We start from the raw sequence: 267446 nt of genomic DNA on the forward strand, positions 1-267446 counted from the left end.
TTCTTTTCCTTTTCTTTCGGACCGACCTCTTATATTTCAAATTACCTCAGATTCTCTTTTCAGAAAAGATGGAGAGAAACTATTCAATGCAAATGTCGTGGATCTGTAGGCCCCCCATCACAAAGCACCTACGATGTGTGGTTCTCAGTTCAGCTGAATTAAAATGGGGACAGGGAAACACTGACTTAGAACTTACCACGTGTCAAACAATCTGTTATGTGTTTTACATACATGATGCAAATTCTGTTCCCAATGCGATCAGAACTTTGTCACTAACCTCCCATTTTACAAATGCAGAGAGAAATGAGGTTCATTGAGGATGGGGGTCAGAGAACCAGTCAGTAGCCCTTTGAGGGGTTGCAAGGAATCCTTGTTGGCGTAAGTGTGTCCATTGCATTTCTCATTACTGCCTCTTTGTCTCTCAAACTTTACTGTCTGATTGTCGCAGGTCTCCAGTCCCCACTCCATGACTTTTTCAAATGCAGATCCCAAGCCTCCGTCAATCGACGTCATGTCGGTGCCTGTGTTAACTTAATAGATTAAATCTGCTCCCTGAGGACCCTCTAGGGAATGAGTCAGAAATGCACTCCGCTCTTAAGGGAACTTATAAACAATCGGAGGGATTGGAACACACGCACAATAATTAGGACCAGGACATCAGAGCATCCTTCTCCAAGACATGTTGCTGCTGTGTTGTCCCCTGCCCCCCATCCGATGCTGAAGACCACGGTCAGATGGTCCCTGGTGGGCGTCTAGGGGTGGGGCAGGGATCCACAGAGGATCAGGGCCTGGAGCCAAGGAGAGAGAAACAGTCCTGGGGCCCAGACAGGCGTTCAGAGCTCTGATTGTGCACAGACCCTCTGGGGACCTCCCTAGGGAGCTGGTGATGGTGCCTGAGGTTCTGCATTTCTCACCAACTCACGGGCGATGCCAAACCACATTTTAAGTCGCGAGAGTCTAGCAGGGATCAAAGGAGTGAGGGATACAGCGCGCACGTGGAGCCTAGAACAGGAGAAACCCCTCAAGGTCGGGGAGCAGGCCACGCAAATGACCAGAGACAAAGGCCAAATGGGAGGGTCAGGAGGGCGCCCCGCTCACGGCGTGCGGACTGCGATGCCACAGAGTCACCGCGGGCTGGAAGGCGGGCCATCAGCCCGTTTAAACTACCATAAAGATGGGGTGGAGGACCCCTCAGCGCTCACACTTAAAGCAATTAACCAACAAAGAAATGGGGAGGGAGACAGTGGAAAGTCGACATACGTGGGGCCACGTTAACACGCTTCCAGCGCTAACACTGGGGGTTCGGTTTGGTTCACACTGTTGGTCCTCTGTCTCCACGGCTGTTGCCGTGCAGGTTTGTGTTGGTTTATTGTCCATCACAGAGGACTCTGCACACACCAGTTAGCACACCCAGGAAGCGCCAGCATAAATCGATTTCGACTGGAAGAGTTGATTGCAAAAGTGACGTGTAAAGACGTGTCATTAAGATTGTCCAGATTACAGAGTTCACACTGTCCCTCGCTTAGAAGAGAAAAATTACCCTACAAGGTACAATCTCACCCCAGCATCCCAAATGTTATTAATTATTTAGCATTTACGCAAATATGACTGGTTTCTGGTGGACGTCCTACTGAGAATTTGGGATTTCGGATTCCAGTTTTGAATTCCTTTCCCTCACTGTCTGGCTTCTGTGTGAGCACGCAGGTTGACTAATTTTCAGAAAGAATTTGACTTTTCAGTTTTGAATCTTAATAAGGACAGGACAGCCAAGATAATTGAACAAAAGGAGACTTTGCGTAAACTTTGCACCCTGTCACCTGGACTAGACCTCCCAAAGCTTAGACATTTCCCCCAGAGAGCTCTAAAAAGTAGGCGCCAAGGGCACACAGATCAAAAAAGCCAAACCCCAGTTGTCCTGGACCAGCGATGCCTAATGGGTGAGAACCTGGCTTGCGAAAGCAAACAGTTATTGACACATTAGTAATTCTGGGGGAGCAAACGTGGTCCTCAAGCCTTGTTCTTCATTTTAAGATAAAAGAACAAGATGCTTGAGGGAAAAGATAAAGGTTGCCTCATTGCAGAGACATGAGGCCACCTGCCCAAGAGTTCATTCCAAAATCCACATAGGATGGACACGCTATGGATGGGTACTCTGGGGTCTCGGCAAATTGGTCAATGAGGGCATCATACTTGGAGTCTCGAATACACCATCCTCATTCCCCTCAAATATATGATGTAATGGGGTACATGTGTTGGTGGGGGACCCACGTCTTTGAGAACAACGCTGAGTCCTTGCATCTGGGAGGCTACAGGTATGTGCCACGTGGGACCACGGATCCGGCTGGTGGGGCTTACGTAACCCCTTCTGCATCGCACACCAGGGCAAGAGCAGAGCACGGAACAGGAAAATACGAATATTTTTAGCCCCCTTCTCAGCTGGACCAGGGACTATCGCTCTCCAGACTCAGCAGATGGAAGACCAGACAGTTTCGTCTGATGAGCTAATTGGTTTTCGGCACCTCATTATCACCTCACAATGGGATCTGGGATAAAAGCTTCAAGCACAGACTGTTTAAAGGAAGGGTTTATCTGAATGCAGCCAAGTGCATTCTTTAAGTTAAATCCTTTCATCAGACACAGGCTCTCTCTGTTCGGCAGGCATCTGAAGAGAGTGACAATTTAGGAGGGGGGAAAATGTTAATATTGTAGCGCTTCCCTACCATTGAAATGTTGTCAAAAATGTGGTGTGCCTTCTAGACAATACACAGATAAGCCACATTTTGTACCGAAAAGAACCTGGGAACCTGAAGACCTGAATTCTAGTTTCAACTCTGCGACTAATGAGCTAAGTGGCTGGAGGCAAGTCGATTTTGTTGAGCTCCGCTCTCTTACCCACGAAGTAGAAACATCGGACAAGGTGGGTGCACCCTGCAGTCCCTTCCGGTTCTGAAATTCTCCTATTTTGCTAAGACTTACGTAGGGTCAGTACCGCACACTCGTGAGATGTAACAATTGTTCTGTCTCTGGCAACAGCGTCCAACACACCATGTGCCCCAAATGTGCTGGGTGAGCTGGCAGCCCCTCAGCCTGATCAATAGAAAGTTGGGGTCTATGGGAGCAGGGTGATGCCCAAGTTTAACCCCCTTGGCTGGGAGCCACGTGAGAGGGCCCTGCTGGAGCCCGGGGTTCCCCGAGCTGAGCATCCAAGAAGCCAGGGGCGGGTGCTGGTCCTCCTTCACTGTCTGGCTCCCATTTACAGCTGGATCATGGTGTTGTTGTTGTGTATAAAGTCCCCTGAGAGTAGACTTTTCCCCTGACGGGGTCACATCCCCACAGCAAACATCTCACCTATTCACGCTGTCAACACTCGACACCCACAGTGTCCCAGTTATGCCTATTTAAGTGTAAATTTGAATTGATTAATATTAGATGGAATTCAAAACACATGTCCTCAGTGGCACCAGCCACAAGAGCCACCAGTGACCAGTGGGTACCGTATGGGATCGTGCAGGGCTGGACCATATCCATCATCATAAAACGTTCCATTGGACGCCCTGGTCCAGACCGACCATTCCTGACCATTCCATCATGAAATCCCTTCTCAGTGTCAGCTTGGAGGACAAAACCAACAGTAAAACTGTCTTCGTGTGTCACAACACTGCAAGGATTCTGTTGTAGGTCATCGGGGGCTGGGGAGACGTGGTACAACTCATGGTAGAGTTGAGTGCGTTCTCATTGCTTTTGGAAGAACAACACGTACTCTCACCAAGAAAGCTCTAAGATCAACTGCAATTGGGGCAGCTCAGGTCGGAGTTAGACTTGGTTAAAAAAAAAAATCCAGTGGACATTCTCACCATTACTATTTTTTAACTTGAAGCATCATGCTTGTTCACGTGCCTTGTACACTTACATTTACACCCTTGATACCAGTAGGTTTTTAAAGCTTTAAAAGCTTTTAAGTTTAATTAGGTCTCATTTGTTTATTTTTGCTTTTATTTCCATTACTCTAGGAGCCGGTTCAAAAAAAAAAAAATATTGCCGTGATGTATGTCAAAGAGTGTTCTGCCTATGTTCTCCTCGAGGAGTTTCATAGTATCCAGTCTTACCTTTAGGTATTTAATCCATTTTGAGTTCATTTTTGTACGTGGTGTGAGAGAATGTTCTAATTTCAGGCTTTGGCAGGAGCTGTCCAGTTTTCCCAGTACCACTTATTGCAGAGATCATCTTTTCTCCATCATATATTCTTGCCTCCTTGGTCATAGATTGAGTGCATGGGTTTATTTCCAGGCTTTCTATCCTGTTCCATTGATCTACGTGTCTGCTTTTGGGCCAATGCCACACTGTTTTGATTATTGTATCTTTGCCGTATAGTCTGAAGTCAAGAGCTTGCTACCTTCAGCTCTTTTCTTCTTTCTCAGGATGGTTTTGGCTATTCAGGGTCTTTTGCGTTTCCACAAAACTTTTAAAATTATTCATTCTAGTTTTGTGAAAAATGCCATCAGTATTTTGACAGGATTGCCTGTGGGTAAGACGGCCAGTTTAACTATATTAATCCGTCTCACCCAAGAACACAGCACATCTTTGCATCTGTTTGCGCCGTCTTCAATTTCTTTTGTCAGTTTCTAATGGTTTCCAGAGTACAGGTCTTTTACCTTCTTAGGTAGCTTTATTCCTAGGTATTTTAGTTGAGGTTTTCTGTTTGGGACATAATATGGTATCTCTTAGTAACCTAGGTTATAGGTTAGGAATTGCTTCAAATGTCTACAAGCACTTTCTTTTCCAAAATTTGGAATTTATACCAGAAGTGACTTCAGCTCTGTGAGTGGGCTAGCATCCTTCTCAGAGCACGTAGTGGGTAGATGTGGGTTTTGGTCGTCAGGATGTCTTCTCTTTATTCTAGAACTAATCTGCTTGTTCTTCTCTCCTGGGATCCATGCCTCCTCTCCTCTATGAGGCCAATCAGAAAATTCTATTCACCTGGCACAGGGGTTGGCTCAAAGACGGCCCGCTGATGATCAGAACCATCTAGGAGTAGCAACGCCTTCAGTCTAACTCTTCAACCTGACCTTGGGTGGAACTCAGGTCTGCTGCTGTGTGCTGTGTCCATGAGGATAAAGCCTGATGGAGGACAGAAGAAGAGGGGAGACAGGGAGGAGATGGAAACTGAGAAACTGCAGGCTGGGGACGCCTTCTGAAGCCTTGAATTCAGCAACTGGTCTCTTTATTCCAGCATCCTTTCCAAACCCGAGTCACAAATAGCATCTCAGTGGAGCTCACTTCCTCTGGTTTACGCATTTCTTCACAGTGTGTAGTTTAAATTGTGAACATCTTTGGGAAAATATCTTAACATGGTAATGATGCCAAATCATTTCTGAGAACCGTCAGGAATTTTAACAGAGGAAAACTTTCCTCCAACTACGTAATTCGTGGCAGTCCAGGAAGATGATTGTGAGAGTCCGCTGTAATTAATAGGCACATTGTTATGTGAATTGTGCGATATTAAAATATCAGCGAGGGGACAGAACTGGAGATAAATGTCCTCATCTGGGCTGGATGGGAGCTCTTCTGGGGATCCACGTTATAAAGTTCTTTAATTTAAAAAATTGCATTTCCAGGGCCTAATATTGTCAGCAAGAAAAATAATCTGGCTCAGTAAGAAATATAGATTTAGAGGATTGTACTTAAGGGCCTGGCATGGTGGTTGTGCATCACTGTCAGATGGAAAGTAATTGGGACGTGGAAGCTGCACACCTGGTTCTACCGGGCAAGTGTTAATGGAAAAGGTATCCTTGAGCATCTCTGAATCTGAGATGCCCGAGTCCAGCCTTCTGCTGGTACACTGCCAAGCAAACTCCCTGTTTTAATACAGGTTTTACGGTTATCTAGGGATGGCAAGGCCAGCAAATCAGGAGACGAGATCCATTGAAAAGATAATTCATTGCTCACAGATTGCAGAAGGGGGGGGGGGGCACCCGGGAAAGCACAAGGATCATTCTGGGCACAGACGAAGTGAACACGGCTGGGGACAAAAGCCTTTACTGTGGCTTCTATGCAAAAAAATAAAAATACATAGGGAGATGCAGGGTGAACAGGCTTAGGACTGTCTAGTGCAAGTTATTTCAGCAGGTTCTAAGGCACAGTGGCTGCCCCTAGCTGTCTGGGACCAGGCCCCAGGGTGATTAGGGCAAGGGATGGTGGCCCAGAGTGTGAGAGCCCCTTGGAGAAGGTGGGCTCCGGATTGCCTGCTTTGCATATGAAAAGTCCACATCTCCAGGAACTGTCTGATCCTGGCAGGGACGGGGCAGTCCCTCCAGGCTCAGCAAGACCCCAGACGTCCAAGGAAGAGAGTACGGAAAATAAAGACATGATTCATACTCACAGGGCTGCTGGCCCACCCTCATCGCCTGCAAGGGTGACTGGGGTATTGATGGGGGCCCTTCTACCATGTGAGGTGGGGGGACCGGCACTGGCCATAGTGACCAAACCCAGCAAGGAGCTGATGACCACAGTGGGGCCAGCCTGTGCATCAGGAAGAACATCACCCCTCACGGCCAACACCTTTCATTCTGTTCTTGGTGCCTGAAATGTGTCCTCTTCCAAAACATCATGTTGTGTGGATTCTGGAAGACAGATCTAGGCACAGACCCTCACTCTCTCTCTCAGACTGCTCCTGAGAGGATGCTAACAACCTCATCAACTGGACCCCTCCGCTGCAAGGATCTCCCACACTGTTAAAGCTTAAAGATCCTGGGAAGACGTGTAGGCCAGGGAAGGAGACTGCCTTCCCATTGTCACCTGGTCGGAGGAGACCAGGAGCTCAGCACCCTAGGACCCACCCTGACTTCCTGAGAAGCCCAGGGAGAATTGTCCTCTCTTCTCTCCCAACCTGGATCACTTTTATTTCTTTTTCTTGTGTAATTGCTATGGCTAAGACTCCCAGTATTATATTGAATAGAAACAACTTACCATATGATCCAGCAATCCCACTCCTGGGCATATACCCAGAGGGAACTTTAATTTGAAAAGACACCTGCACCCCAATGTTCATAGCAGCACTATTTACAACAGCCAAGACATGGAAACTACCTAAATGTCCATGGACAGATGACTGGATAAAGAAGTTGTGGTATATTTATACAATGGAATACTACTTGGCCATCAAAAAGAATAAAATAATGCCATTTGTAGCAACATGGATAAATCTGGAGATTGTCTTTCTAAGTGAAACCAGAAGGAGAAAGAAAAATACCATATGACATTGCTTATATGTAGAATAAAAAAGACACAAATGAACTTATTTACAAAGTGGAATCAGACTCACAGACAGTGAAAACAAACTTACGGCTACCAAGGGGAGGAAGAGGGTGGGAAGGGATAAATTGGGAGTCTGAGATTTGCAGATACACACTACTATATATAAAATAGATAAATAAGAAATTTCTTCTGTATAACACAGGAAATTATATTTAATATCTTACAATAACCTATAATGAAAAAGAATATGAAAATGAACATATATATGTGTATGTATGACTGAAACATTACACTGTGCACCAGAAACTGACACAACGTTGTAAACTGACTATACTTCAATGAAAAAATTAAAATTAAAAAATTGATGGATTTTAAACAGAAAGTCATAATGGCCCATCTCATTGTAGGCAGACAGTAAGCATTGGTTAAATGCAGAAAAATGCACTTCGTATTTCAGGGAGAGGGTGAAACGTGGTGGATGTCTGAAGATGGTAAGGGGTGCCGGCTTTCTCCTTGGCACCTTCAGGGGACAGGAGCAGTGTGGGTCACTCAGTGACAGAGGCAAGTTCATGGTCCAGGCCCAGAAAATCAGAGGTAATGTTTCTTTGAGGGGTTTGATGTTGAGTATTTCAGAGCCTCGCATCAGGATGCAACATGACCTTCATCCTCTGAGTCCATCTTCTCATCTTCAGTTTAACTGAGGATGATGGTGGAGGAGGACTGGGGTCCATTCACATCACTGGTTTCCAGCAACCTTCACCTTTCTTTGGAGGAAAGCAGTCTTAAGAAACACATCAGTGGATCACGGGCCAGACCCCAGTTTTCCAACTGATTCTGGGAACCTGATGTGGTCCTTTGGAAGCTGGGACATCCTGAGGACATGAAGCATCTCCGAGGCTGGACCAAGGGGTCCCGCCAGCAGGAAAGGACAGACTTGCAGGTCCCGGGTCCACACACTCGGCCCATGTCTCAATATTGGGCCAGTGACGCCACACAAGAGCGCACAGAACTCCATTATCCACAATGATTTTCTTTCCCACACTTTTTCTAATCATAATATTAAGAAAGAAAATTTAGAAGTTCACCAATAATTCCATCACTCGCACACAAGGAATAATTTTACACTTGCCCTTGTAAGTGAACCCACGTGTATACACAGCTTTTACATAATGCATATTCAATTTAACTCCTTCTGTTTTCTTCCAGGTTCTGACCCAGTCATTGCATTTAGCACATTAATGACTATGCAGTGTGCCTTGGAGGTGCTATAATTTACTTACGTAAACCCGGCTTGTTGGATATTTGTACTATTTTCAAAATGGATTTTTGCTAAGTTGAGAAATGCGGTGACAAAAGAATAAAATGCTTTAGTTTGAGGATTTTGTTGGTCCTGGGAGCAAAGCCAGCCAGCAGAGAGTTGAGAAGCCAGCGTAAGGACACTGAACAAAAGGGAACCAGGGCCAGGCTGAGGCTCCATGACCAGTAGACATGTGTGGATGTGGCCAGGTCCTAAGGACATCACCAAAGAAAAGCATGGGGTGGGGGAAGTTGTCAAGAACTGGTTTGGCAGAAACAGACTCATAGGCACAGAAAATAAACATGATTGCCAGTGGGGAAAGGGTGTGGGAAGGGATGAATTGGGAGTTCGAGGTTTGCAGACACTCACTGCTACACGCAAAATAGATAAACAACAAGCTTGTACTGTACAGCACAGGGAACGATATCCAATATCTTACAGTAATTTTTGGTGGAAAAGAATATGCAAATGAATATACGTATATTCATGTATGGCTGAAGCGTTGTGCTGTGAACCCGAAGTTGACACAACATTGTAAACTGACTATGCTTCAATAAAAATATGTATAAACCAAAAAAAAAAAATTGGTTTGCGAGCTCATACAACTCAATAAAAATAAAATAAACATCCAAATCCAAAAATGGGTAGAGAACCTAAACAGACATTTCTCCAATGAAGACATACAGATGGCTAATAGGCACATGAAAAAAGGCTCAATATTGCTGATTATCAGAGAAATGCAAATCAGAACTACAATGAGGTATTACTTCATGCCAGTCAGAATGGCCATCATGAAAAGGTCCACAAATGGTAAATGCTCAAGGGGGTGTGGAGAAAAGGGAACCTTCCTTTCCACACTGTGCTTAGGAATGTAAATTGGTGCAGCCACTATGGAGAACAGTATGGAGGTTCCTCAAAAAAACTAAAAATGGACTTTCCAAATGATCCAGCAATCTTACTCCTGGGTATGTACCCAGAGAAAACTGATTTAAAAAGACACCTTTACCCCAGTGTTCACCGCAGCACTGTTTACAATAGCCAAGACCTGGAAACAACCTAAGTGTCCATCAACAGATGACTGGACAAAGAAGGTGTGGTAGATGTATGTAATGGAATACTACTCAGCCATAAAAAAGGATAAAATAATGCCACTTGCAGCAACATGGATGGACCTAGAGATGATCACACTAAGTGAAGTAAGTCAGGCAAAGACAAATACCATATGACATCACCTGTATGTGGAATCTAAGAAAATGAATGACACACAGGAATTTATTCACAAAACAGTAACAGAGGCTCAGACATAGAAAATAAACCTGTGGTCGTCAAAGAAGAAAGTGGAGTAAGGGGAAGATAAACTAGGAGTTTGGGATTAGCATACATAAAGTAGATAAACAACAAGGGGTCCTGCTGTAGAGCACAAGGAACTTACTCAAAATCTTGTAATAACTTATAAAGAAAACAAATGTTTATATGTATGACTGAAGCACAATGCTCTACACACTACAGCAGAAATTAACACGAGTATATTTCAATCAACTATACTTCGATTAAAATAAAAAGAATTGTCTTGGGAAAGTTAGAGCAGGGTCCTGAGAGTCGGGTGGGCAACCTCGTTGCGTGTCTATGAAAATGAATGGTCAGGGCAGTAAGCAGGTTAGGCGGGATCGGGTCTCCCTGCCCCAGCCGGGCCTCCAGCAGCACTGCATCTGCCTCCGGACTCCGGGCAGCCGGCTGCACACCAGACCCAAAGACCCCTGTGCGACAGCACACGTCAGGGAAGGCGCCGGGGTCCGCTTGGCAGCAGGTGCTGGGGTGCAGAACCGTGCACGGCCAGCCCACCCCATCACTCTTTACAAGTGGCCCTCGGAGAGCCCTTTAAGTCAGGATTTATGACAACGGAAAGCAGGATTTGTTGAAATTGCTAAACCCACAAAATTGAATAAGAAAACCAGGCAGTTCAGGGTACGTTAACTTTTCCATGACTATGATAATTCTTTGACATTCACAAAGGTTAAGTCCCAAGACTTTTAGAAATCCTCAGGTTTATGGACACGGAAAAGTGTGTACAGTCTTGTGGCTTCCTTTCCACACCTATTTCCATTAAGAGCCATTTACTTCCAGGCAATTCCCTCACCCTGCCTGCTCACCATCCTTCAAATCTTGTTAAGTTTTGTCTCTCACTTAATGAGCACAGGGCAGACTTGGCTGGAGCGCTTCCTAAGACAGTTTCACCAATCGGTGGGCCATCACTGGTGGGTTGGTGGTGGGAGGGAGGCTGGGTTCTGAGTATGCACAGCCCCCAAGGCTGGGGTCGTGGGGAGTCATTGGCTGTTCTCGGAAATGCTCCTGTCATAGCCTCAATGAGATGAGGGGTCCCCACCAACCAGCCTGAACCCCAGACAGCAGGCAGACTGGAAATCCTGGGCTTGTGGGTACCCAGGGGCACCCCTAGGGCCAGAGAGCAGAGAAAAAAAAAAAAAAAAACCAAAGCCGAGTCGGCAGCTCAATAAAATTCAGGAAGCTGCTTCAGTTCCAGCTGGTACCAAGTCCACTCACAGTGTCTCTCTTCTGCCCAAGCAAGCACAACCTGTGTGTTTTCCACCTGCCAGCCCAGGTTGAACGTTCTTTCCCTCTTCCCCGTTGCTTGGAGTGAGGAGAATGGATACGATTTGGAAATACAATCCTCACCTCCGGTGGGTCCTAAAACACAGGGCTGCCCCCCAACCAAGCTGTGTCCACTGCAAACATCTAACCACACCCACTGACCAGGACACGTCGCCCGAGGGCACTGGAGATATGGCAAGCGCTCTTGGACTGAACACGAGGCATCAAGTTTCAAAAAGGAGAAATGCCACTGCTCCAAGAGCGAGGCTTCTGCTTGCCAGGACGTGGTGTCAGACCTTTGGGAAGCCAGCACCCATGAACAGAGTCGGGTGTGACTCCAGGTGAGCAAAATGCCCAATGCCTGGTCCATTCTTGAGAAGGACTGCTTACCACTCACTACACCTGCCATTCCTACAACGTGGCCCTCACCACGTGGCTGCTCGGGCCCCACACTTGTCCCCCTGTTGGGCCTGTTGGCCCACTGATGCTCCGCAGGGAAGTGAGAGCTGCGGTGGTCATGTTAGCAGAAGAGGAAGTGTGCAATAACCCCAGAACTTCATGCCACCCAGTGCCTTTGCTTCTCAAGGCTTGGTAAGCCTCCATTGCATAATAGTAGATACGATGATAAAAATAGGTCATATTTATGAACTGCTTGAATACATGTATCTCTAAAGAAGACAATATATGGATGGGAAATCAGTGCATGAAAAAATGCTCAGTGTCACCTTATCAGGGAAATGCAAATCAAAATCACAATGACATACCACTTCATCGAAGTGATAAGGGCTAAGATAAAAAAGACAGATGATAACAATTGTCGGTGAGGACAGAGACAGTGAGACCTTATACATTGCTGGTGGGGTTGTAAGACTGTGCACCACGTTGGAAAACAGTTTGAGAGTCCCTCAACGTGCTAAGCGTAGTTTCCACATGACCCAGAAATTCCACTTCTTGACATATGCCCGAGAAAAACACACATCCACACGAAAACTTGTGTGTGAATGTTCAAAGCAGTACAACTCCTGAAAAAATATAAACAACCCAAATGTCTATCAGCTTATGAATGGGCGAACCACAGCGTGTTGTATTCATGCACTGGAAACTTACTCAGCCGTCAAGAAGAGCGAACTGCTAATTCACATCACAGCGTGGATAAATCCGAAACCTTGGACCTCAACAAGACAGGCAAGAGCCCAGACTGTGTGATTCCATGATGCGAAATGTCCAGAAGAGACACATTTATAGAGACATACGTAGATTAGTGGTTGGGAGGGGATGGGAGAGCTAATAGGTGCTGGATTTCTTTGGGAACGACAATTTTTTAATGTTTGATGGTAGTGATGGTTGCACAACCCTAGGAATATACCCCAAGTCACTAACTTTTGCATGTCCAAGGGATGAATTTTGGGGGGCATGCAAATTTATCTCAATAAAGCTGCTACAAAAAAAAACAGAATTTGGCCAGCAAAGTAAGACGCACCCAGGGCCATGTGAGCCCAGGAGGCAGAGTGGCTCACCTCTCAGGACACCCATTATTTGCAACTTCACGCACATTTAAGATGTCCGCCATGTGACTTAAGATGTCCGCCAGTGACATTTTCATCTAACTACCTTCCAGTCTGCTTAGCATGTGCACTCTCCCTGGATTATCCATTTCTGCGTACGGCATCTCTCTCTGCCTCTCTTCCTCCACTTCCAGATAAATCTGTGAAACTCACTGCATCCTGGGTGCCTCGGCGTTCCCGCCTGTGATCAGCCGCTGCCAAGGCATCTTCGGCGGGGCTGCGCCATCACCTACACTTGGACAACTGCGATTTGAAGGTGGGGCTGGAGTCAGAGCCTTGGCCTTGGCCCTCTCATGACATGAGGGCTTTAATTCGAAGTTTTAAGACAGGTCATGTCATCATTCAAACAATGAGCAGGTGTATTTTTTTTGGTCTTTTATTTTATTTTATTTTTAATTGAAGTATGGTTGGTTTACGACGTTCGTTTCAGGTGTACAGCAAAGTGATTCAGTTATGCAAACACATACACATTCTTTTCAGATGTTTTCCCATTACAAGTTATTACAAGGTATTGAATATAGCTCCCTGTGCTCAGCAGTAGGTCCTTGTTGTTTATTTATTTTATGTACAGTAGTGTGTTTCGGGCAGGTCTATTTTTTACGTGCGGGAATGCTGGCAGGTTTAATGCCCTGGCCGCTTCGGTGATGTGGGTGTGTGTTAATGAGAGGAATTCTGCAGGAGAAGCAGGCCTATCGTGTTATGTCAGGCTCGATTTGGCAGGTGTTTCTGGCCAGACAATAAGACCATTATATTACCCGAAAGGGCGTATGTTGACTCAGAGGCTCAGCATACACAGAATGAACCAGAAGCTGACCGTGAGTAAACAGAACTGTGCTTTTTGCAGAGAAGCTGGCATCATACTAGGGTCTAAAAATAGGAACATAATGTGTGAAATGAGAGGCCAGATTCCCAGCTCAGAGGCATCGCTGCATCCTGCTCTGCTCCCCTGAATCTCTCACAGCTCAGCCCAGCCCTTCGACAGCCTCCTTGCAGTGTCCGGAGACACTTGCCTCAAAGGAACTGTGTCCGTGATCTGCAAGATTGTATTCATGCCACTGGGGAGGCTCTGGTTCCTGGATCCCCCCTGTTGTGGCCCCCTGGTGACGCTGTCTTGATGAAGTCTCTTGTGGCTCATTCATGCCCTGACCACCAGGCCCTTGTGTCTTCCCAGACAAACTGTCCCACTCGACAGGCAGGGACACTCAGTACACTGTCAAGTCCACGCAGACAGAGGACTGGGGCTGTCCCAAGTCTTCCTGTGTGCAGACACACCCGGGCCCTCGGCTGTCACCACGCGATCGTCCGTGCCCTCTGGGACCCGCGTGCCTGTCCCTCCCCCGACATGTCCACATCCCTTCTCCACCTGAAAATCTCCTTTCAAGGCCCGGGTCAAATATCAGCTCTCCTGTGACTCCACGGACCCCTCAGTGGTGGCTGCTTCTGTCCCCCACCCCATGTTGTGTGGGCTCAGAACCTTTAGGCCATTTCTTTTTCATCAAAATGTGACATGGGATAGAAAGACGGTCACATTTTTTGAAGACGTGAATGAAGAGGCAATTCCAACCACTGATCACAGATGAGATCTTCTTGGACTAGTAGGAGCCTTAGTTTGAAATTTGTAATTTGGAATATGACTTATTCAGATTGAGGGACTAACAGGTCTTCGGATTGGGCTGTACCATCCCTGAGGACAGTTTCTACCCGGGTGTAAATTCAGTAGGTCTGGGTGGTGCGCACGCACGTAGTGGGGAAGAACCCGGGAGGGCAGCCCCCCGCCCTTTCTCGGGTTCCCTGCTCGCTCTCCCAAAGGCAGGGGGGTGGAGCTGCCCAGTGCATGAACGTAGCACCCCTCCGAGCGTCCACCTGCTCTGCCGGGCGGGGCTGGGGGTTAAAATCCGCAGCTGCCTCCTCTCCCCTGCCCCCTGCCAGGGCGCTCGGCTCCCCTCTGCCCGAGTGGAGGTGACGTTGCACTCTGCAGGAGTCACGTCCCCGCCGCCTGGGTCATCCTGGGCGGGATGACGAGAAAGCCCACCGGGTCCAGAGCCCAGCTGGTGTCCAGTTGGCCCAGCGCTGCCCCTGGGACCTCACGCCCCCACCTCTTCCAACAGCAGCCAACTCCCTGTGAGGTTCTGAACTCCGACAAGAAGAGGGGCTCAGCCTAGGGGTCCATTCAAGCTTCCACACCGGGATTTGGACTGGAAGTTGAGATGCAAATGCGTCCTGTCACCCGGGCGGATGAAGGAGAGGGGGGCACACGTGGGAAGACCTGGCCCAAAAGGACAGCCGTCACGTGGGAGTGTGAGAGGTGTGGCCTGCAGGGGCTGGGTCCCTAATGATGTCTGTAATAGGCCCCTGGCTGTTTTCAAGAGGTGCAAACTTTTAAAATCCTGGACAGGCCATTTCTACTTAGCGTGCCCCTGTGGGGTGAGACAAAAAATCAGGTGAAGGCCAGCCTCAGAGCAGACAACAGGCTTTCAACCGCTGGCGTGGGGGCCGTTCTGGCTCTCTTTAATGTGTTTTCCAGCCAGCACTGCAGACCAGGCTTTAAATGCAATGGTGGGTCATCGTCAGGAGGTCCGCAGGGACCCAGGCGCTGAAATTCTTGCCCTGGAGCCACCAAGGCTGCCTGTCCCCACGCCAGTTGCAGAGTGAGCCCCAAACATTCTGCACCATGTTTGAAACGTCTTCAAGTCTCGGGAGAATGTGGCATCCCCTAACCACCCCCATCCTTGGGTTTGTCCATAGACGCTCAGTTACCCTGTCCCTCAAGGGCTTGGTGGGGTCAGATTGTTTAAAAAAAAAAAAAAATATATATATATATGGCTCAAGTCTGTCTTTAGATTTTAAGGACTTAGCGAGCTCAGCCATCAAGGAGGAATGTGTGTTATCCAGCAGCAGATAACGGCACGAACTCCGGATTATATAAAAGGATGATTTATATATATGCATACGTTGACTTAATCACCAAGCCAAAAGCTCAAGGCGCTCTGGGAAGACGGTAACTCACACACCTCCTCCAGGAGTCCTGCTGGCTTGGGGAAGCGGGGAGCCCAGTGCGTATTTAACTTCACTCAAAGTTGAAACGATAGGGATGATTTTGGTTGATGGAGTCGTGACCTCTGACTTCTCAGCCTCACAGATTTCTCAGCCCTGAAGTGAGGACCGAATAGAGAACACACTACTGTATATAAATGAGATAAACAACAGGGCCCTACTGCACAGCACGGGGAGCGACATTCAATACCTCACAATAACCTATGATGGAAGAGAGCCTGAAAAAGAATATAGACAGGTATTTATATGCCATCTCGCTGCAGCAGTGAGTGGTTGACGTGCAAAGATTCACGTCACGATGGAACCTACGGTCAGATACACTCAGCAGAGTTCAAACTTACACGCGGAAGCAAACCATAAAAACGGCAGCTTTTCGCTTCCTTTTGTCGTTGAGGTGTGCGTGCAACCGCCTTACATGCAGCTTATGAATCCGAACACCTCTGTATGTTTTTCTTATGACCCTCTGCCTCTCGGACGTGCCAAGATTGGCAGTCCCTTTATATAAATAGCCCAATGGCAGCCCCCATTTACCGAACCTCGCAATTGTGTTCTGACTCCTGACAGCTCAGAAAACCCCAGCACGGCCACAGGAGGCAGGTATGGGTCTCCCCATCTTCCAGGTAAAAAAAAAACTGTCCTATTGTTCACAATTGTACAGTTGAAACTCTTTATTCTTCTCTTATTTTTTCTGTGTTTCCCTAAAATGCAGTGGCCAAAGGAACTCTTCCAGCTGTAATTTGAAAGAAGATGAAAAAAGCCTTTTTCATTTCAAATACTGTCTGAGCCCTTGAATGGGTTATGAAAGACATTAACCCTAAGTGGGGGGAAAAACTGACATTTCTCGTCTGTTGAATCACTGTCTGGAAGCCAGGCGCACCTTGCCTCCGCCGTCCTTGTCCCGAGTGTGAGCCCAGAATGACGCTTTCAGAGCGCGTGAGTGGTTCCCCTCGCCTCCCGCTGGAAGACCTCCAAGTTCACCGGGGAAGTGATAACAATTTTCTGCAGATCTGCTTTTTTTGCAAACAGCATTGCAGATACAAGCATCCTGGTTTCCCTCAAGGTCCAGCAAGAGAGCCAAATGACAAACCTGGGAAGGGCATTCCGTTTAACAGAGAAACGCAGACATGAAGACGGCCATCACGCAAGAGGCTCCTTGCTAGGATGTCTGACACTGTGTTCACCCTTCAGTGTTGGCAACCGCTGCAAGGAAACACATTTGGCTTCCTTCTCTGCCTGCTGTGTGGCTGGAGGACCCTCAGTGGGGCCTGGCTTCAGCTGCAAAATTTTGCAAAGCACATTTCTCCCTCCTTTGTCGCCATTTTTCCAGGATCCCATCTTGATTCTCAAACTGCCCGCGCTGGCTGGGTAAATTCGTTCAGTAGGTCAAACACCATCCCCCTGAGCAACATCCCCTCCAGCCCTGAAGGTGCAGACCCTCAGCGGACACTCCCACGTGGAGGAAGGGACAGAGGCAGAGGGAGGGAGTCATCAGACGGCCGTGGGGTGCGTGTCACTGCGGGACTGTCTGTCTCAACTCCTGGTTCCACTGGGAGTGATTTGATTTGAGGATCCATCTCAAACCAGCACACGGTTGACGCTCATTAAACATGAATTAACAGTGAGTACTGAACAAGCAGACAAAATATTCACAGTTAATCATTGTCATGTCACCCCTTATGGACCAGCATCCTTACAGTTACCAACACCGTACAAAGAGATCGCAAATACTGCTTGAAAAATTATAGGGCAGATATTAATCTCTGATCCAGTCCACGAATATAGATTTAATAAATCAACTTTTCAAGCTGGGCACTAGTTAAGCAAGGCTAAGTTTGATCTGATCTCCTAAAACGTTATCAGAAAATTAGATTTTCTTCGTTGTCGGGGATACCAAATAATTTCCTTGGTTTTGAACTCCTGCAGGGAGGTCTTCAATAAATGGAGCCAAACATGCAAAAAAAAGAAAAAAGTTCTACTGGGCTGCATTCAAAGAGAGAAGGTTTGCTTCACTAGGAGCCGAGGCAGGATTGACGTGGGGTCTGTGAGGTCCCGAGTCAGGTGTCACAGTGCCTGTGGGACGGAGTGGCCCCCCGGAGGATGTGCCCTGCCCGAGGTGGCAGCCAACCTACAGGGGACCCAGGACCCACCTGCCGGCTTCACACTTCCGTGGTCCCTCCCATCAGACGGGTGGCGGGGAAGATTGTGTGTCCCGGGCTGTGAGAGTCACATTGCTTCCGCCTCCAGAACCCCTGCCTGGCCCAGCTCACCAGCCTTCTGTCTCTGTCTGTCTTTCTGTCTCTCTCTCTGTGTCTGCCCTTCCCTCTTTCTGTCCCTCTGTCTCTCCATCTCTGTCTCTCTTTCTCCGCTTGCTCTGGGGAAGTCACATTATAGGCGGACCCGTGGGGAGATGCCCACGTGGGGAACTGAAGCCACCTGCCCGCCGCCACGTGCATGAGCTTGGAGGTGGGTCCGGCAGCCCCCACCAGTCCTCAGAGACGGCAGGGCCACCCTCAGCTGGACTGCAGGCTCTCAGTCGCTCCCGGGCTCCCGGTCCTCAGAGACGCTGGGAGGTGGCCCGTGTCTGCTGTCCTCAGCTACCATCTGGGTCCATCTATTGCAAATCTCCAGACAACGGACACCTTGGATAAGGTAGTGATGACTCTGTGTCTGGAAACTGCCCCCTGGGTGTGCCAGGAGGAGTCAAGGGGTGGAGGAAACCCCTGCAGGGCATCTTAAAAGGCCTTTGCAGGGGGAGGGTCTAGCTCAGTGGTAGAGCACACGCTTAGCATGCACGAGGTCCTGGGTTCAATCCCCAGTCCCTCCATTAAATAAATAAGCAAACCTAATGGTAATTAGGTAAATCTTTCCCTCTCCGAAAGAAAGAAGGAAGAAAGAAAGAAGGAAGGAAGGAAGGAGAGCGGAGATTGAATGAATGTCCTCACTGCGATGCATCAGAGAGCAGCATCCTCCGTGGACATCTCTGGTTTGCGGTGTTTCTCTCGGTCAGAGGTGAGCGAAATGAGCAAGTCCCTTTCAGATTCTCCAGCTGCCTGACGTTGCCCCCCTGGCTCCCTGAATTCCACACCAGACCTGCCCGGTGAGACGCTCAGGAGCGCGGCCTGGGGACCAACCAGCCCAGAATGTCTAAAATTCGAGTGTGGCTGCTACTTCAGCCAAGATGAAGAACCATGAAAGAGGGAAAAAGTAATACACGGGGGGAGGTCCCTGTCAAAAGAACGGATGGAGTCGGAAGCCTCCCTTCTCCGCAAAGGGACTGGAGAAGTCTGGATTAGAGAGCGCAAATGTGGGTCTGAATCCACGTCTCAGTTTTTACCAGTGAAGAGACCTTGATGAGGTCAACCGGCATCTCTTTCCCTCTGTTCTCCACCTGAAAAACCTCAGCAAAATTCCTGACCGCCGACATGTAGGACCGAGAGATGGCGATCAGGTGCATGCTTGGCACGGGACACGGAGCCTGGACAAAGGACGAAGAACCAGAGATGCCAGAAGGTTTACACTTCTATGAGAATATATGACCGAATCTTCTGCTAATTAACCCATAAACTTACAAGCCTGCTGGACCATTTTTGTAACCATCTACATTAACCCAGCTGACCAAGAAAAGGCAGACAGACAACATAGGTTCATTATTTGAGAAACTGCAATGACATTCAACAGTCTACATACACACGCATACAAACACGTACAAGGAATCAGATAAGAGCCGATCCTTTTTTTTTTTTTTTGTCCAAAGTAAAGTGAGAATTTGAAAAAGGCTGAAAAAACACCCAACTCATTATGCAGCAAAGAATTTAAAAAGATTGCGCAAAGGAGCGTAATCAGAGGGCAATCTCATTAGGAACAAATAGACAAAAACCTTAAAATAATATTCGCAAGTTATTTTCCGCAATGTATTAAAAAAAAGTAATGACCAAGTAGGGTTTCTCAAGAAGGCAAAGATTCTTCAACACGCAAAATCGGTTTTCGTAATATTCCCTGTTTGTAGCTCAAGAAGAAAAATCTATGATTATTTCAAAAGATGCAAAAACTGGTGAAATGTAATGGTTTTTTATGATTAAAGCTGCACTTAGCAAGCATGCTGGAAATAAAAGAGATTTCCTTAGCCTGGTAAACGATCGCTCACAGAAACCCAGAGCAGATACCGTGACTAATGGGAAGGCATTAGATGCATTCTGTTTGGAGATAAACAAGAAAAGGATGCAAATTCTTCCCATCTCCAAAAACTGTATTAAAATGAATTAAAAATAATATGACAAACAGTCTCTTCTTGACAAACTCATCACAGGGCCCCTGGACTTTTTCAGCTAGGCCTGTTTCCATGCTCTCTGTGGATTGTCCAGTTTTAGCAGGAGTCATGAGAAGTCCGTTTAACCAGCCTCGGGATCTGGTGAGTGTCCACGTCCTCCACCAAACGCCGAGTGATGTCCATTAGGTAGGATTGGCTACAATCCGTCTCACCCCGGTGTTTCCTCTCAGTAATTTTCCATCCATTGACCGCCCCTTGGCTATAAATCCCCTCTTGCCCATGCTGTGTTCAGGGTTGAGTCCAAATTCTCTCTCCTGCTGCAAGACACCGTTGCAGTGGTCACCACGCCCATCATGATGACTGCCCTTTGAGTAAGGTCTGCCTTGCCTTGTTCTAACAAGCGTCATCAAATGGGTTTTCCTCTGAGCAGTATCAGATCCGCCTACAGGCATCAGTAGTTCCTTCTCCCCCGGTTTCCAATTTTCAGTGGCGCCTGGGATCCCCAGCCCTCGTGCCTCTGATTCAGCCTTCACAGCGGGGAGAACCCCCACGTCCTGCTGAGGTTAGGGAGAGGCATTTGACAAGCTTCTCAAGATAGATGAAGGGTTCTGGGGGGCTCTCAGTGCCTTCGATACAGCTTAAAACATTGTCGCATTAGCCCCCCGCTTCCAGTCCTCGGTTTGGCTTGTTTTCTGCAAGTCCTAAACTCCTGGGATTGTTAAGAATGAACTCACCTCTGCCTGGCTTTACGCACTGCCGACGCAGAGTCCGAAGTCCGCTGTCTTGCCAAGTTTATTTCCTCTTATCCTTTATGTAAATCTTTTAAAAAGTCACTTCTATTGTCTTTCCATTCATTCTTTTGACCTTGTGAGCATGCGCCCTTTTGAAAATCGGTTGACCATCACCCTGGTATAATTTTAGGACGGAACTGATAAACCCACGGGTTCACTCACTGTTCAGAAACTACTTATGTGATCTGTGTACTTCGTGAATCTGCAGAAAACGTCTCACTTGAAAGACGTTTTTAAAAAAAGGCAAATAATAATAATTAAAAAAAAAACCAATGAGCAAATTTGGAGTACACATAAAATATGCAGGAAATTGAAAACTTTTTTTTAAAAAAAAATCTATAAAATTCTCCAAGAGTTAAGAGGAAACTATGACCTGTCTGACATAGGAAAAGGAAATGATTTTTTTTTTAATTCTGAGAACAATCTCTCTATGACTCAGTTTCCTTATTTCTAAAATAGTATTCATTTGTGTCTAATTGTTTTAAGGATGAGGTGGATAATAGCTAGAAAGCGCTTAAACAGGGAATTATATGGTCCAGGTGCCCAGGGCAGAAGTGTGGGGCAAATCTGAGCCTTTCCCGGTGGTTAAAAGATGGCTCGAGGCAAGTTCCTTTCAATACAAAGGAGGAGAGAGTGTCAACATTTTTTTTAAATTAATGGAAATTCAGAGGCCGGTGCATTTCAATAGAGAAATAAATACAGAAAGATGTCTCACTGAATATGCTATTGCCTACCACCTAAGGGCACCTACAAATATTTTATTTTCAGTGTGACTGAGAATTCTGATCCGTCTAGAAATGAAGAGTTAGTAAATGAAAGTCAACGGCGCCACACCCTATGCGTCTAATTTAGCACACATTTTATGTCGCCACTGGGCTCTCTCTTGGCAAGAAAATAATATAAAATTCCAGGGAAGGGCTCACAACCCAGGTTCAACTCTTGGCTCAGCCATTTACGAGTTGCATGAATTCTGGTGAGCTACCCACCTGTCCACACCTCCACTTCACCACGTGGGAAATGGACGGCCCCACGGCCCCGCTTCAGAGGCCGTCAGGGGGTGACAGGGGAGAGTCTGCAAGGTCCTTGGAGCTCAGCACATGGGATGCTCTCAGTAACAACCAAGCCAACCTGGATTTGGACGTCCAGCCTTCAGAACTGCAAGATAAATTTCTTCTCTTTCAGTCACCCCGTGTCTGGTGTTCCGTTATAGCAGCCCGCGCTGACTCCGATCACATGCAAACTGGGTCATAAAGGATGATGGATTTTTCCAGATGAAGATGGAAGGGAAGGTCGTTTTGCAAGCAGCATATGCAAGTCATCCCCAGAAATGATGGATTCTAGGAACACGGGAGCGTATGAAGCAGGCGACGAGGAGCAGAGCAAGGTGGGGCGGAGAGGTGAGAGTGGGCCACGTCTTTGAGGGACTTCTGTTCCGTCTGAGGAATTTACTCCTTAAGCAGATGGGAAACAGGGGCGATTTTTAAATCCAGATTTGATCTGGGTTCTGTTCACATCTATCTGGCACCTTGACGGAGGATTGATTGAAGCAGGGGACAGAAAAATTGTAATTGGCCAGAGAACCCAGACACTCCACAAATAAGGGAACAAGCTGAAAGGGACCTGTAGTGGACATTAGAGGACGAGGGGACACCTCACCCCCCCAAGCCTCAGTGGTCTCGATGCATTTTGCCGACACCACATGAAAAGTATGTTAAAATGTCAGTTTCTGACTCAGAAGCCAGGTAAACATTGGCTTTTTCTAAATACCCTTCTGCATGGTAAATGAGAAAATTAAGAGTCAAAACAGATTTATTTCCCCTTATACAATTTGCTTTATTCCCTCAGGGACCTAATGAATTGTTTGCCGCTCCTGACAAAATCACTCACTCCGTCACTGTTGAGGTCAGCGCGGCTTTGGGTAGCAATGTTTCATGAGTGGACTCTCGTCTTGATAATAAGCAGAAACTCTTTTTACTTGGTGGTCTTTGAGGTTTTAGACCCAGAACAGGGTTAAGCTCTTTTGTTCTGAACCCCAGATTCAAGACGGCATCTTCCAGACTGAAAACAGACTTACCCTATGACCCAGCAGTCCCACTCCTGCACATATATCCAGAGGGAACCTTAATTCAGAATGACACCTGCACCCCAATGCTCAGAGCAGCACTACTTACAACAGCCAATACATGGAAACAGCCTAAATGTCCATCAACAGATGACTGGATAAAGAAGCTGTGGTATATTTATACATGGAATACTACTGAGCCATGAAAAATAATAAAATAAAGCCATTTGCTGCAACCTGGTTGGACCTGGAGAATGTCATTCTAAGTGAAGTAAGCCAGAAAGAGAAAGAAAAGTACCATATGAGATCGCTCATATGTGGAATCTAAAAAAAAAAAAAAAAAAGGCAAATGAATTTATTTACAAAACAGAAATAGACTCACAGACATAGAAAAGAAACTTATGGTTACCAGAGGGGAAGGAGATGGCAAGGGGTAAATTGGGAGTTCGAGATTTGCAGATACTGACTAATATATATAAAATAGATACACAAGTTTTTACTGTACAGCACAGGGAGCTATATTCAATGCCTTGTAATAACCTATAATGAAAAAGAATATGGAAAGGAATATATGTATGTGTATGTATGACTGAAACAGGACCTGAACACCCAAAATTGACACAACATTGCAAACTGACTAGACTTCAATTAAGAAAAAAAAGTTGGCATCTTGCATTAGCCAGAGGACATATCCAGACTCGCACCAGGAGGGTACGAGGCGGTGGGAAGCCCCGGGAAATTTGAAGCGAGAGACTCAAATACAATTCAGAGAAGCTGGTCTCTGAGGACCCGAGGCAGAGAGGCTTCGGTCCTCCCTCGCTGACCTACATGCTTGCTTTTGCATCTCCCGGCTCTTTTGATTTCGCTCCTGAATGTGCTGTACGCTCTTTCCATGTGCTATTTGCAGCGGATGCTCAAGTGTGGGGCCATCCTGGAAACACGTTGGACGTTCAGGAAGACACACGTGTGGATGCACCTCTTCAGAAAGCTCCTCAAGCGACTCGAATGCGTGCTAGATTAGAAATCCAATCGAGAGTCTTCGCCCGGAGGCTTCCAGGATGCCCGGGTACATGAGATGTTCCCGATGCTGACGGGCAGTCCTGGGCACCAAAGATGTCAAGGACCCAAAGGTAACTCACTAAGATCCCCGAGGGCGTGAACATTTCCAGAGAAAGCGGGGGCACCTTTTCAGCCGTAGCGTTTCCCGTTCTCATACAAGCGGCCGGCTGCTCGCGATGCGCTGCGTGCTCTTAAGAGGGAGACTCGCCGCTCTGCAACTGAGACTCACAGCAATGGGGTGGGAGGTCAGCTCCGTAAACTGCTGTGCGATGTTAGCGCTCCGAGGCCGGCCTTGAGGTGCTCGCGGCCTTGCTCTGCTACTTCTGGGCATCGCCAGGTCAACGCGTTCTCCAGCTGTCCAGCTTCGGGGCATTACCTGAGACCTGGGGCCCACCAGGCTCCTAGGGGAGATGCTGCGTGCTTCTGGGACCGGTGTCTGCCTTTGGGTTTAGACAGGCCTTGATTTGAATTCTTCCTGAGAGATAAACTAATTCTAACCTTGGGTATTTGATTTAATGCATCAGTTTGCCCACCTATAAAATGGGAATAATGCCTACAGCAGCCTTATGGAAGTTACTACAATGCGTGTCAAGTACCTCAAAAATAGTAAGAATGATTATTTATTATATTAATTTATAGGCCAGAGAACTTCACTGAGCAATCTGGAGAAATCAATTCATTGGAACTGAGATATTTTCTGTTTCACAAAATTTTTTCATTCTTTCAATTTTTTTTCTCTTTTTTGATTTCTTTTTTTGCGGGGCAGTGGGGGAGATAATTAGGTTTATTCATTTATTTCATCATTCACTTATTATTTTTTTTTCTTTTTTTTAACATTTTTATTGATTTATAATCATTTTACAATGTTGTGTCAAATTCCAGTGTTCAGCACAATTTTTCAGTCATTCATGGACATATACACACTCATTGTCACATTTTTTGCTCTGTGAGTTATCATAACATTTTGTGTATATTTCCCTGTGCTATACAGTGTAATCTATTCTACAATTTTGAAATTTTTTTAATGGAGGGACTGGGGATTGAACCCAGGACCTCATGACTGCTAAGCATGCGCTCTACCGCTGAGCTCCACCCTCCGCCTACAAAAAAAGACTTAAAAAATTTTTCTTTATAACTCTCCATCAGACACTCTTGAAAACCATGCACTTAATTTCAACATATGCAAAGGGTCTTTTTGCAGACCACTCTGTGGTCATCGCCCCACCAAGAGGACTCATTGATTTTCTGGCAAACACATGGTACAAATCAAAATCAAATGGACCAGTGTGTCTGGCAACAGGGTGGGTACTGTGCCCTTCACGATGCCTGGTGCCGTAAACGCTCTGGATGACCATGTTAGCATTGCTATTGAGTGTTGGTCTGAATAGCTGAATGTATGGCTTCCCCAAGTCGGGGGGAAAAAAAGAAAGGAAACGATAAATCAAAATCTCTGGGGTAAATTTACTGGACTTGCTGTGCCCTCAGCACATGAGGAATGGTCGGTCTTTGTGATAAAAAATGGGTCTTCCTAAAACCCCAAAGGAAACATTCACTCCAGCTTCCTGCCTTCCCAAATAGCGTTGTATTGGGAATATGCAAATAAACTTTAATTTACTAGGTGCTTGATGGCTGAATTTAAATTGAGATATAGCTTGCCTCAATTCATATAAAACCTTCACATATAGGTGTATAATCTATAGTATAGAGATGCATAATCTTGAGATACAAGGTTCACATCTGTAAGCTTCAATTCCTATGTTTTTTTTAACTGAAGTACAGTCAGTTACAATGTGTCCATGTCTGGTGCACAGCACACTGTCCCAGCCATGCATGTACATACATATGTTCCTTTTCATATTCTTTTCCATTAAAGGTTATTACAAAATATTGAACATAATTTCCTGTGCTCTACAGAAGAAACGTTTTTTTTTTCCATCTACTTTTATATATCGTGGCTAACATTTGCAAATCGCAAACTCCCAAATGTTTTCATTCCACCCCCTTTCCCCAGTAACCATAAGGTTGTTTACTGTGTCTGCTAGTCTGTTAATTCCTCTTGAGAAACCTGAATTTAGAATCATGGAACTGCATTCTTCCCTGGCGTACACATCATTCAAATTTCCCTTTTTCTCGCCACTGGAACTGTTTATCTTGTCTGTCTACCGTCCAGGGGAAGACAGAGCTACGGTTGAAGAGACGTGGCTTCTCACGCTGAAACTGGGCAGGAGAGCCTCCCACAGCACAGTGGGGCGGGGGGTTTAAAGGCCATAAAGCATGTGCCTGTCTTAGTGTGTGAAGTTCGTGGGGGGTTTTGTCCCATTGCACAGATGGGCAAACTGTGCCTCCAGGAAGTCAAACGGCTTGTCCAAGCTCACTAGGAGCAGCACTCAAAGGTGCACGCACCTGTGCCAAGATGAAATCTGTTCTTTCAAAGAAGGAGGAATGATGACACGAGAGTGAAAGGCTCAAGGCAGTGACAGAGCCCTTTGCAACGGCAGCTGAGGGGGGAAAATGCCCCAGATGGGTCTCCAGTCTGGGACCCGAGATGAATCCAACAGCAAACCCACAGCAGCACCTCCCGAAGCCCCTGGGAGAACACATTCTCCCCCAGCTCTCTCCTTGTGATGGAGAAACAGGACGGAAAACACTGCCTTCCTTTTAACAATATCCGTGCTGAGCTATGCAGGTAGCTACTTCAGAAATGACCATCCTATTTGGGTTTAATTAATCCCCCTCTGGCTTGTCTGCAGCTGGGAGAAACGGGCCTCCTTCCCCGGTCACAGAGCATCAGACGCTTAGAGGTTTTGCCAAGAGAAAAAAAAAAAAAAAACAGAATATTTTTCCCCCTAATTACCAAAATGACTGTAATTCACAGAATAATCTGAAACAGCTGCTCACCCGCTCAGGAGACAATTTCACATCATCACATAAAATCAACGTGGGCCAGGATCGCCGCATTGGCCCATTCTCGTCCGCATTAACTCATGGCCGGAACACATCATAGAAATAATAGATTGCCATCTACGCATAGGCCACGGCCTTTCCTGGCCGTTTTGCATATTTTACAGAAGGGAATTTTCACAAGCTTTTTAGCCAGGAACACAGAAAAGTTCTACAGGAGGATATCCACCTCGTCCTGTAGCTGTGAGAAGACAGTCGGTGGTTCTTCTCAATGTGTGTAAATCAAGATGCTTTGAATATCGTTAGGTCGAGAAAGACTGAGTTTGGGACAAAAAATCCTGGATCCTGCCACTTCTAAGACCTTTTTTTGTGCCTGCGTGAAGGTTAAGGCAAGGATGCCGTCGGGGCGGCAAGAGGGAAGTGAAGTCTGTTGCACAAAGAGTAGTTCATTGGGGTTTATAAAAGCTTATCTGGACAAACACCTCCATTACCATCAAACGCCTTGTTCGTGACGCCAATAGAAAAGTGTCAAGAAATAGACCAGACCCCCCCCCCCCGCCCTGCCAGCATCCTGTGTGCAGTTAAGGGGGGACAGAGCGGCAGGACTGTGCCTGGAAACGTCCCCCCAGAAAGATGAAAACTGAGCCTGCAGCCGTGAAGACCGTGTCACACAAGTCCTGGGTGAGGATGCAGGGCAGGGAAGAGCGGGGAGATGGAGCTTCAAGAAACTGAGGGTTTGAAATCCAAGGGGCGTCCGAGGGCCCCCAGGGGAACGTGTGTTCAGCCTGATCACAAGGTGATGTGACAGGCCGTGCACTGTGGTCGCCAGGCACCGAAGCCCTCGGGATTGAAACCCAGAACCGCCTGTGCGCCCACCTTCTCCCTCGAAGGCTGTCAACCCCCTCCTGGTCCCGGGCAGGTTCCTTCTTACAGGCCACCTGTGCACTGACGCCAAAGGGCCCTGTGATTGCTTAACTCAGATCTTTCCCTCGTGCGGGTCCCATCTGAATGGCCGTGGTCATCACTGTGGATTTATTCTCGGCCCCGCTAAATAACAAGGAAATAAACGTACACGGCAAACACTAATTTGTGGAAAGGTGTGCTCTTGTGTCTCAGGCGATCACGGAGACCACTGCCTGGCTGCCGCTGAACGTGGTCCTTACGTGGTCACCAAGACCAGGGTGGCCCCCAGCTTAACTGCCGAGAGAATGCACAGGATCCATCACTCCTAGAAATCTGAACTTTAAGAGGCATGGAAACAGCCTCAAGGTTCCAAGCAATCGGAGTGAGGATGGCTGCAAGGTAGAACTGTCAGACGGCGCCAATAAAAGCATGGGACGTCCGGGTAAATTTTTAATTTCAGTGCGCACAAATGGCTTGTCGGGGTAAGGACGTAGCAAGCCCTCATGGAGCTAAGTGTAAACGCACGGAGATGGGCAGAGACACTGCACACTGGTGGGAAGTCTATGCCCTGTGCCCCAGCAAACAGCAAACACAGGCCTGTCTGTCTTTTGTCCCTTTCAGAGTCCAGCCAAGGGGCTCCATTTCAAACATCACATCTTAAATTCTTAAAAAAAAAAAAAAAAAGAAAGAAAGAAAAAAGAAACAAAATTAACCCTGGCAGAGACAAATGGTTCTGGGAGGGAGAGGCTGAGCTGGCCAACCATTGCATCCTGAAAATCGTCTTTTTTGAGCCTGAATCACTGGGGGCCACGGAAAGCCACACGTTCCTCGTGTGCTGGCTGAACCTCCTCCGAGTGCAAACACACTCACACAGGCCCATGTGACTCTTCTGCTAATATCACGACACATTCGGCATTGGCCCTCAACTCCGTGTTTTCCTAATGGACAAATTTTATTTTTTATAGGAGTTTCAGGGCCCCCCCGCCACCGGGATTTTTAGCTCTCAGACGGTCCACGCTGGTCCTCCAGCCATTCGTCAGGTACGCGTGAGGCTTCCCTGCCCCAGCGCTGCTTCCTGGGGAGGCGTCAGCTCTGCTGCGTTGGGATTCTCTGTCCCCACCCGTCAGCCTCCCCAGGTCGGGGGACAGCAGTTGGCCTGTGACCCCATTTCCCCGACAGATCAGTTAGTATTTCAATTTGTTCAGCTTTTTATTTGGTTGCTGAGAAAGAGTGGTGACTTCTGGCACCTTATGTACCAGACCAATGGCCGGAAGTCCTCTCTCCAATTCTTCTTAAGATTAAAGATGCTAGCGGGGAAAAAAAAAAAAGATTTCTTATACTGTTAAAACATCTCTCTTAAAATGTGATTGCTCTGTGGCTCAGACAGTCTTATCTAATGTCTTTAAGAAGGAAGCGGGGAGGGGAGGGCGCAGCTGTAGAGGTCACGACCAGCACACACGAGGTCCTGGGTTCAATCCCCAGTCCCATTAAAAAAAATACAAAAACCTAACTCTGCCTCCAACAAAATTTAAATTATATAATTAATTAAATAACATTTTTAAATTTAAAATAATAATAATAATAATAATAATAATAATAATAATAATTAATAATAATAATAATAAAGTCTTTAAGAAAGAAAAACTGCCCTGAGCCTGAGCAAGGAATTCTGCAACGCTTCTAACATCCTTTATAACTTCATTTAATGAAACATGAGCGTCGCCACCTCCTTTATGCCTCCGCCTTTACATAAACTGCAGGAAATACAGAGCTGAGTGCCTGTGGCATTCAAGCCTCTCTCTCCCCTGTCGAGGCCTCTCCCCAGGGGTCTCCTTCCAAATATACATTTGCCTTTTTTCTTCCTAAGGTAACCATTTCTTTCTTATAATTTGCCTCAAGTCTTTTTTTTTTTTCCTCTTTTTTTCTTATCTTTTTCTCTGCTTTTTATTAAGATATAGTTGAGCTACAATAGTATGTAAGTTACAGGTGTACCACATAGCAATTCACAATTTTTAAAGGTTATGCTCCACTTTGAAGTTATTATAAAATCTTGGCCATATTCTCTGTGCTGCACAATACATCCTTGTAGCTGATTTATTTTATACATAATAGATCATGCCTCTTAATCCCATACCCCTCTCTTGCCTTCTCCAGGGTCCACTCTCTACATCTGAGTCTATTTCCTTTTTGTTACATAAATTCATCATGTAACTGGTAATATACAGCATTTGTCTTTCTCTGTCTGACTCACCTCACTAAGTATAACATCCTCCAATTTGTTGCACGTTGCAAAGAATCCTTCTTTTTCACTACTTAGTAATATTCCATCATAAGCCTCAAGTCTTTTGTTCAAATAGGTATGGTATAAATAATCATCATCTTTTTTAAAAAAAAGTTCTCTTTCTTAACATATTTTAATTGAGTTATAGTCAGTTTACAATGTGGTGTCAATCTCTGGGGCACAGCACAGTGATTCAGTCATACAGGAACATACATATATTCATTTTCATATTCTTTTTCACCGTGAGCTACTACAACATCTTGAATATATTTCCCTGTGCTCTAAAGTATGAACTGGTTTATCTATTTTGTATATACCAGTCAGTATCTGCAAATCTCAAACTCCCAGTTTATCCCTTCCCACCCCCTTCCCCCTAGTTCTTTTTTTGAAATATTCTCTTGATAAGCTAAGAGTTCTTCAAGAAGACACTTAAATAAACCAGCAGCGAATCTGGAGACACCAGCAGAGACAGCCTTCTCTGCCTGTAGGAGCCATCGGAAGGGGAGGGTGTCATCCCACAGCGAGAATGCACAGGAAGGAGGGCAGACTTTGCAGCCAGAGCACTAAACTGAAAAGTTTTATTCACTGACCTTTAAAGCAAAACCCAGTTAACCAAGAGCACTTTTGACTAAAAGCCTCAGGGCCGGCACTATAAAATTCCATGATCTGATTCAATCCTCGGGGGAGCGCTGGGGCCTGAGCGCTAATGGACCTGGACAGCCGTGTGCATGTCAATGCTGGGTCCCGGGAAAGCATTGCAGAGAGGGCCCCCCGCCCATCAGGGCTTAAAATAAGCACAAAGAAGGTCAGAGAGCCCCCCCGTTCTTCGGGGGCCCTCCAAAAGGACACGCGTGCAGATTTCAGGGCTCTGCGGAGACAGGCCGCCACGGGGACGGACCGCATGAACGAAAAGCAGTGAAGATGGAAAATGTCACCTGCCGTATCAGCAAACAAAGGATGCTGCAGCCGTCAAGCCATTGCATCGCAGCCACCCCCAACGGGGCCCCCTGGGGGAACTCAGGATGTGGAGGGACAGGACACCGGCCCTGGAGAGCTCAGGTGCACATCGAAGGAATGATTTCAAGGGGTCCAAACCTTTGACCTTCCCTTACATAGGAAAGCAGTAAGTTCCTTAACTTGAGATGCCTGGTTTTCATTAATTAACAGGCATCGCTTCATATTCCGACTACATCTCCTATATATCCTGGCTCCTCCCCTGCCTCTTCAGAGAAGTCCCAGCGGAGATCCGAGAGGCTGGCTCCCGGGCTTAAGTCCTCAGAAAACCCATCAGACAAAACATAATTCTCAGCCTGCAGGCTGTGCGTTTTTTCAGTCGACACACCTCAAAGAACTCCCCGTCACCCCCTGTCCCATGCTGACTGCGCCTTGCCTTGCCCAGCACTCATCACAAATGCTCCTTTTTTTTTCCAATGAAAATCTCCTAATGTGCCAAAGAGAACTTGTCTCTCTCTGTCTTTTTTTTCTTCTTTTTCTTCTTTTTTTTCTTTTTTTTTTTTTTTTTTTTTGGAGCCCGCCAGAAGATTTTTTTTAACTCCTGCTCACTCCTGCTATGATCTGTTGTCATGAACGAGGCTCTCGTCTTGCACTATGCAATTAACGCGCCGCGGAAACAGGGTGCACGTCGTCCTCAGCTCTGCGTGATCCAGGGCCTTGCGAAGAGTGCAGAGTAGGGGCCGGTTTCTCCAGAGCTGTTTTTATAACACCTGCTGGTCTGCAGTGTTTGCAGTGAGGTGCAGCCCTGCAGACACCCGATTTCCACTCTGTCACCTTCCTTCTGGTCTGTGGAAGGGGAACCACGGGGTGTTTCAGTAGAACTCCTCGCACGGTAATATTTTCCATGCCCTTCTCCAGAATGTGGAAGTGACCTTCAGAAGTGACCCACTCAGCTGAGCACTGCTATGGGCCAGTTGTGTCCCCCAAAGGCTGAGGCCAACGCCCTACCCCCAGTACCTCAGATTGTGGACTTGGGACCTTTAAAGGGGTCATTAAGTTAGACTGAGGTCTTTGCAGTGGGTCCTCGTCCAACCTGACTGATGATTTTTTTTAAGCAGAGGAGCTGAGCACACAGACACTTGCAGAGGGGTGGCCACAGAGGACACAGGGAGCAGACAGCCGCCTTCTCGCCAACAAGGGAGACCTCGGGGAAAACCAGACCTGCCCGTACCTTGATCGCAGACGTCCAGCCTCAGGAATGGGAGGAAATACATGTCTGCTGTTTAAGACGCCCAGTCTTTGGCACCAGGACACCAGTGGCTCGGTCCAGGGACCCGGGGACACTCCCGACCGACACACAGAGGCCAGGAGACCGGCCCACGTCTCCCGGGGGGGAGAGTGCCCTGAAGGAGGCCCCTCCTCCCAATCTGGTAGGAGGGAGGCAGGCTGCATGTATCAAGTCTGTTTTGCAGAAGCTGAATGCACAACGCAGAAGGGCAGGTGTTCCTCGACGGCGTGTACCTCCTGGGCCGTGGGGGGATTTCCAACCACACACAAACAACACGAAAAGGTCTTCAGTTGGAAACTGATCTTGGTCGTGCACTTTGAAATACATCTTTCTGCTTTCCTCCTACCTGGGTGTTTCTATTTATGCTGGCTCAGGGTGCTTTATTTCCTTTATTACCCATCTCGGTTCTCCTGTTCAGCCTGGAGTCTCCTTCACATGATATTCCAGCAGCCTAGGGAAAAATTGATTGTGACCTGCTGGAAAGAATGGGGTCCTCAATTTGAAAAGCAATTACTCTCATTGTCATCTTATTCGGCGGGAAACTGGGAGTCAGGCTCCTGCGCTGCACGGAGGGTCCCGGGAAGGACGGAGCCGAGGGGGAGGGAGAGGCCTCCTGCCTGGAGGCGGCGGCAGCCTGAGCCCTGGTCCAGCCGAGACAGCCGGCCGCGGCTCAGACCAGCCTCGCGTCTCCAGGCGGGGCTCCCGGCTCCAAGATGAAGCTGTCTTCACATCCAGGGTGCTCAGATCGGCCAGTTTTTCACGAAAAAAAAAGGGGGGAAGGATTAGAATTAATTACTACATCAAAACCCCAAATTCCTAAATATTATCAATTACTCCAGTTTCTTTCCATTTCACTAGAAGTTTGCTTGGGGACCAAGCCGAACACACTGGCAGCCAGATGTCACGGGCGCCCGGCCGCAGTGTCACCAGGGTTCCCCTCCGCATCACTGCCCCAGGCCGGCTCGCAGAAGCACGCAACAAGTCACCTCCATCGCTCAGATGACTGTCCTCTCTCTTCCTGGCACTTGGGTTCAGTGCCGGAGTTCAGGTCAAGCTGGTTCCAGCTCCAAGGCTGACTGCAAACTTCTGACCGACTCCTGTTACCTCAGCTGCATGAATGCAAACAGCTGGGGACCCTCACAGGAGGGAAAAGTGTCCAAAGCCAGCTGCGACCGCAGAAGCCACGTCCTACAAGGCTGGTCCCCCTCATGCGGTCAAGTGGGCGGCAGTAACCACATAGACCCAAATTTCAGTGTAGACTCAGAGAGGACCCGGAGGTCTTCAGAAAGATCCTGACTGCTCCAGATTTTTCAGGAAGTCTATTATTTGCCCGACGGTTGTCGGCAAGTTAGGGAACTTCCCCCAGGCTGCGTCCCATCGGTGAAGTGGGACGTTGACAGGTGTCCTCGCCCCTTTGACTTCTCCAGCGGTGGCCTCCTCCCGCTAGCATCCTCACGCCTGTGGCCCCCACACTCCTGAGCCCCAGGACTTCCGGCCGCCCTGCTAGGAAAACGCTGAGCAAATCCTTCTGTCACTGCTGGGGTTGGAGGTTCAAACCGCAGCCCTGATCTGTCTGCCCTCCTTTCCATCCAGCGCGTCCTAGCTTTCCCTCGGGGTCCAGTTTAACTCTTCCTGCCTCGTTTGAGTCTTTCTGGACCTCCCACCCCTCTCCACACTCAGGGAAGTCAGTCTCGCCCTCGGAGACCCAAGCACGACAAAGCCATCATCCCGTGAATGGCTCTGTGTCCGTGGACGACGCCCTCCACACGCACCATCACTCTGGGGTGTCCTGGGCTGTTTATACCCCAACCCCTTGGGTCAGAAGGGACCTAACACAGCAGGCGATGACTTCCTTAGTCAATGAGAAAATGCAGGTTGGAAATTCAGTGCCAAAAGTGAGACAGAAAGGAGAGGTTTCACACCCCATGGTGCTGTGGCCCCAAGTGGCCAGATGCGTGGCTCCCATTTTCCCGCACGTCCTCAGTGCCTCTCCTTGGGGATGAGGAGGGACACCAGGAGAGGATGCCCAGCGTCTGTCACACGGAAGGTGACAGACGCTGACACTTGGACCAGGGAGAGTTTCCCCTCTGGGCTCTCATGAAAGAATGCCCTGCAAAATCGTCCACACTGCCTGCCTACCGTGTGCGTTCATACACTACATGGTTATCAATTTACACCCTCATTTTCCCATCTGAAAACATTAAAATGAGAATAATAAAAGCAAGTGGGTTTTCTTTGCTCCGGCCTCTGCGTACGTCCCCAAACCTCTTTTCATAAAATGACACGTTCCCACCTGAAAGCATATTTTTCGACGTGCGTTTCCTGGTCGTCTTTTTCAGGGTGAGCCCACGTTGAAAGTGGAGACAAACCAGTGCCTTTGGCTTTGGATGAGAAGGTTTGCAAGATGCGTGCTTGATAAGCAGGACGTTCTCTTGTTCTTAATGCACGTGAGAATTTTTTCTCATATTTTATTTCAGTAAAACACGATCTAAAAGGACCATGATGGAACCAAAGAGATCAAACCTATGCTCTGAGAATCTCTGTGTTAAGGGTGGGTCTCTGCACACTTGGTGCTGGACTTAAGTGGATGCTTTCAGGATGCTACACCGCCGGGGTGTCAGTGCTGCGTCCTCTCTCGTCCCCTCTCTTCCGTCGGGGGTAACCCAACCCCAGACTGCAGCATGCACGCACCACCCATGCCTGGAATGAGGTTCCGTTTCTTACAGCAGGTTTCCAGAAAACAGAGGAGAAGTAACAATCAAAGGAATTCATTAATTAAGGATTATCAGTGGACATCACTGAAGAATCGTTTTATTTTTCGCTACTTTAAATCCGTTCATTTTTAAGCCCCCAGAGTTAAGTAGGTCCCGCAGGATGTCTTCGAAGACCTGAAAAATAGAGATGAGGAACCACTGTAATCCCCAATCTGTTTACCCACTCCAACGAAGAAAAGATTAATCCTTCTTAAGGTTCTGTCCGAATAATGGCCTCTGCGGGAAGAACCACAGCCCAGCAGAGCCTGAGCCAAGCTCCCCCAGAGCATCCTTCATACCATCAGACGTCCAGTCCCGGTGGTTTAGAAAAGGATGTTGTTGAACAAGGGGTTACGCATTAACAAGTGGGACAGTGTTTGAAGCCGTGTGCTGGTCTGGGGAAGGGATCCCAGGCTTTCTGTGGTCCAGCAGCGACACCCAGTGGCTACAGGCACTGGCAGGCGACAGGAACCGCTCCTGCACCCCGTAGCAGGGAAAGGACTCGGTGCTGAGACACAATACGCCACGGAGAAGAAGGTGACAGATGGCGGACGGGCAGCCATGTGGCAGGGATGTCGGGACACTCCCGCCTGGGGACACCAGGTGACACATGCGAGTGCCAGCTCCCCCAGAAAGGTCCGGAGGACGTGGGCCCACAGGGGCAATGCTTGTGAACTGGCCCGTGACCGGTTGCCAACGCTGGACCGGACCGCAGCGGTCACCAAGGCAACGAGAGGTCATGGGATGCACACGCGGCGGCGTCCAATCGGGGGGACGTGGACCTCCTAAGCCAGCCGTCTTTCTCCAGGACATCGAAACACATGGCGGCAAATTTGAGGGACTATGACAAAGTGTATGAGACGAAGGAAACACAGGCTTCTGATCCTCATAGGATTTTCAACTAATACCGAAATGCTTACCGCTGACAATTAAGGGACAGTCGCTGTCCAGTCCCAGGACGCGTCTGCTAAACCACACGTCCCCTCAATTTTCAAAAGATGGCTGGGTTTTTTCCCAACCACAAAAGGCAAGCCGTTAGAGTAGAAAACCATAAAGCGTCAACCTCCAAAATGTGGGTGCGAACGTGAGTTCTGCCGGGGTTGGAGAAGCCATCAGCGCGTGCACAATTGTTTTTTCGCTTTTTTTTTTTAAACATTTTAAACCAACCGTACTTAAATGAAAACACAAAAACCAACCATGCCATCAGTAGTACTTTCCGTACAAGGAAAGATGGGTCACCTCGCAATAAATGTCAGTACTTTCCATTGGAAAAGAACTTGTCAATCCTTGAACTCTTTTCTAAGTTTTATTACACCACAAAAGTAAAAGCACCTTGGGGCACTAATAAAAATAATTGTTAACAGCTTTATTGGTATCTAATTCGCATGACCATAAACTTCCCCATTTAGAGTGTCTAATTCAAGCTGTGCAACCATCACCGCAATCCAGTTTTATAATGTTTCATTCACCCCAAAATGAGACCCATTTGCATTAACTTCCCATCAGAGGTTGAACTGAGTTCCTCCAAAACTCATACAGGGAAGCCTTAACCCCCAGGACTTCAGAATGCAACTTTACTTGGAAAAAAGGTCTTTGCAGTTATAACTAATTAAATTAAGATGAAGTCATTAGAAGAAAAAAAAGGACACTAACGAACTCATCTACAAAACAGAAACAGAGTCTCAGACCCAGTGAACAATCTTTATGGTTACGGGGATGGGAGAAAGGAGGTGGGAAGGGATAAATTTGGGAGTTAGAGACTTGCAAATGTTAGCCACTATATATAAAAATAGATTTAAAAAACAAATTTCTTCTGTAGAGCACAGGGCAGTATGTTCAATATCTTGTAATAACCTTTAATGAAAAAGAATATGAGAATGAATATATGTGTGTATCTGCATGACTGGGACACTGTGCTGAGCACCAGAGAGTGACACATTGTAACTGACTGCACTTCAATTAAAAAAAAAAAAAAAGATGATGTCATTAGATTTGGCCGTAATCCAACGTGACTTGTGTTCTTATACAGAGGGGAAATTTGGACACATGACACACACACACACACGCACACACAGAGCACCAGGTGAAGATGAAGGCAGAGGCGGGGTGATGCTTTAGCAAGACAAGGAATGCCGAAGGTGGCCAGCAAGCCACCAGAAGCCGGGTAAAGGGCGTGAAACTAATTCTATTTCACAGTCCTTAGAAGGAAGCAGCTCAGCCAATAACTTGAACGAGGACTTCAGCCTCCAGAACCATGCAGCAAAACGGACTCCCTCCGGCCACTCTCCCTAGCAGCCTCTTGCTTGGTTTCTGTTCAGCACCCAGCAGCGTCCAAACTTATCTTATTTGCTAATTTACCTGCTAATCTGCATCCTTGAGACAAGAGAGCTCAGCCACCTGGGATCCCCAAGCATAAAACAGTACCTGGCATGTGGCAATTGTTCAACAAACGTTATAGAATGAATGAATGAACGAACGAATATGGTCATTTCCAAAGGGAATAAATTGGAAATTTCATCCATCGCATGAAGAGCTACATAAAACTTTGATATTGTAGTTTGCTTTTCTGGCATCGTTCCTCCCTCCCTGTGGAGGAGCCAAAGATCCCCCAAGCTTCTAGGGCTAATTTTTAGTGGAAATTATGGCTCAAAGTGCCATATGCTCTCCACCCACCCCCTCCCGACCAGCAGCCTCGCTGACACCCAACTGTTGCATCACTCAATTGTATTTTGCGTTAACATAGTAGGACCTTGGGTCACTACAGCTAGAGAAACACAGATAATAAAGACTTTGAACTTGGAGTCTGCACATTGCCCACTGGCGAACTGAGGGACCAAGGATAACGTGCAATTGGCCTTGGTAGGAGTGCTGATACCATGAAATTAGCAAATGTCACCAAGCGTGCTGATTTTGTCCCCCCAGTTGTTAAGCATTGACCAGCACACCACTGACCATCCGTCTCAACACATGGCCTCTGGAGGTCACCACCAATGCAGAGCAAGACAGATCTTGAGAGAAAGGCATCAACTCTTAAAGATTTGACCTGGAAAAGACATCATTCTGGTAACAGCCCACTGGCCAGAATCATTCACACAGCCCTGCCTGACTGCCCGGGATCTGGGAAAGAAGGTGGGGCAACACGTGGAAATTCAGTGCGAAGTAGACATTCTCTGACACCCTGTGAAAAAGCAGAGCACAGAGAAGGAACATCACGTAATAATGGAAAATTCCATTCTACCGCTCCGTGCGGTGGTCTGTGCAGACGTCTGTGGAAGCAGAGGAAGACGCAAATTATTAAGAGGCCCGGAAGCTACATCAGCTATTTAGAATAAAGAAAAAAAAAATATTCAGGGGTTGCCTATGACAATAGTTTTAAGATTTTTAAAGAAATCTGTTTACATAAAGAATTCAATTTATCACAGGAGACTGGATTACAGGGTGAACTGAGCAGATCTTCAGCCCTAAATCAACTGTTGGGTACAATTAAGTCTTCTGTGGAAATAGAATAGAAACAGGGCATTCTAGTAGGAACTCTGATTTAGGTCAACTGGTCAACGAAGGCCTCACCATGCTAACACTTGACGGTAGAAAAGAGCTAATCAAGGGGGACATTTTCGTATGTGTGAGTGGATGGGTTTCCTAGGAAAAATTGTGTTTGTAATGTTGTAATAACTACAGACATTGGTTGAGTTGGGTGCCTTCTGGGGTGCAGAGGTGATTCATTGTTTTGTTAACAGTAAGGACACGATGTCCGGGGGGGCACTAGGATAATGGCCATTGGGGGGATAATTGGGGAGGCGATGGTTTCTGGAGGCTGGAAAATGGGAAGTTAGGAAAGCAGAAAGGGTAGCAGGAATGCATGGTCTCAAGAGAGATAAAGAGGCAAAGGAAAATTAAGTCTCCAGACCACCGCCCGGCCCTGCAGTGGGCAGAGGGGCTCCGGGAAGTTGCACTGAGTGTCGCTGAGGCCGTCCTACCGGGACCATGAGACTGGAATTGGAAAGTGGAGGGAGAAATAATCTGCTGGTGCTTCGGAATTGTCCCCTGATCAAGACCGAAGCGGAAGAGGAATTACTTCTACTCGAATATACAAACTACTCAACGTCCTGCTGACCAAACACGACATGTTTGTGTTTGCGGAGTCAGGAAAGGACTGAGAGGTTGAGTCGAGAAGACAAGTCATTAAATAGGTTCAGTTGTGCTATGTACGACTCGCTTATCGCCTGCTCCGAAACAGACTTGAAGTCTCTCGCTGCTTGTCTACTGCTCGCCCGTCACTCCATCTGCGAGGCACTTGGCTCCGCGACTCTAGGAACACTAGCTACTTCCTCTCTCCCTGGGCCCAGACGGGCCTGCCTCTGCTCCTGGGAGGGGACTCAGCATCCGTGTTGACCTGCAGGGGGTTCATGCCCAGATGCAGGTGATGCTTCACCCTGGGCCTTCGACTTGGAAGACCAGGAACCCAGGGGAGGAGCCCGGTGGGCAGGCCTGTCCCACTGGACCTGCCCTGGTCCACCCTCCCAGAGCTCTGTGGTCCCCAGGCCTGTGGTTCCCCTGCGTGACCACTAGATGTCAATGGCTCCTCATGTTGTGGTCCCCGTGCTCTAAGCACCCGGCTGCCTCCCTCCCTGGGATCCCACCAGGTGGGCCCCGCCGGTGTCACCACCTGCTTTCTGGAGGAGCAGCTGGCGTCTGGAGTCGCCTGCTCCCCGCAGGTCCAAGCAGATGCAGACGTCAATGTCCGCCAAGGCCTTGACGTTCACCCAGTGCTGCCCACATGCAATCCAGCCGCCCTCCTTCCGGACAACTCTTTCTTTCTTTCTCCTCTTGTGTCTTACTTTCAACATGGACATTCCTAAACATGCACAAATAGAGGAAATCATATAGGGGACTCTCTTTTCGTCTCTCCTTTTGTGAGGATAGTCGGCATTCAAGGTTATTGCACAGGGGGAGGGTGTAGCTCAGGGGCAGAGTGTGTGCCTAGATGCACGAGGTCCTGGGTTCAATGCCCGGTACCTCCATTAAAATAAACAAATAAACCTAATTACCTCCTCCCCCATCAAAAAGAAAAGTTGCACAGATCTGTTTATTCATAATTAAGTAGAGCTCAGTTGCTTCTTCATTCTTAAATACTAAAAATTTAAAATAGAAACATGTCATAATGTATTTACAGACACATTAATTTCCATTTCTCATTTTCTCTACTTCCTCACTGGTCTGTACTTTAAAACCTTGAGACAATGGTAACATATTACTTATATTATCAAAAAAAAAAGATGTATCACTTTTAAAAGTTAATTCAAATTTTAAAATTTAATTGAAATCCATTCGGAATTTTCAATTTCAAGGTATTTTAAATTCGCTCACGAAATTTAACTTTAAATTTCAGAATTATTTTAAAATTACAAAATTTTTAAAAGTCAATTAAAAATGTCATAGTGGACAAATTCTTCGACCCTGTGGCTTCATTTCGAGCAACGCTTTCTGAGATCATAATGAGGAGGTGGCCCATTCCAGCTTTCCCATGGGACGGTATATACAGTTTAAGTTACATGTGTTGTGTTAAGATAATAACGGAACAGTTTGATAATAATTAACAAACGTAAGTTAAAAAGTAATTTTTAAGAAAGCCGTGGATGGCTGAGAGAAGTGATAACTTTTTACACTTGAGCTGGATCACTTCCTCAGCAGAGACTGATGGAGTCTGTCTTGCTACCTCAGGGGGCTCCAGGGGGCTCCAGTCCTGGGGGGGGCACAGCGCTGATCGGAACCATTTCAATCTTGGCTTCTCGGAGCTGACACCCTATGAGGGTGACAGAAGTAATGAATACGTCTGTTGATCTGCCAGGACAGTGGTCACAAAGAGACACAGGGCTTAAACAACAAAAAGGTATTGTCTCAGAATTCTGGTCCCCAAAAGTCTGAGATCCAAGGTGTCAGCAGGGCTGGGCTCCCCTGAGGACACGCCCCTCGGCTTGCAGACGGCCGTCTTCTCCCGTGTCCCCTGTGTGTGTGTCAACGTCCCCCTTCCTACAAGGACACCAGTCATGGTGGCTCAGGGCCCACGCGAGCCCTGGTTTTTACCTGGTCATCTCTGTGGAGCCCCTGTCTCCTCGTCCGGTCCTGTTCAGACCTCAACGTGTGAATCTGGCGGGGAGGGTGGACACAGGTCACCGCCATGAGTAAATGCATTCCTAACATACCAGAGCAAAAAGCAACACTGGGAAGTGCAATTTTAAATGCAACACTGGGGAGGGAGGTTAGGAAGTGCAATTTTAAATGCTTGAAAGAGAAGATGCCTCTGAGAAGGCAGCTGGAAGGAAGAGCAGGAACACACATGCGGCACTGTGGCCGGCGACGCAAAGGCAGGCGGCCAGGGCACTCCTGGCGCCTTCAGGGAGGCGGGAGGGGCCGGTGTGGCCGGGCTGAGCTCCCGGAACAGGTGACAGTCACATGCCGGGGGCCGCTTGGACAGGCCAGCGAGAGCCCGTGAGCAAACGGTCCCCGACCCTCGTGTGCATCCTGACTTCACATCCGCACGGGTGCTGCGAGGTTAGCCGCGACGGACGTTGTCAACACCAGATACAGAAGAAAACCCTTGAACTTTAAATACAAATTCGGATCCGGACGTGCCAGGTGGCTGCGTTTGCAACCATTCACCACCAGGGGGAAATACAGAGTAGTGTTTCCCTGTTTTAAGCAAATCTGATAAAATAATGAATTACTAGGTTAGAAAGTCAGGCGTCCTAGGGCTTTTCCCGCTAGGAAAAAGCCGCTGTGGCACCTCGTGGGCTGTCTCCACCCGGGTTCATGTATGTCCCATGTGGTGGCGCCACCACAAGCAGGGAGATTTGGAAACTGATAACGTTTAAAAGAGGAAAGGCCATTGCATCCATGAGTCAGACCCCCATGTTTACTCACTGTGTTTGCCTAAACGGTAAACATCCACGTGAGTTAAAGGGCACGTCTGTGGATGCCAAGGAGTGAGCAGGTGACTGCACACAGTCCTTGGGTCCTGGACACAGGGCAGGGCGGCGTTCCTGGGGCCCTGACACACCTTGGAGCTCGGCGCACCTGGTCACAGGCCACCGGGAGGGACAGGAGGGGCGGAGGGCAGGGAGCAGCTTTTGCAGGAGAGCTGTCAGCTCAGAGGCCACGTGGAGGCCTTGAGCAACAGGGTGCCCACACATTACCGGAGGGGAGGGCGACCCCTGAGGGGCGTGGGGGTCACTGTGGGCGAACCATTAGCTATAGGAGAGGAGCCACGAGGGTTTATTTCACAGGGAATTCGGGCCCGTACCTTGTGATCACGTTGGTTGGGATTTAATCTGCAAAAATACAGAATCACTGGGCTGTACACCTGAAATTATCACAATATTGTGAATCACCTAGATTTGCAATTAGAAAAAAAGAAAAGAAAATTAGACAGGAGTGGGGAAAGGAAGAAGTGAGGGGTAAAAGGATGAGGCTGGTCTGGCCAAGATCGAGGGCACGGGACGGGGATGGGACGCTCCTGGGACAAGAGATTGTCCAGCAGCTTCCAGCCATCACCAGGCCCACCGCTGCCTCGGGACCAGCCCGGGGATGAAGGAAGGGACGAATTTGTCCTCCCAGCCGCGTGGTCCAGACGCCAGCACGCCCTCTCAGGGACCTGGGGACGGACGCGGAGGCACGGGATGTTTTCTTGGGAAATGAGCCAGAAAAGCACATGGTGATGTCCTGCATCCCACCGGGGGCTCTGCTCTGGACACCGTGTCTGCGCTGACACCATGATTTCTCAGAGGATGCTAACGGCCAAAGAGACATGCATTTTTGTATTATTTTTTTAAATTATGTTGGAGGGGGAGATAATTAGGTTTACTTATTTTTTAATCTTTTTTTTTCTTTTTTAGAGAAGTTACCAGAGATTGAACCCAGGACCTCACGCGCGCTAAGCATGTGCTCCACCCGTTGACCAAATCTTCCCCACCAGGCGTGTGTTTTTTATGCAGAGAAGACCTTCCTTTTTCTCAAATCCTCAAAAGGTCCCAGCCAGACATTAGACCAACACAATTTTTGTTCGTTTGCTTCTTACTGGAAGAATCAGACTAAAACGTAGCCATGTGGCATCTCTGTGCAGGCACGCCCTGCAGAATATATATATTCATTGTTCTGGAGTTGACAACTTGTGTGATAATGTATAAACCCCATTATTGAGAACTTTTATTTGTTGAAAAATTGTTTAAAACTCTATTTAGCAGAAAATATGTATTTTCAAGGGAAAAATATATACTTTCAAATGAAAAAATGTATATTTTCAAATGAAATCTTGCCTGGAATTCCAACGTACGAATTCATTAAAGGCGATGCTGCCTGGACTGGGGCAAGGAGGGTCCTGGGCCCCTGCCTTCAGCTGGTTGGCACCCATCCCGCACCCCACAAGGTTGTCACTGAGGTTCCAGCTTGCAAACTTTTTTTTTGTTTGTTTAGACACACATATATTTTGGCTAAAAACAAAAATTTGCTTAATCCTCAATTTTTTTTTTTAAATTCAGGTTTCATCTTGAAAACTAGACATGTTATTTCATAGTTCAAGCCATCAGGGCCTGGGAGTAAAGGGTTAGGATTAGGGTTGGGGTGGGGTTAGGGGTTAGGGTTAGGGTTGGGGTTTAGGGTAGGGTTAGGGTTAGGGTTAGGGTTGGGGTTTAGGGTAAGGTTAGGGTTGGGGTCTGGGTTGAGGTTAGGGTTAGGGTTTAGCGTTAGGGTTAGGGTTAGGGTTAGGGTTAGGACTCGCAGTGATCCAAGTGCAGGTGAAGGAAATGAATGAATGGGTGGTCGAGGGCCAGGAGATCGGGACACTCTGCACCATAGACCACATAGATGGAGCACATGGCAAAGAGTGCATTCACCGTCAGATGACCAGTGAGGTGAAGGTCGTTGAGAACTGAAAATGAACTTCCTCTGGGCCACATGGCTTTCCAGTTTTATTTCATGTGTGCCTCATCAGTAGAACAGAAGAGGGTATGTGTTCAGGAGGGCAGGTAGGAGGGGGGGATGCACAGAAGTCACAGGTCAGTGTCCAGGGACCACGTGTTACAGAACTGAGGCAAAGAGAGGATGGAGCTCAGAGGTTAGACATCCAACAGCCGAGTACCGTTCTGGAAAAGGGAAAGTTACACCCGCGAGGTCGTTGCACAGCCCCTTGTGTGCAGCCTCTCCGGTTTACCTGGCCCTTGGAGTACCGTCTCCTCCAGGGTCTGTCTCAACCTCAGCTTTTCAAGAAGAAACTGACCTGTTCCTGGGATCCAAAATTGATTTGATCAAGGAGAATTTCAGATGAATTAAATTCCCGAGAGTCAGGCGTAGAAACCAGAATATCCGCTTATGCGATTGCAAGGGGTGTGTGTCATCGGGGAAGTGCAGCTAAATCCACAGCCGGATTCCTCTCTAAACACATCAGAATGGTTACCATTTAACAGACTAACAATGCCAAGTACTGGCAAGAAGGTACACCTGGATCTCGCAGATCCCGCTGGACGGGATGCACGTTGGTGCAGCCACTCAGGAAAGCTGTCAACAGCGTCCTACCCGAACCCAAGCTGACTCTGTGGTCCAGCAGTTTGATTCCGAGATGAAACACTAGGATCCACGACAGCGCCTGTCCACCCGAACACGTGCACCAGGACGCACAGCACTTCCTTCACGATCGCCGAAAATGGAAGCCACGACAAAGGTGGATCAGGAACAGACTAGATGAAGAAACGCAAATAAAAGCTACAAGGAGGTGTCACCCCACACCAGCCAAAATGGCCATCCTTCAAAAGTCCACAAACGACAAATGCTGGAGAGGCTCTGGAGAAAGGGAACCCTCCTACACTGCTGGTGGGAATGCAGGCTGGTGCAGCCACTGTGGAAAGCAGTATGGAGATTCCTCAAAAGACTAGGAATAGACTTAATATATGACCCAGGAATCCCACTCCTGGGCATATGTCCAGAAGGAACCCTACTTCAGGATGACACCTGCACCCCAATGTTCATAGCAGCATTATTTACAACAGCCAAGACGTGGAAACAGCCAAAATGTCCATCAACAGGTGGATAAAGAAAATGTGGTATATTTATACAGTGGAATACTAATCAGCCATAAAAAAGAATGAAATAATGCCATTTGCAGCAACATGGATAGACTTAGAGATGATCATACTAAGTGAAGTAAGTCAGCCAGAGAAAGACAAATACCATATGATATCACTTATATGTGGAATCTGAAAAAAAAAAAAGAGACAAATGAATTTATTTACAAAACAGAAACAGAGTCACAGGCATAGAAAACAAACTTATGGTTACAGAGGGGAAAGGAGGTGGGAAGGGACAAATTGGGAGTTTGGGATTTGCAGATACACATTATTACATATAAAATAGATAAACAGCAAGGTCCTACTGTACAGCACAGGGAATTACATTCAATATCTTGTAATAACCTGTAATGAAATAGAACATGTATGTGTATGATTGAATCACTGTGCTGTACACCAGAAACAAATACAACAATGCAGATCAACTAGACTCCAATTAAAAAGCAGAGTAGATAAATAAATTGTGACGTATTCATACAACAGAAACCACAGAGCAGAACAAAGAATAAACGAAGGGCACACACAACTCCATGGTTGAATCTCGCAGCAAAAAGAAGCCACGTGCACAGAATACAGGGCGTGTCCCCTGGTATATTGCTAGGGAGGGAATGGGGAGAGGCTTCCAGAATTCTCGGATTGTATCTGTTCCAGATCTTAGCCCAGAGTCAGATAACATCTCTGTGCACATTTGCAAAAGCTGTGTATTTAAGAACTGGGCCCTGGGCAGCATGCCTGCCACACAATAAAAATTAAAATAAAATTAAAAAAAAAAAAAACAGGCACGTCGTAGAGTGAAACAAAGAATTTATGCGGTAAATGTGATGGGTGTTCTGTCCTGGATGATGTAGCCTGGTGTCCCCTGGGGTTTCTGGAACATAGCAGGCACTCAGTCAATATGGTTAGTCATTAATAAACAGAGTTAATAATCTGGAAGCTGATATAAAGGAGGAACTCGAAGGGGCAACTCTTCAAGATGAAGACATTCATCTCAACCAACGGCAAAAACTACAGCCAAAAAGTACATTGCTGGACCCCTCCCTACCTCCTTCTCCCTTTGTGAATTTTCTTAATTCTTTAATGCCACTACCCTTTGTGGTAGAATCAAGGCTCCTCTTTGTGGATCAAATACCGTTTGCTTTTTTTTTTTTTTTTAATAAATCTGATACTTTTGGGAAAGCTTGCACACCCAGTTCTAATTCGATTAGGAAATCCTGGATGTTGGCCCGAGTTGGCAATCTCTAAACGAACACAGGTCAACTGAAACTGCTGGAGCCGATGGATAAAGACTGTCTTGGCCCCACTTCCCCACCTGAGTGAAACCTGCCGAACAGGTGACGCGTGGAAACTTGGATGGGAGACGCTTCCAGGCCGCCCGTTCCAGGCTGGGACCGAAAATGCTTGCTTAACCCAATGAGGGTGGAAGACACTCCAAAGTTTTCCCACGTGCTGCTCCTGGGAGGGGGAAACACCTCCTCTGGGGTCCGTGCCACCCAGTTGGCTGTGGAGCGCCGCCCGTTAACGACCTGAGCGCTCAGTAGGGTGCTAATGAGCACGCAGCTCATGGTGCGGTTCTGCCACAGGCAGAAGCCATTTCTAAATTCCTTCTTCCTCCTCCTCCCCCCTCCTCCCCCTCCTCCCCCTCCCCTCCCCTCCTTCTCCCCTCCTCCCTCTCCCCTCCCCCTCCTCCCCTCCTCCCCCCTCCTCCCCCTCCTCCCCCTCCCCTCCCCTCCTTCTCCCCTCCTCCCTCTCCCCTCCCCTCTCCCCTCCTCCCCTCCTCCCCCTCCCCTCCCCTCCTCCCCCTCCCCTCCCCCTCTTCCCCCTCCCCCTCCTCCCGCTCCTCCCCCTCCTCCCGCTCCTCCCCCTCCTCCTCCTCCCTTTTTTTAAAAATTTTCTTGGGCCTCAGATTGCAATTGTAAAAAAAAGCACCAGCAGGCACACGTGTCCGGGCCACTCAGGAATGCCAGAGATGCTGGCATGCGCTGCAGGGAAGTCGGGGTAGCAACTGGGCCTCATCTCGTGGGATTAGCGCTGAGAGGGACCGGAGAGCATCTTCGGCTTGAAACGGCCCCATGCGGGCTCAGGTGGGTGGGCGCTGCCCCGTGGGCAGTGGGGGGTGAGGGCGCCACCTCTGGCACCCCCTGGTAGTGCAAACAGCACCAGACTGCAACTGGGTGACACCGTGGTTCTGATGGACGTGGTGCACGGGCAGTTGAGTGTGGCCTCCCCAGGTTCCTTGGCCGTTGTGGGGTCATCTCAGCTCGAGGTCTTCAAGGGGCCATGTGTACGTGAGCCCGACATTCAAAGAAATGATTCCTGAAACAATGAGGCATCTTTGCTCCCGTTGGAAAGTCTACGCAGACAACAAACCTTCACCAGAAAAATGGACTCAGAGGCGGTTAATGGTTCTGTGAGCAAAGGCCATGGAGCTGCCCTGGCCTCGGGCCACCTATCCTCCTGGAACCCCGAGCCCGCTGCTCAGGGCGCCGCCACCTCCACACAGGGCTGGAGAAACCTGCCCCAATCCGACCTGTGACACGCTTTTCCCCAGACTCTCCGAAGTGCATGCCGTTTGCATCAACGCTCTGTGCGCAGAGGGGAGCAGGTTCTGGCGTCTTGCACATGTGACCTGTCCGTTCCTTCGAGTGGCTTCTGTAAACACGTGGACTCACCACTGCGTGTGGGCTTTGCTATCAGCCATCAGGAGCACCTCACGCGAGCCCCATCCTATTCACCGCGCTATTTCTGATTAAGGTTGGTGCTAACTTGCAGTATGACCTTGGGCAAGTCGGTTCCCCCTTCTGGGGACCGGAGCTACGGAAGCTGTAAACTGTGAGCGCACGGGATGGGGTTTGGACACCAAGTTTTCTTGAGCTGGTTTCCAAACTGCGATCCAAGATCTCGAGCAGGAAGGAGCCTGAAATGACCACGTGCGTCCACGGGAGCTCTGGCCTGCACAGAGACCACGGGCACTGTGGCAGGTCCTCCCCTGGGGGACACTTCCCTCTGCGTGTTCCGCTTAGACCCACCTCAGCCTCAATGGTCAGCTGCGTCCCGCACGAGGAAGGCCCCACCTCGTCACGCACTGAGTTCCTGAGAGCAGTTTGACAAGTGACAGTTTGCAAGAATTCCCTGCTTCCTAACAGCTGTATCAGGTGTTCATTAGCATTTATTTCCATTTCACGGACCCGGGGTCGGGGAGGGAGCTTCAGAAGTTTCGGTGACGTGCCCTGGTTTCTGCCTCTGATCACAGCAAGCTGCGTGGCAAATCCGGAGAATGCAAACTTCAAAGCCAGCGCCTCTGTCCGGCCGACAGAGCACCTGCCCTTGGGTTCTGTTTGCCTGCTCACAATTCACAGGCAACTGCAGCCCAATTCCTTCATGGACCGGATGCCTTAAATCATATTTCCACCGTGCACGGCCAGCAAGGTTTAACCACCAAACTGCAGGAGATGCGACTTAGCTTACATTCTGCACATGTGACCCAGAAGAGGGGCTGCCCCGTCCTGGGGACAGATTTGCTCCTGGAAGAAGGAATTACTATCCAGGTCCCTGAACATCCCGAGTTTCCGGAAGGGGAAGGATGCCCGGGCGAACCCAACACCGGGGATCCCATATGTTCTTCCTCGTGGATTGAAACTCAACACCTGCACAACCTGCTGGCTTCCCCTCATTTGGAAGGTGTTATCGTAGCTCGGGCTGAAACGTGAACAGCCCTGCCCCTGGACGGACCATATTGGGTGTCATGAGAACATCGGATGGATCCGGAAAGAGACACTCGGCGTGCTGTGTGCTCCCTGTTCTGCGGGGTCTCAACGGGAGTCTCTGGCTTAAGGGCTTACCCAGTGGAGTTTCAGGGTCCACGTTTATGGTCCCAGGCACACAGAGAAGGATGCACTTCAGGAAATGTTTCTCTCTTTTTCCTCTTACCATCCAGGGAAAGAAACTGGTTAATTAATAACCACTTCCATCCAATCAAATCTGCCCGTCCTTTCTTTGGACGTGTGCCTGCATTGCACATGCATGAGAGGAATGGAGTTTAATGGCCACGTCTCAGACCAGCGGAGCCAGGGTCCCCTGTCCTCTTATCTCCTCCAAGTCCCTTCCCCCAAAAGGAAGAGAGGGACAGTGTATGACATGTGCCTGTTCACAAGTACGTATGTCAAATAAAAACTGCCTTCAAAGATTCACAGTGGATGCTTTCACAGCGAGATGACCGCAAGAGACACACATTTCCTTAAGACCCTGTATCTGAAAATAACAGGCAAGCGTAAGACGCCGTTGATAACAACCCCAACGTGCAACTGCTTAATCTGCAATGAGAAGCGATGCCCAAGTCAGGAGTGAATGAGGCTAAAGCGAGAAAATCTTGTTGCTAGACAGATGCTTGCATTATTTTCAACTCAGGAGTTCAGGAAGAGGGAATGGCAAACCTGAGGGAGGGAGGGGCACCGTGATGGCAGGCTCCTTCGTCAACCTAAGGACAGTTGGCACCTTTCCGCGTTCCCATCTAAATAGAATCTTTGGGAGTGAACTTGACACATGCAGATGAAGGAGAACTGTGGGTTCCGATCGCCTCGGGGAGGGGGGGAGCTGCTTGAACCCCTGGTTGGAGCCTCGCCTCCCCGGGACGGTCCCCGTCCCCATCCGATCCCGGATGAGCGTCGCAGAGGACGGCAAGCAGCTTGCACACCGTCAACACCTGTCAGACGGCAGGGTCCCCGAGCACAGACGGCTTTTGCAGACCTTCCAACACCGTGGATGCCCTGCTCCCCAGCTGCTGCCCACACTCCACCTCTCCCCCTCCAGGGAAAGCGGGACAAAACAGGACATTCAGATGTCATCACCCATCCAAGCAAGGGGTCTCTTTTCAAGGCATGAAGGCAGCGTCTCCACGGACAGCAGGGGCAGGACACGCCACCGGAGGGCGAGCCCGGGACAGAGGCTACAGGAGACCATCGGAAGGTTCCCGTTGTCCCATCCCACCCCCTACCCCCCATCCCAGTTTACTTGAAATTGATGACCACCCCCTTCTCACGCAGCTGGCTGCTGGGGTGACGTTGAGGACCCATCATTTTGTTCCATCTGGTTTCACGGTGACAGCCGATCACCCCGGCATCCAGAAGGGACACTCAGCTCCTGATCTATTTTGTCCGAATCTGGGGAAATAATTCCATTTTCCGCTGGCCCAGATGGCTAATGACTACTTGGATTTTGTTTTTGTTTTTGTTTTTTTAATTTTATTTTATTGAGTTATAGTCAGTTTACAACGGAGTGTCAATTTCCAGTGTAGAGCACGATTTTTCAGTGATACGTGAACATACATAGAATCATTGTCACATTCTTTTTTTTTTTTTTTTACTCGTGGGTCATCCCTCTCTACGAGTTCACACAGGTCAATGTGACACACTCAGAGGACCGACAAATAACACACAGAGACCTTCAGATCTTCAGATATAATCTTCCTGCCATGCAAGACCCCATGCATGCCTCTCCAGAAAGATCAGAATTGATCTTAATTTCAAAAGTCTTTACGGGGAGGGTGGGGGAGCATCATTCCTGACTTTACCGACCATTACGGTTAGGAAATCGGCCGTTCCGCCGTGGTAATTCCCCACCGGGTTCTGGGTCAAAACGTTTCTGCTCTCAAGCTACTCAAATCCAGTTTGTTAGTTATTTTTTGTGTTTTCTGCCACCTCATTTGTAGGCTGACATGCTTTCAGTCTAACCATCGGCGAAGAAGGGACTTTAGAAGGGGGAACTTCATGTGATGGGACTTACAGCAAAACAAAAAACTACAGGAAAGACATCCCCACTGTATACACATCTCATTTCTATAAATATATAGATATTTATTTACTTTTTTGTTCTCCATTTGGTTGACTTTCAAAGGACAGACAATGAATATGCTGTAAAGATTGCCTCATGGCACGGACAAGACTTTGCCGTCCTTTTTTTCTTTTTGGGGGGGAGGTAATCAGATTTTTTTATTTTTTATTTTTTTAACGGAGGGGCTGGGGATGGAAGCCAGGACCTCGTGCGTGCTGAGCACACGCTCTGCCCCTGAGCCATCCCCTACCCCTATTTAGGGCTCTGTCTGCTGGACTTACCCTGCGTTCTGCACGGGCTGTGGTGATAATCCACCTTTTTTAAATCTATACTGGCATTTGCTTTCTGTGCCCTTGAAGAATTCATTGATTTTTTTTTTTTTTTTTTGCCTGCTCCTGGTGTTTATGTTCCACCGTATTGTTATGGAAGCGAACTTGGGTCCGCTCACCCACGCCCAGTAAAGCCAGTCCACTGACACCAGGTTGTCTGCGGTCTGTGACCGCAGGTGCAGGAAGGTGCTGGGCTTATCAGGCACCAGGCAAGGCGTGCAGGGCAGCCGGGTGCTCCAAACCCTTGACTCTTCCTGAGACTCGCAAATCCCTGGCGCGTCAGCTTGCCAAGGGGGAGGTCTTCGGGTGAGAGCCAGGGCCAGAAAGTCAGAATCTTGGTTTTGCTTTGAGGGGTGGGGGGTTGATGTCATTCCAGCCTTCTGCTAAGTTTCATCCAGAAGCAATTGCAAAGGCTCCTGAAGCCGCCTTAGCACTTCGGTTTGGGACAAGGTTGGAGCAGGAAGAGGTGGTTCCTTTGACCAGACGTGCCATTTTTTTTTTTCCTGGATTTGCAAAGGTCTTTAAATACCTGTATATAAATCTGTGTGTCTTCTCTTGTGTCATGTTGGGGTTTTAATGTGTTTGTGTATTCTGTGTACATTAAAAGGAAGCAAAGAAAAAAAAACCAAACAAACAAAAAAATCCCTAATGGGTTTTAAGAAAGCATTTATAAAGGCCGGGGGACAGGGGAACGTCACAGCATATGTGACCCCCTCGTGCAGTTCTCTGATTGGCTGGTGGTGAGGTGATGGGGCGGGGTCACCATCAACCCCCTTGTCCCTGGAGGTCTGAGGGCGACCTACGAGCTCACGGTCATCACGTAGTTAACCTGTTTCTGGATTGTTCCTCCCGTGTCTCTGCATTCTCTCACTTCCCTGATTAGCAGCTCTTTGGATCTGCCCTTTGGAACTCAGGGACGGTCCAGGAGGCTGAAGGAAGCCTGTTTCCCACAAACAAAAAAATGGAAGGCGGGGCATGGAAAGGCTTTTGTACCCGGGAGTGCCCCGGATTCAGCACCTCCCAGCTACGGCGTGGGCATCCCTCACAAGAGAGACAGCTCAAGCTTTCCTCCTCCCTCCCTGGACTCTTTTGGAGGCACATTGTCTCTGTGAGGTCACCCACACCTCATGCCATCACCCCGTGGGTACCCATCTTTGCTCTGCTCTGACCTTTGCCCCAGTCAGCTGACCAGCTTTCATTTACCACCTGCTTGATAATTCCTTCCTTCTCTAAGACTCTTCTCCACCCGTGGCATCTCATCGGTGCAGGCAGGCCAAGGTCCTCACTGAAATGATGACGCTCTACTCCGGGGCCCTGCCTGTCCCCCGAGCTCTGTGTCCCCTGCACACATACAAAGCATGCTTTCCATCCCGTCTCACCCAGGTCGTTGATCAAGATGTCAAACAGTACGGGGCCTGGGCCCAACCACCGAAGAACACCTGTTCCGTTGCTCCAAGCATCTCTGATGCATTGATAGCCATGCCAGGTACCCTCTGGCCCTTGCCACCGAGATGCCTGGAATGTGTAACCACCCCCCTTGCAACCCAACAGTCCTAACCGGAAAGAACTCCTTGTTCAAGGGATTTTGTAAGTGAGCTACACGCCCTGTTGGGATTTAGGTCAATATTTAACAGAATGTTAACTCGTTTGCCATGCAAATGTCTCTTGCACGTAAGGGAAAATCAAGCCATTAATTGCTGGGCAAAGGGTGGAGTGTCGAATAGCCCTGTCTTTCGTCCCCACTTTTTCATGGTCCCAGGCTCAGTCCCAGGTTAGCTGCGACACATACAGTGAGATTAACTTTCAAGGACAGGAGAGAACTGACAGCTTTCAGTTGGCTCGGGTCCCAACGGCATCCCTGCAAACGGTGTGAGTCTGGCCGTGACTCAACATACCAGTTTTCTCATCTGTAAAATGGGAGTAAATCATTACTTCAAGTAAGGGTTTGGCACATGTTAAGTAAGTTAATATGTCTTTTTAAAAAATGCTCAGAATGTTATCTGTCATGTAGGAACCAATCAGCTTAAAAATTCTAGAAGTCTATGGTGTTCTTGCCAAAAATGCCTTCATCGAGTTATCAGAAAACACCAGACACACCTGAATTGGGGGACGTTCCACCAAAAAAAAAAAATTATCATAATACGGAGGCACCATCACATTGGAAGAGGCTACCGTGACGTAACAAATAAATGCAGTGTGGGACCCTGGATTGGATCCTGCAATAGAAAAAAGAACATTAACAGAATAAATAGTAAAAATCACATAATTGTTTCAATAGATACAGAAGAAGTGTTCCACAGAATTCAACACCCATTTATGATAAAACTCTCAACAAAGCTGGTATAGAGGGAACATACCTCACGTAGCAAAAGCCATCTATGGTAAACCTACAGCTGACATGATGCTCAGCGGTGAAAAGCCGAAAGCATTCTCCCTAAGATCAGAAGCAAGACAGGGTCGCCTCTGCCCTCAATGTTATTCAGCACAGTCAGAGCAATTAGGCAAAACAAACAAACAAAAACAACAACAACAGAACATTCAAACTGGAAACCAAGCAAAAAGGTCACTATTTGCAGATGACATAACACTGCATAGCGTAAACCCTAGAGACTGCATCCCAAAATGGTTAGAACTAATAAATGGATTCAGTAAAAATGTTGCAGGTTACAAAATCAGTACGCAAAAACCTGCGGTGTTTCTTTAACCCAGTAACACATGATCAGAAAGAGAAGTTAGGCAAACAATCCCACTGACCATTGTACCAAGGAAAATAAAATGCCTAGCCATAAATTTAACCACGGAAATGAAAGGCTTGTATATTGAAAACTGCAAGACGTTAATGAATGAAGGAAGACACAGATCACTGGAAAGATATTCCTTGCTCATGGACTAGAAGAGTCGATACTGTTCAAATGTGCGTGCAATTCAGTGCAATCTACGATTCAAAGCAATCTCCATCAAAATCCCAGTGCCGTTCTCCAAAGAACTGGAAAAAACAATCCTACAGTTCGTCTGTAGCCACCAAAGGCCCTGAAAAGCCAAAACAAGCTTGATAAAGAAGAACTAAGCCTCTCAACATCGTGCTTGCTGATCTCAAACAATATCGCAAATCTACAACAATTAAAACAGTATGGCATTAGCACGAGAGCAGACACATAGCTCCATGCGTAGGACAGAATGGAGGGCCCAGAAGTAAACCCACAGGGGGATGGTTAATTCATTTATGACAAAGGGGCCAAGGATATGCAAGGGGAAAGGACACAGTCCTCGGTAAATGGCACTGGGAAAACTGGACAGCCGCCTGCAGAAGGGTGAAACTGGATGGCTATCTTGCGTCACAAAGCATGGGCGACGCCTGAGAGCATTGTTCTAAGTGACGTACGACGGACAGAGAAATACCAATGCCGTAATGATCTCCCTTATTTATTATAAATGGAGTCGCAGAAACGGAGAACCGACTGGCGATCACCAGGGGTGGCGGGGTAACGGGAAGGTAGTTGAAGGGTGCAACTTCCAGGTATGAGCTGAAGAAGCTCTGAGAGTGGACCGTACCGCCTGGTGACCACAGTTCATGATGCTTTATTGAATATCTGACAATTACCAAGAGAGGAGATCTTGAAAATTTTCATCACACAGATAAAAAATGGTGACAATGTGAGGTGAGGGATGTGTTAACCGACCTCACTGCGGTAACCATTTTGCAACGTATGCATACATCAAGTCACTGCGCTGCACACCTTAAACTTACATGATGTTGGATGTCAACGGTATTTCAATAAAGCTGGAACAAAAGACAGTGTCCCTCTGCCTCTGTCCCACGACCCCTAAGAGACTGCAAGCCATCTAGAGCTCGGGGACTCCCCCGAGAGTGCTCTCGTGCTGTGCACATTGGGTGGTGGTCCTGCCCCTGCACTGCACCCCCCCCCCCCCGCCCGGGCTCCCTCCTGCAGCTCTGTCCCTCCTCGGTGCTGGTGTGACAGTCACCTTGCAGCCAGGACCTTCCTTCACCCTGTTCCTCAAAGCGTTGCAGCTCAGACGCTCCTGCCTCTTAGACCTATAGAGTCACAAGTGTCCCCGAGGTCTGGGCCGGGTCCCCGTCTACAGCGTGACACTGTGTGAGGCTCAGAACCCCCCACCCTGCTGATGACACAGCTGCTCCTTTCCGTGAGCTTCTCCTGTGTGTGTTCCCCTCCACCCTTAGGATGAGTGGCTTCCAGGAGGCTCCCCGGGAGCTGTGACCCCGGGCAACTCCCCACCATCCACCCAGACTGGCCTCAGGCTGGAGGTAAACACAGCGCTGGTGCCGGCGGGAAGCTCTCCTCCGGAGCAAATGTTTGGGAATGCAAGAATCCAGATCCCACCGCTCCTTCCTCTTCCTCCTTTTTAATAAAGCAGCCCACAGACACACTAAAAAGCTGAAATCATACTGAGAAGCAGGCCATGGGTGGACACAACAGACCACTAATATTCAAACCCAGAAACCTGAAATTTAGAAGTGTCATTATATTTCGTTGGCTGGACCGTGCTTGATAACAGAGTTTTTAACACCCAGGAAAGTGTGACACGGTACGGGACGCGGCTGACCCCAGCTTTGGTTTGGGGAACGCCATCAGAACAGAATGAGACTGAAATGAGAGCGGTCGTCTTACTGGTAAACCAGCGTGCTCTGCTCGTTCAGCTGGCTTAAAACCTGCCAAATTCTCGAAGGCAAAATCGTGCGTAAGACAGAACACACATTGTTAAGAAGTCAGAAAAGCCTCTCCAGCCCACCCTCCAGGGATGCATGTCCTGAAGAGCTCATATTTCTAGAAAACGCTGCAAGGAATCTTAAACCCCACTGCATAATCCTTGTAAGGGCTGATCAGGGAGGTGCACTTGCATAAATTCAGGGGCCGAGCGTCTCGGCCAAGAGCCCAAGAGATGCTCCCTCTTAACAAAAACAGCCCTGGGCGTGGGTCTCACCAGGAAACAAATTAGGACAGCTGGACGCGAAAACACAAGTTCCATGACAAAGGAGCAGGCTGGTCAGACCCACACGTTCTCCCCACGGGCTGCCTGGCGGTGAGTCCTGCACACATTTGCCGACAAACACGAGACACGGCGACTGCTGTGTGTTGAACGGTTCGCAGGGGACCTGGGTGTGAAGCACAGATTTCAAGCCCTTGTGTTTGCAAAGTGGCAGAGAAAACTGGTTCTCGGTTAAACTTTCCTGGGCTCAAATCCTTGTTCTGTGTCCCCGTAGGTGACTTGACTAACTCTCCAAACCCTTTTATTTTTTTCGTCCCTAAAACACTTTAAAAGAGAAATGCCATATGTCGTCATTTATATGCGGAATCGAAAAAATAATAGCAGTAATAATAATGACACAAATGAACTAATTATCATTTGTGACTAAGATGATTGATTTCTTGAATACGTGCAAGCACATCTGAGTGTCCTTTATGATCGGAAAACCGCATTCTGTTGATTCTTATTTTGTAGTTAGCTTTATTCCTTTGGTAACTATGTAAGTTTAAAAGCTAAAGCTCTAATCTGTTTTTAGAAACAATTATTAGCACATATAAGGAAACTAAACATTGTGCAGCAGACTCTAGATACGTATTTACATGCAATATAAGGTGTATGTGCAGTCACAAAAAAAATCCTGTAATTAGCATTAATGAATTTACCACAGTGCTTTGCTCCTGGTAACTGTCCTTAAATGCGGACTTTTAATATGGTTAATAATTCAATCTATAGGTATTTGTCTATGGTTACTAGAAGAGACAGAAGCGGAGAGAGTCTGTGGGGCGGTGCTGGCGGTGGGTCCAACAGACACCAGGCAGGGATGGGGATGGGGGCTGAGTCAGCCCACAGAGCTGTGATTTTGACTCAGTGTACCCAAGGCTTCACCCAGGAACAGCCCAGAACGAGGCATCTGTTTCATCCGTCTCGGTTCGTGTTCTGGCCTCTGTTCTGCTGAGGGACTCACCGGGTTGGGGGATGTATGACCTTTGACAGAGGCTTCAGGACTCCCGGACATGAGAACCCCTCCCCTGCCACTTCCCCCTCAGTGGCTAATATCTGACACCACCTTGTGGGTTCCATGCCTTGGATTTGATGTCTGGTAGCTATTCAGATGGAATTAGCCCTGAGAAGGAGCAACAGACTAGTCTCCAAAGAGCTATTTTTAAAAGCTCTCAGTTGAAGAATAAGCTGCAGAAGGAGGGGGCACAAGTCCCTGAAGACACCTGACAGCTATTTCCCAATTTTTTCTGCCCTTGGCATTACCCATAAATTATTAAAAAATATACTATAATCGTTTTTTTTTTAAAAGGATGGTCAATAGACTGCAATTCCCTACAAATAGACCTTTGATTAGGCAATAATTTCTTAGATATGGCACAAGCAATACAAGAAAAATAAGTAAGTTAATGGAACTCCATCAAAAATACAACATTTTGTGCTTCAAAAGACACCGGCAAGAGCGAAAGAATAACCCACTGCGTGGGAGAAAATATTTGCAAATCACACATACCTTTAAGATAAGGGACTTGTGTGGAGAACACACAAAGAACTCTCACAGCTCAAAAATATAAACACAATCTAATTTTCAAAACGGGCGAAGGACTCGAATAACAGGTCTCCGAAGAAGACACACGCATAGCCGAAAAGCTCATGAAACGTTCTTCAGCGTCACAGAAACGTTGCTGTGGAAAAGCGTGTTACAGCTCAGTTGTGACAGCAATCTAGGTCCGGGCGATAGACCAAGCAGCACTGGCAGGGTTGGAGAACTCAGGCTGATTACGCCAGTGGGCCCAGAAGAGTTAACACCCCAAGCTCCGGACCTCGTCTGCAGGTTTACACAGGCCTTTATAGGTGCCAGTCTACACTTTACAACATCATATGCAAATAAAGTATAACACGAGTTGACCAACCAGGAACAATCTTTGTAGAAGTAGACCAATCAGGAGTGAGAGAAATAACCAATCAGGAGTGAGCTCAGGGAACAAATAGAACTTTAGGGGTAAGTTAGCCGCATTAGAGGCAGAAAGTGAGACAGAGGCTCTGGGCCAGGGAGCCGGGTGGTGATGGCAGGAGAGCAGCGGCCTTGCCTGGGGGCCCAGCCGGTCTTTTCATGGGGCTTCCCGCCTTATTGTAAATCAAAGCCACGACGAGAGACCACTTCCCACCGAGCAGGATGGTGGTCGTCAAAGACGGACAGTAACACACGTTGTGGGGGGTGTGGGGAACCTGGAACCTTCATACGTTGCTGGCGGGGTTGGAAAACGGTGCAACCCCTTTGTGAAAACAGTCTGGCAGTTTCTCGTCGGGTTGAACGCCAGGTCACCATATGGTCCAGCAATCCCACTCTTAGGTACATAGGAAAGAGGAATAAAAATGTGTACACAAACTTGGACGGCTGACCTTTGAACAATACAGTTAATCACTATGTATATAAAAATAGATACAAAACAAGTTTTTTCTGTGCAGCACAGGGAACTGTATTCAATATCTTGTAATAACCTTTAATGAAAAAAGAATATGAAAAGAAATGCGTGTATGTATCTGCATGACTGGGACACGGTGCACAGGAAATGGATACATTGTAACTGACTATACTTCAATTTAAAAATATATTAAAACAACAAAACAACAAAAAAACACACACAAGATCCCCAGAAGTGTCTTGCGTGTATTCAAGTTTGAGCAGCCCTGCTCTCAGCAGAACTGTCTCCACGGGAGGGTGCCTTCCTGCGTGTCTCTCGTCCCCTACCCCTCCCTGCAGGTGGCTGGAAGACTCTCGGGCACTCCAGACACCCACCCGGCCTGGAGGCGAGGGAGCTGAGGGCCTTTGAGCTGGGGCTCAGCCAAGCTCCCGAGCTCCGGGGGTGGGGGTGGGGGTGTGACAAGGGCAAGGTTCAACTTTCACACAAAACATCGGAGGCTGAGACAGGGCAGCTGCAGGGAGGGGTCAGAAGCCTCTAGCCCTGCCTTCCCCGACCTCATGATGGTGGCTTGAGACAGGCCAAGGTGGGAGCATTTCCACCAGAAAAATTGGCAAATGCTGCAAACTAAGATTTTTTTTTTTTTTTTGGAGCCATTTTTAAAGATTTATCAGCATGTCCCTGGATATTTACAACACCCCAAATAGAACATTTAATGTGAGTTAATATCTAAAAATGGGCTAGTTTATGCAGGGAAATGTAAAAGTGTGTGCAGGGAAGGAGCAAGGAGGAACAATCTTTCCCCTGGAATTCAGACCCTTGCTTGCAGCCGCGCCCTTTGCTGTAGAAGGTCGGCAAGTAAACCCAGGAGGGCGTCCTGCTGGCGCCTCCTTTCAGCCCACACCGACTGCGGGTTCTCAGCCTCCCTCCCCGTCTGGAAGAGCTAAGCCCCTTCCTGTTGCTTCTGCTTCCCTGGTCTGGCTCTGTCAGCTGCCTCCACTCCACACACAACGGCCTGTGGCAGATACTCGAATGTGTCTGCCCAGTGGCACAGTTTCGGGTGGGTGGGTCTACAAGGATGGGTGGGTCTACGGGGTTCCTGGCCAGTAGTTCAGGTTGCAAACAGAGAAACTGGCTCCCTGCCTCCCAGGCTCTGGGCCTCTCCTCCACAGCTGAGCCAGGAGACGCCAGGCCCGGCCCATGGGAACTCTCTCCCTGCTCCAGGGGTCTTGGGAGCTCCATCCACTCTGCTGGTGGCAAGTCCGACCCTGCCCTCTGCCTCACTGCGACATCTCTTTCCACTCCTCGGCCTCCACCCCATTCCCAGAGGGGCTTTTGGATTCTGGGTCTGGGGTGTCTGGTGGCCCTCCTGGAATCAGAGGTTCCCAGGCCTTCATCCCAGGAAAGTAACTTGCACCTCAGCCTGGGGGAGGCACACTGCCTCCTTCTAATTACTTTTCTCTCGGTGGTTGACTGTCTCGCTGGGACACCATTACTGAGCCTCATTTCCGTTAGGAGCACCGGCCTATTCCATGCTCCCCCCCATCCCCTCCTCCCACCACATTCCCCTGCCACCTTCTCCAGGCCCTCCAGCCACCAGTGGCCCGTGGACGATGACCTCAGCAGGGTCTGGGCCACAGTCCCTAGTCCACTTCTGGGCTCTGGCCCCTCCCAGGCCACCCTTTCCCATGTGATGTCCAGAGCAAGGAGGGCCTCCCAAGACCCTGGGCAGGACCCTCCCCCCGCCTCGATCCCAAAAGCTAGAGGGGGGAAGGAGTCATAGAGATTCACTCATTCAGTGCACGCTTCATTTGCAGAGCACCGCCTCCACCTGCCAGGTGCTGTCCCAGAAGATGGGGAGTCCAGTGATGCGTACAACGGCCCCACACTCACTGAGATCACATTCCAGGAAGGAGACAGGTCACAAGACATGGGCAAAATGTAACTGAATACTTACGTATTTATATATTTATATCCCACTGATTAATAATGTATACGCTGACAATTTTATTTCAAATTTTTTGGCTATGGAGGTATTTTTGTTTTTATTTTATTTTATTTTCAGAGGAGGTACTGGGGATTGAACCGAGGACCTTGTGAACGCTAAGCCTGCACTCTACCACTTGAACTATACCCTCCCCCCAACAATTATTTATACAATAATATAAATATAAACAAAAATTATATATATGTCCATATATATATAAACAACATTTTGGTTATTTATACATACAAACATATAAGCACTTCTTTATAAATATAAACACTTAAATACATGCAAACAACAAGAAATCTATATTAAAAATATTTCCTATATACAAATAGAATGATACTCAGAAGAAAAATAATTCAGGTCAAGCAGAGCAGTTCGAAGTGTATGCTTTCATACAGACAGCCCGGAGGGCTTCCCGGGGGAGGTGGCATCTGAGCAGGGACCGCAGGCTGGGTTGGAGCAGGAGGGAAATCTTGCAGGACAGCATCCCCGGTGGAAGCCCAAGGTGGGCAGGACCAGGGGGCTGAGCTGCATGGCCCTGAGGCCATGCGCATAGGGAGCAACCGGCTTCTTCGGGCCCCGGCAGACTCGCACCCTGTACTGGTCTCCCTGCTTTGTTAATGGGAAAGCTGGAAGCAGTGGGGGGGGGGGGGAGGGCAGGCAGGCCTCAGGACATCGTGCAAGGACAGGACCCGGAGGCGCACCTCCTCCAGCGCCGATCTCTCTGCAGACGCACTTACTCGCCTTGTATCCTACCCCGTGAGAGTCGTTTTTCTAAGTCAGACTCTGTCTTCTGTTGCTTCTGGGACGGGGGTCGGTGGGGATGAAGCTGGGCAACCCAGGGGCCTCGGGCTGGCTCGCTCTGGGTCCCGGCTTGGGCTGCCCCTGCGGGCACGCCTGCCGCCCGCCCCCCTGGAATCCAGCGCGGGGAGCTGGGCAAACTCCAGCGTGCTTCCAGCAGGCTCTCCCGGTAGCATCGCTGGGCCGGCTCCAGTCCGCGCTGTTTCCGTTTCCGACTCGAGAGGGGGCCCGAATCTGCATGTCTAACGAGTCCCCAGGTGCTGCTGGTCCGGGACCCACTTTGGGACCCGCGGCACGGATGGAGGCTCTGTGGCGCTCCGGGGCTGCCAGAGCGGCCCCGCTCACTCCCTGCTCGGTCTCCGACCTCGGTCCTGGGGCGGGCCCGCCCGCCCACCTAGCCCTCGCCCGGCCCCTCCGAGGCCAGGTGGCTCCCCGCTCCGCGGCTCCTCCCCGCCGCCGCGATCCGGGGACCCCCAGCCCCCGCCCCGCCCGCCCGCAGAGGGGCGCACGGCCTCCCCGGAACCGAGGGCCGCGGAGAAGCCAGGCGGCGGCGCCGCGGCGGGCGGGGGATCGCCCCCGGGGCCCGGGCGCCACCAGGCCACCCCCGCCCCCGGGACGCGCGCCGCCGCCCGGCCGGGCTGGGCGCGGCGGCGGCGGCGGCGGGGGCGGTGCTCCGGGGCGGGGGCGGGAGGGGGGGGACGCGGCGCACCTTGCTCCCGGCGCCCCCGCCCCGCGCCGGCCCCTCCCCGCGCGCCCGCCCGGGCCGGTTCCAGCCCCTTCCGTCCTCCCAGCCCCGCCGCTGTCCTCCGCCGGCGCGCGAGCGAGGACGATGGGTCAGCGCGGAAAAAGTGAATGAGGGCGGCGGCGGCGGCAGCGAGCGCCTGACCCGCCGGGCCCGACCCCGCCCGCGCCCCGCACCCCGGCCGCCGGCTCCATGGACGCGGCGCGCGCCTCGGCCGCCAAGCCGCCCACCGGGTAAGCGGCCTCCGGGCCTCGCTGGGCTCGGACTCCCGCGCCCGCCCCGCGCGCTCCGGGGACGGGGGCGCGGGGCCCCGGCGCGCACTCGGGGCGCGGGCGTCCCCGCTCCGGCGCCCTGCTGGGGGGAGGGGGCCGGCCGTGTCCTTTGTGCGCCCGGGCCGTCGCCCAGGTAACAGTGCCGGAGCACTCTGCGCGTGGGTGTGTTTGTGTGCGGGACCCCCACCGAGCCCCGAGCCGTGCCCAGCCCCCCGCGAGGGTTTCCCCGGGGTCGGGGAGGCGGAGGGAGACCCCGGCCCAGCCCGGCTGCTGACTTCCTGCCCGGTGGCGCGTTCCAGCCTTGTCACCCCGCACCGGGCACGGTCCCGCGCCGCACCGCCCGCTCTTCCTTCCCCGCAAATTGACAGCAGGGAGCAGGTTACGGGACCCCGGAGGCGCGTGGGTCCCGCGGGCTCGGGAGGGCTGGGGAGAAGGCACTGGCCTGGAGGTTTCCATGACCCCTCTTCCTCTTGTCCTGCTTGCTTTTCGGGGTCCCCGCGCACCGTGGACAGGCGGGACGGGACCGGGCCCGAGGTGGGGACCCCAGCATCGGAGTAAAGTCAGGGCTTCCATCCCTGCCCGCCTGGAGGTACCTCTGCCCGGACCTCCGCGGTGTCTGTTTTCCATCCCCGCACCTCGCGTGTGGGGATTCCACGTCACGTCCACATTTTACTCCCAGAAAGAGTACCTTCTCTCCCAGGAGAAAAACAGCCCAGCCCTTTAATCGGATTCTGAGCCGGGGTTTGAACCGTGCACAACCCAGCCGGGCCTGGTGGCCACTGCGCTGCGGGGTCGCGCGCTCCGCCGGGCGCACCGAGGACCTGTGAACCCTGTCGCCGGCCTGGAGCAAGTGTGTGATGAGTCCTGCAGATGGAATGAGGGGCTGGGGTGGGCCCTGCACCTGCTTTCCAAATGGGCCTTCTTTTCCGCTGGAGCAACTGGTCTCCAACGAGGCAGCCCTGGGGACAACTAATCTCTTTTCTTTGCGAGTGTGTCCCACTGACTCACCCTGCCCGGGTGTGCCCACAGGCCGCGGTGTCGCCCAAGTCCACAAAAGATTTCAAAACAGGCTCCCCCCACCCCAAACTCTCCCTTTAATGCCAGGAAAAAGTGAGCCAGGTTAGCAAATCAAATAACCGTGAAGCTGAGGAATGTTAAAAAGAACTTTTTTTTTTTTTTGTCCTTTGTGCAGGGTGCTTAGTGGCGGTTATGTAATTCCCTTTGAACAAACAGATCTCCCAAAAGGAAGATCAGTGTGGGTGGGAAGTCCCGTTTCAGGGTAGCAGGCATCCCCGGATGACGTAGGGAAACGTGAAGTAGAATTACCTTTAAATCGGTCGCTTTACGAGCCCAATTTAATGCGCCCATTTACGGAAACTGAATCGTTCGGGTACTAGTGGCTTATAAATATATATATGGGAAGAGAGAATTATTTAAGAGGCCAGCAAAATCGTGCCCAAAAAGCATTTGTAAAATCCTTTGAAAGAATCTGATTGTGGACGTGTAACGTTCAGTCCTAAGGCCGGGACCCTCTTCCCAGTGTGGTACTAGGTAAGCAAGAGGAAAATAAAGAGAAGAGGTCTGGCTCGCAGCGCTTTGGAGAGTTCTGGTCGGCCTTCATGTCTGGGTCCCCCGGGGAAACTCCACTGTGGCTGTGATGATAGAACTGAGGCTGTTTTTATTAACGCCTTTGACTCCCCACACGCACATCCGGCGCATCTGATCTGCCTGTTTGAACATCTTCGTCCAAGCATGTAGACATACTCTTTTATTTCTGTTGTTCCCAATTTTTTTACCATTTGATGTTTGTTTTAGTGCCTTTCAGTGCATCAGGAAAATATCAGAGGAAAGAAATGGTCTTGGTTTTTTAAAAATATATATATTTTATGTAATTTAGGTGTGTTGTTTTGTCTAACGGGAAGGAGAGGTGTGGACGTGAAATTCCTGGTGCTTTGGGACGTTAGCGGTGGCCGTCGGGTTCTGTGGGTTCGCCCCTGAAATTGCAGTTTCCTCTTCTCTGACCTGTTTTTGTAGTTGCTTGAGGATAAGGCAGCGCTCCAGGGAAATTTGTTTTTTTCTCTGATGCTGCAGCGATTGGCGGTCAACTCACACTCAGTGAGCGCTCGCTTTCCCACACGCTAGGAAACAACAGATGGGACGGCTTTGGTGTTATTGCCCTTCCCTGGAACTAACGCTTGCTTGGTCGTGTTGCATGAAAATGGGCTGGATGGGGACAATGAGTGAAGGAGATTTCGCGTCCCAAAACAAGGTGTCCAGCAGCCCTTCTTGAGAATTCCTGAAAGGCTGGAGGCGTCGGCGGATGCAAACTCTGCGCTCATGTGTCAGAATAAATGACCACATGCGTGGTGGTTAGTCACCTTCGTAGAGAACAGAAGTCTGCATTTTTTTGTTGGATCGAAATTGTGTGTTTTTACCGGTAAGTCCATGAAAATGAAAACTTAGGCCTAACTTAAAAGTGTCTGGGAAAATGGGAAAAGCATTCTTGTAGGAAGGACGACATATGCAAAAAGTAACAAGGCAGACTTGAGGTGACTTTTCGGGGATGTCAGAGCTCAGTGGAGGTACCGTCATTGATGTAATACTCGAGACTGCGAGTAAAGGCAATTACTTTGGGTGAAGTTTTGAAATATCTTTAAGTCCGTTTAAGGCCGAGTTCACTGGCTTGCTTCAGTTCTCTGAGCGTCCGTGAGATCATCCTAGTGGTTGGTTTTTTATGGACACGGGCTTAACTTCCCCGCCGGACGGCGTACATAAGAGGCAGGAGGCTGCCAGTTGGGCAGGATACCGGGAAACTTTTTTCCTAGGGTGGAATCACATATTTCTGTAGAATAAATGTGACATGAAATGTCTGAACAGCTGGTGCGTTTGCTCGCTGGCCGCCTTCAGGCCGCCTGTTTACGTAAAGACCAGTGGACACTTGCCGATCAGCCCCACCGGAACGCTTGCTTCCGGTAGGCATTTCTCCACATCGGTTTCTATGTCTTGAATCAAGTTAGTAGAACAAGAAATCGTTTTTAAAATAGTCATCAAAGCGGGTAACTTGAGCTGCTCCAGTCCTGACAACCCTCCCTCTCCAGGTACAGGGTTGGGCGCAGGAGGCCCGCAGCCCTGCCCAGCCCGGCCTTGCCCGTCGCTCCCCGCGTGGGTGCGCGTTGCCAAGGGGCTGCTAGCGGGTGCGGGTCCTCACGGCAGGGTGAGGCTGCCGGGCCTTTCCTTAAAGGTTTCTAGGCTTTGGGCCCACCTGTCAGCAAGCGTGTCTACACCCTGACAAGCGGCAGCCTGGGTGATCATGTGTTACCTTAAAATCTTCCCGTTTAGTTGGAGCTGTACTGTAAGATGTGGCTTCTACGCTCTGCTGTGTGTCGGCAGCTCATTTACGGATGTAAACATTATAATGGCTCCTAGTAAGCTGTAATGGGAAAGAATATGCATACATTATATTATACACACATCTTATATACGTTATGTATCTTATATACATTATATCATATACATTATGTATCTTATATACACTATGTATCTTACATACGTTATGTATCTTACATACATTATGTATCTTATGTACATTATGTATCTTATGTATGTTATATATTTTATGTTATATATCTTATATGTCTTATGTTATATATACCTTATATACATAGTTTATATCATATCTTATATATGTGTATTTTATATATATCTTATATTATATATACTTTATGTATAAATCATATTACATACATCTTATATACATATATTATACATATTTTATATTATATATCTTATATACATCATATATCTTATATACACATATGTCTTATATATATCTCATATACATACATTATACATATCATACATTATGTATTTTATATACATACATTATACATATTTTATATGTATCTTGTATATTTATATGTATCTTATATATGTATCATATATCTTATATTACATATCTTGTATATTGTATTGTATACCTTATATATATATATATTTTATATTATATATAACTGAATCACTATGCTGTACACCAGAAACAAACACAACATGGTAAATAAATTAAAATAAATAAATAAATTAATTAATTAATTAATTAAAAAATATAAAGAGTAAAAGGCAGGTATTGTTTGATGGCGAGTGAGAAGTGGGCCCAGGGCTTTGACGCTTTTGAAATTCTAGCTGTTCCTACTACCTTCGAGGAGTTGGGCGTTTCTGGGTTACAGTGTATCAGGTAATCTTAGAGTATCTTATTTTTATTTTTATTATTATTTTTTAATTTTTAGAGATTTCCCTTGGGTGGTTTATTTTATTTTATTTTATTTTTTGGGGGTGGTAATTAGGTTTGTTTGTTTCTTTCTTTCTTTCTTTAGTGGAGGTGTGGGGCATTGAACCCAGGACCCCGTGCCTTCTAGGCACACACTTTACCACTGAGCTCTACGCTTCCCCCTTTTAAAACTTAATTTAATTTAATTATTTTAATTTTGGGGGGAGAGGTAATCAGGCTTATTTATGTTTAGAGGAGGGACTGGGGATTGAACCCAGGACCCCGTGCCTTCTAGGCACACATTTGACCACCGAGCTATACCCTCCCCACCAGAACATCATAAATATTTCTCGATGGTCATGTAAGGGCGATGGAGCACGTGCGTGACTAAGTTTGATGCGAAGGTTTGTGCAACGCTGGGTCTCCCCTGCCTGCAGGAGCTGCGGCCTGTAACCCCTCCTCCGTCCCTCTGTGCACGGCTTTCCCGGGGGCCTGGCAGGGCTGAGCATTATTATTGGACCGGGCCCAGGTGGAGTGACACCCCCACACCCCTCCTGCAGGTCTGGGTCCAGTGGCCTCTTTAACTCGGGACCTGGGAAGGAAGTCCTAATTTGTGAGCGCCCAGCATGGCGTCTGTGATTCTTCAGGATGCAGTGATTGCAGACTCTGCCCACCTGCCAGTGAGCAGCGTAGCTTTCTAGGCCTTTTGTGCGGTGTTATTAAATGTGCCATGACGTGTCAATCTGTAACTGATCGTATGTCTTAAAGAGCGAGCAGGAATATTTGATACTAAAGCAGGGTTTAGAGCGAAGCTGTGCGAACTTAAAACATAGGAACGTGTGGTTCTGATTTAGATTTATTTACTATTTATTCTTAGAGGAGGAACCGGGGATTGAACCCAGGACCTCATGCATGCTAACCACGTGCTCCACCCCTGAGCTACACCCTCTCCTCCTCGTTTACATTCACTTTTGGGGTCTGTGGGTTTTATGTGTTGAGTAATTTTAGGTTCCTTTTTTTCACTCAGTTTCTGCTAGAGCAGAACGTATATTTGCTATCTCATGACCCACTGGAAGCTTGTATAACATCTTCGTCTCTGTGCTCTGTCTGTCCTTCCGCTGTTCAGTATTGACTTATACTATTGACATATTGATAATTTGCCTTTTCACTCTTCACTGATTTAAGTGAGTTTTAACCCCCCCGCCACCACCCCATCTTCTACCCTTTGCTTCCTCACTTCCCCTGTCACTGGAGGGTTTGCTGCTCAGAGCCCCTGCGTGGCTTTCTGCACCTGAGTTCATGGCCGTGTCGTTCTTTATCACTTCTCCTTCCTGTTTCCATGGTTCCTGATTTTCCGCCTGTCTCTTCCAGTTTTAGGGTTAAACTTTTTTCTGTCTTATACTTCGTGTGGTTCCATTTGCTCTTCTGCCGAGCTCATGACGGTAATTGCCTTCAAGTCCTAACGGTGTTCATTCTAAACTAGATTTTGCTACGTACTCTGGGCTGGGTCTCCAGCCGCATCTCCGGGTCCTCCTGCCTGTCTCAGGGACGGTCCCACACTTCTGGCGGGATGCTCGCTTCCCCGGCTTGGGGGGCACGCTGCCGCCTTTAGGGTTTTCACACCCTTTTATCTGGCCCCCCTAATTAGATGCTGACCTGTTGCTTACCAGGACCGTGTCTTCTACCGGCCATGTCCAATTAGGATAAATTCCACATCCGAAAACATTTCTATTTCAAAAAAGGAAAACCAGGAAATCTTTTCAAGCTATGGCTCAGGTGTATTTTATTTTGGTCCATTTGGTAAGTCCGGTTCCAAGATCACGAAGGCTTTGGGCACAAGCATTTTTGCAGGATCCAATCCCCACTTCCCCCAAAGCAAGTGAAGGCTTTTTGAGAGACACTGATGGCTTCGGAAAGGTCACTGGAGTCCTTAACCCTTTTCAAAAAATCAGACACACATCCCCCAAAAGGAGCCAGGTAAACCGGGGGCCCTGGTTCATTGCTCTCCCCCCAGACAGAGGGCAGCGGGCTGTGGCTCTCTGTGGACACACGTGGACATGCTCCCACCCCCACTGGGCCACGCGGGGAATCCTTCCCTGATCCAGAATGCCTGGTGCTCGGCCCTTAATCCTGTCTGACTTTCTCCCATCAGAGGCAGACAGGCTGGCCTAGTGGGAAGAATACTGACTCAGGAAGAAGATTTGGCTCCCGGTGTCAGTTGTGCAACATTAAAGGGACCCTCTGAGCCGAGCCCGCCGGCCCAGGGTGACTCCTGCCGGGGCCCCAGCCCAGCGCCGACCAGCACGACTCTGCGCGGGTGAAGGTGTTCTGTGGTCGTGGCTGTGGCCGTGGTCGTGGCTGGTACAGGGGCGGCTGAGCACCTGAAATGTGGAGCTGAGTTTCTCACTTTCTTTTGTGCTCATTAATTGAAGGGTGAATAACCAGGGGTGGCCAGCGGCACCCCAGTGGGTGCACAGTGCCGCCTCTCCATTCATCCCTGTCCCCCTGTCCATCCTGAACCAGCCTTCGCTGGTGCTCTGGTGTGTCTGACTCTCTTTAAGAGCTGGAGGGGCTTCAGCGAAGGTGGGCGGACAAGTCACGGGGCTGTGCCCCTCCTTGTCCTCCAGAATCCTGGGAGACCCCGGGTTTTTTCAAAACGGGGCCCCTGGCGTCCTCTTGGCCTCTGCGAGGAACACATCATCACTTTCCCCAGAGCTGGTGCAGGGTCCACAGTGTGGCTGCGGGTCTGTGACACTGAGTCCCATGGGCAGCTGGCATCTCTGGACGGCAGGCCCCCTGTGCATCCAAAGCGGGGAAGATGGGGTCCCCCCACCACGTGCCGTCCAGGGGAGCTCCGTGCCCAGGGCTGGAGTCCACCCGGCCTTTGTCTGGAGCAGATCAGGGCACCGGCAGGTTTCTTCTGTGTGCCCTGCCCGCTTTGGCTTGTTCAGGATGGTCACCGGCCTGGAGACGTGGGGACAGAGGAGAACTCCCGAGCCTGGTCCCCACGGTGGCCGTAGCACGAAAATCGGGGTTCCTGCCTGGAGAGCTGGGCGGGCTGGAAAGAGAGCTGGCCTGAGAGGATGGGGGGACCCCTGCAGGATGCTTGCCCTGGGGTCTGTACCCTGGTTCACTCTGCCTTTGATCAGGGAGCGAAAGAGAGAAATTCCAGACGTATTAACTCTGCAGGGACGTGCAAAAGGCTTGACCAGAAAGCGAGCTTCGGCGCCTTGATGGAAGGTGGACCACGAGGGTGAGTGTGTCTGGGCGGGCGTGCGCGTGGGCGCGACGTGACATTTAAGCCTCACGTCCGGCCAGCACTTGGCAAAACCTCAGGTCCCCACATCAGACCTTGGCAGTTTTTTTTTTTTCAAACCCGATGCTTCGGGAATTGAATTTAAAAATAGCTCGGGAGGGAGCGATAACCACCAGAAGTGTGTGCTTCTGGTCCTTGGCTGATTTTTGAGACTTAAATATAGTTCCGTTGGCTGGAGCCCTGTTCATTAGGGACAAAACCCACTAACGTTCAACAAACAAGCCACGAGGCTGGAAAGACACCAAGTCGCACGTGCCACCGAGAGTGGCACCTTGCCCAGAGTGTCCCCATCCGTCTGCCCCCCGTCCGTCGGTCTTGCTGTGTATAGTTACCACGTGGAGTTGGTTTTGGGAAGAATTGGAAATCTCTCTCCGATTCTGTGTCTGAACCACTTCTTACGTGGTGATGATTAACGGTTAACTCATTGAAACTGAAGATTTCCATTTCAAGTATTTCCTTCGGCTCCCTCTCTCTTTTTTTTTTTTTTTTAACTGACCATAACGTTTCTCAGTTTTGGAATGCCACCTTGCTGGCTGTACATTTTGCCCAAAGGAATTTTTCCACCAGGAATGCTTTTGGCAACGCCTCACCTCACTTCAGCGTGTCGGCCTTCTGTGACAATGATGTTTTCCAGTGGACGGGATAATGTTCTCACCTGCCCTGCTCCGGGAGGTGGGACCCCGGCCCCCACCGGCCCCGCAAAGTTGGCGGCAATGATCCTCTCCGCAGCTGACGGGTGGGGCTGTCCCACGACTGAAGTCCCCAGGCCCGTGCTGCGTTCTCCACACCGCGGTCACCCACCACCCAGAGCAGAGGCCTGGGGCACGGTTTCCAAGGTCTTCTTTGCAAAAACTGCCCTTCTGGTGTCTGCAGGGTGGCAGGAAGTGACCCTGGGCTATTTCTGAACCAAGGGCCTTTTTCTGCAGAAACGGTCCCCTCGTGGGCATGTGTCTGGCTTCTTGCTTGGGCGGGAGATTCGGGACGTCGCCCAGTTGATGGTGACCGTGGTGACTGACGCATCTCCAGACACACAAGCCTGAGACGCTTGGGGTTGGGGGTGTGTTTGGAAGAGGTGAGTGGGGTGTGATGGGAGCTCGTGCTGAGCACAGACAGTGTGTTTGTGGGTGAACGCGGGGCCTCGAATGCAGACGTCCTTCTCCCCCATTTCTGCGCGATCCTGGCTTATGAATTAATAAACGTGTCAGAGCCTCCCTTTTGTCCCGGGTGGTGGCTCACCTCGCCGTGTCCTGTGCCCAGAGGTGTGATGACAGCGCGAGCTCTGCTCTGCCCCCGAGACGGGCTCCCCTCCCTCGATGCAGAAGCAGGCCCGTGGTTGCTGGTTTCTTGTGGGCGGCCTTGGCCGGACCGGGGTCCGAGCTGTGAGTGCCACAGCGAGCGGGGCGGACCTCCCTGCCTCCCCTGCAGGTGGGTGGGCACCTTGCACAGGCCTCCTTGGGGTGACACCCGCAGCTCTGCCTCCCAGCGGGAGGAGCCAGGAGAAGGGCGAGCGGGGAGGGGAGTGGTCCTCGTGGCTGACTTGCGGCCCCTCCGCCTGATGGGCTCCGATGACGCTGATCTGCCGTGCAGCTGATGCCAAGGGACCTGGAAATGACCGCCGTCCACCTGGCGCCCACGTGGGGGCCCTGGGGGGTCCCGTAGCCCCCACCCCCAGGCTCTGTGCCAGCAGAACACCCCTCCACCTGTTTCCTTCTTTTCTAAGCTTGTTTTTCGTCACGCTCAGAAAAATAACTTAATCCCACTCTCTGAAGTTTCCCTGCCGTGTGTGGAACCGTCTCCTGTCCCTTGTAACTGAGAAGGGTCCTGTGCAAAGTGGGGAAAACACGCCTCTTCTGTCTCCATCTTCACTGCTGGCCTGTGGGAGACATTGCTCCGTCGGGGAAGCCTCTGAATGGCAACCCCGGGGGGGGGGGAATTGCAGGTCTGGAATGTTCTTTCTTTTTTGTTTTTTTTTTTGACGGGGTGGTAATTAAGTTTATTTATTTACTGGTCATTGATTATACTTATTTATTTAAATGGAGGCTCTTGGGGATGGGGCCCAGGGCCTCCTGCCTGCGAGGCCCGCGCTCTGTCCCCGAGCTGCCCCCTCCCCCTGGAATGCTGTCTTGATGTTGACTTTCCATTTTCTGAGTTTAAAATTACCCAGGACTCTCATGTCAGGGTTTAGACTTTAGCCGACCAGGTGACCGGCAAGTCACCGGAGACACGTTTGACAACGGAGCTGGCTTCCCCGGCACGCCCGTGTCACACCGTCACTTTTTTTTTTTTTTTTTTTTTTTTACTTCGGCTGCTAGGGTGGGGGGTGTTTTAAGAATGCTACATAGTCCTAGCATTAAAAGCTGTTTTCCTTGATTTTCTGCGGGCAAAAGGGGCCGGTCGTTGGGGATAAAAAGATTTTTTCACCAGGTTGCACATTATTTGTCATTGCAAGGGGGAGACCGCCCCTGGCTCTGCAGGGCTGGGAGCTTCGTGTGAGCAGCGGGTGGTCTGGGCTGTCCGGTTGTTTCCAGGGGTGGGGCTAAGTGGGGCAGGTGGGAAGACAAGGTTTTCAAATGCGCCCTCTGCCACTTGGACTGGGTGCCTTGTCATCCTCGGTCCCCTCGTGACTAGGATGGAGGGTGGGCACCAGCCTCCACTAGACTGCGTTCTCTGTGTCCTTTGCTCCTTCATTCCGAGGTGGGGGGTGTCACCCGCCACCTGGCACCCCCCTCCAGTCCCCAAGGTGCACAAAAGCAGATGTGTCCCTTGATGTTGATTTTGGCTTTGGAGGACAGGCTTTCCAGCCAGCGTCCAACCATGTCTCCGGTCTCTTTATCTTTTATGAAAGGGCATGAAATGCTTTTCCATCTCTGCTCTCTGCATGTGAACCCGAAAGCGTCTTCCTCAGATTCTGGTCTGTCACATCAGCTTGGAAACGAGGCTTGGGGAAAAACACGCCCTTATCACTGTTTGTCCAAACGCTCTGACTCATGAAGTGCGCGCCCTGATCAGGGCGGTGGAAGCAGCCACTTATTTCTAAGAAGGGCGGCCCTGCGAGGGGTGTATTGTCGTCATGGTCCCCGCATTCACACTGGGAAAACCGAGCCAGGGACGTCGCGCATGCCAGACCATGAGTCACCGCCGCGCCTGAGTGTTTGTGACGCTGGTGACACACGCTGGCAGCCGTGCTCTGTGTCCTGCACCGTGTCTCCTTTTAAAATGGAAGTCGAGGCTCGTGACCAGGGGGTGGCAGTGAACGTGGGTGAGGTCCCTGCTTTGGAAAGCTCTGTGGCTCCTTAGAAGGAAAATGAACAGTCTTGCCTGGCAGTGGGACGCCTTAGAGCAGAATTTCTCAGCAGAGCTGGGTGGTGGCCGTGACGGCGTCCTTTCTTGCCCCCCTTAGCAGCTGACCACCCTCAGTGTTTGCAGGCACCTCTGAGCCCAGGGGTGAGCGTTCAGAGGGGCCCGGGTGAAGCCAAGAGGTTGAAGGCCAGTTGAAACCCACATAAAGAGAGGGCTTCAGCCCTGACTGCAAGGGGGCATCTCTTTGGAGCCGGGAGATGAGGAAGAGATGGTTAGATCTGAAGCAGGTGGAAACGTGGATGGATGTGTCTGGGGCGGGAGGTGGAGACGGAGCGCCCTGGGAGGGGCCACCGGGGGTGGAGGGAGGGCGGGGGACGCCCAGGGCCTGTCCCACCACCATGGGGTGGCCCGCAGGCCGGACACACCCCAGAGGGCCCCAAGGGACACCGAGGGCGGCCCGTGGAGAGGCCAGAGTCGCTTAAAGCCCTGCCGGGTGTCACCTTGGTCGGCTCGCTCTGTCCTGCTCAGCTTCAGGACCTGGTGTCGGGACCCTGGGCGGGCGTGACAGTCCCCTGGGCTTCGCGTGTGAATCCGAGGCCATCCGTGACACCTGTGGTCCTGCACGAAGGAAGAAGCAAGGCCCGTGAGCTGGGTCTGGGGTCAGAGACGCCCATCCTGTGCCTGTAGCGGGCCTGGGGCCAGCGGGAGCGGGGACGGTGTCCGTGCGCCCCGTCGGGGAAGGGGCCTGGCCGCGCAGCGTGCTGGCAGCGCTGGTCTGTGGATCTGGTGAGGGGTCGCCTGTCCTGAGAGCCCCCTCAGCAGACCTGCACGTAGACATGGTTATTGTCATCCTTTGGGGGAGGCGGGCACAAATCCCAGAGAGGCTAACCCACCTGCCCCGGGTTACAGACCCCACGCCTTTGGCCAGGGAGCCACGCAGTGACCTTCCCTGTGCACTGTCCGGCGTGACGGTGTTCTGTCACTCTCAGAGCAGGACTGCCAGCCTCCTGCTGTCCCCACCCGTCACCCCACGTGCCGGTCCCCCTGAGAACACTCCATCAGGGTCTGAGACGTTCCAGGCAGGCTGCAGGCCCGTCCCCACTGGGCCCCGGGCCCATGCTTGGGTCTCATGCCTCCTGCCACCAGTTTGAAACTTGCAGCCTCAGGCAGAGCGAGAGAAACAGGCAGAAGGCAGGCGAAGTCTGGATTTCTGGAGCCCCCCCCCCCCGATTCACTTCTTTTAAAAAAAAAAAATTGTTTTTTAATTAAAAAAATTTTTTATTGAACTGTAGTGGATTTACGATGCTAAGTTTCAGGTGCACAGCAGAGCGATCCAGTTGTACGCATACATACACATATATTCATATTTTCTTTTCAGATGCTTTTCCATTTTATGTTATTACACGGAATTGACCATAGTTCCCTGTGCTCCCCAGGACGGCCTTGTTGTTTACCTGTTTTATGTGCAGCAGTGTGTGTCTGCTCACCCCCAGCCCCTCATTTATGCCTCCCCACCCTCTCCCGTTTGGTACCCACAGTTTGTTTTCTATGCTCAGGAGTCTGTTTTGGGTTTGCAAATAGAATTTTTATCATTTTTTTTTTTGTTCCACATATGAGTGATGTCCTATGATATTTGTCTGAGTTACTTCACTCAGCATGACAATCTCTAGATTTATGTCTTTCCCATTTCACAGCTGCATCGAGGCTAGGAATTTTCAAAAGTCCTTGGAGATGGGGTCCTTAGCTAACCGCCTGCTCGGCCCCTCCCAGGCCGCCAGGCAGTGGGATGCGGGAGCCTCGTTAAATTCCTCAGTGTCTTCAGGATGCTCAGTGCCTGGGGGGGGAGGCGGGGGCTGGGTGTGTGCGGGCAGGTGTGTTCAAGGACATCGAAGGGTGTCTCTGCTCCTTCTGGGGGAGGGTGTGCCGGGCATCCTGTCTGGCCTCCATCGTGGTTCTGGGGCTGCTTCCTTTACTCCGCAGGGGGAGAGGCCGGTTGGAGAGGGTTTGGGGGCCGGGTGGGGAGGGCAGAGCGGAGGTGAGAGGAGAGAGCTCCCGGGGGGTGCGTGCTGTCCTGGGGCAGGTGGGACCAGGCTGCGGCTTTCGGTGGTGCAGGGTCACATGTGATACCCAGAGATGCTCCGTGCCCGTAGGTGGGAGGGATCGTTGCTGTGAGCTCGTGGGTCGGGCCCTCCACGTGCCTGCTTGGGTCTCCTTACAACAGGGGCTCGACTCGGCAGGGCGCGTGATGCAAGGAATCACGGCGGATGTTGCCCTGCCTTTCGAAGTCACGCTCTGTCACTCACGTCGCATTCGATCAAAGCGTGTCAGCACGCCCAGTCCGCACTCACGTTGGGGCAGGAGGCTCTCCCCCTGAAGGGGCTTCTGTGAACATGGGTGTGTGTTTTGCAACTCCCGGGGCAGGCTGTGGTCTTCCCAAAGCAGCCTGGTTAAACCGCTCGCGGAGGCAGATTAAAATCCACATGGAGGGACCGACAGACGGAAAGGAGACTTTTATAACCAGATGCCGCTGGAGGTGCCCCGAGGGTTGGCTTTTTCACACACCGAGGCCAACCAGGATGCACGATTGTCAAAATGATGAAAATGCAGCCTGTCATTTAAAAACAAAACAGCAAACAAATCTCATCGCACTGCGTACGACTTTATTTTTATGGGAGGGGCATTTAGCAGGTTGCCAATGTCAGGTTTTACTTTTTATTGAGACACAGTTGACATCAAACGCTATATCTGTTGTAAATACACCGTGGCGTGATTTGACATGTCTGTATATTACAGACTGACACCGGTTAAAAACATCCATCACCACGCATGATTTTTTTTTTTTTCCTTGTGATGAGGATTTTTAGTGCGGTTTGAAGTCAGGCAGTGTGACGCCTCCAGCTTTGCTCTTTTCTCGAGATGGCGTTGGCTCTCCCAGGTCTTTCGCGGTGCCATATGCATTTTAGGATCGTGACGTTCTCCTGCGAAAACATGCCATTGGAACTTTGCTAACGGCTTGCCTTCAGCCTGCAGATCACTTTGAGTAGTAAGGACATTTTAACAATGTTGAGCCTTCCAATCCAGAAACACAGGGCATCTTTCCATTTATTTGTGCCTTTTCTCGGGGTTGAGGGGTCTTCTGAGTAACTGCACCCCAGCTTCTCCCTGGGAGGTTGGCGGTAGAGAGAGGGGTGCTCAGCTGGAGTGGTTTGAAGGCTGATGTGGGGTGAAGGTTATCCATCCTTTCATCCAGCCCCTTGTCCATCTCTCCCCTCCCTCAAGTCCTTAAATGCATTGTGCTCCAGGCTCTCAGGGAGGCCAGTCCGGACGTTCCATGTAGTCTGAGCGGACCGCATGGACGCGGCACAGGTCCTCTCTGTTGCCAAATCTCCTCTTCAGGGGCCTCTCTGGTTACATTTTAATACACTTCACTGTGGTTTCACCAACTGCTTTGGAAAATGACAGTCAGCCCCCAGCTATAAGTCATCAGAAGTAGTGAAATGGTTATTCAAGCATTTGCCATCGTCCGTCAGGAAACAGGCCTCCCTAAACTGCTTGTGGGGCCATGTGTGTCATTGTTTTCCTGCAGAATCACGTGTCTGAACAATAAATTGTGGCTCCAAAAAAGACATGAGCGATTTAACTCCTGTACAGTGATTCTTTGCTACAAAAACCAAAAGAAAAAACAAAGCAAGTAAAGATGATCTTAATATTTTATCTTCTAATCAGACTTTTTTTTTCCAACACCAGCATGTGGACTAGAGATTTTATTAAAGGTTTGGAGGAATGGAAATGGGTTTGCATTCCAGCAGAGCCAGCAAATCGTAATTCATTATTAGCCATCTTTTTCCTTTTTTTCTTTTTTTGGCTAAAAAAAAAAAATGCACCTTTTAACGAGAAAAAGATAGCCATAATTTTTTTCAATATACATATGTGTACTGCTCGTTGTTTCTAAGAACAGTTTACAGCTTTAGTTTTTTTAAACTCACATCGTTATCGAACGGATAAACCCAACTGCAAAAAAAAAAAAAAGAATTAACAGGATGCAGTCACCCAGTCATAAGGGACAGTAAGATGTGCTGGCACATTTTCAAGAAATCAGTTTACCTAAGTTGTAAGTAATAAATAGATCCATCAGGCGTTTTCCAGCATCTGACGACACACTTCTTGTCGACTGAAGGACAAAGCACAACCTAAAAGTTACGCGTTAAGTTTTATTCGAGGGTCTTCCTGAGAACCTACAGCCTGGGCGACGACAGCCTCTCACATGGGCTTTGAGGACCTGCTCAGAGGAGGCAAGGGAGGAGGCAGGATGCAGAGGAGTTTGGAGAAGGGCAGGGAAAACACATACTCAGACATGGAAAGGTTACTGCTGGTCACAAAGAACAGTTTCAAGTTAATGATTTCAGTGCGTTTCCGTGTTTGGAGAGATGCGCCAGTCTGGGCTCGTTGCCTTTTGTTCTTAGACGTGCACGTTAATAACCTGGAAGCCAGTGTCTTATTTTCCTCCATCCAGAATCCCCCTCAGGGGGCGCCGTCAGGGGCGGGGGCTGCAGCAGTGGCTTGATCCTTGTCAAACAGGAATGGGGGCAACATTCTTAGTTTATTGGACTCTGTCCACACTCTGAATTAAAATTAAAACATTCTTAGTTTATTGGACTCTGTCCACACTCTGGTCCAGCCCAGCGGTGGGGTGCGTGCTTCGCATGCACGAGGTCCTGGGTTCAATCCCCAGCACCGCCATTAAATAAATAAATCATAATAAAACACATTATTATGGTATTTAGTTACAGATAGAGGACCATTTTTAAATATATTCATTGCATTCATTGTGTGTGTGTTTTTTTTAAATAGCAATTAGTTACAATTCATGCATGTGCTGGCATCTTGGGTGTGGACGGTTGGTCCCCTACTCGGGACAGAAGGAAGGGCAGATCTCTCAAAGGGTGCTGATGACAAATGTCAGGACCTGGGCGGGCTGCACGCACAGCAGGAAAGAGGGAGCAGCTCGCCCTGCCTGCAGGGTGGGGCGGAGATAAGTCAGGTTTATTTTTACGAAAGGCCTTCTGAGAAGAGGGTTCTGCTGCGGGAGCTCTTAAATAGCAGGCTCCTTGCAGACGCCCGCGGCAGCCGGGCCCGAGGAGCTGTAAATACCACACCAGGATTAGCTCCTGGAAACGGACACCGGCGGCTGGATCCGAGGGGCACTTACTTGTCTCTGGTGATCAGAAAGGAGCAGAAGGAGGGGAGGGAGCGGGCAGACTTCTGCCAGGCTGTCAGGGCACCACCCCCTTTCCCAGAAAAGCCCGTCCTGCTGATTCCCTGGCTTTGGGGACAATTCTCGGACCTGCCATCCGAGCGGCCCCGCAGAGCGAGGGGCACGTGGCAGCCGAGGAGCAGGGGGACCTCAGGACCCCAGGAGTGTGCCTGGCCACCAGGAGGGCATGTCTCCTTTGCTGGGTGGGGGGTCCTGACTTTCACACACGAGCCCCCGTCAGTGATGCTGTGATGGTCCGGCCCACGTCCCCACCGCCTGCAAGGCCGGGCAGTCCTCAGAGCATTTCTCTGGTTCCTTTTGCTGGGGCACTATTTTTTTTTTTTAAAGAAACAATCTCTACAACTTTAATCAAAGGAGGGACACAAGTGAAATTAATTCTAGAGAAATCGAGGGCAGCTCACGCAGAAGGGCCGCGCTAGCTGACTCCAGGGGACACAGAGCGATGCGTGCATCCTGGCCTGGTAAGGTCGGATGGAACAAAATATGAGGTCTTTATTTAAACAGAGTTAGGACCAGGGTAGTTCTTGAGTGACAGGAGCTGGAGGCAGACTGCTGTGGGTGGAGGAACCGCATCTTATGTGCTGAGGTCACTGTCCTGACCTGGTACCCCGACCGCAGTAGGGGGTCATGGCGTTCTGGCCCGAGGGCCTCCCGGCCCTCAGCTGCAAAAGATCTCACTCATTTTGAAGATGACACTCTTTCTCAGGAATGTATCCGTCTTCCTGTGCAATGGAGAAGGTGTACTGAGTTTTGTAGGCAACTGACTGAAGGGCCCTTAAGTCCAGTAAACTGCGGACGGTGCCCAGGAAGCAGCTGGGCGGAAGTTCCCTAGCGTCTGATTCAGGAATTTTTTTTCACATTATCATCATTTTTTATACAGGACTCCCGTTCACAGACAGACAAAGCTCATTTTGGACTAGATCATTTTTCTGGGGACGTCTCCATATTCAGGAATAAACTACCATTGATTTGAAGATTTACTTAATTCCCATCAGGGGCAGGCGTCCCATGACAAAAAGTGGAGTATTTCTCCTTTAAAAAATACGGTGGCAAATTTCAAACATGCATTCAAGGGGGGAACACAGTCCGGGGACCCACGTGTGCCCATTTGTGCCCAGTTAGCAAGCTTTACCATTTTTAACCTTTTTTTTTTTTCTCTTTTTGGTTTGATTATTGTTGGCTGAAAATAAAACAGCACCATCTAAAAGTTGAGAGTCTCTTTATTTGGCAGATTTTCTGAGGCCTCAAGCCTGGGAGACAGCCTCTCAGATGCTCAAAGGGACTGTTCCCAAGAGGCAGGGGAGGAGCCAGGATTTGTAGGAATTTTTGCAACCAAGACCGGGTAGTGGGAACATCAAAAGATGCCTGTTAATTAAAGGGAACCAGACATCTCCAGTTAAGGAGCTGAGCGCTTTTCTCTGTACGGGAAGGTGCAAAGTCTGGGCTCACTGAAAGCATTCCTTTGATGTGCACCTGAGCTCTCCAGGGCCAGCGTCCTGTCCTCTCCCGTCCTGAGTCCCCTCTGGGGGCCCCGCTGGGGGTGGCTGTACAAACTGGGCTGCCTGCCTGTCCCCACCCTGAGTTCCCCACAACTCCCTGTTGGGGGCAGCGGGAGTGGCTGGTGGCTGAGCTCTGCAGCATCCTTTGTTTACTGACGTGGCTGGCAATCTTTTTCATTCACAGTGTTGTCATTTTAATAATGTCATCAGCCCAAAGCTCAGAGACGGGGGAGGAAGCTGGGGTTGTGAGGGAAGACTTTGTAGGAACAGGGGGGTACCCAGAGCTGGGACACCTGAGTTTTAGGAGAGGTGGCTCCTGCCCTTCCACGCCCTTCCTTCTGTGTCTGTCTTCGAGGTTCCCTGACTGCTGGGCTTAAGCGAGGCCGGGGACCCGCGCACGGATCGCTGGTCATGCGGGCTGTTTCCTTCAGCTGGATGCCTGAGCCCAGCTGTCTCAGTTTCTGCGGCATCTTTGCAGGGAAGCACCCTGGTGAAGACGTCAATCCTGTCTCCTTGGCCCGTCGCTTCAGAACCCACGTTCCCCAACGATGAGCCATCAAGGACGGTCTCTGAGCTCTGCTGCTAGTCCTTGGGGTCCTTGGGTGGCAAGGAGCCCGTGACCCAGACAACAGGCCGGGACTGGCCGTCCCTCCGCGTCCCCACGATGGCCTGTGCGTGTCCCTCGGGTTTGCTCAGGAACAGGAGTCGGCCTCGCACTAGCACGGCCTCTGCGATGCAGCTGGAGGAGGTGGCCAGTCCGAGGTCACAGCTGCGCTCGGGGACACCCCCTTCCACGTGCTTCCCAGCCGCTCCCGGGTCCTCCTGCCCTGCCACGTGTGTCTTTCTCTGGGTCCCATCAGCTTTCCCGAGGCCCTTGGTGTCCAGCCTGCGCGCAGGAAGGCTCATAAAAGTGGGAACAGCCAACCAGGCCAGGGGACAGAGGGAGGGGGACGCCAGCCGTGAAAGCAGGTCTGCGTGCGGCGAGGGGACATCGGCTTTGTCTCCGTGTTTCTGCGAAGCTGGGCAGAAAGGGGGAAGGCTGACCCTCCTTATTCTCATCCTTGAAATTAGGACAGTGTCTGTCCCTCCAGGAGAACTCATTGTCCCTGGCACCAGGAGGCAATTAACGATGCACAGTGGTTCCTTCTGGTCCCTGCTGCCCACCTGCATTTTGTGGCTTGCAGGAAACGTTCTTTTCCAGCACACGTCGTTTGGATACCTACTGTGTGCGGAGTGCGGTGTTGGTGGCTGGCACAGCAGTGCGGGCACCCCGTCCACGTCGCGGGCGTTAGGTTCCTGGCCCGTGCTGGGGCGGGGGCGGGGGGCGCTGCGTCTGTGGACCAGGGATGGGGTGGATGATCGGCTGTTCCAGGGGTCAGGGGTCTGCCGGAGCGAGGGCACAGCCTGCGTCTGGAAGGATGAGAGAGCTGGATCTCCGGGAAGGGGGGGGTGGCCAGCTGGGCGGGATCAGCACGAGAGGAGCCTTCGTGCTGTGTGTTGGAGCTGAGACGGAGTGTTGGAGGCTGGCTGGCTGGTGGCGCTTTGGGGACCACTGCCAGACAGCGGTCCTGAACCCATCGCTTCTGCTGCCCTCTGCTCCGAGAGATGAGATGGGTGGCGGCAGACGCCCCCTGGTCCCCAGACGTGGCGGGCCCGCCGGGGAGCGCTGCTGATGCTGCCAGCCCCGTTTCTTCCCCAGGCGGTGTCTCTGTGCCCCCATAATTCACAAGTGAAGGCAGTAAGGTGTGGCCTCTGATCACCATTTTATATTGTTCTTTAAAAAGGCGCCACAAATCCATCATCACATACGGTGAGGCGGGGAGGAAGCATGTTCCACGGACGTCGGTCTGGAAGACTGGCTCTTGAAAGTAGATCTTACTTCCTCTCGGTATTTTTCTAAATGTTATTAACATCGAGTCAGCTTGACTTTTTTTTCTTTTTTTAAGAGACTAAAAAAACCAAAAATTACAGAAAAGATCCATGAAACTAAAAGCTGGCTCTTTGAAAAGATAAACAACATTGATAAACCTTTAGCCAGACTCATCAAAAAAAAAAAAAAAGAGAGAAAAAAGCCAAAATTAATAAAATCAGAAATGATCATTTCTTAGAAATGCAATTTGCCAAGGCTGAAGCAGGAAGACATAGAAAATATGAATTATGAATGAACCACTTACCAGTACTAAAATCGAATCAGCATTTTAAAACTCCCAAAGGACGAACGTCCAGGACCAGATGGATTTCCAGGCAAATTCTACCGAACATTTAGAGCGGCGTTGACACCTGTCCTTCTGAAACTATTCCAAAAAATCGCAGAGGAAGGAACACTTCCAAACTCATTCTACGAGGCCACCATCACCCTGATACCAAAACCTAAGATATCCGCCCCCCAAAAAAGAAAGTCATTTATGAATATAGATGCAAACGTCCTCAAGGGTCGGCTTGACTCCTTGCGGGTCCAGTTCTGTGAATTTTAACGCAGGCGTGGCTCTTCACGACCAGATCTGCAATCAGGGTGCACGGGACAGCCCCATCACCCCAGAACCCCCATGCCGTCCCTCCCTTCTCCCTCCTCGCCCTCCTGGCAGCCGCCACAGGTCTGTTCTCCATCACTGTCATTCGGTCTTTGGAGAACGCTGTACGAATGGCATCATGCAATCCGCGTCCTTTTGAGCCTAACGTCTGTCACTCACAGCCACCTCTGAGGTTCGGCGTCTTGCGTGTCTCAGTGACTCTGTTTTTGTTTTTGTTTTTTTTTTTTAATCGCTGAGTGGTGTTCTCTTGTATGAGTCCACCCCCGTGTGTTTACCCGTCCACCCACGAAAGGACATCTGGGCTGTTTCCACTCTTTCGTGCTCGTGTACGTGAGCCGCGCCAAAACATCCCAGCCCTGGTGTCACTTTCTGTGTGTCAGTTCCCATTTGTCTAGGATAAATGTCCAGGGGTGGGCTTGCTGGCTCATGGGGTTGTGGTTAACTCTGCAGGAGGCTGTCGCACTGTCTTCCAGAGCGGCTGGACCATTCTGCATCCCTGTTAGCAAAGAGCGCGGCTTCCAGTTTGCTTTGAATTCTCACCAGCGCTTGGTGTTTTCAAGACATTTTTCTTTTAGCCGTTCCTGCCAGCGTGCGGTGGTTTCAACTCCCACCTGCTCAGTGGCTCACGATCTTGCACTTTGTCCGGGAGTTTATTTGCCATCCTTGTATCTTCCTTGGTGAGATCTCTGCTCCTGTCTTTTGTCTGTGTTTTTAAAAAAAAGTGGGATCATTTTTTCGCTTATGTTGTATTTTGAAGACTCTTCATTGAAGGCGGTACAGATCTTTGGTCGAATATGTGATTTGCAAGTATTTTCTTTCTTCCCCAGCCTGGAGCATGTCTTTTTCTTCCTTTCATAGTGTTTTTACAAGATTACAAGTTTTTTATTTTAATTGAAGTATAGTCAGTTGCAATGTGTTAGTTTCTGGTGCACAGCAGCATGTCCCGGTCATGCATATATATATATATATATATATATATATACACATATATTTGTTTCCATATTCTTTTTCATTGAGAAGATTAGAAATTTTTAGTTGCAAGGAACCGCAATTTCTTTGCACTGCGTGCTTTCGACACGATTTGGGGCCATGTCTAATGGCTGTGTTGATTTTCTCCTGTGTTTTCACTTTTCCATTGAGCTCTGTGATTCATTTTGAGTTAATTTTGGTGTAAGTGTGAGGTTGAGATCAAACATCTCCCCCTCTTTTTTCATGCTGTTTTTTTTTTTCTCTGGCACAAGGTGTCCAGTTGTCTCAGCACCATTCATGACAACATCGTCATTGTCTAATGAACTGCCTCGGCTCCTTCATCAAAAATCAATTGTCCATGTTCATGAAGATCTATTTTTTGACTCTTTACTTTTAAAATTAATTTATATACGTTCTTTCATCAACACCGTTGAATATTGTAGCTTTGTAGTCTTGAATAGTGTAGCTTTGTAGTTAGCCTTCAAACAGGGCAGTGGGATTTCTACAACTTTCTTCTTCTTTTTCAGAAATGTTTGGGCTCTTCTCATTTCTTTGCCTTTCCATAAAAATTTTAGAATCAGTTTATCTAGATCTACAAAAACAAAAATCATGCCTGAAATTTTGTTAGATTTCTAAGTCATTTTGAATCTTCCAACCAATGAACATAGTATATCCTTCATTTGTTTGGGTCTTTCTTCTTAAATTTCTTTGATGAGATTTTTTTTTTTATCATTTTCATTATATAGATCTTATCCATGTTGGCTAAATTTGTTTTTCTTATCAAATTTCTTTGATGAATTTTTTTTTTTATCATTTTCATTATATAGATCTTATCCATGTTGGCTAAATTTGCTTTTCTTATCAAATTTCTTTGATGAATTTTTTTTTTTTTTTAGCATTTCCAGTGTATAGATCTTATCCATGTTGGCTAAATTTGTTTTTCTTATCAAATTTCTTTGATGAATTTTTTTTTATCATTTTCAGCATATAGATCTTATCCATGTTGGCTAAATTTGTCTTTCTTATCAAATTTCTTTGATGACTTTTTTTTCTTTAGCATTTTCAGTGTATAGATCTTGTCCATGTTGGCTAAATTTATACCGAAATATTTAAAATTTTGAAGACATCGTAAGTGAAATTTGAAATTTCAGTTTCTGGTGATTCATTGTTGTCTAGAAATGGAATTGATTTGTGTGTTGAGCTTGTCTCCTGTGACCTTGCCAAACTCATTTATTAATTTTATAAAGTTTTTACTTTTGGTTTGGTTTTTTGCAGATTCCTTGGGTTGTCTCCGTATGCCTAGAAAATACCTATGTTTTCATTTCCTTTTTTCCAATCTTTATGTCTTTTATTTCTTTCTCTCTTCTTACTGAACAATGTAGACTTTCTGTCTGAGGTTGAACAGGACGAGTGAGAGTCTACATCCTTGCCTTGCTCCTGATCTTGGGGAGAAAGCGTTGAGCCTTCAGAAGCATTTCGTACGATAGTGGTTGGCGGTTTGTTTCTGTAGAAGACACTCCCTCCTGTTCCTCGTGTGCAGAGAGCTGTTGGTGTTGAATTAGGCTATATATTTTTCTTTGTTTTAATCGATACGTTCATGTGATTTTTCTTCTGTAGATGGTCCGTGTGGTGAATTACATTGATTGACTTTGAAGTATTGAACCAACCTTGCCTTCTTGAGATAAAACACACTTGGTTGTGGTGTGTTCTTATATATTGCTGGATTCTATTTGCTAATTTTTTTGAGGATTTTTGCATCTGTATTCATGAGGGATATTAGTATTTGGTTGTCTTTTCTTTTGATGTATTTGTCTAATTTTAGCATCTGGGTAATATTGGTCTCATATAATAATTTGAGAAGTGGTTCCTCCTCTTCCATTTTCCGGAAAAGATTAGGTAAAATTGGTATAATGTTTTCCCTTAAATGTTTAGTAGAATTTGCCAGTGAAATAATCATATGCTGGACAACTCCTTTTATGTGCTCTTAACTACAAATTCAAATTTTTAAATAAGTTTATTTGGGTTATCTATTTCAGCTTCAGTGAGTTTTGGTAGTTTGTGATTTTGAGGAACTGGTGCATTTCATGTAAGTTGTTTAATTGTGTGCATAAATCTGTGCAGAGAATTCCCTTAGTGTCCTTTTATTGTCTGTGGTTTCTCATTCTTCATAATACTAATTGGTGTCTTTGCTCTTTTCTGTCACTCTCGTGATATGCTTATCAATTTTTATTGATATTTACCAAAAAAACCAACTTTTATTGTCATTTTCTCTATTGCTTTTTGTGTTCTCTGCTCTTAGCTTTATCATTGCCTGCCTCCTCCATGATTTAGTTTACTTTCTATTTTTTAAATTTGATTAGTTGGAACTTAGGTTATTGATTTTAGACATTTCTTTTCTAAAGCAAGCATTTAACACCAAACATTTCCTTCTAAGCACTCCCTGATTTTCATTCCACCAGTTTTAATTTATCTATTCATTTATGTTCAAATCTGAAACGGCCTCTTTACCCCATGGATTATTCAGAAGTATATCATTTGTAATATAAGCACTTTCCAAGTGCTTAGAAATGTCATGGTTATCATTCTGCTGTTGACTTCTTGTCTGTTTCCAGTATGATTAGGGAACATACTTTATATACCCTCAATCCTTGTTGCACTTGGTAAGGTTTGTTTTATGACCCAGCAGATGTTTTATCTTGGTGAACGCTCTGTGTGCACTGGACAGCAACGTGTCTTCTGGTACAGTTGGATGGAGCTGGAGCAATGTCAGTTAGATCTGGTTGGTTGACAGTGTTGTTCAGATCTTCTATATCCTATGGATTGTGGATCAGTAATATTGAGTAGTTATACTGATTATTCGTTATGTTGATTACCAAGACGGGACTGTTTGTCTCAAAACTGTGGATTCATCTATTTCTCTGATCAGTTTTGTCAGCCTTATTTCATGTATTTTAGAGCTTCTTTCCTTGGTGCATTGAAATTTAGGATTATTATGCCTTCTTAAAGAATTGATCCTTTAATTTTATTAGGTAATATTCCTCTTTATTCCTGATAATTTTGGGGGGTTTGTTCTGACATCTTCTCTTTATCTGAGACCGATATAGCCATTCCAGCTTTCCTTTGGTTAACATTTACATGGTAAATTTTTCCCATAATCTTACTTTAACTGCCTATTTCATTATTTTTAGAGTGAGATTCTTGAAGATAGTATGTGTTTGACTAATCTATGTTTTAGTTGAAGGTGTAGACATTTCACATTTAGTCATAATACCAAACCATTATAGTCCATTAAACCATTTCTAGAAATGAGGACTATTGATCTGTAATTTCTATGAATAGTTTTGAATTTAGGTCAACAGTTTAGTTATTTTTTTTTTTTCTTTCTTTCTTATCTGTTTTGTGTTCCCGTTTCCCTTTTCCTGACTTCTTTTGAGTTACTTGAAAAATGTTAGTATCCCATTTAAAATTTTCTACTGATGTTTTTAAGTATATCTTTTGTTTACTTTTCTGGGCTTTCTTTGGATCCCCATACGCAAACATTTCACTATTTCCTTAAAATCAATACTTTATCATTTTGTGTGATATATAAGTATTCTCCACAGTTATGTGTTACGTCTGTATTTTAAAGAACACAGGAGGAGAGCAGCCTACTGTGTTTGCTTGGATGTTTTTACCATTTCTGTTGCTCCTCATGTTCCGTATTTTTTTCATTCATTCTAAAGAAGTTACTTTAGCAGTTTTTTAGACCAGCTCTGCTGGCAGTGAATTCTCTTTGTCTTCTTTGGAGAGTATCTTTATCTCACCTTCTTACCAGAAGGATAACTTCACTAGATATAGAAATCTGGGCTTAGCGTTCTTTCCTTTCTGTACTTAAAGCTCATTTCCCACCTCCTTCTTGCTACTTTAGTTCCCATAGTCATTCAAATCATTCTCGTGTAAGAAATTCAGATTTACCTGATTGCTCTCAAGATTTTTTTTCCCTTGTCCTTGGTTTTAAGAAGTTTGATTGTAACATTCCTGAGGGTGGGTTTCTTTTTATTTGTCCTATTTGGGGTTTACCGAGATTCTTGAATCCGTGCGTGTATGTCTTTTACCAGATTTGGGAAGTTTTCTGCTATCATTTCCCAAAGTATTTTCTTCTGCAACACATTCTGTTCTCCTCCAAGGACCCTGTGGACATGCATATTAGACCTTTGGGTGTTATTTCGTAGGTTCCTGATCTGTGTTCATCTTTTTGTCCGTCATTTCTCATTATATTATTCAGATTGGATCATTTATGTGGGCATGTCCTCAAAAATCAGTGAATCTGCTATTAAGCCCATCTAATGAGTTTTCAATTTCCGTTACTGTATTTTCACATCTTAAATTTCCTTTTGGTTTTTCTTTGTGTCTTCCGTTTCTTTGCTGAAACTCCCTATGTTTCCATTCATTTCAAGTGCGTTGCCTCTTACTTCTTGGAGTGCATTTATAATAGTTACTTTATTTTTATTTTTTTATCTTTCGCTACAACAAAAGAAACTTTATTTAAAAAAAATTTTACAGACATGGGTGTCTGGAAAAGCTCTTTAGTTAACTGTGTATAGAAATGAAAACAATTGAATATGGAAATGAATATATGTATATCCATATATGACATTGTGCTGTACACCCGAAATTAACACAACACTGGAAACTGACTACACTTCAATTAAAAAAAAAAGAATATGTGCCAAAAAATGTAAAAAGAAAAGAAATGAGAGAAAATTAATAGATAACAGTAGTATAACAAAACGTCCAAACATTAATACATTGGCAAAGCAAAATGGACTTTGAAAATTCATCTTAAATCTTTGCCATCCTCTGTAAGAATATTGACCTTCTGTTTTTCTTGTCCTTTACAGGTGACCATGATTAAATATTGCTAATATGATTTTTTTTTATATTAATGACCCATTTTTAAGAGAGTCCACAAAAATCTCATCTAAGTTTTCATTCTGTTTTATGTTTAACACTGATAAACAAATCAGGACTCTCCATTCTGGAGAAATCATCTCCAGCCTCGTGCTCCCGGAGGCCAAGAATGTCAGAATAAGGAGGACTTTGAAAAGAGTCGCTTCTACTCTCCCGATTATTTATTGGTTAAGGCAGGGATGTAATAGTTAACTTTAAAGTCTATGTCAGGCAATTCCAGTGTTGGGGTCATTATTTCTGTAGCCTCTTTCCCCATGGGAATGGAGAAGAGTCAGATTGGACTGTTTCCTAGACGTTCTGAGCATCACGTTATGAAATTCGAGCTTTTATCTCAGTCTTACGAGAACGTTGAGGTTGGTGTTTTATCAGACAGTTGGCTCGGTTGGCTTCAGCTTAACATTCTGCCAGGCTCACCTTGGTCATTGTTTCGGTGTCATTTCTGCTTACACAGCCTTTGCAGAGCATTCAGCTCTGTCTCCTGTTTGTGCTGCCAGTGGCCAGTCTGGACCCTGCGTGTTGGTGGCGGCGGCGGGGGGGGTGGTCTGTGTCACAGCTCAGCTCTCAGAGCCTGAGCTCGGCTGCTCAGGGTCTGATCCACGTACGTGCAGCTCGGAGATGCCACCAGGAGTTCACACGACTTCATGGAGGTGCCCGAGCTCCTCCTCTTCTGCAGCCCCCCCCCCCCCAGGGCTGCCAGCCTCCCTCTGGTCCCTCTTCTGGTCCTCCAGCCAGAAAGCTGGGGCTTCGTTTGTCCTGCTCTGAGATGCACGTCCTGGGACTGCCCACTTCTGTGGCAAAGGAGCAGAAGAGAACAAAGGGCAGAAAGACAGTGGGGTTTCCTCCTCGCTCTTGGAACCTCAGCTCCTCTGATGGGAGAGAAGGGATTTCCTCTCTCTGCGCTCACTGTCGCTGCCACCCCAGGATGGCTTGGGACTGGGCTCCCAAGAACAGAGCTGAGCGCAAGGGAGCACCCCGTCTTCTCTCTGGGTGCTCGGGGACCCCTTACCTTCTCATGGAGGTGACGCCACCGAGTTTCCCCTGGAGCATACTCTGTGCTTTTGTCTCCTGCAGAGTTCAAGCTGCACTGAGTCCAGGGCTGGAAAAAATGGTAAATGTGGCAGCAGTTTGGTGGCATTGTGAATTTCGGTCTTTATCCCCGATTCACCTATTACAGTTTCCTCCTCGGGGTTCTCAGATGGGCTCTGAGCTCCGTGCATTCTGGCCACGTTTCCCAGCAGCCGTGAGTGTGAGAGGCCGGGCGCTGTGTCCTTACTCCTTCAGAACCCTTTTCTTTTTCTCTCAAAATGGGCATGCCTCGTGCATCCAGACCAACGGAATGTTACTCAGAAGTAAAAAGAAATGAGCTCAAAGGAAGCCAAGAAACGACACGGAGGAACCTTAAATTTTGCACGTGACTGAAGTTAATCTGAATCGGTAACCTGCTGTTGTGATTCCAAATGTGTGACACTCTGGGAAAGGGCAAAATTGTGGAGGCAGTGCAAAGATCAGCGGTTGTGCCTGGGTTGAGGAGGCGATGAAGGGTGACTGGGTGCAGCTCGGAGGGTTTTTATGGCGGTGTAACGACTCTGCGATGCTGTGACAGCGGATAGGTCATTATGCGTCTGTCTAAACCCATCAATCTGCAACGCCCAGAGTGGGCCCTAATGTAGACCGGGGTTTCTGGGTGATAATGATGTTAATGTAGATGCATCGATTATTAAGCAAGGTACCACTCTGCTGTGGGATGTTGATGGCGGGGGAGGCTATGCATCCATGGGGACAGGGGTTAGATGGCAAATCTCTGTGCCTTCTGCTGAGTTTTGCTGTGGATCTAAAACTGCCCTAAAAAAATTAAGTCTGTGGAAGAAAGACACGTGTCAAAGCATCTCAAATGAAAATAATCATTGAGGGCCTGGTAAATATAGTTGGAAATTGCAGTGAGTTTATTTTAAAACAGAGAAAAGAAATTTATGCAAAAGAGTATAATGCACCCTTGGAAATACATGCATTAATGCCACGTAATTTCTTTTTTCTTTCTTCCTTTCTTTTTTTCTTTCCTTTGCTTTTCTTTTCCTTCCTTCCTTCCTTCCTTTTCTCTTCTTTTCTTTCCTTCCTTCCTTCCTTTTCTTTTCTTTCTTTTCTTTCCTTCCTTCTTTCCTTCCTTTTCTTTTCTTTTCTTTTCTTTCTTTTCCTTCCTTCCTCCCTCCCTCCCTCCCATCCTTCCTTCCTCTCTTTCTCTCTTCCTTTAAAGCCAAGCCCTGTGATTACGAGGCTGTGGGTGCCGGGCTGGGACGCAGGGTGGGGCCTGCTGGTAACCTGAGAGTGACAACAGCTGTGCCACCCCTCACAGGCCCCAAGTGCCCGGGAGAGGAGCCCTGCCCCGCAGGCCGCCGGGTGCGTGGGCGCAGGGCTTGGTCACCGGTCACGGGGAGGCTTTGGAGGGTCAGCACGGCCTGCGTGAGTGGCAGCTTGGCCACTGCTGAAATTCACAGCCATCTCCCCACTGCAGTGCACTGAAATCCACATGAAAAGCACACGGCGCGTGGAGGGACTTCGGCCCGCTCCGTCCTATAGATTTTGTTATTTTTCTTGCCACTTTGCTTCTGGAAGGCGGGTGCACAGAAGAGGCTGGTCTGTGCCCCAGCCTCTGGCTGTGGTGTCTGGGACCACGGATCTGGCTAAATATAGCGCCGTTGTCTCGGGCAGGGCTGCAGGAGGGGACGGGTGGCCATACATGGGAGTGCCCTCCCCAGGGCCGGGTGCTCAGTGCGGCTCATTTCCGGATCAAGTTCACCTGGCTCGGTGCGCGCTTGCGTGTGGGAGTTTCTGTGAACGTGGAGCGTCCGTATTTATCACTTGATGTGGGCGTCTCAGTTCCAGGATCTGGGGCGCTGGCACTCAGGTCGGCCGCTGTGGTTCTGGTCCACCGGGGGCCATGCTGCCCAGTTGGCGTGTCTCTCTGCTGAGCTGCGTGTTGGCACAGAGAGGAGACCAGTAAATAACGCGAAACGTGTCTGCCCTGAGATGTGGACAGACCCGCCCTCCCTCACTCCCGAGAGCCCCAGAGGCAGCTCTGGGGTGCAGCCAGGAGTTCAGAGAGCATTCTGAGAGCCTCGTAGGAGGGAGGTGTCTGTCTGCCCATCTGTGATCATTTCTCAACTACATTTTTTTTTTATTGAGTTATAGTCAGTTTACAATGTTGTGTCCATTTCTGGGGCACAGCGCAGTGCTTCAGCCATACATGAACATACATATATTCCTTTTCATATTCTTTTTCACCGTGAGCTGCTACAAGATAGTGAATATATTTCCCTGTGCTCTACAGTATAAACTTGTGTATCCATTTTATATGTACCAGTCAGTATCTGCAAATCTCGAGCTCCCAGCCTGTCCCTTCCCACCCCCCTCCCGCCTGACAACCGCAAGTCTGTTTTCTACGTCTTGACTACTTTTATGTGTCAGCTTTGTGCTTGGCATGTTCACAGGACATTATTGTACTGAGTTCTTGGACCCACCTGGAAGGGAGGCACTGTTGTCACCTACATTGGCAGGACAGAAACTGCATGCTGCAGCCTTTATCCAGCAGTCCATCCATCCATCCACCTGCCCGTTGTCTGTCAGTCCATCTCTGCTTTTTGTTACGAGTTATATGCACATAGGTCACAGAGGTGCATTAGAATCATGTACTTTTTTTTAAATTAAGGATGACTCATCTGTAGGAAAAAAAAAAGTCCACATACAGAATTTTTTTAATTATATTTTTAATCCAGAGAGAAAGATTTTAAAATACTTTTCATTCATTATACTTAATAAAATTAAAAAGTGACCATTGGAAAACAATAGCAAATTATTTTAAATGAAGTTTCTCAAATGCTCCATCAATGTTTGTAGCTTATACGTCCAGAATGATTAAAGACACACACCAGCTCCTTTTGGAATCGAGTTCTTACTTGGGTAGATGGGGACCAGGGGCAGGGAAGAGAAAGAAAGAAAGAGGGTCCATGGAGGGTAGGAAGAAAGACCAAAAGAGGTTGGACAAAAACAGATGAGCAGACAGACAGAAAAAGCAGGCGGCCAAGAGACGGGGGAGCAGAGACTGAGAGGGAGGGGTGCCGGCTCTCTCGCAGCGCACTCAAGTATCAGACAGAAATTACCCCAAGATCAATAGCCCTTTCTTTATATTACATCAGTGTTACTTTTTTTAACGTGTTACTTTGGAATAATGTCAACTTGTCCCCACGATCAACAGTCCTTTCTCTGTTGTTTTACCGATACATTTTTTTGACGTGTTATTTTGCAATGATGTCACGTTTCCAGGAAAGTTGCACGATTCTGCAAAGAATTCCCGTAAACACTCATTGGCACTCCCTGGTTGTTAACACGTGCGTTTATTTATATACCACACAGCTCACCCATTTGCTGTGTGGCTTTTCGGCTACAAGAAGCCCCCAGTGTTGTCCAGACACAGCCGCAGCCTCCTGGAGGGGAGGACGGTTTAACAGCCACTGCTCGTGGGCGTCTTACGAGCGACCTGATGCAGGCAGGTCAGCGGGAGGAGTGGCGTCGGGGCCCGCGGATGGTGAACGTGGCCGGCCAGGTGCGGGGGCCGCCCAGCCACGCCACCCTCTTCAGGCTGCAGGGGAGGGTCACGGCCGCCCTTGGACCGCGTGACGGGTCCAGAGCTTTGCAAGCCTGAACGGTCAGGTTTGACCCAGCCTGACATTTGCTTGCCCCCCGACCCCGAGCATCCCTGGTTGTCATGGCAGCAGAGAAACCTGGTCCACGAATGCCCATCCTGGCTGGGCCCGCATGTAGCCCCCGCTGCTGCTTCTGCAGAGTTTGGTGTTGGGGCCCTGCTGGAGCTGGGATGGGGGCCCCTCACCATCTTGGGGGTGTCAGTGCTTCTAGGTGGTGACTCGGGGCTGCTCACCCTGCACAGCGGCCCCTGCTCATGTTACAGCTCTCACCTGGCCCGCCTCCCATGACGCCTGTCCCCTGTGTGCTGAAAGCCAGCCTCTCTGTAGGGCTGGGGACCCCACCGCTCTGGCCCCCGGCGGCTGCTTCACACAGGGTCCAGCCCGCCCCTTCCCTCCGGCCTCACAGAAGGACGGGGCGGGGACACACGGGCACTGCCTCCTCCCGTCGGGGACACCCCAGCCTCCCCGGAGCAGCGACTTGGAGTGAGCGAAGGGACATGGGATCAGACGTGTGGATGTGCTGGTCACGGCTGGTGGCCGTCCAGCCCTGATTCCGAGTCCTGATTGCACGGATCCTTTAGGATTCCTGCTGTACTGTAGCCAGAATGAGGCGCTGTCTTGGGGGTCTGAGCGCAGGTGCTTGTTTCCAGCTTCACCAGCTGCGGGGCATTTAGCTCCTCAGACAGAACTTCCTGCGGTGCCGATCCCGGGGTCTTATTTGTAGAAACCAGGGAAAATGAATGCACTTCCCTCGCTGCCATCACAGAGCAAATAAGATGATAAGGGCTTTTTTGTTAAAAGGGAGAAACCCCCCAATCCTTGTGGGCGGATCAGGGGAAGCAGACACAACTTGGGGGGGGGGGTGACGGTTGACTTTTATTCCCCAGGCTCCAGGAACACTCCGGGCAGAAGAAAAAGAGTCATTTCTTTTTATTTCCCGCTGCAAGGCCAGAGCTGGCATTTGCAAGCCCTGGATGACTGTTTTGAGCCCGGCTTGTCCGGGCTGGCGGGGGGGCGGGCAGATGCCCGGGGAATTCACGTCGCTCCCAGCTGATGGGGTGCATCGGGGCTGGACCAGGGGCCCCTCTCGCGGGGACTGGGGTCCCAGCGCCCTGGACCCCTGCCGTTCTCGCACGTTTCCAGGCCTCCACCTGCCAGTCCGCTCCTGGATGGTGGGGACACTGGTTGGTTTTTCTGAGGCGTTTCCTGACATAGAGTCCTGTTTCCTTCTCTCTGGTGGAGCCTCGCTCCCCAGCCCTCCCTCCCCCAGCTCTGCCCTGGAGTGGAGAGACCCGTGGGTGTGGGGGATGCAGGGGCCAGAAGGCGGGGGGCAGCCCAGCCCTGATGGACGTGGCCCCGTCGGATTGATCTGGAAGCAAGGATTCCCAGAATATCCAAAACATTCTCCCTGGGACAAAGGAATTCTGGACCTAGACACGGGGAACTTCCTTCCACTCACGCAGCATGATGCAAACAGTAGGTTCAAAGGTACTTCTGCTTCACAGTTGGACACAAATGCAGCCTTGGGCGAGCTTCTCCCCTCCTGCCGCCGGGGGAGGCCCGGACCCCTGGGGAAGACCTTTCCCATCGGCCCAGCGCTGGCTTTGACACTTGCTGTCATGCATCTGGGAGGGAACAGTGCTTAGCTGTCCCGTGTGCTTCCGGTCACCTGCCCCAGGTCCTCTCTGCTCCTCGTCGCCCCAGCCTGCATCACTGCTCACTGCTCGGTCTCCTGGGAAGAGCTGAGGGGCACGGCCAGGTTATGTTCGCTCTGATGGATCAGTATCATTGCTTCCCACTTCAGGCAAAACATACACAAAAAAGGCAGACCTGAAACTCCAGTCAGATCGTCTGGTTCAGAGAAGAGCTCCTTCCAATATGAGTATTTCACGAATCCCTTAGAAACCTGACCTGGGTGGCAGCAGTGACCATGGCCGAGAAGGGTGGATTGGAGATCCTTGCATGGATGCGGTCAGCGGGCCGGCGTTTGGACGTGGGGACAAGATGGGGCCGTTGGAATTGAGGGGTGCCCTTTGCCTGGAAGGCGTTCAGGACGTGATGACATGGAGGGGTGTGTTTGGGAGGAGCGAGGTTGAAATGAGCTTGGTGCCAGTTTGACATCCTGGTGTGTATGTTGGTGGCGGGGAGTGTGGGGAGAGGGGGATCCCCTAAACAGGAGAGACACAGGCTGGGGGTAAATGTGAAGGGGGCGGTGTTCGAGGCCAGGACACGGTATGATGCCCGGAGGGAGACAGAAGAGAAGTCGTCCAGAACCAATGACTGAGGAAGACGGTGCTTCACGGTGACGGAAGTCCAGCTGCTACAGGTGGAGCTGGCGTCCCAGAGACACGAGTGCCAGGTGCACGGACCAGCGCGATTCAGCGACACTTTAAATACCTGAAATGGGTTTTATGAGGTGTTGGAATTCCAGAGCCACTGAAGTGTCTAATATTTTTGGAAGCCTGTTTGATTACAGAAATAGGCGAGTTAACTATTTTCAGATAGGTAGATATCTCATAATACATTTTAGGATCTTGACTTTCAGTGCCAGACAAATCCACTCGGTAAAAATATGTCATGGAGGTAGCTGCCCATCACTCAGGAGGCCGGAGCTGCCTGTGCGGCTTAATTTCCCTTCTAAAGGCAGAAGCAAGTGTTGGACGGTAAGTCGGCCTCAGTACCTGGTGACCTGCTCTCTAGAACAGTTTTCTCAAGACTGTCACTGCAGACGTGGGCTTTTTTTTTTTTTTTTTTGATAAAAGGGGAATTTTAAATAGAGGTGCCTGTTTTTTTGCCCCAAATGCTTTTGCGACAAGGTAGAATATACATTAAAATATGCACAACATAGATTGGCTTTATGTTTTGACGTTGCTTTATGGTTGCTTATGGGTTGATTTTTATTCCCAGAGAAGAGAGCGCCGTTGTTTGTGGTGCTGTTTGCTGTGCATCCAAAGATGGAAGCTCGGACACAGAGGTGCAGAGAGGTGGGTCCCGACTGCCAGACCACGTAGTGCGGTTTCTTCCTCTAATGGTAGGCAGTGGTGCCTCTGAGACCCCTGTTCGCCTCCCTGCCACCTGCTCGCCTTGGGCTTAGTTGAGACGTGCAGATACTCCCAAAATGCAGGCCTTGGGAGTGAAAACATCACAAAAGCATCATATGAGTGGATGCCTCAGGCCCTGGGCTTGTTTGAACGTTCGGTTGTCTGAGCACAATTCCACCAACGTGTGGGTCTGATCTGTCTCTTTCCTGAGTGTGTTAATTCTCAATAATCTGCTTTTTCCTTTTTAAACTTCCAGATTCAAAAGATTTTTTTTTTTTTTTTGCATGGCCCGTAGTGGGGTATTGAATAGCAAAGCTATTCATAGTTCTTATACTTTTAAGCGTTCTTTAGTTCCGGCTTCTCGGAAGCTGGGGTAACAGAGAGGTTGGTGATGCTGCCTGGGGTTGCACGTACCTCATCTGAGCTAGGAGACCTGGGCCGGTGACCGGAATCCCAGCACAACTCCCTCAGCTTCCGGATGGGGATGTATTTGACCCTGTTGGGAGAAGCTGTCCACATGGGGCACATGGGAAACCACAGGCGTGGGTTAGTAGAAACCCTTGATCTGACCCGAGTGGGATAAATGAGCCCCCAGCATGAAGTGAACCAGATCTGATGGGTGGTTCATCCCAGGATGATTCCTGGGGTACGACTTTGCCTCGGTCATAAAAAATAAGTAGGATTGATATTCAGCTCTTACAGTGTCTCTACTGAAAACATTACATGTTACAAAACTTAATGAGACCTAAGTACCATGTCTTAGGAACACCGCACATACACACTTGAGGATTTCTCAAATCTGACATTCTGCTTTTCTAAGATTTTAATTTTTTTTAAGTTTTTAAAGTTTTTTTTTTTTTTTAGTCGAACATTCCGATGCATCGCAGACACATAATAAATACTGCCATCAGGTCGATATTGAGGAAGACCTTTGGTTTGTGTATCTTTCATTTCTCTGTTCCTTCTTTTCCCTTTCAAAGCATCCTGTGTTCTCTAGAAATGTTCTCCTGGCAAACTCCAGTCTCACCGTAGGCTCTGACCATGGCTGTTAACCCTGTATGAGGATGTTATTTCCCCCTGAAAGTTTTCATGTTTGCATTATCTGTATTTATCCCACGAAAAGCACCATCTCTTTTCAATACGAGCCCAGTGCAATGAAGCCAGTTGACTTTGTCTCCCGCCTAAGGGCGCCCTGCATTCCCCGACCCTCTCCTCCCCGCGAGACACCTGAAAACAGTGCTGGCACCTCGTGGGTGCATAATAAGTGGTGAATGAATGCGCGTATTGAGGAAATCCAGGACTCTAACCAAGAATTTGCGTCTTTGGAGGCGATCTTGTTTTGACATCTTTCTTGAACGGAAATGAGTGACTTCTGTTCACCACCTCAGGGCCAGTCCTGGCACTGGGCTTCGCAATTTTGGGGCTGAATAAAGAAACCTTTCTAGGGCAGATGTTTTCTCTTCCTCTCCTCTCAAAAGGGTGCATTTTATTTTGCTCCAGCTGAGCCCGGAGTCGGCCACCGTCCACAGGTTACTTGGCGAAAGTATTTCTAAGACAACACAGGTGTTTTAAAACCTAAGCCCGTTTCGAGGGGGTATAAATAGACTTCGGACGGAAGTGTGTACGTTGGAGATGTTTTTGGTTCCTCTCTATTTTTCTCATCTGCGGACTTGATTAAATCCAGATGGAGGAAAAGACAGACGGAGGAGAAGTCACACACAAAGGGGAGGTTCTAAAGAACCCCTTCTGTCCAGTGTGAGACAGCTGTCAGCCAACTTAGGGTTTCCTTTGGTTCTTTTTTCCTGCTGTATCCATTTTTTTTTTCGGGGGCGACAGAGCATACCTTATGTCTCGACCAAAGATTCTTTGATGGGGAGGACTGGTGTGTCTGTGAACATCTCTTCTCTAACTGAAAACTCAAGCCGAACTAATAGACAAGCGTCTGTAAAGAGACTGCAAAATACTCTTCCCCTTCCCTGACTCTGGCTTTCTTAGACCCCAGGATTGTTATGGGAGCCAGAGCCACAGCTGCATTTGCTTGCGCTCAAGCTAGGCTTGTCTGTGCCCCTGGGGGGAGGCCAGGACACGGAGGAGCCCTGGATCTCCGGGCAGGACCAGCCTGGAGCCGGCACCCGAGTCCTGCCTCGAGCCAGCACGCAGCCCGCCGGGTCCTCACGTGCTCCGGATCTGCACGCCTGCTTCGCTTTCTGGCCTGACTGCCCGGACAGAGGACCCCACATGGTGACTGCATCTTGTGTCTCATGTCAGGAGCGCAAGAGGACACCCCCTGATGTCCCTCCAGGGCCACGCATCTCTCTCCTCCTTTCCTGGGGTGACTGACATCTGATGTTGTTGCAGAAAAGTGTGTTACAGCTCAGTTGTGACAGCCACCTGGATCCGAGCAAAAGACCAAGCAGCACTGGGTGTGTTGGAGAACTCAGGTTTATTACACCAGCCAGCGGGCTCAGAGGAGTTAACACTCCAAGCTCCGGACCCCGTCTGCAGGTTTACACAGGCTTTTATAGGTGCCAGTTTACACTTTGCAACATCATATGCAAATAAGGTCTAACAAAAGTTGACTAATTAGGAACAGGCTTTGTAGAAATAGACCAATCAGGAGGGAGAGGAATAACCAATCAGGAGTGAGCTCCATGCAAATGAAGCACTACAAATGGACCAATCAGGAGTGAGAAAAATAGCCAATCAGGAGTGAGCTCCATGCAAATGAAGCACTACAAATGGACCAATCAGGAGTGAGCTCAGGGAACCAATAGAATTTTAGGAGTAAGTAAGCCGGTTCAGAGGCAAAAAGTGAGAGCGAGCCTCTGGGCCAGGGAGCCGGGTGGTGCCGGCAGGAGAGCAGTGGCCCTGCCTGGGGTCCTGCCGGTCTTTTTATGGGGCTTCCCGCCTCCATGTGACCTAGGACCCCCTTGCTAAAGGATGCAATTTCCCTCCTCCCGCCCCCTGCGTTGCTTGGAGACACCGTAGCTTCAGAGGACCAGCCTGAAGGGACGCTGAGCAGCTAGCTTGTTGCAAAGTCATAGGTGGCTGGCACCTGCTGTCTGGTGTCTGCACCCCTCTGCCCCGGCCCCGCTCCGCTCACCCCTCCCTTGCCTCCCTGGGGTTACACAACCTACCGATGGCTTAGTGCGTACACTCAAGCTCCGTTTTGGGAGGAGGCTGATTTAAGACACCCCGTGTTCTTCATTCCTCATGTGGACAAAGGAGATTATAATGCACCTGCTTGCAGGGCCGTGCAGCTCCTGTCACTTAACCGGATACAGCACCTCCCACGGGTGAACACTTAACTTGGGGCTACCATTACTAATATTTCTTATTACGTGCAAGTGTGATGGAAAGCCTGTTTTTGAGGAGGAATGAAAGATACCTGCATACTCTGCCTTGGCTGGTAAATTTAGAGGGCGCTGCTTCTGCAGAGGGGACGTTTCCCACAGCAGATGGTAACCACGCTGTGGCATCTCCCTCCTCCTTCCCCACAAATTGCTAGAGATGTTGGTCCTGGCTCCTTGCGCCTCGGTTGGAAAGAAATCCCTGGTTGCATGCCATTTGCCCTCCCGGAGGGATGAAGAAAAGCTTCCTTACTGAGGGCGAGTGAGGTTATCCCAGTTGCCACGGGGACACCCTGTTTTCTGGGGAGGGACGGGAAGAAAGCTGTTCAGGGCATCATCTTGCTACAGCTCATGTCACTGCCTCATTGCTCAGAAGCGCGGTCTGCAGGGTGCAGGTGTCCGTCCCAGCACGCCTGCTCCGTGATCCACTGGGTTCGGGGAAGACTGCGTTTTGTTTTGTTTTTTAATCTTATCCTTTCCAGACAGAGTTTTATTTCTGTCTCATTTCTGTACTGCCCACGGGGTGTTCGTAAAGTGCAACTATTTATAAAGAAATGCATGTCACCAAAACGGAGCCCCCGCTCCCAGCCTTGGTGGCTTCATGCCTGTGGTGGCTTTTCCCCTTGTCTCTGAGCCTGGCCGCACGCCAGGCCAGGTGGCTCCCGGACAGGTGAGGGAGAAGGCCTTTCATGCAGCCATTTCCAGCCGGGGCTGCGGAAAACGTACCAGGATTGGCATCGTGAGAGATGTAGAAATAACAATGGTGTCAAAATTATTTCCTGAAAAATCCTATTTAAGTCAATAAAGTAACTGCTTGAGTTGGAGGTTTTCCTTAAAAACACGGACCTCTGTGTGACCTCCAGTTTCATAAGGATGGAGAAACAGTGGCAGGTGGAGATTTTTTTTTAAGATCAAGACGTCTTGGCCACCTTTGGGGCTTATCATGAGCCCCTATGGCAATCTCAACTTCTGTGCAATTTTATATATATATTTTTTTTAATGTAAACAAGGGCAGATTTGCCTGCGGTCTGTAATTCAGTTTCAGTCTGCGTTTTTCTGTTCCTCTGGTTTCCATATGGGAGAGGAAATTGTTGATCAGTCTGTGATGAATTTGCCCGCAGATGAGTTGGTTCCCGGGAGTTTGAAACGTGTGAATTGTGTGCACCACAAGTCATGTAAAAAGCCAAGATTTACCTCCATGCCTAGTGAGTGTGTGTTGAAGTGGCTCCACAGGGGACCTGTCAGGTGGTGTATTCCTGTCAAAGGGGGGTTGTGAGTCCAGTGAGAGTCCGGGGAACGTCCATCCTGAGTCACATGTGGCCCTGAGTCCTGTCAAGAGCTCAGAGGTGTGGGGAGGACCCCGCGGGACGGCTGCGTCCCTGGGACCTGCTGGCGGACGGACAGTTTCTCAGACGGTCACACAGCTGCTAATCCATGTGGCCAGACAACCCACAGGACTTTGTCTCCTGATAGAAAGGGGGGGGGCCCGAGCCGTGGACAGAGGGTCACAGTGGGCTGTCGGGGGTCCCCACTCCTTCTCCTCCTCTGGGGCACCCCGGGGGTCACCAGGGTCCTGCATTTTGGATTTCTGCACCCAGATCAGCTCTGGTCTCAGGGCTGGAAAGCAGCGAGCCTCACCCTGCCTGCGTGGGGCAGAGGGGAGCTCTGGCCTCGGCCTCCCCGTCCAGCCTCTGCCCGGTGGTCCCCAGCCTCGCGGCCACCCAGTCCTGCCATTTCCCCATTGGGCTGGGGGGCCGCCCGGCTCCGGGACTCTCTGGGTCCCAGACGTCAAGTCTCCCCTGGGCTCCCAGAGCTGTGAGTCTTTGACCCCTGGTGGCCCGATCTTGGGAGCTGGCCTGAGAATTGCCGACCCTGCTGGCCTCGGAGGACCACCAGGATGCTGAAACGGGGACCTGTGACTGTCACACCTGGGAAAACATAAAGAAACGTCAGAGGAGGTACCGAGCTGTAGAGGAACCGTGCCTGGATTTCCTGGGCGGCCGTGAGGAGTGCCACCCCTTGTCATGGGGCACAGGGCCACCGTCCCCGGCCTTTTCATGGGACGTCAGTGTAGACGCAAAAGCTGGGGCTCACCTGCCAGGGACTGAGAGCGCTCCGTGCGGCCTGGGGCTGGGAGGAGACACGCCTCACGCCTCCGAGCTTCCCAGCCCCGCGGTTGAAATAACGTGCCTGTCTGTCTGTCTATCCGTCCATCTATCCATCCATCTATCCATCTGTCTATCTATCTATATTTTTGTCTATGTCTATCTTTCTGTCTATCCTTCCATCTAGCCATCTGTCTGTCTGTCTGTCTATTCGTATCGGCGGCGGCCCGCGGCTCCCTTTACCCAGAGCGCCCTCGTTCTTGGTGCAGCGGCGGCGTTGCACCGTGTGGCCCCGTCGTGGTTCATTTACGCAGCTTCCTGGGGATGGATGTTGGGTCCCCCTGGGACGGGCAGGTCCCCGCAGAAGTGCCTTGTGTCCTTGTCCTCCCCTTTCCTGCACTTTGATTCTGGGAATCTGGGAATCTGGGGAAGCTGTGATTTAGACCCGGGAAGCATCGTAAGGTGGCCAGACGGACCCGAGCTGGAGTCCTGGCTCCGGCCCTTCCTGTTATGTTGTCATTTGTCAGGGAACAAATCTCAGTCTCAGCTTCATCTTTTATAGAAACGGGAGCAACACACCCCCTCTGTGGGCTGTGATGAGGCTGAAATGAGGTGCCGGGTACCAGTGCCCCCCCCCCCACGCATGGGGCTTACTCACAGGTGGCCTCCCCAGACATCGCCGGTCTCCCTCCCTGGTTTGTGGTGGGGACAGTGCTGGTGTCAACGTGCTTCCGGAAAGGGAATCATTACAGAATGCTTAGCCGTTGCCAGAAAGGTGTTCAGTGACAGCAGGATTGTGTCACCACCAGCCGTCCGTGTGTACGACCCAACCAAACCAGTCTGGCCGGTTGTCTCCTGGCCCTGCACCCTGTAGACGGGCTCCGGGAGCTGAAACCTGGTGGCCACACCTGGGGATTCCCCTCCCTCCCAGGTCCCGGAGTTTCAGCCTAGACACAGGTGGCCACTCATGCGGGACCTCCGGCCACTGTGTGAAGACGTTTTGGCCAGTCTACCCAGCAAAAAAAATTTTTTAAAAAGAAACTGTTTCTTCTTGCCGTTATGAACCATTTTTCCCAACTTGTTCCTGGCATCCGCTTCCTTCACCCTTAATGCTGACACCTCCAGACAGCTGGTAACCATGCAGAAGTCTCAACGGCATGGTTTGCGTGCCTGATTTGAGACCCTGCTCTGGGCAGGGAAGGGGGTGACACGGGCCTGTCTCATGGGAAGTCAGAGCATAGGGCAGCCGGATGGTTAACCTCTGCAAATCTTAAACTCCCAGATGTATCTCCCCCCACCTCCTTTAGCACATATATAAAAATTGGAGCTCGGTCGCTTTGAATCTGATTCTGCTTTTCCTTTTTACTCTGGCCGCTGGGAAGCTCAGCAGTAGAGAGATGCAAGGGACGGGCATCCAGTACCAAACTTACCCTCATTTAGGATGTGTTCTTCTGGGCATCCCATCCCCTCGTAAGGTCCTGTGTGTGTGATGTACGCAGTGTAACAAGAAGGGTAGAGCCGTCAAGGGGAAGCTTAGCTCTGCTGGTTCCTGTGTGTGGACTCCCAGGTCTATGGAAAGCAGTCATCTCTCACTTTACACAGTCACTTAGGGAAATGCAATCTTACACAGGGAGTGTTTCTGAGTCAGACACGGCTCATCAGAACACCTGCTGTCCCCTTGACGGTGGGGACCTCCCTCAGGTCTCATCTCCGCTGAGATCTCACTTCCGGGCTCCTCACTGGGGAGGGTCTACTGGCCCCACCCCACCCCCGCCCCAGGATGGTCATGAGTGCAGAACTCACTGGAAACTAGCTGTGTTCCGGCCCGGGGCTGATCAGAAGTTTTCCAGGGGATTCCAACGTCTGCGCCAACACGCACAGCCACATTGGTGTGGTCACTTCCTTTCCATCATGTTCTAAAACTGGCCACTGCCTCTGAGTCAGGGGCTTTTCTGACACACAAAGCGTCGCCTGTGGCCCTGCGAGTTCCCTTCCAAAGGTCCTGAGAAAAGCCTGGCTCTCTGTGCCTCCGTTGCAGCCCTTGGGGTCACGCAAGTGTACATTTAGACGGAGAATGCGCATTTGTTCCGAGCCGTGGCAAGTGGTACCCGGGGCGATCTGCAGCGGGAGGGAGTCGGTGTGAATGCCTGGAGTCTTGGGCCCCCGGGAACACTCCCGTCTTTGTCCTCGGACCCGCTGGACAGCTGCCACTCCGCGCGACATGGAATCCGGGGGTCTCGGTGGAGCTGCCCAACTTTCCAAAACACGTCTCAGAAATCCGTTCCACTGCAGGTGCGTCCGAGCAGGGAGGAAAAGCAGCCGCCAGGCCCTGGGTGGAGAGATGGCCACACCCCGGCCCTGGGGTCCGGGCCCCTGGCTGTGTGAGGGCCGTGCTGTGTGCACCGCGCGCTCTGCAGGAGCCCGGGGGACAGACCGGGGCGGGTCAGCTGAGTGACCCTGGCTGAGTGACATTACCGCCTGGACTGGTGGTGTCCCCAGATCAGTGCGGGGACAATTGTGCCTGCCACGATGTGCGGTGGGTTTCATGAGATGATGTGCAGTTTCATGAGATGCTGTGCAGCCGGCCAGGCGCACTGGCAGCCCTTCCCTGCCCCGGGGACCTGTGGGTCCTTCGTCCTCACTGCAGGGAGGAGGACCCAGCAGGACGGTCTTCCCCAGAACAGGCCCCACCCTCTTGAAGGTTCTCTTCCCGGGCTGAGCGCCTGCCGGCTCCGACTTCTGCTCCAGCCTCTCGGAGACGGAGCCCTCCCTCCGCGTCCCTGGTCAGCTGGTCTACCCACAGGTGCACGCAGGCTGGATGGTGCCACTTACTATTTCTGCTGTCCGGCCCGCGGTACCTTGTAAAGAGGGGACGTGGGAAAGCCCGCAGCATGGCCGTGCGGCTCTCTTCCCGGAGAGGGATGCATAAGAGGCCACATGAATTGGCTGAGTGCTTATTAAACACCCAGGCCAGTCTTACAAATGTTTTTTTTTTTCCCCCAGCCCTCACAACACCTATATGAGGTAGCTGGGATTATCTGTCTTTTAATTTCATTTGTGCATCTTTTTATTTATTTTTTTAATGGAGGTGCCGGGGATGGAACCCAGGACCTCGTGCACGCTAAGCACACGCTCCACCCCTGAGCGACACCCTCCCCTCCCTGGTGCATCTTACGTACTTATTTTTAGGCAAAGCAGTCTGGCAAATGCTGGATAACAGGGTCAGAAACAGAAAAAAATATTCAGATTGGATCAGGCTTCCCAAGGCTGCTGTGCTTCAGTTTCTTCTTAGTTTTAAGACATTCAGGGTTCGAGAGGCAGGGTCTTCTTGAGCGCAAGCCATCCGTTCTGCTTGTTTGGCCCTTGAAGTAAACCTTTCTCTGCTAGAAAGAGAAAGAGAGAGAAAGAGAGAACGAGAGAGGAAGGAAGGAAGGAAGGAAGGAAGGAAGGAAGGAAGGAAGGAAGGAAGGAAGAAGGAAGGAAGGAAGGAAGGAAAGAAAAGGAAGGAAGGAAGGAAGGAAGGAAAGAAAAGGAAGGAAGGAAGGAAAGAAAAGGAAGGAAGGAAGGAAGGAAAGAAAAGGAAGGAAGGAAGAAAAGAAAGAAAGAAAGGAAGGAGGAAAGGAAGGGAGGGAAGGAAGGAAGGAAGGAGGAAAGGAAGGGAGGGAAGGAAGGAAGGAAGGAAAGAGAAGAGAAGAAACACACGTTTGGCCGACAGCTTGAACTTCCCACGGAGCCCTTTTTAATTAAGTGGGGGCAGCTGTATCTATGGAGATGGAAGTCAGTATCTGGTACTAATCTTTTCAGTCTGGCTAGTGCTTCTCAGTGTTTCCCAAGGACAGAGGACGTGTGAAACCAGCCACGTTTACCGGGGCCTGAGGAAATCACAAGAAAGTGTAGAACCAGTCGAGGTCAGCCTCCCGAGGGCGGGTGAGTGGCCCCACCTTACACGGGCCCCGGAGAGGTCAGGTGGTGGCTTTGGTGTCTGTGGAACGGACAGGGTCGCAGGGCTGTCCCCACCTGGCTGGCAGGCTCATGAGGACCCACTAGGGCACTTTCTGGAGAATTCTAGGCAGGCAGAGCTCCTCGAATCTGACCCAGGAGGGCCGTGGTTTCTCAAAGAACGGGAGGGGGGAGTGGGGGCGGGGTGGGGGGGGAGGCGGGAGACCCTAAGTTGCACGTGGGTGCTGTTAGCGCTGAATTTGAGCTTGGACCGTGCATCCTGCTTTGGCTGAGATCCATTTGCACATTAGCTTGCTGAAGATCTTTTTTTTTTTTTGGTTTGTTTCTGTCTCCGTTTATGATAAATTAACAGCATATTTCCCCTTACATACAACTTTGCATTCAGTTCCCAATTTGACACAAATGGGGCTTGATCCCATCAAGGAAGGGTACCAGCTTAATCACCAGAAAATCATGTGTCTCCTTGTCCTGTCCTTTTCCTGCAAAAAAAAAAAAAAAAAAAAAAAAGGAGATCCCCAGTCTGACGTCTTCTACTCAAGTTAGTTTGCATCAGCCAAAAAAATAAAAAATAAAAAATTGAAAGGGGGAAAAAATCATTGTGAACTGACATGGTGCAATTTCCAGAAATCATTGTGAAATGAAAAAAGCACACGGGAGCTACTGATGGCACGCCCCCTTTTGTGCAAGACATACAGGGAAATGAAAATACACGGGTGTTGGCTTTCTTTGCAAAAAAATTAACAGAAGGATGGAGGTAACACAGGGATGAAGAGGATAACGCGAAAATAGGAGCGAGACTTCCTGAATGCTCCTTTTTGCGTGGTTGTGATTCTCAGCCACAGAGTGTTTTGCGTATTCAGAAAACAAAGATGGGGGGAAAAACAATATCAAAGTTGAACCCAAATAATCGTGTGAAGTTGACACCACCGCCCAGAATAAAGACTTCATCCTGATCATTTTTGAACAGACTTTGCCGACTTCTGTGAAATGCATTTTAAGGACAAAAGAATGAGGTGGCAAAGAGCTTCGAGCTTTACCTAGTTCAGTTCTAACCAGTAACAATGTTGCTTCTGTAATTCTGAGATGGTTTTGTAGATTTCGAGGTGATTGTGATGATTGTACAGGATGGCGCGAAGGACTCAAGCATGTGGATGTGACTGGACACGGGAGCTGTCACTGTGGGAGGAGGGGCCACGTGCGCTCGGAACGTTCACTCTGCAAAAACAGCGATGGCCTTTGCAGCTTTTACACCACGTAGATGCTTAGAGAAACAGCTTATTACAGATGTTGAGCAGGGTAATTCGGGGCACCCTGAGGGGAATTCAGGGTGGAGGAAAACTTAGCTCGCTGAGATGAATACCAAAGGGATGACGTCCATAAATTCGTACCCTTGTGGCTTCCCCTACACAGCACAGCACTCAGATGTTTAATCGGACGTGTCTGCTTTTGCGATGAGCGGTAATCTTTCGATGTTCAACTACGTGGCTTTTTCCCCCAGCAAAAAAAAAAAAAAAAAAAACCACACACACACACATTAAAAAAAAAACTTTTGGTCTTTTTTCAGTGGTAATTCACGTGATTCAAATGATTGGCATCATTTCAGTGGGTCCATTATGGCCAGAACTGACCTCGCTAGTTACCTTCTGGAGCAGCGCAGATTTCCAGAGATCCAGTTTGGAAAGGTCAAGGGGAAGGACACCCATGTCCCCAGAAATGACCTCACTTATGGGAGGCAGAAGAGAGAAAGTCTCTTCCAAGGCGCGTGTCATGGATGCTCCGTGAGAGCCCCTGCCCCGGCCGTCCAGCTGGCCCCCTTCATACACTTTCCTCAAAATAATAATAATCATTAACGCACCATCTCTTCCATCTGGCCAGCCAGTTCTCTTTCAAAGTTTCGAATTTAAAAAGTGCATCCCAATTCCATTTATTCCTTGTTAGGGGGAAGCCTGGGAGATCTGCTACCCCTGGCAGTTTTGACAGCCGGGAGGGCACGAAGAGTGGGTCACCTGCCGGGTCCCGGGGGCAGGGAGGCTGAGGTCCGGAAGGGACGGGGCCAGCGGAGTTCAGCTGGCTTCTCGGGGCCAGTTTCCAGTCTGGACCAGGAGGGCTGCGCAGTGCGATGAGCCCCGCACCTTTTAGGAGAGACGGGTGGTGAGGACAGGGGGATAAAGGCTGCGCCGTTTCATTGAAATAAAGAAAAATTCTTGTGAGATGGCGGAAGTCGCCTGTCTGCAGGCAGTGGCTCTTGGCTGCGTTTTTGAGGGGATGGATGAAGCGTTCGCATGGGAGGAGATTTGGGGGGGGGGCTGTTCTAGTAGAACCAGAGATGCTCATTGGAGTTCAGAAGTGCTTCCCTTGCTAGAAGGGCCTCAGAGAAGGGGTGGCAGGTTGAGTCACCGTGATGCACTGAGTCAGCGTCGTCTTTGGCTGGATCTCCATTTCCAAGGGACTAGTTCACAGTCCTGGCGGGAGGGACGGTGGGGTGGCTGGAAGGGAGAGCCTGGGAGCTTCGGCACGGAGTACGTATGAGTCACAGCCCAGCCCTGCCGTCCTCCCGGGCACGGGCACCATGACCCCCTGTGCCCTGTGGCTCACATCTTATGATGCAAAAGCCTTGACAACCCCCAAAACCACCTCCTCTGCCCGCCAGCTGTTTCGGGGGGACGCTCAAATTCCCCTTTTCCCAGCTCACCAGTGCAGCCCTCTATTTTGTCATTTCAGAATGATCATTAGAAATAGAAACGAGCCGTCTGCGTAAATAACCGCATTTGTACAAAACTTGGAAAGACACTTGCAAGTAAGGAGGTCTGTTTCTGACGGGTAGGGACCGCCCTCAAGTTGAAGAGATCAGTCTTACAGCCACAGGAAGGCTGGCTTTTCCTGCATAAATGTCCAACTGCTTCTGCCGTCGGCATTGAATGCACCTTCTCCGGGTGGTTTGGACGTCTGACCACCAGGATCTGAAGGCGCAGCGCTGCGCCAGGCTAGGGGTGTGGGCTGGCTGCTGTGTCCCGTCCCTCCTGGGGCTGACGGCTGGGCAGCTGGGCTGGACCGCGTGCCCGGGGTGAGGTTCATCCATGGAGCTGCAGGGAGTGACCTGTGACGGAGAGGATGGGGGCACAGAAATGCTGGCAGGGCGAGCTGTGGTTTGGTGCATTTATAGTGTTGCCAGTGGGTGGCGTCACAACAGGTGCCCAGGACACCTCAGTCTGCGGAGGGCCGCCGGGGACACGGAGGGGGTGGCCCTGCTGGGAGCCAAACGGCTGTGGCCATTTGTCATCCTGGTTCAAGCATATAGTAAACGACTCTCTTCTCCATCTGTTCCTTTGATTCGAAGTAGGAAATTTAGATGCTCAATTCGCCTTTCTGTGTTAAGACGAACATGTTTCGTGGTGGTTTTAAATTCACGGGGTCATCAGAAGACGTGCAAACTCTTTTCTAAGTGCCACGGGGTGTTTTTTAGTCCTTTTTGCTTAAAAATAAGTGACTCATGCAGGCCACGGGGTGCAATTCATAGCTGTCTGATTTTTGTATCAGCGGAGACCTCCGTCCAATTGAAAGTGATGCCTTTGGACAATAGGCTACTTTGACTGCAGTAATTTCCTTGCAGAATTACAATCCACGGGCAGGATTTGCCTCGAATCGAACTTGGTTTTTATAATTTAATAATGTCGACAATAGTAGTTTGAAAATACCAGCATATAGTGCCCTGTGGTTGACGTATTTATGACATACGGTTTTGCAAAGTGTCACATCCCTTAATCGCATGCTTTTCTTTTGTTGTTATAAAATAATAGTGTAACATTGTTATAAAATAATAGTGTAACATTGTTATAAAATAACATTGTAACATCGTTATAAATAACATTGTAACATCGTTATAAAATAACATTATAACATCGTTGTAAAATAACAAAAATGTATTATCGTTGGTAACAGTTAAGTGTCTGTCTTATCACCCCATAAGCGTCTTGATCTGGGACCACAAATTACAGGATGATTGATGTCACAGACCGCCTGGAAAATTCCTTGTACATGGCGGCCCCCAATACCTGTTTACTGAATGTATTGAAGTTTTATTTAGAATTTTATATTCTTTTTTATGGGGGGGGATAATTCGGTTTATTTACTTATTTATTCATTATTATTATTATTTTTAATGGAGATGCTGGGGATTGAACCCAGGACCTTGTGCATGCTAAGCCCACCTTCTACCCCCAAGCTGTACCCTCCTCCCCTGGTTTTTAAAAAATTTTTAATGAGTTTAAAACTTTTTCTAATGAGTTTAAAAAAACCAAAAGGAGAATCGTATTTTGTGATGTATGAAAATGATGCGAAGTTCAGCGTTCAGTGTCCACAAAGGAAATCTGATCGGACCACAGGTCGCCCCCCTCGGCCGTTTCCAGCTCCCCACCCAGGCCTGACCATCAGCTTCACTTCAATCCTATAAACAACCTCGAGGGCGTCAGTAACAGTAAAGTAATTCTGGGGCGATAAGTGCTGAGTGTTTATTGCCCTAGTTTCTAGGATCGTTTCTTTAATAAGTTGATTTCATTTTTTAATCAAAAGCATGTTCTTAAAAAAATGAATAGTTGGAGGCAGCCTCAGGGAACCCCTGGGTAGGGGCGCCCCCAGAGTCGGGGGGGGGGGGACTGGGGAAGAGGTGTGGCTTCTCCTGCCTGGGAACCCTTGATGGAAGAAGGATTTCCTGCGGGGATTTTTAGGGACCAGGCAGAGATGCAGGGGAGCAGGAGAGGCAGGGGTGGGTATCGGGGTGGTGTGAGGTCCTGGGCTGCAGCATGGCAGGTAGGGGGCTGGGGAGGGGGCCACTGGATGCACCCCAAACTGGATCCTTCAGTAAGAAGCACAAAAAAGACTGGCTGGCGTCAGTTCAGAGCTGACCTGTTTCCCCCTCCTTTGCTTTAACTGCACAGATACAGCATTTCAGTCTGCAGAGGGGTGTGGTGTGAGTGTGCCCCTCAGTGGCTGTCCCCTCCTGGCCCCCTCTCTCTGCACCTGCAGCCCCGCGGGGGCAGGACCGCGGGGTTCTCACCAGCCCATCGTGTCGGCCTTCCAGCTCCTGTCCCGCCCCATGAAAGTGAGAAGAAACCAAGATTTTTTTTTTTTATTTTTATTTTTTCCCAAGGATAAGAAATCTCCTGGGAAGCTGAGCTGGAGGGCTACCCTTGTGAGAGCTGGCGGGGGACAAAGAATGACTGTGGTGTGGGTTACAGCTAGTCCGCCCCAGGGGTGCTGCTCTGACAAGGGGCTTTTACAGGGAAAACGAGAAATCCGCCCCCTCTGCTTTGAGCGGCTTTCCCTGGAAGTCGCATTTGCTGAAGGCGTCTTAGGAAAAACCCAGGCAGGGGCAGGGGACCAGGCTTGGGAGGGGGCTGAAGAGAAGGGACCATGGAGAGGTCCAGCTGTGCGGGAGGCCGTCCTGGCCACTGTCGGCTGTCCGCTTCTCCTGCCTCACCCCCCCTGTGGTCCCGGAGGGGAGTCCCCCGGGTGGGGTCCAGCCTGGCCGGCCTGAGGTGTCAACAGAGGCATCTGTGACATCAGCCGTCCCCTCCCGGGGCTGCACGCCCAGGCCCCAGCAGACCACCTGTGGCTTTCCAGCAGAAGATGACCTTCAAGGCTTCGAGAACCTAAATCTTCCCTGGGGACCTGGTCATTACCTACACCACCATGTAAATATGGCCCTAACACATCTTTTGTTTTCTTTCCTAACATGTTCCTGTTTCTGATTAAACAGTAGCTCTTGGAATATTCCCCCTGAACATTGATTTCCGCCCCCCCCCACCAAGGTGTCGGATAAAATACAACAATAATTCTCTATTTTGGGGCGATGTCACATTCAGATTTCAAAAGCCAGCGACGAAAATCTGGCAGCTGTATGGCATAATTTTTTACAATTTTTTTCCATAAAATTCTACAAATTTTTCTACTTTATACGTAAAAAAAAAATAGTAAAGGGGCTAACTGATCTGAATTTTATTTAGGTGTATTGAGCTCAGCAGAGTTTACATGTGAATTCAGCTGGGTTTTTTTCCCCTTAGCTGAATGTGTTTTTCAGTATTACTGCTAGCTGAGTTTTTAAGCGACTTCTGTAAATTTTCCGTGTAACTTTTCTGTTGAACGTGGGAGGGAACGCTGTCTATTGACACATCGTGGTGAGGACGTGGACAAATGTGCCGCTTTATTTGTTAGAAATCTTTTTTCTTATCAGTAGGTTAGAATTAAGCTGAAAAACACGTGAATTTTTTTTTTTTAATTTAAGTAGAATCAGTTTACAATGCAGTGTCAGTTTCCGGTGCACAGCACAATGCTTCAGTCATATGTGAATATATATTTTTGTTTTCATACTCTTTTTCACTATAGAAAAACACGTGAAGTTCTCACTTTTAAGACCCCTTAACGGGTTCCAGGTGGCTTTGCTGGGGGCTGGGGACACGCAGGCCGGGCTCTGGGGATTGGCAGGTGGATTCTGGCTGCAGGGATGGGGAACGCCGCCGAGAACTGTGTCATAAAGGACTTCAGGCGCCGCGCTGAGCGTTTTTTTGTTTGTTTGTTTTTTTGTTTTTTTTTTTTGCATCTTCATTTCTGTTTTGCTTTGCAAGAAGCAAACAGCAAGGGGTGGTGGTTGCCAGCAGTGGGAGGAAGCGGGTATCCCCCGGGCCTGCTCGGAGCGGCCGGGGGCAGGCCGGGGGCTGAGCCGGCAGAGGGTTGGTACCCACGCAGCGCACAGGACAGAACGGGGGGCTTCCCCGCCAGCTCCTCCTGGCCACCCTGAGTCCGGAAGTGGCCCCAGGCCGGGGAAGGACTGCGATGGGGCTGGCGACCTGTGGGGCTGGTGGACAACAATAGTGAATAAACCCAAAGGCTACTTTGGTTGACGTCAAACGCGTGTTAGCTCCCGGAGAAGCCCGAACGACCTCCCTGCGCCTCGGGGTGGGAACGCTCCCCGAATCGGGCTGGAGGCCGAGCCGGGTGCAAGGCGGGCTTGTCTCCTGGGCGCATCCGAGTGCCAGATGCCTGGGTCACTTTGTTCTACATGCCAGGCCCGTCACCTGGGAGGAGGCGTCTCTGTTCCTCTCTTGAGATGGGGAACGTGCACCCAGGGGGCTCCCACCCCGGCGCCCCGAGGCCTTTTCGGGCGTGGGCTAACACCGCCAAGCAAGAAGCAGGGTCGCTGGCCGATCGTGAGCTGCTTTGTGCAGGGGGGGGCAAGTCCCTGGGGTTTTCAAGTCCTGCTCACCAGGAGGGCAGGCCGGGTGTCTGCAGAGCAGCCCTCCCCGCCCCACCAGCACCCCTGCTCCCGTCCTTGGGGGCTGCCCCCCCCTCCTCCACCTGATCAGTCCAGCCTCTCCCTGGGCTGGAGGAATGACTGTGCACGTCTCAAAAGAGTCTCCTTTCTCTGCCTGGCATGTGTAATGCTGCAATTCCTCCACATCTGACTCCCCCATGCGAACAGGGGCTGAGTTTTCTCATTGCAGCTCCCCCCCCCCCCGCCCTCCCGGTGAGGCCTCTGAACCCCACAGTGGCTTCTCTGCGGCGGAGGGTGGGTCCCACCTGGTCTCTGTGGAGCTGGTAACCCTAAGCTTGTTTTCTGTGTCTGTGAGTCTGAGTCCCTGCTTTGTAAGTAAGTTCATTTGTGTCATATTTTTTTAGACCCCACGATGTGAGCGATATCGAATGGTGTCTGTCTTTCTTCTTCCGGCTGACTTCACTGATGCCCTGTTCTTGTCACATGCTCCTGGGTGTCCTCTGTCTCTCAAAGAGGGGCTCCCAGATTGCAGACCCTCCAGCCAGGCTCTGCCCCTGGGAGCCTGGGAGCAATCCCGGGAGACGGGCGGACGGACAGCCTTGCAAGGCCAGACCTCAGAGACTCCCTTTCAAGCGTCTGGCTTTGCGCTGAGGGGGCGTGATTGCTCCCTGGAAATCACAGACTTGCAATAAGAATTCCGGTGCTCACTCCAGTTTCCGATCTGGTGTTGCAGGTGGATGGGGGTCGGGGGCTAAAGGCAGGTCTGAGTCAGATACTCTCTGAGCAGGAGGAGTATGGGGGCTGGGGACTAGCTCAGTGGCATAAGGGACCTCCCCCCGACCCTGCCCAGTGCTGGGTGGACGGTTCAGGACAGCAGATGACCTGACACCCAGGGAGCCTGTGTAATCGGCGTGGTGTTATCCCGCGTTCTCTGTTTTGAACTCTCCGGTCAGAGGTGCCTGGGAAGCAGGCTGGCCTCGCCCACAGCTCCGTGGCCCCGGGGCGTGCAGGTCTGAAGGCCGGATGGGCGGTCCCAGCAGAGCCCGCAAGCTCCCGGCTCGGGTTTCTGCAGCCCGGGGATCCACTGGGAGGCCCAGGCCCTATTTTGAGAAACAGTTCAAAGGACGGTTCTCAAGTGTCATATTTTCCAAGGAGAATTAAAGGCACCCAGCGCTCAGCTCTCAGCCCAGAAAAGGTCCACGTGGAAACATGCCACCCCTCGGCCTCTGCTTCTGCCTGTGTCTTCCCGTCTTCGTCCCCTGCTGGTTTTTACTGAAGGTGTCTCTGAAAATAAAACGTGAGCCTTAACAAAGCGCCATTTCTTTTGACCTGTAGGCCGTGGGAATTCTGCCTATTAACAGAGGCAGAAGTCAGACCGGGAGGTGGCTGCGTTGGCGGTGGCCCATGCACGCTTTAGCTGTTTCCAGAGCCCGTCTGCAGTTTGTCGTGGTGGGGGGGGGACTTCCCGACTGAAACGGAGGGGAAGGAATACTCAGGTGCGGACATCGGACACCCCCCGGGCCACGCCAGGCATGGGGACCTTGCTTCGGGGACTTAGTGGCCCCCAGTGAAGGCCGCTGGGTTCGCTTCCCTGAGAAATTCTCCGAGCCCTGCTCCCTCCCGGTCGGTCGGCTGCCGGCTGCTGCGCTGGGAGCGGCTGGTCAGATTTCAGTGCTTTTCAGTTACTTACAACCCGGCGCATTTCAGAGTGGGCGGGGCCGCCTCCTCGCTGGCTGATTGCTCTGCCTTTTTTTAAATCTCAGGATTCCCGCCCGTCTCACTCTTCTGTTTTGTTTTTTTTTTTCACACTTTGCTAGAAGGAACTTTAATACCCGCCTGCTCCCTTTTTCTCCCACTGAAGGGAGAAAAAGAAAAACAAATAAACACCAGATGGTGTGGCTCGTTGAAAGCCTCACGCTCTGCCTGTGGCGGGAGGTGTGTGGATATTTCGCGGCCCTTGCCAGCTCCAGTTTTCCTGGAGGAAAATTCCAGGCTTTTTGCCGTAGGTCTTTTGAGCTAAAATCAGTGCTCATTTGCCCAGCGTGTCTCCTTGAAGGCTTGATGCAAAACCATGGAGATTCCTGTCACCGCCCATAGCGAGACATCTCACATCCTCCCCTAAGATGTGGTTAAACCATTAAAAAATTTTTGTTTTAATGTTTGCAAACTTTCATGCTCCCACATTCAGTCGCTCAACGGCCGTTTTGTGTCTTATTTTCTCGGAAGGTGCTTGTGTGACAGACCGTTGGCCGTTTCCATGGTGACGTGTGCTGTAACGGACTCCTGGTCACCTCCGTTAATTGTCTGTCATTTGTCGCTTTCATCAGTGACCTGGCGCACAGCTTCCCTGCGAGTTTCCTGGGCTGTGGCCACTCATGGCCAAACAGCCCAGGAAGAAATTCCATGCACATTTAGGAGAAAGTCGTAAAAATCTGTGGGGTTTTTTTTGTTTTTTTGTTTTGTTTTGTTTTTCCCAGGGGAAATCAGTGTAGCCGTGCTGTGAAACCTGGGTTTGGGGATGTGCTGGGCGGTGCCAGGTTGCTGCTGGGCTCAGCTGTGCGGACCCTCCGTGTGTGGCTTCTCCCCGGTCCTTCTACAACCATCGCCAGGGTGGTGAAGACAAGGATGTGCGGCCCATTTGTGGGATGGGTCGGACTCTGTTTGTGTGGTATCATATGCATCCATCAGCGGATGTCGGATTCTGGCCTGGAGCCCGGTAGCACCCACCTGCCCCAGGGGCTGGGGCTTCCCACCAGCCGGCCTGCAGGCGGGCAGCCCCAGCCAGCCCCGTTCCCACCTCGTGAGCCAGCAAACTGGCATTGCTCTGTGTCCTGAAGGCTCCCCCGGCCCCAGGGACCTGTGCCATGACACTCCCAGTCATCACCAGGCCTGCAGACCCACAGCTGCCCCCAGCCCGGCCCTACGTGTGGTCCTCTGGTTTGGGGAGGAGAGCCAACCTCCAGATGGGGAGGGCGGACACCATGATGCCCCGACCAGCCTGACATGCCCGCCCTGCCGACCAGTCCTTCCTGTTGACCTCGGGTCTTCTCTTTAAGAAGCCGAGAGGGACGGCATTCCCTCTGTGTGAGGACTTGCAGGGCCCTCTAGCGTCCCCCCGGGGATGGGGTCCCGGCCTCGGCTGAGACGGCGCGGCCGTGTGGGGACGGGCGGTCCCGTCCCACGCTGCGTGAGGAGGGTGACCAGCTGCAGGCTCCGGTGTCGGGTGCTGCACGTGGGTTTGGGAAGAGAGCGCTGTGTCTTTACGGGATCCTGGTCTCCCCGCAGGGCAGATGAGGAATTGGGGGCTGCAGGAGGTCGGGTGGCTGCACCGAGCTGGGTCACTCGCTGGTGCGCGGTGGTGCTGATGTGTGAACCTGGACGGCGTCACTCTGTGTCGCTCCTCGGGGGGCCCCTCCCCACTCACCCCTTTGCGACCCACGTCCCCAGTCAAGTTCTGTGACTTTCCTTCACGACCTCCCCCACCGGGCACTGGTCGGCTCACTGGCGAGGGACTCACAGATCACATCGGCGCTGGGTGTTTGCAGGGGGAGCCCCGCCCGTGTGCAGAGGACCGGGGCCCGGGTAGACGCAGTGCGGGCGATACGGGGGCCTGCTGGAGGCAGCCCTGGGGTCCAGGCGCTGCAGGTGGCGACGTTTGGGGGTGACCCAGCTGGCAGTGGGGACCGCTCAGGCATTCGCTCCAGGGGGGCGGTTGGATGGAGTGTCCTTGAAGAGGATTCATCTCGGCCGATGGAGACGGGACTCAAAAGGTGCTGCCGGGACAGACGGTGGAGGAGACGCCTTCGCGTCCAGTAAGAGCCCAGGAGAGAGGGGATGATGGGCTGAGTAGTGACGGGGCAGGGGCGGCGGGAAGGAGGGGACAGGTGGAGCCTGGCAGAGGTGGAACTTGACATCGGCATTGGAGGGGGAGGAGGGGAGTAAGGGAGTAAGGTGATGAGGTACGGGGGAGGGGAGGAGGGGGAGGTAAGTGGGAGGGACAGGGGGAGGAGGAGTGAAGGGGGCGGGGGAGGTTGTGGGGTACCGGGGTGAGGGGGGATGGGGGCAAGGAGGGGGATGGGAAGGGGGGAGGAGGGGGAGGAAAATGAGAGGAGGGGGAGTAGGGGGAGGGGGAGTGGGGGGGTGTAGGGGAGAGTGGAGGGGAGGAGGAGGTTCGGGGAGAGGGGGTGGAGGTAAGGGGGAGGAGGAGGTAAGGGGGGGTGGGGGAGGAGGTGAGGGGAGGGGGAGGAGGTAAGGGAGGGGGAGGGTAAGGGGGGAGGAGGGGAGGAAAGAGGGAGGAGGGGGAGGTAAGGGGGAGGAGGGGGAGAAGGAGATGACAGGGAGGCAGGAAACAGGGAAGCACTGATGGAAGGAGGAGGCGTGTTGCACAGGGGAGACTCCAGCAGAGTCCAGCAGGTGGTGGGAGCAGTGAGGCAGTGACAGGTGTGGGTGTGGCCTCCCCGCAGTGAGGACATGGGGACCACTGGTGTCTTCCTGGGGGCGGCAGCACACGCCTTGCCTCCTTGGGGCTGTGCGGGGCCACCGTCATACCTCGCCACTGGCAGAGGGAGGTCCGCCAGAACTCGGGGGGCTGCAGGTAACTGAGGGGACGTTACGGAGCAGACCGTGGGGTCCAGGAGGGGAAGGGTGTTGTCCTGGTGGCCAGGTCACTTCACCCCCAAGCCTGCTGCGCCCTCACTGGGCGCCCCCGGCCCTTGGCTCAGATGAGAGCCGGTTCGCCTTGTCTGTCTGGCTGGACGCTTTGTCATCCCTGGACGGTGTTACTGGTAGAAACTGCACATGGCCTTCAAGCCCGAAGACAACGCGCCTCTGAGCGCAGAGCTGGGGAGGCGGGGAGAAAAAGAAAAGCAAAACCCTTCAGCCGAAGAAGGTGCCAGATCGCGCCTGGGAGGAGGCGAGAGCTGCTCCCTGCAGATCCAGCAAAGCACTTGGCTGCACGGGGTGGTTGGCCACGTCAAAGGCCTGAGCGGTGCCTCGACGAATATTAATCACACCTCTCGCCCAGCGCACTCCAGCGCTGCGCAGCCGGGCTCCCCGGAGAAGGCGCTGGGCGTGCTTGGTGGTGCAGAGGCGGGCTGTCGCCGGGCGTCCTTGTTCAGGATGCCGCTCTGCGCTCCCTCCCTGATGCATCTCCCTCCTCGTGGTTCGGTTTCTGGATCACTGAGGTCTGAGACGTGGACCGCGCTGACGGCGGGGAGCACGCCGGCCGGCCCGTGCGGGCATCGGCGCTCCGGGCTCGCCTGGGAGGAAACCCTGCCTCGCTCGCTCGCTCGCTTGCTCGGGCGGCGCGTTGATGAGTAAGTCACTAGGCTGGTCGGATCGGTGGCCTCGGCGGGTCCTCCGGGCGCCGCTTCAGCTCCGCGCTCGCATCCTGGGAAACTCGGGGACCGGCTTCTTGTCTTCAGCTCCCGAGACCAATCTGGCCACCAGAGTCCCTCCGGGCGAGGGCGGGGACAGCTCGGGATGTGTGCGGACCTGGCCAGCTGGTTTGGGAACCTAAGTCTTCTCTGATCTCTCTCACTTCGTTTGCTGAGGATGTTCAAACCCAGTCACGCAGAGATGCCTGTGTTATGGCAGGGAGGGAACCTTTTTCGAGAACATCTAACGATCTGACTCCGGGTTTTATCTGATCCTTGCAGCCTGAGCTGCCCTGCTGGGCTTTAGCGTGGAGGCTTTGCCGACGGAACGGGCCACACCGACAGGGCTCTGTCTTAACTTGCTGGGAGCCGGCCAGTTCTCAAGTGTCCCTCTCTGAGTATTTGCGTGGTGGCTGCTCACCCAGGCCGGCGTTTGGAGTCGGGTGAGTGTCACGGATGGCTTCTGTCACGACGTCCTGGAGAATCCCATCATGAGCGCGAACCTTTCCGTGTTGAATTACTGCGAGGTTCCCCGGCCCCGGGTGGCGACTGTGAGATTCTCTCTGGGTTGGTTTTGGAGGCGTCGGCCACGCAGGTGAGCTTTTCGCCGGCTTCTCCTCTGCGCTCGTGGAGACAGGAGGCTCCTTTGTCCTCATGAATAAACCTGCTTGGGGAAGGGAGGGCACAGCTCAGGGGCAGAGCGTGTGCTTAGCGCACACCGGATCCTGGGTTCCATCCCCAATCCCTCCATCAAAAAATAAATAAGTAAAAAAAGTTGAATTACCTCCCCCTGCAAAAAAATAAATAAATAAACTTGCCAATAATGATCAAAACCGTTACAACAGCGCTGCCCGGGGACCCGTGCCCTGCAAGAAACTTCATGGCTCGTCTCGTTGAATCCTGCAGGAGGCCCATCACGAACTCATTGTTGGCTGGGCTCTTGGGTAAACTGAGGCTGAGAATTTGCCCGGATGGAGTCACCTGCTAGAACGTCGCGGTTAGATTTGACCTCGCTTCTTTCCGACTCCAGAGCGGGTCCCCACGGCTGGCGGACGCTCTGCAGCTACCCAAGGGTGTTCTGGGGCACAATTCCAGTCGACGGTGTCTCTGTGTTGCCCTGAAAAGCCGTGTGTTTGTGGGGACCCCAGTTCCCCCCGGTTTTCCTGGGACACCGTGGTGTGTCTCTCCTTCAAGCTGCAGCTTACAGGCAGGCGGCCTCTTAGTTTGAGAGTTTCACAGACACATTTGTGTGGATTCTCCACTGGGTGGTTCTTTGGTCCTCAGTTCTGTTTTTAGAGGCAGGGACCACAGGGAAGGCATCAGGGGGAGGCTCTCATTTGCCCTTTGTTAGAAGGGATTCCTGTCTTGGAAGGGAAGGTACTGAACTCCAAAAGAAGGCATCTCAGGGGTTCTAACCCGGGGTCCCCATCCCTCACGGTGCTTTGCTGAAGGCGTGTGCATGTGTTGGCCTCAGTGCATCCCGCCCCTCATCGGAACCTAAACGGAACCTGATTCTAAAGGCTTTGGGAACCCTGAGGACGGACCCGGGGTGGGTCGGGGCTCAGCCACCTCCCCGCCGTCAGCCCACCGAGCCCTTCTGTCTCCCCGTAACTCCGCCTCTCCCCCCGCCTCCGCCCCGTGAGGCTCACACAGCCCCCATGCTTCGTGTGAACTCCGAGGAGACTTGAGCACTGAATGATGCTCTTGGCCGGGGGGAGCTCGACCTCTGTTAGGAACAGGGCTTGTCCAGACGCCACGTCACAGCAGACTCTGTGCCAGAAACCTTCCCCAGAGGCCACCTCCTGCCCTGCCTCCTCTCATCAGAGCTGCCACCGAAGGATGCCGACCGGCCGGCACGCAGCAGGGAGCCTGGACGTCTGCGCGTCACCGGGCCGGGTACCCTGGGGAGATAACCAAGGAGGGGGCGGCGGTGCATAGGCGCTCAGGAGGACCTCCTGGCAGGATGATTGGAGCAAGTCCCTCCCCGTGGGGTCCTCCATCATCCCGTCTGTGCAATGGGGAAAGTAAACCTGCCTTTGCCTTGGTAGTGAGGACTGAAGCCAGGCAGATTGCTCAGGTGCTGGGCCGGCTTGTCAGTTTGCAGAGACCGAGGGCTAAAACCCCGATTACTTCTGGGCTCGGGGATGTGGGGGTCGGTTCCCGGGCAGTGGGGGGCTCATTTCCTCTTTGGCAGCCGGTCCTGTCTGCCCTCGGCGGGGCCGTGCCGTCCTGCAGGGTTTCTGAACCTTCACCCTCACACAACAGGGCGGCTGAGTCCCAGCCGCAATGCGCACGCCCTCCAGTTCGAGTCAGGAGGGTGGAAGGCAGTCGGGAGGGGAGGGAACAGCATTGCCGGCGGGGGGAACAGCATATGCGGAGGCCTTGACAAGGGAGAGCTGGCCGATTCGGGGAACCAAGGGAGGTGCGTGGAAGGGACAGCGGGGTGGCGGGGGGGCAGGGCCAGGCTGGCGGGGCGTCGAGGTGGGGGCACTCATGGCCATGCTGGCAAGGACAAAGGGGAAGTGATGGAGGGACAGAAGAAGGGACTGGGGTGGGGGGGGCGGGCATCCTGTGATTTACGTTTGAAATGAGGGCTGGAGTGCAGAATTTAGCAGAAGGCTGACCCGGTGAGAGGCAGGACTGTGGAGGTGTGAGGGAGTCCTTCGAATTGACATTCCATCTCGACCGCCCCGAACTTTCTGGAGCATCTCTTTCCGTGCCCCAGCTGGAAGGCCGCAGCCCTCCCTGTCCCTTGTTCCTGTGCGCCGTTGCTTCAGGCATTGAGGGCGGCTGTGAAAATGGTATAATTTTTCCTTCCTTTCTAAGGACCCAGTTCACCTTTTTTTTTTTTTTGGTGTTTTTTTGGGGGGTTCGATGTCTTTGCTCCACATTCTCCTGGAATTTCATCGCCCCTGAGAGGCTGGACGGAGGCACCGGCTGCAGCGGAGAGCCCTGCTCTCGCCGATGCCCGGAGTCGCTGGGACTCCACCCCTGATGTTATCATTGCAACTTTCATTGAGCTTCCTGGGAAAATCCTAGACGCGGTGTGCGGGAGGGAAACCCTACCCTCCAGGCGAAATACGCTTGCGAAAGAAAGCGCGGTCCATTTCGTCCGTGGCGCCAAGCCTATTCAGGGCGCTTCGCTGGGCGAGACCCAGGTCCCACATCCCAGGGTGGGCAGGGCTGGCCTGGAGTCACCCGGAGGCGGGACACCCCAGGCAGGCTGGCGTCCCACCACGCAGGACACGGGGGAAGGCAGGAGCCTGCCATGTGAGCATCTCATGAGATGAGATCCAGGAGGAGGTCTGGTCAGAGCCGGGCATCCTTCTCTCACGTGGGCGTGTCCCAGGAGCGCTCTCAGAGTCGCGGCCGCCGCTGGGACCACGACCCGGGGAGCAGGTGGCCTCTTCCCTTGGAACCTAAAACTCTCTTCTTGACGTTGGACATGACTCACCCCAGCTGAGGTCAGAGGGGCCCCCAGAGCAGAATCCAGGGGGCGGCGAGGGGCTCGGGGGAGGCAGGGCGGCACCCCCTTCCCTCAGAAGGGGGCAGACCCTCCGTTTCACGCCCACAGTTGGCTTTTGAGAGTCAAAATGGACAGATGGATGGATGGGGGGGGGACGGAAGCCCTGGCTGCCCCCCTCCCCCGTGCAGACCATCTGGTTGGAGATGCTCTGAAATAGCTCAGATGAGCGTCAGTGAACATCTGGGGAGACGGAGAACCCGGGTCTGCTTGCCTGTATCCCAGTGGAGCCCTGCATGGTCCCATCTTAACAGAGAGACCAAAAAAAAAAAAAAAAAAAGACTGGCCTCCTGTGTTAAATTAAATGCATTACAGGTTTCTCCAAACAGGCAGCCAGGGGTAAGGAAGCTCGATAGTCAGGCCCACCCAGCTGATGGCCGTCCCAGGCTGTGACGAGCTAACGTTTATCGTGAACGGGAGGGCCCGGCGTTCCGGTCTTCCTAGCGATCCTGTGAGATCGTCTCTGCTCCCCAGGCGGAGAAACTGAGGCCCGGCGGCTCCACGAGACGGTGGAATCACCCCGGCCGCCTGCCAGGCGGCCCCGACTCTGAATCCCAAGTCTCAGTCCCTTTCGGTGGCCGCTGACGCGCGGCCGAAGTCGCCAGCGTTCCACGTGAATGTCGGACGTTCTGGCTCTGGACGTCAGTGTCTCCCTGTGCTGGTTCATCTCTGCGCTTTAAGAGGAGGCCCGTTATCTACATCCACACCATCATCATTGCGGTGCCTTTTACTTATTTTTTTAAAACTCTGTATTTAAAGTTTTTTATTATTATTCTTTTGTGAGCGGGGGGGTCCTGGGGATTGAACCCGGGACCTGCTGCGTGCTGAGCACATGCTCCACCCCTGAGCTGCACCCTCCCCACCTTGGCTGTTTTCATCTTTAATGCAGAGAACTTAACAAGGTCCCTGTTAATTTGATGGATCGATTTAATAACGCGTCCAAACAGGAGACTGAAAGGTAGTTAGCAGAAATGTTCCTCATTGCCTGTTGAACACTGTCCGCGGCCGCTGAAAAGGACAAGACCTTTGTGTCGTGATCTCAGGCCCCAGACGAAAAGCAGGTGTTGGTGCAGGTGTCGGCATTGTCACTCAGCCCTCAAGGCGCAGGGGGCGTCATTCTGCGTCCCCAGCGTGGCCCCAGCCCCACCCTCACCCGGCACTGGCGCTGAGCGATCGGGCAGCGGGTGGAATTCAGATGCCCCGTGTGGGCTGCTAGTAATTTTTTTAAAAAAATATTGAAAGGATTGCACATGTTAAAAAGAAATTCCTTTACCCTCTGGGCTACCAATGAATCCAGTTTGTAAATCTGTAGGGACTGGTTAACTTTAGTGTGGAAAGGAACTGTTAGACCAATTTTCTTGTGCACAACTTTTACTTAAGAATTCTAGAGGGGGGAGGGTGTTGCTCAGTGGTAGAGTGTGTGTTTGCCCTGCACGAGGTCCTGGCTTCCATCCCCAGTCCCTCCATTTAAATAAACACGTTAAATAAACTGATTACTTCCCCCCTTAAAACACACATGCACACAAAAGAATTCTATAATTATTTCAGAAATCTGCATTTAAAATTTTTAAAATATATTAATGAACAGGCACATTTTGACCTCACTGGGTTTCCAGGCCACCGTGGCGGGCGTCTTTGCTGTAAATCTGTTTGAGTTTTATTCATCAGGCCGACACCCTCTTTGGGGTCAAGAAAGCATATGAAGACGGGGACACCTGCTCCGGGCCAGGCCTCTGACATCTGTCCCCTGGGTCCATCTTCACACAAGACTGCAAAATTTGTGACACATTCAGGCCTTGTGGGGACTCCGTGATCCCGGAGTCACGAAGTGAGGTGTTTTCTGCTGGGGTGCAGGCAGGGAAGGTGAATTAGTTCCCTCGTGTCCTACCCGTGTCCTGACCCAGAGTCCTTGCCCGGTGGCCCGCCCTCTCTTACCTGCCTTCACCTCCGCCTGCTCGGAGTGGGCTCCGACCTTCCTTCCGGCCTCCCTGCCCCTGGAGAGCTCTCTGCCCCTGGTTCTTTCCAGCCCCCGTGGCATTCCTCCTTGCGTTGCTTGTGACCGTGGGATTCCTCCGTTGGATCTGATGGTCAGCTGCCTTCAGTTTGCGCACCAGAATCCTCACCGCCCGCACACCTGGGGTCCCCATAACCCAGGCTCTGTGGGTCCCCCCTGGATCACTTCAAGCCACCCGCCTTGGGCTCCCCACACCCCAGTTTCCCGAAATGCTTCCCATATTCCCAGCCCTTCCCGCCTCCGTGCCCTTGGAATGACCGTCCCTGCCGGGAACAGCATCCTACTCACCCTGGCTCTTGGCGCCTCCAACTAGTTCTTCATGTCGCCGCTCCCGGACCATTTCCCGAAACTTCCTGAGCTCAGCCTAAATCCAGAGTCCTTTCCAGTCCTTGGAGAGCCCTTCCTGTTTCTCACCGTGCTCGGGATTTTGCCATCCTTTCTGTGTTTCCGTGTGCTGCTCTCAGGCTGCCCTGGGGGACCGTGAGCTGGTGGAGGGCAGCCTACAGCGGCGATCATCCGTCTTTTTCTTTTTTTTTAGATCCCACATATGAGTGATCTCATATGGTATTTTTCTTTCTCTTTCTGGCTTACTTCACTTAGAATGACACTCTCCAGTTCCATTCATGTTGCTGCAAATGGCGTTATGTTGTCGTTTTTCATGGCTGAGTAGTATTCCATTGTATAAATATACCACCTCTTCTTTATCCAGTCATCTGTTGAGCGATCACCCGTTTTAAGAGGCTCCTGGTACCTGAGGATGCCAACTGAATACTTGTTGACGCGCACGGCTCCTGACCACAGGAGGAGTTAGATTTAAGTGTGCAGATGGCAGGTTGATGGTATCAGTGTTAAGATCCTGGTATTTGTGTCCCCTTTCTTTGGTGCTTCAGCCAAACCAGTGATTCCCAGATCACTGAATCCGTTACTGCACCCAAGGCTCAGCTATGAGACGACTAAACGCAGTCAGGTTTGGGAGGTCCCGGTGAGCCCAGTTACTCAGCTGTCCAGGACCCCTGCACTGACTCTCCCGGGAGGCACCTGCCAGCCTCCGGGCTGCCCCCTCCCCGGGGACGAGGCAGAGGTCCCCTCCGGCCACTGGCAGGAGGGACAACATGACACTGGCGATGATGTGACCCTGAGAACCAGGGCAGCTGGTGTCCAACTTTCCGACTGTTCGTGCTTGGGAAGAATCTGGGGAGAGAATGGTGACCTCCTTGTGCCTGCAGCATAAACAGACCCGCTTAGCCAGAACCCGGTTCATGGGTGGATCAGGACGGGGCAGCGGGGTGTGCCTGACTTCTCTTTGAAATCCCCTTTCCGTGAGCGTGGTTCTCCCTGCTTCCTTCCCTGGTAAACGGGTGGGGATCACGCAGGCTTGGCATTCGGGTGCGTGGCATCAGCATGTTTCCTGTATCCGCTGGTCCTGGACGGTAAGATGCAAAGCGGAGGACCCTTCGGGCTGTGCTCAGAGACGTGGCGGCAAATGCAGGCTTTCTCTCCTCGGGCTGCGGGCCCCGCCCCGGCTCCTGCATCCTGGCTGGACGCCGGCGTGGCCTGAGGGGTCAGGATTTAAGTCAGCCGCCCTGGGATTTGCACTCACCTGGCCCAGGCGGTGCACCGTCCTGGACCTGACTGTCAGGGAGCAGATCTCTGCATCTTACGCACATCGAAGGGCCCTGGGGAGAGAAACCCGCTGCCGGCGCCCGGCTGGTGTGAGAACTGGCCGGCGCCGCCCTGAAATTCAGGCCAGTGACTGTGTGATGGTTTTAAGATAAAACCTTTCGGAGTTCTGACAGATGGCCTTGGAAATGCCAGAAATGTTTTCATGCGATGGTTTTGCGATGCATGACCTTTGAGATGCCAGGAATATTTTTTTTCTGTGTTTTTGTTATTTGATACATCATTCCTTCCTGCCAGGGCACACCCGGCTTCTTATCCTGGGTGGGGCAGGGAGGGCGAGTTGCCTGCTCAGCGACTCGTAGCCTGAAAAGCACCAGGACCCGCCCTGCTCTCCGCCAGGGCGCCTCCCAGGCTGTGCCCAGGAGGGGCCAGGCTCAGGGTGCCAGCTCCCAGTGGCTTCCCCAGGCTGAAACAGAAGCCTGGCCCTTGCAGTCCCCTGCACGCCCTCGTCTCAGGGGGACCCAGCTGCCCGGCACCTGTACGGACCCTCCAGTGGGGACCACACCCGCTGGGCAGCGCCTTGGCTTCTCCTGGGCCAAGTGAAGATCACTGGGGCCCCTCCAGGGTGCGGGGAGCCGGTGGGGCTGGGACCCGGGGACCCTTGTGCCGTGGAGGTGATGCTCATGTTGCAGGAGCTTGTGGGGAAGGGCGGTGTCCATGCACCTGGGCAGCTCCAGCTCTTAAACTGACACACGGCTCCGTCCTTGAAAACACAAGTCGGACCCAGAAGTATTGTGGGTGCTCGCTGGACAGAGGAGGGTTCAAGGCGCCCGCGGGGCTCCCTCCCCTGGACAGATATGGCCTCAGCTCACAAGTTTTGCATCTTCTCCGATGTGCATCACTGTATTTTTTTTTTCTTTTCGCCGTCCCTCCCTCCGTCCCCCACCTCCAGCATCTGCACGCCCTCAGGAACGCTGTGGTCTCCCCTCTGCCTGAAACACCCCACCCCTGCATCCACGTGGATTTCTTCAGTTCCGTTGTTGTCTCGAGGTTCTGTGGGTCTTCCGTGTCCCTTGCAGGCTCCAACTGTGTTGATCTGTACCATTGTCATTATCATCGTCAATAAGGATTTTTAACGACCTACAGATATGAAGAAAAGTGTGTGAACTAGTGAAAATGCAGGCAGCCTTCACATAGCACCTGCTGCCCTCTGGAGACGGTAAATAATCGTGGAGGAAATGAGGTGCCAGCTTGCCACGTGAGGGGACGCGTGACATGTGCGGTGGGACCTCTGCGTCCAGGGTCTCAGGCTGGCGTCAAGCCACTGCACACACCTGGACACACAGGACTTCTGAAGTGGGTCCTTGAATCCGTATACACCCCAGGCATCACTTTTGATGTGAACATTTTCCACGGACAACTTCTGAAAATAATGCAAATGTTATTCTGTGACATCAAACGGACCCATGAAGTTATTAACATATTAGCTGTGTATTTTTGTCTCACTGGCTTTCCTCAAATGACACAGATTTGCAGCTCAAGCCACGTGCCGGTTTAATGTTCAGACAGGAGCCTCTGCTCTAGAGAGATGCTGCGATCATTAACGCACACCAGCTCTCGGACGTTCAGGTTCTGCTGGCTCGATGCGGCTGTCACCAGGGGACGGATGAGTGATGGCATTGAGCCCTCGGGTCCAGGCTGACGCACACAGCTGGGTTTTGCTGGGATGCTGTTCAGCACCCTGTTAGGTCTTTTTATTTGATTTTTTTCCCCCAAAAAAGAACCAGAAATTAATTTTGTTAATGTGAAACGCTCTGGTTTTTTCAACGTTGGCTAACTTATGTGTGCACGCACATGCACACCCCGTAGACACACACACACACGCACACTACAGAACACACCGCTGGACCCACAGAAACTTCCCTGGGTGTCTGTGCAGCCTGGGGGCTCGCAGCCCGGGCTCAGACCATAGGGAGCAGCTTTATGGCCATGCAATCGGGGTGTGCAAAGATGGACTACGCTCGTGGTGGGGGATGTGACCCAGATGTCACTCCCAAGTCTTGCATTAACCAGTGACATGAGCAGTGATGGCTTGAAGCCTCCTCTGAACCCCACTTCCTATTTTTTTTTCCATTTGAAACGATCTCTTTTCATTTTGCACGTAATACACAGAGAGGTGATACTACAGGAACAACTTGGGAGTGCGTAGAAGTAAAAATAGCAAACGTCGTGGTCCCCGTCACCCAGAGGTCATCGCTGGTAATTCTTTGCTTTGTTTTCCAGACTGTTCTGCGGTCCATTGCTGTATATAATACAGGCTTCTCTTATAAATGGTGTTTCTTGAAAGAGATAATATCTTGAAGTTTGTTTTGCTCAAATACCTGTGTTGAGCATTTTGAAACATCAGATTAGATACTTTCAAAGGACACTTGAACCAGCACTGGTGGGACATTGTTTTGGTACCATGATTTATGGAAATTCTCCTCCTGACCTGCGGTTAGATGACCTTGAACTTGTTAGCCTTCCCAATTACGTTACACTGAGCCAGTCTTTGACCCGCCCACCGTGCATCCTTGTGGGGTTATTTCGTTGGGATTCTGATGGTCTGATGCTTTGGGCCAGCAGACCCCGTGCGCATTGCATGGGTTCCCGTCGCATGTCTGTCCGGCTGGAGGCGGGCGGGGCGGGTGGGAGAGGGGGCCCCCGGGAGTCAGGCACCCTGGCTGTCCATCCCCGCCCCGGAACCCTGAACCGTATGCCTCTGGGGCAGCTGGGAGCTCGCTGACACCGTCTTCTCAGCTGCAGAATATATTGAGGGAAGGGGCCACGCGGCATTCTGCTCCCCCACCCACTCCCAGGTGGTGAACACACCTTAATCTGCTTCTTTCCAGGACACTGAACTTTCAGAACCGTTTCTCCCTGTTTCTTAGTGATCCGTTTTCTCTCGGTGTCCCAGCACATCCTCAGTGTCACGGCCCCGTGAGTCCAGACCCTCGGCTGGTCTTGGGTCCAGCGCTGGGGCAGTGGCTTCAGACCCCTTGGTGGCCTGGGACCTGTAACCCACTGCATGGTTCAGAGGGAAGGGGCCACGCGTCATTCTGCTCCCCAACCCACTCCCAGGTGGTGAACACACCTTAGTCTGCTCCTTTCCAGGAACACTGAACTTTCAGAACCGTTTCTCAGTGACCCGTTTTCTCTCGGTGTCCAAGAGTGCCCATGTGTTGATTTTTAAAAGTCCACGTGACTCGGAAGGAGCGATGAATGCCTGTAAGGAGGAGGAGAAGGGTTTAGAAGGAGATCGGATACCGACAGGTGATTTACATCCTTCGGGCCGGGAAATGGTCCCTCTACTCAGTCCCTCCGTGTTGTCACCCCCCAAGGAGGAAGATGAAGGCTCGAGCCCCCCCGCCTCCCGGAAAGCCCGCCGCCCCGGACGTGCACGGTGGATGGAAACCTTCCCGCGACGTGTCCCCCGGGCCTCAGCAGAAAGTGCTCAACATGCGGGAGGACCTGGGGCGCAGGGTGGTGGACATCACCGTGGTTCTGCCCAGCGGGCTGGAGAAGGAAACTGTGGTCAACGGGAGGTAAGGGTCCGGGACCTCAGCAGGGAGGGTAGGGGGCGATGCGATGTGGTCCAGTTTGCAAGTCCATGGAGACCTGAGCAGGGAGCATCCTCCAGTGTCCCACCGGACCGGGGCCTCAGGGTGGACATCAGGGCCTGGGTGACAACCTGAAACGTCCCCCCCCCATGGTTCACCCTCATCCTTGGGACTGCCCGCCTCTCTCCCGTGACAGATGGGCTCAGAAAGAAGCGGGGGTCTCAGGCCCACATGCAACTCCAAGTAGGTGACCCGCCAGCGCCCGTGCTGGTGTCCTTGCTGCTGAAATTCCTCAGTCAGGGGACTGCCTCCAGGGTGACCTTCTGATGTCCACCTGCAGGCTGACCCGGGGCGGGGGGTGAGGGGCGTGAGTGCCATCAGTAAGCAGTTTTCCAACTGAACACGATGATTTAGATTAAAGAATAAAATTAAAGGCGGTCAATTTCCAGACACCTCGATTCACACCCGAACTCTTATTTAGATCAGATCTGCCTGTGAATGCGGCCGTGGCCGAGGACACGAGCCGACTCCCCTCTCCCCCTGCGTCTGCTGTAAAGGGTTCGGTAGATGCGTGGGTCATAATCCCATCCGAGTATTGAGTTTTATTGCCGATAGAACGTCTCATTTTCTGTTTGACGTCTATCAAAACACATCGTAATGACACTGATCAGTTTTGTACGACCGTTGTCACGAACTCAATCTACAGCAAAAACGTTTGCAACAAAGTCACAGCAAACAAACAATGAAACGTAAATGTTTATACATTTTATTGTAGAGAATACGGTAGTGTGATGGATTAGAAAAACATTCCAGCATAAAAATATTTGTGTATGATTCTGAGGCAGGTGTGAGTGGGACTAGGATCTCTAGGAAAACAAAGAAAGACAAGAAAGGATATAAAATATGTAAATCTTACAAAAGCAGGTGGCTGGAGAATTTTAAAAACGGGTCGTGGTGGAAATTCCATCACTCTGGGTGTTTTTATCTGAATGGATCCATCAAAGAAGAATGATGTCCAAGTCCCAGTGTTCTGTTTTTTCCCTGAAATTACAGCCTTTGGAACTGCTGTCAACCGGACAATGAAAATTCCAGGTGACAACTTACTGGGCCAAAGGGTGCCTGCATTTTGAAAAACTGCTTTGTGGGCTGTGGGAACAAAAATCTGAAGAATGTTCCTCCAGGCCTTGATACTTACCTGGGGTGGGGGCAGCCGAGCCGTGGGTTATGACATCCTCAACCGTCTTAAGGGACGCTGGACAGCTTTCCAAAGCGGTGTCCCTCCTCCGTGGGGGGCCCTCCTGGCCGCAGCCCGGAGACGCCAGCCTGGTGGCCAGTGCCGGGGGCAGGCTTCCCACCAGAGCCATTCCGGTTTCTAGAGCGTGTTTCTCTGTTTTCCCGAACACTTTTTCCTACTTGAACTTGAGACAGAGGCCACACCATCCGAGTTTTACAAATTCCTCTAACGGACGCATGACCCTTTATCAGTGAATGTATTACTTACCATTCTTAAGTTTGGGGCCCAATTTCTATTACACTGAAAAAAAAAAGCACTTTATTGAACGGATAAAAACTGCACGAATTTGATGACGGGTTTGTCGCTCAGGCGGACCTCTGTGAAACCATCAGTGCTGTCAGCCTTGTTACACCAATTTCAAGAAAACGGACTTACGGGTCGCGTCCTAAGGAGCACGCAGGTCTGCTTTTACAAACCCGTGATGGGAGAGAAGATGCCTGCTTCAAAACTAAAGATGGCATTTTGCAAAATGTTTTCAAACTGAATAGATGCCTCCACTGATAGTCTTAAGGTTGTTTTTTTTTTTTCCTTACAAAGTAGAAGGTATCACTGTGCCCTTTTGCGCTGCAGCCGCGACAAAAGGTAGAGATTAATCTGTAGGGGTGATGTGTTCAATGACTTCGCTCCTTTCCGAGCAGTAAATACGCCTGCGGGGTGCAGTGAGGCCGGGAGCAGACGGTGGGCCTCCCCAGCGGCTGGTCGGCACGGTTCCCTGGGACCCAGCGGCCCCCTGCTTTGCGCATTGGATTTCTGTGTCCCACTCTTTAATAGCGCAGCAGTGGGCTGTGCGCCCGGCCCCCGGCCCACAGACCACCCCTGGGAGGGCCCCGCTCACATCGGACCACATCTTGCTTCTGTGTGGCTGATGGGAACCAGCCAGAATCCACTTGCTCTGACCCGATCACACCAGAGTCCGCCTTACCCGGGGCTCGGGGCCACCTGCCGGCCTCGGTCCCGCACAAGAAACCGGGCCCAGTCGACCGGTGTGAGATCTGACCGTGCACGCAAATTAAGTGTCTGGACATAGCTGCCTGAAGGTGCTCTGCCCACCGGGCACTGAGGGGGCAATTCAGCCCGGGTACCCATCGCCTGGGTACCCAACGCTCGGCTCTTGAGTTTAGTCTTCCGTGTGTCCCCACGCCAAGAGAGACTTGTGAGAAATGCGGATTCTCAGACGAGGCCGAGCGAGTCAGAAGCCCTGGGATGGGGCCAGCTCTGTGGTTCAGAGGTGCCCTCCACTGAGAAGCGTTTCATTCATCAGCCTCTGACGTCCGTGTCCCAGGGCTGTGGTCCCCAAACAGCCTGCTCACTGCAATGCCACCCTCCCCACCGTCCCCTCTGCATTTGGGGAGCAGAGTGTTGGTTCAAGCTGCCCATTGGGGTGTCCAGTTCTCTGCCGGGATTTCAAAAAAAAAAAAAAACCAATTTTTGATATTCTCGGACCCATCACAATATTTTATATTTCATATAAACTAAAAATGCTTTTATGAAATTATCTATGTTTTTATTCTACAATTAAGCATAAGCACCACCTATTTTTCTCCTATAATTTTCTACTCATTAATTTCGTTGCATATATGTGTGTGTAAGTTTCATGTGTGTGTCCAAGATTTTGCTATCTGATTGCATTTTTATATATATGTTTTTTTGAAGTGTATTAATTTCATTGCATGTGTATGTGTGTAAGTTTCGTGTATGTGTCCAAGATCTTTCTATCTGATTGCATTTATATATATAAATGTCGTGTCAGTTTCTGGGTTGCGTTTATAAAGAACTGGATCCTTTCACCAGATCCATTTTGTTAGCATCTTAACTTTACATTTTCCAATATATTCTTTGCTTTACTTTTAAAAAAAAGAGCCACATAGGAAAGAAAACCAGTTTTTTTTTTCTTCTTGAAAACTGTCGACTCACGCAAAAGGTTTCTTTTGAAATCTGCACATTGGGAAGTCATATTTTTTAAAAGAAGGAAGGAGAGAAATCCTACGCACATTTTAAATTTGAAAACAGAAACCACAACAAATGTCAGAAAATTTCATCGTAACACTTAACATTAATTCGGGGAACAGAGATTAACAGTTTGCAAGAAAAGGGATGTATTCAGGAGCCGTGGGGGAGAAGCTCCAAAGATCTGCCTCGTTACCTCGCCACCCTCCCCTGCTAATGTCGTTTTGGGTAATCAATCGACTTTATGACTGTTTTTAACTCCGCCATTGAACTTGAACCTGGGATTACAGACAGGGAGAGACCCTGGAAATTTTATGAGAAAACGGTCCAGAAAAGCAGGCAATGGGACATAGTAAATCAGACCACGTTCCCAGTGGGCTGGGGGAAGAACCATTTAACTGGGAGGCCCTGCAGGACCCACGGCTCTGGGACCCACGTCCGCACGTCTGGACGTGGCTGTGTACCCCGCCCCCCCGCCTCTTCAACGCAGCCCAGGTCAGTCTGCGTTAGGCCTCGGTGTCTGTCCGAGAGCCCCAGAGAAAGGACCTATGCTTTCATGAAACGTTTATTCTCCACTGCTCAGGAAATCTGTAGAAAAAGAGAGGTCAGCTTTACATATAAAAATATCCTGCCAGGCAAACGGAAATGACAGAGGTGACGTTTTTCCCTTCTTTGGGACAGTCTGAATTGTGACTGCCCCCTTAAATCTCTGATGGGAGAACCTTACAAACATGCTTGACATTCAAATAAGATGCATGTCTTAATCTTAATTTTTTTTTGTTTCGTCTTTAACAAGCATACTTTTGAACTTTTGAAAAAGCAAGCTGTCATCTTCAACGTACAATTTCAGCGTCTAAGGCGCACTCTTGTTTATGAATAATTGGAATTGCAGTGCCTCGTCCCCGTAATGTCACTTGTGCTGACTCAAGTTTCAGGACTCAAGTCAGCACGGCCGTGGCTTTAACTGGAAATCTCACCGTTTTCCCAGCAATTATGATTTGGGCTCCTCTTTCAGTGGTGGTTTTAATTCGCGTTGAAAACGCAGAGGTATTGGCGCACAGTCATGCATGAGGAATTAATGAGGGCTGTCAGCACAAAGGATTTGCTCATTCGTCCACGGCTTGGTTTGTTCCAGCCCCACGGGGCTAGCAGAACGGAGGGTGCAAACATTTCCAGTGACCGTGCTTTGTGTCTTTCTTCCAGCCATGCAATGATGGATTTACTGGTTGAGCTCTGCCTTCAGAACCATCTGAACCCATCCACCCATGCCCTGGAGATCCGCTCTTCGGAAAACCAGCAGCCTTTGAGTTTTAAGCCAAATACTTTAGTTGGGACCCTGAATGTGCACACTGTGTTTCTGAAAGAAAAAGTTCCCGAAGCAAAGGTGAAGGCTGGCCCATCTAAGGTGCCCGAGGTCAGTAGCACCGGGGACCCTTTGTCACCTAAGGGTGCGTGCGGTTACCTGAGGCCGAGGGCGGTGAAGGTGCTGAGAAGGGGGCGGGTGGAGCCGCTCCTGCCTGAGTGACACGCACAGACTTCTGTGCTTGAGGTCTCCACTCTCACACTAGTCTAAATTAGCACTGAGTTTACAATAAATATATAGACTTTATATAACTATAAAATATATATAAAATAAATACAAGAACTTGAGTTTATTTTAGGAGACCTGAACTTTACAGCACTTAATAATGTTGGTGGCAGTGCACTGCTGCTTTAGACACCAAAGAAAAGGGGAACTAGAAAGCCAGAGCTTTCTGCACAGATGGAAACGGTCCATAATTCTGCAGCCTGCCAGGCGGTCCCCGCTGATGACACGTGAAATGCAGTTCGTGGGATCAAAACAGCGGAGCTTTTCACTTTACTTAACTTGAATGTGAAAAAGCACAGTGGCCAACGTCTGCCCTATTGGACTAATCCTGGAGGCCTTCCCGTACCTGGCGGCATTTGGGATGTGGGGAAGATTGGAGTGTGTTCCTAGAGAGAGGAAACCAAAGGGGGCTTCCCTTTTCAAAACCTGATGTCCGAAATCCTTTCTCACTGCAGTGGGAGAATGCTTCATGCATACACTTCCTTCAGGCTTTTGAGTAACAATTACAATCAATTCCGGCGGCTCAGTGAGTTTTTTATAAAACGGCTTTGCTATAGATCTTTGGTCTCCGATTAAACGCAGGGCTATTTCATTTATTTAGATTCTTGGACCATCTAGTACATTCTGCTTTTAAAAATGGGAATTTGGCCAACAATGCATGGCTTCCAGTTTTGGATAGTTAGTAACATTTAATTGGCACAATCTATACTTTGAGTTTTCCATAATTCTTCAAGCAAAATCAGGGAAATGAAACCTTTTCTTTATATTCTGTGACTTTTCTTGCCTTCCTGATCCCTAAGTGCACCTCCCAGGATGGGGCAGTCCAGGGTTATGATTCATAACTTTGGTTTGAGAAGCATGGGAAAGGGTTGCGGGTTCCATCTTTCCTCCTAAAATTCGTCAGACATGGCCCTCAGACTGGACGGAAGCAGGAGCTCCAGCCCCGGGGTCAGGCTTTTTACTCAGTACGTTTTCTGTGTTCACTCAGCAGGACCTGAGAACAGTGTGGGTGGTCAGCAGAAACCAAAGTTGAGGGCCTGAAACTTCAGGATATTATGTTTTTTTCTGGGCCATTTTATCTGTGGACATTTAGAGTCAGCTTTAGTAAAATCGTTTTCCTTTCTGATTAATGTATCTATTATTATATGTCTATCATATTCATATGTCTAAAGTATGTTATGTTTTTCTAGTTTAATATATATGTGCGTAGTGTATATATGTGCATATGTGTATACACAAGCATGTATACACTATATATTTATATAGGTATTAATATATAAGCATTAAATATATATTTTAAATATATATTTAATTTTATTTAAAATATTCAAATATATCTTTACTACATATTACATTACTTTTATAATTTAATATATTTAATACAGATTTATTAATTTTAATTATTATTTAATATAGGATTAAATTTAAATATATATTTACAAATATTTAACATAATATAGTATATATTTAATATGTTTAATTTTTTATTTTAATTAAATGTATTGAATATATTTATATAGGTATTAATGTATAAACAAAATATATTTTTAAACTATATATCAAATTATATTATATTACATTTAAAATATTCAAATATATGTTTACTATATATTACATTACTTTCATAATTATATGTGTATCAATTTTAATTAGTTATTATTTATGTAATATATAATTAAATTTAAATAAATGTACATATATTTTATATAATATAGTGTATATCTAATATGTTTAAATTTAAAATTTTAACTTATATATATGTTTATATAGATATTAATATATAAATACTAAATATATATTTAAAATATATATTAAATTATATTATATTTAAAATATTCAAATATGTTTACTACATATTACATTACTTTCATAATTTATGTGTATCAATTTTAATTAGTTACTATTTAATATATAATTAACTTTAAATAAATTTACATATATTTTATATAATATAGTGTATATGTAATGTGTTTAAATTTTTTATTTTAATTTTCTTTTTGTTAAATATATTCATATAGATGTTAATAGGTGTGTGTACTTTGGCTTCTTAGACAAAAATGAGATTTCTTGTTTTATGAAGTTTTATGTTTTTTAAAATTGGATTTTCACAATAGTTAAGTAGTGAAATTGGATTTGCACAACAGTTAAATAGTTAAATTGGATTTTCACAACAGTTAAGTAGTTAAATTGGATTTGCACAACAGGTAAATAGTTAAATTGGATTTGCACAATAGTTAAGTAGTTAAATTGGATTTGCGCAACAGTTAAATAGTTAAATTGGATTTGCACAGTAGTTCCAGACCGTGTTCTTTGAGAACATGCGGTAAGTCCTGTGTTCAAGTCCGTTGCAGCCCTCGGACCGCAGAGGCTGGAAGCTGAGAGCGCCCCCTGCCGGCCGTTTGTTCGCTAGCGAGGAGACGGTTCCCGGGGAGATGCGCTGTTCCCGGCAGCGCTGTTCCCCCCTGTGTGCGCCACCCCCACCCCACTGAATCCTGGGAGCGCGCCCCGGGCCGCCCGAAGCCCGGCCGCGCAGGCCCCGCGCAGGCGCAGGCGCAGGCGCAGGCGCAGGCCCGGCGCCCGGAGGCGCTGACGCGCGGCCCGGGTGTCTTGCAGAAGACGGTGCGCCTGGTGGTGAACTACCTGCGGACGCAGAAGGCGGTGGTGCGCGTGAGCCCCGTGGTGCCGCTGGCCGCCATCCTGCCGCTCATCTGCGCCAAGTGCGGCGTCAGCCCGGAGCACGTGGTGCTCCTCCGGGACGACGTGACCGGCGACGAGCTGGAGCTCTCCAAGTCCCTGAGCGAGCTGGGGATAAAGGAGCTGTACGCGTGGGACAACAAGAGAGGTGAGTCGGGGGCCCCCACCCACCCCGCGCGCGGCTGGGACGCTCGCTCTCCGCACGCGCGCGCACGGTGGGGACGCGCGCCTGCGGGCAGCTCAAAGGTGGTCCAAATCGGAGCCGGAGTGGGCGGAAAATAAAATACATACACTGTGGTCATACCTCCTCCCCACAGTCCTGAGTGTGCCCGCTACCTCTTGTCCCCTGTGAGCTTCCAGGAGATGCGTAAAAGTGGGGAAAGGTCAGAGGAATGCCGGGGCTGCCGCTCCAAAAGAACTTCTTGGAAACCACGCGTGAACCATGTTCTCCTGGATCTCCTTTTTAACTGCCGTTTAATATTCCCAAGTCTCAGCCGTTGCTCGTCATCAGAAGAGACGGCACAAATGCATTTCACTCCTCCCTGAAACCACCCCAACTGCAATTCAGCCCCTGCAGATAAATCACCATGCTCCCTCTCCACCCAGGCCAGGGACATCTTACTACTCCGGCGAATCTGGTACCCACCCGAGGCCCCAGGTAGGGCCGCTGCCAGAGTGACAGCTTGAGGCCGGGGTTGGTGGGAAGACTGACATCTTGTGTGAGCAGATTTTCCTGACTGACGGAAGGGCTGACTATTTAAACACTGTCAGACAAAAAAAAAAAAAAAATTAATATTCCTTGACCTTAGAATTCTTCATTAAAGTGGACTTCACAGAAGTGTCTATTTGAATGAGCCCACTTAAGAGCTCTTGGTTTTTTATTTATTCCACAAATACTGACCAGGTTGGCTTTTAAAATATATACATATTCAAGTTTTCAGGGCTTTCTACAGTTTTAAAAAATTTCCCAATTAAAAAAAAATCTATTTTGTTATTACCCAATTTATTGTGAAATCGATGATTATAGGAGACCCTCCTCCACCTTCTTTCAAATCTCCTGGAGGGTTTGGACCTCAGGGCTCATTCTACGTTTAAGAAAGGGTTTCAGCTCCGTCATGTATTAGAACGTTGACTATTTATTCCTTCAAAAAGGAAAAAGTGTTCTGACACTTCAGAGTCATGCGTCTTGTGTTTTATCCAGTATATTTTTAAAACTCACAACAAGATTGCTCTCAGGATCTGGATGTAGTGGGCGTGACTGTCTGGTTCTGTCCATCCTGTTTAAAGTTGGTTTCTGGAATTCTTTGGAAACAGAGCTTTCATTTGGCCAAAAAAAAAAAAAAAAAAAAACAGAGAGAGAGAAAAGGAAGGCAAAACAAAGAGAAATCACCCCACATTTAAGCATGTGGAAGAAAAATTCTTCTGCAAACAAATGTTTTCTGTTATGTGCAAATCAGGATGCATCTTGACAGGTGTAAAAGCGGGCTCTCTGCTAAGGGCTGGCCCCAGCAAGCCGGTGGCCTTTTGGAACACGAGTGATGCTCTGAGATGGAGCAGCCACCCTGGCCGAGGGCTCTCTGTTCTCATCCCACGCCGGGCAGGACCCCTCGCTGCACTTGGGAAGATAGCCGCCCCCACCCCAGCCCCTGAGCCCCCCACTTCACCGCCTTGGCCACCCTCCCAGGGATCCTCCCCCTGGGACCCCAGCAACGCCCCCCAGAAAATGAAGAGGCAAACACAAGTGCTCGTGGTGGACACTCCTTCCATCTGGACCACGCTGGACCGAAACCAGCTGTGAAATATTTGATTCACATCCCTGCCAAACGCCTCCATCCCATCCTCCTGACGGTCAAACGTTTGAGAGGAGAGGATGTGAGGGTTGTAGGCAGAGGCCCGCCCTCCTCTGGAATTCCTGTTGGTGGCAGCTTAATAAAGCGGGAGACTTCGCTGCCACCTGCTTCCAGGGTGGCACTTAGCAGCCCGGGCAGCTGCGGGATTGCAGGGCATGAAGACCAGGGGTGCCAGCCTGCTCTGTGCGGGGCCTTCTCCTGCGAGAGGCACGGGGGTCGGGGCTTTGGTGCTGCTGCAGATGGTGAAGACAGCCTTCACTCTCTCCTTGCCTGCCTTTCCAGTTCTTCTGACCAAAACTCAGTCGGAGCCCGCCCTGAGCTGTCGAGGTGAGCCCCGCGCCGCCCCGCCAGGCTGCTCCCTGCATGGCTCGGGGCTGGGACGGTGCACGGGGTGACCGGAGGGGGTGCGCAGGCTGAAGCGAGGTTGCGGTTTGGTTTCCTGCCTCCCTGGCTGGCTGCGAGCAGAATGGCCCTTGTGTGAGGATTTGCTGTGTGGTTCGGACTGATAAGGGACGCAGGGGGCTGTGGTGGCTGTCATTCTGTTGCACACCGAGAACTTCAGGGCAGAGCAGAGGTTGTGCGCACAAAAGCATCCTTTCCTCCTCACCTGTGCTCACCTGTCCTCAAGGTCCGTGTGGGTTGTGCATCTAACCTTTTCCATCATAAATGATGAGTCCAGATTTTGCATTTATTTCTTGTAAATTTGATACATGTACGTGTTGCAAATCCCGATACACGTACACGTATGTATATGCATGCACGCATTTCCACAGACACACACACACACATATTGGGATTTATATAAACCTTTCAGACTATAAACACACACACATACACTCTCCAAGGGTTTCATTAAAATCCTAATGAGCATTAGTATTTTACAGAACTTTCTGTCCATGTTTGTTGAAGGGTCTAATAATAGATTTTATTTCTAGAAAAAAAATTTAATGCCAAAAAGCTCAGGCCTTGGTTCAGAGTCACGGTCCGGGTGTCGTGACGGTGCTGTGGCCGGGGGCCCTCTCCATTGTACAGTTACCGATACACAGACTCCCTTCAAAGAAGCAAGCTGTTTTGAGCAGAAAGCTCAATTGTGAAGGCTTTAGCAGTTCTGACTGCTCTGATCTGGGGACGTTGCCAGGCTGAGGACAGTGGAGGAGGTGGATCAGAGAGCGGTAAAGATTATTCTTTTGCCTGCCCCGTGGACACGTGGCCCCGTGGACACGTGGCCCCGTGGTGGGGGACCAGCGCTTTGCAACGTGCAGTTTCTCCACGAGGCAGGCCCGGCTCTCCGCGTGCGTTTACAAGCTTGGTGACCGTGTTCTGGTCCCCAGTGGCGCGTTCCCTTCCCTCATCTGGAAAAATGGACCGTTTGCACGAGCGGGTCCTTCAGGACGCCGGCATCTCCCTCCACCTCCCCGCACCCCTCAGCAGCATCCGTCTCATTTCCTAAATCGTTTTCAGGATTCAAAACAGTATTTGCTTTAAGGGTGAAGCACCAGCTCCCCTGCACTGTTTTTTTAATATTGAAGTTTTAGTAAATGAAAGTCAATCAAAACACAATAAATTCCACACTCAAGCGGCCAGACGTGTGGAAGTGTGGGTTCTCGACCATAACTGTGTATCTTTTCCAACCTGGCTGCGCACCAGCCGGGCCCCCCCGAGGGAGGCTTGGCTGATGGGCACTGCCAGGAAAACCACATGTCCTTGCTCCGCTCCCTCGGCCATCCCTCCGCAGTGCCTGCCGGTCGCAGAGACCTCGCAGGACGGTCCCATCAGGCCAGAGTCGCCAACGCCTCACGTCTAAGGTTAGGCCGTCTGCTTGGGGCCCAGGCTGCAGGCAGCCTGTCGGGCCAGCCCCGTGCCAGGGCCGGCCCACGGCCTCCGTCCTGGGGGCGGTGGCCAGCCACGGCCCCTCTTCAGAGAGAGAAGAAAGGGGCTCGAGTTCTGATCCGGTGACATCCTGTCTGTGGTCGGTGAGACAGCTTGCCTGCCCATCAGGTGTTGTCCCCCATTCATCTCCCAGGACACTGTGATCTCCTGCGTTTTCAACCCTGTGTCACCTCCCGGGCGACTCCAGAAGCATCGGGGGAGCGAATGCACACGTTGCCGCACACCGCGGTCCGCGTGCACCATTTGGCCCTGCAGTGTGGTGCGCTGCAGCCTGCGAGCCTCACGGGGGCTTTGCTGCCATTAACCGGGGACCCCACGTGCACAGGGGTGTGCACGGGGATGCATGCCTCGGGGCCGAAGCCGGTCCACTCGCCGGCTTGGGTGCTGTGTGATGTGGGGGCTGCTAATTGGCTCGACTGGAGCCCCCATGCAGGAGCCAGAGCCCTGGCCCTCATCACCAAAACCGGAGCTTCTGCCACGGACGGAATGAAGAAATACATGTGCTTGGTTTCCGCTTGGCTGGGGGGCCAGCATTGTGTTAGTGTGAGTCCCAGGCACACCGACTTCCAGGTCTGCCTTCTTTCGCTGGAATGTGAGATCCTAGGGTAGCAGATGAGAAGTTCATTGATGGGTCCCTCAGTGGGGGTTGGCATTTTGATGGCAGCGTTTGTGACGTCCCAGTCCACGTCTTCCCCCCAGTGGATCGGCGGGGCGGTGAGTTCACCAGCAGACGGCGGGGATGTGGGGAAGTTCATCTTTCAGGCCTTCAGAAACCCCTGCATCCTTTCTCCTCTGGCCGAAGCCGTGCACCTTGGGGGAGAGTCTGGAAATCAGGGAAGCAGGTCAGCAGTAGCCGGCGTGGCACTGGGATGTGGTTCAGCCCCAATCTGCAGATGGGCAAACTGAGGCTTGGAGTGGAGAAGCAGTATGCCCGCACCTTGGCGCCCTTAACCTCTCCTCCTCTGGTTCTTTTTGACACAGCTGTTAAGAGAAGGTAAAATGACACACACAGTCACTTTATTTTTCTGGTGGACAGGACAGCCCAGGAACGTTTTGATGTACTGGTTGGTTTTTTTGTTTCCGTGCGGGCTGCAACCACAGCCTGAAAGAAATGCCACCACCGTCACTAAAGGTTGCGAAACCCTTCAGCGATGTCATCAACCCAGTCGGAGGCTTTGAGGTGGCTCGAAATGCTTTGAAAGAACTCGCTGATGGTTTTCGTGTCTTCTCAGCACCAGAATCAAGTTTGAGCATGGAGGATTCGTTTGTCGAGATTTTTGAAGGGAAGCGTGTAATCTCTTGTTTCCTGTGCCAAAAAGTAACTTCATTCTTTTTTCTTTCCTTTTTTTTTTTTTTTTTCCCCTAGAAACCTTTAGAAAATCATCCTTTGGCAGCGATGAGACAGATAAAGAGAAGAAAAAAATTCTGGGATTTTTCAAAGTTAATAAAAGAAGCAGCAGTAAGGTAATTGATCAAACACTCGTTTGTTTCTCCGCGATGTAAAGATGGTTTCTTGAGATGTGTGTCCTCGGCCGATCTTGGCATTTTTCTGGCGATGCTTAGGAATATTAATTCCTTCAGGGAAAAAGGAGTATTTTCTGAACAATTTCTAAAATTCCCTGGTGCCAGATAGACTACAAATGTCTCAGGGAAGCAGAATATTAAGAATGGAGAAGTATCGTGACATTTAAAACTCAAGTGAGTCTTATATCCTTAAAGGAAAAAAAAAAACGGATATGTGTGTATAAAATCTCTGTAGAGGATATACTTTAAAAGGATTGTCATTTTGGCTGAAGTAGATGAACGCAAATATTTTTTCTTTGGGTGTTTCGTTTTTTTTTTTTTTTTTTCACATTTTTTAAATGGAAGCACATTTGACTTAAAATGTGTTCGTTTCAGGCATACAGCAATGTGACTCGGTTACACAAACATACATATATATTCTTTTTCAAATTCTTTTCCGTTATGTTATTACAAAGTCCTGAGGATAGTTCTTTGAGCTTCGCTGTACGTCTTTGTTGTTTCCTCTCTTTTATATACAGTAGTGTTTATCTGTTAATCTTAAACTCCTAATTTATCCTCCCCCCATCACCCTTTTCCCTCTTAACCGTAAGTTAGTTTTCTATGTCTGTGAGTCTTTCTTTGCTTTCAAAGTTTGGTATCTTAATGTTTTTTTAAAATGTGATAATTTTGTGTCATTTTGACATTATTTATTCTCCTAACACAGTAGTTCTGGGAAGTACATTCGAGTCACCTTAAGACCGGATTTAACAATTAGATTCGTGGGTCATGGCCCCAAAGGTTGTCATGTGGGAGGTCAGGTTGGGGCCCCGGAGCTGTGTTTTCCTAGTGACCCCTGGCTGGAGGTCCCCTCACGATCAAGAAAAGCCTTCTTTTAAGCAAGGACAGTAATGTGTCATTACTGATCACCTTTTACGGATAGAGAGTGAGATATTTAGTGAGTTATTTCCATGTACACCCAATCAGTGATCAACGGAATTTAAAACAGAAATTCTCAAATCCTTAAAACGTAGAAAACCTACTTCATTGATCGTTTTGCTGAGCTGACTCACCCGCTCAGTCCCACTTCTGGGTCCATCTTGCTTCTAAGCAACAGTGATGCTTTGGGGGCAAAAGAGAGGACGAAAACTCATACTCACAAGTCATGAATTTAAAATTGGGGTTTTCAGGTCCGTGAGCACCGGTGAGGGGCTGAGGGACATGGCCGGGGGGCCACCGCTGTTTGTGCAGATGCCGCAGCCTTGCGGGGGGCGGGGCGGGCTGGTGGGCTTTGCGTTAGCAGTTGCCGAGGATGGTCTGTGGGAACCTGCAGTCACCTGGAGGTGACGCAGAGCACGTGCTTGTGTTCCAGGCCCCGCAGATCGGGCAGCCAGGGGAGGACAGCGATGAGGAGGCCAAGTCCACGCTGAGAAGGGGCTCCAATGTGAGTACTAACATCTGCAGGGGCTTCCGCTAACCCGGCAGCTTCTCCCAGCTTCGCACGATCTTCCAGAGAACAAAATTATCCATCGGTGTAGTTGGTTTTGGTTTCTTGGGTTTTTTTTTTTTTTTCCAGTCCAGATAGATGCACAGAGCTTCATGTGGCTTCTTTTCCACTTCCCCATGTTATTTTGGAAGGATGTGGAATATTTTAATTTCTCCTTCTCCCCGCCACCCCCCCAGGCAGCATAATCAGGAGGGTCCTTTGTTAGGGTCAACGGGGGGCAGTTAATCTGGAGCTGCCCCCGCTGCATTCTCAGGAGCAGTGGATGGTGTTGGAGCCTCACATGTGTTTCTTAAATTCTGCAACTATCTATTGAAAGAGTATTTTATTTATTCATTCGTTCATTCATTCATTCATTCATTTTTATTGAAGTATAGTCGGTTTACAGTGTTGTGTTAATTTCTGGTGTACGGCATAGTGATTCAGTCATACATACATACTTTTCAGATTATTTTTCGTTATAGGCTATTACGAGGTATTGAATAGAGTTCCCTGTGCTGTACAGTAGGACCTTGTTGTTTATTCTGTTTTATATGTAGCAGTTCGTATCTGTGAATCCCCAACTCCCAGTTTATCCCTCTGTCCCACTCTTTCCCACTCTGGTAACCACAAGTTTGTGTTCTATTCTGTCACTCTAAATAAGCTCATTTGTCCCATTTTTTTAGTAAGTAAATATTTGTCTTTCTCTTTCTGGCTGACTTCACTTAGAATGACCATCTCCAGGTCCATCCATGTAGCTGCAAGTGGCATGATTTCGTCCTTTTTCATGGCTGAGTAGTATTCCATTGTATAAATACATTTGTCCATGGACATTTAGGCTGTTTCCATGTCTTGGCTATTCTAAATAGTGCTGCTATGAACATCGGGGTGTGTGTATCTTTTTGAATTAGCATTCCCTCTGGACGGGACATGAGCACAGCCTTCCTGATGCACAGTCCCCACTTCCAGAAGCCATGTGGCTGATCAGATCTGTTGATGTCGATTTCTGTTTCCCGAGGCGTTGTCTGTTCGTGTTTCTATTTCTTTATGTCCACTACGTCTTATTCACGTTCGCTATTACCTCTCGTCTGTCAAGCGTGTTGGTGATGTAACGCTTCTTAAGAGCACTTCTCCTGTTTTTGTAAGTTTCCCCCAAGCCGCTGACGTCTGGCTAAGTGAAGGCAGTCTGCCCTCGCGGCGGAGAGCCGAGCTTTCAGTCCCACACGGCACAGGGGACCTCTGTGTCTCCACTTTCCTCATCTGTGTAATGGGCACAGCGCCACCCACCCAGCAGCATCCTTGTAAGGCTGAGCCGTCATAGGGCTCCACTCACCCCTTTAGAAGCTTCCCGAGATGGTGAGTAAATTGGATCAGAGCTTCATTAGAAACTCTCTGGGCATTATTTTTTATTTTTCCTTGAGAAAATGCAACCGGTTCCTTATATCCATAATTTGAAGAGTCTGAAGAGAATAGATCTGTATTTTTAAAAACTGCTCCTAATATAAATGGCCACAGTAATCAGATCTTTCCTGGATAGATTACTTTTATGTAAACTGACATTCACTCTATTCCAAGATAAGTCTTCATTTTCTTTTTCTTTTCCTTTATTTTATTTTTGGTGCTGGGAAGGTACTTAGCTTTATTCATTGATTTACCTTTAGAGCAGGTGCTGGGGATTGGACCCAGGACCTCATGCATGCTAAGCACGCACTCTACGCCTTGAGCTACACCCTCCCTGGCTATGTCCTCGTTTTCTTAATCGAAGGATCCTTGAGTCATGGTGAAAACAGTCACCTCAAAAATCATGTCAAGCAGTTTTCCGGGAAGTCTGCATTTTCCAGGAAACTGTCCCTTCTCATAAGCACACATCCAGACCCCGAGACACATGGAGGGGACCCCATCCCGGTGGGTGGTGGGAGTGGCCCTCAGGTCTCTGTCCCCACCAACTGATCTTTGCCTGCGTCACGTACACAGCAGGATGAACTGTGTGCATTGATGGAACAAGGCATCCGAGCCCGTTTGCAATCCAGCGCCCACAAATGCCACACAAACACACACACACACACACATCCCGTGCCGTTGGCTGGCGTGGAAAATAATGCTGTGAAGCAGGAAGCAAAGGGACCCGAGTTCTAATCCTGCTTCTGTTCTCAGTCTGACTTTGGGCCGATTGTAGCATGCACTGTAAGGGGCTGAATGTTTTTTGCCTTCATTTAAATGCTATAAATTGGACCAGTCTAAAATGTATGTGTCAGCCGTATTGGATACCATCATGTTGCTTGTTAGCGTAAAGGTAAAATGGTGAATGATTTGAAAAAAAATCGTTGCTTCAATTTTTTTTTTTAATTGTCTAGAGGGGAGGGTGTAGCTCAGTGGTGGAGCACGTGCTTAGCACGCACGAGGTCTTGGGTTCCATCTCCAGTATCACCATTAAAATTAATTAACTAACTAATTGCTTGGCTAATTGACTAATTAATTGACTAATTAATTAACTAATTAGCTAAGAAATTAGGGCCATTCCCCCCCCCATTAAGGCAGTCCTGGAAGTACCCCATCACCTCATGTTTGCTTCTTTCAAATAGAAGAAGGTGTTCACTGTGTTTGGAAGCGAGTCTCTGTCCAAAGCTGCAATATTCTCTGGGGTCCAAGCTGACGTGTCCCCACAGAGTCACCTGGCCCGGATAGGGGCTGCGGTATTGGGGTCCAGCGATTAAGGAGCCCAGAAGTTTAGAAGGATGCCCATGAGTACTGTGACACTTTTAGAAAAAGTTATTTAAAACTAAGTTGTAAAGCAGAGTCCATGATTTCGTGCCCCGAGTCCCATGCTTACAACCCGAGAGCCCGCACTTGTATGCACCCTGCCGTGGCCCATTGTCCCCTGTCCCCAGTGCATTATTATAAAGAGCCCGTGCCCCAGAAATGTGTGTCAAGTCCATCCCGCCACAAGGGGTCAGTATTTCCACAAGCACTGCCCGTCCGGCTGAAATGCCACCGTCCTGGCCCGGAAAAGCTAAAATTCGCCATCTCTGAAACACCCCCAAATTGAGAGCAGGAAAAACACATGCCAAGGGCTGAGCGACGTTTGTGATCTGGAACTGACATTGCTCACAAGTCAGTTTGGGAGAGAGATTTTCAAAACGTCGCTTGTACCTTCCACACGTGTCATAGTCAGAATTACAAAATACATTGTAAATACGCAGGGTGGGGCGTTTTCCAGGTGGAGTGGGAGAGCCACGTGGCGTGCCCGCAGCCCACCATGGAGTTCTTGCTCCTTTGTGTTCTCCTGAGCGTTTCCTGTGCCTTTTCCATTTAGCATCGTGTCAGTGGCAACTTGTTCTGCTCCAGCACGGTCCCTCCATCGTTTTGTAAAAGGTGGTGTGATGGTCCGTGAAGACGGAAAAGTGTGGCTTTTGTGTCTGCTTCCTTGAAACTGGATTCTGACCTGAGCGGGTACCACCCCATGGAGGTGGGTTTGTAAGCATCACCCCCAGGGCTCCCACGGGGGTTACGGGACATTGAACGGCCACCAGGCGCAGGGCGTGGACGTCGGTGCCTCCCTCTGTCCTGTTCCTGTGGTTTCTTTTCTCTGGGATCATAAATAATGTGGGGACCATCTTTGCAACCGAAGCCCATTTTCATTTGGAGGGTTTTCCTTCTAGAAGAGACTTGCAAAGGTGTTCGGGAATCAGAGGGTCTGAGACGGTTCAGGGGCTTTCAGGACAATAAATGTGACCACATTGCTTTCCTGAAGCCTTGTGACAACAGCGACAGATGACACACTTACCATAGCCAGTCAGTTTCTCATTCCTAATCCAGTGTCTTGCATGTGAAACTTGTATCAAAGACTGGAAAGGGGACAGACCCTAAAATGCAATTTAGAAAAATGACCCTGCGTTCTTTGCATACCTGTTTGCTCATTAAAAGTAATTTTTTTCAAGGTTTCCTATCACATGCTGTCTAATGCGAATCTGGAAACTATGAGAGGCAGGTTTTGTTACTAAAGCTTCAATGATTTTTTTTCCCCCAAAACATTGGATTCTTCGAATGGGAACAGAACAATATAACTAGAATCTGAAAAGTTGGCTGGAAGAGTTGGTTCTCAAAGGGAAAAGGAGGGGGGAGGGCATAGCTCAACTGGTAGAGCGCATGCTTAGCATGCTTGAGGTCCTGCGTTCAATTTCTAGTACCTCCATTAGAAGAATAAATAAACCTAATTACCTTCCCCCTTCAAAAAAGTAAATAAAATAAAAATAAATATATTTTTTAAAAAAAAAGGAGGACCGTAAATTTTTAACCGCTTGGCTGAGAATTTAACGTTTGTAGCCATAAGTGGTTAAAAAAAAAAGAAAAAGAAAAAAAAAGTCCCTTTCAGAGTACTGATTTTCATAATTTCCTTTAAAAGGGGAGAATGTTTTTTTTCCTAATGTCTGCATGGCCTTTGTGACCATCGGCTGCTTTTTGATGCACCAGCACAGGACAGTAGGACCCCGCTTGCCTGCACGCGGGTCGGTGGAGTGAGTGGCGTTTAAGATGCTTTTGAAACCGGGCAGCAGAGAGAAACAGACCTCCACCCCCACCCCCACCACATCCCTCCACGCCCTTCCCCGTCTCGGGAAATGCAGCCCTGTCATCACGGTGACTCAGCCCCAGCTCGGGGTCCCCTTGGCCTCCTCGGCTCCCCGCACTCCATCTGTGGTCCCGCTCAGATCCTGTCGGCCGCCTTCAGAGCACGTGCAGAAGCGCACCACTCCCGAGGCCTCCCGGCCTCCCCACCTCCCGCATCGCCCGCGGCCTCCCCTCTGGCCGCCTCTCTGGCTTAGCAAGCGGAGTGAGGGTCTCCGAAGGGGGTCCTGGCTGGGCACATCCCTGCTCGCTGGGGCCGTGGCCTCACCACACTCGGCCTAAGACGGTCCCCCAGGCACTCCCTCCCCTCCTCCTCCCATCCTGGGAACCTCCTCCGGGATTCCGGACAGACTTTTCCAGAATCTCAGCCCAGATGGAAAGCTGGAGCCCCCTCCCCAAGTACAAAAGGGCTGGTGTTCTGTCCAGGGAGATGGTCGGTAAGGCTGGGACCCACGTGCGACCTCTGTCGTCCCCACTAAGGGCAGGGAAACACTGTGCTCAGCCCCCTGGGTGGCAGATGTGGGCCCAGTGACCTCAGGGATCCAGACTGACCTCCTGGGTGTCTGAAGGCAGAGGCCGGGGTGGAGGCCACAGGTTCCAGATGGAAAGAAGGTGCCTGTGCTGAGTTCAAACCAAATGCTGCTCTGTAAACGGTTGTGTGTCCATAACCGGTGCACGATGTTCTCATTATGTCCTGGAAGGGTGCGTAATGATTTGTTTTCTAGCGTCTGAATCTTGGTTCATAGACTAAGATGTAAATGTTGAGAACAAATGGACGAGGAAGGACAGAATGTGGGGGGCAGTGCGGGGAGCAAAGGAGGAGGATGCTTGGGTCCCACCCGCAGATCCCTGTCCGACCTCCCCTGCCTGTGATTGGCCCTCTCCAGGGAGCGCCCCGGGGATGCTCCGCGCTGGGAACCGAGGCGCCCGGCCCCGGTGCGCGGTGGGTGCCCGTGTTTGCCCGCCGAGGAGTGTTGGTCGCCCAGACGATACACTGTGGGTCCGTCATTACATCATCGGCGTAGCTCTTCAGAGCGACAGCCTCCAGTACAGCCCGGTACTCACCCTGCGACGTTCCCCACTGGGTGACCCGGGCCAGCCTGGCGTCCCCTTCCGGAGGAGACGCTTGAGCTCAGCTTTCAGAAATTCCCCGTTTCAGAAATGTTCGCGCTGAACTTCAGGCTGCAATCATTCGATAAACTTGGGTGTCACTACTGTTTAGACATTCCGAGGAGATTTTTTTGTTTTTTAAAGGGAGAAAACACCCAAAAAATTTAAAGGTAAGAAAGGAATGTTTTTGCCTCCTTGGCTTGAAAAAAAAAATGCTGTAACTCCAGACATAGGTGGGTATTTGATCAGAGTGTCTTGGTCGAGCTATAAGAATACATATGTCGTGCCATTCCCCCTCTGGTTTGTCGCCGATTCATTTTCTCTAGCATCCTGGGATTTCTGTCTAATAGTGCCCACCCAGTCCTATGATGGGGGCCAGCGTCAGAGGGCACCACTGCGGCCGGCGGGAGACGCTTCACGGTCCTGCCTGCGATGCTGATGGTTTTCGTAAGTGATGCTGTACAGGAGGCGGGGACACGGGCCGCTCCGCTGGACCTGTGACACGTGTTAGCTCGACGTGCCTGTCACCTGCGGCTCTCAAAGCCCCTCCGTACCGCGTGGGGCCCGTTGCTCCTGCCCGGGAAGGTCCACGGAGGCGTGGAGCTCCCCTCTGCTCTCGGCGGCTGTGCGGGGTCCGCGTCTCACGGAGCGGAGACTCTGCCGTCGTGAGGATGCTGTGCTCTACAGGAACGAGTTAGATGTGCACAGGACAGGGACAGGATGTTCACTTCATTCTTGAGAAACCGAGACAGGAGGTGAGGGTGCCGTGGCCAGGAGGAGGAGACGCGGGCTCCACGTGCGTGTCCCTGCTGTCGGTGATGCTTGCAAGTCAAACTCCGGGTGTTGGGAGTCGGGCAGGACCCAGAAGTCCGCTGAGCCGAGGGGGACTGAGTCTGCGTTCAGCGTGTTTCATCCCAGAATAAAGCTATGGCGTCGCTTCGGAGCTGAACATGGGCGCAAGGGGGTCTGGAAGGCTGGCCGTGGGCACCCCCATAAAGGGGCGGTCCGTCCCAGCGTGGGGCGTAACCAACTGGCCTTCTCCTTGTTAGACCCAGCAAACAGCCCCCCCACCCTCAGGCTTCCTACTTAGGGCTTCTATTTAAAACGGTAGGGGCTCCAACAGGCAAAAACCCAGGAGCAGACACGGCTTCACTGGGGACGTGCATCAAACATTCAAAGAAGGGTTAGTACCAGTCCTTCTAACACTCTTCCAAAAAATAGAAGAGGAAGGGACTCTTCCAGACCCATCTTCTGAGGCCAGCGTTACCCTGATACCAAATTCAGGACAAGGACACCCCTGAGGAAGGACATTTACAGGTCAGTGTCCCTGATGGACCCGGATGCAGAAATCCTCAGCAGAATGCTAGCCAGTCAAGTGCATTGAAAAGGGTTGTGCGCTGTGATCAAGTCGGATTCGCTCCAGGGGCACAGGATGGTTTAGCATCTGCAGATCGATCAGTGGGATTCACCACGTGACCCACCTGGAAGGATAAAAGTCATGGTCATGGTCATAGACGCAGAATAGGCTAAATCCAAGATCTGTTTGTAATAGAAACTCTCTGCAAAGTGGGTGTGGGACGGCTGTAGCACGATATGATAAAAGCCACAGCGAGGGAAGGAAGGGAGGAAGGGAGGAAGAAACAGAAAGAGAGAAAAGAAAAGAAAGAAAGAAGAAAGGAAGGAAGGAAGGAAGAAAGAGGAAGGAAGGAAGGAAGGAAGGAAGAAAAAGAGAGAAAGTTACATGAAATCCTTCCAGAGCCATTCCTGGGGACACCCAGCCCCCCAGAGCCTTCCCCAGGGTGATACGGGGCCCTGGGCCATCACAGCAGTGTCCCCCGCCTGCAGTCACGTTCCCGATGGGCTGGGACCGCCACGCACCTGCCCCCGGGAGCGCAGGGGGCTGCCGAGGACCCGCGCTCAGGTCTGCACGGCTCCCCCAGAGATGCTCGGGGCCGCGGGAACGTGTACAGAACTGTCGTCCCGGCCAGCACGCACGTCCCACGGCTGCGGTGACGACCGCAGAGACGGAGAAGAGGACTCGCTGAGATAAGGAATCCCTTTGAGACAGAAACCATCAGTGGTGTATTTTTTAAATTTGAAATTATGGGAAAAATCCAGGCGTCACGGACGCAGTTGCTCTCATTTCCTGACGCTCAGATCCTGGCGTGTTTATTCTCTTTTGTGGTCCTCTGTTGCCAGCCGTGTGCATGGGACTGGCATCAAATTATTGTTTTATAGTGAGTAATAAATTCATGGGCGCTCAGCGGTGGTGGACACACCGAGTGTCGCACTGGCACTGGTTCCCATGTGACTGGCCCTCCGGCGGACGGCACCCTGTCTGGGGGTGCCGGGGGGTGCACCCCGCAGTCTTAAGTCCCACGACCTCTTGGCTTTTCCCCTTTAATCTTCATGGGCCACTGCTTTTTCTGAAGGATTTCCTGGGCTTCACTCACGGGAGAAAAACTCCTGAGAAAATCTGGTGTGACCATGAGAAGCAAAAATCTGCGGATTTCGTCTCCAAACTTTGTAAGAAGGCATGACTCACGCCCCTACCAGAAAAGGACTTGATATTTAAAAAAAAAAATGTTATTGACCAGTTTGGACAGAAACAGGAACCCAGACCCCTCCTGCGGGCAAGCTGTGGTCTGTGCCTCATGGAACGTGGCCGCTTTATAGCCGGAGAAATGCCAAAACCGGAACGGGAGGGCGCTGGCCGGCGGCCTTGACCCCAGGCTACATGCACTGCACTCTCGGTTTGCCCTTTTGTTTTATGTGGCCGTGAACCAGCATCTCAAACGGTGGCTGAGCTTTAACGGGGTTTCCACCCAAATGATTCTGTGGATTTTTTTTTTCTGCATCTTGTGTACACATTCCAGGAGTGGGGAGATGAGGAAACAGGGCTCAGACCGCAGATATTCTCTGGGCAGCCAGAAGGTTGTGGGTGCCCGTGGGTTGAAGGTTGAGAAACACTCTTGTGTTTTGGGATCTAGGAGAGGGGCCGGGGGACCCTGACACTGGCCTGCCTGGGGGTGTGGAGGGTGGGGTGGGGAGGAGAAATATTTCCACACTGTATAGACCAGTTCTGGCTAAAAAAAAAAAAAAAACGTATTGTGTCAAAATTCAGTTATGTTCCAGAGACACGGATGATGGAGCGTGGGAAGTCCGGATAACAGAAGCCAGGACTTGCCAGGGGGACCAGGATGGGGGCGGCTCGGGGCTCCCGGCTTCCCGCTGCCTAAGACTATCTCCATATGCCCGTGGTGACATCATTCTCACCAAAAATACTTACCAGGCAAGAAGGAAACCCTTTCTGTGCCTTTGAGGTAAACGGACTATGTCCCCCGTTTTAAAGATGAGGATGTCCCTGTCTGTGCGTGCCTGGTGGGAGCTGGGGCAGCCCCCGCACCTCAAGGAAGACGTGACGGTCTAAGCTGTCAGAATGCTGGAGAGGCAAGAGGACCACAGATTTCGGAACCCGAAAGAGATATGAAATGGTTGAGCCGTGCAGTGCATTTAAGGGGCTGTCCGCACAGAGCTGGGGAAAATGCTCGGGGCATTCATAGGCCCGAGGGGAGTCCGTGGCGGTGCTCAGGGCTCCGTCAGGCACACGTAGTTGTGAGGACGAAGGACGGGAGGGGTGGGAAGGTCTGCGTCTACACGGTGGAGGGGAGAAAAGCGGTTAGGATCAGGGATGTGAAATGCACGTGTTCTGGGGACGCTGGCTGGGGCCAGGCACACTGCAGACATCGGTGGCCAGGGTTCTCCATCACGAGTTTGTGGCCCCTTGAATGTGGGGGTGTTTGAGGCAGACAGGCGTCCAGTGATGCACCTCCAGACTTGCATCAGCCAGGCCCCTGCTCTGCTCTGCCTGGTTGGCTTAATTTATCATCTGCACCCCGCATCGTGCAGTAAATGCAAGTTCTCTGGTCTTCCGGCCTGCTCACCATTGCTGGGCAGGTGGCTGTCAAGCAGAGGAACGCGTTTAACCGGGTTCATTTCGCATTGGCTGATTTGCTTAGCAAGGAGCCCGGGATCTGCACAACTCAAGGACTGTGAGGAATAACGACCTTTAGTCCTTTCCATTTTTCTGTGGGAGCCGGGGTCGGCTTGGCCGAGTGTTCTGGGCATCTGGCTACTTCTTGCCCATCTCCGACCTGTTCCGTGGGAGGACCCTTTCTTGGATGAGCCGGGCACTGCACGGGCGGGGTCTCACAAGGAAGCACGAACGGGCATCCAAAGAAACCATGAGGGACTGGGTTTTCCGCTGACTTTAGCATTTATGTGCAAGGGAATCTGAGTTGCAAACATCTTGGGATACTGAAGGATATGTGATTGGCAGAACAGGACGGGAGGCTGAGCACAGGTTTTACGGGGCTGTCCTTGAATACCGTGAGTTTCCTTTACATCTTTATTTCAAACACGATGAACCCACTGTGAAATCTTCCTTGCAAGTTGCTGACGTGAAATGGGACAGCAGAGCTGCCCCACCACCTACTTGCTCCTGCAGGTGTGGCCCCACGGGACCTCCAGGCACCAGGAGCTGTCGGGAGCTGGGACACGGTGTCAACGGGGACTGATCACTGTCCACTTGGGGCTGACATTTTAATGGGGGAGAGAAAAAATAAATGAATCCACAATAGCCATAAGAATGAGTGGGGTGCTTGCTTTGTGCCTGGAGCTCCCTGAGCTCTTCCGTTTGCAGGAACCCGCTGAGTTCTCAGGATGGCCCCAGTGACATCAGAGCTGTTACTTACCTCAGTTTGACAGGCGGTAAACGGAGGCAGAGAGGGGTGAAGGAACTTGCCCAAGGTCACGCAGCTTATCGGTGACAAAGCCAGGAACGGAATCCAGGCAGTGTCCCCGCCGTCTGCGGGCTGACACCCCACTGCCCTGGCCGCAGCGTGAGATATACCAGGACCACCAGTGCTGGGGAGGGGGATAGGGGACAGAGCAGGCCGGGGGGTGGGCACCGTTTCGGTTTTAACTGGGAATTAAAGGGTTATTTCTCTAATGTTCTTTTTGCACTAACATTCGTATTCAGCAGAACCTGGGCGGGGAGGAAAGTTGGAAAAAAAGATATGTGCCTTTAGTCTGTTCCCCCGGGCATAGCCATTGCCCCGTGGGAGCAATTAATTCGTGAATTTATTTCCAGTTTATTACGTATCCATCGTGAAGTTCTGCCTTCGATGGTCACATAAAGGCTTCACAGCGCACTGTTGATTGTAACTTCTCAGAGCTACAAGAAACTTAAGTCCCTTCCTAGCAGCTGGTGAACGACGTCTTAAGATGGTAAAGACAGGCTTCCCTTCCCAGCTCCCCAGAGAAATGTATTTCTCAGTCCGTTCCTGCCCCTTTTCAGCATCTGAGAGCTTGCTCTGATGACAGGTGCAGGGAACTCTATTCAGTTTCTTGGAATAACATACGATAAAAAGAATCTGAAAAAATATATATATATGTATATATATGTATGTCTGTGTATAAGTGAATCGCTCTGCCGTACACCTGAAACTAACATTGTAAATCAACTACACTTCAGTAAAAAGTAACGTTTAAAAAAAAAGATGGGTAGATTTGGTATCAGTTAAAAATAATTGCAAGAGGCTGGTTCGATCTGCAGGTTGGTTAAGACCACTCTGCGGTTTTAGCTGGTCTTCCCAGAGGTTCAGATCGCTCAGGGATCTGCCGTCTCCTTCATGATGAGGAAAGTAAACCGCACACCAGTGACCTCATGCAACGGGTTCTGGGGCCATTTTCACAGGAAAGTGAAGATCTGCGTTTTGCTTGAGCCAGTCAAGCCCGCCAGCGGGAACGATGCTGGGAGTCTGGGTGGGGGGCTGGGCGCCTGGTCCTCAGGCACCAGCAGGCATCTCAGGGTGACATGAGTTTGTGTTTGTCTCCCCCCCCTCCCACCCCGACAGGGCTGCTTGACGACGCCGAACTCCCCGTCCGTGAATTCCCGCTCCACCACGCTGGGTCCATCCCTCTCTCTCAGCAGCATCTCCGGGGTGTCCGTGAAGTCGGACCTAAAGAAGCGCCGAGCCCCTCCCCCTCCGTCCGGGCCCCGGGCGGGGCCCCCGATGCAGGACAAGGCATCGGAGAAGGTAGGCAGGGGGGTGGCGCTGGGCCGGTGCACCTGCTGAACGCACACGCACGCGCGGGAATCCTTGCAGCTTGTGCCTCTAGAGGCAACAGGATGGTCCCGGGTGAATCTTCTCCACTTTATTTAGAAGTAAAGGTGAGATGCCCCGTTGCTTCCATTAGCGGAGGACGGAGGCAGTTTTTGCACCGGGCGTCCTGAGAGGTGCATGATCTTTGATGAACGCTGATTTTATTTTTAGCACTGCAGTTTGGGGCGTGCTTGCTTACTGGGAAAGCTGCAGGCACGGTGAGGAGTCTGGAGTTTGCAGAAGGCAGGGGTGGCACGCAGTATGACTCGCGTCCCCGGGAAAAGCTGAGATGTTTGCATGTGAAGCTGCATTCTCAATTTCCAGGGGACAGGACACATGACAGTTTTCCTGGCTTAGAAAATGTAACACTGCAAAAAAAAAAAAAAAAACAAAGATGTGGGTGGGGTGTGGCCGGGGGTGGGGCGGGAGATACTGAGATTCGGGTTGACCTGCAGAGAAGACAGGACGGGTGATTCCTCATTGAGCAGAGACGTCCCCCCAGCCACTCGCCTCCCGGCTTCCTGCGGGGACACCGCACGGAGCACATTTAAGCCCAGCGGCTCTCCGGCAGGAGCTGACTTCCAGCTCTTTCCACCGTGGCATCACCTGGACCGTCTCCGCTTCTCACGGTCCGCAGCGTCACACGCCTGCTAGCCGAGGCTCCCCTCCTCCCTTTCCGGCTTATTCATAAACCGACTTTCCTTAGAATGAGTTAGAAGCCACCTCCAAGGGGGAGGCGGGGCCCCTGTGCCTTGGTTCAAAGTCACATCAGTCGCTCTGTGGCAGCGTCCGGACACCTGACTCCATTTCCTTTCCGGCCGCGGGTGTCTGTCTGTCCGTGTGTCAATCTGTCCGCCCACCAGTCATCCTTCCCACTCCCTCCAGGGGTGTCCTTTGTCGCAGGTCTCCGAGCAACACCCTCTTCCCATCTGCAGGGTTTTGCACTCAACAGCCCTCGAAATTCTGTCATGCAACCCATTTTAGAAGAAAATTTTATTTTTGCGTACCTTACACATGTTCTCTTTTTTCTTTTAACTGAAATCTGGTGGATTTGCAATGTTTCAGGTGTGCAGATTTTTCAGATTATGCTCCACTGTAGGGTTTTACAAATGATTCCCTGTGCCCTACAGTAGGTCCCTGTTTCGCCTATTTTATGTCCAATAGTTCATTCCTGTTAATCCCATGCCCCTAATTTGTCCCTTGCCCCACTGCCTCTCCCCTTTGGTAACCATAAGTTTGTTTTCTATGTCTGTGAGTCTCTTTTTGTTTTGCAAATAGCTTTATTTGTATTACTTTTTAGAGTCCGCATATAAATGACATCATATAATGTTTATCTTTCTCTGTCTGATTTACTTCACTAAGCATAGTAATCTCCAGGTCCATCCATGTTGCTGCAAATGGCAGTGTTTAATTCTTTTTCATGGCTGAGTAATATTCCATTACCTGTATACCACATCTTTTTCATCCAGTCATCTGTTGATGGACATTTAGGCTGCTTCCCTGTCTTGGCTGTTGTAAATAGTGCTGCTATGAACATTGGGGTGCAGGTGTCTTTTCAAATTAGAGTTCCCTCTGGATATATGCCCAGGAGTGGGATTCCTGGGTCATATGGTAAGTCTATTCCTAGTCTTTTGAGGAATCTCCACACTGTTTTCCACAGTGGCTGCACCAAACTGCATTCCCACCAGCAGTGTAGGAGGGTTCCCCTTTCTCCACACCCTCTCCAGCATTTGTCATTTGTAGACATTTTAGTGATGACCATTCTGGCAGGTGTGAGGTGACCCCTTATGGTAGTTTCGATTTGCATTTCTCTGATAATTAGCGATACTGGGCATCTTTTTGTGTGCCTGTTGGCCATCTGGATGTCTTCTTTGGAGAAATGTCTGTTCAGGTCTGACCATTTTTCGATTGGGTTGTTTCGGGGCTTGTTTTTTGATATTAAGTCATAGGGAAACATTTTGTAATTTATTTTGAGACCTCCATCATATTTTAGCTGTCTTTCGATGAAAGAAATGTAGGCACAAACGACCCATCATTTTGCTGCACACATACACGACTGAACAGTGCAGACAGTGAACACAGAGTTGCTTCCCGGGGGTCTGCGATGTACCCCTAATTTGATGGGGGAGTTAGATCCTGAACTTCTTCGTAACACACAAGCATTTGTGTAAATTTATCGTTTTTCAACCGCCCACCTCTGGGGATGTCATGTTGCCTCTGAATGGGAGGGGTATTTCTTTAGTGGTGAAAATTGTGAACTCCGGTATCGATAACATTCAGGCTTTTTCCCAATGAGTTGCATCTTCCTAGTGCTGTAGGATGCAGTCCAGTCTCCAAACTGCGTCAGCATTTTAAAACTTTCTTCCATCCAGAGAAGGTGTGGTTTCCAGATTTTAACATGCTTTCCAGAGTGGATCAAGTCTGCGTGAGTGGGAAAACTTAATATATTAAGTAGAAAATCGGGAATTCTGAGTGAAAAATAAATAGTCCTCTGTATCCTGCAGAATGAATAGAGTTCCCTTTGAGTCCATAAAACCTTTTTTTTTTTTTTACTGAAATCAGTTTTATTTGGCCCAGAATGAGTGGAGAAATTGGCTCCCAGCAACCATCTCCTTTTTAAAAACATACAAGTGGCAGATGGATCTGATTTAAGCATTTACTATGAACCTGCTTCCCACACCCCCCCCCTTTTTTTTAAATGAAAGGCATTTTGTTACTTAGTAATTTCTGGGAAAGGAACCCAAAAATGTATTGTCATCGTTGGGGAAGAACGTCAGTTCCTTCTTCCTGAACTTCCTTCCGTGTAAAGATAAGAGGCTTATTTGGAAAGCCTTATTTCTGTGCAACTGTTCCCAACACGAAAATCCTGACTCAGGAGCAAAGGAGTATTTCCATGGACATGGCCAGCTTATAAGAAAATGAGAATGTTTAGATGTTCATATTTCGAAGGACCTTTTTTTCTTACCAGCTAGTATTAAAAATTCAGTATGGTGAACCCTTCAGCTCCGTGGGCTCTCCATCCTCAGATTTAACCAATGATGGATCCAAAATATCCAGGAAAAAAAAAAAAAAAACTTCCCGAATGTTTCAGAAAGCAAAACTTGAATTTGCTGTCTGCAGGCAACTATTCACAGAGCATTTATTATATGGTATCATTATAATTACTCTGGAGATGAGTTCATGTTCACAGGAGAACGTGTGTAGGTTATGTGCAAATGCCACCCACCATCTTATACAAGGAATTCAGCGTCCCAGGATTTCGGGACCTGAGCGGGGTCCTGGCACCAACTCCCCACCGATACTGAGGGAGGACTGTGTTTACTCACTCAAGTCTTAAAGGTAGCTAATTTCAGCCATCTTCCAGGTCATCTGAAACATTTAAAAAGTGTCATCTTTGTCTCAGAATTCATTACCTGATTTTTTTTTTTTTTTTGGAAACTCCTAGGGTATATTTATTTAATTTTTTTCCTCTTAACGGAGGCACTGGGGATTGAAACCAGGACCTTGTGCATGCCAAGGAAAACCTTTTGTAATTTATTTTGAGACCTCCATCATATTTTATCTGTCTTTTGATAAAAGGAATGTAGGCACAAACGACCCACCATTTGGCTCTGCCACTGAGCTCCACTCCGCACCCTCTTCGTTACCTGATTATATACTCATAATTTTACCACTAGTGTGTGTTATCCCTGAAAGGACTTGTCATCATCTTCCCGGAGATATCTTGAGCTGATGAAGTGGCTGGCATCCTTATGCAAACCTGCCAGCAGGCAGGCCAGCGAGGGCAAGGAATGTGTCATCTTTCAGAAGGAGGTGGAACCTTCATCCGTCTTTCCTGTACCTTTGTGTGTGTGTGTGTGTGTGTGTTGGGGGAGGTAATTAGCTTTATTTATTCATTTATTTTTTAAATGGAGGCACTGGGGATGGCACCTCGGCCCTTGTGCATGACAAGCATTTGCTCTACCACCGGGACAAATTAAGGGAAGAAAAAAAAAATGAATGATGCCCAGAAGAGAACAGCCTTTGTGGACCCCACGGGAGTCTGGATTCTTGCCTCACCTAGAGATTGCTGACCGGCTAAGTTAAACGGTGACCAGTGCACCAGTCTGCTCGGGCTGCCGGGTAACAAAACGCCACAGTGCGGCTTAACCATTGGATTCTCCATGCCCCGGCGGCTGGCAGTCTGAGATCAAGGTGGCCGTGTCCCCCTGTGTGTGTCCCCTCTCCTCTCTTCCTCTTCCATGAAGACACCGGTCACGTTGGGTGGGGGACCACACCCTCACGGTGTCGTTTTGATGTGACCTTCTCTTTGAAGACCCTTTCTCCAAATCCAGTCACGTTCTGAGGTGTGTCAGGGTTGGGACTTCAACGTGCGGATGCTGTGGGGACAGAATTCAGTCCATAACCAAAGGGAAGCTGAGTTTCTGTTTATGGGCAGAGCAGTGTTCTTGGCCGTAAGGAATTCAAGGTCAAGTAAGATTCAGCTCTCGATTTGCACTCGGTGCGGGAGCATTGTGCCTCCGCCAAGGACCGGAGGGGGGCCCTTTCAGGGGTAGATGATGGCATGTGGGTGCAACACAGTGGCAGCAAGCAGTCCCACGGGGGGACCCCACGTGCACCTGCACTTCTTATGATTCTGCCTGACCCCCCCTCCCAGGGAAACCGTCGGTATTGATCCAATCAGGGACCAGAGACTGGACGGGGTGGAGGTGTCCCTTCTGATCGCCTCCCTGGTAGGTGGCGTGCAGATCACGGATCGAGCCCCAGTGGAGAAAGGTCATCCCGCGCGGCTGGGAGTGTTTTAACATCAGATCAGTTGAGGATGAAGGTTCGTGCTGCCAGACCAGTGGAGACATGGAGAAGTCCACTCACCAGCCAGAAGCCTTCCCGTGGCTCCTGGGCAGGGAAGGCACCTCATCCTGTCCTCCGTCAGCTGGTCCCAAGGTCAGCGTGAAAACATTAATGATGGCCCAGTGCCGGGCTGGGTCTGGCTGAACCTCAGCTGTGGTGCTCAGCTGTTCTGTGTATCAGCTCGTTTAAGTTCGTTTTTGCAATTGCCTCGTGGGCTTGGCGCCGGCAGCTGCCTCGCACCAGTGGGGACACGGGGGCTCACTGGGGTGAGCGAGGGCACAGCTCTGCGTCCATGGGACCCTTTCTCCGCAGCCCATCCTGCTGCTCATGGAAGTGGTACCACGGCTGAAGCATTGGAGGAGGCAGTCCGCCTCCATCCGTGCCTAAGCCAAGGTGGCAGGCTGGTGTCACACACAGAAGGCTGGGCTGTCCTTTGTGCAGGATTTCTAGAAAATGGAGTTAACTTCACCCGAGCCTGCCCGAGCCAGGAATACGTAAACCTGGCCAGCCAGATCATGTCGCCTTCCAGCGTTCCAAATATGAAGGGTATCTGCCCGTTTAGTTCATAAACAGAACGAGGGCAAAACCAAGCAATGGTAAGCGCTAATTCTCCTGGTAAGAAACAGCCCCATATAGGGTTTCTTTATATCCTAAAATATAGAAAAGCCAATGCAAAATGTATTATGGGACGGAACAATTTTTTTTTTTAATGTAGAGGGGGAAGTGAAACACTGAGGACATCACCTCTGGTGTTGAGATGTTTCTTCCTGCCCCGGAGATGAGGGGCTGCTTTGTGCTCAGAGGATGCCGGGTCCCTTGACCAAAGCAAACATCCCGGTGGAACCGGCGGGGTCCCAGCGCAGAGCCTGTGAACACAGTCCCGCCGCAGAGGAACTTCCTTTGGGCGGAGATAACGGCCAGCCCGCGATGGGAGTTTGCAGAGAAAGGAAACGGGGCTATTTCAGTCTTGTGATGGGACCGTTTCCTCCCGGACGCTTCCAGCCAGGGGAGCGAGTGTGTGTTTGCAGAAGATTAGCGTGTCCTATATTTTTAGCTGTCATCAGAGCGTGTGACATTCTGTGAGGGCATCTTTGATAAAAATCAAAGGGAAAAGTGAGCTGGTGGGTATGTTGCGCGTGGACATCTTAGGGACACAGAGGAAATGAAGAGCCAGGCTTTGTGTCACAGGGTCACACTGTTTAAATAGCCCCTGTTCACGTTATGATGGTGTCGTCCGCACACTGTGTCCTTTTCGTCCCTTTGGTTTTATCTGTCAATCATTCCAGCCATCACTATGTTTCCGTTGCAGAGGGAATTGGGTCAAACTGTGGTTTCCTTATTTTTATTATCCTTCACATTCTGCTTCTTTGTATTCAAATATTTTCACAATTCCTTCCAGTCACTTTGCTAACTGAGCGTCAGAAAAGTGGGTCTTAGAACACAAATCAGTTTAGTTTTTTTTTTCACTTTTACTGTTTGGTTCATTTGGGTGGGTGGGTGGGTAGTAATTAAGTTTATTTACTCATTTATTTTAATAGAGGGACTGGGGATGGAACCCAGGACCTCGTGCGTGCTAAGCACACGCTCTCCCACGGAGCTGCACCCTCCCCCAAGTTTACTGTAAATTTAAAGTGTAGGAGACCCTAGTTCCTCTCTTTGATGCGTGGTTCAGCCTTCGGAACCTGGAGCCAGTGCTGTGCAGCAGCTTTTTAGTTGGATCCTATTTAATTTATTTTTGCTTTTGTCACCCATACTTTGGGTGTCAAATCAAAAAAAAAAAATGAAGTGATGATTAATAATCATTACTGTTATGATAAATGTCTTCGTGCTGGCACAGGGCGCTGTTTTCTCAGAGTGGAGGATGTCCGCACGGCTCTGTGGCACCTCTTTGCTGGCAATTTTAGTTGCCTGCTTCCATGTACGGGCAGAGCCAGCTACGATCGTTTTGATGCCCACGGAGATGCAGATTTTTTTTTATGAGCAATGGTGTTGCACCGTGTTCGTTTGAGGCCGATCCTTGGAATTGTGCTGGGCATCGATTCAGCCCCGCTCAGGACGGAGCAGCTTGCATCTACAGCTCGGTCATCATGCGGGGTAGCTTTTTCCCTCTGGCGTCAGTGACAGTGTCTGTAAAACCAGGCGGGAATGTGCATCCGCCCCTGAACGGTTCCCTGACTCCGTTGTCTTGATCACTAACTGCCTGAACTTGGTCTCCGGTGACCGGAGGGGACCTGCGAGTCTTCAGCTTTTCTACAAACAAGAGGCAGGGGACACAGAGGTCCCTTTGTACTCGGAGGTGGGGTGCGGGTTGCCCTGCAGGGTTCTGCTCCGTTTCAAAAGGACCTTGCAAGTCTTACGTCTGTCCTCCTTTCACCACTATATGAACAAGGGACCGAGGAGAATGGGTTTCCTCCACCAGCCGGCTGTTGAGTTTCAGTTTCTCCAAGAGCAGTTGGTTCTCAGATGGATGTCATTTATGAAACTCATATTTCCGTTGGCTTCTCTGAATCAAACGGTGTCATTTGTTGGACTTCCTGGTAATTTTAATGATGTAACGAGGGAATAAATGCTTTCAGGCAACTCCGGGACTTTGGAAACTAACTTCACGTTGGAGAGTACGGAGTTGCAGACACGGTTCTGCGATCTCCCGTGACTCCAGAAAGAGGGACAGCCCTGATTTGCAGGTGGCTTGCTTCTTGTATCAATACCTCCCTGGCGGAATCCAGACAGGCTCCCACGGAGCAGAGCGTGGGGTTCCTCGCTCGGGCGTACGCAGGAAACCAGGAGGATGTAGGCTTTGCCTGGTTGTGAAGCTGAGGCTCCGACACTAACCTTTGCAACTCTGGAGAAGCCATTTCACCGCCAAGGCCCCCAGGTTGTAAGACTATAAAATTTACTTCTGGTTCTGGCGGCCAACATGCCCTAGTGTGTTGCCCAGTGATTCTCCTTGGGCGCATTGGGACCTTCAACTTGCTTCTGACCCTCGCTTCTGACGGCGAAGGTGGTCAGATGTCACCTTCCTTGACTAGGTGACATTGTAGGGCAAAGTTGATGCAATGCCTCTCCCTTGATTACATTTTGTTACGTAAGATTCCTCTTAGCAAAATGGAGAGAGAGATGCCCCTGCCTGCCTCAAAGCAGCAAATACTCAGGGCATGAGCTGCCTTTGAAGAGGACCTGCAGGTGACCTCAAGGGCCTGAAAATGGCCCCGGTCCACAGTAAGAGGCCAGGTGTCTCAGTCATAGAGCTGCAAGGGAAGGAACTCCTGAAACAGCCTCAGTGACCGTGCACGTGGAGAGTCCACAGGGGAGTGCAACCTCATGACGTCTTGACGACAGTCCTGTGAGACCATGAGCAGAGGACCCAGCTAACTCCTGACCCAAAGGCACTTTGAGATAACAATCTGCATGTTCTTACACTTCCGAGTCTACATTAATTTGTCACTCAGCAATAGAAAATTAATATATATCAGTAGATTATATGTAGACTCAAGGAGGTAATCCACGATCCCCAGTCTTCCTGGCCTGAAAAACCAGGACCAGAATTCGAGATAACCACCAGCCTCTGAAAAGTAAAGGAAGAATCCAAAAAAAGGAGAGAGCCAGAGAGCCACGAAGTGTGTGGATAAATTCTGCCCAAGTCTTTGGCTGATGGCATCATGCACGTCAGGAATGGGGGCCAAGCAGCGAAGGGTAAAAGAACATAAATTGCCAACCAAGAGTCAAAATTTGCATTGTCAGTCCATTCAGCTTATTGCCTCCTAAAACAAAAGAATTAACACTCTTCACAGGAACATAAGTGAATCCAGCACTTGCAAGAATGACATTCACAATGTCTAGGATATGAGCCAAAATTATTCAGCATATGACGAACCAAGAAAATATGACCTGTTCCCAAAGAAAACAAAAGCAGTCAACAGAAGACAACGTGGAGATGTTGGAATTGACAGCCAAAAATTTTACTGCTGTTTATAATTATGCTTAATGACAGAATGAAAAATGTGCTTATAAGGAATGGGGGGAAAAAGGGAAAATCTAAGAAGATTAATAAAAACTATAAACAAGAGCCAGATGGAAACTCTTAAATGGAAAAACACAACGTCTGAAATAAATTAGAATTTGCTCTGTTCGTCTGCTCGGATGACACCCAGCTGGGCTAGTCCTGTCACTAAGTGTGGTGTTTACTCTCACAGGAGGAATGCCACTCTGTTGATTGTGATCAAAATTAAATGGTGGCGTGTCCTCTGACAGCGAGATTAACTTTTGAAATTAAGATTATGCAGGAGAAGCTGTAATTCAGAGTCCCTGTGTTTTATGTGTCACCGGTGATCTGAGTGGATGGATTCAGAGACCCCTGCAGGGAGCTGGGGGGTCCCAGAGTCTTCCTGTAAAATCAGGATGTGATGTGACCATCTCCTTGAATCCTTCCCCAAATTCCAGAAGGAAAGTCAGCTGTTAGTACCAGTCCCTGAGCACTGTTTCCCCAGGGGCTCTCTTACCTGGGGAGGGATGTGGGGACCAGGTGTTCTGGATCCGCCCCCCCCACCCACCCAGAGGGCAGATCAGATCGGGGGCCTGTGTCCCGTGGGTGCTCTGGAAGCATCCTTGCGCAAGGCTAGGCTGAATCAGTAAGTACACAAACAGAGGCAAGCAAATCCCAACAGAAACACCTCCTGGGGGCAAGCCACGGCCCGCTCCAGGGACTTCCTTCCTCACCTGCTCTTTGACCCGCCGCCCGGGACCTGGAACTCCGCTTTCTCCTCGGCTGCCTCCTCTCCTTCCCTCCCTGAAGGCACCGGCTGGCCGTGGCCAGCGTGCAAACCCTGGTCCCCACGGACCCACCGCAGATCCACAGGTCTCCTTCACGGCAGAGTTTCTCAGCTGACTCTCAGCCCCCATCCTGTTAGGTCGCTGCTTCTGCCAGAGATTTTGGTTTTGTTTTAATTGAGATATATTTGGCATGTAACATTGTGTGTATTTAAGATGGTACCACGTGTTGATTTGATACATTTATACATTGTGATTTGAAATACGTCTGACATATAACATTGTGCATATGTAAGATGGTACCACGCCTTGATTTGATACATTTATACACTGTGATTTGAAGTACATCTGACATATAACATTGTGTGTATTTAAGATGGTACCATGTGTTGATTTGATATATTTATACACTGTGATTTGAAATACATCTGATATATAACATTGTGCGACCTTAAGATGTCCCACGCCTTGGTCTGATACATTTATACACTGTAATCCAATTGCCCTTGTAGCTGTAGTCAACACCTCTGTCCCATCCCATAATTAGCATTTCTATTTTTCCATTGAGAATAATCCAGATCTAGCCTCTTAGCAAGTTTGATGGTGATGACTGTAATTACATATATTTTTTGATTTACAGGAGAGATTTATTGGAAGAAATATTACAACATATAAACGCTACAGAAACTTTAATTTCCACTCGTACCGTGGTAATTGATAGCATGCCTAATTAAAAAAAAAAAAAACATTTAAAATCCAGAATGCACAAGGTACTGGTCAGGTTGATTGCTGAGTCAAAGTGGTCAGTAAGCAGACCTCACATAGCATGATCCTCTGTACTGTGGTCTACGATCGCTATATTGTGTATTTGATCTCCAGGACTTACCCGTCTCTGCTTTGCAAGTTTGTTCCCTTAAACTCCCTCTCTCCTGTCCCCTCACCTCCCAGCCCCTGGTAAGCACCATTTTACTGTTTTTACAATTTTGGCGTTTTTAGATACCACATACCCTGTGACTTACCTTACTTAGCATAATGCCCTCAGGGTCCATCCGTGCTGCTATCAATGCCATCCAGATAGCCAACAGATATGTGAAAAGATGCTCAAAGTCACTAATCATCAGGGAAATGCATATCAGAGCCGCAATGGACTGCGTCTCACACCGGCTAGAATGACCGTCATCCAGAAGACACAGGGTAACACGTGCTGGAGAGGGTGTGGAGAAAAGGGAACCCTCCTACACTGGGAGTGGGAAGGTAAATTGGCGCAGCCACTGTGGAGGACAGTATGGCGGGTCCTCAAAAATCTAAAACTAGAACCGCCGTGGGATCCAGCCACCCCATTTCTAGGCATATTCCCATAGGAAGGGGAATCAGGACCTTGGAGAGGTACCTGCCCCCTCCCCATGTTTATTTCAGCGGGGACATGGATTTTACTCTGAGTGGGACGGAAGGTGTTCGCAGATTGCAAGCAGAGCAGGGCTTGTTTCGGGGTGGAGGGCTGTGTGGGAGATCGCGGCCCCCCGCGCTCCCCTTTCGTAAGCGGTGGTGCAGTGGTGGTGCAGCCGAGTGTCAGCCAGCAGCCAGCCCTGGCTCACTGCCTCACTTCCCTTTCTTGTGTGATGAAACCAACGCAGCCCCCACCCCCACCCAGGGGGTGGTTTGGATGCTTTAAACAAACTAAGGGCAGGCCTAGGAAATTGTTAGCCTAAGATCTTTTTATTTTATTTTCAAGGAGCAAAATGGTCCCTCAGGTTCTTCTTTTTTTTTTCTTTTAGGACCTGCTATTTATTTATTTTAATTTTATTTTTTATGGAAGTGTAGTCGGCGTACAATGTTAGTTTCAGGGGCACAGCAAAGTAACTCAGTTATACATTTGCGTACATATATACGTGAATTTTCGCACTCTTTTCCGTGATAGGTTATTACAAGGTATTGAATGCAGTTCCCCGTGCTCCACAGTAGGTCCTTGTTGTTTATCTGCTTTATGTACAATAGTGTGTATCTGTTTATCCCGACTCCTAATTTATCCCTCCCCGTCCTTCCCCTTTGGTAACCACAGTTTCGTTACTGTTCTCTTTGATGAATCCAGGTGAGTAAGGCAGAGTTGGCCTTGAAAGCATCACTTAACTTCAGGCCTTCTGTTTGCTCACCTGTAAAAATTAGAGCGTGGGTCCCAGCTGTAAGGTTCTGTGTCCTTTTATGTCACTGGGTTTTTTTTTCTCTTTATGCGGCAAACACCAAGATGTCACTTTCTAACGGCATTTCTGGCAGCTGGGGACACTTCTGAGCGCTCTATTTAATGCTGCCGTCCCCCCTGCGATGCCTCATAGCACCCCGTGAGGCGGGCGCAGGTATTGTCCCATTTAAGAGAGAAAACATTTTTCGATTTTCAAGGCTTCAAAAATTGACCTCACACACATCTCATCGCAGAAACCTAATGGAGACAGTGCCCGTCCTAAAATGAAGAAGTGATTTTAAAAAAAAAAAAGGCACTGGATGCAGGAAACAAAGGATTAAAAAATCTGGGTGGAGGAAAGGAATTTCCAGGAAACTCAGTGAGAAAAGAAATCAGTTACCAAGTTTGGAAAAAAAAAAAAGGCAATCTAGAAAGAAAATGTAGCAAACTGCGCATCTCGGCTGGAGAAAATTCCTTTTGCGGGAAATTTCTGTTTTACATTCTTATAAAATCTGTTGCAACTATATATGCATAACTAAATAGGGAAGGTTAATTTGAATCTTGTGCTGTAATTTTTTTTTAATTGGGGAGGAAAAGTTTTTGTTGGGGGGAGGGTGCATGTGTCTCAGAGAACTTCTGGAATAGGAAGGGAAAATCAAGAAATCGCAGAATAAGCTTAATTATTTAGAAAAATAGAGGAAAAGCCAAAAAAGAAAGAATTTGAATTAGTTGCTGCCGGAGCGGGGCCGTGGACTGGGAGTCACTGGTTTGACTCTGAGCTTGGTGGAACTGTTTGCTTTTTTCTTATGTCCCTGTTTTTCATAAATACAGGATTTTAATGGTGTCAGAGGTGGTTATAATATATTGTGATGGAAAGATTAAAAAAAATGACGGTTAAAAGGAAACATATGTTGGGTGGGGGGAGGGTGCAGCTCAGGGAGAGCGCGTGCTTAGCATGCACGAGGTCCTGGGTTCAACCCCCAGTCCCTCCATTAAATGAGTAAACCTAATGACCCCCCTTCAAATAAGGACATCCCAAAAGAAAACATAGAACCAGAAAAATATACGCCAACTACTAGTAATCTGAGTGTCAATTAAGGGGTATTTTTTTCCTTCCTTTGATAATTTAAAAAAAATTTTTTTTGCATTAGATATGTGTCACTGATGGCGTTTGAAAAGGAGACACCACACACACACACGCACACAGCCCCTACATGAAACACCAGGTCCAGCCCATGAGGTCACTGTCCCTGGGAAGAGCCGGGGCACATGCTGTGCGCCTGAGTGAATAAACCAAGGAGCTCCAACAGGAGAGCTAAGAGAGCCTGGCAGGTGGGGTTGGCCGCACCCCTCCCAGGTTGAGCTCTTGAGGGATCGGGACCTGTTCGGACTGGAGCGAGGCCCAAGGCTGGCTGAGAGCCCCGCCCCACCCACGGGGCAGGAACCCAGCACCCTGTCATCACTTGCACATACTCTGCACGTAACACGGTGGCCTTTGAGTGCGTCTTCAGCCCTGAGTGTGGATGGATGAAAACGGTCAGAAGGAGGAGAGGAGGGGGAGGCAGTCTTTTGGAAGCAGAGCCCTGGAGTCAGGGGCTCCAGCCTCCACCGTCGGACCTGCTCAGTCCTGACTGGCTGCCCTGAGGAGTGGTGTGCTGGTGGTGGCTGAGCTGGGTGGCTGCGCCAGGCGGGAGCGCGACGTCCCTTCTGCTGACGAATGTCCTGCAGCCTGTGGACGGTTGTCAGTCCTGGCCGCCTGGGCACGTGCAGAGGCAGGAGAGAAGGGAAAGGCCACGGGTGAGGGCTGAGCTGCCCTCTCTGTCTGTCCTTTGTGTGGGCACACATCCCGGGGCCCTAGGTAAAGCTTCCAGCAGGAAGATTTCTTTTCTGCATTCAAGTCAGGGCTAAGGGACCCCTGCTTCATACTTACACTGAGGGGAAACTTCCTGCTCTTCTGATTTGCCCGGAGCCCCAGCCCCCTGCCACGTGGGGGGCTTGGGGGTGCCTCTGAGCATCCCTGGACCACCTCAGGGCACTGCTGGGCACATTACAAGCCCTCACTCCACCACCCCCACCACCCACCCAGGGGCCCCAGAAGGGGACTGGCCACCTGCCAGCCCCTCCCCCACCACCATGCTGCCCTTGTCCCCATGCAGAGCTGCCCTCATACTGAGTGCTGGTCCTTCTTTGTGCTTCGCAGGTGTCTCTAGGGTCCCAGGCTGACTTTCAGAAGAAGAAGAGGCGGGCGCCGGCCCCCCCTCCACCGCAGCCCCCGCCGCCCAGCCCGCTGGTGCCCGCACGCACGGAGGACAGGGAGGAGGGCCGGAAGGGCAGGACGGGTGAGTGAGCGCACAGCACGCACGCCCCGGGTGCTCGCTGTGGCCTGGCATCGCTGCACGGCTACTCACCCCCGCGGTGGCCTCCTCCGCCATGCCATTAACCCGGGAAATATTTAGGCGAAAGAAAGAAAGTCTGGAAATGAACCGTTGGGAGTCCCGGAGCATCCCGCAGGCACATGTTCCGGGCGTGAGGTGGGCGTTTAGGAGGCGGGCTGGTGGGGACGGCGAGGAGGGGATGTGAAGGCGCCGGAGAGCGTGAGTGATGGAGAGCCAGGGCGCGTGGATGTGTGGCGGGCGGGCGTCCCCCGATGGGAGACGGTGGGTTCCAGGAGGTTGCCTGTGGATGCTGGAGTGAAAACACCCAGACCCCAGGGATTTATGGATCCGGTGGTTGCAAGACTGCTGTCGTATTTTGAGCTCCCTGTTCAGAACTGATCCCCACTTGGATACCTTTTAATAGAAGATATTCTTTGAGAAAAAGAGAACCCTAAGTAAAGAGGGCGCCATTGGCCTGTGTCTGCGAGCAGAGAGACCTGTGCGATCGCGCGACCCCGGCCCCTCGTGCTGCGGGGGAAGGGGACAGAAGTGTTGGAGGTCCCCGAGCCAGAGGTGGCCGCTTTTATTGGAAAATCACTCAGTGTTCGTGAGTTCACTTACGTAGGGACAGAAGCCACTCTTGACGAGCGAGGTTGCCCGAGACATGCCCCTGACGTACGTGCACAGGCGTCACCATCACGGGAGCCCTTCAAGGCCACGGCCAGGGCCAGTCAGCCTCCCGGGCACTCTCTGACCTGATGGCTGCAGCCCCCAAGGATGACTGCTTGCACCGTTAGGGTCTAAAACTCTCATCAGAGCCCCTGGGCTGTTGGAAGCATTTTTCCGCTGGTCAGGACCTCGCTTTTAATGTCTTAGCATTTTGCAGCCCGGGGACCGATTTTTTTCTAAGGAGCTGTGGTCTAGATTTCACGTCAGTTGCAAACTCCTTCCCAAAGGAGGAACCGTCTGATTTGAAGGAGACAGGACCAGTAGCTCATGAAAGTAAACCTGGTTGTCCTTTCATTGTTTCACGACGAGACCCCCATTCTGTCTTGCAAGCTCTCTCCCCACTCTTTCCGTGAACAGCTGACGACCCTCAGATTTAGAGTTCCTCGTGCAAACTGTAAGAAGCACCCCGTGAAGCGGTTAAGTGAGGACGTGGTTGAGTCCTGGCCACCTCCGGGCCGGACAGCCCGTCTCAATCCCAGCAAGGACCTCCCGATTCAGCCTTGAAGGACCGAGTGTGTGTGTGCGACGTGCTGGGAGGACCTGGCCTGGGTGTGGGGCAGCTGGTGCTCACGGGGGTCGCAGGAGAAGGGAGGTAGGCGATTTAAACCTGAAAAATTGAAACTGTAAGGACAATTGTCTTCCTAAGGAACATGCGACTGAGAGAATGTGTAGGTGGGAGAGACCCTCCGCGGGTCCGTCTCTAATCCATAAATTTCTATTTATGATTTCCTCCAGAAAATCACTTTGAATAGTTTTTGAGAGCTCCCTCAAGTTGCAGACCCTTTTGCTTTGAGAAATACACTTAAAATACAATTTTTTTTTTAAATTTAAACTGCGTTCAACATCAAACTTACCTTGGGTAACTTTGGACAACTTACGTCCGTGGACAAAGCTAATAGTGGTTTTTTTAAATCACACCTTGCCAGAACATGACTTTAAAGGAATTAATATATTGCAAAAAAAAAGTGTATTTGAAGCCTTATTGGATTGCTTTAATTGCACCATTCAATTGAATCGTTTTTGAGGTCAGGAGTCTCGGTGGCCATTGCAAGGCAGACCTCCATCCCCATCAAAAATCTCCATGATTTAAAACCACAGGCAGAGCTTTTAACCAAAGTCTTCGCTTTGGGTCAAAAGATAATAATTAAAGAAAAATAGCTCCTAACCACAAAAAAAAAAAAAAATTTCTGAGCTCCTTTTTCTATTCAGACACCTGGAGATACTAATAAACATTTTTTTTTGGAATTAGCACTAAAATTACACTGGAGCTGGCTGGATTTGGGTCTTGACCCAGATGTCTTGATAAACAAAAATAAAATTTCTGGCAGAGAGCCTCTCCCTCCCCTGCCTTCTGTTGGAAATGCTCTCTCGTGTCAGGTACTAACCTGGGCCAAGCAAGTCACACCCAATCAGACGTCCTTGGCTGATTTCCCCTTGACGGAGGAAACAACACGTAAAGATGGAGGCATTAATATTTTTCCACGTCAAAAGAACTGTGACCAGGAGAAGGAAGGCATGGATCTGTCTCTTGATGGACAAATGATGTCTCTTAGTATTTTTATTAATGACCTGATGAAAAGCATGAAACATGGAATCCATCCGTTCCTAGAAGATTCTAGACTTTAGAGCTTAAAGAATGTATTTTTATGAGAAATAATAGCACAATGTATCACCCTTGTAATTCACATCATTTGCTCTGCGAATACAATTGTAAATGGACCCCCGGCATGTAAACAGATCACAGAGGGCTGCCCTGGTAGTCTGAGAGGCAGGCTGGGGTTGGGGGGCACCACCCTTAACTCTCCAACTCAAAGCAGTTTGAAAACTGTTACCCGAAACAATGAAGGAAGCTGATGCTATAAATTAGTGCTTACTGGGGTCACACGAGGTCATAGATCAAAGCAAGAATAATCTGAAAAGAAATCCATGAACATGAAAAGACCAACATGAAAAAAGGGACTTCCTTTTAACTGACAGAGCTGTTCAGGGAGCTGTTAATAATCATTTCAGGACCAGCGTTTAAAAATAGTTGTGCCTCCCAGAAGCGAACGCCAAGTGGGCAGGCATTTTCAAGATGGCCCCAGGATGGGACACTACGTATAGAAAACCTTAAAGCAGGAAGGAGGTTGGATGCGGTGCTGAGTGAGGTTGGACTCGGTTCCGGGTGTGCTTGATTTTGCTGATGAGTGAGGTTGCCTTTGGTTCTGGCTGAGGTTGGATTTGGTGCTGGGTGAGGGTGGGTTTGGTTCTGGGTGAGGTTCGTTTTGGTGCCATGAGGTTGGATTTGGTTCTGGCTAAGGTGGGATGTGGTTCCAGGTGAGGCTGGATGTGGTTCCAGCTGAGGCTGGATGTGGTTCCAGGTGAGGCTGGATTTGGCTCTGGATGAGGCTGGGTTTGGTTCCAGGTGAGGCTGGGTTTGGTGCTGAGTGAGGTTGGGTTTGGTGCCATGAGGTTGGATTTGGTTCTGGCTGAGGTGGGATGTGGTTCCAGCTGAGGCTGGATGTGGTTCCAGCTGAGGCTGGATTTGGCTCTGGGTGAGGCTGGGTTTGGTGCCATGAGGTTGGATGTGGTTCCAGGTGAGGCTGGATGCGGTTCCAGGTGCAGCTGAATGTTGTTCCAGGTGAGGCTGGGTTTGGTGCTGAGTGAGACTAGATGGGGTCCCCGGCGTGGCTGCATCAGCTGCCGGGCCGTGTGCGTCCGAAGCTGGCCGGCGCTCCCGGCGTGGGCGAGGGATGGCCACGCGCCCGCGGTGGGTCGTGGGGCGGGGAGTCCCAGGCTTCCCTTCTGAAGTGACCCTGTTGATTCCACGTAGGTGTCGGCCGGCAGGTGCCACAGAAGCCCCCCAGAGGCGCTGCCCGGGGCCCCCCCCAGTTAGAGCTCCCCCCGCCCCCGCCCTACCCTCCTCCTGCCGCCGAGGCCGGGCCGCCGGGATGCTCCGGGACGGGCGCTGCATCCTTGGCCTCCGACCCGAGACCCACACGTACGTGCCTCTCCCTCCCTCCCCGTGTGTCACGGCCCCTCCCTCCCGTGTCTGGTGTCAGGGCTGCGTTTCCAGACTTTCCATCTTGCCTCGGGGGTGGGGTACGTGTGTGTGTTCTTCCTACACGCGCAACGCAGTGTGTCCGATTGCACCGAATGCCACGCAGCGACCTGTTAAAAACTGATTTAAGCCATGAATCATTCAGACGCTGGTTAGATCGCGGCCAGGACCGTGTCGTGTGGGTGGAGCACATGTTCCCCAGATGACAAGGACCCTCAGAATGCCACACCAGCTCGATCTGCCCGGCAACCACCTGAGTGCGGGGGGGCTCCCTCAGGCCAGCTGTGGATGGGAAGGCGAGCTGTCCCCAGAGCTGGGGACACCGACAGATTAGAATCTGAGCCATCCGGCCCATGGCCAAGCATCAGAACCACTGCTCTGCAGAAGGGCGGGCAGAGGAGCAGCAGGGGGAACGGTTTGATTTGAGATCACAGTAGCCAGAAGTAAAGGCTTCATTTGTTTCCGGTCCTTGTCACACCGTGTCCGAGATCAGGCTTTCTTCCTCACTTCCTGGGGTTTCTTGTGGCCTTTAACCAGCAGTGCACACAGCCTCCCGCCTCCAGGCGGCTCACAGTGTTGTCCACGCAGGTGCACGTGTAACAGGTACCCGAGAGCATCCTCTGTGCTCAATCCCGTGCGCATCCCAACCTCCTTCAGGGAGCCTCGGCCCTGCAGGGGTGCTTCCTGAAAAAGTGGGTGCCATCCCGCGCTGGCCTTTCCGACAGCCTTGTGTCCCCCTGTATTCAGCCCAGGGAGCCGCAGGCGCCCACGCAAGACAGGCAGCCTTCTGGTTGGGAAGTTCACACTTTTCCACCATCGGACCGTGTGATCTTTCTTCTCTTCTTTTTAATCTTCTTTGCAAGTGACGGCCAGCTGGCTGCCAGCTTCTGGCTGAATCCTTTATCAGCTTTCTCTGGGCAAAATCATCTCGATTCATTCTCTCTTTTTTTTTTTTTTTTGTTTTCACAAAGACATATTTTCCATCCTTAAATGATGTTTGATCATCTTGACGTTGGAGAGGCGTCCGGATGCAAATGAGTTGTACAGGGTGTTCAGAAATTGGGGCTTAGACAGATTAGGGCAGAAAGATGTATCCGAGGCTCTTTAAGCCCCTCACGCCAAGGCCGTGAGCTTTCAACGGCCTCTTTCATGGCCACAGTTGTCACCACGGATCCTCCTCCCCGGGGAACCACAGAGGGGGCAGCGGCTGAGTGGGAAAAGGTGGCCTTTGACAGCGGAGAGTGGCCACAGCCCAGGAGCTTTGGATGGGAGAGCCAGGCCCGAGGACCTTCCCACCCCTGACCTTACGCAAACCGGGGACCCTGGCTCCCCGCCTGGCCTGCCTGTGTCTTGGGGGGCGGTGTCAGCGTGCGGCGTCGGCTGGGGAGACCGTTGGACAAGATCTGAACGGCTGCATTTAAAGGCTGCGCCTGCAGAAGAAGAGCTCCCTTCTGGGTCTTTGCAAGTGGCGCAAAAACAGATCCCACCTCTGCCCTTGGGGACCTGCAAAAAGAGGGCTGAGCGGAAAAATGGAACAAGCCATAGACGGAATGAAACCTGGAGGCTCCATTGCCACCTCGTGCCCCTGGGGTCACGGGTCTGTTCTGTCCATGCCTTCATTCGCCAGATGCGTGTCATCGGGACGTCCTCTGTCCTGCCCGGGTCACAAGGCATCTTCCTTCCTCTCTCCCCATCTCTCCCCAACTCACACAAACCAAGAAACGCCAGGAAAGAGCATAGAAAGACAGGAGGACCAGAGAGGAGGCCCCGTGAGGGTCAGACCCCCGCAGACGTCTGCCCTCCTCCTGCTCCCTGCGTCTCTCCTGGCTGCGTGTGCAGCCAGACACGAATGCGTCCAGCTCGGAGATTTTATCCACCTCGTTAGCAGGACCAGCTTGACATCCTTGGCAGCATTAAAAGCTGGGAAAGGCTGGGATCGCCTGCCCACCCAGGCGGAAGGCAGTCTGCCTTCCTTGATTACATTCAGGTCTTTCCAAAGGTTAAGGACAAAAAAGTCTGGGTGGTCATTTGTTTTTAGATTTTTTTTTTTTTTTTACAGAAGGTTGAAGTCGCCGGTCACAGGGGAGCGGTAGGTGGCTGGATGCGACGTTCCAGCCCCTCGCCGGGCGTCGCACCTGCCCTCCCACCTGGCTCCCTGTGTCCGAAGGTGTGTGCAGTGCGCAGGGGCGTCGGCCTGCCGGCCACCGGCTCCCATGTGTCTTGTCCCGAATGCAATGTGAGACCCGGGCTCCCTGTGGAAGACACTGTGTTCGTGACAGAGACCAGACCTGGGTACCTGGAGGGCCAGGCGTGAGCTGGCTCCGCCCACATGGCAGCGCTGGGTTTGGGCGCAAACTGAGCCAGGACGGTGGTGTCACTGGTCCCCAAGACCTGGCACAGAACAGGGGGCAGTGGGAATTCACACTGGGGCATCTTTGACCCTCACCTTTGTGGCGCCTCCCCCTCACTCTCTCCCACGGTGCCCCAAGCCCCGTTGCACACCTTGGGCTTTGCGCCTTCACTGTTATTTGTCCTGCTTGGGTTGTTGCAAGGAGGTAAAATGCGTTCTCTTGAACACCCTGTAAGCACAGCCAAAGATAAGATTAAAAAGTGCCAAGCAGCCCACAGACGGTGGATGTGGACGCAGGTGTGAGGTGGTAAGATGTGAAATTGGTCCCCGATGCCACACCCTTCATTCCGATCCCTCCCCGTCCAGAATTTCCCATTCCAACCACCTCCGTGCCCCCGCCCCCCGCCTCTGGAGGGTCTTGTCCTGTCCCCGTCCCCGTGGCTTTGCTGGTCACTGCTGCCTGCTCCCCCGTCCAGAACCGGCCCTCTGCCAGCCCACCTGGGAGCCAGCTGGACCTCAGGCCCTTCCCCACGGACAGCCCCTCCGTCCCATTTTGACGCCTAAAGTGTTACCGGTGCTTGACTCCTGGTCACTAAGACGGTATTTACCTGGGGCAGAGGGGCATCGGAGGACACCATGTGTTCTGCACCACTGCCCCATTTCTCTGGGACTCCTGGACTCTTTTTGAACCAAAATACAGTCTGCAGTTAGCAGAGATCAAGTGACCGTCCCCTTGTGTGTCTGCCTGGCTCGAAGAGGCCACCTGTCCACGGCCTCCCTGCAGCACCGCGGGGGACCAGATGGAGGCGTGTTCTGCACAGGGATGGGGCTCTCCATGCTCCCCCCTACTCCCATCCCGGGGGTCTGTCTTTAGCGTCCCTCCCACCCCTTCCTCTCACCCTCCAGGTGTTTATCCCTTCCTCCCACACGTAGGACACACACCTGCATGTGCCATGTCACCAGTCTGAGCCACTCAGAGGCCGCCACGGCCTTGAAGGGCACCCAGCACCAGCCTTGAGGTCCGTCTGCAGGACACTCGGTAGACAGAGTCCGCATTGCTTGTCACGTCTGAGACTGAGTTTAAGAAAGTCTGTGGCTTCCACCTGGACTCCGTCACCCACCAGAAGCCAGGCTGGGCTCTTCTCTGTGGGGAGGCCCATGGGGCCAGGAGGGAGGGAGCCTCTAGCCAACAGCCAGCAAGGATCTGAGGCCCTCAGTCCTCTGCCCGTGGGAGCAGAGAGCTGCCCGCAGCCGCCGACGGACCCTGGACGCCGAGCTCCCCAGTCGGGGCTGCAGGTGAGACCACAGCCCTCCCGGGTCGGCGCCGCGGCCCAGAGGCAGCCGGCTGAGCTGTGCCCGGATTCCAGGCCCTCAGTCAGCCATTCTTATTGTTTTAAGCCTGAGCTTTGAGATAATTTGACCAGAGGCAATAGGCCACCAATGCAGGCTGCCAAAACCCCATCTCAGACCTTTTCAGGGACCCTCTCATCTCCTGGAACGGGAATCCCAGTGGGACGGACGTGAGTGCTAGTGAACTGACGCCCCGAGCTGCCACCGAGGGGTCCCTTCCCTGTGTCATCTTTGGGGTCGACCCCGCCCTCAGGCTGGTATCAAGGATGCTGGCACCGTTCCCTGCATCCCATCCCGGCACCAGGACTTTGAGAGGAGGAGAGAGACTGTCTTTTCTGCAGAAATGCTCTCTGTGGTTTCTCTCACGTCTCATGGGCCACCGTGGCCCTGGGAGGAATGGGGTTCCCCTGGGATGAGCCAGCTTTCCCGGGCGTGTGGACGCCGCTGGTCAGCCCTGGGACTCTGCTCGTTGGGAAATGGGGGCGGTGCACGCGGTGTCAGCCGCCAGCAGTGTTCACTGCACGTGGGATGCAGCGTCCAGTTTGCTTCGTGGGTCCGGAGGATATGAGACTGTGCGAACAGGTGTAGAGAGGACTCCGTGCCGGAGGTGAAGGCCAAGTGGATGATCCAGATGGACGGCCACGTGCCTGAAGGTCAGAAATCACCGGAGCGTCGTGGTCCCCAGGGCCAGTTTCAGTGCGACTGCCTGACGTTGCTCCTGGCATTAGAACGTGCCCATTTAGAACCCAGGGAGGTCCAATTTCTGGATAATCTTAGTAGCTAATAACAGAATAGGGTGGGTAAAGTGCGTTCAGCCTATCAGTCTTGGGAATCCTGTATCTCATTTATTTTTTTTTTTTGGTGGGGGCGGTAATTAGGTTTATTTATTTACTTTTTTTTTAGAGGAGGTGCAGGGGGTGGAACCCAGGACCCGATGCATGCTGAGCACGCGCTCTGCCACTTTGAGCTGCACCCTCCCCGCTTAATCCGTTTCTGGTTAACAAGCTTTCACATTAACCTCCAGATATCTGATCACATACGTAGGTGCTTCAAGTGTGTGCCTGAACCGTGTGCGTGTGGGGTGGCCCCCATAACCATCTAACCAGCTCACTCTCTAATTTTGGTTTTAGTGGAACCTTCCCTGTGGGTCACCACAGAGGAGTCTGTCCCGCTGGTGGCCCTGAATTGTTTGCTTACAAGATGTGCGATCATTAAGCGATGAACAAAAGTGATTGGCTGCTTATTTCAAAGACAAGACCCTGGGGATTCAGAAATCACTGCATATAGAGCTCAGATTACAGGTTCTCAATTTCTTTTGTGTTTTGAAAATGAAACTGTCCGACGGCTGGCGATTCCTTACGCATTTTCCCACACCGGCTTTCCTTGCGTACACGTGTCTAAGGTGACAGGCAGAGGGGTTTAAAGGCAGGGAGGGAAAAATGGGCCATCAACCCCTGTTCTAAATAGTGTGCAGACTTAAAGCAGACCTGTGACAACTGCGATGATGCTTCCAGCTCATTGGTTTTCAATTTGTCACCAAGGGATGCTAAAGAAAAATTGTAAGTTGTCCAGAGTAGTCAGTCCTAAAGCTTGGACTGGAGCACAGTTCCAGGAGGCTTGTGTGTTGTGGGAGCACCCTGGACCCCCGGCAGGTGTGTGGCCTTCAAAGCAAGCCCAGGGAAGCTCTCCTGCCCCCGCCTTGTGTTTACATGATGCCTTCCTTCCCGCGGCCAGAGAACCAGGAAGGCACACAGAAGCTGGGAAAACAGGAAGCGGGCGGTGAGCACGGGGGCCTCCCGTAAAAAGGAAGGAAACCGGTGGCCGTGGGAGCAGAAGTCTGTCCCCACTCACAAGTGCATTTGAAACAAATGCAGCTGACTTCGCAGCCTGTTTTGATGGTACCTTGAAAACCACTAAATCCGCCCAGTATGAACTAAAGACTGAATTCTACTTAGAAATAAAGCAGTGAGGCTCACATACTGTGCACAGTATGTTTAAAAACCCTACGAACGTATTTCTTTTTGCAAATGATGCTTTAGCTCTTTATTTACAAGATACGGTGTCCCTGAATTGACGGGGAAGTAAAAAAATTTCATGACACTCGCGGGGGCAGCTGTGCACCGGACCTGGCTCCCGCCAGCGGGTGAGAGCAGACGGTTGACATTTTCGGACATTTTGCAAGCCAATTGCTAAATAGAACCATTATTTTAAAGTAAATTATGAAAAAAAAAGGAGAAAAAAAGAGTAAATTATGTGACCTTACCATTAAATAAGTAATATTAAAAATAAAAGTAACAGGGTGGGAGGGTGTAGCTCAGTGGTAGAGTGTAGGCTCACCATGCACAAGGTCCTGGGTTCAATCCCCAGCACCTCCACTAAAAATAAGAATGATAATTAAAGATGCATAAATAAACCTAATTATCTCCACCCCAAAACAAACAAACAAAAAGTTTCTAAAAAGGTAACAGATATTGAAAACATCACTCCCTCATTATTTTACCACATTTGACTATTTCTGTGTTCTTGAGGTTAGGTATGTATTTTGAATCAATATGGTTCAATAATCTATAACCGTGAAAACACCATATTGTAGCACGCCACCGCTTCTCTCCTCCCAGCACCACGGTCAGCGACTGACGTCCGTGGCTGGAAATGAACTGTGTCCCCACAGGGAGCAGGTGCACCCCGGATGTAGCCTGTCTGGATGGATTGTCGGTTCCTTGTCCAGATGCAAGAGAGTGACTGGGAGATGTTAATAATGTAGGTCAGTTATGAAACATGTCCTTCCAGTAGCCAATGCACCGTGTCTTCTTGCATCTTGTAGCCCCCCCCCCAAAAAAAAGTTTAAGAATGGCTCTTCCTTTTTTCAGAAACAATTACTCCATTCAGCAAAGCCATTCATGTGATTGACAAACAGGTCAAGTTCCAACACGTCTTCATGGCTTCATTTTCATCTTCCTTCTTCAAAAATGATCAATCCACATTTGTGTCAAAATTATGTGTGTTTGTTAACGCTAATAGTAGGTTGACTAGAGAGAAAATGATTTGGCAAAAATTAATAAAAGCAAAAAAAAAATTAATAAAAGCCAACTGTGAGAATCAATTGCTTATATAAAATTTCTAACAAAAGATGAATGTGTGTTTCATTATTTCTTGGAAATTTTGTGCTCTCCATCCTTTTCCATCAGTAAAACTTTAATCTATTTATCTATCTCCTTTGCTTTTACCAAAGATCTGGTTACTAACCCTTGACCAGCCTACCACTGCAAAGGAATAACAAAGATAAATAGGAATGTTGAAAGGAAGTGAAATTATTCAGTTAAGAAAACTGATGGCAACATTAATCTTGGCTTTCATAAGTCACTGCTCAACCCCAGAGTTGAGACAAATAATCAAACAGGTGTCTCTGCCTCTTGGTGCTGTAATTTGCAATATAAGTTCCGACTGGGCATAAAAAACAAATTTTTTTAACATCGAGAGTTACAAGAACTTCTTTCTGGGTTTGTGTAAATTTAAAATGGAGAGCTTGCTTTTTCAAGAATGGTTCGGGGGAAGGGCAGTCCTCTGTGGTAGGAGTGCGTGCTTAGCGTGTACAAGGTTGTTCCAGGGGTTCAATCCCCAGTCCCTCTGCTAAAATATAAATAAGTAAATAAACACACAAGCAAAAACATAGGAAAATAAACAAATAAACTTAATTACCGCCCCCCAAAAAAGAAAAAAAGGACATAAAATAATTTTTAAAAGGACTGTTCAGGATTCTGGATTCTTACTGAATAGCATTATTTCATTTTATTAGTTAAAAAGCGCAAAGGGGCTACAGAGCAATCCTTTCCTTCCTGACAGTAATCTTCAAAACTGTTGTTAGGAGATGGTTTTAGGTACAACCATTCTTTAGTTTAATCCCTGGCATTCAAGGCTTGCAGAGCCTGAAGCTCTGCCATGTCACCGGGAGAAAGAGGAAGACCCAAGGGAGCTTTGCTTCTTGAAAACAGGGCATCTGAGCCTCTTTCCAACTCCGTAAACCAATATCCTCGTGATCAAGGTTGGGTTGATGGCTTGGCCGTTGAGGGGATTCTGAAGCAAGGTTGTCTGTTTTCCCCTGCAGCTCTGAAAGCACCTTAGATTTTTTCTTTTCCCACCCCAAGAGGTCAGAAATGGCTTTTGCCTAACCAGCCGGGCAGTGTCTCCATCTGCAAGAACTTTCAGGTTTCATATCAAAGCCAAATAATTTTATTGGACAGCCTGAAAGGCAGCGGTGAGTGGAGTGATGGTTACGATGTGATTCTCCCGGGGGGACAGAATTGTCTGTGTTGGTACATCGGCCCTTTTAACCACTGCCATAGACAGAGAGTAGAAGGAAGAGGAAGCAACCGCAGTGATGTGGTCTGGCTGATACGTCGCTCTACACAGCTTCATCCCCAGGGTCTTGAAGCTGATGAGGGAGGCAGCGTTTATTTTGCCAGGCTTTGCGTTCATTTTCTGTCATTGGTTCCCCCCCACAGTTTATTGCTGTGCGTCATTCCCTTCTCATGCCAAGCGCTTCTGACGGACGGCCCCTCCCTGGATCCATACCTCCGCCTGTCCCCCGTGCCTCTGCTGTCCTGACTCTGGCGACCATCCACCTGTCTGCAGAGAAGGGCTCACTTGTACACCTGTGACCTTCTTTCTTTAGAGTTTTCCTATAAATGTGTTTGAGCGAGGTTCGGATTTCCTTGTAGGAGGTAAAGACGTTTGTAAGTGAATTCTAGGTTGGTAATACTGACCTTGTCTGAAATTCCCTTTTCATTGAGACATGCCTATGTTTTTATTAAGAGTCTTGCTTCATTTGGGTTCATGAATTCCTATTTCTTTTTTGTTTGATACTCTGGTATAGAATCTCTTCTCCAGTTACACCAAATTGTGTTCGTAAATTGACCCAGGAGTCAGTTTGGATAGAACTGAAATAGATGGTCTATCCGTCTCGATAACTAGGTATCTGTCTGTCTTTCCATCTACCTGTTACAATTAAGTGCCTAAGCTCACGAGCAATAAATACACAGCATGTAGGAACTCACGGCTCAAGCCCTGTAGATAGATAACCCACCCATAGGGATCCGTAGGACCCAACCATTTTTTCAGTATTTCTCAAGTTTCCCTGTGTTCTCCCTCCATTTAGAGAGCTTAAGAAAAGGGGACAGAGGAAGAGGAACATTCTTCTCGCTTTATTCATCATCAATTCGGTTATCCACCCATGCATTCATCAAACATTCAGCACCTACTGGATGCTAGGGGCCTTCGGGGGCTGTGAGAGTGAGGAGCACGTGGCTTCTGCCCGTGGCTTTTACTTACTGTGATGTGGCCATGATTCCATTTGACAGACGCTAGTCTGGAGGTTGGCACCAGTGGTTGACACGCCCGGGGGTGTAGCAACTCCGTCTATGCAGGAGTGTGGGCTGCTCCTCCTTGTGAATGAGGGAGTCCTTCTCCCATCCAGTCTCCGAGAACCAGGTGCTTCAGCCGTCCTCAGACAGACAGAGCAGGTGGAGAAAGGCTCAAATTAAAGATTCAGGGTTCCGGAAAAGACGCTTGCTTGCTTTGATAAATTTCTACTAGCATGCAAAGCTGCATTTGAGTTGGAGAGGCCTGTCATGTTTCCCTCCCAAAGATGTTTTAAATGTTATTGCTCAAAGTAGGAAAAAAAGAAATCAGCTAAGTGTTTTTTACTTGTATGACTGTCGTCTGCTTGATCACAGGGACGCTGTTAGCAATGACAGATGTCAGAATGGTCACAGCTGATACTGGAATTAAGCTAGGGCTCAAAGAAATACAGATGGAGAGCAATTGGTTAATTTAGTGCCATGTGTTGGTGAAAAAAGAAAAAAAACAGAAAGTTACAGAAACTACTCACAAGAAACGTCTCCCAAACTATTCAAACATAGAACAAGTTAGAAAGAGCTTTTTTTTTTTTCTTTTTTGCATTGAAATAAAGAACTTTTGTCTGATAAATAGCAATCATTTGACCTCAAATCATTAAGCGGGGAAAGTCTAAACAAGAAAAGGTAATGTTTACCTACATGCTGGGGAAAGCATTGGGATTTGTGACCCAGACATTAAAGACTGTGGAAGATTGTGTATAATTACAATCATAAACATGTGTGAGAAGTAGCTATTACACTGAAGAAAGATGGCAGTGAAGGCAAAAAGTCCAGAGAACAGAGGAAAAGCAATGTTGCTCATAGAATTATTGGTGAGGGGGACAGGAGACAGAATCCAAAGGCTATAACAAACTCTAGTGAAAACAGAGAACGGTCAGAATCCAAAGGCTATAACAAACTCTAGTGAAAACAGAGGACAGTGATGTTGGGGGTGGGGTGGGGAGAAACAAACTCAATGGAGATAGAAGCATTTACGTGGAGAGCAGAGCTTGACCATGGCACCCCTCATGTCCCAAATCAGGAAGTTAGCCAAGGACGCAGCCTCAGGGATTTGTCACCAAGGGGGTCTCATACACGGCTGGGTAAAGTTCAGGGCCATTCGACGACCAGGTCCTGGAGATCTGTCTGTGTCATGACACAGTGCTCCCTAGCATCAGAAGCTTTGGGAACCAGACACATTAACATGGTTGAATCTTTTTTTTTCTCAAGACACTTGCGTTTCTGGGAGTTTTCCATTTCTGTCTCACCTCTGAATCTGTCCCTCCTTGTGGGTCATTTATTCGCCTTCTAAGCCAACAGGAGACCTGTCTGCGTGTTTTCTCCATGACGCGACAAACACTATCAACAGTTACGCTAAAAGAAAACATACTTGTAGTCGTTAAACTTTCCTGATGGTTAACAAATCAAGCAGCCCTTGTTGACAGGTCTGCACCCAACTAGGTCACTGAGGAATCCTGAACTTTTCGTATGAAAATTCTGAAACCTCTTTTGTGGGGAACGAATGCTCCAGGTCCTACAGATGAAACAGCTTGGAAACTGTTACTCCAGAGGACTGGCTGGGGTTTTATCTACACACCCATTATCGTCCATCCCGTGTCACATCTGTGTTTGCCGCACTCATCACCGGCTCCTGTTCCCCAGTTTTCATGTTCATTTGGGTCCTTGAATGGATTCTGTTTGTTCACAACGTTCGTAACTCGCACAGTCTGATTCCAAACATGTCCATATGCAGGCTGACGTCTTCCACAACAGGGTTAGCATCACATCTTCCAAACGTTGTGAGAGAAGAGGGAAGCCCGCCACACAGGTGTTCCAGGCGTGTTGAACCAGCACCACCGTTTGTAAGATGTCTAGAAATGAAGCCACTCGCACAGCCCTCACTTCTTCTGTCCCCTCTGAATGTGTGTGTGTGTGTGTGTGTGTGTGTGTGTTAACTCTTTCATCATTCACACCCACAGAGTGTGGAGCAGGCGGAAAAAACTCAAAATAATTTTGCTCCTTCTAAGTCACCCTGACTTGAGCAACAAGAAACTTCAAGCACTTGGGTGAAGACGAGGGTTTAAGTCAGAAAGGACATGAGGCTGTGTTCCCACGTTTGTCACCAAGAGCAGCACAGGATGGGTGACTTTTCTAGCAAAAACCCTCCCCAGGAAGCCATGCGATTAAACGGACCACGGCGTTCAGTGTTTATCCTGCCCTGCAATGCACGGGGGTAAAAATTAACCAAACGTGCAGCCTAAATCAGAACGCAGTACCAGTGTTTATTACACACTTTTTTCTTTGGCTTGGAAGGAACTAGGGTTAAAAAGAACACAGACCTTTGTATGTTTGCTGTGAGTGAGATGTGGGAACGAGGAATAGAAAGGCCTCCTAGTAGCTCAGATCCTGGACCAGAGGGTGGGAATGGGTGTCAGACCACCACGTCTGGCCCTCAGGTGGGTCCCCTTTGCCGGGTGATCAGATCGTTCAGCCAGATCGGCCTCGAAAGCCCATCTCCTCTGTGATGTGTCAGAGCCTCCGGGACGACTCTTGGACCAGGAGCTCACCCCTCACTGTGCCCCCCACCACCTGCCCCAGGGAATCTGTTTGCTGACATAGTTCGTGGGCTGTTTTTCCAATAGGATGATGTAGGAGGAAGTGATTACAGTCTTAATCGTCAGGCTCCTGACTCCAAGTGGACAGAAGTGAAAAAAAGGCAGTCAATACTTTAAAACTGCGGTTTCCAGAATCAGGAGAGAGAGCACAGCTCTGGGGGGAAAGTAAAGGGTACTGGTACCTCCGTCCTGATTCTCTCGTGGGCGTTTCTGCCTAATCCCTTCTGTTTGATGTGCAAGATCTCTGTCCATCACTTCTCTCCCCGACTCAGTCCTCTCTTATGCCCGAAGACCCCAAACGTCCACCTGCAGAGGTGTTACTGGCCACATCTGCTTTTTACATCTGTCTCCCGTCACATCACATCGTTAAGAACTGAGTGTTACTCCGTGGAGGGCAGCGTGTCCCCAGGCTGGACCGCCTCCCCCTGGACAACTAACTGGCCTGTCTTAGGCCTCTCGGGCTCACGACAGAAATATTGTAGGCAGAGATTCGGTTCATGACGTTTCATGAATGTAAAATAATAGCAGATGGTTTAGAATTGAGATTTTTAGTCCCTGATAGAGGTGGAATTGTAAGTCTCCGTGCATATTGCAAATTGAAATGCAGGAATAAAATGGAGAGCAATTAGCAATGTTTTGATTTTGTTTTTTCTCTTTTTAAGAGCTTTATTCGGGTGGGGGAGGGTATAGCTCAGTGGTAGAGTGCATGCTTAGCACACACAAGGTCCTGGGTTCAATCCCCAGTCCCTCCTCCAAAAATAAATTAGTAAAGCTAATTACCTCCCTCCCCCAATTTTTTTTTTTTTAAAGAGCTTTCCTATTGTGTAATTGGCACACAAAAACCCTGCGGATGCGTGAAAAAAGTGTGTCATTTGACGGGGGTTGACACTGGTATACACCCATGAGATGCCCATCCCACCACCAAGACAGCGAACATTTCCAGCACCCTCAGAAGTTCCCTCGTGTGCCTCCGTGGTCATCTTTAATCCGCGTGAGCGTCTGCACAAAGGAAACATTATGCATGGTCATTATCTGGGCGGCCTCACTGTCAATCTAACGGGGAAAGCTAGCAGAATATAATTTTCAATGACCAAAATTGGAAATGAAGTGAGAAGGCAAGCTCCGTTGTAACTCATGGGGAAAGAGTTCAAAGTGATGACCTGAATGGTCACGTTGAACGTTGCTCTGCGGGGTGGGGTGGAAGGAAAAGCGGCCACAGCGTTTTCAGCCAGAGCAGTTTCTCACTCTGTCCAGACGTTCAAGAGGAGACGAAAGGTTCTTCCCAGCTGCATCACCTTCTCCCACTAAAGCGGCCTGAGCGTGTGTGATCTCCACAGTGTTACCATGTCGTCAGCGGCTTCCGAGGACACGGGGCCCACATGTTAAGCAGGGACATTGTGGGCTGCGCTTTCCTGGCAGAAGCACCGGGGCTCTGCCCTATGGCCTGGCAGCCGCCGTGCTCTGCCTTGATGGCTTTTGATCAGCCCGTGCAGGAATAAGCCACTGAATCAGTAAGTAAGCTTTTTTTTTTCTTTTTTTACCTGTGATTTTTTTTTTTAAAAAAAGGGCAACGGCAGGAACTTTTATCATCATAACTATTTTTAAGTGTGCAGTTTGGTGACGTTAAGTGCATTCACACTGTTGGGAGCTCCGTCTCCAGAGCTTTGTCACCGTGCCAATCCACAACTTCACGCTCATTAGACGTCAGGGGGCTTCGTTCCCCTCCCCCAGCCCCTGGCACCCAGCATTCTGCTTTCTGCCTCTGAATTTAACTACTCCAGGAGCCTCATGTATGCAGAATCGTACACTGTGTGTCTTTTTGGGAGTGACTGATGTCATTCTGCAGAATGTCCTCAAGGTCCATCCACTGTGCAGCATGAGACAGGACTCCCTTTCTCTTATTAAGGCTGAATGTGACTCGATTATACACATATATGTACTTTTGTTTATCCTTCCGTCTGTCCGTGGGCATCTAGGACGCTCCTGCCTCTGGGTGGCTGTGCGTGGTGGTGCTGCTGCAAACCCCAGTGTGCACATATCCACTTTGAGACCTGACTTTAAATTCTTCTGGATGTCACCCCAGCGCGGGGGGGGTGGGGGTGCTGGTGACTCAGTATGCTTCTGCCTGCAAACAGAGTGACTCAATCTGGCTTAATCCACAGGCAAAGGTGTAGGTTCTGGCAAGCTCCTAACCCAGGCTCAGTCGTGTGAGCGCTCTGGACCAGTCACTGTGGCCCAGGGCCTGCCACGCACACATTGGCTGCAGCTAGAACGCACAGACCAATGGCCAGCCAGGAGGATGGGATTCCCACTTCTGATTGGACGATCGGGGGCCGTCTCCCAGGGAACCTGGATGCTGAGGGTACCCCACCTCCTCTGCTAAATTCTGGCGCTGAACAGAGCCGGTGAGCTCGGGCAGCGTGCCCACGTCTCAGTGCCTGGTCTTTAGTTTGATAGCAAAGGTGGTTGTGAGGATCACCCATGTGAGTCCCCGTAAAGCTTTTAGAACAATGGCCAGCTCGCCACAAATTTTAACTCCCATGGAAGTGGCCACCATGTGCAGGAGGTTGTGCCTTAAAAAATCATCTTGATTTCGGCTTTTTCAAGATAGAGGTGGCAACACCAGGGTTCCTCGTGGAGGGAGCTGTTGGGCGCAGCAGTGGCATCTCGGGTCACGGGGACGCAGGCTGTCCCCTGTGCCCTCCCCTCACACCTGGCCTCACGCCAGTCTCTCAGGCGTCTCCAGCCCCTGTCAGTGCTTCAGTTCGGCTTCCAGTGCTAGTCAACCTGCCTTCACATGCTCACACACGTGATGCAGGAGTCTTCCTGTGTTTCGTCTTAGAATGGGAAATGACCGCACGTAGTGTTTTGGAACAGACCTCTCATAATGTGCCCTTTGGATGGCTCAAGGAAGGGCAGTGTGACAGGCAGGGTGCCCTGCGGGTGGGCGCATCCGCGTGGCCTGCCCTTACACCGCCGCCGGGCCACCTGCAGCCTGGGCGGACGGCGGTGAGCGAGGACGGCGCTGGGGCTGATGCCCTGTGTGCCCAGGGCTGCCCGCAGGCGTCCAGCGCTCCCTCAGGGATGGCCGAGCTGGGACACTCCAGGCCTGCACACGCCCCCACCTCCCCCAGACAGAGGCCCTGGCGCAGCCAGGCCCAGGCTGCCTCAGAGGACGCGGTGAGCCATGCCCACGGCTGACAAGGGAAAGAAAGCTCATGTTTCCATGTGACAGTAAAACCCAGAAGTAACTGGGCTGTGGCGCCATCCGGGGCTGCTCCCACTGTGGCCCAGTTTAGCTGAGACACTTGGAATGGGGCTCATTCGACTCTTCAAAGAAAGCACCGTGCCTGCTGGAAGCTCCTCTCCCAGCCTCAGCGCCTGGACACCAAAGCTCTGACTTAAGCCACTGCCCCTCGGGGACACCGTGACCCAGAGCTAGGGCGTAACGGGGGGCATCGGAGACAGAGCTGTGCCTCCCAGCAGGGGTCCCTGCAGGGGACGCCCGCCACCTCTCGCAGGCACCCAGGCGAGCGGGCAGGAAGACACGCCGCGTGGAGTCAGTCTACCCATCGCGCCCGCTCTGCTGGTCCGGGTACGTCTCTCCAGCAAGACATGCCCACTGGGCGAGCCGCTTGCATAGACTTCGAGCAACGAACCAGGCCGTTGCCAAGTGCGTGTTGTACTTTTCAGAACAATTTCAAAGCATGAGAAAAGTAATGAGGGTTTTTATCTATATATATATAAAAAATAAGAATTCTTTCAGTCTTCTGTACTGCTTAGCAGTGGTGGAATCCTTACAATGTATAAGCATGGACGCGTGTCTGTCTCAGCCAAGTGTAAGACAACAGATCACAACGAACACACACGCACTGATCAGCTAGTAAGCGCCAGGCGTGGACGGAACAGAGTCACCGGCGTGGAGGGACAGGAACCCAGAAGAACGCATGCCTTACAGGGAAATGAGTCAGCGCTCCGCTTTTTACCAGCCCTGGAGACGTCGGCCCAGAAAACGCACCGAAGCGGGTTCATCGGGGCACTGACCGTGGGGGCACCTGATAGAGTTTGAGACAGATGCCCGTTTTGGATGAGGGATTCGTCCAGGGCACTTTTGAAAGGAGACGTCTGTGTGCGTTCCACTCCGACACGGGCACGGGGGACCAGGGCGCGCTGGAGGGGTGAGATGGGGTCGTGAGCAGTGAGCGAGGGGAGGGACGTCCACCCGAAACTCCAGCAGGGACCTGAGGCCGGGTCTCCGGGTGATGCAAAGAAGACAGGAGCTCCCATCCCACCAGGGCTGGAAGAAATGGCAGATAAATGACAGTACTCGTGGGTGGCATTCTGGGTTGGAGGGCGTGCTGACAAGCAGCAGAGGTGCACTGGGGCGGGTGGGCAGGGGAGGCACACGCCCACGAATGCTGAGACCCTCTCACCAGTACCTCCCTGCCTCCCTGGGATTGACACATCGGACTGCTGAGATGCAGCCGCGTCCCAGCAACTGCCAGGTGGAGGGGACAGCTGCAGGATGAATGCTGGGGGAAGGGGCACCACCCGGGGCTGGAGTTGGGGCTGGGGGCTCCATGCAGGGCTCAGCCGAGGAGGGAACAGCCCCAAAGGGGAGGCAAGGCCGACCCAGGAGGTAAGGCCAAGAGAAATGCAGCATTTAGAAGCAGTGCAACCCAGTTGAGGGCTCTTTCCTGCAGAGCATCCTGGACCTTCCCCAGTGGGCGTCTGCAAAGCTCACGTCCCGGTTTGAAGGCGGCCTTGCCCAAGGCTGTTTGCCTCGGACCTGCATCACCTGTCAGCGGGCAGGGCCGGAGTCCTGCCCTCCACTTGGGAATTGAGAACCCCCCCCCCAAGGATCGGGGCATCACTCAGAGCAGAGGGAGGGTCCAAACGGAGGCCCCTGTCGGCCGGGACCTCTGAGCCTGGTGCTCGGGCATCTGTGAGCTGTTGGCTGGAGTCAGTGAGCCTCCACCCCCTGCAGCTTTTCTGATCTGCAAGTAATTTCCACCTCCCCTCCTCCGGGGCCGCCCTCCTGGGAGCCCCCCCTTTTCAGGGCTCCCCCCACACTTCCAGGCCTGGAGATGTGGCTCCCCAGGGAAGTCCTTCAAAGTCTCCAGACTGAAACCCGTCTTGGGAGAGCCCATGCCCACCAAAGCCTCCGTCTGTCTGGAGGCTGACGACGGGTCAGAATGACCACAAACGCATCGCGACAGCCACACCTGCTGCGCCTGGAGCGCGCGCTTGGCCCTGCCCTCAGGCTGGTCCGCACGCAGTCTCCTTGGTGGCTCCTTGCCTGAGGGGTGATCACTCTCCATCCCATTTACAGATGGGACAGTCAAGCCCTGGAGGGACTCATTTTCTCCAGGCCACATTGCATCAGCCCCCGTGGTTTAAATTTGTCCAAAGACGCAGAAGAAAAGCTGGTGTGTCCAGTCAGCTGGGTGTGCACTCAGGCCACAAACGCAACCACGCCGTGCGCATCTGGTTCTCTTCCCGTGCGTGGAAGTTTTTGTTTTATACATTTATCCTAGAAGCTCCGAAAGACAGAAGGGATGTTGGCGATGAGCGATTATTTCCTGAAGAGTTGCCTTCCTGACGTCCTATGCTGGAGAAGAAGAAAACAAACTTTATTTTAAAATTCAACAGGAGCCTAAGAGAAAAAGTCAGGTGGAGGGCAGTTGCTGGGAGGAGGGTCTGCAAGACCATGTTGGGTGGGGACGATCGGAGGGGCTGCTGGCCTTGAAGGTCAGGAGAATCTTTCCTTCCCCGGGGGAGGCACCCAGCCTCCTGGACTCTCCGGGGCAGATGCGGTAAACTGAGCCCCGGCATCTCCATGAGGTTATCTTGGGTACCAGCAGAGCTTGCTGACGTCAGAGCCTTCTGGCACAGGAAGCCAGGTTATTTTGGGGGCCACCATAACTGCGAGTTAGACAGGTGGTTGGTGTGTGAACCGTTTAATTTACTGGCTGTGGATTCTGTTGACTCTGGATGAGGCTGGGGACAGCTCTGTACAGGTTTCCCGAAATGACAGGCTCTGATGCTCACCTTCCCTTTGCTACGAGGCTGGCCGGACTCTGGAGGGGGTGCTCGGGGAGGTGGGGGGTTGTGGTGTCACTTGTCGCCTGCGTCTGAGTGGCTTTGAGGCAGCAGTTTTGTTACACGTGTAAATGCGTGTTGCAGACAAACACACCAACGTTACTAGTCATCGAGCTTTTTCTTACTCGCTTTCTTAAAATTGTGACACTCGCTTTCTTGTTATATTTGCTTTTTTTTTTTTTTTCTTTTCTCTTTCCTTTTGGTTGTTGTTGGAGGGGCTGGGGATGGAACCCAGGACCTCATGCATGCTAAGCACACACTCCATCACTGAGCTACACCTCCCGGGACTCTCGGGGACACTCCCTCCTGCTTCTCATCTGCCTGTGACCTTCTCCAGGGCTGCCCCTCTGTGTGTCATCCGCCCTGAAGGGAGGAAAGATGTGAGCCTGGGTAACCAGACAGCCTCCTCCCACATCTGAAACGGGGAAGGCTGCCAAAGGGCAACAGACTTCTAAGTGCAAAGTTGAGATTCCTTCTGTTTACAGCAGTTGCTCCGTCTGCGCCAAAGCGTGTTGAAACGCTGGGTTTTATATGGTCAACACCATCCGAGATGCACAGCTGAGCTCGCAAGAGAGGAAATGAAGTGGCCTTGGGCCTGAAAATGAGGAGGAGATCGCGGACCAGAAGAGCAGGAGAGAGCTGAGAGCCCGCGGGCTCCTAGGGAGACCGGGTCCTGCACGGGATGGGGATGGAGCCGGGGGGCAGACCCAACGCTGGGCCGCCTGAGCGCAGCGGCGAACAGGACCCTCGAGGGGCTCCCCTCGGTGAGAAGTGGAAAGAAGCCCCCAGCACAGGGACATCCCAAAGGAAAAGATTCAGAAAGCCACTCTATAGGCCAGTCATTCAGAAGAGGGAGGGACACGTTCTCATGGCCTCAATTCAACATGACCTCCTCTCTGAGATGTGGAAACTGACTGTCATCTGCTCTTCAACTTAGAAGACGCCAGGCTTCCATGTCTACCTTCTCAAATTTTGTCAGAGAATTCTATCTTCCACTGTTGAACACTTAAAATGTATCATTGCGTCCAGAATTTGAGTCACACAGCGTACCTGCCTGAGGAGGACGTCCTTCTTGGGTGTGACGCCCTGGCTGGACCCCAAATGCCACTGGCTTTCTCAGTGCACAAACCCGGTGGCCCATGAGGTCGAGGCAGGCTGCACACAGACTTGTTGAATTTGCTGCATCGTCTGCATCAGGGCAAGTGAGAGCATCGCCCACCTCCTTCCCTTTTCCTGTGGTTCCCTGAAGGATCTGTTTCATTTGTCATTTAAATCACGGTGCATTTCAAGGGGGATTCGTGGCAACTTTTTGTGTCCGTCAGTATCACTCAAACCTGGAAAAATCTAGAAAAAGTAAGATTTTGTATCTTATTTTTTCATTGAAATATAGTTGAAGTACAAGATTATGTTAGTTCCAGGTAACTATGTGGTAATTTGACATTTGCACGCATTATGAAGTGGCACGCCTCGGTCAGTCACTTGGCCATTTGTCCCTGCACAGAGTTATTTCAGTTTTAGTGAGTGTATCCTGTGTGCTGTATAGTACATCCCTGTGGCTTATCTATTTTATAACTAAACGTTTGTACCCCTTAATCTCCATTGTCTCTTTCTCCCAAGCCCCCACCCTGCTCCCCTCTGGTGACCACCAGTTAGCTTTCTGTATCCTTGAGTCTGCTTTCCTTGTTTTGTTTGTCATATTCCATGTATACGAAAGATCACATGATGTTTGTCTTTCTCTGTCTGAGTTATTTCGTTGAGCATAACCCCTTCTGGATCCATCCATATTATTAAATGGCAAGATTTCATTTTTATTTATGTCTAAGAAATATATATATATATATCACATTTCCACTAGTCCATGCATCTATTGGTGAGCACTTAGGTTGCTTTCCAGATCTTGGCTGTTGTAAATGATGCTGCCGCAAACGTAGGGGTACCTATATCTTTTCAAATGAGTGGTTTTGTTTTCTTCTGGTGAATGCTCAGAAATGAAATTGCTGGATCATTTTGTAATTCTGCTCATAATTTTTTAAGAAAACGTCATGCTTTTCTATGGGAGTTGCAGCAATTTACATTCCCACCAAAGGGGTCTCTCTTCTCCACATTCTCGCCAACACTTACTACTGTCTTTTTGATGATGGCCGTTCTGACAGGCGTGAGATGCTCTCTCACTGTGGTTTTGATTTGCATTTCCCTGATAATTTGCTATGTTGAACATCTTTTCATGTGCCTGTTGGCCATCTCTGTGTCTTCTTTGGAAAAAAATGCCTATTTGGGCCCTCTGCCCATTTTTTAATGGCGTTTTTTTTTAACGTTGAGTTGTATGAGTTTATTTTTGTATATGGTCTGAAGAAGTGGCCCAGTTTGATTCTTCTGCACGTAGCTGTCCAGTTTCCCCAGCACCATTTATTGAAGAGACCGTCTTTCCCCCATTGTATATTCTTGACCATGTAATCATGGGTTTATTTCTGGGTTCTGTTCCATGGATCTGTGTGTCTGTTTTGATCATTGTAGCTCTGTAGTATAGTCTGAAGTCAGGGAGAATGGTGCCTCCAACTTTGTCCTTCCTCAGGATGGCTTTGGCTATTCAGAGTTTTTGTCTGTTTCCACACAAATTTCAGAATGATTTGTTCTGCTTCTGTGAAAATGCCATTGGTATTAGATAGAGATTTCACTGAATCTGTACATTGTAAGGGTCCTCTGGTCATTTTAACAATATTAATTCTTTCAATTCATGGACACAGTATCTCTTTCCATTTGTGTGTGTGTCTTTTTCAGTTTCTTTGACCAATGTCTTACAGTTTTCAGAATACAAGTCTTTTACCTCCTTGGTTATATTTTATCCCTAAGTATTTTATTCTTTGTCATGCATTTGTAAATCAAATTGTTTTCTTAATTTGTCTTTCCGAGAGTTCGTTTTTAGTGTATAGAAATACAACAGATTTCCAGACGTTAACTGTGTATCCTGTAACTTTACTGAATTCATTTATTATTTCTAGTAGGTTTTTTTAGTGTCTTTAGGATTTTCTATGTATAGTATCATGTCAGCTACAAAGAGTGATAATTTTACTTTTTCGTTTCCAAATTGGATGCCTTTTTTTTTCTTGCCTAATTGTTGTGACTACAACTTCCAATACTATGTTGACTGAAAGTGACAAGAGTGGGCATCTTTGTCTTGTTCCTTATCTTAGAGGAGATGCTCTCAGCCATTAAGTGTGATGCTGACTATGGGTTTACTGATAAAACCCAATGGAACCAGAGGCCAAATGGAAATGGTTGTTGTCAACTTGAGGAATTAGTAGCCTTAAGTCAGCATTTTCTGCTTTACCCTTGAGCTAGAGAATTTTCCAAAGCTCTTACTCTGCCGTAGTGGCATTTGAACTGTGAGATTATGTCATTCAGGTGGAGGATGATGGAAACGTTAACATTCCTGACTTAGGCTCTGAAGCCATTTACTTAGAAGAGAATTTAATCATGAATTTATTTATAGCTGGCATCCACTGAAGCCACGTTAAGTGTGTTTTTCCACATTGGCAAAAAGTCTCCAATAACAACTTTTTAGTTCAAAAAGGTTGCCAGTGGACAGAACCTTAAGTGAGAGAAATAACCAATCAGGAGTGAGGGGAATGGACCAATCAGGAGTGAGAGAAATAACCAATCAGGAGCGAGCTCCATGCAAATGAAGTACTACAAATGGACCAATCAGAAGTTAGGGCAATGGACCAATCAGAAGTGAGAGTAATAACCAATCAGGAGTGAGCTCAGGGAACCAATAGAATTTTAGGGGTAAGTAAGCCGTTTCAAAGGCAAAAAGTGAGATAGAGCCTCTGGGCCAGGGAACTGGATGGTGCTGGCAGGAGAGCAGTGAGAAGTGAGGTTCTCACAGAAGCACCTGCAAGACAGGATCTGAGTCCAAGCGTTTCCAAGCTTTCCTTTTGTATTTGGGGCTTCTGTTTGGAATCAGTAAAGACAAAACAGTATCCTGCTCCATCATCTCATGAAGAAACGGTCAAAACACGTTATATCTCACGAGGTTAATCGTAGGAACCGGTCGAAAGGAGAAGACGTCATAAGGGGGTTAGATGAGGATGTCCAATTCCAAACAAAAGCTTCTCAGACTCACAGAGCTGACAGGACCAGAAACCACCTGAAAACTAAGACCAACGCAGGTTCAGAGCCTCACGGGAATGTCCGTCCCCCTCTTCAAATCGGAGCCGTCTCTGACCGCTCCCCTCAAGGTGTTTCCAGGAGGGGTTCACAGGAGTCCCAAGCTTTTGCACAAGCCCCTCTCTCTTTCTGACTTGCAGACCCGCCCTGTACTCTGGGCCAAGCAGCATCCTTCCAGCCTCCCTCCCTCCCTCCGGTCCTCACTGGTACTTAACCCACCCCAGTTGCAGGCGGCATTGCACCCGTGTTCCTCCCGCCTTGGGCATGTCTGCAGCTGCCCTTCCAACCCTCTGTGACCTCACGCCACCCAGGCAGGTTCCCTGGGAGCACCAGCCCCGGCCCCTCACTGAACACCTGTCTGTGGGGGGCAAGGATGGAGAGCCCTGGGCCCCAGGGAAGGTACCACCAGAAACAGAGGACTTGCCTGGGCAGGAAGGGAGCTCTGACACCCCCAGTCTTCACTGCGCATTTTTAAGTGCTTTGGTGCGTTCACACAGGGGACAGACTTCTCACACCTTGCTGACAAAGCGTTTGCAGCTGGCTGGATTTAGAGCAGTGACTCACAAGTGGGTTTTTTTTGTTTTGTTTTGGTTTGTTTTGTTTTTGACCTCAAGACTTCTCAGGAACCTAAAACAAGCCCAGCCACGCCATCTCAATCTTATAACTGGACTGAAGGGGAGGGCTTGGGGTCCCCCCACCACCATGATGGTGTCTGAGTTTCTAGGGCTGCGGGCGGTCCTAGTGTCTCCAGGTGGGGCCAGCTGGGGTATGGGGAGCAGGGCTGGACTGAGCACTTATGGGTACCAACTCCAAGCTGAGACCTCCAGCTCCCAGCACACTCCTCTCTCCCTGGGCAGACACACCCAGAGCTGGCATTACCATATGGCATCGTCGGTCTTTGTACGTGTCTGTCCCCTTGTAAACTGCAAGTCACCAGAGAGCTGAGACTCTCGGATGGGAGATCTGTGTCCCCTCCCAGCACACACCCCTTGGGGGACATCGCGTTGTAGGCTGACATCACATTTAGTCTGTAGGTGTTACCCCCCCTCCCAGATGAACTCGAGGCAGAAGGGTCCAGGCACCTGCCCAGGCGGTCTGTCAAGCGCTCTGCTGGGATTTGAACTTGCTCAGTGATGGTTATAAAAGAGAAGGCGGGGAACTAGAGTCCACTGGGCCGTCGGGGCTGCCTCTGATGCCGGGCAGGGGTCGATAGGGGGGTCCCGCAGAATGACATCCCAGGCGGAGTCACCAGCAGTGTGGACTGGGCGGCAGAACAGGTTTGGGTTGTCTTAATCCGGACGCAGTGTATCTTCTCCGCCTTTGCCCTCTAATGAAGAGCCTTGCCACAAAAGCCAGGAAGGAAGCTCAGAAGAAAGAGGCCATTGTTGGAAAGCGTTCGCTGCATTCAGACACACTGCCTTGGGCACCTGCTTCTCTGAACAATCTCTCCCTTGTTTCTGATCTTTATTTGTGAGCTTCTCTGTGAGATGTCTGGGTTTTGTGTTTGTTTGTTTCGTTTTGTTCATTTTTGTGGTTTGGGATCTCAAGGAAACCAAGACCGACCCGAAGGATTTTTTCTCCTTGGCGTTCTTTTGGCTTCCTTAATTCTGTGTCTCCAGCCTGCTGTCTAGTTAAAATGTTGCAATGTTGAGGGCGATGACAATGTCACATGACTGTCAGTGCATGATTCTCTGGAGCTGGCACCCGGCATGCCTGTGGCCTTTATTCATTGGAGGCATTGAAGGAATGATTGTAAAACACAACACGTTGAAACTACAGCTCAACACAGCCCTTGTTTCCTGGACCATCATAAACAGCACTTAGATCCTATGTCTTGAGATGTCTTGACGTTTGAAATCTATATCTACGTTCAATTAAAAAAAATAAGAGCCTCTGGGCTAGAGCAGGTCCAGAATTGTGTACTCCTGTCCCTCCATCTCAAAACTAGTGAGAGGGTTCTCCTCCGTGCTCTTAAGTTCTTCGAGGACCTCACAGCTCAGTAAGAGAAGGATGCTCTCTGTCCCTGAGAACAGTGGGATAGACATGCCCGAGGCCCCCCACGCCACTGTTAAGATGAGATGGAACTCGGGCTTCCACCGTGAGTGTCCCCTCTCTGCATCCCATCCCTTCTGCTGCCCTGAGTCACGTCTAGGGCTCAGGGGCCAGGTAATCTCCCCCAAGGATACGTTTCCTCTGATTCTTTTAAATTTTATTGGAGGGTTCTCTTCTAAGATTCTCTCTCCCTCTTTTTTTTTTTTTTTTTTTTGATTCGTTGAAACATCATCAGTTGACAATGTTGTGTCCATTTCTGGTGTACAGCGTAATAGTTCAGTCACACATATACATACAAATATCCCTTTTCAGACTCTTTTTCATTAGAGGTGACTACAAGATATTGAATATTGAATATGAACTTACTGTGTATCTGTTTTATATGTAATAGTTAATATATGCAAATCTCGAACCCCCAGTTTATCCTTTCCCATCCACTCTCCCCCCGGTAACCATAAGTTTGTTTTCTATGTCTGTGAGTCTGTTTCTGTTTTATAAATAAGTTCATTTGTGTCTTTTTTTTTTTTAGATTCCACATATGAGCGATCTCATATGGTACTTTTCTTTCTCTTTCTGGCTTACTTCACTTAGAATGACAATCTCCAGGTGCATCCATGTTGCAGCAAATGGCATTATTTTATTCCTTTTTATGGCTGAGTAGTATTCCATTGTATACATATACCACAGCTTCTTTATCCAGTAAGATCATCTCTTATTTAAACCAGATCTTGCTGTCTCACGTGTAACAAATAACGGGAGAGCCAGTTGCTGATGGAGACTGTCATTAATATTTTAAACCAAATCACATAAGTTCCTAGAGAAGATTTGTTAGATGTCCCCAAACAATATCATTTATTTCTAAGTTTGTTTACATTTTAAAGCCCTCCTTTATTTTTTTTAAAGAACTCATTCTAAATCAACTCCTATTAAACCAAGGGTCAGACTACAAATAACAGTATTCATCACGTCGTTAGTCTGAATTTTTTCATATGTTTGCCCTTGATCACACAGAAGATAAAAATTCAAAAGGTTAATTCAAAAGATGCTGATCTGGGCAGAGAGGGGAGTTTGGCTCCCAGTCACACAGTTGAAGTGTTTCCATTTCCAGTGTTGTGTGCGGGTGGGTCCTCCCCAGCACCCCACACTGCAGATGGCAGGTGAGTCAGGCGGTGTGGGATCCAGGCATTGGTTAACCTGGCCTTGCGGTGTCTCGTCCAGTGAGCCTGCCCCTGGGGCCCGGCAGCCCCTGCAGCGTGGACGGGGTCCCGCCCGTGCCCCCCGAGGCCGAAGAGACAGTGTCTGTGGGCAGCTGTATTGCGTCTGAGGACACGACTGAGGACTCAGGAGTGATGAGTTCCCCCTCAGACGGCATCTCCCTGGATTCCCAACATGATAGCATGAAGTCCAAAGACAAGTGGACCACAGACCAGGAGGACTGCAGTGACCAGGACCTGGTCGGAACCCCAGAACTGGGCCCCCCAAAGAGCCCCTCGTGGGAGAGGAGCAGCTCTGGGGGCTGGCCCCCAAGGTGAGTCACGGGACCTCTGGGAAATGGGGAAGTGGGGACCATCCTAGTCTCAAAGGAGGGAGGTCTTTGTCACGGTGACCCCACCAACACTTGATAAGGCTCGACCACATGCCAGGTGCCCTCCCAGAAGTCCCCACACCCTGACTGGGGCATTTGTTACCCACAGTCACGTCTTCGGGGTCCTTCTAAGCTCAGCAGGTGTTTATACAGAACACCCAACATTGCGATGTTTCTTTTCATCCTTTACACAAAGGGCGCCATACGCCTGTGGACTTTTTCACTCCGCATCTCGCGTGTAACGTTTATCCGTGATGACGTCTGTGTCATTCGTTCACTTATCGATCTGTTTTTAAATTAACAGACACTTGAGGAGCTGTGGTTTCTCACCCCTGGAACCAGTGAGCAAGGGAGACATACGTCTCTGTTTATACATAGAGTTTTCCAGAAAAGAAATTATTAGACTTTCAGGAAAAAAAACTCATCTTCGGCGTCTTAGAGCATTGGCAGATCGCTCTCCAAAATGATGGTCTGTCTATAAGGGCTGCCAATCCACGTCACCACCAATCTGCGGGATTCGTAGGCATCTTAAGAGTTGGAGTCATGCAGGTGTCATTTGGCTTTAAGATACAGTGCTCTGCAAGGGGAGGGTGTAGCTCGGTGGTAGAGCATGTGCTTAGCAGGCACGAGGTCCTGGGTTGCATCCCCAGTCCCTCCATTAAAATAAAAAAAAAATCCTTATTGACTTCCCTCCAAAAACAAGAACAAAACAACAGCAAAAACGTTTTTTAAAAAAGATACAATGTTGTGATTAGTAAGAATGGCCATCTTGTCCTCTGTGTCTTAGCAACTCCGTTTGCTCTCCTATGAATTGCCTTTCCCTCACCTTTGTTTGAAAAAACAAAAATTGAGAGGTTATTCTTTTTTTAATCATTACTCTCCCCTCTGTCAGTGATTTCCACGCAAAGAGCCTCGAAGACGGTGGCTTGAATTTCATGCTGCTTTATTTTGTTGCATAAAATGCTCCCTTCCATCGTCGTGTTGTTGAATTTGTCCCTTTTCTCCTGAAGGTGTGATGATCTCTGAATATTTAAGAAATCTTTCACCTCCCCCCAAAGGGCTAAAGATGGTCTGACTTTCCGGGAACAGGTGTGGTGCGGCTTTCCCACGTCTGGGCTCCTCGCGAGCCTCGAATTTATTTTCAGGAGCGATGTGAAGAAGGAGTCTGTTTCTCCCACGGATTCCTGCTTCCACGTTGGTCCTGTGTCAATTTTCTGTATCCACATCAGTGTCTTTCCAGAGATCTGTCCACAGAGCTGGTTTATCTGTCTGCCTCCATTACAATTCCTTTCTCCATCCTTATATCCAAAGGCAGAATTACCTCACCAGCCCATTCATTTTTTTTTCACCTTTTCGATAATTTTAAGAACCATGCGCACAATGTCTTAGAAACAGTATAAGGTAGAATCATTTTTTTAAAAAAATATTCAAAGTCACCAAAATGAATGAATGCCTTTATATTTTTCATGTTCTGTCAGCAGCTTTGGGCGTATGAACACCCAAATCTCTGGTTAATGAAGTGTCAATATTTTATTTTGATTTTTTTTTAATTTTTTGTTTTGGGGGGGTAATTAGGTTTATTTATTTTATTATTGTTCATTTGTTTTTTTTTTTCACTTAATGGATGTACTGGGGATCGAACCCTTGACCTCGTGCGTGCTAGGCGTGCACTCTACCACTGAGCTCTACCCTCCCCCCGATTTTTTTTTCACCCTAAGAGTGAATCACACTCTAATCTTAGAGAATAGCTCTTCCATTTAAAGGTCAGTTCCAAGGCCAAGTTCATGTTTCATCAATTGGTGGCAATTGGTCGGTTTCGCCTTTGCAAGACGCGGGATGCGTTGAGCGGGGGGGTTGGCCTGTGCTGTTTGCAGACCCAAACCACGGTTCTTCCTTTACAGTCCATTTAAACATGAAGACGAGCAGGTTTGCAGGAATCCCCAGCGCTGCCCCGCTGGTCTGCACGGGGGATTCACGCGCCCCGCTCTGCATCTGAAACGAACCGGACATCTTCCCCTCTGGGCCCCAGCGATGCTCCTGTAAAAGGGCTTCGCTGGTGTTGACCCCGGGCAGGGCCCCATCGTGCTGGCTCCTGTGCAAACGTGTTCTTGTTGTCTGTGACCACAGCCGGGATGGTCATGGGGTCTCTGGCGCTTTGTGCAAACCGGTAGCAGGCTGTGCTGCTGAGCCCCCGTCCCCGCGGTGCCACTGAATTGGAGGGTAGCGTGGAGGGGAGGGAGGGGACTCTGGAACCTGCCAGACCCACTTGGAATCCCACCACTGCTGACCACTTGCTTGACCTTCGAGGGCCCACCTAACTGTGACCCTTTCATTCGAGCGCAGATCACACCTCTTACCTGTCGCAGGCGTCCAGGAGCGCCCGGTGTGCGTGGCAGGGGCCTGTGGCACGGCTGTTGGGTGGGATTTATTATCAAAACCACCGCTGTCCGTTCAGGAAACAGAGCATTGTGCATTTTGAGGGCGGATCGCCCGCCTTTTCTGGGCCCCGGTCAGCTCGGGCGTCGAATGATGACGGAGATGACCTCTGAGCCCAGGGCTGGGACCAGCTCTCAGCCCGTGGCTTTTCATGGAATGATTGCAGTTCGCTTTTGTTTTTTTAAACGAGACTTATCTCCGTGGACAGATCTGACCCCCTCAGAGACCGCAGCATGGTGTATCGCCTCTTTTTTAAGTCCCAGTGCGTAATTTCCCACGAATTCCGCCCATGGCGTGAAGCAGGGGTTAGAGGTTCAGAGGCCACAGAGGGTGGTGGGAAACACCTTTTCTCTAAAGAGCACGGCCCTGCGGCTTCCTTCCAACTGTGACCTTGAGGGATTGCACACCCCGTGCAGCCGGTTTTTGAAGAGAAGCCAGAAATCCAGGTTTTTCCGGGTGGCCTCCCAAGTTTTCAGTCTTGGCCAATAAGTCGCACCTGCAGGAGCCAAACTGAACCCACCCCAGGTGAGTGCTGGATGCCTCGGCCCATCCTCCTCTCCAAGCTCATTTGCCAGCTTCGGAGCATCCCTGCAATTCCTCGGGTGTCTTCCGAGATCTCGCCCGTGAAAAATACCCCTTCACAAATGCACGCGGGGAGTTCTTTATTCTTCTCTTGTCCGAGGAAGATATAAAGCCCATGAGAACTTCTGCAGCCAAGCAGCCTGTCTGAAATTTCCTCTGAGCACCACTGGGGAGATGCTGTTCCACACTGTCGCCACCCTTCCACACTGTCACCCTCAAAAGTCCTTGCAGATACGCACTTCAGCTCTGTGGCTGTAGAGAGAACACACTGCCTTTTTTTTTTTTTAATTGAAGTGTAGTTGATTTACAATGTTGTGTTAATTTCTGATGTGCAGCATAGTGATTCAGTTTTACATATTTTTTTTCATATTCTTTTTCATTATAGGCAATTACAACATATTGAATATAGCTCCCTGTGCTGTACAGTATAAACGTGTTGTTTATCTATTTTATATTTAGCAGTTAGCATCTGCAAATCTCAGACTCCCAATTAATCCCGTCCCACCCCTTCCCCTGCTGGTAACCATAGTTTGTTTCCTATTTGTCTGTTTCTGTTTTGTAAGTAAGTTCATTTGTGTCTTTCTTTTGGATTCTGCTTATAAGTGATATCATATGGTATGTTTCTTTCTCATAGAATGCTTTTGTTAAATTTTTTTAATTAATTTTTAGAGGAGGGACTGGGGATTGAACCTAGGACCTCATTCATGCTAAGCATGTGCTGTACCCCTGAGCTGTACTCACCCCAAAAATACACTGTTCTTTTTTTTTTAATTGACATATAGTCAGTTACAATGTGTCAGTTCCTGGTGTCCAGCACCATGTCCCAGTCATGCAGGTACATACATATATTCATTTTCATATTCTTTTTCATTAACGGTTATTGACAAGACATTGAACATAGTTCTCCTGCGCTAGACAGAAGAAACTTTTTTTTTTAATCCATTTTTATATATAGTGGCTAGTCCTTGGTGACTGGTGCATCCCAGGGTTGTGCGCCGTGGTCCTGTCCGCAGACGAGGGCGTTGAGAGCCTCGGCAGCCCGAAGGCAGTGAAGGCTGGAGGGGGCAGAAGCGGGAGGGGGCAGATGGCCAGGACTGGCCAGTCCCCACCCAGAGATGAAGTCTGCAGAACTCAAGTGATCCGAGATGAAGCAGCCAATTTCAGGTGCCCAGACCGGCCGGGGGGCAGGGTCGGCGAGATGAGAGCCCGTGCTTGGGGGATGGATGGCAGCCCTGGATCGAGCTGACACTGTGAGAGCAGAACCGCCCCTGTTCACGGCGGGGTGGCCGTGACCTCGGCCACCTGGACAGAGGCCCCGTACAGGAACACGGCACGGGAGCAGAGTTGTTCAGAGAAAAACAACAGTGACTGAGAGCAATTGTAACACTGTGCAGTTTCAACTCCCCCCACCCCCAGGGGACGACGGGCAGGGCCAGCAGAGGCCCCGATGGTGAACTCGCTCAGCCTGCCAGCATCTCTCCTCCTGTGCCGCCGAGACGGAGGCCCCAGAGCCACCTTCAGCAAGGGAGGCCACTTGAAGGGAGGGTGGTACCCCAATCTCAGTGTACTGCTGGGCCCTGACCCAGCCAGCCTCCCTGCTCTGGAGCTGAAAAGAGGCCGCGGTGCCTCCTGCCCGCCATGACGTCGGGGGCGCAGACCAGGATCTCCTGCAGAAGCCCACGGAATGCCGCCCTCCAGGCCCAGGGACCCGGGGCTTCAGACTGGTGGCTCCGGGGAGAGGGATGGTTACGATCCATTAGTAACCCTTTGAGGAGAAGGCGATGGCATCGGGGAGGAGGGGAAAGCAAATTCTGCTCGATCGCTCCCTCCTGGAGCTTCATAGCAGAAAACAAAATGCGTACGTTGCCATTGTTGTTTTTGGTTTTTTAATTTTTTTAGAACACTTATTTTTTGTACAATTTATTTATTTTTGGAGGGGGAGGTAATAGGATTATTTATTTATTTATTTATTTATTTATTTATTTATTTATTTATTTATTTATTTATTTTTAGGGGAGGGACTGGGGATGGAAGCCAGGACCTCGTGCATGCTAGGCACACGCTCCACCACTGGGCGGCGCGCAAGAGGCAGACGGAGGGAAGGGGCAGCGGGGAAGCTGGCCCAGGCGGAGGGCAGAGGACTCAGCCTGGGACCCCCAGGCTTCAGCAGGAAGGCTCTGGCTGGAAGTGGGATGGGCGGGCGGGGAACAGGTCCAGAGCCCTGAGTCCCGGGGCCTGGCCTCTGATGGGTTTATCCAGTGGCTCAGGCCGGAGCCTGGGTGGAGGGAGAGGGTGAGGGGCTGGCTGCGGTGCCTTCTGCAGGACTGTCACACACACCACTGTAAGATCGTCACCGGGACATTCTGGGCGCTCGGCAGGAAGATAAAAAATATTGTGAACACCGCATACCGTGTGTATTGGGCGTGACATAGCCAACGTGTTAACAACTTTTCCAAAAAAAGAATGACTTCCTTACAGGCTCAAAGGATTACTTCCAATGTTACCCATTTTTTAAAAAATTGCCTCAAGCTGCTTTGTACCAAAACGAGCATAATGCAGAGGAGAAAGGAAGAAACACTGGCTGGAATCCATCCATTTCAACGAAGCACCCTGGTTGGTGCTGTGGTCTGGGTTTTTGCCTGCCTTCCTCCACAGACGCTCCGCCAGTTACTTTTAGATCCTAGGGGTCTTGATGTCTTCACATAACACGCAGGCTCCAGCACTGATCTGTGGTTCCACGTGGACGTCGTGGTCAACACGTTGGCTGGCCTCTGTGCCCTCTGAAACCAGCACGTACTGTTGGAGGGAACGCCCCGTGGCCGGAAATTGCAGAGTTCGTCCCATCAATATGATCATGGCGGTGTCTAGACTTTCCCTTCTGTAGGATTATTTCCCTAAGGCCACTTGTCGAAAAGAGCGACTAAGAAACCAAAGATCTTACCAAATTAAAGCCATGTGTCTGCTTCTTGACAGACACGTTCATGTTGGTCTCCAGTTAAAACCAGTAGCAGCAAGCGTGAGGGTCTGTCATGGTGTTTTTGCCAGCTTGGGAAGAAAACTTTGTTTTCTCTAGTTTAACATTTATAAAATAACACCATTAGTGGAACTTTTTAATTAGTTCTGAATTCTGGTTCACATCATTCTGTTCTCACGGAACGAGGTGGTTTTGCAGACTTTGAAGGAAAGGCAAATGCTTTGAAATAAAATGATAGATATGATTTTGTTTGGCTGGATTTTAAGCATCGTAAACTAGGGGCCAGCGTTTGAAAAGAGCAGTTTCCTGTTTTAAGTACTAATTTATAGAGCGCTTTCCATCTGTTTCTCTGGCATATACTTTATAGAATATTTCGATTAAATTTATTTTAACCATCACGTTCCGTGAAAGAGACAAAAACCACTTTCAGTCAATGCGTTCAATTAAAGTCTAAGGCAAACGCGACAGGAAAGGAGCCTGGTGCCTCCCGTGGTCCTCGTTAATTGGTTCCCATGCGCACACATCTCCGCCAGCCCCCTTTGTCTGCCTTGTCAGGGGACATTAGCCCAGACTGATCTGGAGGCCACTTCCTGGCTCTCAAAGGGACACAGGCACCGAGTAAGAAAAAGACTCATTTATGGGGGACACAAACTTTGCTGCGTAAGTGGGGACGGCACAAAGCACACTTCATGCACATTTCGTTATCTGGGCCTGATTAGTAACGGTGGAAATTGGTCCTCAGTTTTAACAATCAGTGGGAGAGACCTCCCTCCAGCTTTCTCTGCAGACAGACAGTCGCCCACGACGTGTCCCTGTCCTCTGCACGGCGAGAGAAGGGAGCCCAGGGCCCTTGCAAAGGCCGCTTGCAAATCGCTCTGGCAGCCGTGGTCCCATGGATGCTGCTGTCCGGGTGATGCAGATAAGGGGACACCCTCTGCCCTCCAAGGGTGGGTGACATCTTCCTGGATGCACGGGGGGCAGGGCCACATGGTGCCTCTGGACCCCAGATGTGGCCGGTCCCCCTGCTCCGGGTCTGGGAGCCCGTGAGGCTTTGGTAGCTCCAGGATCCGTCTCTCAGCACATGGTCACCGAGAGTGACCTCACCCGCCGTACAAATGGCTCCTGGGGCTTAAAGTAAGATCATCTGCACCTTGTGTGAAGCCTGGCGTGTGCGGGGTCCCCATGACACAGAGGATGCCCCCATCCAGTCACGTCCCAGAGGGGGCTCGGGGTGAGGGGGCGAGAGGGCTGTCACCACTGTCATTGCCTGCGTGGTGTTGCTGTCACGGTGGGCTTCGCTGTGCACCACACGCCACAGACACACCACACACATCACACACACACCACACACATCTGTGTCTCAGGGTTCCAAGGGAAAACCACCACCGTGGCCCGGGGACTTTGGGACTGCAGGAACTTGACCCTGAGCGTGCTTTCCTCAGAGAGGCGTGGACTGGATACCTAAGGAGGCAAATGAGCGCTCTCCCTCTCCCCTTGGCCATCCCCAGGAGTGAGACAGCTGCCTCCGGTGAGCACGAAGACCTGCGTCTGAGCAGGTGGCCCCAGGACACGCTGGCCGAGCCCGAGGAAGAGCTGGGAGGTAAGAGCCGGCAGGGGTCCCAGGCACGCCTTGTGTGACCACGGGAGGGCAATGTCTGCAGGAGGCACGCAGGTGCGGGGAGGTGGGGGGAGCCGGCTTGGAGAGTCCGGACTGTCCCCTGGAAACATCCGAGCAGCTGCTTAAAACCAGCTCTAAGCAATACTGATTTTGCATATTAAAAAAGTGTTCTTCACACAGTAACAGGGGAAGTTCCCCAGGACTCAGATGAGTGAGGGAAACACCAGGAGATGAGTGAGTTTCTTTATTACACCTCTCCGCCCCACGCCACCCTTTACTTGCAAATCCGTGGTCTGTCTTGCAAACGACCGCGTCTTGGCAGTGACCCCTGTTACAGAGGGGCGTCCGTGGCACTGCTGTTGCGTGCGTCTGGGAAAAAAAAAAAAATACTGTGAGGACAAAGCAAATTTAAATCATCTAGAAATCTTCCGAACAAAGGCACACAGTGGAAATAAAATTTGATACTGGCCGTGCCTGGGAGCGAGAAGACGGGAACGCGCTGCAGAGGGGACCCGTAGGCTTGTCTGACCCGCTCTTGAGTTGTCTGTCCTCTGAAGAGGTGGGTGGGCGACCTGAAAAGTCGTCATCGGTCGTTCTGTGTCCCTCGGGCTCTACCCACCTGGCCCGCTGCCTCCTTTAGGGCTAATTCTGGGGTGCTTGAGACCAAGTCGCCTGCCCCTTAAGAAGTGAGGTGACAGCCGGACAACACATAGATTTTCTGTTGCTTCCGGTGAACAAGAGCAAGATAAAGGTCAAAACCCCAAATTTTAACGTAAAAGATGTTGGCAAACTGTTGTCATCTCGAGACATCACAGATCTGCAAACAGGTCCTCTGCTGAGTAATGGGAGTTGAGACCGGCCCGAGGCACGCGTAGATCACAACCCAAAAGACCCTTTAAAATGGGCGCAGGTAACTGAGACCGAAGTAGCCTCAGGGACAGCAAAGCCGGGTGCGGCGTCACTGAGGGAGCAGCGCAGGGGTCGGACGGGCCGTCTGTGACCTGTGCTGCCCTCCTTTGCAGAAATGGAAAACAGGAGCGCGCTCTCCAACTCCGCGCACGGCTGCCCGCGGGACGCCGCCATCCTCGACGGCGATGAGGAGCCAATCCCGGTCACGTTCATCGGGGAGGTGTTAGACGACCCCGTGGACGCAGGGCTGTTCTCCAACAGGAACAACAATGCCGGCTCTTCTGATACGGGGAGCACGCACAGCACGAAGGCCCCCCTGCCGCCGTGCCAGGCTGCGCCCGGCCAGCAGCCTGGGATGGGGAGGGCGGCCACCCCCGACCCCCCATCTCCTTCTGAGGATGCTGGGAAAGAAACCAAGCCAGCCGCGTCCAGCACCTGGAAGGATGTGAATCCAAACAAAACAGAGCCCCAGACGACCTCGGCCCCAGCGCTGCACACACGTGCCCTGGATGCGAGGGAGGGCAAGGCAAGTGGCTCTGCTCCCAGTAGAACGCCGCCCGCCACCGGGAGGCTGGATTCACAGCCTGTCAGGGAGACGGAAGGCGGTGCCAACAGTGATGTCTCAACCCCACCGTCCTGGTACCAACGAGGCCAACACCCCGGGGGGAGTTACGGCCTTAAATATGGTCTCACAACATATAAAATTGTCCCCCCAAAGTCAGAGATGAGGTGTTACGACAGAGGAGTGTCCCTCTCAACGGGCGCCATTAAGATTGACGAGCTGGGGAACCTGGTGAGCCCCCAGGCACCCGTGGGCAGGACCCTAGTCCCAGGGGCGCCCTCTCTTGAAGCAGAACCCCAACCCATTGGAAAAGTCAAAGAATTCTGGAGGTCCAACTCTACAGAAGAACCCTTGGGCCAGCCCACAGGGGGCTCGGCCAAGAGGACCCCCACCCCCTCCACGCCAGCAAAACCACAACCGCAAGAAGGCAGACCCCGAGCAGAGCCCACGTCCCCAGACCCCAAGGGGACGGTGCCTCCACCGCACCCGGAAGATGGGGGACCCCTGGAGGAGCGGAGAAGCTGGCCACCCACGGCAGCCCCTCGTCCTGAGAAAGTCACCGCCGCTAACACCGCGGAAGTCCATTTTCTCAAACCCCAGAGAAGGACATCCAGTCAGTACATGGCGTCTGCCATTGCCAAGCGCATAGGGACCCAGAAAGTCCACCTGGAGACGCGCGTCGGAAACGATGGGGAAGGGTCGGCAGTGGGAGCCCATCCCGGGGCGCACACCGGCAGCCCTTACAGAAGGTCCTCTACTCAAGACTGTCCGGCTGGCGTCCTCAGAAATTCCCATGTCCCTCTAGTCACAGCTTCCCCGAGGGATCAGGGTCCCCCGGGACGGAGCTGTGGTCTCAGTCAAAGACAAAGCGCGAGCAACCAGAGGACCCGCTCGGCATCTGACCCCAGGTGCACGCCGGACACCACGAGTCCCCCGCCCCCTTGCTCAGGAGATGACCAGACTCCTGGCCCGGCCCTGGTGAATGGCTCCAGGTGGGTCCCGGTCCCCAGCGAGCCGCCTCACTCCCCGAGGGAGATCGGCACGAACGGCCATGCTGGACGGGAGCCCCTGGGGCGGGAGGAGAAGCCCCGTTTGTTAAGCACGGATGCACTTGAAACCGATGGCACGCAGCCAGCCAGCATCTTTGGGCCCAAGAAGAGATTCAGACCCGTCGTCCAGAGGCCTGCCCCGAAGGACATGTCCCTGCACAGCGCCCTGATGGAGGCCATCCATTCGGCAGGAGGGAAGGACGGGCTTCGCAAGGTGAGGTCAGCGGGCTCCCGCCTCCGGGACGGGCACTCCCCACATCCCCGCCACCCCATCACTTAGGTGGTCCCGGAGGAGGGAAGGCGGGCTGGGAGTGAGGGTGGGCCGGGAGTGAGGGTGGGCCCACGAGGTCCATTTGACCCCGAACCCCGTCTCACTGCCTGCAGAGTTGTTCACTTAGAGCCACCAGGGAGACCACAAGTGATGGGTCTGGGCTGGTCCACACTGCCTTCCGGCCCCTGACCGCCCTGGGGAAGGATGCCACACCCTGGGGGAGCGGAGGGGCGGGGGCAGATTGTCCATAGCTGGTCCTTGCCCGTGGCGGCGGGGGGGATGGTAAGTGGACAGTCAGGCAGGCTGCACCCCAGATCCCTGCGATTTTAGCACTGGTGGGCTGTCATCCTGCAACAGCCTTAGGGACAATTTGATGATTGCCTCATGAAGGCATGTATCACCTTACAAATACTATATCTCATTTCATAGCAGCACCAACACCGAAGACTAGGAAGTAGGTCCTCCATTTTGCAGATGGGAAAACTGAGGCACCGTGAGGTCCAGTGGCCTGGCGCAAGGTCACCCTGCCAGTCAGTGGGGACCTAGGACTCTGATCTGGATCTCCAGGACTGAAATGCACGTCTCAGCTCTGGAGAGCCGGGACCGATGACAGGAGGCCTGGGCATTACGGGGCGATCATACAGTGATACCCTAGACACATGACCTTTGATTTTTGTGGGGTCCATGCAGAATCTTAATTTGATCACATCGCACTGATGAATGCGGGTTTCCTTTAGCACTGCTTTCCCGTCAGGGTTTCCCCACCTCCCGAGTGCAATGTGCTGAAATGACCCGGTTAATACTCCAGATTGCAGAACACAGCCCGGAGCGAGGGCCAAAGACCCCGTCCCACGCGGAGGCGGACAGCGAGCGCTCGGCCCTGCTGGCGGCCATCCGAGGACACAGAGGCGCCTGCAGCCTGCGGAAGGTGGGAGAGGGGCCCAGGGACCGGGGGATGCTGCGCATGCCGGGCAGCGCTCAGGTTTTCTGAGTGCTGCTCAGTCATCATCGGAGTGGCCAACTCCACCATGGGCGAGACGCTGCAGAAACTCTCCCTCCCTCCCTGGATGTGACGGTCCTGTCCGCACACCCAGCACTCACTGTGCATGTCCCCAGATTCCCGGGGACGCCCAGCCCAGCTTCAAGGCTTAGATCCCCCAGCGGCGGGAGTCTGCAGCCTCGCAGCTCTGCGAATGGGGCTGCCAGCTGGTCGCGTGCAGCCTCGGGACCAGCCTGGCTGGAGCTCAGGGCCGGGGTGTCACCCAGCCTCCACAACCAGAATCCAAAGAAGAGCGGGGTGGGCACCCTCTCCTCGGGTTTGGGGTAGGGACCGTCCCCATCGGTTGGGTGTTGGATGTGCAGACATGCCACGCTGAGGCCGGAGGAGGGGGGCGTCCCGGCCGGGCAGGACCTGCCCCGCGCCATCGTCCCTGGCCCCGCGGAGGGCCTGGGGGAGCCGCGGGACAGCGCTCGGCTTGCTCAGGGTCTGGTGCCCCGCGCTGCCCCCTCGGGAAGGACCTCTGGGACACTGCCCTGGAACCGTCTCATTGCTAGGTGTCCTCCTCCGCCTCCGAGGAGCTCCAGAGCTTCCGTGACGCCGTGCTGTCCGCACACGGGTCGGGACCCCCGGGGCCCGAAGACCTCGGGGTCCAGTTCCCGGCCGCCCCGCCGCCGCCGCCCCCTCCGGCCACCCAGACCCCCATCACATCCCGGACGGCGCCCAGGGCCAGCTCGGGCCCCCTGAGCAGCCCCGGGGATGCCAGGCAGGCCCTGCTGGACGCCATCCGCTCCGGCACCGGGGCCGCGAGGCTGAGAAAGGTGAGGATGAGTGACTGCGTGTGACTGTTCCTGGCGGGGTGGGGCCGTCGGCCTGGGCCCCCGGGACACATGCGGCCAATAAGGGCCAACCGCGTCCTCCTCTGAGAAGCCTGATTGGGTGGCCCTTCCCCGCTGGGCGTGGCTTCCGTCCCAGGAGGTGCCCGGTGGCTCTGGGGCAGACGCATGCGCCTTGTGACATCTGCACCTCAGATCGTTTGCGCTTTGCCTCTTTTGCGCTCTCGCACCTTTGGGGCTTTTAAAGCTGCAAAGCCTTGAGGAAAACACCATAAAAGTAGGGCTCCGGGCGCCACCGAGTGTGAGCTGGGCTGTCGGTGTGAGCGGACGCCCCTTTATCTGCCCACGGGCTCCAGGACGCGTGTGGCCGGGGGGACCCTGGGTCCCAGCGGGGCTGCTGCCTTCCTCGGGGCTGCGATGCGTGAGCCCCTCAGTTTTTACCCAGGGCGCCCGGCCATCCTAGGCTGGCTTTGGGGCGTGCGGGGCTCACGGCTAAAGCATTCCTTTAACACACAAGTTTTGCATTGGCGACAGTGCTGCTTACGATAAAATCCAAAAGCGTACATTGGATGCAGGACGAATCATCACCTTAAAAATGTGTCTGCCGTTCGCTCTTCAAGGCGATGGGCGGTCCATGTGCCTTGTTCCGCGGTGCAAACCGAATCCCTCCGCCTCTGGCTGTGCGCTGGTCCCGGACTCCTCCAGCGACCTGGGTCCCGGCTAAGCGCCCCGCTCTGTCCGCTGCTCCCCCTGCAGTGAACACCGCCCTCTCTTCCTGAAGGCCGGGCCCAGAGGGACCCCCATTGGCATCTGCTGTCACATCAGTGCTGAGACTCCCTGCGTCTGACAGCCTCCGTGGGTCTGATTTAAATGCATTATTTCAGGGGGCTTGGGGTGGACACCTGGGGTCCTTTGATCCGTGTTTACATTCAGAACATTCACGGGTCCAGCCATCACCCTGCAAGCATTTCTTGAGAACCCACCAGGGTCCGGGGACTGCAGGAGCTTCTCTTGATGGAGAGATGGATGGAGTGTTGTATGCGGCCCCCGAGGCTCTCGGCCAGGGGAGGGAGACGGGAGTATGGAGTTTGTCGCTGGCCTTGGGGATGTCTCGCAAAACTAGAGGTCTGACAAAAGCCCCAAAAGATGAGTGGGCATCTCCTCCATCCCCTTCCTGGACTCAAAGGCTGCGCCTTCCATTTCGCAGACCGGGAAGCGGGGCGCAGGTGTCCGCAGTGGCCTGTCCCAGGCCTTAACTAGGTCAGGGCGGCGGCCGGGCCCTGGGAAAGGCCTCATTCAGCCCCACGGCCTCCCCGCTGCCCCGGGGCCCTCACAGGCGCACATTTTCCCACCGCGGGAACCAACTGATTCGGGCCACACGTGGGTCCCGGCCCTTGCTGGTGGCAGACACGTGACACCATCACCACAAGGGCCCCGGGAGGCCCGGAGCCAGCAGCGAACGTCCGTCCTCTGGAGCCCGAGGGCCCTCACTTGTGGGCGAGAGAAACGCAAGTTCTGTGACTGCGGGCGGGGACGTCAAAACCGTCCACAGCCAGACATCACACGCTGGGCTCAAACGGCTGGACCTTTGATGCGGGCCGGTTACCCTGGAGTAGGTCGGGGGCACAGGGTCCGGTGTGCCCTCGCTGGCCTGTGTCCTGCCCTCTACCAGGGGACCTGTTTTTCCTGCAGCTGGCACCCAGGAACGCCTGTCACCTGGGACAAAAGGCTACCCACTGCGGTGACCCCTCAGGGCCTCCACAAATGCTGTTCCCCATTCCTGGAGGGCTGTTCCCTGTGTTTTACCAGCTACTTCCCAGTCGCCTGGCTGTTGCTGTATTAAGCTCAGTTCCGCAGAAATTCTCCCCGAGCCCCGGTCCCTGTCACAGCACCCCCTCATTTCCCTGCATAATCACACCCCCGCTCTGACTTCGGTGTCACTTCGGTGTGATGCGTGCCTCTCCTGCCACAGCCCGGGACCCTGAGCTCCGGCGGGTCCCAGCACCTCAGTCAGCGCCGGGCACAGAGCGGGTGCTCAGTACCCGTTTTTGGGGAGAAGGGAGAAAGCACCCCTTCTTGGCCACCGTTATTTCCTGGCTCTCCAGACCGGGCGAGCGCAGCTCGGGGTCCGTGTGCACAGAACCCCTCTATTCCCTCATCATTATCGCATCCGTCTTAAAATCGGGGGCAATTCCCAGGTTGCTCCTGTTACCCCAAGAAGTAAAGACCCCCCCAGTTCTCGTCAGACCTGAAAAATAAGTTGACAGTCGGGAGACGGGGCGTTGGGTAGCGAAAGATGTTTAAAGATTTATTTAAAAAGGGAAAAATTTACCCCCAAGCACAGGAGGAGGGCTGCCCCAGGGGGGAAGCAGAGCTGGGCTCGGGGTGGAGGGGGTGGTCAGTGATGTCGGGGTCCGTGCCGCCGAGCCCACCTCCAGCCAGGGGAGAGGCTGGATGAGGACCCCCCACCCCCAAGACTGGGAGCCGGACAGCCTTTCCCCGAGAGCTGTGCTGGGAACTCTTTTTGTCCAAGAAAGGCTCAGAGGGGGCTGGGCTGGGGGCATCGGAGACCCTCCGGGGGCTTCCAGGCTTTCTTTCCCAGCACCCAGGCCTGCCTGGGTTTCTGATCGCTTTCTCCTCGGGGCTGTGAGGAGGATGCGAACGGTGTGATGCCTCAGCGTCTGGGAGGAGCAACGTCCCCAGGTGGGACTGGCCCCACCCGCGCCCCCGGCTCCCCACGCGCCCCTCGTGACGGTGGCTCTGTCTTCCCCGCAGGTGCCCCTGCTCGTGTGAACCAGCGAGAAGGCGACGTGGCGGCAGACACCTGCCCACGGGACGCCGGGTCACCACCCAGGAACCCCGCGGGGCGAGGGGCCTCGGGACCGGCCTGCTCCGTCTCCAGGCCAAAACCCGCCTCACTGATTTTTGGTTCCCCGTCACCGGGGGAGGGGGACTGGGAACGTGACTGCCACGCGGCTTGTGCCAAGGAAATATATTTTTGCCTCTGAATCTTGAAAGTTGCCAATAAACGATTCTTGTTGGCCGGTGAATGGGACCCCAACACTGTACGTAGTTCCTCTGATGGACAAAGCAGAGGGGACCATTCACGCCTTAGATCGATTTTGGACCTTTGAGACTTTTACACGTACAGATGGTCACAACCCTTTAGTCGCTTAAAATCTTTTGAATTCTAGGGGGAAAAAAAAAATCAGTGAGTCGATCGCAACAATCTGAATGTAATTGGCTACTTGATGCTACGTGTGAGAAAAAAAAAAAAATGGGAGGATGCTTTCCAAGGTGACTTTAAGGAGTTAATGGAAGTATTGGTTTTTCTTCCTCAAATATTTGGGGTCATGGCTTCATGGAAGGTTGCAGACCATGATCTGACCAGCTAAGCTATTAAAAGTCACCTGTGGTCACTTGGAGGAAGAGTCACATGTGACGCACGAGCAGGGCAGCGCTGAGCTCTGCGGCAGGGGTGGTGGCGGGGATCAGCATGGCGCTGGAGTGGCCGGCCGGCGCCCCCCCTTGGACAGCTGTTCCCCGCGGGCTGTGAGGTCCAGCACGCCTGCCCCCGAGGTGGCTGTGCACGGAGCCCGGGGGCTCCCCCAAGACGCTTAGGAACCCGATGCAGGGCCAGGAGCGGGGACGTTGGGTGTCCGCCTGTCGCCCGGATCAGATCAAAATCGCGCTCACATTTGACAGTGCGGGTTCGGTCCCCATCATTTACAACAGAAGTTAACTGAGGCCGTGGCTTTTCACATTTTATTATATTGGAAAGAAGCTCGTTAAGAGGTTATCAGAAATTAGGAGAAATTGAGAAGTCAAATTTCTGTCTTAAATGAAGCAACGAATACGGTGAGGTCATTTTTGAATGTATGACAAGGAGAGTGGAAACTTCGCCCCGCGTGGTCCGAGGAACGCCCCGCACCCTCCCCGGGGTGGCCAGGGCATCCAGCCAGTTGCTCTCAAACCGCACTGTCCCTGCTGTTTGTCTCTTCGTGCCACAAATAAAAGAAGGTGACACTGTAGCCCTTGTGTGAATTTCATGACTTCCGGCAGCAGCCTGTCTGCATGCCCTGTCCCCAGAATAGAAAGAAAAGGTTCATTTATTCCATCAATCATTACCGGGTTAGAGCAGACAAAACGGGAGAATTCGTGCCTCCGTGGCAGTTTGCATCATAAACAAAACAAGTGAACAAAATGTTGAGTCCATTTAGATGCTGGTAGGGTAGTGATTCAGAGAAAATCATGAACACAGAAGGAGCACCAGAGGGTGGCGAAGACAGGCCCCTTGCTACGGTGACATTTGAGTAAAAACCTGAAAGAAATGAGAGCACAAACCATGGGTGAACGCCTAGCTGGCAGGGGCAAGAGCAGGTGCAAAGGTCCTGAGGCAGGATTTTGCCTGGTGTGGTAGACGAACAGGAAAGAGGCTAGTGCAGAAGTATGGGGGGCAGGGGGGTGTCATACAGTTTCCCTGACTGCTGGCCCCCCAGTGCTCACACATAATTGGTGCCTCATTTCCCAGAGCAGGCCAGGGGAGCAGCAGACTTGCGGGGCCCAGACATGGGCTCTGGGGACAAGAAAAGTGGTCCAACCGAGTGCACGCCCCAATCCTAGCTCATTACTGCTCACACAGGACGGGACCAACTTTATACTGAATCCATGGTTTGTTGAATTAACGTTAGGGTCTGCACCCCAAGCCGGGCTGAAGCTTGGGTGTGGGGTTGTGATGTGGGGCGTGGCACCCACTTTGGCATCAAGCTTCCATCATTCGGCAGAGAGCTTCACCGTTGTTCTGGGGGGCTCTCCAGCTACCTGACTGGCCGGGAGGCACCGTTTTCCAGGCGAGGCAACCGTGATCCATGGAGATGCAGCAGCCTGATTGCATTGTCCTCTTGGTTAAATCAACCCTTCTTTGCTCCCTGTCCCTACAGAGTTAAATCCCTGTTCCCACGCCCGTTGGACCCTCCCCACTGCCACCAAGTCGCTGATGGATCCCGAGGGCCTGTGGTCCTACTCCCCTTACGCCTCGCCGGGAACACACAGCACCCACCCTGCCGCCCCACCCACTGCAAAACCCAGCCCTGCAGAGCATCCCCTCTTTCTCCCCAAACGTCCCAGTTTAGAAATAAAGTCTATGCTCTTCCTCGTTGCTGGGGGCAGATGAGACGTCAGTAAACGCATCTCAGGAAGCAGGATGGGAGCCTGGGTTTCCGGTGTCCAGTCGGGGATGTTCCCCACCTCCGCTCTGCCTCCCGTTGGCAGGAACCCCGCCGTAGCATCCGAGGTACCAGCAGAGTGACCCCCAGGCTTCCAGGAGGCGAGAGGGGGCTCAGAAGGGTCGGGAGTGAAGCGGTGCCTCCCCCGGTCCTGGCCCGCGGCCTCCGGTCAGCCCTGCGGTCTCCTGCCCGCATTGGCGCCGAGAGCCCGGGGTGGCTGTTCCGGTCTTCCTGGGCCGCATCACTTCCTGACGCCTGTAGCAGACCCGCCGGCAGGGACACGGAGCTCTGGCCCTCTGCTTTTTACAGCAGCACCCTATTTACTAAGCAGTCCACTCTTAAAGCTGCATCACTGCCCCGCTGCCCCCAGGGGGGACCCCAGGATGGACGGTGAGCCCTGGAATGTGGGTTCGCCCTTCTGACCGAATCCGGATGGATGGCGCCTGCATTTCTGGATCCGGTCTGCCCGCCCGTAGCCCTCCCTCTGCCCTGCTCAGCCTTGAGACAGGTCACCCCAGGGAGAAAGTTCCAGAAGGATCTGATTAGTCAATGGCTGATGGGCAGATGCCCAACTGGGGGCAGAGGAGACAGCTGGGGAGCCTCCAAGCTGCAGTGATGGGAAGGCCGGGAGGAAGGGTGGAATTGTCATCCGGGACAGGTTTGCAGCCATGGACACAGCTGGCCGAGCCCTGGATGGAGGGCAGGAGGCCAGCAAGGCGGTGGCATCGGGTCAGCTAAGAAGGGGCTCGGACGAGGGGTGGACGAGCAGCTCAGAAGCCAGGCAGTGAGGGGAAGGCCGTGGGCGGCCGGACACCAGGATGCTCCCCGCCATCTGCCACTGGGCCCTCCAGGGACACCCAGGGCTGTGGGAGACTCACAGGTGAGCCAGAGGCGGGGGGCCTGGGAACCAGGCAGGAGTTCTCGCCCCCAACAGTGCATGTCCTTCAGCAATGAGCCCGCCCGGCCGGGGACCGCCAGCTCCCACGCTGTGGTGTGGACGAAGCAGTCCCCACCGCAGTGTCCCCGCGGCTCGGTGACATCATGGCTGTCAGGGCAAGCAAAGCAGGAAGGCGCAGAGGGGCCGGATGGCCAGACAGCGGATGCTCGCTTTTCCCAGAGTGATGAATTAAATCTTATACGGACCCGCCTGGGTCCCTGGCCCGGCCAAGGCTCTCTGCCTCCGCAGGGGAGGTCCTTTTTCCATCCCAGCTCCAGCAGCCAAATGACGGAACTGAAGCTGAGATGGAAACAGCACAAGCTTTATTCAGCGGCCAAGGCTGGAGTGAGGACCAAGTTCCCGGACAACCTCTCGCCCACGTGGCGAGAGAGATTTAACTGTAAAGAGGGGAAGCCGAGGGCAGAGGAGTGAGGCTGAGGGTGCGGAGGGGCAGGGCTTTTTCGAAGGAGTGAGGGGCCACCCCACCTGCCGGTTATCCTGTCTCGGCCCTTAAGGTCCGGTCCGGCCAGCGGTGGGTGTGTCATTTAATATGTAACCACATCAGCATCTGATGAGACTCGGTCTGTCGGAGGTCAGCGTCGTCCCCACCTTGCTCCCAGCTGTTTCCATCTGGGCTCCTGTTTGTGGCACCTTTCTTATCCCTGGACCCTTTGACTTGACGATTTGTGTTCACTCCTGCTGACGGTGGGGGTGGGAAGGTTCTGAGCAAACACCCTTCGCAGCTCCGGCAACAATTTTGCTTGGTACCCACGAGGCGTCCGCGTCCACAGCGGGGCTGCCCGAGGGGCCTCCTCCGGGGAATTTGGACTCGCTCTGCTGCGCAAAACAAAACAAAACATTAAAAAAGCTGGTGCATAGTTAAGAGTCAATGTTCTTGGAAGCAGCAAAGAGCTGATAGACGGCAAGGAGCCGCCAGATCTGAACGGCAGAGGAAGCGGGAACCCAGGTGGGTCACCCGCCCTCAGAAGCCGCTCTTTGCCTGACACATTTGCTGCACAGGGATTCGAGCTTTAATTTTTTAAGGTTTCATGGAGCACAGGAGCAGGAGTCCGTGCCCCAGGCTCACAGCAGGTGGCGGCTGGGGGGGGGTCTCACAGGAGCTCCTCACAATAAGGTGGAACCCCGAAGGGCCACCTCCTGGGAGTGGCAGTGAGCCACGGCACGGGTCCCAGGGGAAGCAGAGCACAGATTCGCATCAGGTGGTGACCCCGGCTGATTTAAGGGTTTGACTTTGGTGCCATGTGGTTTTTAGGTTCCTCGTGACCCCAAACACCTAGACGTGAACTGCATTCATCCGTTACCCCCTGTTATTTCTGCAAGTGGTTTTGCAGACAGAGCCAACCCGGCAGACGTGGAGACTGGAGCCCAGGATGGAGAACCGGCAGGAACACGCTGGGGCAGAGAGTCGGGCAAAGACTTGTGGGCCTGGATGATCACACAGAAATGGTCAAAGCTTCCAGTGATGGTGCTGAAAGCTTCCAGACAGACTTACGGATGTGTGCACGGAAAAGGAAACCGTCCCCACCAAGGACTCTAGAGTTTTTTAAAAAATAAAATAAAATAACCAAAATGGAAAACCCAGTGGGTCGTTTTAACAGCGGATTCGACACAGCTAAAGGCAGCGTTTATAAACTGGTGAGGGAGAGGTTATTTCGAGGGGCACAGGGGATGAAAGATAAACAGCACGAGGGCCGGAGGAGGAGAGAGGTGCTGGGGTCTCTGAGAAGAACTGGGGTTTCATTAGAGGCTGAGCAGCAAAGGGAGAGACATTGAGGCTGGATTAACATTCAAACAGGCGGGAGGGTCGGGACGGGGGTGGGAAGGGATAAACCGGGACTTCAGATTTGCAGACACTGACAGGTGTATATACAATAGATAAACAGGATTACACCGTAGAGCACAGGGAAATATATACAAGATCTTGTGGTGGCTCACGGTGAAAAAGAATATGAAAATGAATGTATGGATGTTCATGTATGACCGAAGCACTGTGCTGTGCACCAGAAATTGACACAACGTTGTCAACTGACTCTGTAACTCAATTAAAAATTTAGAAATTAAAAATTAAGTAAAAAAATAAAAAATTTTTTAACAAAAGTTAGAAAAATTAAGAGGGGGGAGGGTAGCGCTCAGGGGTAGAGTGTGTGCTTAGCAGGCACGAGGTCCTGGGTTCCATCCCCAGTGCCTCCTCCAAATATAAATAAATAAACCTAGTTACCGCTCCCTTATAAAACAAAAGGAAAAAAATTTTGAAGAGAGAATGGCTGTAAATTTTCCTGAATCACTGAGATGCTGTATTCAGTTCCCAGGGCTGTTATCCAAAATGCCACAAACTTGGTGGCTTCAAACAACAGAAATTTGTTATCTCACCTGGTCGAGGCTGGACGCCTAAAAGAAAGGGGTCAGCAGGGTCTGCTCCCTCTGAAGCCTCTTCCAGCTTCTGGAGCCTCCTGGGAACCCTTGGCACGCCTTTCCCCCGACAGTTCCTGCCTCAGTTTCCCCTCTCTCCCCCCTCACTGTCTGCTCAAGCCATGCCTTCCACCCCTGGCTGGGCCATCTCATCAGCTAAACACCCAAGCTGATCGCCAAGGTCCGCTTTCCTCGGAAGGTGCAGGGCCCTGCGGGAAAATGAAGTCCACGTTTAGACAAATCAGAGAGAAACCAAAGAAAGCCGAAGATAAAGAAAAAGCATCTTAGAAGTTGTGAGCAAAAAAAGAAAAGTCAGAAATGATCAAATCAAGTGTAAAATGTTTGCAGATACATAAAACATGATGGGAAATGCACAGTTAAAATGTGATCCAAGCTTTGAGGTGACAGAAGCGTGTAGCATTGGGGGGTGCAGGGCGGTTCCGACCCTGTGACCCAGGACGCGTTCGGAGCCCCTGTCCTTATCTGCAGAACGCAGGGTTGGGCAAGCTCGTTCAGACGTCACTTCTCGCAAACTGGTTCCAACATCGCTCCTGGAACAAACAGCCCGGGACTCGAGGGCCTGGGCGGGCGTGGTGGTAACGCGGTAATCACCGTGGACCTTCTGTTTCCTCTGGCTCTTCGGATGGGGAAGTTCCAGTGCGCAGGCTCAGGGTTGGGCGAGACAGAGACAGGCAGGCCCACAGGTCGCACCGAGGCCCTGGAGGGGACGGACGCGAGGCCGGTGGCGCGGACTCTCGCTGAAATGAGGGTCTGCGTGCTGTCTGTCTGCCTCCAGCCTCCGGTCCCGTCGAGCTTCCTCGCTGGGGAGGCTTCTGTTCCCCGTGGTGCTGGGCACACTGACCCAAGGCAGGGCCTCCTTGCCTCCTTCTCTGGCTCCTGCTTCAGGACACACACCTGACCCATGTTCAGCCCAGTGGGCACGTCCCACCTCACCCCCACCGGCTCTGAGGGCCTGCAGCTCCAGGCAAGGAGAGGGGCGCCTCGGGAGCAGCTGCTTCGACTGTTTCTGCTGCTGCCAGCACCCAGCACCCTGCAGCCGGCACCCAGCAACTCAGCACACAGCACCCCAGTACCCAGCACTCATCACCCAGCACCCTGCAGCCAGCAATCAGCACTCAGCACCCAGCACCCAGCATTCAGCACCCAGCACCCTGCAGCCATCACCTAGTACCCCAGCACCCAGCACCCTGAAGCCATCACCCAGGACTCAGTAGCCAGTACTCAGCACCCTGCAGCCATCACTCAGCACACTGCACCCAGTACCCAGCACCCTGCAGCCAGAATAGATAAACAACAAGGACTTACTGTACAGCACAGGGAACCTCTCTCAATATCTGTAGACAACTTACAACAGAGAAGACCTGAGAAAGATTACGTGTGTGTGTGACTGAACCACTCTGCTGCGCACCTGAAACGAGCACAACATTGTAAATCAACCACACTGCATTTTAAAACAATGTATCGTTTCCGTAAAAAGCAAAACAAAACTGAATGCTCGGGCACTGGCTGCAGACCAAGAGCCACCGAAGCCTCGGGACAGCTCCACATTCTGTAAGTGACCGTCAGATGAAGGTGGCGTCCACCAGACGCTCAGCAGTGAGGGGGGGCCGGCGCCCCGCTACGGGGACAAGGGCCTTGGACAAGCCATGAAAGCCGCTGAAGCCCGTTCCCCCGCTTGCAGGAGTCACTCCTTCTAACTGCTGGGTGTTAATTCGGTCTAACGTGTGACGCAGGGTGACTCACCGGGACCCTCACAGCGCCTGCTGCTGAGCGCCCTCCCCACCACCAGTTGGTTAAGACCCAAGGGCAGGGGTGTCAGTTCGCTCCTGACTTTCACAAAGCCATCCAGCCCCGTGCCCAGTGCCCAGTGCCCAGGCCCGCCCTCCAGCCCTTGGAGAACCCGGGCTGCCTCCTGCCCATGGAGTGGGCTCGCATCCTTGCAAGCGTCATAGGGACACGGCCAGCCCCCTTCCTGCTTTCACCCACGTCCCTGAGGGGCGTGGGGGGCAGGACAGAGGCCCCCCCACCCCCTCCCGATGGCTTCCGCACAGGCTCAGGCTGACCACGCCCCGGCCACCCCGCCGCGCGCGTGGTCCTCGCGCTCCAGCCGGCGCCCTGCTTCCGTCCCCCCACGGATGCAGCGAGGCCCTGGGCATCCCGAACTCAGTGTTCCCGAGCATCGCCCAAGTGCCTGCCTGCCTCGGACAGCTCTGTGTTTACGTTATCCACACAAGGCAGGTGGCGAGGCGCACACACACCCCGGAGGCCAGACAGCCAGCCCCGGGCGGGGGGAGGAGCCCGGGGTCGGCCCCCTGAGCTGGGCAGGAGGATGGAGGCCACCAGGGGACCCCGCCCCTGCCACCAGCCAGTGAGCCAGGGAAAGGGACCCCGTGGAAACCAGGGTCCTCTCAGGGGGCTTCCTTCGTGGATCTAACCCCAAGCTATGCCTCCTTTGTAAAGGTTTCCTAATTCTGCCTGAAGAAACCCTCTGTGCTCACCAAGCGCCCTGCGTGGTGTGGAGACGCGTATCTCTGCAATGCTTGCCCCCAGTTTGCCTTCCAGTTTGCAAAAACGTTTTCTTCGCTCACTGCCAAGATAGGGGGTGTGGCCAAGGAAACCCAGTGGAAATGACACCCCCACCAAAGGACTCCTGGGTGGGGGCAGAGGGCAGCCAAGCAAAGGTTCCCAACCCGCAGCAGGTGCCAGCGCCGCCTCCCCCAGGCAGGCACCCGTGACTGCACCGGCACCCTGGGCACCAGCGCCCACGGCCAGCTCCGGAAAGTGCCTGTGACTGCTCACTGCTCAACAGGGCCGTTTTTAATAGTGAAAGTCTGCACCAGGCTTCGGGGGTTATCAAAGTGCAAACAAAAGGAAACAGTGACGCGATGGTGAGGCCTTTGTTCAGCTGGAACCTTCTCAGGCGGGCTGGGCTGCGAGCACATGGGGAGTCCTTGGCAGGCGGGTTAGGGAGGAAGCCGAAAGGACGAACAACAATGCTGGCTTTGATGCCCGCGACGCAGGAGGCTGGGACAGGTGATGGCCGCGGCGCCCCAGCTCAGCCCCTGATGACAGGATGGCTACCTGCACCCGAGCACCCTCAGTTCTCTACGAGGTAAGCGGCAGGTGGATACTGTCCCCATTTTGCAGACGGGGAGACACGGAGAGTGTAACCACTGCCCACAACTGCCCTTGGGGTTGGAGGCAAAAATGGAGGCAACCCCTCCACTTGCTCCAAAGCCTGTGTTTTGACTGTGTCCCCCTGTCAAGTCCGGGAAGACGGCTGCGGAGGGTCCAGCTCTAGAGGGGACATCTTCAGGACCCCAAGACTCCACGCACAGCAGAGTCGGAAGGTGGGGCCACGCACCTGCCTCCCTGCAGCTCCTTACCGCCCACGGGGAGCCGGGGTCCCCGCCATCCGCGCCTTCCCCCGGCCAGACTTCCCAGCTGCTGAGCACGTGGCCGCATTCTGGCCTCAGGCTACAGTGACAGCCGAGTGTTGCGTGCCTTGTGCTAAGCTGAAGGTGGCCAATGCCTTGAAGGCCTCTCTCCATCAAGAGCAGACACAGGGATGCCTGAAGTAGTTGGGGATCTGGAGGCGCGCTGTCCGTGAGACGGCAAGGGGACAGAGGCCAGACAGTCCTGCGGTGAGTGGCACGGGGGTGGGCTTGGGGATCGCGGGCACCGGCGCGTTTTCCGCATGTGAGATTCCTTGTCTCGCGGCCCAGCGGGAGCCGGCCCGGCTGCATCCTTCATCCCTGGAAGGAGACCCTCATCACCCCTCCCCGGGGTCCAAGCAACGCCTCCCTCACCCCCCAGCGCCTCACCCGGGCCGTCCGCCTTGAGCTTTGTGTGTTCCCAGCCCCTGACCCAATTTACACTCTAGTGGGGAAGAGGGAGGGGGTCTCCAAGAGTGTAGAAAAGTGGCACCTCCCTGTGCAGAGAGCACGCACAGGAACAGCAATCACACGGGGAGCAGCGGGCCGACAGGAGATCTGAACTTCTGCCCTGTGCCCTGTGACCAAATCCACAGGTGGCTTTTGTAAAATGCTTGCTTTAAAGATGCCGAGTTCATCCAAGAGTTACTAGCCATCTTTCCTCTGTCACAGTGTGATTTACCTGCAACAGTCTGCAAATAGCTTGGATAAAACTTGTCCTTCGTGTCCATCATCTTACATCTGACCCGCTCTCCAAGGGTGTCCGTCAGAGAGAGGACCACAGCCGCAGTCCCCTAGGGATGCTGGCCTCCCCCACACACACTCCCACGCAGGCCCCCCGAGCCAGACTGTCTCCCTCCGAGGCTTCTAAACAAGGCTCCCCCTGGCCCCGACCACCCTGCGGACCCCGCACAGCTGTTAGGACCGGCTGACATGTGCCCACGCAGAATCGCATTTCATTTCTGGGGTCTTTGAAAACAGCTGGTCTGCAGGACGCAGGGGCGGGCAGCCGGGGAACCTGTTTTCAACTGCACCCGGGCACTGATGCCTTAAAAACTCTTAATTCCTTTCTTCTTAATTTTTAAAAAATTTTAATTGAAGCATACAAAATTAGATAAACAGCAATGAACTGCTGTAGAGCACAGGGGAATCTATCCAATGCCTTGTAATAATAGCCTATAATAAAAAATTAAATATAAGAATATATCTGTGTGTAACTGAATCACTACGCTGTACCCCAGTCAAATCATGTGCTTCTTTTTGCAAACGTGGAAACCCTAAGGAGTGGTGGCTTTTTTTTTTTTTTAATTAAACCTTCCCTTGAGATTAAACCTTCTTAACTACCTTGTGTTTTGAAACATAAGATGCACTCGGTGGTCAACTTTCTTTCTGGTCCCCAGGGACAGACCCCACCTGTGGGAAGACACGCTCACTTCTCAGCCCTCACACTCACTTTTTTCGTATTTTACCGTCTGAAATGGGGTGGCTGGGAGGAAAAAGAAAAAAATCAATGTAAGATGCCTTGGGAGGGGACTTCGCTTAAATCCCCAGCTTAAGAACATGCCGGTTTTTGGGGACTCATTCCTAGAGGCAAGGTTTGCTTTTTTTTTGTTTGGTTTTTGAATCAAGTTACCCCTACCTCCACCCCCAATAAGAAAAAAAGAAAAAGTTGTTAGCGAAATTGGTGTTACTTGTAATCAAGCACTCATGTGCTCTGTGTTGTTAGAAACAGAAACCAAAAAGCCATGTAAATTAAAGGATGATCTTGTAGAAAAAGAACTGTCTGAAGCCAAGGTCTTCAGAAGTCTGGGCCCCTCCAGGCGGGACGTAACTGCATGTGCCTCCCTGGGGAGGAAATATCTCCCCATCCACTCAACAGGCTCTTCCTCTATGTCAAATACACCCCAACTGCAGCCCCCCAAACCCCTCCCACCCCAACATGCTAAATACGGCTTTGATGCCAGTTCTGGATTTGGGGTTTCATCCAATCAGCTTCTCCGCCTGCAGACCTCTGGGGTCCTCTGATATCCGTGCAGGGGACTGGGGGCCTTGGCATGCCTTGAACCCTCTTTCCCCTTGCCGGGAAAGACTCTCCAAACCTTTGGCCCACCACTCACATAAGGAGACCGACTTTTAGCTACACATCTGTAAAAAAAAAACCACCCAGGAGTGACCGATTCTTAGTAGTCATTTACACGTGAGTAAGAATTAGCTGGCTGGAGTGATTCATAATACCTGGTTCTGATTAGAGGACCAGGGAAAGAGTAAGTGGATATTTGTGGTGTGGAGAGAGAAAAGCAGAGTGGCACTTAAGGGGAAGAAAGAGAATATTAAGGGACATTGCTGGAGTCCCAGGACAAACTTTGTGTATTTGCAAATTGGAGTGAGGGACAGAGACAAAAGTGAGAGAGATTGAGTGATGTTTCGCTTCCCTTAGACCTGGTCTTATTTCCATCACACGAGCCCCAGGATGGCTATTGCCCATCTGCAAATGTTTTGAGGTCCTGGAGCAATGGTACGAATGGGCAAGGGATGTCCTATCTGGACATGTAGCTCCCTCCTCTGTAACTCAAATGGATTCCCCAGAAATCCTCCCTAATCCTCCCCACAGGACGGGGGGTGCCCTGGTCTGCACTGTGAGAGCCTGGCCTGGTCTCTGTCATTTATCATGTTTTATTCCATCCATTCTTTTGTGGGTCCCTTCCCCCGAGCACCCGACGCCCTGTTTGATGTCTGAGTTTAAGGACTGAGGAACTGATTGCAAAGTGGGCAGGATGAAAGTAGGGGGAAAAGAGGGCAGAAACAGGGAAGAGAGAGAGTGGAATAAAGCCTCTCCTTTAAGGATTCCACTCACCTCGACATCTCTGCAGACAGCAGGCACACACAGCTTTCAAAAACCACAACCCTGGGGATTTTAATTACATCCAATCGAATATGCAGAACCATCTTCAACATCATTCATTAAGTATAACACTTTTAAAAAGAAATCCTTCAACATCAAATTGCACCCTGACATTCTGTAATGTGTACTCGCAACTCGCTCCAAAGTGGATTTATATTAGCAATCACTACCAATCATGGCCCAAGCCACGCCACGCCACACGTCTCATCTCCAGGTGCGTGTAACTGAGTGACTGTGTTATCAAAATTCATCTTTGAAGCGTGCAATCGACTGTGAACTAGAAACTTCTGGCTGGTGTTACAGACAAGGCACATGAAATCAGACATGCCTGTCAAATCATGACAATCCTCCCCAATCATTCAGGACGGAGGTGAGCATGGCTGCGTGTTTCAGGTGACTGAGCGCGTGGGAAAGAATGAATGAACCAGCAGAATCAGAGGATCTATGAGGCGCTGGAAATGGCTAATTATACCCTTGCTATGTAACACATTTTGAAACGTTATACCTTCAAAAAATTTATGATGACATGTATCTGTCCTTGGAGTGGCACTCAGAACAAGTTCACTGCCTTAAAATTCCTCTCTGATGTGCCCTGTACCCCTCCCCTGCCAACCCCTGAGTGTTTCATGGTCTCCATAGTTTTGCCTTTTCCAAATGTCATAGACTGGGAATCCCAGAAAACGTAGCCTTTTCTGATTGGCTTCCTTCTCTCAGTGTTATGCCCTTAAGATGCCTGCTTTGTGCTTTCATGAAGGATAACGCATTCCTTTTTCAGCACTGAATAATATTCCATTTGTTATCCATCAGTTGTCTGGAGGTGCCACAGATTAATTATTCACCTACTAACGGACACCGTGGGTGCTCCCACATTTTGGCAATGATGAATAAAGCTGCTATAAACATCCACTGGTGGGTTTTCGTGCGGACATATGTTTTCAGTTTCTTCAGGTAAACATCAAGGGGGCTCAATTGCTTGATCATATGGTAGGAATATGTTTAGCTTTGCAGGAAACTGCCAAACTGTCTTCCAGAGTGGCTGTACCACTCTGTGCTCCCGGCAGCAGTGAGTGAGCGTTCCTGTCACCCCATGTCCTCACCACCATTTGCTGTTGTCAGTGTTCCAGATTTGGGCCAATCAAGATGTGCATGGTGGTATCTCACTGTTTTGAATCCGTAATCCTCTAAGGACTTTGGACTTTGAGCATCTTTTCCTATGCTTATGAACGTCTAAAAAGAAGAAAAAAAAAAGGAGGATTTGTACGATGTAATTTCAAACCTCAGAATTCAAGGCAATGTGGAACTGACAGACATTGATATATATCGAGACCAATAGAAGGAAATAGAAAGTGTCCAGAGACAGGGTCTCATTTATGTGGCCGAGTGATGTGTGACCAAAAAGGATAAATCTTTACCCAAGTTGCTCCTGGCACAACTGGATATTGGTATGAAAATAAATGAACCTGGTCTTCACTTTATATCATTATCAAAAATAATTCCAGTGGGGAGGCTGTAGCTCAGTGGTATAGCGCATGTCTACATGCATGAGGTCCTGGGTTCAATCCCCAGACCCTCCATTAAATAAATAAATAACCCTAACTACCCACCCCCAAAAAGGAAATTAAATAAAAAATAATTTTAGTATTTATCGTAGACCCAAATGTAACAGCTAACTTGTAAGTCTTCCAGAAGAACACAGCAGAGAAGCATCACTGTGACTTTGTCTTTGACAGTGATGATTTTAACAGGACACCAAAAAGGCAAACCGCAGAGCAAAATATTGAAATGAGCTTCATCAAAATTACATACTTAATTTAATGCTCTTTAAAATTACATATTTTAATTTAATGCCCTTTAAAAGAACATTAAGAAAATGAAAAGACAAGCCACGAAGTGGAGGGAAACATTTGAAAAGCAAGTATCTGACAGATTTATCTCCAGACTGTATATGACCGAGACATACATTAAGGCAGGTACAGCAGGCATCATTAGTTACCAGGAAAATACAAATTTAAAATCCCACTGAGATACACGGACACTAAAGTGGCTAAAATTTAAAAGACTGACAATTGTAAGTGTTGACAAGGAAGCAGAGCAAATGAAACCCTCACATCCTGTTTAGAATGTAAAATAATGCAGCAGCTTTGGGAATCAGTTGAGCAGGGTTTTATAAACACACACTTACTGTATAATTCAACATTTCCACTCCTAGGCATTCAGCCAAGAGGAATGTGAACCTGTCCACACAAAATGTCAGTGAATTTTCACAGCAGCACTGTTTATAATGGCCCAGAATGGGGAACATCCCAAGATTCCATCAATGTATGAATGAACAGACTAATTTTATCTGTACATTGGAATATTACGCAGCAACTAAAAGGAATAAACGATCCATATGCGTAACAATCATGACGAAATTGTGCCAAGTGAAGGAAGTTAAAAGCAGAAGACTCCATATGATATGATTCTTTCCAGCTGAAGTTCTGGAAAAGACAAAATCACAATGGTTATTTCCCAAAGCTAGGAGCCTGGGGACAGGATTAATAACAAAACCCAGGAGAGAACTGGGGTAATAGAAATGCTCCTGCATCTCATGCTGGTGGTGGTTACAAAATTTGATAATCACTGAAAACTGTAAACTTTAAATGAGTGATGTAAATTATACTGCAGCAAGCTGGGGAAAAAAAAACAGTGGAAAAAAACAGTGATCATAAAAAAAATTAATTCTTAGAGATAAAATATATAAACATTAAAATAAAATCTAATAAATCAAAAAACTGGATGAATTCTAAAATAGATGCCAAAAGGTGAATTTGTGAGCTGGAACACAGAATTTACCCAAAAGTCAAAAGAGAGAAAAAAAGGTTTTTGTTTGTTTGTTTGTTTTTAAATGAAACCTCAGTTAAGAACCTAGAGGATACATTTAGAGTCTACAATATACTCTTAAGGAATTTCATAAAAAGAGCAAAAGGGAATGATCGAAAATGTATGCTTTATGAGATAATTGCTGAGAATTTTCTGGAAATGTGGAAAGATGTGCTCTTTTAAACAATTCACTCTAAGTTCTAACCAGGGCAAATAAAAATAAAATCTCACTCACACACACACAGCTGTGAAATGGCAGAATGTCACACATAAAAATATAGGATCGTCCCAAAGCTACAGAATTTATTGCCTCCAATAATAATGAAGTGTTATCTTCAAAGTGCCAAGGAAAACCAGCCGTCAACTTTGAACTTTGAACATGATCATTCTTCTACTGAAGGGGCAAAATACAGACATCTTTTGATTTGCAAAGAGTAGGAGTTTACCAACTGCAGGTCACTTAAAAAATAAAATTTAAGAACGGTCTCTTTAGCAGAACAGGAAACTCAGAGGAAAAGACTGGGATAAGGAAGCCTTGGTGAGCCCAGAAATAGGTCATTCCATTTAATTAGCCTCTGACTGTGAAAAATGACTGTTCCGTGTTTTAAAATAAAAATTTCCGAAACGAACGGGCGTGGGAGACTCTCCGGTTCTTCAGGAGAATGACACCACCACACACAATGATGTCAGGTTCTGGAAAAGTATATACGAAAGGAAAAAGTAATCCGTCCCCCCGCCCAGATTTCCATACTTAAAAAAAATCAAATATGACCAAGCATACGAATTCTACGGAATTTTGGTGTTTCCCTGGCTTTTTTCCATCTTGGCGAAAGGGCCTCCCTCCACGCATCCCAGGCAAATGTCATCAGTCATGTGGTATTTTTCTTCGACTCTTAAATTGTCTCCCAAACTAATGGAAGCCTTGGGATATCAGATACACAGCTGGATGGTGGAACTCACGTTTAGCGCATCGGCCGTGTGAACTTAGTTACCGATGCCACGTTGGTCACGAGCGTGGCTGCCTTTCCCGACATAATCTGCAAGCTCACTCTTTTAAAATCATTTCTGCTGGTTTTATTGTAGTTTTTGTGTCTCCTTGTTCTTAATTTTTTACTGAATATCACACACAACAAAAAAGAGTTCACAACGCAAACATTGCGGCTCAACTAATTACCACGTAGGGAGCATAATTGGGCAACCACCTCCCGGTTCTAGAAATAGAACGTCGTCCCCACCCAAGAAACCACTGTGTGGCCACTTCATGCTCCCATAGGGCTGAAACTCTTACCTCTGTCACTGCCGTGCAATTTTGCCTCTCCGTATAGCTCCACATATGGGCCATCCTGTAACGTGCGTCTTCCATGTCTGGCTTTTCTTCATTTAACAGTATGTTTGTGAAATTCATCCACATCGCTGTGCGTGTGTTTCTTTGCATCGCTACATGGGAAAGAATTGTTTGAATACCCCACAGGACATCCAGTCTTCTGTGGGAGAGCTGCCCACATTTTTGGTGAATGTCACATGCACTTCTATGGGGCAGGTCACTAGAAGTAGCATTTTGGGGTGATCAGGGGCACATACGTTTCGCTTTAGTGGATAATGTCAGTTTCCCAAAAGTGATTTTTGCCAGTATTTCTACCCACCAACAAGACCTGAGAGGTCCAGTGGTCTGCAGCCTCACCAAGAGGGGATTCACCAGCCATTTCGGTGGGTGGGCAGAGCCATCTCATGGTTTTCACTCCATTTCTTTTCATGACTTATAAGGCTGAGTTCTTTTTCATACATTTATTGGCCATTTGAGTATCCTTTCTCCTTGAAATGCCTCCAAATTTCTTGCCCTTCTATTAGGTTCTTTTTCTTTTTCTTTTTGATTGGAAAGATGTCTTTCTACATTCTGGAAACAAGCCCTTGGCCCTGAAAATATCTTCTCCCACTGTGTTGTTTTCAAACCTTTCCATTATTTCTGGTCACTTTTCAAAACTTTTAAATTGAAAATAATTTCAGATTTGCAGAAAAGTTGCAGTAATCCAAAGAATCCTCATATGCCCTTGACCTAGATGACACAAATATTGATATTTAACCATATTTTCCTTTCATTTTTCTCTTTTTTTTTGAACTACTTGGAAGTAAACATTTAATCTGCCCCTAAATGCATTGGTGTGTATTTCCTAACCAAACAAACAAACGGAAAACCAAAGACATTCTCTTATCTAACTACAGTACAATTATGAAAATCACAGATCTTACATGAATTCTGCATTATTATCTACAGATTTTACTCAAATTTCATCACGTGTTGTAATAATGTTCTTCACAGCAAGAGAAAAAATGTCCCTGGTGCTAGTTTCAATCCAAGATCAACATGCCTTACATTTAATTACCCTATCTGTAGTCTCCCTTAATCTTAATTCCTCATGCTTTATACGTCATGACATGGAAATTTTTAAGGGATTAACAGTATATAGTTATAGAATGTCCCTTGAGTGGATTAAACCGATGTTGCCTTATAATTTTATTCAAATCATCCATTTTGGGTGGTAATAACACAGAAGAGACAGTAGATTCTTTTTTCATGGCATCTTATCAGGAAGTACACGGTAAGCTGTCTCCAAACTGGTGACGTTAACTTTGATGACACTGATTAAGGAGTGTCCTGACTGTTTTCTCTACTGTAAAGTTCAGGGTTTTTTGGTTTGTTTTTTTTTTTTGTAATTAACTATTTTATGGGGTGATACTTGGAGACTATGTAACTATCCTGTTTATCAAAAAAAACTTTTGCTCACTAGTTTTAACCGCTGGTGATTCTTGCCTAAATCAACTATTACTACACTTGTCACCCAATGGTGGTTTTCAAAAGATTAATGGAATTAATTGAATGAATTAATTGAAATGGATTTTTCCCTTCTGCATTTATGGATCAGTATTCTGTTGTAGGAAATATTTTTCCATTCTCCCATTCACTTATCGACTTATTGGTATAAACTTATGGATTCTGATTTTCTTCTGTAGATTACTACTCATTATTAGCATGGGCTTTGAGTCTCAAGTTGCTCTAGACTTTTTCAGTGGAGTCCCTTAAACTGGCTGTGTATCCTTTTGAAATATCTCCATCATTCTTTGAGCAATTATTTACTTTTTGGAGTAATAAGATATTCTAGACTTGCCTTGTATTTTCCAAGTTCCAGCTCTGGAATGAATTTCCTTATCCAAGGAGAATTCTTTCTTTTTAAGGGAAAGTATATTCAGAAATCAAGATCTCGGCATGAGGTGTGCTCACAGCTGCTAAGCGTCATTGTTTTTGACCCTTAGTGGACAGAACTAGGAAAGATTAGATAGATAGATGATAGATAGATAGACAGATAGATAGATGGTTGGATGGGTAGGTAGGTAGGTAGATAGATACATACATAGATACATAGATACATAGATGGATGGATAGATGGATGGATAGATGGATGGATAGATAGATAGATAGATAGATAGATAGATAGATAGATAGATAGATAGACAGATAGATAGATAGATGGTTGGATGGGTAGGTAGGTAGGTAGGTAGGTAGGTAGATAGATACATACATAGATACATAGATGGATGGATAGATGGATGGATAGATGGATGGATAGATAGACAGACAGATAGATAGATAGATAGATAGATAGATAGATAGATAGATAGATAGATAGATAGATAGATGGATGGATGGATGATATATATCATGAGTTCTTACTAATTCCGCCAATTGCATGCCAATAGAAAAATCCCTCCATTTTCCTTGCAGGACATTTGGTTCTGTCCAAAATATTCGTAAGCCACATGGTCCATGCCAAAAGGCCCTTGAACTTTGGTCCTACCAAAACGTACATGAGTGTGGACATCAAACTGATCCACACCAAGTGGTTTTGGACAAGACCAAATGTCTGCTAACTCTTTATTTTTAGCCTTTCTGACTCACTCCCTATTTCGGTGGCAAGGGAGGGGTTCTTGTATACCAGAATCGTGTCTTGTCTTGTGAGCTGTGTTTAAAATATTTTGTAATGTCAGTTCAGCCCACTCACATTTGTTAGTACAACAACTATGTTTGGTCTCAACTCTGCCAAATAATTTTTTTTTCTTATAATTGCACTGTGTGTAATTGCACTTGCTGTTTCTTTACATGATATTCACTTCTCCATTGTTTTATTTTTAAATAGTTTTATTTAAGAAGATGTCTATTTTTGTGCTTCAACTTGTATGAGCTGATTAACTCAGTTTCCAGCCATCTCGTTGAACGCCCATGTATTTAATAACCAGTCAGCTGTCATTCTTTCCTCTTTTCCTTTTCCTTCTCAGTGCCTCTGATCTAGGCTCAGGTCTGCAATTAAGACGTATTAATTCACCACTCGACATTCTGGCAGAGTCTCTCCTGGTTGTTCTCTTGATTCGATTGAGTTTATCTTGTCATCGATTGGTCAGGAAGGCTTCCTCTGTATTGTATTCCCTGATTCCTGCCTGTTTACCCTCTTTCCACAATTTTGCTGCCTGAAAAATAACTTGGTTCAATATAAAACACTTCGTTTGCTTTTTCCCCCCTTGACTTCTTTCAAATGCTGCCCTATTACTGCTTTCTTTGATTTTTTTTTTTTTTGAGCAGCATACCACTCTAATTATATTGTCCTCGAAATTATTTAATCTTTTTTGCCTCATGGCCTTGGGCACTTCAATTTATTTTTTAAGTCTAATAATTTCATTAGAGTATGTCTCAGTGTTGATGGTTTGGGATCAATGTTCACAAGCACCTGTTGGGTCTTTTCAGTACGTAGATCGAACTTTTATTTCTAGACAGTTTCATTGGCTTATAGTTAAGCTATTCATTCTTTTCCATTTTTTTGAGATTCAACTTGTATATAAGTTGCATCTCCTTTGTTGTTTGCCATTTCAATGACTTTTCTCTGACCCTTTTTTCTATTTTTATCTCATTTTCATTATCTTTGCCTTTTGCCCTGCTTCTCTTGATTGTCCTCATTTAGTTTTTACTTGAATTCCTTCTTCCTTGGGAACTTTAATGAGGTGGTCATCACTGATATGTCATGTGTCAGCTTTTTCTAAAACTCTGATTTAATTTCTTTCAATTTTCTATCCATTTGTGTTTCTTTGTTTTTTTTTTTAATTTTTCATTCAAGATAGATTTTTTTTCACATCTCAAGTACTTCTTTGGGGATATTTAATTCAGTTCGGACTGCTAAAATATGCTCTCTTTTGCTTCAGGGTTAATTGTTGGGAGGGAAGTGCATTTTTGTCAGCTCAAGTATTTAATTTTTTGGTCCCATCTTCTTCTTGGGGTGACATTGTAGCGATACAGTTGCATCTCTGCATTCAGCAGACAGGGCTGGTGGTCTGGATTGCTTGTAACATTCCTCGTTCAAGATTCTTTTCTCGGTGTAACAATGCATGGTTTCTTTCCTGGGTGACTGTTTTTATGAAGCAATGATGGAAGTGGTGTTGTGACCTTGGAGTTTCATTTTTGTTTTTTTCTTGTTTATCTTTGTCTTGTGGGTCCAAACTTTCTGCCTCTTGCTTATTTTGTCTTGCAAAACTCAGTTTCCTTTCTCTGTAACCTCTCATCGCTGGAAGTGATGCCTTTCCAGACGTCTCTTTGGATCTTCCACGTCCTCTGGGTCCCTTCCCTGAAGTCAACTGCTCTGAAATGCCAGTTACTCCTTTTCAGGTATAGTTTAGTTTTATTTTTTCGAATTTTGTACTTAATGTGGATTCCATCTGGCTTTAGCTCAGTCTGATTTCCCTCATCCGACCTCCGTGCAGCCTTCAGAGACCCTGCCTTGTTCTCTGCAAAGTCTTGGGAGCCAAGCTCAAGAAAACAGCTCCACCGGAAGTTGGACGTCGGTGTTTCTGTTCTGCGTAGGGAGGAGTGAGTTGTAGAGCGTTCTGGTGATAAAAGTGTAGAAGGTGTGGATTTTATTTGTCTTTCTTTTTGATCTGGATTGTTTGGGGAGGATGCGTGGAGAGATGAGCATTCAGGCAGGCACCTTTCCCTTGGCTTCCCCAGATGTCCCAGCTGAGGAATTGTACCAGAGGGCAGACTAGCATCGCCCCACCGAGTGCTCTAGGTAAAAACAGGGTCTGCTCCCATCTCCCTGAGGTTTGTTAAAGTAACTGGACATCCTCTCTGAGGCCGCCAAGGCAACGGCCATTCATCCAGAGCAGACAAAGAATAAACCCAATTTTTTAGGGACTTAGAGGTTGTCCGGATTCTGCCACTATCTTTACTTCTCCTCTGTTCGAGATGCTAGGGATGGAATCTAGAGACCCCAACAGAAAGACGGAAGGAGGTAGGGGACTCTCTCTGCTTTTATTTCACCCATCCCTGTGATTCTCTGTTCTTTGTACCAGCCGTTGCCCTCAAGAATGTCTACCCTGGGATGAAGAAGCTGGTTTTTCTACTTCAGGATGACACCTGCACCTCAATGTTCATAGCAGCAGTATTTACAACAGCCAAGACGTGGAAACAGCCTAAATGTCCATCAACAGATGACTGGGTAAAGAAGAGGTGGTATATTTATACAATGGAATACTACTCAGCCATAAAAACTGACAACATAACGCCATTTGCAGCAACATGGATGCTCCTGGAGAATGTCATTCTAAGTGAAGTAAGCCAGAAAGAGAAGGAAAAATACCATATGAGATTGCTCCTATGTGGAATCTAAAAAACAAAAACAAAAACAAAAACAAACAAACAAACAAACAAAAACAAAGCATAAATACAGGACAGAAATAGACTCAGACATAGAATACAAACTTGTGGTTGCCAAGTGGGCGGAGGGTGGGAAGGGACAGACGGGATTTAAAAATGGTAGAATAGATACACAAGATTATATTGTGTAGCACAGGGAAATATATACAAGATGTTGTGGTAGCTCACAGTGAAAAAAATGTGACAATGAATATACGTATGTTCATGTATAACTGAAAAGTTGTGCTCTATGCTGGAATTTGACACAACATTGTAAAATGATTATAAATCAATAAAAGACATTAAAAAAAAAAAAGAAGCTGGTTCTTAACCAAACCAACACAAGAACTTGCCATTTCTAGTTAAGGAAGTGTCTTATTTCAGTAAACAAAGCAGGTGTTCTCTTGACTTTCAAAATGATTTAAAAAAAAAAACAGAACTTTCTCCCCTTCCAGAATACAAGGAGGCCCCCACGGCTTTTCATAGTCTGTTCTTGCTTCACATCACACACTAAAGCCATTATTACTTTAGAGAAAAAGTGTTGAGATTGGATGATTTTATGCCAACGTTCTCAGAATTTGGCCAAAGATTCACTCAAACACCTTCAATTCTATTCGTCGTCTTCTGCAGTTCGCAGTGTCAACACTCCGTGTTTGTGACTTCTGAGCAACAGACAGGAGTCTTTTTGTGAGTCAGAATTCACATAACCAAATGCCGAGACGGGGGAAGAAGTCACTTTAAGTAACTTGCCCTCAATTGTCTGTCTTGTGCCGCTGTTTTCGTATCTGGGCCATTACACGTCCATTTGATAGGATTTAAAAGCCAGGGCTGATGGGATAGAATTCATTGGATGATCCACCTTCAGCCCAGCAAACCAAACCAGGACTCTAGCTTGCACAGGGAGAATTTCTACAGCACACCTGCCATGGGGCCCAGCACACTGACTTTATTTTCTGTGTCTAAGAAAATACTCTATTTCATAAGCTTCTCTCTCTCTCTCATTTCCTTACCCTCTGTGTGTTTTCATATCTACAACTTTTAACATCAGGTAAATGATAGGACAAAATTATATGAAGTAGAGGTTTTTTATCAAGATATTAAAGCATTTTCAGACACTAACTGAACTTAACTTAACTAACTTAACTTTCTACACAATAAAAGTAAAAATAGATGGGAGAAATATCTAGAACTTGAGAAGTCACCTCGTATCAACATTAAATATGAATTCAATCTCAGGTCCCTACAGCAGCAATGTGATTTTTCTTAATCTAGTCAATTCGGGCTCAAGAGAGTATAAGAATGAAATCATATTTTACATTAAATAAATTGCCTTTAATATGAGAAATAGAATGACAAAAGATATGCAGATGTTTAAAATAAATATTCAGTTTCTAATTGTAAAAGACACATGCACCCCAATGTTCACAGCGGCACAGTTTACAATAGGCAAGATGTGGAAACAACCTAAATGTCCACCAACAGACGACTGGATAAAGAAGATGTGGTCTATTTACACAATGGAATACTATTCAGCCATGAAAAAGAGTAAAATCAGTGCCATTTGCAGCAACATGTACGGCCCTGGAGATTGTCATTCTAAGTGAAGTAGCCAGAAAGAGAAAGAAACATACCACATGAGATCACTCATATGTGGAATCTAAAAAAGAAAAAAAGAAAAAAAAAAAAACAAGAAAAAACAGGACACGAATGAATCTCTTTTTAAACACCTTCCTCCCACGCAATCCAATAATAACCTTTGGGGCTGAGGCCAGACACAAGTGTTCTTTCAAAGCCCTCGAGGGCCTTCTTTTTTTAAATTTTTTATTGAAGTTGATTTACAATGTTAATTTGAGGTGTACAGCAAAGTGACTCAGTTATACACAGACATATATATACATATTTTTTGTTTTCATATTCTTTTCCATTTTATGATATTACAAGAAATTGAATAGAGTTTCCTGAACCAGGATGTCTTTTTTTTTTTTTTTTAATAAAGGGACTGGGGATTGAACCCAGGACCTCATGCATGCTAAGCACGCAGTCTACCACTGAGCTACGCCCTCCCCCTCAGTTGCACAGGAAAGACTGGGGACCATTTTTCTCAGTCAAACATTCAGAGCTGATACTAATGATTCTCTGTCCTCTGCCCACATTCTTCCCGTGTGTCCCCATCTGATCTCTTTGGCTGCTTATCCCAGTGGCCTCAGGCCCTCAGAGGGTAGGTTCCCTTCGCTACACACCTCTCCTTGGATATACAGGGTTAGAGCCTGTGCTTTGGACCCAGATGTGCAAACCTCAGCTCAGCTAAGAAGAGACACATCTCTCTTTGTGGAATTCCTGCCCTATAATTTCACGGGGAGAGGTGGACCCCGTATTCCCATCGCAGAAGGACCTGGAGTCTCATGGCTGTCCGTCCACTGATTGCAGGGACCATGAGAACTTGGCCAGTTGTCTCCAAATGCGGTGGGAATTGTGATGTGCAAGCCAGCCCAAGGGCGGAGGCAAGACGTATGTGAAGTGAGAGGTGGGGCAGTCCAAAGAAAGGCTCGGGTACCCCAGGATTCAGCCAGACATCTGACCGTCTCATAGGACATTGCAGAAAACGTTACTCAAACATCACGTCCCAAACTCCTGTCTTGTCTGCTGCGTGGTGTCCCAAACCCTGCATGCTCGGGGGGCGTCTGTGAGCATGCTCTGTGCGCGGAGCAAGACGGCCAGGCCACGTGGCCACAAATTCATGCCCCCCTCTTCCCTTGCCGTGGACCTCATCCCAGGAGACGCCAGAGTCCCTCATTTAAACAGACCTTGCAGAGCCCCCCTGCCACCTGTCACCTCTGCCTCCCCACGGCCCCTGTGAACTTCCCCTGTGCTCTGGACGCAGGGACCCCAGCTGCCCTGGCTCGCTGCCTCCAGTGCCTGCCTCGGCCGCAAACCTAGGAAATGTGCCTTGGAAATAATAAAGCTGTAGTATGTTTGGAAAAAAATTTTTTTTTACTGTTTTAAAAATTAAAGCCGCCTACATGGAAGGGGGTCCACTGTCAGCCACACAGGGGACCTCTGGGGAAGCCCAGAGGGGGATCACGTGATGGTTTCTCTGTGCCAGAGAAAAAGGACCTGAATGTGTCTTGAAAAATTTTTTTGAGTTTTTTATTTATTTTTATTGTAGTAGATGTACAATGTTGTGTTAGCTTCAGGTGTACAGCAAAGTGTGTGTGTGTGTTTTTTTCCTTATTCAGTTTTATCTCAAAGGGGCATCCTTTTTTCCTAAAAATCTGTCTTCAGGGAAGACACGGAGGAGGCAACACTGGAGATCACACTGGTGTTTGATTCCAGAGATAAACTCCAAGTCCGGCCAGGTTTCTGCTGTGTCTGGATCCCAGGACGCAAACAGCATCCAGCCCAGCCAGCGGGGTACCTCTCACGCTTTGCTACCAAACCCCCCCTCCCTGGTGTGTTATGTACAGACAGAGAAGAGTCTGAAAACGCAGCCACGAAATACTTCTACGCGTTCATGTTTCATCACAGGAATTCACGCGGGTTGAGCTTTCTGGCCCATCTGTTTTGACAGAAAATGGATTTTTGTAAACTAGCCGCCAGCGGCGAATCTCAAGGTGTGGGAAGATGCGCTGGTTCTGCCGGGCTGTGTGCTCGGCTCCGGCTGAAAATCAGAGAGACGGCATCCAGGTGGTGCATGATAAATGCTGACTGGTGATCTAGGCAGCGGGCCGAGAGTGGCCCACCGCTTCCCATCCACAGAGGGGGACCCTGCTCCCTCCCCCTTGCCCCTCCCCAACAGCCCCTGGGGTGACCCCAGGCAGGCCTGGAACCCACCTGCAGGGTTAAGGAGGATGGATTAACTGGTCCTTCTGGTTTCGAAATTCCATCCCGCGCAGATAACAACCTCACACGACCCTTTCAAGCTTTCTCCCCAGAGGAACCGCTTCAAGAGGACGCGAGGATGGTTGGTCATTCATTACACTTAATTCACCACCACGTACACGAAGATTTCGAAAACGCTTGCCCCCGTTGGGTAAATGCATCTTCTGAAACTTCCGTGTCAATGAGCATTAATTTGCTTTGAAAATCCTCCCCCCCCCCACCCCACCCCACCCCACCCCACCCCAGCCAGGTCCCTGCAGCTATAAACTGCTGTCGGAATTCCCTGCAGTTCCACATCCAGGCAAATCACGCTGATAAGATACTTGTGCACCTCATCAAGGCAACGGGGAGAGGGGGGTGGGTTTCAGGAAACTCGTGATCAGCCCCACCCTGCGTGCTACTGGGGGGGGGGGTCCGTTCATTGAAGGCCAAGCCCTAATGGCATGTGTTTTGTCTCCGTCCCCCAGCACTGGCCACACGGGGAGACTGGAGAAATGGCTCTTTAACTGTTCCCAGCAGAATGATCTGAGGGAAGATTTTTCCAGGGTGACATCACTAAGTGACCAAACAAAGACGCAGTTGTCTGGCCACTGCCCACATGACTCCACCGTGAGCCGGGTCTTCACAACAGTGGAGCGGGAGCTCGCACACCTCTCTGCTAAGGGGCACTGGGGACTTTCGTGCAGCGATGAAAAGCTCGCGGCCTCAGAGCTGGGAAGCCAGCAGAGCATCTGACGCCCGAGGAACCTCACTTCCGTGCTTTGCTCTCAATAACGATGGCAGCCGAGGTGGACGGGGCGCCGGCACGTGACACGCATCTCCTCGCATGACCCTCCCGACAGCCCTGCAAGCATGAGTTCCCCGAGTGTCCCAAGGGGACCCCGGGGACTCAAAGCGGCTTTGACCAGCCACCGAAGCCAGGCGCAGGGACCGGTCCCAGGTACATGTGACGCCAGAGGCCCGTCTCTGGGCCGTTGGTTCTGATGAAGCAAAACTGAATTGAATTAAAAGGCTGAAGTGTGGACAGCAGTCTATCCGCCGAGGGCGGGTGCAATTCCTCAAACAGACTTGGGATTTTTATTGTGTAATCTTGAGGCTTTTTTTTTTTTTTTAAGCCCTTTTGGAGAGATAAAGAGAATTGCTCTGAATGATGCATCATTCTGTTGCCTTTAAGCGTTTCTGCAACGGCTTTTGTTTGTTTAATGGGTTACACAGTCTGCCCCAGAGCTGTCTCCAGCTGACCCGGACTTAGAAATACGTCCCCCCCACTTTTTTTCTGTTTGAGAGACCAGAGTTGACTTAGGGAAAGTTTATCTTGGGTCCCACGTGCTTCACAGGAAACCTTGCCCTCTACTTCTCTTATCCTGGTGACAACAAGGCGGCTGCTGGGGCTCAAGGCCAACCCGGGGGCAGGAGCCCCCGACAAGAGACACCTGGCTACCACTCCGAGGACCCCACAGTGAAGCTGGTGTTCCAGAGACACACAAATGCACAACCCCTTCGGGGAAGGATCTGGGGGGCTGGACCCAATTTCTCCACTCACATCTTTTATGGCATCTTTCTGCATCTTGTTTTGAGGGGCTCGATCAGATTTCGCCCTCCTCATATGCTAGATTCCAAGGGGCGGCTCCATGCCCTTGTGCCTCTGAGGGGACTGCCTCCCCCTCCGCACCTCTCGGTCCTTCCTCAGCTCCCTGGTTTGGTAGATTCTGGCAAAAATGTACTGTCCACTTGTGAGGAGCGAGAGGGAGGTCGGAGTACCCACAGTGACTCCATGACATATTTGTTATTAATTTCCAAGTGATGCGGGTCCAGCAGACCATCTAAGATATTTTGTAGCATTTTTTTTCTCCACGTTGGAGGAGAAGGCGAATTTAGACCCACACATCATGCAAGCCTGTGCTCCAGCTATGGCACCAAACACCAGCCACACCAGGCAAAGGTCTTGCCCCAGATGCACGAGCTGTGCCTGCAAACTCGGGCTCACTCCATCCTGGCTGCCTTCACTCGCTCCTCTCTGCCTCGGCCCCCATCACAGCGGGGGAACCCGGGCACCACTGTCAGCTAGACTTTTCTCCAGATATGTGCACAGGAGTGGCTTTGCTGGGTCACAGGGTAAGTCTATTTTTAGTTTTTTGAGGAATCTCCATACTGCTTTCCACAGTGGCTGCTCCAACCTGCATTCCCACCATCAGTGCAGGAGGGTCCCCTTTTCTCCACAGCCTCTCCAGCATTTGTCAGTCACATCATTTGCAAATATTTTTTCCCATTCTTAGAACTTTTGCATTTAACCTCTTCCTGCCCACTGTCTGTCCCATTCTTTTTAACAAACAGTCCCTTGGCTCCAATTTCCCCATCTATCAGCTACCCTGGACGCCTCCTTCCCATCCCACCAAGCATCCAGAAAGGACTGGATTTTGGACCGTCTTCACTCCCCCCTAACGCCCCCCCCCCCCCCGTTCAGAAGCCCACTGTACTCCAGCTCACCGCCCCGGGGAGCTCTGGACGGGTTGGCAGGAGTGACCTGCAGAATAAACAGGAATAAAGGTATGTAAGCCACGGCCCCTTGGTGTCTCTAATGTTATCCCTCCAGGATTTTTCTCTGGATGTTTCTTCCCAGGTGCCTTCAGGAGACCCTCACCTGTCTGCTCAAGCTTCTATCCATCTTCTATCCATCCGTGGCCGCCTTTCCCACCTCCGTGCAGGGAGCAGTGGGCACCGCGCTCACGGACAGGCACTTCGGAACCAGTCAGGCTCAAATCTCTGCTCCCAAATGTGCCAGCAGCAAAGACTCAGCGAGTTACTGGACCCCTCTGGGACCGTGTCCTTCTCAGAAAAATCCTGTCTCGTAAGATCGTAGTAAGAAAAGGAACTCGTGATAAAAAGTGCTAGGACAGCGCCAAGCAGACGGTGGTGTCTAGATAAACGGTGACAATGCCAGTGACAAGGTGACAACCCTTCCTATCTCACGCACTCCCAACGTCTCAGCTCCTCCCGTGGCTGGACGACTCCCAAGGGGGCATCCTGAGGGCAGACCTCTGCATAAAATGATCACCACTCATCACCTTCCTCCTCTAAACCCGCTCTTCCTCCTGCCTCCCCGTCCTCAGTGAGCGAGACCGGGGTCCACCCTGTTCATTGCCAGAGCGGGCAGTAAGAAAGAAAGAAAGAAAAGCAGGTTTAGTTCACTTACTGAAGAACTGATTGAAATAGCTGCGAAAGACATTTTAGAGACAACTGGGGGAAGTTTCCCAATGAGCCAGAGGTCACGTTACACGTGGGAATTACTGTCAGCTGTCCTGTGTGTGTTTGTTGCCGAAAAACGTGTTGCAGCTCAGTTGTGACAGCAACCAGGATCCTGGCGAGAGACCAAGCAGCACTGGGCGGGTTGGAGAACTCGGGTTTATTACCCCAGCAGGCCCAGTGGAGTTAACACTCCAGGCTCTGGACCCCTCCTGTAGGTTTACACAGGCCTTTATAGGTGCCAGTTTTACACTTTGCAACATCATATGCAAATGAGGTATAATGAAAGTTGACTAATTAGGAACAAGCTTTGTAGAAATGGACCAATCAGGAGGGAGAGAAATAACCCATCAGGAGTGAGCTCCATGCAAATGAAGTACTACAAATGGACCAATCAGAAGTTAGGCAAGTGGGCCAATCAGGAGTGAGAGGAATAACCAATCAGGAGTGAGCTCCATGCAAATAAAGTACTACAACAGGACCAATCAGAAGTTAGGGAAATGGACCAATCAGGAGTGAGAGAAATAACCAATCAGGAGTGAGGGAAATGGACCAATCAAGAGTGAGAGAAATAACCAATCAGAAGTGAGCTCCATGCAAATGAAATACTACATATGGACCAATCAGGAGTGAGGGAAATGGACTAATCAGGAGTGAGAGAAATAACCAATCACTAGTGAGCTCCATGCAAATGGAGCACTACAAATGGACCAATCAGGAGTGAGCTCAGGGAACCAATAGAGCTTTAGGGGTAAGTAAGCCGTTTCAGAGGCAAAAAGTGAGAGCGAGCCTCTGGGCCAGGGAGCCGGGTGGTGCCGGCAGGAGAGCAGCTGGCTCTGCGTGGGGGCCCTGCCCGTCTTTTTATGTGGTCTGCTGATCACACAGGAGATTGTTCTCAGAAGATGTAGGCTGAGGTGTTTAGGGATGAAGGGTCCGATGTCTGCGAAATCTCCTTCCACGTGGTTCAGAAAACAGCATGTGCAGACGTACACACGCGCGTGCACACGTTTGTAGTCTCTCTCACACACACACATGAATGGAGAAAGCAGATGTGGGGATTTATTAAAAGTTGTGGAATATATGAGCTCATCATGGTACACGATCGACGTTTCTGTATGTCTGAAACTTTTCATAATAAAACGTTGGAATAAATAGAATAAAAGTGCTTGTGGGGGAGGGATAAATTAGGAGTTGGGGATAAACAGTTACCCACTATTATGCATAAAAGAGGTAAACAACAAGGACCTCCTGTGGAGCACAGGGAACTATATTCAATTTTTTATAATTATAATGGAAAAGAATCTGAAATATATATATATATGTATGTATATATGTATGTATGTATAGGTATAACTGAATCAGTTTGCTGTACACCTGAAACTAATATTATAAATCAACTATATTTTAATTTAAAAAAATTTTTGTTGATGTTTGCGAGGGGCGCCTGTGTGGGGTTGGACTATGTCCCCAGCAGCCTGGGACTCTTTTCCTCATTCTGGACATGACAATTTTAACCAAGCTGCCAAAGATCGATCTGCATCCTCAACATTCGCATTATTGCTCCTTACGACCAGCTCTGATCTCCGCCCTCGCTTTCTTCCTTTCTCGGGTGCCGCTCCATCGCTCCAGCTACCCCGGACCACACAGGGCAGTGGGGTTGGGACCCCAGCCCCCTGGAGGATCTCCCTTTGAAGGCTTGGCTGTCTTCGCCAGCTTTGTGCTTTATGCATTTTGGGGGGATCATTTTAACTTACTTATTTTCCTCCAAGTAATTGAGAAAAAAAAAGCAGAGAAGGTCAGGTTTGAGGATGATGTCCCCATGTAGTCCTAGAAACCATAATTCCAGAATTATCCTTCAAAGCTGGTGACAGACAATAATTGTCTTACCACCCAGTGAGTCTCTCTCTAGCTTGTCCCTACCATTTTTGTCTTTTTTTTTTTTCCCCAGCATTGCAATAATACCGCTCATTTCCAGTCTGTAGCACCGATGATGTATCCTGGGGTTCCTTCGAGATCCACCCCTTAGAAGTCCAGTCATTTACAGGGTCCTCAGTCCCTGCATGTGTCCACCGGGGCCAAATTTTCTGCTATTGCTAAGAGACACCAGACTTGCAAGGATTTTTAGGGAGAGATACACAGACTTCAAATTTTTTGATTCTCACTTTTAATTGGAGATTCCACGCATGACCAAAAAAAAAAATCCCATCACTGGAACATCTGGTGGTCGCAGCTGCATGAGAGGCAGGTGCCCCGGACCGTCTCACACCCCCAGGCGGCTTCATGCTGTTGCTACCACGTTCCCCTTGACACGGGGCCAGAGAGCTGTTTCATGCCAGCATCCTCTCACTCCGTCTGTCTGTCCTGTCTGCCGTCCATCACGACCACGTCGGGCCACCAGCCACCGGCTGGCTTCACCCTGGATCCTCTGTCTGAGCTGTCTGGTTGCTTCAGGAATTCCTAGGACCACCCCCCACAGCAGCACACACGAGGCCTTTGCCTCCCTGACGTTTTTCTATCTTTTCTGTCTTTTATCCGTTATTTAAATCTCAGCTCTCCAGAGGGTCCCAGGCTGCCTGGCCATCGCCTTTCCTTGTGAGCCCTGCCCCCTGATCTTTTAAGTGATTCCCTTTCCGTTGGTTTGTTCTGTTCTTCCATCGTGCTGAGAACACTTAACATGAGAGCGACCCTCTCCACACGTTTTTCAGTGCACGCGTGCACAGTATCGTTGACAAAAGGTGCGATGGTGACCGGCGGATCTCTAGAACTTTCCATCTTGGATAACTGACACTTGGAAGAGCCACGCCCCAGTTCCCCCTCCCTCGGCCCCTGGCCACCACCACTCTGCTCTCCATTTCTGTGAGCGTGATGGCTTCAGGTTCCCCGGGTAACTGGGCTCATGAAGGTCCTTGTCCTTCCGTGTCCACCTTATTTCACTCAGCACAGCGTCCCATGTTATGCTCACACCAGTGGGGAGTCAGTGGGTGATCGCATTCCAGGTAAAACCTCAGGCCCAGCTCCGCCGTCCATCTCCTTCTGGTTCCTACGCTGTTTCCTTTGTCCATATTTCTGCGTGATCTCCGAGCTCCCTCACCTAGCCCTGGCGTGCGTGTCCAGCCCCTTGGAATCGAGCATTGACCGGGTCCTGCCCTCCCAGGTTCTGAGTCTAGCTCTCCCATAGCCTCTGTCCTGGCTCATTCCTTGAGTGGCCAACAGCTTTGAAAGGAACGTCGAGCCTTCTTCTGCTTCCAGAAGATAAGCTTGAACCACTCCCAACTTCCACCCACAAGAAAAGCCCCATGTCTTTCCTCCCCGTCCTGCTTGAAAGGAGGAGGTGAAGGATTCACACTACATCCCTCTCCTTTACTCTCTGTAAAGGGCACAGTGACAACAGACACCCCACTGAGCAAAGTCCACAGTTTGCAAGATGGTTCACCCCGATGTTGTGCATTCTATGGGTTTGCACAGACGTATAGTGACATGTGTCTGTCATTCTCGCTGCCCTGGAAATTCTCTGTGGTTCCGCTATGATCCTTCCTCCCAACACCCAACTTCCAGCAACACCTGATCTTTTTACCGTCTCCGGAGTTGTGTCTCTTCCAGAATACAACAGGAGACAGACAGCCTTGTCAGATTGGCTCCTTCCACTTAATAATATGCATTTAAAGTTCCCCCATGGCTCTTCAAGCCTTGGAAGCTTAGCTTCTCAGAGCTGAATATTATTGCATTGCCAGATGATGTTTATTTATCAATGGACCTACCAAGGGACATCTCAGTTGCTTCCACGTTTTGCTAATTCTGAATGAAGCTGCTATAAACATCCATGAGTAGGTCTTTGTGTGGATATAAGTTTTCAGCTCCTGTGGGTAAACGCCAAGGAGCCCAACCGCTCAGTCGTTTAGTTTTAGTTTTGTGAGAAACGTCTTCCAAAATGGCTGCACCACATGGCATCCCCACCAGCCACGCACGAGCGTTCCGGTGCCTCCACATCCCGACCGGCACTTGGTGCTGTCTGTGTTCTGGATTTTGGCCACTCTTGCGTAGCAGCATCTCACTGTTGTTTTAATTTGACTTTCCCTCATGGCATATAATGTGGAATATCTTTTCATACGCTTTCTTTCTTGTATATCTTCATTGAGGTGATGTCTGTTGAGGTCTTTGGCCCATTTTTAACTGAGCTGTTTGTTTTCTCACTGTTGAGTTTTAAGAGCTCTTTGTACATTTTGGATGAACACATCTTCATCAGATGGCAGTGTTTTTTGCAAAACAATTTTTTTCCCCCAGTTTGCAAGTCGTCCTTTCTCTTGACCTCATCTTTTGCAGAACAGACATTTTTTTCACTTTAATGAAGTCTAGCTTGTCAATTATGTCTCTCACGAATTGTGCCTTTGGCTTTGTGTCTAAAAGCCATCACCCTACCCAAGGTCATTTAGGTTTTCCCCTATGTTATCTTCTAGGAGTTTTATGGTTCTGCATTTTACATTTAGGTCGGTGATGCATTTTGAGTTAGATTTTGTGGAAGGTGTAAGGTCTGTGTCTAGATTTTTTTTTTTAACATGTGGATGTCCAATAGCTTCAGGAGCATTTGTTGAAATGAGTGTCTTTGCTCCACTGTGTTACCTTGCTCTTTTGTCGAAGACCTAGTTGACTCTGCTTCTTTGGGTCTATTTCTGGGCCCTCTGCTCTGTTCCCCTGGTCTGTTTGTCGACTCCTTCACCAACACCACGTTGTTGGATTTCTGTAGCTTTATAGGAAACCCTGATGTCAGGTGGGGTAAGTAAGTCTCCAGCTTTGTTCTTCTTCAGTATTATGTTGGCAGTTCTGATGCCTTTCACTTCTCCCTAAAAACCCTAGCATAGGAGGCATACCATATGGTACCCCTCTTCATGTAAACTCTACAGTCAGTTTGTCGATATCCTCAAAATAACTTCCTCGGATTTTGATTTGGTTTGTATTGAATCTATAGATCAAGTTGGGAAGAACCGACATCTTAACAATATTGAGTCTTCCTGTCTGTGAACACGAATATCTCTTGATTCATTGAGTTCTTTGATTTTCTTCATCAGAATTTTATACTCTTCCTCATATCGATCTCATACGTATTTTGTTAGATTTATACCTAAGTATTTCATTTGGAGGGTGAAAATCTAAATAATATTGCATTTTTAATTTCAAATTCCATTTGCTCATTGCTGATACGTAGAAAAGCCATTGGCTTTTGTATGTCAATCTTTATTTTTAACATTTTGTATTGATTTATAATCATTTTACAATGCTGTGTCAAATTCCAGTGTAGAGCACAATTTTTCAGTTGTACATGAATGTGTATCAATCTTGTATCCTGCAACCTTGCTATAATCACTTACTCATTCCAGGAATTTTTTTGTTGTTGATTTTTTTTTCAGATTTTTACATAGACTATCACATCATCTGTGAACAAAGTTGTATGTCTTCCTTCCCAGTCTGTATACGTTTTATTTCTTTTTCTTATCTTATTGCATTAGCTAGGACTTCTAGCACCACTTCAAAAAGAAGTGTTGAGGGGGGGAAAATCTTTGTTTTGTACCTCATCTGAGTGAGAAAACTGAGTTTCTCATCATTAAGTATGACATTAAGTATAGGTATTTTGTAGATATTCTTTGTCAAGTTAAAGAAGTTCCCCTCTATTCCCAGTTTACTGGGAGTTTTTTATACGAACGGTAAAGGCTGATTTTTAACATGCACCTAGAAGTATTAATTGCATTGATTAATTAAATAAATATTAATTGCATATTATTAAGTCTGATTTTTTACATGTACCTATAAATATTAATTGCATGTGACATGACAGGCTTTGTGCTGACAATGAGAACATAGCAGACAAAATACAGACTCAGATCTTGTCTTTATGGAACTTTCTTTCCCATGCACTGGGTAAGTCCCTGTGAAATGTCCTTCACACACACCCACATACACATGCTTCACATGCTCTGTTCAGAGAGACTGCCTGCTTCCACGCTGCCTCCAGTGGGTTCATATCAAGTGGCTCCATTTTCGCGGTTCTTTTTAATGATGTCCAAGAATTTCTTGTTCAACAGCAAGGTTATGGTTTTTCTTCACGGGGCTTGCTTCCGTGACATCACCATTTTGAATTTTGCAAGTTTTCTTTCCCATAAATGTGCACTCAGGGATCTCTTGACAGATCTTGAATCCTTTTATTAATTCCCAACCTTGGTCCATGAGTACACATTGAATTGATAGTTTCCTGACATCTTACTAATATAATAATTATCATTATCATTTCCCAGTAAACAGCTCCTGTTACTTTTGCCTGGGGACAAGTTCTTGCTACAATAGAGACAACTTAACACAAGAATGGGTCTCAGATAAAATTCATAGGCTTGGCTGCAGTTGGATGGACTAGGGCCGGGCAGGACTACCAACCTCTGCCTTCCCCAACATTGATTCATTCAATTCATTCTGATATTTTTGGTTGCTAAGTATGTTCCAGGAATACTGTGGACACAGCAATACAAAATGGATAAGAACGTAAAAAAAAAAAAAAAAAAAAAAAAAAAAGACTCTACCCTTAAGACATTTAATTTCAAGATAGAAATGACAAAAGCAAGATGAAAAAGCTATAGAAGTAAAATATGGGGTGTGTTAGCTGGTGGTAACTGCTGTGGTGACATATAAAGCAGGAGAGGGGGACAAGGGAGGCCACTGAGAAGGTACCTTCTGAGTAACGACCCAGAGGCAGTTAGGGAGTGAGTGTGCCCTCATTCGTGGGGGATATCAGAGGATAAGCAAGAGTTGAAACTAAGTAATGGAGCTTGCCCGGCATGGTCCATACACAGCAATGGGGAGGGACGAGGTCAGAGAGGTCAAGGGGGTGAGCGATGGGAAAGGGACCTGTGGGCCGTTGTAAAGACTTTGGCTTAACTCCGTATGAAGGGACGGGATCGGAGTTCCAGTGGACAGAAGACATGCGTAACTCGCATTTCAACAGGACCACTCTGATGCCACAGAGAGGACAGGTGAGCCCTCACTCCCCCCCTAACCTGCTGGCTCCTTCCTCTGCGTTTTCTGCAACACACGTCTTGGGAGTGGCGCCCACGCTGGCGTCCCAGCCACCAAGTGGTCTCTCCTGTCAGTCACAGCCGGGATTTCAAGGTCAAGTCCCTTTTCTTCCACTAGGCTTGGACCCCCTGGTGCTGGGCAGACCTGTCCCTAAACACAACAATGAGCAGGGTCTTTAGAACAGCAAGGAAAGTTCTCCCTGGATGGGAGAGAGGGCAGGCACTAACAGTGGAACATCTACCATAAGCCAGCTTAGGCAAATTACAGGCATTTGACATGTAATTTAATGAAACACCACAAGACCATATAGGATACAGAATGGCTGAAGATTCGGGGTGGATTTTGGGGAGCAATTTCCTCCCCTTACCTCTCTTCCCTTCCTGGGGTCTCACTGATCTGGAAAAAAAGAAAAGCGTAGCAAATTATCGACTTGATTATGGAAAGTATGTGGCTCCTTTGAGAGGTAGATTAGAGGGTGCAATGGGGCTTCCAAATTCCATCTCCAGCCGAGACCTCGGGAGCCACCAAACCCAAGATTACGCGTTTGGTCATAGGCTAAATTAAGCCCTACCTCGGGGAGCTCACCACAGGATAAAGGTGGAGCCACTCGCAAGGCGAGGAGGAGGAGGTACATTTTCCTTCTGCTGGATTACTCGGGGCCAGATGAGTGAGGCCAGGCTGGGGGGACATGCCGGTGTCGCCTTTAACGCCCACCCCTTCTCTTTGAGATGCTCAAAGTGTCATGCAAGTACGAGGAAGCAAATGGGGTTCTGTCGTTCTTCTGCCCTCCTACGGGAAGCATTACCTGAAGGTCAGGACAACATGTGTCCCAGTTACTGGTTGATCTCAGAGGCCACGAGGGCCGATGACAGGCAGATGGATACTTCCAGCCACAGAGACACTTGACCAGAGACCTCAGGTCCAGGACCTGAGCTCCCCGACAGGGACCATGAGGACTTGTGCATACTGAGTAAGCCCTGGGGGATGGGGCATCGGGCCCCCCACAAAGGTCCTGAGGTCACTATTATGAGCTAAATTGTGTCGCCCAAAACTAATACGTTGAGATGCTAACCCCCAGAAACTCAGATCCTATATTTAGAAATAGGATCTTTGAAGAGGTAATTAGATTAAAACGAGTTCACGAGGGTGGGCCCTGATCGAATATACTGGTGTCCTTGTAAGAAGAGGAGAGGAAGACACAAGCACACACAGAGGAACGACCACTTGAAGACAGAGAGAGGACGGTTGTCTGCACGCCAAGGAAGGAACCAGCCCTGCCAACGGCTTGACCTCGGACTTCCAGCCTCCAGACGGCGAGACGATAAATCTTGTTCAAGCCACCCCGCCTCTGGTACTTCGTCCTGGCAGCCCCAGTGGACTTGTCCAGCCACGTTGACAATAACACTGGGTCACCTGGGTTTCTAAGCAGAATTAGGGCTCTAATGCCCCCAGAGAGATGAAATCTGTCATCAACATGACTCAGTCGTAGACTTGTGTTTGTGAATAAGATTGTGGCCATCCTCACCGCAGCTCTGGTCCTCTGGCCTCACATCTCCAGAATTGCTTCTTTCCCCAGCGCCATGGCATACCCTCTCCTCCATCATCCGGACTCGAGTTTGGTCCCCCCCCCCAGCCCCCTCCTCATCATTGTGCATGAGACACACCACTTCTCTAGGACACGCTGACCCATCCGGCGTGATAAGGAGCCTGTCCGCAGTCCATGATTTCGGCAGAATCTCTGTATCTGGGACCCATTCTTGCACTCTTTCTTGGCCCTCCTATTCGGATCCTCTCCCATCTGTGAGACGCTGCCCTGCCACGTTTTCTGTCCCTGTTCACGTGGTCAGAATGGCACAGGAGCAGCGGCAGTGCCACTCCTGTGTTCTGCGCCCCTGGCAGACATCACTCATCGACCAGCCGCTCCTGGCCATGAGGTCGATTCAGGCATGAAAAGTCAATACTCCGTAGGTGGCCACCGCCAATGAGGCAGAGGGGCCGAGAAAAGCGAAGGGTTCTTCTCCGTCCCCTGGGAGCCAGCGGTGAGAACAGAGTTGTCACTCCTGCGACTTCATCCCGTCCTTTGGCGGGAGAGCAGGGTGCATTTACACACATGCACAGGCACATGCACACTGATGAGCCTTGTGTAAAGACAGGCAAAAATGACCGCCTGCTGGCCGCGGGGCTGGTCACCCACGTCTCCCTTGTGTCTGGACGGCCAAGCCAAACTCTCCCCGTCCTGGGTTTGGAAATTCCCTAACTGCCACCATAAAACCTCCATCCCCTCCCAGCTCGGCTGGCCCTCCGCCTTGAGATTTCCTAATGGAAACCGCTCACTTGGGCCGGACTGCCGGGGGGTAATTAGCAGGTCTGGGACAGCAGCTGCCTCGCTGCCCAAGGCACCAAGGCCAAGCCATCGCCGAAACTGCCACTGGTGTCCATCCATCCCTCCCCTGCAGAGCCTGTGAAGGTGTCGTTTCCCGTGGCCGGTCTCCTGTGTGTTTACTGCCTGCAACGTTCATGCTGTCACCTCCCCACGTGTAATTTCAGACCACGGATAGCCAGCTGGCTTAACCCTCCATCCGAGCACACGTTTAATGCAAAGGATGTCAAGTCTATTGTGATCCACCCCTGAAAGCTGTGAAAATAAATCTCTCTGGCGTCTGCCACGTGCCTTCTGCTGCCGCCTCTGAGCAGTTTCATGGGCGATAACGTGAAATGAACAGCAGGGCAAACGAAACGAGAAAGGAGGAAAGATCACCCTTAACATCACGTCTGTACGGAGCCTGGATTCCCGCCACAACCCGCTGGCGGATCTCTCGGCATCCTCTGTCGAAAAATGCCTTCAACGTTGCTGCCAGAATTATCTTCCAAAGGCCAGACCTGGCTATCTACGTGCAAACTTTAGGTTGCATTTCCTCTGCCCACCACTGCCGGCCAGGATGCTCTGTGCCCCAGCTCCAGGCGGTCCTTCCAGCCCCTCCATCTATCCAGGACAGCTCACTGGTTACTGAGTGACCGCGCCAGCCCCTCCCCTCCCCACATTTTCCTCTCCTCCTCTGGGTGGCAAGTCCCACACATCCTACAGCCTTGACCTCAAACACCCCCTGCTCTGTGACCCCTGTAGGCAGAATCGGGGGTCCTCCCTTTGTGTGCAGGACGCAGTATATGGCCAGCTCTACGGGAGGACTGGTCGTGTGAAGTCCTAACGCTCTGTCACCAGGGTCCTCCTGTCTGACTCTGAGCGCCCCTGTGCACGGGCAATATTGCATCCATGGTGGCCAGCCAGCCCAGCCCGGCCCAGCCACTACGGTGCAGTGACTCCCTTGTGATCTGCCTTGGAGGATGACAAGGTCACTGCCCAGCGGGCAGGAGAGCAGGAGGTTTCTGGCCCAGGAACCTGCCCTGTTGACTCTGGCAACACCGAACCTGGCCATTTGCAGGCTGTGTTTATTTCTAGGGTTCCTCTCTGTATTTTCGCCCTTTCTCCTGCTGAAATAAATAACAGCCCTGTCAGTCAGAGGGAGCAACTGATAGTGATCAGAGTGCTCCTTTTAGACAGTGAGTTCACTCACTCTTAAGTCATCCTTGGCCACAAACTGCAGGCTCGGTTCGTGAGGGAACTGTGGTATCACGGGAGAAGCCAGACGCTTCGGAGTTTATAATTTGCCTCGCCTGATGACTAAGGTGTAGAGGTTTCTGGGGCTTATTTGAGTGGCTTGGGTGGGGACGCGGTGGTAAACACGGCTCCGTCCCACTCACTGGCACTGATGTGAGAAATCTGCAGGGCGATACCTGTCCTCGGGCAAGGCGCCTCCTGCCTGCCCGGGTGTTGGGGACGGGGACGAGCAGTCCCCTCCACTGGAACAGGCCCCCCGCCTCTGCACGGGCGCCCACTTCCTCCAGCATCACTCCTCGCCCCCCACGCTTCCTCTCGCTGAGCCCCAACAAGACTTTCAGGTGCAAACGAAAAACGCACCTTACGAGACTTTCGGTGAGAAAAATGGAATGTTTCACAGGATGCAGGGGTTATATCAGGAAACCCATAGACAGGACACAGAGGCAGGAAGTCGCAGTGGAACCAGGAAACGGAGAGCAGGCAATGAAGGGCAGGCAAGCTTTCTCTCCCCTCCAGTCCAGGCCAAGCAGGACCAGCCCGGAGGTCACAGGTGCACAGACCTCTGTTCAGAAGCTAAGCAGACCCTCTCCATCCTTTTCTGTTTTCCCAGTGAAAAAATGCACGCAGTCAGGTTCTCCCAGGAATCAACTCTGGCCCAGGAGCTGGTGCTGGGACATTCAGAGAGCCTGTCCCTGCAGGGGAAAAGATGTGGACTGCACATATGCCCCCAACAGTGCTGGTTATCCACCCCTCTTACCCTTTGGCCGAACCTTCTGGAGTAAACAATGGGCAGGGTTGATTGAGGAAAACAATTGTGCGCCCACCTGCTGTCCGTAGCAGCCATGCAATCTGGTTTGGGGTAAACTGTCTCCCCTCAGAAGACAGTGGAGCCCTAACTCCCAGCATCTCATATGCAAGTAAACGTCTTTACAGATGCAGTCACGTTCACACAAGGTCTTTAAGTTAGGACTTAATCGATATGGCTGGTGTTCCTCGTACAAAAGGGGAAATGTGGACACAGAGTGGCATGCACTTGGAGAACACCATGTAAACATGAAGACAGGCGTCAGGCAAGGGGAAGCAAGATGGCCAGCCAACCAGCAGCAGACAGGACAGAGGCAAAGCACAGAGTCCCCACCCGCGGAAGGAATCCAGTCTGCCAACACCTGGCCCCGAGATTTCTGGCCTCCGGAACTCTGAGACAGTAAATGTTTGCTGCTTAAGCCACTCAGTTCTGTCATGAAAAAAACAGCCAGGCAAGCTGGGCAGGACAAAGGTGATCTTTCTCATGCCCTTAGCATGGAACGGGGTGGGAATGACGTGGTCACTGGCACTGAGGCCATAATTTATCTTTAACACAGAGGTCCCTGAATTAGAGATGTCTCCTTCCTGACAGGACAAGATGGTTGAGTCTAAGAGTTCAATTATAGATAGATGGATAAATGGATGTATGGATAGATAGATGGATGAGTAGATGGATAGATAGACGGACAGATGGACGGATAGATGGATAGATGATAGATAGATAGATAGATAGATAGATAGATAGATAGATAGATAGATTAGATGGATGGATAGATAGATAGATAGATAGATAGATAGATAGATAGATAGATAGATGGACTGAATTTTGATTTCCTCTAAGATTCATATACTGAAATTCTAACTCTATGGGAAAATGTCCTTATTCTTCTGCCCATTTCTTAATTGGATTTTTTTTTATGTTGAGTTGTATGATTATATACACTGGGTATTAATCCCTAATTGGTCCAATCATTTGCAAATAACTTCTACCAATTCAGGAGGTTGTCTTTTCATCTTTGTCGATGGTTTCCTTTGCCGTGCAAGGGCTTTTCTGTTTAATTAGGTCGCTATTGTTTATTTTTGCTTTTATTTCCCTTGCTTTGGGAGTCAGATCCAAAAAAATATTGCTGTTATTTATGTCAAAGAGCGTTCTGCCTGTATTTCCCCCGAGGAGTTTTTATGGTACCCAGTCCTACACTTAGATCTCTAATCCATTTTGTACAAGATACATATGTATATTTATATATGGATCTCATGATATATAACACAAAAGATATTTTTCTATGTATATTACATATTACATTACATATTACATATGTGTGTATATATATATTACATCTATATATGTATATCTACCGGAGAAGTTACATGGAATAGAAAACATGGCCAAAGAAAGCTTTTTTTATTGAGAAAATGCTTTTCTTTTGACCATTTTGACTGTTCTTTTTACCCACTGCTCCTCCTAGGCTCAGTTTTGGATTTTTATTTCAGACATTTTTCTTTTTGACAAAACGATTGGTTGGAACCTCTTCTGGAATTCCTTCCTTGTCTAGAAATGAACTGAAAAACCCAGGCTCAGAACAGCTTCTCTGTGACAGAGGCGGAAAGAGAAAGGGGGTGGGTCTGTCCACCAGGGGCTGGAGCTGAGCTGCCAATGTGGCAGCCAACGGCCACGTGTCGCTATTTCAGTTTCGATCAGTTAAAATTAAAATTAAATGTGAATTGCTCAGTCACACCGGTCAAACGCTTACTAGCCACACGTGGCTAGTGGCAGCCTTACTGCAGAGCTCAGCTGCAGAACATGTGTCTTTATGCAGAGAGCTGTGCGTGCAGCAGTGTTCAGAAGAAGCCCGCGCCGAAATGGAAAGAGCTGAGACTCCAGTTCCAGCCCTCCAACTTCCTGACCTCTCACCTTAGGCAAAACAGTCTATCTTTTTGACCTTTTAATTTCCTTCCAACTAGGAGAGAGAGAGGAACGTCTGCTTTCTCGACAAGATTCCTAGGCATTCAAAGATGCCATAAAATACAACACAGTGAGGGGAAAACACGGCCGGTGAGAACCGATCCAGACAAGACACACGTATAAGAATTACCGAAAACACTGAAAGCTATTATAATTGTATTCCATATGTTGAAAAAGTCAGAGACATGACAGGCATTTCTAAAGACACAAATTGAGCTCCTAGAGATGAAAACCAAAAGAGCAGAGACAAATGAATACACTGGATGGAACTAATGGCATATTAGGCATTGTAGAAGAAAGTATTCATGAACTTAAAGACGCAGAAATGGAAACTTTCCAAAATAAAACACATAGAGAAAAAAGAATGATAATAAAAAATTATAAAGATGAATGGAGCCTCAGGGCCATGTGAGACAGTTCCAGCAGCCTGATAGATGTGTCCTCCTCAAAAAAGAGGGGAGAGAGTAGCTGAAACTGTTCCAGATTCAATGTATCTATAAAGCCACAGATCCAAGAAGCTCTGTGAACTTCAAGCACAATAAAATGTGAAAAAGAACCAAGCCAAGATACATCACACTGAAATTGCTCAAAACCAATGATACAGAAAAAAAAAAATCTTAAAAGTAGTTGGAGGGAGAAAGTGGAGGAACACTTCATAAATACCAACAAAGTTAAGAATGACAGCAGAATTCTTGTTAGAAAAATGTAAGCAGCTAGACAGTGGAGAAACAGTTTTAAAGTATTTAAAAAACTGTCAATCTAGATTTCTACACCCAACAAAAATAATTACTGAAAAGAAAACAAAATAACTTTTCAGTTACAAAGGCCCACAAAAGAAAAATGATACCAGATGAAAATCTATATCCACACATAATAAGGATCATCACCAGAAATAATAAATACATGGGTAAATTTAAAATGACTTTTTTCTTAATTCTTAAGTATCCCTAAAAGATAATTGACTATTTAAGCTAAAATAATAATAATGTAGTAAGGGATTTATAACATATGTAGAAGTTAAATGGATGACAAGACTGGCATGAAGAACTATATTAGAAAAAATAGAATTTAGACAAAAGTTACTACCAGACACACAAAAAAGGACAACTTATAATACCACAAGGATTGATCCATCAGGAATATATAATAAATATAAACACATATGAACCTAACAATAGAGCCCCATAATACATAAAGCAAAGACTGGAAGAATTGAAGGGAGAAATAGATGATTGAACAATCATAATTGGAGACTTCAGTAGCCCACTTTCAATAATGGATTAGCAACCTGATGGATCAAGAAAAAAGAACATTAAGCCACATTCTAAAGCAATCAAACTCAGCAGATACCTAGTACACGCTTCACCCAACAGACACGGCATACACGATCTTCTCAAATGCCCATGAACACCCTCCAGGGTAGACCACATGTTAGGCTATAAAACAAATCTAAATAGAATTTAAAGCATCAACATCATGCAAAGTACATTTTCTGACCAAAATAGAGTGCAATTAGAAATGAATAACAGATGGGGAAATTTGAGAAATTTACAAATATGAAGGAAAGTAATTTGGAATGATTTTAGGTTTACAGAAAAGTTGCAAAGATCATACAGAGAGCTCCTGTAGACCCTTCACTGAATTTCCCCAAATTGTCAAAATCTTTTACAACAACGGGGTGTTTATCACAAAGAGGACATTAGCACTGAGACAAACCTATTAATGAAAATTCAGACATCATTTGGATTTCACCGATTTTTTCCATGAATGTCCTTTTTCTGTCCCAGGAAATCCCATCCAGAATTCCACCTGGCTTTCACTTTTCATGTCTCCTTTGTCTCCTGCAACTTGTGAGACTTTCACTGACCTTCTGTGTCTTTCAAGACCATCACCCTGTTGAAGCATACTGATCAGGGTTTTGTATGATGGCTGCCAAGTTGAGTTTGTCTGACTTTTTTTTGTGATTAAACTGGGGTAATGTTTTTTGGAATGAGTCCTCCAGTCTGCCACACTTAAGGGAAAGCGCATTCGGCTCCACCCACTGGAGGGGAAAGTGTCTACATAGAACTCCTTGTATTATTTGGAGCTTCCGTAAGGAAGTCTTGTCTCTTCCCTATTTATTTACCTTCAGTCATCTTTTACATCAGCTCAAGGATTGTTTTTTTTAAACATTTTTATTGCTTTATAATCATTTTACAATGTTGTGTCAAATTCCAGTGTTCAGCACAATTTTTCAGTCATACATGGACATATACACACTCATTGTCACATTTTTTTCTCTGTGAGCCACCACAAGATCTTGTATATATTTCCCTGTGCTATACAGTGTAATCTTGTTTATCTATTCTACAATTTTGAAATCCCAGTCTATCCCTTCCCATCCTCTGCCCCCCTGGCAACCACAAGTCTGTATTCTGTGTCTATGAGTCTATTTCTGTCCTGTATTTATGCTTTTTGTTGTTGCTGCTGTTGTCTGTTTTTGGTTTTGGTTTTTAGATTCCACATATGAATGATCTCATATGGTATTTTTCTTTCTCTTTCTGGCTTACTTCACTTAGAATGACATTCTCCAGGAGCATCCATGTTGCTGCAAATGGTGTTATGTTGTCAGTTTTTATGGCTGAGTAGTATTCCATTGTATAAATGTACCACGTCTTCTTTCTCATGGATTGCTTTGTCTTTGGCCATGGGTTCCTCTTTCAGAATGGCTCCTATACCCTTTTGACATGTTCCATCCTTCTTTTGTTTTCCAAGTGTGCCTTTGCTCTGGGTACTATAAAGATGCTCCAGGGACCGAGATAAGGGAGGAGATGGCTCCTGCTGGCCCTGACATAACTCATTCCCTGTTCCCTCCCAAAGTTCCCTGGAGAAGAGTCTGAAGAGGCTGGATACCATGGTTTCCACTTTTCTGTATCTCCATCAATTTTTACAGAGGGTTGCATGCCTGCTGTAGTTAACCCTCGCTCTGGTGAAAACTCTAGTCCTTGTGTACACCCTGGTCAATGACTGATGAAGGCTGTTGATGGACTGAAACCAAAAAGACAAAAGAGGACCAGATCTCACAGAGCAGAGCCCTGGCCACTCCTCTGCCACGTGCCACCAAGACCCTGCGATTTTTCTTTTTTCCCTTCAACTTCGATAGAATTCATTTACTGCATATGTAAGGAAGGAACTCTCTTTGGCCCCCAAGATAGAGCAGTTGCCAGGAATACATGGGTTTATTCTGCCTCCTGTTTAAGATGAGAAAATTCTTGATTTTTTCCTCCTTGGAATCAGTGACACCAGAAGCCAAGTACCAGTGAACGAACAGGGATTCCATTGCAGTGGAACTGGGCTGCTGGTGGGTCCGTGACGGGGAACAGGAGCTGTTGCCACTGGGCCTGAATCTCCATCTTTCCTCGATAGTAATTTTCGCAAAGTGACTCTTGTGGTCCCGTTGGAGAGATTTACAGCTGTTCCATTTTCGTTTGGAATTTACGCCGCAAAGTACATATTGACTCTGTGTCTCTGAAAATACCAGGCTTTATTGTCCCTAAGGATGTAGCAACGCTGCCTCTGACTTGCTCAATATTTATCTCACAAGTCAATAAATCTGCAATGAACTGCAGCCAAAGCCAGCACCTTCTGACTGTGGGCTGTGCTCTGCGGAGTCTCCCGCACACCCCGGCTCCTTCTCGTAACGAACCGCCGCTCAACCTGTGAGGTGTTCTCGTGGACGCTTTATTTTTAGTGAATTCAGTCTGGTTGCGGCAGCACAGTCTTATCCAAATAACTCAGTGTGGGCGGAAATTACACACTCTGAGCCTGTTTGTCTTCTTTTCAATAGTTTTGACCAAAGAATGTTCTCCCCAGCCCAGCTTTTTCCAAATGCCAGCCTCCGCTCCAGCCTGAGCAGGACGGAGGGCAAGCCTGTCTGCAGCGAGACAGCGTGTGACAGCCGTCATTCGTGTGCCCGTCCCCCGAGGCTTAATCTTAGTTGCCCTTTTTTTAATCTTAACAGGGCGTGATCTCCCACCAGCCTTCCATGAGCTCAGAATCCTCATTGGGAGTTTGTCGGTCAAATAGTTTGTCACTGTTGAACGCTACAGAGTGCCCTGGAAGCAACCAAAGAGAGTCTGTCTCCTCTAACGGGAAGTGACACCGTGGTGGCCGTGTCCCCAGATGACTCCGCCTCTACAGCCTGAAAGGACCATTCCTGGGATGAGGCCCCAGGCAGGTCCCGCCGGGTACCTTGGCTGGAACACGGAGTGCAGTGGGCAAGGATGCACACATCATTTCTAGTTGTGTGCTGTGACCTGCTTTCCCCCTCACAGAGCTCTGATGTGGGGGTGCCCACCTGTCACACAATTACTGGGCTTTACCAGCAGGTTACTGGGTCCCCAGGGAGCCTGACTCACAGAAAAAAACAACACGTTAAAATTTAAGACAATTTTAAATATTGCGTTAATTTTGTACAACTTTTCCCAGCCTCATTGCGATATTATAATTAACAGCAGCGTGTCCCTGACGGCGTGCTACGTGACGGCTGGATGCAGGCACGCATCGTGAAACGAGGACCACAGTCAGGCGAGGTAGCAGCCATCACCGCACATCATGACCACGTACGCGCGCTGTGTCATCGCTTTGGTTTGGCCGGTCGGCCTGGACTTTGAAGACTGGCTGGAAATCACAGACGTGAAAATGGCATCTTCTCTTCTGTCCTGCATGGGAAGTCACTGACATGCGAAATGCCCCAAGTTGAGCCAAATCTCTCACTGGCCTTCCTGCCTCAGAGTCGACATCCCACGAAAGCCTCTTAACTGAGTGCAGTGCGACCGTGGTCGCTGAGAAAGATACATGTTTCCAACTTTTCTCTGAAAAGAAACAATTGGGTTTTGAGAAGCAGAGAAAGAAACTCTGCTGGGGCCTTGCAGAGAAGAGTCTTCAGCCTGGGGCCCACTTGGCTGCCCCCCCTGCAGTGCGAGGGCTGTTCTAATGCGTTGACAGGTGAACCGGGGCGCACACGTGTGTGCGAGGGGCCCGCAGCTTCCCGCTGTGAATCACACATGGATGGAGGCTCTGGGAGAACGTTTTTCATGGATCGGGAAGCCCTTGCTGTTGTGGTGGCAGTGGGGGTGGCTGTCTTTTGGGGGTTTTTGTAAGGGGGCAGGCTTACCTCCTTTATTTTACTTCCTTGCCCAGATTGCTAGAGGAGTCAGATTTCTCATGACATATTCCATAAAATCCAAAATATAAATACAGACTATGTCAAAATGACCCCCAAAAGCTACTCAAACACTCAACGTAGCAAAATAAATCCCAGATATTAAGATGTTTCTTTTTAATATTTATATTGAGAGGTCGTAGCAGATAAAAGTCAGACCACCTGGATTTGGATCCAGTGTCTCCCACTTCCCAGCTGTGTGACTTTGGGCAAAGTAATGATCTCTCTGTGCCTGTTTCCTCATGAGTAAAACCGAGATTACTGCAGTACTATGAGCAGCATTGTTATGAGACTTGAGTTAATATTTGAAAAGTGCTCAGAACGGTGCTTGGCATATAGTAAATATTATATTAAGTATTTTATAAATACACCGGTATCTTGCCACAATAATGACTTGTGTTTCATAAATATTTGCAGTTAGACAGTCACTTCATGTGCTTTATCACGTTTAGCCCTCACGGCAACTCTCTCAGGCGTGTTTTACTTTACAGATGAAGAACCAGACCCCAAAGAGGTCAAGGGCTTTGCGTCAGGTGACTGAGCAGCTGGAAAGATCGAGGCTTTGAATTCAGGTCTTTTGAGTCTCAAACCTCTGTGAAGACTTTCATTGTGACACTGCCTTTCATAAGATTCAAAAGGCACCAACTTTAATTGAGCAACTACTATGCCCCTGCCGTGTTCACGTATGTTATCTCAATGAATGCAACAACCCCACTGAATATCATGCTCCCATTTCAAGGCAGGAACTGGGGCTCATGGAAATGAAGTTGCCAGTGTGTGCAGTAGACCCAGGATTCAAATTCAGGCCTTCTGGGAAAGGGCACCCTCTGCTACACCCACAAAACCACCAGGATTCACATGTGAGCAGGCATTCTGAGTGGCTTTCACAACGCTGTCCTCCGACACCCAGGCTCTTCAATGCACAATGTTCTCAGACCTACAGAGATGTTGAAAGAATGGAATGGCCAATGCCAGAATACCCTTCACCTAGGTTCAAGCATTGTTATTAGTGTAAGACTTTTTAAACGTACAGAAAAGTTGCAGAGAAATATTAAGTGCGCCAAGAAGGCCACTTTTGAATGATAAAGGGTACAACATGCGGTAAGATCTAGCCATGATGAACATGTATGCACCAAATAACATCCCTCAAAATTCATAAAGCAAAATTCGTAAACCATAGATGCTATTAGGAGCACAGAGACACACCCCGAGCATGACTTTAACCTATTTCTCTCCACCGGATAAACATTAAATGAAGACACAAAACATACATAAGCCCTAAGTAATAAATGGTAATCAGAGGAGCAGTGGCAGTCCAGACGGAGAGACCCACTCCAGAGGGGAAGGACGGGAGAGGAATGACCAGCAAGCTTGGGGAAATGGGCAAGTGTCAGCCAGCCAGGGCAGGTGGAGGGCACACCAGTCAGATAGATCAGTTTGTGACCATATTGACCAGCTGAGGGGAAGCCTCCATCTCCAGCTGTTAAGTGGTAACATTAAAACTGCAGTCCTTGAGTTAAAATGGGAACAGGAGTCCTTCGTCCCCCTGTCTCACTACAAAAGCAAAAACACTAATTTGAGAAGATACATACACCCCAGTGTTTATAGCAGCACTATTTACAGTAGCCAAGATATGGAAACAACCCAACTGCCCATCAAGAGACAGATGGATAAGGAAGATGTGGTGTATCTATACATATATATATATATACATACACATATATATGGATAATCATAATGGAATATTATTCAGCCATAAAAAAGAACAAAATACTCCTATTTGCAGCAACGTGAATGAACCTAGAGAACATTATGCTTCGTGAAATATGTCAAAGACAAATACTATATAATATCACCTCTATGTGGAATCGTAACACAAATGAACATATATAGTAAAACAGAAACAGACTCACAGATAAAACAAACCAGTGGTTACCAGTGGGGAGAGGGGATAGGGAAGGGGCAAGTTAGGGGTAAAGAATTAAAATATACAAACTACTATATATAAAATAAAGAAGCACAGAGAATTACAGCCATCATCTTGTAATAACTGTTGACAGAGTATAATCTGTAAAAATATGGAATCACTCTGCTGTAATCTGAACCTAATACAATATTGTAAATCTTACCTACTTTAATTTTTTTTTAAAAAAGGAGAATCTATATTTAACAATTGCCCCAGTCATTTTTACTATCAAACAAATTGGTGAAATACAAAATAGAAAATATGATTCCCACAGAACGAAACACACAGCTCCTTTTAAAATCCAGGGAGGGACTCAGTGACAATCCCGGGGACCTGGTTGAATAAGATTTCTGGCCTGGTTCAGTGTGAGGGGGTCCGCGGTGGGGCTGGGCTCCCAAGCACTGCTGATTTGCTGATGAGAAATCTCACTGAAAACGACTGACTTGGGCAGTTCCTTGTGGCTTGCAAAGCCCTCACAAATTCCATCTCACGGAACCCAAGCTACTTAAGAGTTAAGTCAAAGCTGGTTGCATTTCATGAATCCTGAGACACAGCTAAGAGCCAGAGCCGTTTGCCCCAGGCACTGCGCTCAGCACTGGCTCAGAGACGGTAAGTCACTCGCCCAAGGTGGACCAGCTCGGAAGGAAAAGGCAGACTTAAATCCAGGCCGCCGCGCTGCCTCTCCTCCAAACAACGAACTGTTATTGGTAATTGTTAACAACACTTGTTATTCAGAGATGCTTGTGATGTCAAGCGTCAGCTCCAGCCCCTGCGGTGGCCCGACTCCCTTTAGCTGGAAAGAGCAGCAGCTCGCTCACCTGCAGGGAGGAGGAGGAGCCGGGTGCGGACCCACCTGGGCTCCGCGCGGGGACCGCTCTCCTGGGGCACCACGGCCTCTGAGCGATTCTCCACTCCCTTCTCTCCATCACTCGGTGTCCCCTGCTTGTGCCCGTGCCATCTCGTGGTCTTGTCCTCCCGGCCACCTACCGCGAACCGGCTTGGTGTCTCCGCGGCTCCCAAAGGCGGGAACCCAAGTGGGAGGGGCGCGCGCGGGGTGGTCCCCGGGGGCGCGTCGGTCACGCTGGCCTCTGATTGGCTGCCGGGGAGGTGGGAGAGGCGCGTGGCCTCATCGGTGGCTGAGAGCCCCGCCCCGTCCCAGGCAGCGAGTGTCCACTAAACGGGTAGCACCCGGCGGACTCCGAACAACCCTGAGAGGCGGCCAGCGTGTCCCGTTCCAGCTCAGCCGCGCGTCGTCCGCTGAGCCGTTTTCTGTGCGCCATCGCGCCTGGGCGGCCCCCGCAGAGCTGGCCACCGCGGAGGCCCCCGGGGACATTGCCCAGGGGACAGTGAGGGACAGCGTCACAGCCGCCCCGCGGAGCCCTCTCGCGTGCCCTGGGGCCGGGCCGGGCTGCAGGGCGCACCCAACGGCTTTAAATGGGCATGTGTTGCGGGGTGGGGGGGGGAGGTCAGAGGCAGATTTATCCGACAGAACCTGTGCCAGGAAACGCACCTGGGGCGCCCGGGAGGGCAGGCTGCAGGGGGCCCGCACGTGTGTGTCTCTTTCCTTCAGTGGCAGCTCCATCAAATGGGGGGGGCTGGGGAACAGCCCCGCATCTCTCATCCACCGGGCATCTCTGACACCTGAGCTGTGCACTGAGCTGATGCAGGAAACTGTGGGGCCAGAGGGCTCCCCGTTGAGGACATGCGTGCCTCACCAAGGGTGGGTCCCTGGCGTCGTGCAGGAAAGAGAGATGCGCAGGCCATCAACAGAGTGCGGGCCGTCTCACTCGGAAGGGAGAGCAGCCACGGGGTGCAGGGTTCTTGGCTTTTATGGGCTTGCTAACGCCATATGCTAACAGGTGGGAGGGCAGGTGTGCGCCTGCAAGGTGAGTGGGACTGAATCGGGCAGCCCCGCTACAGAGCTGCGGGCTCAGGCTGACCCGGACTGTCCGTACTGAGCCTTCCCACCTGTCAGCCGCTGGTTCTCCAAGGCCCGGAGGCCAGGCGCGCCCACCCCGGAGTGTCTGATCTGATCCTGGCGGCCTGGGTGGGGCCCAGAATCTGCATTTCTGATGCATTCACAGGAGGTGTAGACGCTGCTGGCCTGGGGACCACACTCAGAGCCCTGCCCTGTGCCGCGCAGTGGGCGGTAAGGCCGCTCCTGGCTGCAAGAAGAAAGCGGGGAGCAGGTCAAGTCCCCTGACTGGAAACGGCGAGTCCACCCAGGACACGCCGAGACACGTCTGTCTGGGAATGTCTGTTGGGTTGAGAAAGTGAGTCAGCTGAGGACTGTGCTGACCCGCAGTCATCAGAGTCCGTGGAAAAGGGTGTAGTAGAGGCGAACGGGGGCTCTGGATGAGGGACCTGGTGCGAAAAGCAGGATGGATGCCAGGAGGACCAGACAGCCTCATTCTCGGGTTCTCCCCCCTCCTCCCTCCTCTGTCTCTCCTCCCTCCCTCTCTCCCCACTCCCTCCCCCTCCTTCCTTCCCTCTGCTGACCCAAGAATACGGTGGTGCTTTCTGGACGCTAAGCTTTGTGAGTGGCCTGTGAAATTCTTTTTTGCAGATAAAATTAAACTAAACTTGGTGCCCTTAATGGTCCACCCGCCCTGTCAAGACGCCTGACCTATGACCTCCGGCCTCCTGTGAAATTCAAGTTGGACTAACGAGATGGAACATCCACTGGGGTATCTCAGACGGAGCCACCGGCAGTGGAAACGGGGAATGCAGGGTGACTGGCTGGCCGGTGCTGATGGAGGCACACACCCTGAAGGATGCCGGTCACATGGCGAGGGGCGGGGGAAGCCGGGAGGACCGGAGGGCCTCTGCCTCCTGCCCCGGAGCACATGTCCCCTGCAGCCCTCCCCAGGGTGACCCCGAGCGAATCCCCTTCCTCGACACTAACGAAAAGCCAACAGCAGCGTTCTAATCAGATACACAAAGGAACATTTCTTTAAAAGCAGCTTGCCCGAAGGTTTTTATTACACAGCTATTCATAGCAGCCAGGGGAAAAAAAATCGAAAATGGGGACAATTGCCCCACAGGATGAACCTGGGAGGGGCTGCAGGCAGCGCAGATGAAAACAATGCAAAACTCCCTCCGGACACTCGGAGATGGAAGCACGCCCATCGTGACTCTGGGGAAAGGCAAAAGGTTACGTTAACAGTTGACATTTTACGTATTTTTAACTGTCCCTGTAAACCTGGGAAAGCCAGGGAAACATAAATGAAGTAAGTGAAACGGGAAAGGCCTTCTTTCGCAGGCGGCTGTCAAAGGAGAGCTCAGGGCGGCCACCATCACTTTCTCGTTCTCTTTCTTCAGCGTTTCCCTCCCAGCGACTCCCTGCACCCCGTCTGCCTGGACGGCTGGCCGTCTCCAGCTCGGGGCGAGCAGCCTGTCTGGGAAGGGGGATCAGACGGCCCGGCTCAAAGCTCACTGTGCAGACAGCCCTGAGCAGCGCGTCGGAGGACCCGTCAAAGTAAGGACCCGTCCCCGGACGGGAGCTGGAGACGTGCGTTCATTGGACACTGTCCTCGGATGCACTGAGTGTGGTTCCAAAGTCTTCCTTCTCTAGGAGGAGTGCACCCAGGGTCTCACCAGGTCCGGCCAGCCTTCTGGCAAGAACAGGAAGACTAACAGCCCAAGGGGGCTGGGGGGGGCGCCCAGCGTTTACCGACGGCTGCCTTGGAGGTGGAGCCCCCAACACTGACTGATGGTGGTCCCCACATCACCGCATGGCATGGGTGCTATTCCTAGGGTCTGAGACCGACCCAGTTCCTTGCAGGTTCAGTCTTAATAAACCCACTGGCCTGGCATGCGCCCTGGGTTGGGACCCAGGCTGGGGATTCTAGGTGCTTCCTCGGGTCAGTTTCACCCCTCTTAGGGGTTCCTCCATGGTGTCTGAGGACCCTGAGGCTCGGGGTGTTTGGGTGAACCGCCCAAGGTCCCAAGTCAAGTGAAATCTGCGCTCTTCACAATGACGGAAGTTCTCAGTGGCTTTTCTGGAAGGATCGTTGCCGGAACGGGCACACAGCATCCTCGAAAGAC

At 50.0% G+C, this 267446-nt stretch overlaps 1 protein-coding gene and 1 non-coding gene across 18 annotated transcripts; both read left to right on the forward strand.

Annotated features, from left to right (window-relative positions):
• The first annotated feature begins 62191 nt into the window (after nucleotides 1-62191).
• COBL (cordon-bleu WH2 repeat protein) lies at nucleotides 62192-215159 on the forward strand. Of its 17 annotated transcripts, none has more exons than XM_032476277.1 (17): nucleotides 62193-62502; nucleotides 118723-118883; nucleotides 128978-129181; nucleotides 133641-133851; nucleotides 136639-136867; nucleotides 138852-138896; nucleotides 141826-141923; nucleotides 143332-143403; nucleotides 155094-155276; nucleotides 169337-169475; nucleotides 173053-173220; nucleotides 198528-198837; nucleotides 206329-206486; nucleotides 207527-209238; nucleotides 210104-210223; nucleotides 210850-211113; nucleotides 213904-215159. In XM_032476277.1, exons 3-17 carry the CDS (start codon nucleotides 128985-128987, stop codon nucleotides 213919-213921), a joined length of 3924 nt encoding a protein of 1307 aa, XP_032332168.1. In that variant the 5' UTR covers nucleotides 62193-62502; nucleotides 118723-118883; nucleotides 128978-128984; the 3' UTR covers nucleotides 213922-215159. The 17 variants fall into 17 exon arrangements, with proteins under 17 accessions (XP_032332166.1, XP_032332168.1, XP_032332170.1 ...); XM_032476272.1 differs by lacking the exon at nucleotides 62193-62502 and adding an exon at nucleotides 96282-96326; XM_032476275.1 differs by lacking the exon at nucleotides 118723-118883 and having other exon boundaries at nucleotides 62192-62502.
• Nucleotides 179284-179355, forward strand: TRNAG-ACC. The gene has a single exon. It is a non-coding gene; the product is annotated as a tRNA-Gly (tRNA).
• Nucleotides 215160-267446: the final 52287 nt, after the last annotated feature.

Source organism: Camelus ferus, unplaced genomic scaffold (assembly GCF_009834535.1).
Source record: "Camelus ferus isolate YT-003-E unplaced genomic scaffold, BCGSAC_Cfer_1.0 contig313, whole genome shotgun sequence".
Taxonomy (NCBI): Eukaryota; Metazoa; Chordata; class Mammalia; order Artiodactyla; family Camelidae; genus Camelus; species Camelus ferus.

Excerpts from the sequence above, each read along its gene's own strand:
- COBL (XM_032476262.1), top strand. The coding sequence starts at position 117,863 with ATGGCCTTCAAGCCCGAAGACAACGCGCCTCTGAGCGCAGAGCTGGGG. Across the intron at positions 118,381-128,977 it reads CTCGGGCGGCGCGTTGATGA|GAGGAAGATGAAGGCTCGAG; the intron begins GTAAGTCACTAG and ends TCACCCCCCAAG. Across the intron at positions 155,277-169,336 it reads AGGACAAGGCATCGGAGAAG|GTGTCTCTAGGGTCCCAGGC; the intron begins GTAGGCAGGGGG and ends TGTGCTTCGCAG.